The sequence below is a fragment of the Leucopleurus acutus genome (genome assembly GCF_964270905.1).
Source record: "Leucopleurus acutus genome assembly, chromosome: 10".
In the NCBI taxonomy this organism is placed as follows: domain Eukaryota; kingdom Metazoa; phylum Chordata; class Mammalia; order Artiodactyla; family Delphinidae; genus Leucopleurus; species Leucopleurus acutus.
Genome location: NC_139153.1, coordinates 94,973,727 through 95,187,554, shown reverse-complemented (window position 1 = coordinate 95,187,554; position 213,828 = coordinate 94,973,727). Strand labels below are relative to the sequence as shown.

Genomic DNA, 213,828 nt, shown 5'->3' with positions numbered 1-213,828 from the left:
CGTAGTAAGCGCTCAATAAATATTTGCTAAATAAATGAATGAATGTTCACTGAATGCCTGTTTTGCCCCCACTTGGTGGTAGGAGGGGTGACTCACGCTGAAAGACAGGGGACCTGGCCTCTAGTCCAAAGTGTCTGGAGATGTCAGACGTCCTGTCATGAGCATCTCTCGTCTTCAGCACTCAGCTCAATGTGGCACACGTCGGCCTGAACACAAGAGTGAAAAGTGTGATACTTGGAAGCTTTTAAAACAACAAAAGTAAACAAATGGGACCTAATGAAACTTAAAAGCTTTTGCACAGCAAAGGCAACCATAAACAAGACGAAAAGACAATCCTCAGAATGGGAGAAAATATTTGCAATGAAGCAACTGACAAAGGATTAATCTCCAATTACAAGCAGCTCATGCAGCTCCATATCAAAAAATGAACAACCCAATCCAAAAATGGGCAGAAGACCTACATAGACACTTCTCCAAAGAGGACATACAGACTGCCAACAAACACATGAAAGGATGCTCAACATCACTAATCATTAGAGAAATGCAAATCAGAACTACAATGAGGTATCACCTCACACCAGTCAGAATGGCCATCATCAAAAAATCTACAAACAGTAAATGCTGGAGAGGGTGTGGAGAAAAGGGAACCCTCTTGCACTGTTGGTGGGAACGTACATTGATACAGCCACTATGGAGAACAGTATGGAGGTTCCTTAAAAAACTAAAAATAGAACTACCATATGACCCAGCAATCCCACTACTGGGCATATACCCAGAGAAAACCATAATTCAAAACGAGTCATGTACCACAATATTCATTGAAGCACTGTTTACAATAGCCAGGACATGGAAGCAACCTAAGTGTCCACTGACAGATGAATAGATAAAGAAGATGTGGCACATATATACAATGGAATATTAGCCATAAAAAGAAACGAAATTGAGTTATTTGTAGTGAGGTGGATGGACCTAGAGTCTGTCATACAGAGTGAAGTAAATCAGAAAGAGAAAAACAAATACCGTATGCTAACACATATATATGGAATCTAAAAAAACAAAAACAAAAATGGTTCTGAAGAACCTAGGGGCAGGACAGGAATAAAGACGCAGATGTAGAGAATGGACTTGAGGACACGGGGAGGGGAAGGGTAAGCTAGAACGAAGTGAGAGAGTGGCGTGGACATATATACACTACCAGATGTAAAATAGATAGCTAGTGGGAAGCAGCCGCATAGCACAGGGAGATCAGCTCGGTGCTTTGTGACCACCTAGAGGGGTGGCATAGGGAGGGCGGGAGGGAGATTGCAAGGGGGAGGAGATATGGGGATATATGTATACATATAGCTGATTCACGTTGTTACACAGCAGAAACTAACACACCACTGTAAAGCAATTATACTCCAATAAAGATGTTAAAAAAATACAAATACAAATAAATAAAATAAAACAACTTGTAACAGCTGGCAATGAGGTGGGGCGTGTGGAGAGAGCAGGTTACCAAAAAAGCATGTGTATAACAGTACAGGGATGAGGCTGACCTCAGGGCCTTAGAAGAAAGGCACAGAGGACACAGTGCTGGGGTGGCTGAGACAGAAGGGGTGTTGCCATCAATACCGACAGCCTTCTTTAGAGCAGAGGTTTTTGAAGAGCTGAGGCAGGAACGCCCACAGGGGCAGGGGTGCAGGCAATGAAGTTAGACAAGAGGCACCTTCTCAGTACCCAGAGGCCAGGTCACATGTCAATGATGGTACCGCTTACATGGAGCAGAGGATGTAGAATGTGGCATTGGGGCTGGAAGCAGAGCTGGAGCATGTGGGGTTGACTCCTGGCTGTGGTACTTACTAGCTGTAGGCTCTTAAGCAAATTACTTCACCTCTGGGCCAGTTTCATCTGTAAAATTGGAGGAATAGTGGCGTATACCGCCAAGGATTTGGGAGGAGTATATGAGTTAGTTTTATAAAGTCCTTAGTATGGTGTCTGGCACATAGTCAGCTCTACATAAATGTTAAATAATTATGGAAACTGGGTCTGTTACCAACATCATTCCCTGATGGGAGAGACAATTGTACAAGGGCAGCAACATCTAGACACTAAGAGGAAGTTGTTTCTGTTCTTTTAAAGGGAACTCTATCCCTAACTGCAGTGTGAATAAAAATAAACCTTCCATCTACATAATATGAAAAGAAAATGATCACATTTAATTCACATAAGAAATGCATAAAATAAACATGATCCCCATTTCACAGAAGGTAAAACTGAACCCTGGCAGCAACTCAAGCTTACAGGTCTCAAACAGAACGCTTCATTTCCAACCCATCTCCCAAACCATTGCTCCCTCCATTATCCCCATCTCAACAAATGGTACCGCCAACCCAGCAGCTGGCCCAAAACCTTGGAACCATTCAGGACTCCCCTCTCTTATACACCCTACAACCAAGCATCAGCAGGTCCTGTCTGCCCTGCTTTCACAGTACATCCAGAGTTTGACTGCTTCGCTGCCGTGGTGGGGAGCCGGAGTCACCATCATCACTACCTGGACCACAGCATCCATCTTCTCACCGCTCTACCTGCTTCCACTCTTGTTCACCATAGTGTGTATTCTCCACCCACAGCCGGAGTGATCTTTTAAAAGACAAGTCAGATCATGTCCCACCAGGCTTGACACCTACCAGTGAATAAACTCCAAAGGCCTCAGGATGGCCTGAAGAGCTCTACCTGACCTACCCACCCCACCCCTGCCTCGTGTATGTCCTACCACTTTCCTCCCCCCACCCTACCTCCCAGCACACTGGCCTCCTCACGACGCACTATACAGACTGAGCCTGGGCCTTTGAACTCACTGTTTCCTCTGCCCACTCCCACCACCACCCCCTCACGTATCCACGTGGCCCATTCACTTTACTCAGGCCTCTGCTCAGATGTCCCCTCCTCAGGTCTCCTTGCCTGCCCATCCTATCTAAAATGACCTCTGTCACATTTCATCCCTGTGTCTGGCTTTATTTTTCTTTATAGCTCCTCTCACCGCCTCACATTGTATTAGATACCTGTTTATCTGTTTATCATCCATTTGCCTCAATAAACTATAAACTTATTGAGATCAGAAGTTTGTGTGTCTTGTTCATTGCTGAATCCCCAGTGCCTAAAATTGTATCTGGCACCTGCTAGATGATATACATTTGTTGGACAAATGTTTATACATTCTTCTAATAACCATGTACTATTATGAGGATTGTATGAGTTAATATTTATGAACTCCTTAGAACTGTGCCACATGCCACATAACGGTTTAGGCCCTGGAAAAGTAAGGTTGAGGACAGCAGAGCCCTTGCCCCTGGTGGCCTGTTGACTGGGGACATGAATTACGATGGCAATACGGCAACTCAGGCCAAGTAGGGGCCTGCAGGGGATGATCTGGGAGCAGAGAAAGGCTTTGAAATCAGAATGGGAAGCCTTTGAAGGCTTTCAGAGAGAGGAGTGAGCTGGACCCAGGCTTTGAAAGCCTTGCTGGAGTTAGCTAGAAGAAAGAGGGGAGGGAGACTGAAAACAAGCTAACTCAAGGTGGGAGGGTCTGTGTGAAGGAGGCCAGGATGTGATGGGGAATCACTGAGAGACTTAAAGCAGACTGCACTATCAGATTGGCATTTTAGAACCATCGCTCAGGCTCTATTATGGAGGATAGATTGCACCCATCACAGCCACAAGGAGACCACTGCAGTAACCCGAGCGTGAAGGAAGGAGACGGAGCAAAGGCGGCAGGCAGGGGACTGAGGATGTGGGCACAGGTGCCTGTGATAAAACAGGGCACTTTGGGCTTCCCTGGTGGCGCAGTGGTTGAGAGTCCGCCTGCCGATGCAGGGGACACGTGTTTGTGCCCCGGTCCAGGAAGATCCCACATGCCGCGGAGCGGCTGGGCCCGTGAGCCATGGCCGCTGAGCCTGCGTGTCCAGAGCCTGTGCTCCGCAACTGGAGAGACCACAGCAGTGAGAGGCCCGCGTACTGCAAAAAAAAACCACCAAACAAAACAGGGCACTTTGTGCTACAGCAAGAGGATGAAATCTCCGGGGCCTCCGGCCCCGGGAGTTGGGGCAACTTCCCAGCCTGGGGCTAACAGAGAAGCTGGGTGGACATTTGTTTCTCACCAGCTCGGCAGGCCTTGCTTGATCAGCGCTGAGCTGGGGAGGATTACACATCAATTCTGAGCTTCTGATAACACAGACCTCTGAACCATAGCGCTTATACACACGATACCCTCCAACACATCTTACGGTTATTCCTCACGTTCTGCCTGTGAAATCCCTTTAACCTGGATCCTGAATCCCAGTACAACCTGACATTTTGATATTTTCAAACAGTTCTGAAAATAGGCCTAGAAATTTCTTTCCCCTCAATCCATGGATTAGCTGCCAACCTCTACTGTTTGCATTTGGGTGAAGATTTCAGGCCCTATTTTAATTTCAGATAATTGTCATGTGACTCCCCAAAAAACATTGTAAACCTTCTTTTAGAAATGAAAAGAGAAAGGATTTATTTTTTATTCACAGCCCTAGCATGATGATGAAATGGAATTTTTCTCATATTAATTTAGCTTTAATGATAATTTAAAATATTTTTCATTATAAAAGTCACTTATACATATTACAGAAATTTCAGAAAACAAGATGACTCCGACCTTAATCTCTCTATCGTTACACAGCTGCTGTAAATAACTTGGTTTATTTGCTTCCACAATTTTGGAACTATTTTAATGAAAAGGAGAAAGTCTTGCTATTTAGATTTGTTTATTCCTCTGATATAGAGTAGAAACAGGCTTTGGATATTTTTAGGTGAGTGTCCATAAATACCCAATATCCTTATAAATCTTAGCATTTGTGGAATGAAATCCGTTTGCTCATTGTAGAAATAGAGCTTTGCCAAGTTGAAAAACTAGCATAGTTATGACTGCCGAAGATTCTAGAGCAATTCTACTAAACAGTTCTAATATGCATCATGCTGAAATTTATACCCAAATTTGTTTCCATCAGCAGAGTTTTTTTTAAAGTACCTATTTATCATTATACTTTCAGTTCTGGGTTTTTGTTGTTGTTGTTAATAGCTACCATTTACTGGGTGCTGCTATACATGAGGCAGAAGCTAAGCACGTTGTATGCTTCTACTCCTCAGAGCTTTTTCAGGTAAGTACAATTATCCCCATTATTCCAAATAAAGAAACTGCTACGTAAAAAATTTGCAATACCACGGCCCCTATTTTGCCCTGACAGTGGGGCACTTGGCCCTCTAGAGAAGACGGAGACGGACACACACTTGCCTTTCTCTTCTTTGTCCCCTTCCCCTAACAAAGGGCAACTGACCCCCAGAGGAGGGCTTTACTAGAGCTGCCATCCAGGTCAGGAGAGAGGTGCCCCGCTGTGCCGCTGCTCCCGGGGAAGAGGGGCAGGGACAGTACTGCCCACTGTCATCCCCAGGTTGCCCGCAGTAGCCTCCTAACAGCACTGACCCTTACACTCTTGACACCTCTGATCTGTAAGTAATCAGAGAGAACTTTGCAAAGCACGTCACTGACTTGTTTCAAACCCTCTGCTGCTTTTCTCCTGCCCTTGCAGCACAATCTAAACCCCTCTATGTGTCCCGGGAGGCTCTCTGCTCTGTCCCTCCCCTCCGTGTCTGATACCACTCACTCTCCAGCTGAGTGTCAGTCACACTCGCCTCCTCTTGATTCCGCATTCTTGCCTGGTTCTCTCCTGCCTTAAGACCTTTGCACTTTCTGTTCCCTCTGCTGTCAGTGCGGCTCCTTGGCCCTCCATTCACCTGCTGGCTTATTCTCAGCCTTTTGGACTCAACTCACATGTGGCATCCTCCCCACTGCAATGATGGTAGGTTCTTTCCAACCCGCTTTGGGCTGCTTTCCAACACCGCCCTTCTTAATTCCATTCAGCCATGTACACAATCTTCTGGAGTTTGCTTCCTTGACCACTGCCTGTCTCTCCTGGCTGGAATATAAGCTCTTTGCACCCAAAACTCTTGTTGGCCTCATTTATTGCTATATTTCCATGGCCTAAAACAGTACTTGGTACCTTACTGATACATAATAAATCTTTGTTGAATAATTAATCACACAGTAAAATGTTCTAATACCACAAAATGGCATGGAAAAATGATTATAGCATAATGTTATATTTAAAAAGCCAAGAAGACAACACTGCATATATATATTATTGCAACTCTATATTTTAATTGGGGTAAAATATTCATAAAATTTTCCATTTTCATAATCTTACTGTACAGTTCAATGGCATTAAGTCCATTCGCATTGTTGTGCATTCAACTACATATTTTTTCAACATCTTTATTGGAGTATAATTGCTTTACAATGTCGTGTTAGTTTCTGCTGTATAACAAGGTCAATCAGCTATATGCATACATATATCCCCATATCCCCTCCCTCTTGCGTCTCCCTCCCACCCTCCCCATCCCACCCCTCTAGGTGGTCACAAAGCACTGAGCTGATCTCCCTGTGCTATGCAGCTGCTTCCCACTAGCTATCCATTTTATGTTTGGTAGTGTATATATGTCCATGCCACTCTCTCACTTCGTCCCAGCTTACCCTTCCCTCCCCGCCGTGTCCCCCGTGTCTGCGTCTTTATTCCTGTCCCACCCCTAGGTTCATCAGAACCATTTTATTCTTTTGGATTCCATATATATGATCAACTACATATTTTTAAGAAGAAATAACCTACGAAATAAAAACTGCTTCTTTCTACATGACTGTATTTTCCTTTTTTTCTTACATTTAAAATAAAGGGAAAAAAAAACATGTAAAGGTATAAATGAACTAACAGCTCTGGTCCCATGCTCAGAAATTTCTTTCATCTCCAGGTCTCTGAGTAAATGAACTCGTTGAGGCAGGGAGCCTAAATACGTCTAGCTAGTTACCAGTCCTCTGAAATACAAAAAGAATAGTTGACTCAACTAGGTGGTTTAACGACAGATCTCTTATGTGTTGCTCACCAGGCCAAGAGAAACTCAGATGCCCTTTAGCACCACCACCAAACCTGTGGCTCTTGGAGGGTGGAAATGGGTTTAAAGTAAGTACGCAGGTGCTTGGGCATCGCAAGGTTAAGTGGAAAATACAGAACTTTTCTTCTTGATGTGTGAAAATCCTCAGGGCACTTAGCCTCTTCAGGCCCATGATTCTCTGGAATAATGCTTTTCTGTGTAACTTTCGGCTACTTCTGTCAGCATGTGAAGGCATGGGAGCAGACGGTACAATTGCTCCATAAATAAACAAAGTATGTAGGGTGCTTTTATCGGACAGATCAATAAGTACATAGGAAAACTCTTCAGCATCCCAAATCATTAACACACTGCTTACATACACAGACTAGCACACTAGAAAAATAACCCTTGTAACAGTCTGGCAGAAAGTAAATACTACTGGGGAGAGAATGATGTGGCCTTTGCGATTCAGATTTTAGGAACAGTTTCTGGTTTAAAGGGTAAGCACATAAAACAATATATGCTCCATTGTAAAGAAGTCACTATTTACTCACCAAGGCAACATTCAGAACCCAAAAGTCAATCACTTGAGCTATACGTATCGGGGCAGAGATACCATAATGTAGACTGTGGCCCTGTAGTTACGTGGTCCAAAGGGCTGAGAGACACAGGGCTTGTTCTTACACAGAGGGAATCAGGGGCAAATTGTGGCCTGGGACAATAATAGCAGAAAGGACATGGCATGCAACTCAAGCACAACGGGAGTAGAAGGAAACCAAGGCCATTCATTCATTCATTCATTCAGCCAGGGATGATAGTAAAACTATTTAATATCTGGCATATCATGGGCACAAACCAATGCAAATAAATGCCGGTACCCCTGGAGCAGCGTCTCGGAGGCCCCCTGCTAGATCAAACAGCAACCGGTTAGCTGCTGAGTCCTGGTCAGGCCCGGGAGACCTGGTGGAGAGGTCAGGGCTGTGGGGTGACAGCACTCAAAGCTCAGGGCAGCTGCTGACCGTTTCCACGAGCCATACAACCAGGCTGGGTACGTGCGTGCCAGCTGACTAGCGGCCCTACATTCAATGTAGGGTTATTTCCCGCCTGCTCTGTGTGGGTCCCCTAAATGCTCACTGGGAATACAGAGCTGAAAGATGCCATTGTGTCCCTCAGGGAGCTCATGGCCTTGGGCATCAGACAGACAAGCAAACAGGCACTTGCAATGTAGTATGTGGGGAGCATAAAACTACAGTTTGTGACACGCACACAAACCACGGGGGAGGGAGGCAAAGGCAGAGGAGAGGTGGTGGTCAAGTTAGTAGAAAGGAACAGGAAATGCTCCTTGCCTCAATAAAATGAATTTAGACCCTCTCTAGTAAGCAATGGAGGGGCAGTCCACACAGGGGCGGGGTAGCAGCCCTGATTTTTCTGGAATTCTCTTTGCCTTTGAAGTCTCTCACCAGCTACTGCTACCACCACAATAACCCGGCTGTCTTTTCCCACCCCTGGAACCCCAGGCCGCTCGCGCACACCTTTTGTCCTTCCTCTTCACACACAGCGAAGACATGACTACAACTTTTCAACAAAGCTTTGCAGAGGGCTGGGAGCTAAATCATATCAGGTATAACATGAAACTTGAAAATGTGGCTTACAAGTTAAAGCATATTTACCTTCAGCTCACAGAGCTTGCCTACCTCTGCCACTTCATGGTACACAGATCAACGGTGTTTGACGGCACACTGGGGTAAACCAAGGAAGGCCTCATGGGGGTGGGGGTGACCTGCCTGTGGGCCCTCGGGTCCCCTGGGGGAGGAGAGACCATCTCTCAAGCAGAAATTTAACTCACTGGGCCCTCTGCCTGCAGGTTGGGAAGCTTGCTTGTGCCCCAGCTAGAAGAATGCCATCTAGCAGTGGAGTGGCACTCGTGAATGTGCAAGACCACAGTCAGAGAGATGACAGGAAGAGGAAGCAAGGGAACCCCTGGCTGCTGAAGAGCACAGAAAGGAGAAAAGCCTGGCTAAGAGAGTCCAGCTCTAGAAAGTTGGAGAGAAGTCCTGTTCCTGTTGCTGAATTTCTGGTGACAATTCTACCAGCTGAAAGAAAGAACCAGCCCCACAAGCACTCACACGGAGTTAAGGAAGGGCTAGTTATAGGATAGAGACCTTCCCTAGCTAGAACACCAACCCTCAGGCCAAGCTAAATGAATATACAATTCCCCTTAATTTAATTCATGTCAACCCACTCTGATCTAATCAGATCATACGCCAAGTTAAGGAACCCCTATCAGGTATCGGCAAAGGAGAAATAACCGGAAGAGGAAGGGCCCGATTAACCATGGGTCCTTACTGTGCTGTTTGAGCAGAGACCACTTCTGCATCAACCTTTCTGGCTGTTAGGAGCGGGTCACAGCGGCAGTGACACATCTGACATTCACACCATCCTAACGTGCTCTGGCATGTCCAAGGGCAGGAGCGTTACACTAGACCTGGGGTGGAGTGGGGTGCAGCCTGTGGTGGCAGGGCTGGTTTCTCCAGGACTAGGTGATGCCTTTGGTTTCCCAGGCTCTTCCTCAGGTTCTGCTTCTGGAACCCTTCCTCCGTTTCTGATGAGAGGAGGTTCCTGAAAGACCGACTCTTTTTGAATCCTATTTTCCAAACAAAGTATATATTTATTGCGAAAACAATACCTCATATTTAGAAATAATAATAGTTATTTAGAAAGAATTTTCACCCAACAAATAAAGAGTACACATCCTTTGTAAGCCCACCCAGAGCATTTACACAGTTGACTATTGGTTAGGGCACAAAGGAAATGACAACGAATTCCAGAGGAATGATCTCATGCAGGATATGTTCTTTTACCCCAATGCGCTGAAAATAGAAACCAACAGTAGACACGTATTCTCCCATCCCATAAATTTGACAATAAAAAAATACCGTTCTAAATAATCTCTGGATGAAAAAAGAAACCGTAATGAAAATGAAAACTATTTAGAAATAATACACAACGAAAACATGCACATAAAAACATTTGAGATACAGCTAAAATTATACTCAAGGGACAACTGAGAGCTTAAACGTATTTTTTTTTTTTAGAAAACAAGAGAGTTGAAAATTAATGAATAAGCACTCAACTGAATGATTTAGAAAGAGAAAATAATAATCTAGAAAGAAAGAATCGAAGGAAAATTAATGTAAAGCACAAATAATAGAATCTAAAACCAAGAATATAAAAATTATCAATAAAACCAAAAGATCACGAATTAAAATAATAAAATACTCTTCCAGAAAGTGATTAGAAAGAGGAGAACAAACAAAATAAACAATATTAGGACAAAAAAATACTAGAGCAAAATTTTGCCTACAATTTAAAAAACTTTCATGAAATGGTCAACTCTACAAAAAAATATAAATTACAAAAGTGACCCAAGAAGAAACAGAAAGTCTGAATATACCAATAACTATTAAAATAATTGAATGGCTAGTCAAATCTCTCTTCTCAAAAAAGGTAACAGATTCATCAACTTGACAGGCAAATTTAACCAGACCTTTAGGGGACAGATAATTCCTATCGTAGCCAAACAGTTCCAGACAGCAGGAAAAAGGGAAAAGCTACCTAATTCATTTTATGAGGTTAATATATGTAAAAAGAACAGCATTTTTTGAAAAAGAAACAAAAGTATAGGCCAATATCATTTATCAATATAAATGCAAGAATTTTACATAAAAAACTAACAAATCTAATTTATCAGTAATAAAAGTAATCATAACTAAGTAGATTTTATCCTGTAAAAATATATATGACTCAACATTAGAAAATGTACCATATTACTATAAAATATGAAGATATAAAAAGGATAAAAACCATATGATAATCAATAAATACAGAAAAATATATAAAATGTAAGCAATAAAATTCAGTTAAAATTCATTAAAAAAAAAATAAAACTTTTAAAAATCAGTAGGAACTTAACTTGATAAAATATTTCCCCCAAAAAACCCTATAATAATATCATACTAAGTGATGAAAATTTAAACAAAGTCTTTTTAAGTTCAGGTACAAGTCAGGGTGCCCATTTTCACCCTGACTTTGCAACATTGGACAGGAAGTCCTTGCCAATGAAAGGAGACAAGAAAAGAAGAGGCAAAAGAATAAGGGAGAAAGAGATAGAATGCTCATTATTTGCAATTTGTCTTCATTGAAAATCCAAGAGAATTTTCAGACAAACCATAAGAAAAAACAAGAGGTTTTAGCACGATTGCTGCAAACAAGATCAACATAAAAAATTAGCATCCCTTTATACCTTCAATAACCAATTAGAAAAGGTAGTAGAAAAGCTTCTCATTCATGATGGCAATAGAAATGATATTAAATCTAAGAAAAAGTTAAGCAAATGATATTCAGGACTTTATAGGGAAAATATTCAATATAAAAAGTTGTTTAGGGCTTCCCTGGTGGCTCAGTGGTTGGGAATCCAGGTGCCAATGCAGGGTACACGGGTTCGAGGCCTGGTCCGGGAAGATCCCACATGCCGCAGAGCAACTAGGCCCATGTGCCACAACTACTGAGCCTGTGCTCTAGAGCCCGCAAGCCACAACTACTGAGCCCGCGCGCCTAGAGCCCATGCTCTGCAACAAGAGAAGCCCCCACTCGCCACAACTAGAGAAAGCCTGCGCACAGCAACAAAGACCCAACACAGCCAAAAATAATAAATAAAAAAAAGGTTTAAAAAAGAAAAGCTGGGGGCTTCCCTGGTGGCGCAGTGGTTGAGAATCTGCCTGCTAATGCAGGGGACACGGGTTCGAGCCTTGGTCTGGGAGGATCCCACATGCCGCGGAGCAACTAGGCCCGTGAGCCACAACTACTGAGCCTGCGCATCTGGAGCCTGTGCTCCACAACAAGAGAGGCCGCGACAGTGAGAGGCCCGCGCACCGTGATGAAGAGTGGCCCCCGCTTGCCACAACTAGAGAAAGCCCTCGCACAGAAACGAAGACCCAACACAGCAAAAATAAAGTGTAAGGATGGGGAAAGAGCGGTATCAGTAATCTACTGACTTACAACAAACCTCTGCAACACTTAGTGGCTTAGAACAACTACCGTGACTGAAGCCTGGGATGAGCTCAGCTGGGCAGTTCTGCTGCCCTTGCAGGTGGTCACTTAGGTGGCTACGTTCAGCTGGGGGCTCAGCACAGGGCTAGGCCCAGCTGGCTTGCTAAGAGAACTAGCCTTCTCTCTTTCTCTAGGGAGTCTCTGAGTTTCTCCCTCTCTGCATGATATCTCCCTGTGGTGTCTCTCCAGCAAGGTAGCCAGACTACTTACACGGGTAACTAGTCTGGCTCCCGAGAGCACAAGACAAAAGCTTACAGGACTAAGGTTTAGGCCAGGAACTGGCATAGTACTACCTCTATCCCATGCTAAGATAAAAGCAAGTCACAAGGCCAATCTATCAATAGATTTAAGAGTTGGGGACTACACAGGTCTGTATACAGGTAGTGTGGTTCATCGGGTACGTACCACAAATGACCTATCATGCATGGAGATTTGTAAAGTTAAAAAGTGTAGTGTTGGTGTAGGACCAGATAAATAAATCAATGGATTAGAACAGAAGACCCAGAAACAAATGTCTACTTATGTGGAAAACTGATAAATTATAGAAGTGTCATTACAGATTAGAAGGGCTTCTACAAGTTAGTAGAGTTGGGACAAACGACTTTTTACACTTATGGTGGGTTTCAACCGCCACACAATCTCTGATATGCCTCCCTGTAAGATGTGGAGTATAAATTCCCCTCCCACTGAGTGTGGGCTTAACTTAGTGAATAGAAGTGGGCTCACTTCTGACGAACAAAGTAGAAGTGACAATGTGTGGCTTTAGAAATTATGTCATAAAAGGCATTGCAGCTTCCTGCTTACTCACGCTTTCTCTCTCTTTCTCGAATGGATCTTGGGCTCTGGGAGAAGCTAGCTTCCGTGTCATGAGGACTCTCAGGCAGCCTCGAGGAGAGTCTCTATGGGGAGGAACTGAGGCCTCCTGCCAACAGCCATGTGGCTGAGCCATCCTGGAAGCACAGTCTTCAGATGACTGCACCCCACCTGCAACTTCTGAAGAGACCCTGAACAAGAACCACCAGCTAAACTACTCCCAGATTCCTGACCCTCAGAAACTGTGAGGTAATAATTGTTGGTGGTTCTAAGCTGCTAAGTTTTGGAGTAATTGGTGATGTAGCAATAGGTAACTGACAAAATCTCTTACCTGCAAAAAGAAATAAAATTGGATCCCTCCTCACACAAAACTTTAGATTTTTTTAGAAGATAATATGGGACAATATCTATGATTATAGAAAAGATTTCTTAAATCAGGCACAGACATGCAGACACATGCCATAAAGGAAAAAACACCATAACCAAGGTTAAAAGATAAATGACCATCAGGGAGAAGATAGCTGCAACCTCTAGTATCCCGAACAAATAGAGAACCCCATTAAATAAGTAACTAAAAGACAAACAGCCCAATAGAAAAATAGGTAAAAGTAATAAATAGGTAATTCATGGAAGAGGCAACCTAAGTGACCTTTAAACCATCTCACTGGTAACCAGAACAATGCAACTTAAACCAGGATGAGATTCTATTTCTCAACCATCAGACTGACAAAAATGAACAAATCTAAAATTATCAAGGGTTGACCAGGATGTGGGTAAATGGGAATTCTCATACATTGCTGGTGGGATTATAAATTGTTAGAGCCATTGTGGACACAATATGGCAGCCTGTAGTAAAACTAAACATGTACATACACTGTGATCTGACAACCCCACGTATAGCAATTGTAGACCTTCCAGAGAGAATTTCTGGCCCCATTGCACAAGAAGACCCATACAAGGGTAGTTATTACTGAATTGATTATGGTAGAGAAATATTTGAAGCAACCTAAATGTTCATTAATAAAATGAATAAATAAAAGATGGTATATGTAAGCCAAACATTACACTGAACTACAGTTATAGGTATATATTTCAAGAATGGATGGGGCTTCCCTGGTGGCGCAGTGGTTGAGAGTCCGCCTGCCGATGCAGGGGACACGGGTTCGTGCCCCGGTCCGGGAAGATCCCACATGCAGCAGAGCGGCTGGGCCCGTGAGCCATGGCCGATAAGCCTGTGCGTCCGGAGCCTGTGCTCCACAACGGGAGAGGCCCCAACAGTGAGAGGCCCGCGTACAGCAAAAAAAAAAAAAAAAAAAAAAAGAATGGATGAAGATGTATCAAGTTAATACCATCTATATATATTTATATATAAATATTTAGGGTTGCCCTCAGATCCCATTTCCCCTTAGCCTAATGGAATTTCCTCTTGTTTTGGGAGCCACGTATTTTAAATTCAAACATTCTTTGAAGGCACCCAGAATTGCTAACCAAATTCTGGTTCCTTTATGAAATGAGACCTGCATTCATGGAAGTCACAGGATGGACGAGGTACCAAAGGTGGCATCTGTGTAAGTTACCAGGACCTGCTGCTGCTGGGTTCACCAATCAGTGAGCACCTAAACTAAAGGCATGTCCCAGTGGTGGCATTACCAAGTTACTCAAGAGTCTCAGAGGCAGAAGCGCCAGTTTCATTTTAAATTATTTGGCAGTCACCTGCTCAGGATTTCTTCCTTCTATGGCTAACTCTCATTTTCAGTCATTTTCCACTTGCAAAGGACTCTGCTTGGGCTGAGGGCTGAGCAGGTGACCTGCCTCTTTTTGTTTACATAAATGGGGGCATATTTTTGTTTAATGTTGTAAAGAGAATCAGTAGAATAGTTCAGAGTAGCCACTGAAGCATCTTAGGACCCGTCCAACACTGGGGAGAAAACCCTCACTAGAATGGAGACAAGTAAGCAGTCAAATGGAAATCCCAAAGTTTATTTAGAACTCCCAGTAGAGATATGAGTGTGGGCCTTTTATGGCAACATCTGAGAGGGCAACTTGAAAGCCAAGCTTTGGAAATAGAGGTTCAGGTAGAGCCCTTGGGATGGAAGGATGAGGTAACAGGTTTCTAACGCCAGCTATACCATGGACAAGTGGGCAGCGGGGTGACAAGAATTGAGAAACCTGCTGCTACGGCTTCTGATTCTCAGATCAGCTTCCCTACCCAGAGTTCTGCTACATAGAGCCGCAGACAGCAGCCCTATTCTACCAGCCGGAGGGTAAGAGAGAGTAGACAAGACAAAGAAGGACCCACAGCCATTCTCCACCTCAACAGTTGGTCACTGTTGGCTCCGCTGGACTGGAGCCTCCTTCCCTGAAAAGTGAGAGGACTGTGTGAGTAAGTGACCAAGGTCCTACCCAGTTTGCATAAACTAGTGTCCATTGTCTTGTACCCATTCATTCCATGAACCTGTTCATCCCCGTCAGGTACTGCGCTGGACCGTTCTAGAAGTACTTGTGCCATAGGGGAAAAGAGAAGAGAAACCGAAAAATAACTGCTCCAATAGATTTGCTTACAATGTGCACACAAGTAAGTAGACTGTGGTATAACTACAGACCAGTCCCAGTCTGGATGTAGAAGGCAGAACGCTGCCTTTACTTTTCTTCCCTGTGACTCTCATTAACCATAGCATAGTCGGTATAATACATGTGGGTAGGTTTTGTGGTTAAAGTAGAACACTCCTTGAAAACTGGCTCCAAAACTCAGTAACCACATTTTTCTCTGAGAACAATGGAAGTACTTATTACTATATCCATTGCATGAAGATCTAATACCCAAATACGCCATGGTGTATTTGGGTATTAGATGCTATGCCAACCCCATTAACATTCATAAGATGTTAAAGACACAGGGGCTTTGAAAGGAAAAGTTGGGTGGTTCGTTTTAATCCTTCAAGAACTCAAACAAATTAACACCACACTGTAAATCAACCAAACTTTAATAAAATAAAAATTTAAAAAAGAACTCAAGTAGTTACTCTTAGCAGGAGCATGTAGCTCACCAGTAAGCAAAATGAAATACACAGAAAACATTTTTTATCATTTGAACACTTGGAAATTTTCTATTCATATGTTTGAGCTCCAATCCCATGTCAAGATTGTGTCAGGATTCAGAAAGCCATATTGCACTAGAAAAGAGTTGAGCTCTCTAAAGGTGAATTCTTTTTTGTTTTTTTCTTTTTAGCTAATAGAGACATGGATATTTTTAATGAATTATAAGAAAACTGCAGTTTATCTGTAAAGACAGCTATGAGAATCTTTATCTACTCTATAATCAGAAAACCAACTGATTATTTTTCTTCTAACCTAAACTGTTATACTGATGTCCATTCTGGATTTTCCAAATGATTCAGATATACAACTGCGTACTTCATAATGGAGGCTACCTTCTAATTAGGTGAAGCAATGGGAATAAGATTTGGGGAAAAAGAATATATTTTCTCAGATTTAGATTGCTCTCCTAAAATATTAAAATTTATGAGGTTTATAATGCATTTTTTACTTTAAAAAACTCGTTTATTAAAAAGTTCATTCATCAAAAGTGGGTAGTGAATTATCCCAAGGTGCTCACATCTGTGTAACACCTGCCAGGTCAATAAGTAGAACATTACCAGCACCCCAGAAAGGCCCCTCTAACCCCCTCTATTGCTATCCCCTCCCCACTCCCCAAAGTTAACCACTGTTCTCACCTCTGACAACAAAGATTAGTTTTGCTAGTTTTAAAATTTTTACATAAATGGAGTAATATAATATATATATTTTGGTATGACTTCCTTTATTCAACATATTGTTTTGGAGAGTCACCCAGGGTGTTCTGTAAAGCTGTAATCCCTTCATTTGATTGCTATGTAATATTCCATCGTGTGACTATACAACAATTTATTCGCTCTTGCTACTGTTCATGGATATTTGGGTTTGCTTACAATTCGGAGTTGCTAGAAATTGTGCTGGTATGAACAGTCTGGTACGTGTCTTTTAATGCATATCTCTGCAGGGATTTCTGTTAGGTATACACCCAAGAATGAAACTGCCGGGTCATGGGTTATATGAATGTTTGATTTTGAGAAATAATGCCAAACCGTTCTCCAAAGTGGTTGTGAAGTTTCATTTATTCTTGGCAGTCACTCTTTTTCTACTTCTGGCAACAGAAAGTAGAGTGAGAAGGATTTTTAATGTCTTACAGGTTTCTTGGAACAAAGTATCTTTTTATAAACACTATTTGAATGAGTCAAGTTTAAAGTAATTAAGGATTCAGAGATTAAATTTATTTCTACACTACAAATATTTTTTTAAAAAGAAGTGCAGAAGTGCTTGGGGCAAAATACATTCGGGATTTCCTTGTTGTCAAAATATCTGAAAAGTGATTCCAGCTGCCCAGCTCAAATCATCCACAGCTGGGCTGGCCAGTTTCTGACTTGATATTAACCTGGGGTTTTCAATAAAAGAAACAAAACAGAAGCTAGGATCCCCAGTATAAAAGCAATATCACGCCCATGAACTTAAGCAAATAAGCAAACATTTTCAGTATAGCCATAGCTCCACCAAGAAGTGAGGCAGCTTTGAAGATTTTTTTTTTTCAGGTTTCTGAGGTTGGAAATCTCCTTCTCCCTGATATGGAAGACAGGCAGAAACAAACAATTGTAGTTGGAAACAGAAGTTGTTTTTCAAAGGACACTGCAACGCCCATTGGGCTGTCCTCTACCAACTTGATCACTCAGTGTAGAGCTGTCTTTCTTCTGGGTAAGAAGTTTGTATTCTCTCTGGCAGGACTGTGAGAGAAGGGGTTCGCCAGCGCACCCGCTGGGTTCCTTAATCAATTTCTTGCCAAGATCAGCAAGGTCCCAGTGTAACAAATTAACATTTTTGTGTGTACAAGTTCATAAAGGCTAAGTAGCCAGTTAAGAAAATTGTCCAGATATCCTGCACTAAAAATTGTTCAAGAATTTACGATTAAAACAGGTAAGTTGTGAATATTCACACAATGGAATACTATGTAGCGATGAGAATGAAAGGACTACAATTACACAGAACAATACCGGCAAGTCTCACGGACTTCATGTGGAGTGGAAGAAGTCAGACACAAAAGTTCAAAAACGGGCAAAACTAATTTATGGCGACAGAAGGGAGAAAAACGTGACGGTGGTAGCGGCTGGCTGGGAGGAGGACCGAGGCGGGATGCTGGTGGGCTGGTCGCGTTCTATCTCTTGATTGGACTATTGTTTACATGGATGTGTTCATTTCCTAAAAGGTTAACAAGGTGTGTAATTACGATGTGTGCACTTTTTTGTTATGTTTGTGTATTTCAGAATTTTTTTAAAATAAAGTTGAGAGAAAAGGTAGGCTGACCTTAATTGTGATTTTTTTTTTTTAGCAGTCCAGCAGTTTATGGTAATGTTAAATAGCCCACTCCCTGCTCAGGAGCACAAAGCCTTCCTAAATCTTTAGTAGTAATTTTTTAAATTTTTAAATTTTAAATTTTTATTTTTTAATCTTTAATAGAAGTGATTACCAATTTATGGAATAACAGCTACGTATTAAGCTTTGTGTAAGGTCTTGTACATACGTTATTTCCAGGCGTTTAAACAAACATTCAAAACAGGTAACATTGTCCCCAGAGCACAGATAAGAAAACAAAGTTCAGAGACGTTTAACCATTTCCCTAGGTCACGCAGCTAGTCGGTGCCAGGGCCAGATCTGAATGCTACCTTTTTCCTCATCATCCAGCCATTTAGGAAGGCCCCCTGACTCACCGTTGCTGCGGGGCAGAGGGAGTAGGGCCTAGGGCAAAATTAGGGTGCACCGTGCAGTAGATGCTTGCCCACCTGTGAGCTCACGAGGAGCCACATCAGACAGTGTCCAAGACGAGAGGTAAATTCAACTCGGCGTCATTCAGTGATTAAACCCTGATGAACCGCAACCTTCTACCCAGCTGCTATGACCACAGCTTGGAGCATCCACTCCTCTTCAAACCAAGCACACACATCTCCTCCTCCATGAAGCCCTCCCAGATACACGAGGCCACAGGCTCTCACACTTTCATCTTAGGGAATCCCTTCCACACACACCGTTTAATTTCATCATCACAATAAGTTGCCAGTAAGTGCTCTCCCCTTTCCTCAAACGAGGAAACCAAGGTTTAGAGAAGCTAAGTGGTTTTCTCAAGGTCAAAACAGTAGTAAGAGGGCTTCCCTGGTGGCACAGTGGTTGAGAGTCCGCCTGCCGATGCAGGGGATACGGGTTCGTGCCCCAGTCCAGGAGGATCCCACATGCCGCGGAGCGGCTGGGCCCGTGAGCCATGGCTGCTGGGCCTGGGCATCCGGAGCCTGTGCTCCACAACGGGAGAGGCCACAGCAGTGAGAGGCCCTCATACCACAGAAAAAAAAAAAAAAAGAATGTAAAAACCATCCCTGTTTCATAAGGTTTTTCTCTTAGTTCAGGTTACTACGGTATGGACTGAGTAGCTTAAACAAGAAACATTAATTTCTTACTGTTCTGGAGGCTGGAAGTCCCAGATCAAGGTGCCAGCAGATTCAGAACCTGGTGAGGCTTGCAATTGACCAGCCACCTTCTCACTGCCTCCCAACTTGGTGAAGAGAGAGGGAGCGCTGGCGTCTCTTCTTATAAGGGCGGTAATCCCATCATGGCGGCTCTAGCCTCATGACCTCTTCTGAACCTAATTACCTTCCGGTGGTCACATCTGATAACATCACATTGAGCATTAGGGCTTCAACATATGATTTGGGTGGACAGTAATATTCAGCCTATAATGGCTGTTATGAGAATTAAATGAATTGAAATATATTAAGTGCTTAGAGCCATACCTGGTACAGAGTAAAAGCAGACATACCTAGTACAAGGTGAAATTAGCCAGGTTACCTGGGCAGCTTACAAAGAAAACCACTGTGGGAATACAAGGCAGAATTGTCACCTATTCTTGGATGTGCACCAGGTGCCAGGTACTGTGTTCTACATGTCTGTTCACCACCTCGATACTGTGTGGCAGGGATATTATCTCTGTTTTACAGATGAGAAAGCAAAAGCTTAGTGAGGTGAGAACACTCACCCCAAGACACCCAGCCAATCAGCGTGCAGCGGGCTGTGAACTCAGGTGCACCTGCCTTTGCAGTCCGTGATTTAAACGATGGGCTATAGTAAGGCTGGCTCGGGGCACCTGGGGATGGCTTTAAGGGTGAGATACGACGTGAGATGAATCTTGAAAAACAAGTCGGATCTTAAGAAGTGGAAATGTCTGTAGCCCTCATTTGGGCACCTGATGTTCAGCACGGTGTCCTGGATAATGGCTTTGGTGGGGTCAAACCAGAAACTCAGCACTATGAACGTTGGCCGCGGTGGCGGTCCCGTGCAGTGTAGGCTATTTAGCAGCACCCTTGACCTCTACCTACTAGATCCAGTAGCACACCCCTCTCTCCCAGTGATGATAAGCAAAAATGTCTCCAGATTGTTCCCCCTACGGGGACAAAATCTGTAGCTGAGAACCACGGGTCTGTGTGTATATGTGGTGTCGATAACACAGCTGTAAGCAGCATGAAGCCAGCAACATACCATGCCTTTTTGCATTCTCCAAACTAATAACCCAATTCTGGAAACAGAGCAATTGCTCCCCAAAATACTCACTGAAATGAATTCAGTTGTCATTACAGCCACCTTACATCTTTCAGAGTAACTCCCATCTGTCCTTCGGATCTCACCTCAAATGTCTCCTCTTCAGGGATGCTTTCCCCACATCTGGACTTGTTGTCAGGTTCTCTTTTTTGTTTCACCCTCTGTGAGGAGGTATTGTTATCTGTATTCTCTAATTCGTTCCTCCAGCACCCTGGCGTGGGAGTAGCAGACAGGGCTGTCGGCCCAATATTTTCATTAAGGAAACTAAGTTTCAGAAAGCGAATGAGGCATGTTCAAGATCACACAGCCAGTAAACGATAGACTGAAACCTCAGTCACGTGACAGTGGGCTGGTACCCCAGAGGGACAGAACAGTAGGTGCTGAGCAGAGCATCAAGGGGGCTGGCGTTTGAGGCAGAGCACCCATCACAGAAGAAAACTGGAGTTTAAGGAGGGAAGTTGGTCAGAAACCAAGGACCAATACTGTGTGAGTACAAGACTGCGTGGGGATGGGTACCTCCAAAACACACTTGACACCAGCCTACAGCACCTGACTAACCCAGGATGAAGGGTTACGCTCCGTGGTTAAGCCAACCGGTGAATCTGGGGATAAATGTCTGGGCTTGGTTCAGGTTTGAGGGATGCTGAGCTGCAGGTGGAGGAAGGAGGAGTCTGGGTGAGGCAGTTGATCCATCGCATGTGCCCAAATGTGTTGGATTCCTAGTGTGCTAAATTCACTGTCCTCTCCTGGGGAGATGCCAGTCATTCATTCAGTCACTGATGTCAGTAATTGGCACCTACTGTTGTGCTGGGCCTGTGATGGGCACAGAAGATATGAAGGTAAGCACAATACAGGTGGTCCCTATCTCTCAACCTTAATCTAATTATTACACAAATAAATGTTTAATTACAAACTGTGACAGGTCTTAGGAAGGAAAGGCACTGCATGCCATGACAACATGTAACAGAAGGACATCTCACTCAGTCTGAGGGCTGGGGAAGTGTTCCCTGAGAAGGTGATAATTGAGCTGAGATCTAAAAATGAATAGAAGGTAATTATTTTTGTGTATGTTGAGTGGGGAGATGGCTGAAGAAACAGCAGGGCAGTATCTCTGAGGCAGAACCATGGAGGGATGAGGTTGAAGAATGCAAGGTACAGAACATACAGTTGAGCCCAATGGGGGGAAAAAAAAGTTAAAGTGATTAGAATCAAAGAAAATAAGGCTAATGCCCCATTCAATCTTCTTGATGGTGAAAGGTTCCCTTCCCAAGAGGACAAAAAATAAAATAAAATAAAATAAAATGCTACTTCAAAAGGAGAGGTAGCCTGGCTTTGCAGGCAGGGCTTCCCTCAGTGATGGGATTTTGGTGAGGTTGTTAGTCCAGAGTTTGATCTGAGAATGTCCAGCAATTCCGTTTTTTCAGTTTATCCAGTCAATCAGATTCTGGGGATTGACTCACATTGACCAAAGTCATGGAAAACAGATGTGTAAATCAAAATGCCTATATATAATTTTGTCATAAGAAATGCAACTGCCTAGCTAATTGAAATATTCAAGTCTATTGGTCAGTGAACGCTCCCTTCCCTATAAAGTGGTCCACGGAGGAGGGCAAATACCCATCAGGTTAACGGGGGAGAAGGGATTGGAACAAAGCCTCCTGGTCAAATAATGCAGCTGACCATTGGACGCATCATTCTCCACTAGAGATGAGCCCAAATTCAGAATGCAGGGCTTAACAAAGAACTCTAACCTGATTTATGAGTGTCATTCATCTATTTAGCTGTCTCTACTGGACTTTACTAATTAAGTAATGATATTATTAAATAATGATATAATGATATGATTAAATAATTGTATAATGTTATATTATTGTACAGTAATATAATTTTAAAATTATATAATTAATGTTATGTTATTATGTAATTATATAATTAAATAATATTTTTATATTGAATAAGCCACCATTATTAGAAAGAATTAAATAACATGAAAAGAAATACAACCAATATAAATTCAATATTTGTCATCATTTTTATAAAACATTTATCTATCCAAGTTGATAGTTTGATTTTCCACTAACACTTATTTTCTACTAATATTCAGTTTTCTCAATTATTTTTTCTCTTAATTAAAAATAATCTCTGAAAAAGCCTTTGAGTAACTTAATTTAAGAACTGTTTACAGTTTCATTCATTATTGAAGATATTTTCAATATAATATTATTCATCAGAGATGGAAGCAATGACAATTCAGTGACAATGAGCAATTCTAGCACCAGATATGGTTTCTGAAAACCATTTCTCACTAAAAGAAACCAGGGCTCCTTGGAGAAACAACTGATTCAAGATGTGGGGCAGGAATTGTTCAAGATAAGGCTGGAACATGTTGTTATACCTGAGAGCAAAGCCACTATCAAAGACTCCTGGCAAAAGGATATTGAAACTAACTTGAAGGGGCTCTTGCCATCCATTGTTGGGTCAATTTGAACACCAAAGAAGGTAATAATCATAAAAGGTCGAAATACATCAAATATAAAAAAATCCAATAGCTTATACAATGATAATTTAAAAAGAAATTAGTATCTCCTTTGAAGGTTGTCAAGGCACCAACTCCCTGACATGATGTGAAATAAAAGGATCTTATTTTGCCTTTTCTGTATAAATTGTATTTCAGGGTAACCTAGTTGTTGATATGGGAAATTCTTTCTTTATAGCAAGATCCCAGCTAATAAAAGCAAAACAAATGACAGATTTAGAAAATCATCACTTTCAAATACCTATTGAATTAATGGATCTAGGCCATAGACATCAATGGTTGCTAAAACCATTAGGTGAAAGGTCCATAGGGATCTGTATTATGAATAGGTCAGGCTGACAATTTCTAGAACCACCAGTCAACTTAAAATCATGAAAAATGGAAATGCAGGACATCATATTTTTCGTGATATGACGTAATAGGAATACACACTGAACTACCTTTCCTTTAAAGGATTCTAGCCAAATGAAGTTGACTCTAAGACTCTAGGTTTCACTACCTGTTTACAAGAAACACAGGGATAGAGGAACACGTTAAATGACATCAAGAGAAGACAATCAGTGAAATCTGGAATGTGAGAATTACTACGGGACAAATGACTTCGTTTCTTTGACAAGTGAATTGCATAAAAAAGGCTGATAGCAGGGAAGTGTAAGAAACTTTAGAAGTATATTATATGAGTCATCTCAGGCTGCTATAACAAAATACCATAGATTGGGTAGCTTAAATAACAGAAATTTATTTTCTCACAGTTCTGGAGGCTAGAAGTCTGAGATCAGGGTTCTCATGAGAACACTCTTCCTGGTTTGCAGACGGCTGCCCTTTTGCTATGTATTCATATGGCCTTTCCTCACTGTGTGCACATGGAAAGAAAGAGAAATCTCTTTTCCTGTCCTTATAAGGCCACCAATCCTATTGGATTAGGATCCCCACACTTATGACCTCACTTAACCTTAATTACTCCGAGAAGTCTTATTTCCAAATACAGCCACACAGGGTTAGGGCTTCACCATATGAATTTGGAGGGAAGACACATTCAGCCAATAGCACATAAGGTAAGCACAATAGAGGTGGTTCTGGTCTGAATCCTGATTGCAACAACCCTACACCATGTGTGGACCTTGTTTGAATCCTGATTGCAACAAACCAACTATAAAAAGACATTTATGGGACAATCAGGGAAATTTTAACATTACCTATTAGTTACAAGATGATGTTAAGAAATCATTTTTAACTTTTTTAGATGTCATACTTTTTAAAAATATTCCTTATTTCTTGGATATATATACAGAGGTATTTACCTTTGAAATTATATAAAGTCTGAGACTTGTTTTAAAATAATATATAGGGGTGGGATGGAGGTGGGAAGGGGGTATAGATGAAATAAGATCTCCCATATATCAATAACTATTGAGACCGGGGCATGTGCAGTTGGGGCTTTACCACTCTATTCTTTCTACATTTGTGTATGTTTGAAATTTTTCATAATAATCAAAATATTTTTACTGCAAAAGAGAGAGGGAGAGAGACTCAAGAAATCTATCAGCCACATACCATTTGTAGCTCTTGTTAAATCCTGATTCAAATGCACCAAATGATAAGAAGCCGTTCTTGAGACAGCTGAAGCAAATGGATCATGAAATGTGTGATGTATGATATTACAAATTGTTAATTTTGTTCGATGTGATTGAGAGTTTTTTAAATTTTTTGAGGTCCTCCTTGTTAGAGATACATAGGTACACATTGAAGTCTTTACAAGATCTGTCGCCAGGGTTCTCCTGAGAAACAGAGCCAATAGGAGATTAGATATAGATATAGATACAGGAGATATATAGAGATATAGATATGAAAGAGAGAGATTTATTTTAAGATACTGACTCACATGATCTTGGAGGATGTTAAGTTCAAAATCTGCAGAGTTGGATAGTAGAAGAGCTTCAGTTTGAGTACAAAGGCAGTCTGCTAGAATTCCCTCTTGCTTGGTCTTTGTTCTATTAAAGCCTTCAACTAATTGGATGCCGCCCATCCACATTACGAAGGGCAATCTCCTTTACTCTGAGTCCGCAGATTTAAATGTTATTCTCATCTAGGAAAACACCTTCACAGAAACATCCAGAATATTTGACCAAATTGCTGGGCACAGTGGCTGCTATGGACTGAATTGTGTCCCCCCCCCCTCCATCCCCAAATTCATATGTTGAAACTCTAATCCCCAATGCAACTGTATTTGGAGATAGTGCCTATAGGAGGTAATTAAGGTTAAATGAGGTCATAAGCGTGGGGCCCAGATCAGTGGGATAATTGACCTTAGTAAGTGCACACAAAGTAGAGGTCACATGAGCACCCACAAGAGGGTTGCTGCCTACAAGCCAAGAGAAGAGCCCTCAGAATCAAACCCATGTTGCTGGCACCTTGATCTTGGACTTGGCCCCCACAACTGTGAGAAATAAACTTTTGTTGTTTAAGCCACTCTGGTATTTTCTTATGGAAGTGCTAGCAGACTAATACAGTGACCCAGCCAAATGGACACATAAAATTAATCATCCATAAGCACTTGTATTACCTGGAGTTTGCTTTAAAATACTCAGAAACAATTGTTTTTAATTTAAAAACTAATCCAGGGCTTCCCTGGTGGCGCAGTGGTTGAGAGTCCGCCCGCCGATGCAGGGGACACGTGTTCGTGCCCCGGTCCGGGAAGATCCCACATGCCGCGGAGCAGCTGGGCCCGTGAGCCATGGCCGCTGAGCCTGCGCACCCGGAGCCTGTGCTCCGCAACGGGAGAGGCCACAACAGTGAGAGGCCCACGTACCGCAAAAAAAAAAAAAAAAAACTAATCCAGGGAGGGTAGATGAAACATGGTTGGCAAAATGTTGACAGTTGTTAAAACTGGGTGCTGCAGAAGTGGAATTTCATTATATTATTGTCTGAAACTTTCTATCATGAGCCATTTAAAAGAAATATTCATGAGACTACCATGTCCCAACCCAATAATGACAGGAAGAATTCACACACCTTCTTTATCCTTTGGAAGACGAAGGTTTTAATAATGAAATTCTTTAAGTACTTTTGTCCTGCTCTGATCCATAGCTTCCTTTTCTATTCAGCCAGCAAGTTCTTATTAAGATATGACTCAAGGACATGGAGTTCATTAGAATGATCGTCATAGCACATGGTGGGAAGAACACTGTCAAAAAAAATCCCCTGTCTCCACCAGAGCATGTCATTCAGGGTTTCCTGCAATTGAAACCACAGTAGCTGATGAGGGTTTTTGTTTTTTTTTTTAAGTTTTTGGCCACACCCCACGGCATGTGGGATCTTAGTTCTCCGACCAGGGATCAAACCCACACCTCCTGCATTGGAAGGCGGAGTCTTAACCACTGGACCACCGGAGAAGTCCCCTGATGAGGATTTTTGAGATTTGCCTTCCAAAGATCTAGATGATATACCACATTATCATATAAATCCCTGTTGCTAGCTTCAAAATGCATTAATTACCATTGTTATGCTTCTGTAGTTCTCCCACTTTGTCCGGGAAAAGCTTAGAATATTTTCTACTAAAATCATATATAAATGCAAATATTTGCATCCAGCTTCCTCTGACTACATTTCTGTTTAGCTAAGGAATGCTAAGTGGTTTCATCTGTAAAAAAGAAAAATAAAAGAGCCAGAACCAAGGTTGTTACTTAGGATATTTGATTTTTTTTTCTGAAGAATAACAGGAGATTTTTCACCTAATAATAAATGCACTTTTGAAGGTTGAAGCATTTTAATTATTTTAAGAATAGGCATTTTCAGAAAACTCATACTCTGTATTGGAATCTGCAAACAAAAAAAATCATTAAATTTTTTCAGCACCGGCAGAACTGGGTCAGAGAACTTGTTGAAATGGACACAAAGGAAGAAATTCCCATCTGCTCTGTTCCCCAAATAATTCATCAGTGGGGCCCAAGCAGGCGTGAAGGACGGGACTCAGCATAATGGTTTCTAAGTGAAAGTAGAAATCAGGTTTTTAGGGAAGCTGTTTGGTGCGAAATCTTGACCAGTATAATGAGAGCCTTGTCAGCTGGGTGCCCTGATTTGACGTTTCAGTCCAGGATTCCAGACCTCTGACTGTCCTTTTCTGTTCTGAGAGGAGTGAGCTGGACAAGGAGAGAGCCAAGCTTCCCCTGAGATGCCAGGTCCCTTGTCAGTCTGTCCAGGCTGCTGGGAGGGGCCCAGGTGCTCTGGGCCCCCCCAGGCCTGACAGCAGTGAATCCCAAACAGTGTGGACTCACTGGGGCTGAGTGATAGGCGAGGCAGACAGGACACCAGGGCCTGCAAGTGTCTCTGCAAACTGAAGAAAACAAAACCAAACCTTCAGCAAAGGGGGAGTGGGTCAGTCTGTCAGCATCTACAAATACCCAAGCGGGGGCAGAGAAACACCCCATCACCGCAGGGCGACCAAGTCAAAGTCACGGAGGAGTAATTTGCTGGGAAAAGAGGGCAACAGGAGAGGGAAGGAGAGTCTGGAGACAGAGAAACGTGGGTCCCTCAAAGGCTGGCACAGTTGCCCTTGGACACAGATGCTGGGAGGGCCTCAGAAAGAGCCTTTGGGTCACTGCCAGGGGAGCATTTGCATCAGGCCGAGGAGGCTGGCTGGGAACACTGGAGTCTGCTGGGCCTCAGGCCGGGCCACAAGGAGCAGCGAGGTCAGAGGGGAGACACGCGGGCTCTGCCCACGCTGAGCCAACAGGATTTTCCAGAAACCGCCTAGAGCAAGGAGCGCTGGGCATATTACATGGGGATGGTCGGGGTCCAGGTAATCTGAAACAAAGTAACAGCAATCATCATTCTGCACTTTTTAACCAGAAATGCCTAGGGACAAAGAAAGGACCACCCTGGAGAGGAGGGACCATCTACCAGACGGGCAGCGTCCAAAATACTGGCTGGTATAGATGGGCCCAGGTAAGCGGAAACACAAACACAAGTGTCATGTGACAGCCTCAGGCTCCCATAGGCTTTCAGGGCCCACTGGGCTGGGCCCTTTGGTAACCAGCAGTGATCTCTGCAGTCCCCTCCATCCCAGCCAGGCTGTGCCCTCTCTCTCCTCATGGCCAAATATTCCAGGTCTTTTCTGGGCCTTGTCCTTCCTAGTCACCCAGGTTCCCAGGCACACCCTCACCCTTAGCCAAGGAGAGCTGGCCTTGGGCTCCTGCAGAACATGGCTCCTCTGAAAGCTGAACAAGTACCACACACACACACACACGCGCGCGCGTGCATGCGCACACACACGCAACGCACACACACACACACACGCACACCCCACCATACCCCTCACAGATTCCCTCCGTAACCATCACCCTGCCTTTCTCTTCTCTTCCCTGGATAAAAATTCATTCCCCACAGATATCAGATGGGGAACAATGCCATTTCTCTCTTGGGAATCCCTCCTAGCAAGATGGTAACTCATGAACCAGAGCAAAGACCCACATATGACATCAGGGAATCTTCTGCCACCATGTGGTTAGACTACCTCGTATTTGTATAGCGCTTGCAAGTTTACAAAAACCTTTCGCACTGAGTGAGGCAATTATGAATCCCATGCTAGGAACATCGAAACTTTGACTTGAAGAGCTTAAGGGATCATTCCAAAGTCACCCACTTACTCAGTGACAAAACTGGAATCCAAACCTTGCCATTTAATTCCAAGTAAGATCCTTTCTCTAATAAGGTAATAAAAATAGCTCCCATTTACTGAGCACTTACTCTGTGCCATGCCCCATCCTATGTACTTACACACGTAAATTTAGTTAACTCTCATGAAAACCCTGTAAGATAAGATGCTAATATTATTGCCCATTTTAGTAATGACGAAAGCTGAGGCACAAGGAGGTTGTGTCATTGCCCAAGGTCACACACTATACCACACTATCCTATAGCTGCCTACAATTTTCCTATTCCTACTTCCCTACAGATCATGAACTCAGGCTAGGAAGCAAAGTAATAAACGGATAATGGCCCAAATAGAAAGCTTGGGAAAGGCAGAGCCAACACTTAGGACCCTGACGGGGGTGCACAACCAAGAGCTCAGCCCACAAGCAGTCAGCCGCTACAGGTGTTTGCTACTAACTCTGGATAGACAGGCAGCATCAACTTGTTTTAAGCCTAAAGGAAAAGGTTTACTGGCAGTACCAGCCAGGGCCTGGCAGGAAACAGATGGCACAATCCAAAGTGTTTAACTGAAAAGAATTTAATGAAGGGACTGTTTACAGAGGGTAGGCAGGATTAAAGGAAGCAGCAAGGGGGTGGTGAGGCCCTGGAAACAACAAATGCCGGAAGTTGTCACCACCTCTCAGACTGTGGGGTTGATGGAGGGACCGGGTCACCAGAACTCAGGGAGCGCTGGAGCCACCCATGGGACGGCCGCGCCCCTTCCATCTCCTGCAGGTGCCCACCATTAGCAGGAAGCCCCGGGGCCGAGGGACCTTGGTGAAGCTGCCTATAGATGCTATGGACCACAGTCAGGGCGGAGGAGGGCAGAGGATGAAGAGGCAGCGGAAGCAAGGGGGCGCATCAGCCAGTGACCCACCCTTCTCATCCTGACCCCGCCCACTCCCGGACGGTTGGATGCCTCTTGCCTCTCCAACCCAGCTAACGGGGAGTGGCTCGTGCTTCCTCCAGAAACACAACTGTTTTAAGCAGACCCGACATTGAAGGGACCGTCACCAGCTCCTGTGTTTCTTCTTCCAGGGACAGGCCCCGGGGTTCAATCAGCAGAGCCTTCCAGCCTAGCCTCCCCTAACAAAGGAGAGTTCTTTCCCGACTCCCCAGCCTTTATCAAGAACGAGCAGAATCAATACCCAAGGGCTGTTTTTCTTCTCTGAGCCAGTCTTTTAACCCTTGGCACCTCTCTCTCTCTCTTTTTTTTCTTTTTAATTCATTCAGGAGGAAAGCAGCGACAGAGAGCAGATCAGTTGCCAGACGTGGTCCTGGAGCAGACAGCGCCGTAGTTGTCTCTGTGGCAGAGGTGACAGGGGGTGGTGCACGTGTTGGCCAAGGATTTCTGCTGAGGAAGGAGGGGAGGAAGGTGGGTGGCGCCCGGGAGCTCAATCTGTTACCAAGGAAAGAGGAGAGGCAGGACTTTCTCCTGATAACCAGGAAAACACGGAGAGAAGGAGGATGCTTCAAAGCAGAGAGCAACTTCCGAGGCCTGAATACAAAACACCTTCATTAGCGGGACTTCCTGGGGCCAGAGCCCTCCCAGCACTTGGCCGGCTGTTTTCCACTTTTTTTTTTTTTTTGCGGTACGCGGGCCTCTCACTGCTGTGGCCCCTCCCGTCGCGGAGCACAGGCTCCGGACGCGCAGGCCCAGCGGCCATGGCTCACGGGCCCAGCCGCTCCGCGGCACGTGGGATCTTCCCGGACCGGGGCACGAACCCATGTCCCCTGCATCGGCAGGCGGACTCTCAACCACTGCGCCACCAGGGAAGCCCCTGGCCGGCTGTTTTGAAGACCCACAATCGCAAAGCTTGAGTGACAACTGCTTTGAAAACTTTGTGTGGTGATGGGAGTGGGCAGGTTGGAAGGGGAGTTTTTATATTGTATCTTTTTTATTAGCGATGAGATGGATTTTATTTAAATTGTGGGAAGGGGGGGGTTTCTTACCCCTGTTAGACCTGTCACTCAGCTTCGTCTCCCACGGCACCTGGAAGATCAGAATCCTGATGAGTTTTGACAAGAACTTCTCTCAAGTGGAGAATGATTATACAAAACGGCACGTCAGGAGGAGACCCACACTGAAAGATATCCGAGTCCCAAATACGCTGGGGTGTGGGGAAAAGAAGGGCTGAGGAACAGTAAGTGGCCCAACCCATGTTTCTTAATCTTGGTCTTGGGGGTCCCACCCGTTTTCCCTTACTCACTGTTTTCACAAAGGGTCCATGGTAGCAACCAGGGATGTGGTGGAGACAGAGGTCCAAAAAATCACTATAAAAATGCCCAGTGGCGTCATGAGTCTGGGCTGTTCCACTTCCGGTATTGCTCTATTAATGGCAGGCCTGTTAACCTGTCACTTGGGCCCCAAACCAGGAAGTCATCTTGGACTCTTCCCTTTCCCCCAACATCCCATATTCCAACAGTCACCAGGCCCGATTGAAAAGTCAAATAAAACATATTTATCGCACACCTCTGACGTACCAAGCACAATCGAGGTAGCTGGGGGGAGGCAGCTCTACAGGCTTACAGACCTCATCGTCAAGAAACTTACAAGCTTATCAGGTGAGATAGGAATCAACATATAAACAAAGTCATCTCAGATTTGGTGTTAAACTGTTTTTGTCTGTTGGGTATAAGAAACTGGCTTAATTCCCATTCTGGCAAAGACTTCGGAGGTGTATGATCAGGGGTTCAAAAATGTCATCAAGGACCCAGGATTTTTTCTATCTTTCTGCTCCACCATCTTGTTTTGCTTTAGCCTAAAGCCAGAAGCAAGAGGGCTGCAGCAGCAACGGGCATCCCATTCCGATATTACCAAAGCCAGAGGGAGACGAGAGGTCTTCTCCTCCTGTGGCAATCCAAGGAGAGAGGGACCCTTCACTAGAACCCCCCGTAGACTTCCTCTCAAGTCTCATTAGTTATAATTGGGTCACCTGCCTATTCCAGAACCAAGACTGGCAGAGGGAATGGGATTCCCTTTAGATCAAGGAGGACGGAGTCTCTGCCCCAAGGGGCTGTGTGGGAGGGCACTAAGGGACCAACGTTAGGGTTCCTTTTAGGAAGGAAGAAGAGGGGGACACATTCTGGGTTGCAGCCAACAGTGTCGACACAATATTAAAAGGGCATTTCAAAATTAAATGGGGTAACAACAGAGGGGTCAGGAAAGGCGGGCTTAGATCTCACCCCGTTGCCACCGGCTGGGGTTATGGCCATAGCCTCCTAACTGGTCTTCCAGCCACCCGCCTGCTTCACCTCCACCCTCACTCCATGAACCCATTCTTCACGTGGCCCCGTTGGATCTGCCTAAAATGCAAATCCGCTTATGTCATTTTCTTGGTTACAATGCTCCTGTAGCTCCTTATTTCATGGAATAAAAAACCTTTCAGCATGATGAGGTAAGTGAATACTTACCACATACAAGGCAGTGCTCTAAGCACTTTCTATTGTGTTATCTAACTCACCTCTCAGGAAGTGCTTTCATAACCCCATTATGTAAGCGAGGTCATCAGGCACTGGGATGTTAACTGACTAGTCTCTGTGTTAGTTTCCTATTACTGCCGTAAAACGTTACCACAAACCTAGTGGTTTAAAACAACACAAATTCACTACCCTCACTTCTAGAGGACAGACGTGCAGAATCAGTTTCAAAATCAAGATGCCGGCAGTGCTGCGTCTCTTCCCGAGGAGCTGTGTTTTCTTGCCTCTTCCGCCTTTTAGAGACTCTGCCTGTATTCCTTGCCTCGTGGCCACAGCGCTTGACCAGCTTCCATCGTCGCATTGCCTTCTCTCCTTTCTGATTTCCTGCCTCCCCTTAGAAGGACCCTTGTGATGACATGGGGTTCACCCGGATAATGCAGGATCCTCTCCCATCACAAGATCCTGAACTTAATACATCTGCAAAGTCTCTTTGGCCGTGTAAGATGACACAGTCACAGGATACTGATATTAGGACAGGGGTATCTTTAGGGAGCCATTATTCTACCCACCACTCTCAAGGTCCCATGGCAAGGAAGTCGTGGAACCAATGTTTGAACTCAGGCTCCGCTGCCCCGGGAAGAAGCCTTGTCTCCCTCCCAATCTAGCTGTTTTGTGTCTAACCTAGAAGATGTCTTGCATACCCCAGCCTCTCACGTGGCGCACTGTCACTTAACCTTGGGACCCAGCTCACAGGGACCTCTTTTGGAAAGACTCCTTCCCTACCACTCTACCCATGGACCCCTCAGCTGGGCTAGATGTCCCTCTGCTGTGCTCCCACACACCAGAGCTCACTACTAAGGTATCACTTATAACTCTCCAGGGGAACTGGCTTCCACAGAGCGCGTGGAGCTAGGGTAAACTTGTTTATTTGTTGGTTGGTTGGTAGGTTGGTTGAATAAATGAATTGGCTGAGGATAAGACATTTGAAAGGAGAGAAATAATCATAAGAGTTCATAGATATTAGGAAGGGGGCTTTGGGGCAATGGTCTTTTGAAATCTGTTTTGGGGTTGGGGTACGTTTGGGGGTTTGCAATGCCTTATACTTTAAGAACCCAAAGGGGTCCATGTGGGGCTAGAGAAAGAAGCAGGTAAGTGGCCAGCCCAGGCTGATCTAGTTTCCCAGCTCTGTCACCAGGTGGGATAGCGTACCAAGCACAATGGAGGTAGCTGGGGGGAGGCAGCTACCCCCAGGGCTAGCTGGGTTTCAGGGCAGAAGCTGGGTTCCGGAATAAAAGGTGAGCATGTGGTTGTAGCGCATCTTTTGCAGATGGGGTGTGATAGACGGCACAGGAGGAAAGATTTTGGGAACCAGAATGACAAGCCTTTAACCACACCCTGACTTATAAATGTGCAGTTCATTAGCTCTTAGACTTTGAAGCCTACATTACACACACACACACACACACACACACACACACACAGAGGGGCAAAAAGAAATGAAATGTGTAGCTATAGTCACAAACCTAGTAAGTTCTAGAACTAGTAAGGCTTGGAGCCCACATCATCTGGGCTCCGCTGTGCGGGCTCACCCCTGTGCTGTGCTGCCTCTCACACTCCGACTCTGTTCTATTTTTAAAAGCAATATCTGGAGACTTTGGAGCCTGGCCTAGTGAGCAGAGAGGTCACAGATAGAAATAAAGGCTAGGAGAGGAGAGGGAGGAAGAAGGGGTGAGGGCTAACTTCAAAGGACGAGTCTCAAAACCAGAGCCACAGGCGACTCAGCACCTGCGCACACCCCCGTGTCAGTCCTTTGTTTCCTAAGTGACTTTCCTTCTCAGAATCTGCAATGGTCATTTTTTGAATATTAACATTTTTACCAGATAGAAAGGAATCTTAGATGTGCAAGGAGTTTTGTGATATAATTCTAGGTAATTCAGTCCTGTAAACAAGAGGCAGAATGATTTCTCACCCAAAAAGGACATATTTATTTCAACTATGTAATTGACCAATGAGTTAGATCACTCAGAGGTTCCTAAAAGGCTCTGCCTACTATTCTGAGTTATGTTTTTATCAAATAAAATCAGTATAAAACCCTCCTGTGCTAGGAAAGCTAAAATGCCAACACAGGTTTATACAAACCAGGCGTCCCCTAAGCAAACCTGTGTACACTTCTGTTGAATAATAGAGGGACCAGGGCTTTAATTCTTATTTCCCCCAAAGAGGTATCAGTATGTACCAACAGGCATGTGTGAATGCATCGCACGTGTGCATGCACTTCAACCCTGCTTACCCGGCCATAGGCAGGTCTCTAATATAAGCCAAAAAGCTTAGCGTGGCGGAGCTCTGACAATTTTCCAAGGTTAGACTTTTTCTACCTTAGGAAGCTCTGCATCCGTAAGAATCATGCTATGGTTGCCTAAACACAACAGTTAACACCTTAAAACGTTGAGGGTCAGATGTTAGGCATCGTCCAGCCCACCATTTTGCAGATGAGGAAGTCAGGGCAAGGGAGATGCATGACTCACTCAAGGTCCTGGAGAAAGGGGCAGAGACCCAGGCTGGAGGTATGGGTTTGATGGGCTCCAAGAGAACCAAGAGAGGAGGTAACCAGAAATGGCATCACTGAAGGGTGAGCAGAGGAGAAAACAGAAAAGCCACCTGAGAAGGGCTCCTGTAGGTGGAAGGAAAACCAAGAGGGTCCAGGGTCTTGGAAACAAGGGGAAGAAGATACTCAAAGCAACAGTAGTCAGTACTGCCATGCGCTGCAGAGAGGGCAAACAAGAGAAGGGCTGAGAAAATCCCACTGGATGCAGCAACAAGAAGACATTGGTGACCTTGGGCAAAGCTTTCCACTGAGTTATGGGGACAGAATCAGATCTTAAGGGCTCAATGAGTGGGTAGGAGGTGAGTTAGCGGGGGCTTCCTGTCAGAAGTTGGGCTGTAAGAAAAGACGAGAGGTTGTGCCTGGGCTGGAGGGGTCTCAGGGTGGAGAGAGACATGTCTTCATGCTCCTGACCTATGGAGAAAGGCATTAAAGAAGGAAGACTAGGAAGTATGGGAGAGAGGGGGACTCAGCTACAGAGCCACCATGAAGGAGACGGGCAGAGCTTCATCCTCACTGGAAACCCAGCTGGGGCTCGGCAGCCAGGGGAGCCTGGTGAGATGTTCAGCTTCCGATGACGTTAGGAGAATTCACCGAAATCTTGATTAACTGAAGCGCTTTGAGAGGACTGACTCATCGATGGGGAGCCCCCAGCTTGTGATTTGAAAGACTTTGGGATCTGGGCAAGATCTCCCCAGACCACCTTCCTCGGCCGAGGTGCCCTGGAGCTGGCAAGTTTCGTTTCTCTGTGACAGGAAAACACTACAGATACGAAGGGAATTTTTTCTAAACTAAGCCTATCAAAGAGTGCTTTCTGAACCTAACAAATGACTTCAGAGGAGTCCATGATGGTCCTAACTTGGTATTTTGACCCAACCCCTAATCTATCTGGGGGATTCATTTATTCTCTCTAGAAACCGGCTGAAAACATTGACTCAACCGGTTTTCAATGATTGTTATTGTTGTTTTAGATGAAGATAGTTAACAGGCCCTGCCTGTTACCCAAAACCCACGATGCACGACTGTTCTTTATTGGTCCAGAGGGAATAAAATCCAGTGCCTCTGGGGGGAGGTCAGGGGATGCCACAGAATGCAGTAGTGTTTGTCTTCTCAGGAGTAACAGAGGGGGGTCTGGGAGGAAGCCCAGCCCATACTGGAGTGTGCCAGGTGTATAACCAGCGATTGGGCACTTTGTGTCTCAGATCCCGCAACCAGTGATAAAAAATACATACATCAGATGCTTACTACACGCCAGGGGCTTTCCTAAACAGTTTATACGTTTCCTCTTTCCTACAACCTGTGAGCTGGATGTTACGTCTGGATCTGACAAGGAAAACAAGGTTCAAAGAGATAAAGGAACTTATCAAGGGTCACACGCTAGAATGTTCCAGAACCAAGATTATCAACCAGACCTGCCTGACTTGAAATTCCCACACTTAACTACTCCGTGACCTCAACAAGATAGGGATTAAACAAGTCTGGTCTAGCTGATCATTCTGAAGATGAAACAAGATAATGACTAAAACTGCTGTGAAAACTCAGAAGAGGAAGAGACAAGCCTTGTTGTTGGTGTCCTTTGCACACTTACAGCAAGTATAAGTCCACAACTTGGGGAGCGGCATCCATGCGGTCAGGGGATCCTGGGGAGGCGGGTGTTTTCAGGCTATTACCCAAGTGTGGGAAGGTTGAGTGGAGGAAACATCCTGTGGCCTCTCTGGGCTAGCACATCTTCATCTCCTCACCTCAGCTGGGGAAGAGTAATCGCGAGGGTGAAGCCACAGTTAGACAATGGGGACGTCTGTAGACTAGGGCTCCCCCAGCTGTGTGCTCGGGAATTCAGCTGAGGGAGAAGGCACGTGTAGATGTTTTGACCCAGCCCTCTACAAAAGTTCTAGAATCAATCCCAGAGCTTTCTCGCCCCAGATCTTCATTTGCGGACTCCTTCCTCAGGTCTCTCAGCTCAAATGTGTCTCCACGTAGCAGCCCCTGCCATTACTCTGTTTTGTTTTCTTTATCTGTATTCTTAGAAATTATCTTTTAAATTTTTGTTTTGTGCATTATCTATTTCCCACACTCAATCTTCTCAACCCCCAAATGAAAATAGAGGTCTGCTGTATCTCCCACACCTACAATACTATCTTGTATTGAATAGGTCACAGGCACTTAATATGTATTTGCTAAACGGATGGATGAATGAACGCATGAAATTTTAAAATGTTCTCCCTCTATTTGGGCAGCTCCTCTGTCCACAGACCCAGGGAACATTCTCTCTCACTGATGATATGGCTGGTCCCGTAGTTAAGAAGCTAAACTATTCTGAGAGTGAAACTGTGGGTAATAATTAGTCAAATCCATTTCACCTGTCTTCACTCATCAAGATTGTTTTCATTGTTGCTACAAAAGACTTGCATGTCCCCCAGGCAGCACTTAGCAGTAAACAATAAGATGTTTGCCTGAGTTATTCTCCAGGAACTTGGAGTCAGCTGTGTCTAGTTCAAGCTGAACTGGTTAAGAATGGGTAGGGCCAACAACCCTCCAACTGGGTGAGTGTCCTCTTGGTGACCTTTTGACATCGGAGGGCTGAAAACTCCACTCTCAGATCACGCTAAGCACCTCCATTTTTGAACGGGCAGAGGCCGTAGCTTGGTTACACCTGTGCAGAAAGACGACTACCGAAACTTTTTCCAATCACCTTTCCCCATGCTCCCCACGCCTCAGACCACGCTGCTTCTTTATTCTTTATCCCACAAATAACCCAGGCCCTCGCCTGTAGGGAGGTGGACCTGAGACCTGTTCTTCCGGCTCCTCACCTGGCTGCCTTGAGAATAACTCTCTCTGCTGCATCCTCAGCCTGCTGCGCATCAGGCAAAAGGAACCTGACTCAGTAAAAGGAGCATGGTAGGAGAGAGGGGTTCTGCTCCCCAAAGCTTCACAAAGGGGGTGATATTTGATGGTAAAGGTACTTCAGTGTGCCAGGTGGAGAATGGCAAAGGTCGGGGGTCAGGTGACCTGGCGGAATAGTGAGCTGCCCGCTGCAGCCTCCTTGCATGGTAAGGGCTGGGCAGAAGAAGAGGCTGGAAGGGGGTGAGGGTTAGGTGGGGAAAGGCCCTGGATGCCCAGATAAAGCGTTTGGACAGTAGCTCATAGGAAATGGGGAGCCCTTGAAGGTCAGGGCAATGAAAGCACCCTTGGCCCTTCTGGCTACCGACAGTGGGTGTGAAACAAAGTCGAAGAATTATTCAAAGGGCGATGAAGCAGGATCATTAGCCGTGAGTTCAGTCTCCACTGCTCATCTCCGAGAAGCCAGGCTTGTCACCCTCATTCTGGGGTCTCATGTGCTGGGTACAGTGCCATGAAGGCAGCGACGTTGGTAGACTATATGGCTGCTGGTGAAAAACAAAACATTTCTCAATTATCAAACATACAGTAGATTGTGAAAATATATCGTGCTTGTGATATATACCAACTTCATAGATAAAACATTCTAAGTTATTCTCACTGCATGTTCTATATTCCCCAGTTCTTTCCATTCCTTCTCAGTGTCAGCGTATTAATTCATCTGATAACAGTGGTTCTTAGCAACAGGAAATATACCCAGCCAGGTAGTCAATTCAGTTGATTCAATTCAATGGCTGTGAGTTATGCTTTCCATTCTCACTAAAATGTGCCCAACTTATTTTAGGCTCTTCAAAAATGGAATCATCTCCTGAAAATGTGAATTTTCAGTAAAGAGCCAAATAAGCATTTAAATTGTATTATCTGAACATTATTGCTACTATATCTGAAGTTCTTAATAAAAATTCTAGGAAACCTAGTTGAAAGGAGCGAGGAATACTGCACATCTGAAGAACACCTGGGTTACCCAGGCAATGCTTCTCACTATTACAATCAGTTTGTAAGAATCCTGATGCCCCAGCTGCCCCTGATGGGGCAGAGCAATTATATTCCAGGCCAGGTGGATCAGAATCTCTGGGGGCAGAACCTGAGTATCAATATTTTAAAGCTTTCAAGTGTTTCCAACGAATTTCACAAGCCTAAAGCGGGCCTGAATATAGCATCAGTTGGAGAGACTTTTTCAAACACTGACGCCTGGGCCCCCCTCCTCACAGATGCTGCCCCAGCTGATCTGCAGAGGACCTGGGCATTCTTTTAAGGTGCCCAGATGAATCTATTGTGCAGCCAGAATTGAGAATGTCTAGCCTAAAGCTGCTCCCTGAATTAACTCAGTCCAGGCCATGAACCATCCTTGAATCTTGCCTCTCACACGTCCTGCAATTTTCTACTGCTGCTTTCTGCAGCCAACAATGATAGGAGGAGGTGAAACTCCACTTTTCCCCCCTTCTAGTCTATATGTGATTTAAAACCGACGCCACCTTAAGCTGTGAGCCATTTATACCTTTACGCATGTATACACTTCTTTGGGTCAGCAACCCTTTGGGAAGTTAACTCATCCACTGCTAGTGGCAGAAGGTCGGTGAAAGGCAAATAGGAAAACACCCACAAATCAAACCAACCCCTTCATCCGAACCATTCTCTTGATTCTTGAAATTCCACAGATCTTTCTCACTTGGCTCCTATACATCCACCTGTGATTCAGTTGGTGAGGTGCGCAGGGGGAAGGTGGCCTTAAACAGCCCAGGCATGCAACAGTCTCCAAAGATGGGCTGTCACTGAGGATGAATGAAGAGAAAGAGACATTTGGCGGTGGGGCAGTGCGGGAATTCGAGGAGGTTCACATCCTGTGTATTAAAAGGAATTATCCAGACCCACCGCCTAAAGAAAATAAAAACAAAAATAAACAAACGGGACCTAATGAAACTTAAAAGCTTTTGCACAGCAAAGGAAACCATAAACAGGATGAAAAGACAACCCTCAGAATGGGAGACAATATCCGCAAACGAAGCAACGGACAAGGGATTAAATCTCCAAAATATAAAAACAGCTCCTGCAGCTCAATATCAAAAAAACAAACAACCCAATTCAAAAATGGGCAGAAGACCTAAATAGACATTTCTCCAAGGAAGACATACAGATGACCAAAAAAACACATGAAAAGATGCTCAACATCACTAATTATTAGAGAAATGCACATCAAAACTACAATAAGGTATCACCTCACACCAGTCAGAATGGCCATCATCAAAAAATCTACAAATGATAGATGCTGGAGAGGGTGTGGAGAAAAGGGAGCCCTCTTCCTGCACTGTTGGTAGGAATGTAAATTGATACAGCCACTATGGAGAACAGTATGGAGGTTCCTTAAAAAACTAAAAATAGAACTACCATATGACCCAGCAATCCCACTACTGGGCATATACCCAGAGAAAACCATAACTTAAGAAGACACATGCACCCCAATGTTCACTGCAGCACTATTTACCATAGCCAGGACATAGAAGCAAACTAAATGCCCATCAACAGAGGAATGGATAAAGAAGATGTGGTACATATATACAATGGAATATTACTCAGCCATAAAAAGGAATGAAATAATGCCATTTGCAGCAACATGGGTAGACCTAGACATTGTCATACAGAGTGAAGTAAGTCAAAAAGAGAAAGACAAATATATAATATCACTTATATGTGGAATCTAGAAAAATGGTTCAGATGGACTTTTTTGCAAAGCAGAAATAGAGTCACAGATGTAGAAAACAAACTTATGGTTACCAAGGGGAGAAGAGGGGGAAGGGGGTGAATTGGGAGACTGGGATTGACATCTATACATTACTATATATAAAACAGATAACTAATGAGAACCTACTACATAGCACAGGGAACTCTACTCAGTGCTCTGTGGTGACCTAAATGGGAAGTAAATCTAAAAAAGAGTGGATATATGTATATGTAAATATAACTGATTCACTTTGCTGTACAGCAGAAGCTAACACAACATTGTAAAGCAACGAATCCAATAAAAGATAAATAAATATAAATAAAAAGATAAAAGGAATTATCTATCAAACAACCAACCACTTGAGCCTTTAGAGAAGTTAAGTAGCTTTCCCGAGGATGCAGAGTGATGACCAGGCCTGGATTCAAAGCCAGGTGTGTAAATCCGAAGTTAGTTGGATTTTCTATGAGTTGTATTGGCATCGTGTTGAAATAGGCCCATGATCAGTTACTTGAAACGTCTGGGGCCTGAGTGGCTTGGGATTTAGAAATTTTCAGAGTTTAGAAAGGTATAGACATTAATATTTCTGTAGCAAAACATATTAATATTTTCACTAAACGGGTCAACCTTTTACCAATTCAGGTAAGGTTGTACCCCTAAATTTGGAGTTTTCAGAGCTTTGGGGAATTTTAGAGTTGCAGATAAGGGATTGTGGAGCTGAACGTCAAAGGAAATAAATGTACGTACATAGTAACGAACAATTACTGAATAGTGAGCATTTGCCAGACATTCTGCAAAGCTCTGGGCACGCATAACCCTCACAATAACCTCGCAAGATAAGTATTATTACTATTCTCAGGCTCGAAATCAGAGAATAGGCATGGGTGGGCTAAGTAACTTACCTAAAATCACCTAAGTCCATTCATTCATTCAGCCCCTGTTTTAATTAAAACCTTATAGTTAAATTCTTAGAGAATAACCTTTTCTTATTGAATGGTGGAATATTTCCAGAATAACTGGCTGGACACTGGGCTTTGAGCTGAAAGTCCATGGTCTGTAGCTTTAAATTTGCGTCCACTTTGTATTATCCATCTTGCCTTAGCAGCAGCCAATCCACACAAAACGGTAGGTCTTCCCCTTTGAGCACAGCTAGAAGTCTTGGGAAGTTCAAGGGAAAACTTGTGGTTGATTCAATTCATTCACTTGCTGCTTGTTGGACACCCACAAAGTCCTGGCACTTTCCCAGAATTAGATCCACTTCTGATAAAGCAGCAGAGGGTGAACTTCTACTAAAGCAGTATTGTCAAATGAAACTTGGACGACTGAGGAAGGCTTTTCCTTGGTAATGAGACTCCACGTGGAGATGCTGAACTTGGCCATAAACGGTGTGTTCTCCCTTCCACGTAACTCAATTTCCTCTGGAATGATAACCTTTGCCTTTTAAAGTAAGCTAATCAAACTCACAGGAGTGGTTTCCTTCTACTGTGCCTAATATTTTTTAGAATAGGCTTTAAATACTCTCAAGGATTTATCAGAAAAGCATCACTGTTCTAATAATTCTTGAAATAGAAATCCTTGAACTCCACACAACCGTTCAAAATTCTGGAAGAACAATGTGCTTTGTTTAGTTAATCTCTCATTTTTCCCTGTAGAACTTAAAACTATTGTGTAGAACGTAAGTATCCCTGGCTACCATGCATTTGTTTTGTGATTAACTGAATATTATTATTTCAGGAAATTATATAATTGTTTTTCTGTAAATGTGTTTTTTAAAGACTTGTAGCGATCTTAAGTGATTTTATTATGCCTAAGTAATGAAAATATCCAGTTAATGAAGTCTAGTGAGGAAAAAGGGTTTATCTATAAAAAATTCAGTCTATGGGCATCTTTGAACACATTTTTTCTTAAAAATAATAAGCGCCTTATGTTGAGATGGCTTGCCCTACAATATGGTCTGCTACTTACTTCACAAAGCTCCCCCTGGTGTTTAATAAAGTCCAACTTTTCCCCAATTCTTTCTGGACTCTAACTGCTTCTAATTATCTTAAAAAGCTATCCATTGATGCCTCAGAAGTTATTACCAAAGCTGGAATATTTGGACAAATTTTGAAAAATGTTGAGTAGATAGTAATTTCTCAACAGGTGCTGTTGAATGGACTAGGATATTCTTACCAACCTCACACCATAAACCAGGCAACCAGGGCAAAAAGAGGTAACTTACTTCTAAACTTTCACCTCCTGGCTGTGTGACCTTGGGCAAGTCACATCATTTCTTTATTCAACAAACATTCACTGATCGTTCATCCATGCTTGGCACCACTACCCCACCTGTCTTGGTGCTAGGGACACAATAGTGGGGAGACAAGTATGGTTCCTGCCTTCACAGACTTTACTGATACAGAGAGTCTCAACTTGCTGTGCATCCGAATCACCTGGAGGACTTGTTTAAAAAAAGTTGCTGTATCCCCCAGAATTTTGATTCAGTAGGTCCGGGGTTGGGGGGGTTGATAATTTGCATTTCTAACAAGTTCTCAGGTGATGGTGATGCTACTAGCCTGGGACCCTACTTTGAGAACCACTGTTCTAAGATGATTACAGCCACAATAGTATAAGTGCTAGCATAAGCACATATACTATAGAGATAGTTTCTATCTCTATAGTGATAGTTTCCCCAGATGCAGCATATTTAATCAGTTCTAAGACTTTAGTATCTCTGAAATTGGATTACAATAAACACTGACCATTCTTTTTTACATTTTAATAGCTCCAAAATAAAAATTCATTTGATGACATACTGTAACAACACTTGAGCAGAAACAGTAACAAAGACAATGTAGTACTGGCAAAGGATAGACATGTATCTATGTATGGAATAGATACTGAGAGTTAAGAAATAAATCCACACATCTATGGTCAAATGATTTTTGACAAGAGTATGAGAACCATTCAGTGGGAGAAAGAATAGTCTTTTCAACAAAGGGTGCTGGGATAAAATATGGAAAAGATGAAGTTGGATGCCCTGTCTCATACCATATATAAAAAATTAACGCAAACTCGATCAAACATCTAAATGTAAGAGCAAAACCAATAAAACTCTCAGAAGAAAATATAGGGGTAAGTCTTCATGACCTTGGATTTGACAAAGGATTCTTATATTGATATAATACCAAAAGCATGAGCAACAAAAGAAAAAAATAGATTTCACCTGAATTAAAAACTTTTGTACTTTAAAGGACATCATCAGTGAAGTGAAAAGATAACCCACAGGGCTTCCCTGGCGGCGCAGTGGTTGAGAGTCTGCCTGCCGATGCAGGGGACACGGGTTCGTGCCCTGGTCCAGGAAGATCCCACATGCCGCGGAGCGGCTGGGCCCGTGAGCCATGGCCGCTGAGCCTGCACGTCTGGAGCCTGTGCTCCACAACGGGAGAGGCCACAGCAGCGAGAGGCCCGTGTACCACCAAAAAAAAGAAAAACAAAAAACAAAACAAAACAAAAAACAGAACCCACTGCGGGCTCTGCAGAATACGGTGGGTGAGCCCCCGGAGAGGCCTGCACAACTGACAGGCCCTGGAGCTTAGATCTCATTAGCTTCAAGGTCAACCCACCTCTGGGCTTCTGAGCACTTGGGAAGTTTTCTGAGGACAAAATCAATGCTGTTCGCCAACATTGCTCAGAGGAGCTACAGAAGAGTAGGGATTGGTCTTGAAGGAAGGTGGGAGCAGGACTTCCCTGATCAATTTGGTCTTCTCCCCGAAGGGGGCCAAGCCCACTCTTTTTGACCACAGATTTAATGGTTAAGCCCAACCGGTTACAGCAACAAAAAGCTGGGGGAGGGAAGAGAGAACACTCGTTACATCACCGCCATTTTTCTGGTTCTATGAGGAGGGATTTTTCCCTAAACAGTCTTCACCCACCCACCCCTGCATCCTCGGGGAGGAGCAGTCACTCATTAGATTGGTGATTTTGGAAGAAGTCATCCTTTTGCGCCTTTCTCTTTGGGAAGCTGAGTTCTGCAGAAAGCACTCACCTTTTTAGATACGTTTTAAGGTCAAGCTCTACTTCTTCAAGTGAAACTTCACTGCCGAGGAAAAATGTGCAATTGAGGAAAAGTTAATTAACCAGATTATCTTTCTAATCTTTCTACATCAAATGATATTAGAAAGCAGTGTTGTGAAGAGATAACCAAAGAGTAGGCAGAAAAAAAAATGTAGAGGAGGATCAAGCAATTTATTTAAAATAATATTAATGGTACTTTCTAGATTTGTGATATTTGTGGTACCTGTCAGCTTTATAAAATTGTAACTTGTTGTGATTTCTTTTCTCATTCTAAATAGATACTTTCACATATAATTTCACATTCATAATTTTGTTCTTTTTCTTAAAAGGGTCACCGTAGTGTATTAGCATCAGGCCTCGTAAAACCTAAATCCATTCCCTCCTTCCCTTTCCAATTAACTCCAAAGTACTGGAAAGCTAAAAAATCCTCTCCCTAGTCGATTTCCCATCCCAAATCGTCAGTCAGGTTGTTCAGTGTAGTCTATTCTAGAGGTTCTGCCATGAGCTCAAATGGTATCATAATGGTAGTAAAATGCCAACAACACATTCCTCCTATCATGATGTCCACCACGACTTTGAAGTTCAAAGATTAAAATCCCAAAGAAGTTGAAGTCCAGAATTTTTAAGTTCAGTTTCAAAGGAATTAATCAAATATGTTTGCCCTTGTAAGTTAAGTGTGAAGTCCAAATTCCTTGGGTTAATTTTAAAATAAATTACAGTCTTTCCCCAATTTCTTCTACTCAGTTCCAACCAAAGGGAATCTTGGTGCCTTGGGTAGATGGAGAGACTCCATCTAGGAGCGCCGGCCCGGAGTGATTGTGTTCCTTCAGGATATCTGAAACATCACTCATCACAGCACTTTTCAGAGAGTCCAGAGTGTCCACAAGAGGCAAGGCTGTGGGTGGCCCTGGCCCCATACCTACTCGTTGGCAAAACAAAAACAAGCACACACAGAAAACAAGCCAAACTGTGGTCCTTAGGGCAGCCATCCAGGCAAAAATTATGTTTGAGAAACCAATACGTCGATGTTGCCAAAGGGGTTGATAGCTGAGAGTTGAGAGAGGAAAGAGACAGTCTTGATGTCAACCTTGCCAGGGAAAAACCAGTTGATCCCAATTATCTCGAATCTGTGAGTTGTGCACTCGTTTCTCTGAGAGACTCTTTCTACTGAGAAATTAATTTTGCAAGAATGTAGGGATGTCTTTAATGCTACTCCTTGAAAAGAAAGAGTTGGACATACAGTGGAATTCTCCCCTATCTCCTGGCATAGTAAACAGAGCGCCATGGTAATTAATTTCTCTTCCCTTCCCAGGCTCTCAGATTGATTAGGTAATTGATCCCCTGATGACAACCCCAAGCCTCAAGACGATGCCTCCAGTTTCTGGTATCTTCAAGGCAGTGGGTTTCAACTGGGAGTGATTTTGTTTCCCCGGTAGGGTTGCCAGATTTAGCATATAAATACACAGGGTGCCCAGTTAAATGTGAATTTCAAATAAACAACAAATAATTTGTCAGTTTAAGTATGTTCCAAATACTGCATTATTTATCTGAAATTCACATTTGCCTGGGCATCCTATATTTTATCTGGTAACCTGGTGGTACCCAGGGGATAGTGTTGGCAAAGTCTGGAGACATTTTCGGTTGTTACAATTCCAGGGGTGGGTAGAGGCCAGGGATGACGCTTAAACGTCTTGCAATGCCCAGGAATGTCTCCCACCACAAAAAATTATCTGGTCCAAAATGTCAGTGGTGCCAAAGCTTAGAAATCCTGCTTTAAGGCAAAGGTTTTTCTTTTCAGCTTCTCCAGAGAACAAAGCACCAGACTCCTGCCTGACATTTTGTGGCCGGAGTGGGGCACATTCATTTATTTTTAAAATCTCGGCATGACCTATTACCCACGTTCACAGCAAAAACTCAAGGCACTCTTTCCTCTTAGTTTTCTTCTGTAGCTAATAAGGAGACCAAGGAAGAGCTGGCCAAGGTAAGACAGCATTTATGTTAAGTTCAGGGCATGAGGGCCAGCCTCGCAAAGCAGCCCTGAAGAGCTGGGGGTGGGGATGGAGGGGGCCTGGCCCATCTCATTCAGGCGAGACTTCCACCTTCCTGCCTGGGAGGAGAGCGCTGTGAGCTGCACAGCTGCACTTCTCATGAAGAGACGCTTTCTTCGCGGGCCCTGGGGTGGGAGGGGAGCCAGTGGCAAGAAGGTGGGGATGGCGTGACACAGCTGTTAATCAAACGACTTTTAAAAGAACAAGAGAGTAAGGAAGCACAGGGGTAGGGAAGGTTCTGAATGTTTTCTGGTCATGAGACGTGGATAAATTCAAGGGAGGTTATCTGAGGATATTTTCCCCAAGCCCTATTCACAGTTGGCCCTGAAATGAATACCAGAACATTAGAATTCAGGGGTCATCGCTCCTTTCTGCAACATCCGGCCCCCATTTCCTTCCCTCCCAGCAGACCCGTGTGTCACACGTGTCGGTGTATGTGCAAAAGAATGAACGTGCACCCTTAGCCACCCAATTTGCAGAACTTGATGGCCCTAGGACAAAAATTGCTGGTAGGTTTTTTCCTTTATTTGATTAATTTTTTGCATAAGAAGTCTAAAAACTTTATTTTAAGAGCCACTAACTGCTGACTCAAGGAGAGAGACTAGGGTTTTGGAGAATTCAAACATTAAACTCCATTCAGGCATTCATTAAGTCAAGCAAGATGAAGCAGGCTTTTGGTTATATAAAAGCTTGACTCCTTATGGAAAATCTGCCTTTGCAGTTCTCTGCTTGCTGGAGAAAAGAATGCAAGAAGCATAAGAAGAGGGGCCGTGCAGACAGCTTTATAAACAGCGGAAAAGCCCCATTTAGGCTCAGTTGTGGCCTAGCATGGCCTAGACAACAAAATGGTGAGAGTGAGGCGTGAGCGCTGGGAGGAAGGTGACGGCAACCCCTCTGTCCTCGATGACCAGGACATCGTGTTTTGGTCCAGTAAAGTCATTGACTTTACTGGCAAATTTAATGTTTGTAATTTCTGTCTGAACTTTAGTGACTTACTCTATTTCTCTTTGGAAAGTATTCTAAACTAAACTGTTTATTTAATCGAAGTATAGTTGATTTACAATATCGTGTTAGTTTTAGGTGAACAGCAAAGTGATTCAGTTATAAATGTATATATATGTACGTGTATACATATATATTAGATTATTTTCTTTATATGTCATGGCAAGATATTGAATATAGTTCCCTGTGCAACAAGTTCCTTGTTGCTTATCTATTTTCTGTATAGTAGTTTGTATCTGTTAATCCCATACTCCCAATTTATCCCACCCCCTGACCCTTTCCCCTTTGGTAACCAGAAGTTTGTTTTCTATGTCTGTGAGTCTGTTTCTGTTTTGTATATAGATTCATTTGCATTATTTTTTAGATTCCACGTATAAGTGACATTGTATAGTATTTGTCTTTGTCTGACTTACTTCACTTAGTGTAATATTCTCTAGGTCCATCCATGTTGCTGCAAGTGGCAATATTTCATTCTTTTTTATGGTTGAGTAATAAGCATTCCATTAAACTAAATTTTTGTTTTAAAACTTGGTCTTTTCATCCATTATAAAAGTAGTAGAAATAGCCAAGGGAAAAACTCAGAATATACAAAGAAAGGAAAATGTAGAGAAAATAATAATTGAACCATATTTGACCCATAGTTGAATACTCACAGAGACAACCCCTGCCATTGACTATTTCTTTCCAAGGATCACTCTAAGCTTAGTTTTTGGCTTAAAATCTCGTGATGATGACTCTTTAAATACAAGGCTATATCTCATGTTCGAAAAATAGAAACTATCGTTTATTGAGCATTTACTACTTGCTAGACACTCTGCTAAGCACTTTATGTATGTAATTCCAGTTAATGGTCAAAACAACCTGATAAAGAAGATACTGTTGTTACTTCCCCATTTTACAGATGAGAAACTGAGTCTCTTACTAGCCACAGAGTTAGTAAGTAGCAGAACTAGGCATATCCTACTTTTTTCACTTAACGTTGACTGTGACCTTTTCCATGTTATAACTCAACTTTAAAAAATTTTAATTGCTGTCCAGTGTTATGAGTTGTTGCATCATAATTTAGGAAACATTCACCTACCATCGGACATTTGGGTTACGTCCAGTCTCTCGTGGTTGCAGGTGATGTTAAACATTTTTATTCTTGACGCAATGAACATTTTTGAGCAAAGCTATTTTTGGATTTAAATATTTTTAGGGATAGATTTCCAAAAACAAAAATGGAATTACTAAAAATGTTTTTAAAGGAGTTTTATCTATAAAACAGTCACATTGATATCCAGATAGGCTCCTTTTTCAGTGTCTTCATCAGCAACGGAAATTATTATTGAAAAAAAAATTAGGTGATTTTTTTAGAAAAGAATTTAGTACATTGTTTAAATTGAATTTTGCTTTATAAGTAGGTCAAAATTTTGTTTCATTCATTTTTGGCCTAATATAAATTTTTTATGAGTTTTTTTTAATCCAGTTATCTATTGGGATTTTAATGTTTTCTAACCAACTGCAATGAACAGTTAGATAGCAAATATTTTGTCAATGGTCATAGTTTCAGTATTGTCCTCAGGTTGCTATCTTCCTTTAAGGTTTGCGTGCTTTTCTTTACAACATTTGAAAATGTTTATTTAAACCTCTGGGTGTTTTCCATTGTAACGTCCTTCATGTAGAGTTCAGATACTCACTTCTCTTTTCTCCAAATAACCTGTTTTTAACACTTCTGAGAAGTTTCTCGGTAGTATTTATTAAAGTGAGGGTTCAAGATAACACAGAGAAAAACGACATCATCGTATCTCAACCCCAGCCCTATGTGGACAATTGATTGCTGTAAACTACACATCTCAAACCAGCCAGAACTGATTTGTGCAAGCCTGCCCCAGGCACGCTTTGGGCTCGGCATCCGCCTGGCGAGCCAGCCCTGTATTTAAAAGACTCTCATTATGTGATGTGGAAAATTCTCCATTACAGCTACTTTGAAGCTCTTCTTATGCCACACAGATCCATTTCCTTTGTTCCATCCTCAGCAGAGACAGAACAGCGAGGCATTGTTCCCCAGGCGAGTATTCCTCGTGGGTAGTCCTGGCCCAGTGCATGGTGGGCTCAATAAATGTCTTGATTAAAGTTGATATTTAACATCTCTAATCAGAACTATTCTCAGGCTTCCTTTCTCCAAGTTAAATGAGCTAACTACTTTTCTTTTTAACCCCTTGGATCATCTCTATGTGTCTCTCTAACTTACTTCCGGGAGTTCCTGGCCCTCTTGAAGCTTAGTCTCCAAGCTGAGACAGAAAAGTCTGTGTCCTCTGGTCACTCCTGCCCCAGAGCTCTCAAGGGTGTGCTGAGAGCCACTAGCACCCTCACCGGCAGTTTGGCTCACCCGGAGATGTGGTGTAGACGGTCCTTAAGCATCTCTTTCTCCCTGTTATAGATGCAGGCTGAGTCAAAGATGTAAGGCCAGAAGGGACAGGGCTGGCTGGGAACAGAACTGAGTCCTCAGGTCCAGGAATGCTAGGCATAAGCAGTAACTAACTGTGGCTTACAAGCTGACATTGGATTGAATTTTCGCCAGTTTCAACACTAACAGATCGCCATTAGCAGTGAAAATACTTATCATGGATGCAAGATGATAAAGTCAACAGAGTCCTAGTGACTATATGTAACTCTCAAAATGATTAAGATATTTTCTGAGAATGGGATGCATTCCCTATATTTTCCTTAAAATATCCTTAGGAAAAGAAATCAGACTAATAAAAATAATAGTGCCACAAGCCTGGTTGGGCCACTAGCTACATGGCCTCAACTAAGTTTTTAAACATTCCGAGCCTTATTTTCCGCATACATAAGATGGACTTCTGTCGTGCCACCTGTTGCTTTTGCCTGCCCAGCATCTGTTTCTCCTTTGTCTTCTAATAGCATCTTAATTTTCTCTTGGGTGATCATCCTCTTTTTTTTTTTTTTTTTGCAGTACGCAGGCTTTTCACTGCTGCGGCCTCTCCCATCGCGGAGCACAGGCTCCGGACGCGCAGACCCAGCCGCTCCGCGGCATTTCGGGATCCTCCCGGACCGGGGCACGAACCCGTGTCTCCTGCATCGGCAGGCGGACTCTCAACCACTGCGCCACCAGGGAAGCCCCCCTCTTCTGTTCTTATTTAGCACATGTGGCTCAGATGGAGCTGACCCACCTCTCTAGTCCATAGGAGGGCATGTGACCCAAGTCTGGCCAATCACCATCTTCCAGCCTCCTGGCCCCAGTGAGTCACTCCTCAGGCTCCATTTCCACCTGCTCTGGCTCAAATAATCATATGCTTGCCTTCTCTAGAAATACTGCTTCACACTGCCTCACAAATAAACAACTCACCGCGAAGAGCTGAGAAGACGCGTAGGTGCCGAGAAAACAGAATGCAAGAGTGAACAAAGAAGTTGGTTTAGGCAGAAGCTTTTTCTACTGAGACTGAAGAATGAATCCTTCTTCTTAGATTCTTTCATGAAATCACTATTGTTTAATTACAGGGATCTCTGGAAAGCCAAGGAAACTGAGTTTGAATTCCCTTCTAGAGCTTTTCTTCAGCCTCTCTGGGAACGTAAGAAGGGGAATTGGAAGACAGGCAAGCTTCTGATGCTGCAGCCCAGAGGTAGCAGCTATTGATTTTGCATGGCAATGCCCGAGGATTCCTCTTACTGCTTTTAACCTTCCCCTGCTGGAGAGTCCTACAAAAAAGGTATCATATTTTTTGCCAAATATATTTTAACTTGAGCCTACTATTAAGAAAAGAATAATAGAATATTAGCTACTGAGCGTGTTTAAGAAATGACTACTGCATTAAAGCTAAAATTCTTTCTTTTATTATCAATTTTAGTGACTCTGGGTCTAAATCACCTCTTCCATTAATCCCTCAGAAGGTCATTTTTAGAACATGAGTGTGAATATATAAAAACACAGGGAGAGACATCTCAAGGGACAGTTTTAGTTTCGGTGGTCAAGATGCTGAACTGGATTGATTTAGAAGTCCTATCACAGCAAAGTAATTGACCCTTCCTCGGCTGGTACCCCCCTAAGCAAACTTTGAAACACACCAGCTCAGCACTTAATTCATCTTTCCTTTGACTTTTAAAGTGGCCTGGGTCAAGAGTAGCCTCTTCTTCCGATGAATGACATAGTGTTGGATTCTTTCTCTATAAAATCATGCAATCCCAGGTTTGACAGTGCCTCACCCCCTGACCTTGGGCCAGGCACTTAACCTCTACGTCCAGGTGGCTGCACTTCAAACAGAAGATGTTAACATTGACCAGAAGATTCAGGGACAAATAACTTATTAATGATTTGAGAGCACTTAGGACTTATAAAGCACTATAAAAATCCTTCCTGCAATAATATACGGATAGCATAAGTATAGCATGATAGCCAGTTCCAGAGAGGAAATGAACCACTTAGGTGCCATTTTGGTGTTCTGTGAAATTTAAGCAAAGGAGGATAGCCCTCTTCCACCACAGAGGTTTTGCCAAAGGGCAAATACATCAAAGTAAGGGGACGCTTGTAAACTTGACTTCTACTTATGTCCCTGTGGCTGTTCTGTAACGATTTGATGTGACCCAAAGTTGTCTTTATGTGTCAAACAGTCTGGGGTCTCCTCATTGCCTTTGGTTTTTTTGGACCAAGAATGTAGAATACAAAGCTTGTGTTATTAAACATGTTGGAGCAGAAAATGCTAAGAGGTTTGGAGCGTGTAAGGGTCTGTCTAGAAACTGCAGTGGAGCATGTGGAAGGAGAGATGGACAGACAAGTGGATACTTTGTCAACTGTCTTAGTGTTTCGGAAAACGTGTAGTAAATGTTTGTGCAGTAAATTTGGAGAATTTACTGTACTGGAATATGAAGCATTTCTAGACCAAAAGAGGCCAATTTAAGTCAAGACTTGAAAGAGATGGTGCTGACTGTCACGGTGGGCGTGTCCTTCTTTTTGCAAGCTCAGCATCTGTAACCCATTCCCATGGTTGGGGAATCCTCCCACCTTAGGAGTTTTGGTGAGAGGCAGAGTCTGCCTTTCACTCTAGCAGGTGAAAATGCAAGATACTCACTTTCCCAAGGCACAGCCAGAGGACGGAGGCCTGGCAGGCAGAGGTACCTACCCCGGACTCTGAAAACAGAACTAGTGACACAAAGAAAGAATCAGACGTAACTCTGTCTGACATTGGCAAAGGATGCAGAAGCCCATGTTCTTGGGCAGCAGAGAGAGTGGTGCTGTGGCCGCACCCATATCCACGATGACCAGAGTCCATGGTCCAAGTTCAGATGTGGTTCTCGATGGTGGTGGCTGTAGACGTTCTTTCTGCAGCAGATCTGCAGTGGGATTTTGAGTTTTGCTCCTGCCTGGAGGTCCCCGTCCCAGTGATACTCTGAGATACCCAGTGCCCCTTTGTTGTTATTACCTTTTTAATATGAATATTTCCAAACATATACAAATCTTCCATCTGCCCACCGTCTACTCCGCCTGGTATAATTTACTTACTAGAGTATTAGAACATCGTAGTTGAATAACTCAATGTGTGTTAGTAAATGTATAGAGCTATATAATCATCACCCCCATCTCATGACATTTTCGTTTTGTTTTAGTATACAGTTCTAGGAATTCTGACCCATGTATAGATTTGTTCAGCCACAGCCACACTCAGGATACAGAATAGTTTTCATCACCCCAAAGTACTCCCCTCTGCTATCTATGGTCATACCCTCCCTGCTTCCGACACCTGAGACCACTGCTCTGTTCTCCATCTCTACAGTTTTGTCTTTTCTAGAATGTCATATAAATGGAATCATACGATAGATAGTCTTTTATGTCTTTGCACAATGCCTCTGAGAGTCATCCAAGCTGCTGCATGTGCTAATAGTCTACTCCTTTCTATTAAATACTTTGTTGTATGGATATACCACAGCTGGTTTATCCATTCACCTCTTGATGGTCATTTGCATTGTTTCTATTTCCTTTTGTTTTGTTTGTGGGGTATTGGTGTGCGGTGGTGACAATTGTGAATAGAGCTGCTACCCAATATCCTTTTTTTTTTTTTTTTGCAGTACGCGGGGCTCTCACTGTTGTGGCCTCTCCCATTGCGGAGCACAGGCTCCGGACACGCAGGCTCAGCGGCCATGGCTCACGGGCCCAGCCGCTCCACGGCATGTGGGATCTTCCCGGACCGGGGCACGAACCCGTGTCCCCTGCATCGGCAGGCGGACTCTCAACCACTGCGCCACCAGGGAAGCCCCCAATATCCTTTTTATGTTCTAAAAAATATCCCATGATCTCCCAATACTTTGTATTTTCTACAAACGAGAATATTCTACTATATAACCACAGCACAACAATCAAAATCAGAAAATTGGGCTTCCCTGGTGGCGCAGTGGTTGAGAGTCCGCCTGCCGATGCAGGGGACACAGGTTCGTGCCCCGGTCCGGGAGGATCCCACATGCCGCTGAGCGGCTGGGCCCGTGAGCCATGGCCGCTGAGCCTGCGCGTCCGGAGCCTGTGCTCCGCAGTGGGAGAGGCCACAACAGTGAGAGGCCCGCGTACCGCAAAAAAAAAAAAAAAAAAATCAGAAAATTAACCTTAATACAGCACTACCACCTAATCCTCAGACCCATTCAAGTTTATTCAGTTGACACAATAATGAATTTTATAGTGAAAATATCCAGGTCACAATCACGAGGAGCATTTAGCTGTCATGTTTCTTTAGTCCCCTTCTGTGTGGAGCAGTGCCTCGGTCTTTCAGTGGCTTTCATGACCTTGACACTTTAAAAATCAACAGTCCAGTCCTTTTGTAGAATGTCCTTCAGTTGGGTTTGTCTGATGTTTCCTCTTGATTAAATTAAGCTTTATCATTTTTGGAAGTGATTGTATCCTATCATTTTTTCTGTCCCATTACTGGTGACGTTCACTTTGATCCCTTGATTTAGGTGGTATATACCAGGCTTAAAAAGTATTTTGTGGGGTGGTACTTGGAAACTATCTAGATATCCTGTTCTGCATCAAAGTTTAGATCTAGGTCTAGATCTTGATCTAGATGTCCCACAGTATCCGTGGAAGATGGGCTCCAGGACCCCCATGGATACCAAAATCTACAGATGCTCAAGTCCCTTATAGAGAATGGTGTAATATTTGCATATAACCAATATATAACCAATGCACATCTCCCTGTATACTTTAAGTCCCCTTCAGATTACTTTGAATACCGAATACAATGTAAAGGCTATGTAAATAGTTGCCCACGAGTGGCATGAATTTGTTTTGTTTTTTGAAACGTTCTGGAACTTGGGGGGGGCAGGTTTAGAATATTTTCAATCTGCTGTTGGTTGAATCTGAGAATACAGAACCTGTGGATATGGAAAGCCGACTGTTTATCTTTTCAGGTATCTACATTCCTATGGTTTTCTGTTTTACTTAATAGTTTATCATCCTTTATCCTCATTGCATATTTTGATGCTCAAATTGTCCCAGATTTGGCCAGCTGGGAGCCCCTTCACACTGGCTCCTGTGTCCTTTGATGTCCCCATCATTCTTGGAGCACGTTCTTGCTTTCTGGTCCTACAAGATGTTCCAGTATCATCTTGTTCTTTCCTTGTGCCAGGCATGTTAATTGATATCAGGACACTGCCGCTTTCAGTCTCTCAGGGAAAAATATATACGTATATACACATACACATCATTACATCTATCTCTTTTCTTTTCTTCCGTCCTTCCTTCCTTTCTCCCTCTCTCTCTCTGTTCCTTCCTTCCTGTGTCATCTATCATCATCTATCTATCTCTCTAATGAATATTATTAGTTTATACCAATACCTCCAATTCCAAACCAACACTACAGAGTTTATTTTAGTTTTTTCCCCTTTCTTGTGACTCCCTTGCCTGCCAGTGAGAAATATGACTTACATCATTGCTGGATCAATTGCTGGATCATATGTAAGTCTATTTTTAATTTTTTGAGAAACCTCCATACTCTTTTCCACAGTGGCTGCACCAGATTACATTCCTACCAACAGTGCACAAGGGTCTCTTTTTCTCCACACCTGCAACAGCACTTGTTATTCCTTGTGTGCTTTTCTAAAATCATAGCCATTCTAACAGGTGTGAGGTGATATCTCATTGTGGCTTGGCTTTGCATTTCCCTGATGATCAGTGATGTTGAGCACCTTTTCATGTATCAGTTGGACATTTGTGTATCTTCTTTGGAAAAATGTCTATTCAGTTCCTCTGCCCATTTTTTAATCAGATTTTCTTTTGCTAGTGAGTTGTATGAGTTCTTTTTGTATTTTAGATATTAATCCCTTATCACAAATATGATTTATAAATATTTTCTCTCATTCCGTAGATTACATTTTCATTTTGTTAATGGTTTCCTTTGCTGTACAGAAGCTGTTTAGCTCCATTTGTTTATTTTTGTTTTTGTTACCTTTGCTTTAGGTGTAAGCCTCAAAATCATCACCAAGACCTATGTCAAGGAGCTTATCACCTATGTTTTCTTCAAGGAGATTTATGGTTCCAGGTCTTACATTCAAGTCTGTAATCCATTTTGAGTTGATTTTCGTGTACAGTGTAAGATAGGGGTCCAGTTTCATTCTTTTGTATGTGGCTGTCCAGTTTTCCCAGCACCATTTATTGAAGAGATTATCCTTTCCCAACTATATATTCTTGACTCCTTTGTTGTATATAATGGACCACACATGCATGGGTTTATTTCTGGGCTCTTTATTTTGTTCCATTGATGTATGTATCTGTTTTCATGCCAGTACTATAATATTTTGATTACTGTAGCTTTGTAATGTAGTTTTAAATCAGAAAGTGTGATGCCCCTAGCTTTGTTCTTTCTCAAGATTGCTTTAGCTATTCGGGGTCTTTTGTGGTCCATACAAATTTTAGGACTGCTTGTTGTAGTTCTGTGAAAAATGCCATTGGAATTTTGATAGGGATTACACTGTTTCTATAGATTGCTTTGGGTAGTATGGACATTTTAACAATATTCTTGCAGTCCCTGAGCATGGAGTAGCTTTCCATTTATTTGTGCCTTCCTCAATTTCTTTCATCAATGTACAGGTCTTTCACCTCCTTGGTTAAATTTATTCCTACGTATTTTATTCTTTATGATGCTTTTGTGAATGTGATTTTTTAATTTTGTTTTCAGATATTTTGTTTTCAGTGTATGCAGAAGCAACTGATTTCTGTGTGTTGCTATAAGCATAGATACTCCAGCTTTCTTTTGGTTTCCACTTGAATGGAATATCTTTTTCCTTCCCTTCACTTTCAGTTTGTGTGTGTCCTTAAAGCTGAAGCAAGTCACTTATAGACAGCATAGAGTTGGGTTTGTTTTTTTATCCATTCAGCCATTCTATTTTTTTATTGGAGAATTTAGTCTATTTATATTTAAAGTAATTATTGAGAGGTATAGATTTATTACAATTTTGTTAAGGATTTTCTGCCTGTTCTGTAATTCCTTTTTTCCTTTCTTCCTCTCTTGCTCTCTTCCTTTGTGATGACTTTCTGTAGTGGTTTGCTTAGGTTCCTTTCTCTTTATCTTTTATGTATCTACTATAGATTTTTGCTTTGTGGTTACCATGAGGCTTACATAAAACAAATTATATTTATAACAGTCTATTTTAAACTAATAACAACTTGTTCAAATGCATTCTAAAGCTCTACATTTTTATGCTTCCCCACTCCACATTTTATGTTTTCTTATGTTGTTTGTTTCTTTTTCACAGTTGATTTACAATATTATATTAGTTTTGGGTATACAACATAGTGATTCAAATTTTTTATAGATTATACTCCTTTTAAAGTTATTGTAAAATATTGGCTATATTATCTGTGCTGTACAATATATCCTTGTAGAATATTTTATACACAGTAATTTGTACCTCTTACACATTTCATGTTTTTGATGTCACAATTTATATCAAACTATCCATTAACAAATTATTGTAGTAACAGTTATTTATACAATATCTGTTTAATAAGATAAATTTTCTTATTAAACAAGCCAGAATTGGTTTCTGTTGCTTGCAATTAAGAACCAAACTACTATTCTTCTATACCTGGAATGTCCCCAGACCTCACCAGCTGAGGGTACAAAAAAGCTGAGGTCAGTTTACTAGTTACACACTTATTTTGTTAGTCAAACAGCTTGTGTAACTACAGTATCCCAAGGTTGTTGTATCTCAGCCCCAATCCAGCCTTCAGATGACAGCAGTTCAGCTGACATATTAGCTGCAACTTCATGAAAGATCCCGAGCCAGAACTACACAGCTAAGCTGTCCCCAAATTCCTGACCTACAGAAACTGTGAGATAATAAATGTTGTTTAGAGCTGCTAAGTTCTGTCATAATTTGTTACACAGCAATAGATAACTAATATAAAACTGTGTCCTCATTCTTTGCTTATAAAGTACTGAGAGCTCTTATTTTTTAAAGTCAGTTTTATTGAGTTATAATGTATATACACTAAAACTCATCCTTCTTTCATGTACAGTCTTATGAGTTTCAACAAATATATGTAGTCATATAATCCTCACTACAGTGAAGATACAGACTTTCTCTCCCCCAAATTTTCTCATGACCATTTGTAGTCAATCCCTTGCTCCACCCCATCACCTGGCAACTGATCTGATTTTTGTGTCTACAGATTTGCTTTTTCCAGAATGTGATATATATGGAATCATACAGTTTGTTGCCTTTTGAGTCTGGCTGTTTTCGCTTAACATAAGGCTTTTGACATTCATCCATATTGTGGCATATGTTATTCATTTGTCCTTTCTTATTGCTGAGTAGTATCTCATTGTAAGTTTGTGCCACAATATGATTATCCATTCACAGTTGACGGACAGTTGGGTTGTTTCCAGGTTTTGACAATATAGAATACAGCATAATAGGTCCCTCACCCACCCTTGGGTGTATAAAAGGAAAAATATTCTTTGGGTATAGTTGTTAAAATGTAGGTGTCTTTCCTGTACCTTCATGGGGGAGCTTTTGCTCTCACTTCATGCCAAGTGATGAGGGCTTCAGTAAACCCCCCAGAGAGCTTGACCTGTGTCCCCCTGAAGCTGGAGGGACTCAGGGATTGATATCCAGCACATACCTGAAAAAGCCCAAAGGTGGGATGGTGCAGCTAGAAGGACCTAAGGGGCAGAGCAAAGAGAGTTAGGGTTGTGTTGGGAATGGCTTCATTTCCAGAGTTCGGCAGGGAAAGTTTTTCATGCACGTTTTTTGTAAGCTGAATGTGGCCCTGTGGAAGGGGAGTTGGCTGGTAGTTTTCATAGAAATGATGCTGTCCCACAGGCTTTCTGCCAGGGTAGAGATGGCCTCAGCCAGAAAAGGTTCAAACACACCAAGATGCAGAGGCTGAGGAGGCTTGGCCTATGTCAAGGGAACTGTGGATAAACGAACCCTCCCAAACTACAGAGGTTGCCCACAACAGGATGAATCAGGATTTGGAAGCTCCTGGGACTTTGGTCCTTATCTCTGAAGTACCCTGGAGACCAAGTAGCAAGGTGGAGAGGTCTCCGAAGAGAGATGTCCTCAAGCATGGACCTTCCCACTTAGCCCTCTCCTCCCCCTACTCAATACGTGTGAACAGCCTTCCATCTGGTGGCAAACACTCCATTAAGTGTGGAGAACGCAGACATCTCATTGGAGATGGATGGGGGCATGAAAGGAGAGCTGTATCTTCAGATAAAGGTGGAATGGAAGAGACCCAGTGGGGAAATTCTCTTTGGGAGGGGGTGTGGTCATTCTTCCAATATCTTTAAAAAGATAAAGGTATTGCATCCACCAAAAACACCAACAACAAATTGGATGTTTTAAACATGAAAAGAAAGGATAGGGCTCTCAGACATTAAGAATACAGGTATGGGCTCCTCCACAGCTCACCATCCAACCCTGAAAGACTGTTTCCTTCTCATTGCTCCAGACTGTCTGATGTAGCCTTGTCCTCACAACCTTACACTCCTCATTGCAGATCCTGCAAACATCTGCAACCCCATTTCCTGTCCACCACCACTCAGTTCACCTATTCGTGTCAGTGTTACTTCTTCAGCTTGGGCTGTGTGCATGGTTGCTATAATATATGTAGCCATATCCTAGGCACATGCACTGACCAGCTGCAGGGGGTAAGAGCCACAAGCCTTGGGCGCTGTGTATGTGGATCCCTCCTAGGGCAGGGTCACGCTTGGTGTTAGCCACCCCTCAGGACTCACACTGGAGCCTAAAGAACCTGAGGGCCCTTGCGGAGAGGGCCTTGCTCTCTTGCCTTCCTCCATGAAAGACCCAACACACACGGGGGGGCGGGGACTGGCCTCGTGGTGTTGATGTTACATTGGCACGATCTCATGGAAGCAGGTTGGAGCTGGGAAATATAGAATCGAGTGGGGCTGGGATTTTGCACAATCTCTTGCAGTTTTGTGATCTTGATGGTTATTTTCTTGTTGTTCTCCCTTAGAAAGTTTTAGCCTTCTCCTAGTGTGTCAAAATCAATCAATGAAAGACACCAAGCCTAGGGGTTTATGTCCAAGTTTATATTTGTACCAGAGGCTTAAAGAGGACAGTCCACGCCTGAGGGGCAGCATGGTAATCAGCAAAGTGAATGGCCCCAAGAGGACATAAAAGTCAGGGTGGGGGAAGATTGTCTTTCCAGAGATAAAGCTTGGCACGTCTGAATTTCACTAAAAGAAGGAGGCAGAACCAACTCCCAGTATATGTGCTCCTAAACTCTTACATCACCTACCTGGTTATCCCAGAAAAACCTCTGTAGATAGGGTGAGTTATCAATAAACTGTTTTTTGCTTATTTATTTTCTAATTGTTTTGTGCTGCTAGGGACCCACAAGCAACATGAAAGAAAAAGTAATTTGCTTCGTCTTCAATTTAGTAAAGATAGCCAAGCCATTATCCTCTGAGTTCTGGGCTGCTTTTCCTGCAAGGTTGTTCATTCATTCATTTAATACATATTAAATGCATTCATAAATTGAGTATCTCCTATCAGGCACTGTGAGGGACTGGAAATATCACGGTGAGCAAACAGAGACAAAAGGGTCATCTTCAGGGAAACTTACAGCCTGGTGGGGAGAGAAAATTTCATCAAATGAACAGAAATCTATTTGAAGTCTTCATTGGGCTAACTGCTATGGTGCTGTAAGAGCCTGCATCTCACCTAGTAGAGGCAGGGGGAGCTGGGGTCAGAGAAGGCTCCTTGAGGAAGTGACAACTGAGCTAGGCTGGAAGGATGAGAGGAGTTACTATGGAAGGAATGAAAAATGAACATTCCGGGAAGAGGGACCAGCCTTTGTTTTAGAACAAGGCCATCAAGAAATTAAGCTGGAGTTGCTCTAAGGATGGAAAAGATGGTGGTTGATGCTTCAAGAAGAGGAAGTAGCCTGACACTGATGGAAGAGTCAGCTTTTGTAAGCCTGGAAGAAGGGATGTGGTTGAGGGATGTGTGGTGGGTAGCTGTGGGTGGTGACCCCTGGGGCTTGATGGAATGCGATGCCTCAGAGGGGACCTAACCTGTGGGAGGTGGCAGAGGGCTACATATTGGGCCTTTGGACCACGGAAGGTTGCAGTGAGGGGCACTGGGCCTTCCCCACAGCCTGCCTTCCCTCCTCCCCCAATGTCTGAATGAAGGAAAGGATTAACACTTGATGGCTAACATCATAAGCAGGAAAAGCAATGAAACAACAACACTTTAATGAGTAGCAGTATATGTGGTGGCATGGACCCCTGTGTCTGGAGCCAAAGCACTTACAAATCCCAGTTCTACTATTCAACAGTCTTTCCATCTTGGGCAGTTACTTGACCTCCTTGGGTCTCAGTTTCCCCACTGAGGGGAAAGTGGGGATAACCCTATATGTTTTATCGAGTGGTGGGGAAGATTTCAATTGGTTAATACATGTGAAGTTCTTAGAGGTGTCTGGTGCAAAGTGCTATATACATGTTAGGAAAATATAGCAGCCAGAGGTAAGGCCCTTCTCCAATTTTCTTGGACTCCATAGGGCCCTGAAGGCTGGTACAGCTTGCAGGAGCAAGAGAGGCCGCAAAGTGGGCTGAATTTCCAGCCAGACTGAGGGAAGTGGTTGAGGTCTGAGCTGGGAAAACAAATGTTACCATAACATCCTATGCAACCAAGTTCTCAGACCGCTTGCCTTTAGGATTACTGGCGCAGCCAGAAGCAATTCTATTCTGAGAAAATTAGTGCTGGTGGTAACGCTAAATCAAGGACAAAGAAAGATGAGTGATTTTATGGGCAATCAGACACGTGCAGCCACGTGGGTCACAGAGTCCTCGAGGACCTGAAACTGTTCCCTTCAGACAAGGGGTCAGGATCTCAGCACCGGCACTCAGCTTTGGTGGGCTGGCCTGGGAGCCCCGCTGACCATCATTGGAAATAGCGTCTCAGAGGAAGCCCACCTATAATTCCAAGTGCTCTGTCGCAAAGTTATGCGATCAGCTGCAGGCTCAAGGAGGAAAGCAGCTCGTCGTTCACAACACATCTGGGAAGCTCACAAAGACGAAGTAAGATCCTGTCCCCTCCCCCGGGCCGGTCGGCCCCCAAAGAAAGAAATGCAAAAGAACAGTCTTGTTCGACGATGAACAGGCCCAAGGAATGGACCCCCAAGGCTCGGGAACCTGGCCAGGTGTGGGTCTCCGGCAGGGGCCGCGGAAGCCCGGCCACGTGGGTCAAGCCGCCCCGCCCCCGGCCTCGTCGTCCCGCCCCCCGGCCTCGTCGTCCAGTCCCCGCGCCAGAGCCGCCGCCGCTGCCGCCGCCGCTCGGGCCTGCTGCAGGTGCGTCTGCGCTGGGGCCAGGCCGGCATGTGCGCGGCCTTCCTGGGCTCCAGCCTGGGGTCAGGCAGAGCACGCGTTCCCGCGGGGCCGAGCTCAGCGGCTGGGCGTGGACCGGGGTCTCACCGGGCCGGACGCGGAGGCGGGGCCAGCCGGCCAGCGGCGCGCCTGCGCGGCTCGAACGCACCCGCCGATTCCGGGGTCCAAGATGGTGGCAGAGGGGGAGGAGGAGCGCGAGGGGGAGGGGAGTGCGCCCAACTTCTGCGGGTGGACCCGGGAGGCAGCCCCGGCCGCAGCCGCACGTGCGGAGGCCCGAGGCCCTGTGTCTTCCCGGCACAGCGCGGCCGAGAGACGAGGGAGGGGAGGAAACGAGGTCGGAAAGTCATGTGGCCAGGGCAGGTGGGCCTGGTAGGCTGCTGTGAAGGGGGAGACCCCGGGGTCCCCGGGCAGGACGTCCCCTTGGAGTAGAGTCACTCTGGGCATTGCAGCAGCCCGGGTGGCAGATGTGGGGTGGCCTAGGCCGGCTGGTGGGCCTGGGAGGAGCGGCCAGATCCGCACGTAGTGTAAAGCTGCAGCCTTCGGGATTTGCTGAGCTGTGGGGCTGTGGGTGCGAGATGCTGAAGGAAAGGAGAAGTGGGCATCAAGGAGGATGGTGCCCTAAGGCTTTGTAGGAAGAAGTTTTGGGGAAAGTTCCGGAGTTCGGGCTTGGCTGTGTGAGGTGGGAGCGCCATCTTGAAGCCTTGGGAGGTTGGGAGATCCAGCGAGGTAGGAGAAAAACCGGGAGAGGATGGCGCCTGGAAGCCGGGAGGAGGAAGTGGTTTCCGGAGAGGTGGCCAAGTAGGAGCCTTGGGTTTAGCAAGGCTGGTGACCTTGACAAGAGCAGGTGGTAGTAGGGGAGAGGGAGTGAGTCTGCCAGTGTTGATACCTGGGGGCTAGAGCATTGCAGTTATTTAGCTCATAGGTGTTCAAAAAGTATTAGTGAACAACTGTGTAAGTTTTTGCAGTTCCTTTGCAATGTACTTACTGTGTATTTTATTTTTTAATAAATTTATTTATTTTTGGCTGCGACGGGTCTTCATTGCTGCCACGTGGGCTTTCTCTAGTTGCGGTATGCGGACTTCTCACTGCGGTGGCTTCTCCTGTTGCAGAGCTCGGGCTGTAGGCGCACGGGCTTCAGTAGTTGTGTCTCGCGGGCTCTAGAGCACAGGCTCAGTAGTTGTGGCGCACGGGCTCAGTAGTTGTGGCGCACGGGCTCAGTTGCTCCGCGGCATGTGGGAACTTCCCGGACCAGGGCTCAAAGCCGTGTCCCCTGCATTGGCAGGCGGATTCTTATCCACTGCGCCACCAGGGAAGCCCATTATCATGTATTTTAAATTAATGTTCTGTAAATTTTTTTTTCTCGAATTCCTAATATAACCTTACATTTATTGTGTTTTTCAGAATTGGTGGGGTGCCCCCTTTCTCAACAGGGAACCTGAGACATTTTTCTTTTTTTCTAATTGGGTAGGTGAGTTTCCAGTTCCACAAGAAAGCCTGGTTAAGTAGGTACTGCCATTCACCCAGAGTAATATCAGTGTTTGGGCACCTATCCTGCACCCAGAAAGCTCCCAATGACTGTGATGAATGAGTTTTTCTCTCCTGAGGCCTTTCTTCCCACCTGAAGGTAAAGGCAAGGCAGGATAATTGGTGGCTTCACCCAGGGCATTTTTCACCCCTGAGGGCTTTTGGACCAGATAACCTGAGTTCTTCCTCCTCTGACTCAGCACAGTGGGGACCTTCTACCGTACCACCGCACCACCCAGGTATTTGCTTTTGCACTTGAATCGGGATGTGAGCTTGCGGAAGCTAGAACCACTGCCCACCCTGATCCCTCAGAAACGCAGATAAATGTTGGCACAGAGGATGCTTCCGATGAATACTTTGAGGTAGCATCTTGAAAGTAGACTTATGTTCTGAGCATTTACAATCATGGAGATAAACTTCAGGTGCCACTGTTCTAAAACGTGTAAAAGTTTTGTTCTTAATCTCTCCTTTGTTTTCACATTTACCGAGAGACTTGGAGAACATCTTGTAAGTTAATGGAAAATTTAGCAAAACAATTCCTACATTCATTTAAAAAAAAAAATCATGTGATGACTAATAAAACAGGCAGTAGACCTGTTTAGTTTTTGTAACCCACAAGACCAAAATTATCTCACTGATGCATTACTTCAGATAGACATGAAAAACTTAAGACTCCACTAATAAATTAGTATGATAAAAGATTTGAAATAAAAAGAATATACATATTTAAAAGTATTTTAATTGTATACAGTTCATGAGTCTGTTTATATGCATATATATGTTTATATATATATAGGATATATGTGTATGTCAGTAGACATCATAATTCACATAAGATGAGAACTAAAGCTGTCTTCCCCCAAAGTACTTGCTCATTGCATTTCCTAGACAAACAATCTAGATACTAGTGGTTTTTGGAAATATTGAAACATGAGCAAGGAAAACTTTTTTCCATTTTATTATTTTGAGTTCAGTATTATGGTGAAAATAATTATTATTACTCAATAATGAGAACATTTGAATAGAAAAACTTAGACGAAAAATTAATAGATTAATAGATGAATTAATTAATTAGATGAATTAATAGATGAAAAATTAATAACATTTTACCCAGATAATACAAGTCTTAATTTTGTCAATTCTAATTAAAAACTCCTTCTTAATAATCTCAAAATTTTGACAACTCTTTATAATTAGCAACAAATTCAGTACTTAAGTTCAGAGTAGAATGAAGATTTGCCTTCATGTCACAGCTGTCCAGCAGAAGACCCACCATTTAGACGCTCATGCAGAAGAGCTGTACATGTAGCAGTATAGTCAATTGCTTTATGTTGATGCCTTTGTTGATTGGATTTTAAATCCTTAAATCCTTTTAAATGCTTAATGACTTTAAAAATCCTACCTTCATGTCTAAGAAAAAACATGACACTTTACTCAGGAGTTGGTCTAGAATTCTTTGAAAATAAGTGGGAATGTTGTCTAACATTTAAAAACTTAACAGAGGAAGAAAATAATTTTCTGGATCAAACTGATGTCTCCAGATTTAAATATTAGAAAGCAACAGTGCAATCAAACATCTTAGAGAGAAATAACGGAACATATTAAGCACAAAATAGCATAAGTAACTTCATGCAACATAGAAGGAGCTTTTAGTAAAGTGAAGCAGTTTTGGGAACATTAATCTTTACAGTGTTCATCAAGATGGGCAAGTTTAACATTTATCATCTATGACAACATCTTAAAGCCTCAGCTGGATCTGAGAAAAACCCCTTTTCTTGATAATTATTGAAGCTGAGTGATGGGAACACACATACGAGTTAGTAATACTATCCTATTTTTGTATATGTTTAAATTTTTCCGTAGTTAAAAAAATAAAGCATAAACTGTAGATAGTTACACCGTTACTGAGGTGTTCAAGTAGTTAGTTTTTCCAAGTCAACTGAAGTTTGTCGGAAGCTTACGCCCGTGCTGGCGGAAAATCCTGCCAAGTTGTTTTCCTCATGCTTCCTTTAAATAAAGCACTGGGGGGCTTTCCAGGATAGTCGGGCATCCCCATTGTTGCAGGCTGCAGGCTGCCCACCAGAGTGGCCCTCCTTGGCCACTGGGCATCTGAGCCTGCCCTCCTTCTCCCCCTGGCAGCCTGTCAGCCAGGGGCCTTTTTTGGCACTATCTTTGCCTCTGACCTCATGACTGCAGAGGGTCTTGTCCCCTGAGGTGGTTCTGGAAACCAACACTACACTATCTTTCTCTAACCTACTCTCTTTTTCAGAATTCCAAGCTACTTGTCCAGTCTTTTTGATTAAAGCAGAGACAGGTTACAGTGAAAATTTGTTGACATTTTGTTTGCTTCTTGTTGTTTTTAAGTGAGGTTTATTGAAATGCAACTTATATACTGTAAAATTCACCCTTTTGTTACACAGTCTATGAGTTTTGTAAAAACACCACAAAATAAAGACATAGGATTTTCCCTGGTCCTACCTGCCTTCCCCTTCCCTCAGTCCCTGGATACCATAGAGGTGATTTCTGTACCTGTAGTTTTGCCCTTTCAGAATATCATATAAATGGTCTCAAACAGTAGGCAGCCTTTTAGGTCTGGCTTCCTTCACTAAGCATAATGCTTTCCTTTTTTCAAAAGAAAGCACCTTTATTTTTATTTTTATTTTATTTTATTTTTTTGCTGTAGGCAGGCCTCTCACTGTTGTGGCCTCTCCCGTTGCGGAGCACAGGCTCTGGACACACAGGCTCAGCAGCCGTGGCTCACGGGCCCAGCCGCTCTGCGGCATGTGGGATCTTCCGGACCAAGGCACGAACCCGCGTCCCCTGCATCGGCAGGCGGACTCCCAACCACTGCACCACCAGGGAAGCCCAGCAACTTTATTTTTGAAATAATTTTAGGTTAATAGAAATGTTGCAGACATAGTATACAGAGTTCCCATATGCCATTTACCCTGTTTCCCCTAAGGTTAACACCTTACTCAGTTTAGTACAATGATCTAAACTAGGACGTTTACATTGATACAGTACCGTTAACTAATTGGCTCACTTCATATGTTGCCACTAATGTCCCTTTTCATGTCTCGAATCCAGTCCGGGATCCCACAGTGCATTTAGTTGTCATGCCTCCTTAGTCTACAAACTGGGACACGTCCCCAGTCTTTATCCTTCATGACCTTGATGGCTTTGTTGAAGAGTCCTGGCCACTTTTGCCATAGAATCCTTGCTCAGTTGGGGTCTGTCTGATGTTCTCTTACAATTAAATTGAGCTAATGCATTTTGGGGAAAAATACCACCCAAGTGATGTTTTGCTCTTCTCATGGCATCATATGATAGATGAAGATGAAGTAGTATGAGGGAGGTAGATGACGTCGGTATGTCTTAGAACTGGTGATGTTAACTTCGGTTACTTGGTTAAGGTCGTATCTGCCAGGCATCTCCACTGTCGTATTACTATCGTGTAATACTTTGAAAATGCACCCGTGTTGCACGTATTACCAGTGTTTTCTTTTTATTGCTGAATCAGATTTCATTGTATGGATGAATCACAATTTGTTTACCCTTTTAAGAGTTGATAGACATTTGGTTTGCTTCCAGATTTAGACCTGGCACTACCTGCTAGGCCTGTTGAACATCAATAATTTCACAGAACACCAACATCAGGCAAGGCTACCCTGTGACCACGATGAATCCGGACAAAAATAAGACAACTCCATAATTAGGTCTGAACCCAGACATAAATAAGAACTTTGTCTAAACCACTAAAATGGCAAAACACCCTCCTATCCTGGCTAATAGGAGGGCTGCTGCCTCTTGACCAATCCCAGCTCAAGCCTCACTTCACTCCTTCCTCCTAGATCACACTCACTGAATTATCCAATTAAAGTATACTTCTTCCTGACAGCATCCAATCCAGATCAAAGCCTCCTTCCTGACCCTCCCCAGCTTTACCCAACACAAGCCCAAATCCTGTAATAAATCCTTCCCAGCACATCACCGGGACGCCTGCAGTTCCTCACTGTGAGCTGCTCCGTCCCTGCACTTGCTCAGCTGCAGGTGTGTTCTAGACTTCTGCTGGAGAGCGCTGAGACTGGAAACAATATATAAACAGACCGGTTGAAAATCCTCACTTCCACTCTTGTCGCCATACATCCTACTTCTCACCCCAATTCTTGTTACTAATTTCTTGGGAATTCTTCCATTTATTTTTTAAACACAAATGCAAGTAAGTACTATGGTATAACTTGTATCCCCCTTCCTTCCTCTTACAAGGCGCTATTTACCTGACTTTTGTCCCCTATTCTGGAAATCTCTATCAGATTAGAGGGGACAGCTCATTCTGTTTTTTATTTTTAACATGTGAAATCTGAACATTGGAAAGATTTATGGAATGAAATAATCTGATTTGGCACTAACAGAGTTTGGAGGCTCATCTTCCAGACATTTATTTTTAACCTCTCTGAATACCCTCTGCTCTACTGATATCAACACTTACTTCTGAAGCCAACGAGCTGTCTGCTTATAAATACTGAGTCAACCAGCAAATCACATTTAATTAGACTTTGAATTAGACTTTGTTCATTTGGGTCGTTGTTGTTGTTTAATTGTAGTAAAATACATATAATGTAAAATTTACCATCTTAACTGTTACTTGGGGTGCGATTCAGTCGTGTTAAGTACATTCACATTCTTGTGCATCCATTCTCCAGAACTCTTTTTATCTTGCAAAACTGAAACCCATTATTTTTATTTTTAAACCATTTTATAGTTTACACGCAGTAAAATTAACCCTTTTTTAGTGCAGAGTCCTACGGGTTGTGACAACACAATCATGTAACCACCACCACAATCATGATGTAGGACAATTCTGTCACTCCCCCATATCCCCTCGTGCCCTTTTGTGTATTCACTCCTCCCTGGTCTGGCAGCCACTAATATGTTTTCTGTCCCCATAGTTTTATCTAGTCCAGAATATCATATACGTAGAGTCATACGTGCATTCTTTTCTTATAGCGGCCATGTTGCATACTGTGAATGTGTCATTGTTTATTGAACTCATCCCCTGCAGATGGACATGTAGGTTGTTTCTAGTCTCTTGCTGTTAATCACAGTAGTCTAAAGAACAGCCCTGTAGATATGTCATTTTGGATGTGTGCAAGTGTCACTGTTGCAAAACTACCCAGACTTGGGAGTGCTAAGTCAAAGGGAAAATGCATTTGTTTTTGATAGGTTGTCCTCCAAGGGGATTGGAAAGTTTTGGGAAATGTGTTATTTTTCTATTTTTCCTGTATATACAGACCTTTAATCCTGAGTTCTGCCAACAGTGTGATCCACTAGATAGAAGTCAGCTATGTCAGTTACCCTTTTGATGTCATGGATCTGAATATTGCCTTTCTCTGTGTCTGTTTTTCTTTTATATAACTCCTCGGATAGGTAAAAATTTACTAAATGTGCTTGAAGACTCGCAAGTGTCTTTGAGACGATGTCATCTTAACCCTGTTTGTTGTCATAGCACATATCTTCCCTGCCTAGTTCAGTTCTCAGAATTTACATTCTCATAGAAGCTATATTTTGATGCAAAGTTGAGAAGCCAGTGGTATTCATACCTTTTTGAAAGCATCAGAAGCTGTGTTTCAAATGAGTTCTCCCATCTGACCCCTTCCCAAGTCTCTGAGGCTGTGGTTCTCAAACTCGCACACTCATCAGAATCACCCGGAGACAGAGATGGGCCCCACTGCCAGAGTTCCTGATTCAGTGGATCTGGGGTGGAGCCCATGACTTTGCATTTCTAAGAAGATCTCAGGGGATGCTGCTGATGCTGGTCTGGGGACCATACTTTGTAAACCACTATTCTGGGCACCTAGGAGCGCTTGAGAACACCAATGAAAACAGCTGGTTTAGAGGATGAACACCCTGAAAATTGCTACAGAAGATTTCTGTTAAGGGCATTCTTTTGCATATATGTGTATGTGTGTATGTATATATTTGCAGAAATACCAGTATCTTCTGATTGTTTCTCTTTGTTTTGTGATTCTTCTAAAGCCCATCTCAGTAATTAGTGCGACGCAGAGAACCTGATGCCACCTCTCCGGATTGTCCCAAGCCGTTTACTTTCCCAGCTGCATTGTGGATTGAAGCCTCCAGCCTCTGTGCAAACCAAGATTTGCCTAACAATGGCTCGTCCAAGTTCAAGTAGGTCTTCGCAGCCTGCCCTCTCATCTCCAGTGGAATTTGAAATACCTGGAAGTTCCTGCCCTGTGAGGGGGAATGTCAGTATTGAAGTGGGTACGGGCAGGATGGTGGAGAAAGTCGCTCTGTCCTGTTGTCCTTAGGGAAGCCCTTTCTAGGACAGGGTCAGAATTATCTCTCAGTAGCCAAGTTAAGTCCATTTAAGACATTCTGTTGCTTCTTCAGAATGTTTGCATTGAAGCTTTTCACACACGATTTGTATTTTAAACCCCTCACCTCTCGGCAGGGCAGGAAAGCTAGTGATCGTGCTGTGGGTACTATGGGGTTAAATTTTCTACTAGACAGAAATGATTTGTATCTCTACCTGACAAAAACCTGCAAGTCAACTCTGACCTACGCATCTATTCATCAGTAGGATGACAGAGTTTACATTTGAGGTAGAAAAGACCTTTAGGGTAAAGTTCTATGGGTGAACTTTAGGTCCGTAAGGATGTTTGTAGGTTTTGAATCCAGGAGTCACGTAAATAGTTCCTAGAAAAGTACTGATGTATTTTCTTATTAAGCATCTTGTTCTTTCAGGAGATTAGATCAGATTACAACCTCTAACCCACCCAGACTGGGTTTCTTTTTCTGAATTCTTCCTGGTTGGACAGCTTTCGTGGGCCCTGCTTTTCACGCTGGTCTGTCTCTGAAAGGGGTGCGAATTCAGGCAGAGCGCTAGTGCGGTTGGCAGGCCGCCGGGCTGGTTACACGCAGGGGCACCGTGTGCCTAGACCGTCTTCATCCCTTTGAGCTTGTGCTGCTGAAAGCATGGTCCCAGAGCTCCAGGACCGAGCGGGAGAGGGGGCCGGAGCCTCTGCATCTTCTGTTTCTGAGGCTCTGCTTTTATTCTTTGTTTATTCTTGCCAGTCGTCAGGGAGGAAGGGAGGGGGAGGAGAGGTTTGGAGCCCCTTTTGAGATGCTCTGTCCTGGGCTAGCCGTAGAGGCAGCTCTGAGCTTACAAGGGGGAGGAGGTCCCCGCCCTGCCTGGAGGAGCCATCAGGTATGAGAAACTGGTAAGATGCACATCACCAGCCTAGGGTGCGCAATGACGTCGCCTTCCGTTTAACGTTCACTTTGTTGTCTGTGAGCCCCCATCCCACTGTCTTCCTTCCCTTCCTCCTTCGCCTGTTCCACGTCTCGGGGCGCTCGATCAGTCCGAGGGTTGATGAGCCTCGGTTGCCATTCCTCTCGAGGGAGACCAGAGAGCCTGTTCCAGCAGCCAAGCAGCCTGCTTCCACTGCAGGTTGAGCACAGGTTGGCCACTCCTGGAAGATACCTGTGCCCGGCAGACCCTGCCCTGGTGGCCCAGGCCAGCCGCAGGCCGCGCTGGTCCACACTCGCTTCTCCGGGTAGGGGCACTGGAGGAAGTCTCTTCCCCCGCAGCTTATGCTCGGCTCTGCGGCACTGCTTAGGCCTGGCCTGCGGGGCCGTGGCGTTTCCTCATCCCAGGCACGAGGGCCACAGAGCCGCGGCGCCTGGGAGAGAGAGCGTTGCTCTCGGCCTCATCTCTGCCGCCCGGAGAAACGACGGCAGTTCCAAGCCTGGCGATGGATGACATTTCGTTTCAGGACCAAAGTCCACCTTTGGCGGCGATGCTCATCGAGTGCTTGGTGCGGCGCCTGGGCACCGTGAGCCCTCACGGCAGGAGGGCTGCTGCCCCTGTTGGTCTGAGGTCAGGCAGGAGGATGCCTGGAGGTGCAGGGTTAGGCCTTGCATCCTGGAGCGCAAGCCACAGGCTGTGACCACGACTCCCTGCTGTCGTGTTATTCTCTGTGTTCAGTTCCCTTCCGTTACCCCAAGTCTCTGGGGACGTCTTTTTGTAAAGACCAGCTCTGACTCGAGCTGTAAAGGAGAAGGTCATGCGTCCAGATTGGGACAGAGCGTTTATTCACAGAGGAGGGGCCCTCACCTTCACCCCGGTGGTGATGCCGAGCGAAGCTGGGATTAGCAAGATCCTCAAGGGAAGTGAATTTGGAAAGGAAGGGAATGCTTGGGGTCCCGCGGGCCTGAGGTCAGTCCTCACACACACACAAGCTTGTTTTTACTTTTAAGAAGGAAGGTGCATCCCCGTCCATTAGCGTTTTCTTAAATTTTTTAATTAATTAATTAATTTATTTATTTTGCGGTACGCGGGCCTCTCACTGTTGTGGCCTCTCCCGTTGCAGAGCACAGGCTCCGGACGCGCAGGCTCAGCGGCCATGGCTCACGGGCCCAGCCGCTCCGCGGCATGTGGGATCTTCCCGGACCGGGGCACGAACCCGTGTCCCCTGCATCAGCAGGCGGGCTCTCAAACACTGCGCCACCAGGGAAGCCCCCATTAGCGTTTTTTAATCCTCATAGTAGCCACCCTTTACGGAAGGCACTATTGTGCACGTGAAACAGCCAAGGAAACCCAGGATAGCAGAGGGTCAGTCATTCACATAAGATCTCTATTGCGGGAGATGGGGTGGGATGCAGGGCCAGTGCTGTGCGCCCCAAGCCCCTATCTCTTTCTTAAGACGTTGAACACTCACACATCAGGTGCCTGGGGGCGTCTTCATGGTACGAGAATGATTTTCATTTGCTCATCTTAAAGTATAATTTCACGCAAGGTCAAGTTTCAAAATACAGGCAGTTGATTTGGGATGTAAATGTCCAAATGGTGCACTGAATTGACCAAGATTTTATTCCCTCTTTAGGTATGGCTGACTTCCGGAAGTGTTTTGCAAAAGCCAAGCACATAGTCATCATTTCAGGGGCTGGCGTCAGTGCTGAGAGTGGGGTACCAACTTTCAGAGGAGTGGGAGGTTATTGGAGAAGATGGAAAGCTCAGGTTAGTCATGTCTCCACAACAGCGAGAGGCTCTTCTGCATGAAGCCATAATGGTGTTTGACTCGCAACCTATACCTACTCCTGACACCCAGAGAGGAAAGTTTTGAAATTTACCATGACCCTTTTGTCCCATTTGTTTTGGCATCGACACACGGTCCGTGTGATTAAGATCTCACATTTAAGCAAAGCAGCCTCTTTCCTTTCTTTCTAGGCATGCATTGACTGCACTTATTCAGATAACAATTGGGTTTCTTCCAGTAACTAAAGTGGAACCAGAAAACTTTGGTTAGCATAATTCATTACTTTTCTATCGATGTTGAAATTAAGAATTACACATTTTTAAAAAGTTTCTCTGAACTTTTCATGTGAAAAACAGTGTTGAATTGTTAAAGGCTTAGGCCTTGATGCTCAAAACTTTACATGAAGGTCATTAGGATGTAAGTTCTCTGGGGGCATGCAGTTTTTTTAATTCAGTTTTTATTGAGGTATAATATATTGGGAAAAACCCAAACTTTTTGGCCAGCCCCATACATGCAATAAAATTCGCCAATATAAGTGTACAATTCAGTGAGTTTTAATAAATGTATACAGTGGTGCAGCCACCACCAGGATCACGGTGTGGAACATTTCTGTGCCCCAGAATATTCCCTCAAGGCCCCTGTAGGCAGTGTCCTCCCCTCCCCCTGGCCCAGGAAATCCCTAGTTTTGGAGGGCAGGGAAATGTGCCTGTTTTCTTCATCGCTCTATCCCCAGCTCCCAGAACTCTGGCACATGTAGACGCTTAGTAGATTTCTGTTGGTCGAAAGAAGGCAATCATGAGTAATTACTTCAATGCATGACTTCCAAATTTCATAGGTAGTTTCTTACCGAGGGAAGGGTTAATGAATCTGCCCTTCCTTCCCCGATTGAATGTCTCAGGCTGGCACATGTTTAGGATGTCTTGTCACCTCTCTGCTGCCCTCCGGGCGAGTCTGGGGATCATCACCTTAAAGGTGAGGGAGGGGAGAAAGGAGAGCAGAGGGCCGTTAGGGTCCCACAAGAAGGAGCAGCTGCGGAGGGCAGTCCCTGGGTCTGAGAAGCAGGGCGGGGTGGGGGCGGACGGGGGTGCTCAGCGGGCATCAGGAGGGCCTTCCAGAGGGGTGGTCGGTGGTGTCAAAGCAGCTCAGGGTCTGTGGGGACCCAAAGAAGTCAGTCGACGGTTTGAGTCCACCTGTGTTCCAGGGCTGCAGCTTCATGCGCTGCCTGTGGCCGCTTTGGGCCACCGGAGGTCTAAGTGGGGACAGGAAGGAAGGAGGTACAGGGTTGATGTAGGTGATGGTCCACTCCTCTGATGCAGGCTGACTTTACCGCCAGGTCGAAGGGTGACCTTCATAGTAAAATACATAATCCCAACCCCGCCTCAATCCATCTATGGAACATTTCAGTCATTGCCAAGGGTTCCCCTCCCCCGAGCTTCCAGCCCCAGACAGCTGCGGACCACACTGCTCTTCCACCGTCGATGAGACTTGCCTCTCCTAGAAGAGGAATCGCACTTTAAAAATATGTATTTTATATATATCCTGTTACTATAATGTATATACTATTTTTTATATGTGTAGTTGTGTGTGTGTGTGTGTGTGTGTGTGTGTGTGTGTGTGTGTACCTATCATTATAGTTATAAAAACCGAGTTTTTCAGCTATGGCCATTATACCTCAGTTGGGCATTTTGCACTTTACTTTTCTTCCTGGATAAATGAGCTTGGCATCCTGTAATGTGGAGCTCCATGGAAAACTGGATTCCAGACTCAATTACCTTCCCGCCTGTTACTCGACTTGACGTTCGTAACTTACTCGAGTGGAAGATGAGACAGGTTGCAGTCTCCCTGCGTCATCACTGGGGAGGTTGAACCGATTTCTCCAAGGTCCCTCGTGAGCCCCAGGCCCCGCCCTGTGGCTGCCACGCCACATGTACCTACACGGACGTGTCGCTGTGGGCACCTCCCGAAGCTACCACTCCGCTTAGAACAAAGGGGCCCTGGGAGTGTCCCGCCGGCTGCAGCAGCCCTGCCGCCCGGCTTCTGGAGCATCAGAGCTTCTTTCCCTCCCTGACCCCTGCCTCCTTTCTGCCCCCCAGGACCTGGCCACCCCTCAGGCCTTTGCCCGAAACCCATCCCAGGTGTGGGAGTTCTACCACTACCGGCGGGAGGTGGTGCAGAGCAAGGAGCCCAACGCCGCTCATCTGGCCATCGCTGAGTGTGAGGCCCGGCTGGGCAGGCAGGGCCGACGGGTCACGGTCATCACGCAGAACATCGACGAGCTGCACCGCAAGGCTGGCACCAAGAACCTTCTGGAAATCCATGGTGAGGGACCCTCGGTCTTCCGTGGGAGGGGGGAACCAGACCTGAAAACGCATGTGCTGCCATGTCCCAGCTGGGCCCACTGCATCTTAACAAGACCCCAGGTGTCTGGAATGTGGACCACCCTGCCTGGAGAAGCCCCGCCTGCTCTGCTATGTGCTCTCCCCTCCCTGGGTGTCCTGTTGAGGGGCCTTATGTTCCCAGACAGCCCCCCAAGCTGGGCTGAGGGAAGCAGGAGGCTTGGGCCATTGAACCGCTGTGGCTTCAGCAGGATCCAGCTCCGGAAAGGCCTGGCATCCCCGGGGGAACCATTTACTCTCCCTGTGTCCCCGATCGGCAGTGTCCGCCGAGGCTGTGCTTCTGCTCAGCCCTCGAGCCTTTAGGGAGCTTCCAGCTCAGTGACCTTCGCTGCAATGAGCCCAGCAGGTCTCTGACACCGCGGAGCTTGTCTTGGGTCCCTCTGGCTTCCCTTCTCTGCGCTTAATGACACCCTCCTCTTTCCTCTTCTTAATCCTCTCCCCGTTTTGCTCTCACCGAAAATCTAATCAGTTCATTCATACAAGAGCATAAATGGGTATGCAGGAATTTCTTCCCAAGGGCATTCAATAGTCTACAAAAGTTCAATCCCAAGAAACGCATTTCAAATTGTGGAATTTCCAGAAGCAGTGACCCAGTGGGGCTCCAGGCTCCCCCTAGCTTAGCTGTCTCCTCAGAAAATAAGTCTCTGGATGGCCTTGCTTGGATCTCATACCTCCCCTTTGACCAACACTGCTGCTAGAAGGATAGGCTGCTACGATGGGACCAGTCTGGAACTCGTGCCCAAGCTCGTATCTGGGGATGTGACTGACAGCTCCGTCAGCTTGGCCTGGGATAGAGGAGAGGTGGCTCCCCAAAGAAGGAGTCCTGGCCAGAATGGAACAGTGTGTGTCCACCGCAGTGTGACGTGCTCAACACTGGGCGTGGGGTGACTATTTAGTGAATTGAGATCACCTTTTATTGGTTAAGCTCAATAAGTCATTGCTAGTTTTAACAGTTATTTTCTTCGTTTGTTAGTTGATTATTTATTGAGCTGCTTTTGTAGAAAAGATTCAAGCTTTATTAAGTCAAAATTAAGATTCTGTAAAGCACGTCCCAAGCTATTGAGCCTTTATCAGTCATACACTTAGTAAATCCTGCCCTTAGGGTTAGATTGGCTTCTTCTGCCCAACTGACTACTTCAGTTCCACCCGAACATCAGGGCAATCAGAGAGCTCCTTAGTCACGCAGTGAGTTATTTCATCCGCCTCTCTCTCCTACAGGTTATGCAGTCCAGGAGGGCAGCTGTTCTGGCTTCTTCAGTAGTACTGCATGCCTTTATTATGTTCCCCGTGATGCCTGGGGTAGGCCCATTTGTTAAAACGATGTATAAAAACGAAATTATTTCGTACCCTTTTAGACGTGGAGACAATTGCGCCTGATTATACTAAATTCCAGTCTTGTTTAACTTCTGTTTTTCAGGTAGCTTATTTAAAACTCGATGTACCTCTTGTGGAGTTGTGGCTGAGAATTACAAGAGTCCAATTTGTCCAGCTTTATCAGGAAAAGGGTAATTATACTGCACTACAGAATAGACATGTGTCGTTTTGTCTTAAGTTGAATATAAATGCGAAGAAATTGAACATTCATCTAAGATGCCCGTGGATATTTATGCGAAATAAAACTGGGTACAGTACAGCTATATGATAAAAGAAGTATTTTGTTCACAATTTACAATGTTACGTGAAAACGATGGAATCTAACTCTATACAGTACGATCCCAACTTTGTATTTAAACACACACACACACACACACACACACACACACACACACACCATGTTGATGTATCTTTATATAGATAAAAAGTCCAGAAGAAAATACAACAAAATATTAACAGGAGTGGTAAGATTATGGACAATTTTGATTTCTTCTTTATATATATCTTTCTGAATTTTCCAACATTTCTATGATGAACATTTACTATTATTATAATTAGGGCAAAAAATTAAGAGTAGACTCAGAATATTGAGAAAAATTCTACCTGGCAATTTTAAATCAGTATAAATTATCCATGTAACTTATTAACATAATGTCATTGCAGATGATTCCAACTAGGATGACATATACCATGCAAATCATGAAACTCTCCTTAGCACAACAAGTACTCCACCCACTCCCCACATACAAATTCCCTCTCCTGAGGTAGAACCAGTGGTAATCAACTGTTTGGTGTCCATCCTCCTAGTACCCTTCTAAGTCAGTGTGTATTCATTAGGAGTTTTGTACCATATACTGCCAGGCAAAGAGGCAGTCTCATTGGGTTATCTTATTTCATTGTTCTTCGATTACACCAGTGACGTTCTTTCTTTTCTGATACTATTTACTTCAGGGCTCCAGAACCTGAAACTCAAGATGCCAGAATCCCAGTGGAGAAACTTCCCCGGTGGGTAAAAATCTTTGATCTGTATTTGGTGTTCCAGATTGCAAAAAAAAGAAAATTAGGAGTCAAAATCCAAGTTCACTTGGTGAGATGCCTCTTAAATGTGCAAATGCCGAAACCAGCCCTGATCTATGAGGCCAAGGGCGAAAGGACAAAAGGTGAACCAAGCCAGGCTTCAGAGAAGTGCTTCTGTCCCGTCCCTTTCTCCTGTGTGTTATGGCGGGATCATTTCAGGTGTGAAAGTTTCAGCAGCTGTTATATGGTAGACACTTAGCAGGGTATACGAAGCGTAGAGGCTGGCATCCCGGGACTAACTGGTCCATAAGCCTCGGCTGCTACCCTCTCTGTCCTCCTCCTAATCTTCAGAGTTACAATCCAGGGTCACGGAGGCAGGAGGAGGTCTTGCAAAGGTGAAGTTATAGGGCCAAATAGAATTTTTGTAGAGTAACAACAACAAAAAACTTGTGAGTTTTTCAAAACTAGACATTAAAATAGCGCTTCCAAAAGTGTTTCTTAGAGTACTAGATCCATGTGAAGTTATAGGCATTACTTGAAAAAAAAGATGTCGTGTGCTCAAATAAATATGGAAGCGCTAGATTGAACGAAGTTAAAGTATGTTTCCTTTACTGCAGGACTAGTCAGAGCACTGAATATGTGAAAGTACACTGTTACTCTCTAAAAAGCGATTATGTTAGTATTTCCCTGGTTGACTTAACCTTTTTTATTTTTCTTAATGAGGGTTTCCATTACTAAATTCAAAGTTTTGCTCTAAAAGAATGTTTTCATTACTAAATTTTGAAGTTTTGATCTGAAAGTTTTGATCTAAAAGAATCTTGAGTAGGAGATTAATATGCTGAAAATGGTGTTTGGGGGAGATTATTTTAGAAGGTAAATTATAAGATGACCTGGGGTAGTAGCGAGTGAAAGATGAGAGATTTTTAGGAATTGACGCTGGAGAACTTGGCTAGAGACAGGGCAAGAGAGAGGTGAATCTGAGAGAAGAAAGAAGGAGGTCACTGATGAAATTAGCAAGCAGTTGACGTGTTAGAGGCAAACTTCAGCCCAGTACATTCCTCCTGGGCCTGGCTGTCCGTGAGCACGACCGTGCCCATGACCGTGGGGAAGCGGCTGGGGAAGAGACAGCTGTTTAGAAGGAGAAGGGCGAGCCTGGCTGAAACGCCGCCACCAGCACGTCAACCCAGTGCATCCAGACAGAATAGAAACTTCATAAGGGCAGGTAGAACTACACCTTCAGGACAAGCTCATGTGGGCTGGAGGGAAGGGATGGGGGATAGGAAGGCTCAGAGTGACCTACCTGGACAGCCTGGCCCTGGTGTAGCTCCTGGCTGTCCCCGATCCACTTGGGCAGACCTTCCTGAGAGCAGGTCTTGGGGTTGGCTTAAGGATGACACTCTTCCAGGTGTGAAGAGGCAGCATGCGGGGGCCTGCTGCGACCTCACGTGGTGTGGTTTGGAGAAAACCTGGACCCTGCCATCCTGGAGGAGGCTGGCAGGGAGCTGGCCCTCTGTGACTTGTGTCTCGTGGTAGGTCATGCCCGTCCCTGATCCTCGGGATGCTCTGAAACACCAGGCGGGGGGATGGGGTGGGGGTTGCTTCCTCCCTCCCTCCCCCTCTTTTCCTTCCTCCCTCTTCCCCTCCTTCTCCCTCTCTCCCCCTCCGCCCTCCCTTCCTTTTCTTAAGGGTGTGTTGAGAGTGGGGGGGGGGTGCCCTACAGAAAAACTAAGAAACGGTGAATAAGATACGATCTCAAAATATGAAACTAGGGAAGACCATGTCTGGGGCTTCTCAAAGCCTTTCCCCCCAGAAGAGAAATAATGCAAAGAGCATGTTATTGGTTCTGATTTTGAAAGTAACACATGCTCGTTATTAAATTTGAGAAAATACAAAAAAGTATAAAATTATAAAGAAGACATTAGAGATCACCAATAATTCCACAATCCAAAAATAGTCACTGTTAGCATTTTGGTGTGATCTCTTCTAGACCAGAGGGGAGCAAACTATGATGTACATTGTCTTGTGAACAAAGCTGTATTGGAGCATAGCCATACCCTTCCTTCTATGTATTGCCTGTGGCTGCTGTCACACTATAATAGCAGAGTTGAGTCTTTGTGACAGAGACTGCATGGCCTGCAAAGCCTAAAAAATTTACTATCTGGCCCTTTACACAGAGTTGACCCCCCCTGGTCTAGACCTTTGCTTATGCAGATGTAGACATATTCAAATTCAAAAGTGGGTTCATACTGTATGTCCTGCTTGGAAGCTGCTTTATTCACATAGCAGTTCACTTAGCCTATTTCATGTCCGTACGTCCAAATCCACATCATCTTTTAACAGGCTGCGTGGTGGTGTTCCTTTGTATGGATGTAAAAGGACATAGTTAACCAATCCTCCACTGTTGGACACTTAGGCTGTTTCAGATTTTGATATTTTAAAACAATGCTATGATGAATGTCCTTAGATGTAACTCTTAGCAGGCTCTTCAAGTTATTTCCTGAGGGCAGATTTCCTGGAAGTGGAATTAATGGGACAAAGGGCATGCACATTTCACATTCTCCTAAGGCATCTCTAAAAGCAGAAGCGGCCTCAGGGGTGCGTGTTCATTCAGCCGGTGTTTCTTGAGTGCGTCCCACTGTTGAATCTAGTATCAATGTGCTCGATAGACGGTTACGCAAGGAAAGCTGGCTTGTAAAACTTGGTCTGGTCTCCCTGCTCTTGTAAAGAATGTTTATAAATATATATTTGTAGAGAAAAACCTGAAAGAATATACATCAGAATGTGAGCAGTGATAATCTTGGTAGCAGTAGGATTATGAATGACGTGTATGTGTTTTCTCTTTGTATTTTCTAACTTAAAAGGAACCTGGATTATTTGCATCTCTTCAAAGGGCAGAAGCAAAACTAAAACGAACCCCCTTTGGGTGACGATCGAGTCATTTCTTTGCCATTCTCTCCGTGTGTGCAGCTCTCGTCTTCGTATCGCGTGTCCTTCCCAAATTCTAGGGGTCAGCCAGAGGGGCGCCTCCTGCGTCCCTGTTTGTCCCTCAGACGCTCTCCACTTATCCCATCCAGCTTAGCTGTCCTCACACCCGCCACCACAAACTGGCCCAGGTTTCTGGTAGGTTTTCTGAAAAGCTGTTTCCTCTCCACGGTGTGGTCATTTGTCCGTTTCCGTTTGTTTGCTCTGTAGGTGGGAACTTCCTCGGTGGTCTACCCCGCCGCCATGTTTGCCCCCGAGGTGTCTGCCCGGGGGGTACCGGTGGCCGAATTTAACATAGAAGCCACCGTTGCAGCGAACAGATTCAGGTACCGGGATCACCAGGGTGGGAATGCACGCTATTGAGCGGGTTTGGACGTGCTCATCCAAGCAGATTTTACTACTATTCTAATTTAAAAACACGGAGTTTGTGTTTTCTTATTTGGCCTATAGTTGCTTTGATGGAAGAAAACAAAGTATTAAACCTAGATGAAGGTAGCTGTGTCTTTTTACGGGAAGTTTGCCATAGGGCTTTTGGTTTTCACATTTTGAAAGTTCTTCCTTGATTCTTCAGACTTGACTTTTATTTGTATTTTTAAGCTAGATTTAGTAATGGCGTTTAGAGGTAGGTCAGCCGAAGACTCGGCACATCAGCCCAGGAGATACCCATGCGGAACTGCGTCACCCACTCTTCTCACCGTGGGGCTCCCTGGGCAAATTCCCCTTTGGTCTCACTGTCAAGAATATTTGTACTTGTGGCCATATTGTGATACTGATCCTGTTTCCCAAATTTGTGTGCAAAGTGTAGATTATCGCAGTATTCATTTGTCGTCTCATTCTAGGTTCCATTTTATGTCTTCACCTTTGTTTTGCTTTTTTTCACCCCTGCTTTTCTCTCTTCATTTTTAATGTACTTTATATATTCTTGTCAGTCTGTTTAATTCCTTTCCAGAATAAGGTAGACTATAAACTAATAAATAAATATGAATAAATAAAAGAAAACTTCACTGAAGCTTCTTGTCACTACTTTAGTCAGTGGTTTTTACCTCAGGTTTTAAAAATCTGATGACCCAGGAGATTCTGGTGTAATTGGTGTGAGGTGTAGCCTGAGCCCCATGACTTTTATAAGCTTTCTAGGTAATTCTAATGTGCAGCCAGGATGAGAACCAATGCTCTTTTTCATTGGAGTAAAATCGTGTCACAGACAGTGTGGAAACACTCAGATATAATCCTCTTCAGGTGAGTGAGCTGACTTTCTTCCTAGACTTCTCCAGGTCTTTTTAGTCAGCTACAGCCTATGTGCTTAGACCGTAGTTCTTCATTTGTGTATAACAGGTGGGAACTAGGAAGGCGCCTTTTAAGTTTATTTATTTATTTTATTTATTTTTGGCTGTGTTGGGTCTTCGTTGTTGTACGCAGTCTTTCTCTAATTGTGTCGACGGGCTTCTCATTGAGGTGGCCTCTCCCGTTGTGGAGCACAGGCTCCAGGCACACAGGCTTCAGCAGCTGTGGCACGCGGGCTCAGCAGTTGTGGCTCACGGGCTCCAGAGCGCGGGCTCAGCAGCCGTGGCACACGGCCTAGCCACTCCGCGGCATGTGGGATCCTCCCGGACCAGGGCTCGAACCCGTGTCCCCTGCACTGGCAGGTGGACTCCCAACCACTGCGCCACCAGGGAAGCCCCAGGAAGGCACCTTTTAAAACATTGCCTTCTGTGTGAAACTTATACTCTGAAAATGACAGAATGCTGCTGGAAGAAATACAGAAGACCTAAGTATATGGAAGGACAAAGCTGAAAAGAGTCCAGAAAATAAACCTCATGTTTATAGTCAATTGATTTTTGAAAAGGGTATGAAGACAAATCAGAAAGGGAAAGAAGAATCTTTTTAACAAATGGTGCTGGAACAGCTGGATAGCCACCTGCAAAAGAATGAAATTGGACCCCTTAATTACACCATAAACAAAAGTGGATCACAGACCTAAATGTAAGAGCTAAAACTATAAATTTCTTAAAATATAGGAGTAAATCTTTGTGACCTTAAGTTAGTCAAAGCCTCCTTGATATGACATCAAAAGCACAAGTAGCATAAGAAAAATGGATAAATTGAACTTCATCAAAGTTAAAGCTTCTGTGCTTCAATGGACACCACCACTAAAATGAGAAAGACAGTCCACAGAGTGGGAGAAAATATTGGCAAGTCTAATATTTTAAAGGAACTGGTATCCAGAATATATAAAGAACTCTCACAACTCAATAATGAAAAGACGAATAACCCAATTAAAAAGTGGGCCAAAGATTTGAACAGACACTTCTCCAGATATATATATACATGGTCAATAGGCATATTGAAAAGATGCTGAGCACCATTAATCATTAGGGAAATGCAAATTAAAACCACAACCAGATACCACTTAACCACTAGCATGGCTATAATTTAAAGAATGGAGAATCACAAGTGTTGGTGAAGAAACTGGACCCCTCATACATCGCTGGTGGGAATGTAAAATGATTCAGCTGCTTTGGAAAAGAGTATGGTGGTTCCTCAAAAGAGTACATACACAGTTGACATATAACCCAGCATTCTACTCCTAGGTATGTAGTGAAGAGAAATGAAAATATATGTCTACACAAAAATGTGTACATGAATGTTTATAATAGCATGGATCATAATAAAAGATGGAAACAACCCACATGTCCTTTAACTGATGAATGGATAAACAAAACTTGTTATCTATACAGTGGAACGTTATTCAGCCATAAAAAGAATGAGGTACTGATACATGCTACAACATGGATGACGCTTGAAAACATTGTATTTAGTGAAAGAAGCCAGGCACACAAGATCACATATTGTATGATTCTGTTTTGTACGAAATATCCGGAATAGGCAAATCAGCAGAGACGGAAGGTAGATTAGTGGTTGTCTAGGGTTGGGGTAGGGAGGAATGGGGAGTAACTAACTGCTAATGGGTACAGGTTTACTTTGGGATGATGAAAATGTTCTAAAGTTGCTTGTGATGATGGTTGTACAGTTCTGTGAATATACTAAAAAACCTGTTAAATTATACCTTTTAAATGAGTGGATTGTATGTGAATTACATCTCAATAAAGTTGTTCTATTAAAAAAGTTATTGTCTTCTAACCTATCCACTAAAATATTGGTACATTGGCACTTACGTGTAGCACCTGGGCCACTTAGCATCATCAAAAGTAACATCGCAGCCAGGTAACCCAAGCCTCTTGTCTGCTTGGAAGAGCATCAGAACGCTCCCAGGTGGGGACAGGGTAAATTTTCTGAAGCAGGAAGTGTGGTTCATCCCCAAATTCTATTTTTATTCTAATGTGGCTTATTTTCAGTCAGTTGATCTCCAGCTCATCTCTAATAAGTGTACAGAAAAGTACACGTCATTGTAGAAAAGTAAAATGCAGATAGGGAAAAAGAAGAAAATAAAACTCGAGTGTTTCCACAGCCCAAGATAAGAGTTGGCCTCTGCCTTTCACGCTCAGGACTGACCGGCAAGGACTGGGCATCCATTGTGTTGGTCTTCACGTGAAAGGAAATGGAACTTGGTGGTTTTCCATGCAAGTTAAGAGGAGATTCTTGGCACGTACTAATGATATCACTTCATAAGTTGGGCCTCCTCAAGCCGCAGACCTGCTGCAGCTGCTACTCTTCTTCAACCAAAATTCTTCAGCTTCACGTCCTGAAAACCTGCCGTGTCTCTGTTTAGACAAACAGGCTACTTGCTAGTCAGAGACTTGGATCGGATTTGGACAGCACCGACCACAAGAACCACGAGAACAGATGCCCGTGGGCTGCTTTGGGAGCCGAGACCCTCTGCGCCACGGAGTCTGGGAATTTTCCCGGATGAGTATAACTGACCAGTGAAGCCAGCAATGCTTTTGTCTAGGCGTCACCAAAGCTGACATTTAGAAGAGGCCTGGGTGATCATCTTCTCATCCTACTCAGTGTTTCAAATGGGGAACCAAGCCCAGGGTGATTAAGAGGCTTGTTTAAACACGCAGCTCAACAAAAGCAGAAATTTCTCACATCTTATGTGTAACAGATGTTGGCTGAACTTTAGTTAGGTCAAGGGGTGAGCAAACTGCTGCCTGTAGGCCAAATGCACCCACCATGTTTTTTGTAAATAAAGTTTTATTGGAACCTAGCCACCGCCACATGTTCCTGTATTGTCTGTGGCTGCTGTTGAACTTCAACAGCGGAAGTGAGGAGTTGCAGCAGAGACTGTCAGGCCTGCAAAGGTGAAAATATTTACTCTCTGGCTCTTTACAGAAAGCAAATTGCCAACCCCTGCTCTAGGTTAATAAGAAAAATGAAAATTGGAATGGTATCTCCTTTTAACCTGATTTTCTTCGTTATCTAAATAGATAGTGGGAATGCTGCCTCTGTTTTAAACCTGGAGTCACAAGACTCCTTCGACCTTGTACAAGTTGTTTGGATTCTTTGCCCCAATTCTAATTTAGAGACCAAGTCGTGTAGAATTTACCTCCCACTGAAATGTATTAATATTTTCAAGGTGTTAATTTAATTAGTTCCAGTTTTTTTTTTTTGTTTTTTTTCCCTGTCCCAGATGGTTGTCTTAGATGATTTCTGAAAAACCGTTACACTAGGCATTTTCAGATTTAGGCTTCAAGCTGTTACTCATTCCCAGAGGTCCTTGGCAAGTAAGGGTCTGCGTGCATTTGTTGAGGCAGAAGTGGGATTTGTGCTCCCGAGGCACTGGTGTGCAGGGCTCTCCAAGCACCCTGGCCCTCCACGCCCTGCGACCACCTGTTGTTCCTCTTTGCATTTCTCTAAACTTTGGAATTTAGTCAAAGCCCATAATTGTTTATTTAGCACCTACTATGTACTAGGCACTGCTCTGGGTGCTTAGGATAGGATATATTAGTAAACGATACACAAACCCTACCATGTGAAGATGGCATTCTAGCGGTGGAGGCAAACAGTACACAATAGGGATAATAAATGCGCAGATTCTGTGGCCTGTGACAAGTGGGGATTAGGCCGTGGGAAAAGCAAAGGTAGAGCTGGGGGCAGCAGGTGGGTCGCAGGACTCAGTGGGTGGGTGGGGGGAGCCTCACTGAGAAGAGGCCTGAGCAGACTTGGAGGAGGGGAAGGAGTTAGCTAAAGAGGTGTCTGGGCTAAGAGCTTTCCAGATGCCGGGACCAGCTGGAGCAAAGGCCTCAAGGGGAAAGCAAGCCTGGGCGGTTTGAGGGGCAGCAGGGAGGCCAGCATGCTTGGAGAGGAAGGAGCGGGGAGGCGCTCCAGGAGAGGTAGAGGGGTCAGTACGGCGAGGAAGTGACCTGTGTGCTGGGCAAGTGCTCCCAGAAGAAGCTCACTGCAGGTGGAGTTGAGAAGTCTCAGGAATTCTTAGCTAGAAGATGGCTTTATCGCTTGTCTTATTTACGTATTTACTCCTCAAGAGTATAAAGAGGTTAGTTCTTTTAATTTACAGCTGATCACGTTTGATAGGGAAGGCCCGTGCCCTCCCAGGCAAAGGGGCCCTGTGGTCTGTTAACCAAAAAAGTCACTTAAAGCAAGAATATAATAAAAAAGGACACATAAGTATTTCATTTTCATTTAAAGCATAAATGTGCATTCATCTGCCTTTTTTTTTTCTGATAGAGCCAAAGGCCTTTTCGTTAGTGGGAATCTACTGACTGGAGCTCAACTTTCTTGCATAAATCATATTCATAATCCTCCTGGTGTTCCCCAAATTTCCCTGAAGAGAAAAATCACCTGAGCCTTTATTTTATAAAACAAAACAGATAACCAAGAAAATCAGACCCCAAGGCCCCGGTCTGGACTTCCTGAGTCAGAATAGCCAGGGCAAGAGGGCTGTTTATTTGTATATTTAACGAGTGACCTAGGTGATTCTTATCATCAGGAAATCTTGGAAAACACTGGAATACAACTCCTGGTTTAGATATTTTTCTGTTTATTTGTGTTTTTGGGGGGCCACGCTGCGAGGCTTGCAGGAACTTAGTTCCCCCACCAGGGGTTGAACCCACGCCCTCGGCAGTGAAAGCACAGCGTCCTAACCACTGGACCACCAGGGAATTCCCTGTTTTTTCTTTTTTTAAGTGGAGAAAGAGCATACAAAAAAACTTTGAAGCATTTCCCCCTCATCTTGTCCACCTACATCTAATTTGACAGAATTGTTTTTAATAACATGTTATGTCTTTCCAAAGCATTCAGCTAATTTTCCTAGAAATAATCCTCTTTTAATAGCTATATTTTTGCATTAATTAAATTTTTAATTAAATTGGATCATTACATTAACCAATAAAAGTGGCATGAACATATTCTGGGCGAAACACAGTGGTCTTGGTTATCCTACAATGGGAGGGATGAGGGGAGAGGCACCGGGCTGCTAGAACAGGGGTCTTCAAACACCTTTGTTCTTGTACCCCGTTTACACTTTTTGTTTTGTTTTGTTTTTTGCGGCACGTGGGCCTCTCACTGCCGTGGCCTCTCCCGTTGCGGAGCACAGGCTCCGGACGCGCAGGCTCAGTGGCCATGGTTCACGGGCCCAGCCGCTCTGCGGCATGTGGGTTTTTCCCAGACCGGGGCACGAACCCGTGTCCCCTGCATCGGCAGGCGGACTCTCAACCACTGCGCCACCAGGAAGCTCCCCCGTTTACATGTTTAAACTTGACATCTAAAATTTATCAAAATCATTGGAAAAGATGTGATTCCGAATTACTGGAAATAAAATACCGACATTTAAAAATAAAACTGCCATTATCCTAAACTGCCATTTAAATGTATCCAGTCAAATCGAAATGTCACAACTGCTTGATACCCACATCATCCATTTACAGAATAAATATACAAGCCCTTTTTAACAATGAGAACCTTCACATTTTTTCTTTTTCTCTTTGAACTGGTATTCCCTTCCTACTAATACCGTAGAAATTTATATTAATGTATTTTTATGCTTGAAAATCTTTTGTTGACTATCCTATTATATTCTGCTGTAAAATATATGAGTTACTGAACTATTTTCAAGTTCTTTAAAACTTAAAAATTGTTCCATTGAAAAATTCTTGTAGATGGAATTATCACTGCAGTAATTTATAGTACTAAGTTGTTGAAAGCAACAAATGATACATTTTGATTAATAATTCCATAAAAGTAAAACTATGGGAAATGCATCTCTTAATAGATGCATGGGGCATGAGTTTTTTTGAATTAGTTCGGGTATCCATGGCTGAGTATTACGCATTGTTAGAAGGAGACGGAGTTCATGTTGTTGTAGCCCAGTCGGCCTGTGGTCACAGGAAACCTGTATTCTGAGAAGATCAGGTTTCCTGACCCCCTGCAGTGAGCAAGACCCCAGAGGAGCCGCGGGGCATGTCCCCAAACAAAGGAAAAGATGGAGTTGTTATAGGATTTGGAAGGAGGGTTGAGTTCAGGTAAAGTTTAAATGAAGCAGTTTTTGATAGACTCAGCAACTAGCAGGGCTGTGGGTGTGGAGAGGGGTCAGATCTTCTCTGGCTGCAAAGTGGCCGCAAGGTCCTGTTTCCTTGAAGGTAGATATGGAACCCTGGTCCCAGACATCCCTTACCTGGAGCTCTGCACCTGGGTTGGAAGTAAGGCTGCTTCTCGGAGGCTTAGGTCCTCCAGATGCAGGATATTTCATTCTTTACTGCCGTCATACTGGTAGTGTATGATTTTAGAGGACAGAATGCCTACTCAGTGAGTAACAAAGCAGTGGTCGCTCAAAGAAGGGAGTTGTTATGATACTGTGCAGCTTGTCCTGGGGGAAAAAAATTGTGTTTCTTACTAGCTTTGCAGCTGGCTGTATCTGTGTCTCTAATTCCAGTCTGAGGGATGGCAGGGAAGATTTTTACTGGCCGAGCTGAATGTTACCTTTTCAATGTCCAATGTCAATTGTAATTCTTTGTTTTTGCTTTTTTAAAAAAATATTTATTTATTTGGTTGCACCGGGCCTTAGTTGCAGCAGGTGGGCTCCTTAGTTGTGGCACATGGGCTCCTTAGTTGTGGCAGGCGGGCTCCTTAGTTGCAGCTTGTGGGCTCCTTAGTTGCAGCATGCATGTGGGATTTAGTTCCCTGATGAGGGATCGAACCCAGGCCCCATGAATTGGGAGCGCAGGGTCTTATCCACCGTGCCACCAGGGAAGTCCCAGTTTTTGCTTTTTATAGATGAAAGTACTGAGAAACCTGGGCCTCATAAACCCTGGGCGTGAAAGGAATTTCATTATGGCATCGCCACTCAGATTTTGGACCTCCTTCCAAGTTATACGCTGAAATACCCATAGTAATCTTGAATCACGTTTAGTGATCTGTTCATTGACAATTCTATAAGACCCTCTTTCAATTTTACTGAAAGCAAGGATGAAACGGCCCTGCTTGCATGTGTTACCCGGTCTTTAGAAACCGTTTGTTTTCTCAGATCCACACCGATATTTCAGACATCCTTTTCTTTTCACGTTCTGGGATAAGGCGCCATTGTAAGGTTTGGGATGGGTGAGGTGAGCTGCAGCTTGCTTTGGTAAATAGGGAGGAGGGTGAATGTGGAAAGGGGCACAAGGAAGAACATGTGGAAGCTGAGGCTCTCCGTGCCTGGCTGTGCTTCTTGGAAAGTCCTCAAGGGACTGTGCTGGGCGGAGCTTTTTAGTGGCCAGTGTTCCACATGCTGCCAGTGGTAGAAGGATCAGAGAGGCCATTTGGTCGGGGATGTCTGTTCGTGGCACAGAGAACAGAGTATTCAAGGGCTAAGGCATTCAGGATTTGTGTTGTATCAAGAATAAGTAAGATGACCAAATGCTTTTTTCATTTTTAACTGTGCTCAGTTGATTTTCTTACTAGCGATACACTAGAATTAGTTGGGTATTTCCCCCTGTCCTAAGTGTCTTCCCTTGAAGGAAGCAGAAGTCGTTGGTTTTTCTTCTTTTCTCTCCCTCCTCTTTCTTGATCTTTCTCTTTTTCCTACTTTCTGACTGCAAGTCAGGGCTAGTCGCGAGTTCCAGTGGACGGCTGCGGAGGCCTGTGGCCTCAGGTAAAGTCCTTACGGTCCACATGGTGCACGAGGCTCTTTTTTTCTTGTCCTTATTACCTGTCAGTAAGATTTTGTAAAACTTACAATATGTCAGTTATGAGTTTGGCAAAGCAATCACAAAATACAACCATGTCTCCCCTTCTTCCTTAAAAGAAAATCCTTATTTATAGCACCTAAATTCTAAGCAATTGCTTTCCCAAATTCCCTTGGTGACAGGGGCCAACCCATAGTGAAGTGTCTGCATTTGGAGTTTTCAGAAACTAGATGAAAGAACTGGGCACAGAAACGCGTAAGACCGCATTTGAGAGAATGTGAATTTTACTCTGGTTGTAACTAAGAAAGTTGACTTGCTGAAGCAGAATGTTCATCTTGCTCCTAACTCTGCTGTGTTCGTCCTGCTATTTCAGGTTTCATTTCCAGGGGCCATGTGGGACGACGCTTCCTGAAGCCCTTGCGCCTCATGAAACTGAAACTGTTTCTTAATTGCCCTGAGGAAGGAAGAAATCACAGTGCATCTATAAGTACCAGGCCACCAACAGGAGAAACAGTCTTGTGGATGGTGAGCTGAATACTGAAAGGTCTGAATGTATCTTCTGGAATCCAAACTGCTGATAAGTGATGGGACTTAGAGGAAGTAGTAGTAAACGTGTTTAGAAGGAGAAGTCACAGAACTTCTCAAGTCAATTCACGTTATCTGGTTTGAACTAAACATAAGATACCTCTGATGTGTTTGGTTGGTTACCGGGAGGGAAACAACTTTGTAATTAGATTGTCTAAAGAAAGTAATTTTTTTTTTTGCTATTTGGGTAGAGGGTAAAACCCTGGTATTTCTGATTTTTGTGCAAGGTTTGGTGGAAAATAAAATCCCTCTCTACAGCAGGTAATTGACTGTATAAAGGTGTTACCCCAAGAGATATCTTCGTTGGGGACTTTCTCTTGTCAATGTTTATCTTGTTTGGCTGCCTAACCTCAGTTCCAGGGGGATAGCTTTCAACAAGAATTCAGGCAAGGAAGGAAGAGAAATTAGCAGTAAGGTAGAAAATCAGGATGAGAAAAAAGAATAATGCAAATATATGGACTCCAAGGACAAACACAGCTGCCTAAAATTTAGCACTGGGCTTCCGAGCGGACAAGGAGGAAAGGGAGAGGTGATGGTTGGTCGTTCCTCCATATTATAAACACAGAAGGACATTCCTCACTATCATCAACACACGCTTCCCCCGACGCTGAATTTTGAAGGGAGTTTTTCCCGTGGGACTTGAAAGTTTTATGCTCATACTACCTCTGCGTGAAGTAGGAAGAATACAGCCCTCTCCTCAAGTCCCACCATCTAATGCAGCTCCCAGGGATGCCTGCTGCCGGCAAGGCAAGCATCAGAGGCCTGACGGAGGAGCGGCCTTCAGTAAACAGCGCATGAAGGTCGTACATAACTAGCTCCCTTGGATCAGGTGGGCTCCCTGGGTGATTATGCAGCTGGGCCATATCATCCCCACCCACCCCTTACAAAATTGCATTTAATATTACACCCTTGGCGTTTGTAGAAGTAGATGACAAGACGCTGGGACATAAAACTTTGTACTGCATTTGCAAGTCATGCCTTTTAATAAATCCCAAGTATCCTTTGCATGGGCAAGAGGGGTGCCCATAACCCACGGGGAGTCTGAAAGATCAGCCAGGCACCCTGAGGGCTCCCGTCATATGCTTTTACGTGGGTGGGTCAAAGCACGCACGCTGACGGGACTTGTAATACTTATAATGCAGGTTTTGTACATAAAATACCATCATTCACTTCTAGTAGGTTTGTTGCAGGGCTTCTCAAAAGTGTACTGTATACAATTCCCTAGTGTTAGCAGTGATGGAAGTCAGAACACTGTTTCAGGGAGTCGGACTATATTTTTAATTCGTAATTTCTATCTGACCAAGATCCAGATATTTCAGAACTGTTCTTTGCAACTCCCTTCCTACTAGGTTGTTGGTACCAGTAGCTGTTTTTGTTTCTGTTTTGTCAATTTTGTTCATGTTTTGGTCTTGTTTTTTAACTAGGAATTGCTTCCAAATCAGAGCAGAGGAAAAGCGAATTGAAAATACTCCACAATTTATGTGAGGTAGGATTATTCAATTCAATTCAATATTTACTGAACATCTGCCGTATGACAGACATTAGAAGTACAGTGCTTAGAGAGAGATGGACCATCCCTCAAGGAGTCCACAAAGACTTGGGGTGGGACAATTGTCATACGAACTGGTAAACAGCGTGGAAGCTATAGTTACAGAAATTTGTTCAAGATTCAGAGAATGCAATTAGAGATGAGCAGAGTGGGGATGGGGTCGATCTTAAGGTGCTTGGAAGTCTTTAAGAGGAAGTCAGCCTGGGTGGGAGTTTTTGAAGGTATAAATAGGAGTTCCAAGGGCAGAGTGTGTATCACTAGAGCCTGTCCAAATGCAAGGTAAATATGAAATAGCTTGGTTTGTTCAGAGAAAGATGAATCTTTTGCTATCGTATAATGGGTGAGAGAAGATAAACACAAAGGTCATGAAGGGCCACGTGTTCTAGGAAATGAAATAAGTATACTTGGGGCGGGGGCGGGGGCATAAATATACACAGTACGGGGGGTTGCGTCACTAAGTGACGGTAGGATGGGCAGACACCGTGCAAGGTCCTGGGGTTACAGCAGGGAACCGGGGACGGGGGTCCCCGCTCTCAGTGAGCTCCCGTTCTAACGGGAGAGCCAGACAACAAGCTGTTAAGGCGAGGAGTCAGTGATGGACACAGAACAGGCAGTGGCCGAGGGCTGGTGGTCAGGGATGCCCGTGAGAGGGCGGCCGAGGTCGCCACGCCCACGTTTGGTGCTGAGGATCGATTTAAATCCGAGTCTGTCGACCTTGTTTCTCGTCGGCGACAACAGGGCTGAAAGGCACGGGGTCCTGCCGCTATAGCGCACTTCTTCCTTTTGAAACTGCACTTCTGTGGGGAGTGCGGAAAGCCGAATATCGACCAAGCGGATCTCGGAGCTAAAAAAGGCGGCGATAGGGCGACTGGGGCTTGTGGTCACCGGATGGCGGGACCTGCGAGCCCACCTCAAGGAGCGCGAGGACCCAGCCAACCCTGCTCCCGGCATCCCCGCCAAGGAGGCAGCAGGATGTATCTTTGCTGCCTAGAAACCACGGCCACCGGCTCTCGCAGTCGTGAGCGAGGAGGGAGCCGCGAGGGCTCCTGCGCGCAGCCCCGGAGCCGGGCGGAAGGGAAGGGCCCCCAGCTTTCCTCAGGCCACGCCCGTCCCCGCTCTGCGCATGCGCCTCTGCATAGCTCATTGGGGCCTCGGAACCTGCAGAGGGCGACAGAACCGGCGGCGCCTGCCTTTTACGTCACGCTCCGCTTGCGTACTGATTCCGGGTCAGAGGTCGGGCGCAGCTTGGGTCATGGTGCAGCTCAGACCGCGCGCGTCCCGCGCTCCGGTTTCGGCGTCGGCGATGGTGGACGAGGGCCAGCCCGCCTCGGAGGAGGAGGCGGAGCACGGCCTGTTGCTCGGGCAGCCGAGCAGCGGCGCGGCTGCCGAGCCGCTGGAGGAAGACGAGGAAGGAGACGACGAGCTTGACGACGAGGCCCCGGAGGAGCTGACTTTCGCCAGCGCTCAGGCGGAAGCGAAAGAAGAGGAGCGGCGAGTTCGCGAGACCGTGCGCAGGTTCGGAGCCCGCGGCCGGGCGGGGAGAAGCGCCCCTTCCCATCCCGCTCGTCCCTGCCCGCACTGACTTGTCGCCTTTTCTCCCAGGGATAAAACGCTTTTGAAGGAGAAGAGGAAGCGACGCGAGGAGTTGTTCATCGAACAGAAGGTTGGAGGGGAGGGCGGCGTTTCACAACGCGGCTCGGGGTAGAATTCAAAGTTGCTAGGATGTGGGGTAGAGGAAAGTCGCTAATATTTTCTTCTGACTACTGTGGCAAGGTGCTCGTGCTCTTTGCTGTCCACCGATTGAAAAAGGGAGTGGGAAGAAGTGGGAACCTGAAATCGTAGGGTCAGTCCCACCTCTGACGCTCGGCGGAGGTAGTTTATTTGAAACTGGGTCGCCGTGAGAATTAAGTGCTATGGAAAGTAAGGGCCGTTCCAACATGGAGGATGATTGATGTGCTCTCTGCTGTTTAGCAGATTGGCCACAGAACTGATTCCATATGGACGTGATATTAACTGCTTCCAGTGTATGATAGTGACCTGAGGGTTCCAGCCTTCACATCATCCGAAGAATGTGGAATAGTTTCTGAGATGCTTGGTCCCAGTCTTCCCACAGCTTAGAGATAGTGGAGGGCGGTGTTCAGCCCAATTCATTTATTTGCCTAGAGGTAGGGCTGTCCTTAAAATGGTAACTTTTAAAAGCAATCCAGGGCATATTGTCGTGTACCTCACTTTTAATTGATTTTTAAAACGTTTTTAAGAAAAGAAAACTTCTTCCAGATACTATACTAGAGAAGTTAACTACAGCTTCACAAACTAGGTAAGTAATGGATCTCGTTTTATTACTTGCCTACATACAGTCTTTGAATTACATATTGGTACATTTATTTGAACTCAAATAACTGAAGAAATTGTAAAGTCTAAATTAAAAAGCTACACAGTATTTGAATTTGGTGGGACAGGTTGAGGGAAATATTCCACTTCTTTTCAGTCTTCTGGTTTTTATTATGTTTGTTGTTTTCCCCATAGGTAACTAGTTTCTGAGTTGCTGATCCCAGTGTGTTCATTCAATAAGTTGTGGGCCACTGTCATTGTACTAGGGGCAGGATAGATGGTGTGAATAAAACTGTTTTGAAATTTATCCTTTAGTGGAGTAGCAGGCAATTTATCCATAGGCTCCTAAAACTCAAGCTTGTCCCATACTTGCCCTATCTGCCACTAACCTGGCCTCCCTCCTCGTTCCCCATTTCACTTAGCAGCTCTGCCATCCACTGCGCGTTTAAAGCTACTTTTCCTCATCTGTGCCAGGGAATCAATCAAACCATACTTAATTTACATTTCTAAATATTTGCTTTCCCCCCTCCCCATTCCCCCTTACCTCCTCTTACTGCTTTCAGTTTAGAAGTTTAGCCCTGCATCTTTGACTTAGGACAGTGATTCTCAAATTTTCAGTAAAAGAACTTTTTCCAGAGTTACTTGGTTTCTGGATACATCACGGTGACAAAGTCCTTTTCACCTTTCAAAACCAAGTCCAGATGTCACCTGTCTTATCTCACTCCCTCTACCCCATCGCTCGTCCCACCGTCGAGCTTTTCCAGTGTGCACGTGCTTCTGTGTAGATATCTCATTGTATTTTGCCATTTACCTTTCTCTCCATTAGACCGCACTTCTTGAGGCTATAAATTGTCTCTATCCTCGTTTGTGTCTAAATTGTTCAATTAATCCTTCAAGATCTCTCCAAATAAAGTGAAGCAGGCCTACCACCTTTCACTTTGTATTTCAAATACTGTACTATATAATTCTTAAATATTTCACTTTAACTCTGTTAACCACAACAGTCTGCTTCTTTGGAAGCCTGCTAATATATTTTCAGATTTTAAATTCTGAGAAGGTATTCCCAACCTAGTATAGTTTGTTGATTTTGAGTTGTCAGTTCATTGGGGAGAGACTCTTTCTTTCTAAAGATCCTAAGTAAAAACTGAGAATGGTGGTAGTAAAGGGGGGGGAGGGGTATCTTATTTGTAAAACTAGATGAAATTTTGTAACAGGTTGAGTCACCTTTGCTCTCTGCCATCCCAATTAGTGTTCTTCTTGTTCTTCCTTAGTGTGAAGAAATCACCCGCAAAGTTGAAAGAAGGTATGAACTATTCTAATTTAAATAACTTCTCATTAAGTGTCAACTGCATTTGCAGATATTTGCAGTCAAATGTTACTGACCCTTAGAAAGAGCATGGGAACAGGCCTGGCCAGTTGTAGCTTATTTCTTACAAATAAAAACCACACACTGGTGTGTAGTGGGTATTTAAAGTGAACTCCAGTATGTGTTCCTGATTTATTTTTACACCAATGCTAATTAGAAATATAACTCAATGTTTTAGTGAATTTGCAAAAGAAAAATGAAGAATGTGAGAAAGGAAGTGACTCAAAGAAAGCTAAAGAAAAAGTGCAAAAAGTACAGACTGTTGGGTAAGAAGAGTCTTCTTTTTTTGTGTGTAGGATGTAAAGGTGACCTTTGGAGGAGAGTATTGGCTTAATTAGTAGCAGTTTCAGATTGGATCCTCTGTGGAAAGTTTTTGGTATTTATATTTAAAAAAATATTTATTTGCTCTACTAAGATGTAAACATTACTTGTAAAATAGTCCTGTAACTTAGTTTTATCATCTTACCCGTGCATATACAAAATTAGGACTTGGGATGTTGTTTTCCACTATTTGAGTCAACTAACAAAAATACTTTATATTGAAAATAAGCACTGCCTCATTTTGACCTTTTGTATTGATGACCAGCCAGAATAAAAGCTACTTGGCTGTAAGGCTGAAAGACCAAGATTTGAGAGATTCAAGGCAAGAAGCGGCCAAAGCCTTCATACAAAATTGTTTATATGGTCCTGGAACCAACAGAACTACTGGTAATTTCTTTATGGACTATTTTTCTCCCTTTTAACTGCGAGTTAAACAAAGCAATGATAAATAATTCTCTTTCCTAGTAAACAAGTTCCTGTCTCTTGACAACAAGAGGTTACCGGTGAAAAAGGCCGCAGCCCAGTTTTTGAATAATGCTTGGGGTAAGATTCAGCTTTATTCTCTGAATCTGATAGTTTTATATATTGAATAATGTTCTTTAAAAAAAAAAAAATTTTGTTTATTTGGCTGTGCTGGGTCTTAGTTGCGTGCGGCACGTGGGATCTTCACTGCCACGTGTGGGATCTTGAGTTGCGCATGCAGGCTCTAGTTCCCTGACCAGGGATCGATCCCGGGCCCCCTGCATTGGGAGCACAGAGTCTTAACCACTGGACCGCCAGGGAAGTCCCTGAAAGATGGTCTTTTTTGAGGAGATAGTAAATACTCATGCAGTATCGATGTTTTTCTTACAATGGCTTCTATTACTATTTTAAAGTTGCTTCTGAAGAATAGGTCAGTGTAGTATGTATGCACACATACCTAATTTTAATATTTACACTCATGTGTTAACTAGAAAATTTGGAATTGTTTCTTGGGAATTTTATCTCTTTATTATTCTTAACTGCACAAAACCTTCTATTCTAGCATCCCAGAAAAAACAAAATGCCAAGAGGTTTAAAAGACGTTGGATGGTCAGAAAGATGAAAACTTCTAAGAAGTAAATCAAAGCTAAATGAAGAACGAGGACTTTGTATGTATAGAACTTATAAATTTTTAGTTTAGAGCATTTAATTTTTCTGAAAAAATTAATAAAAGACTTACAAATCATTTTAGAGGGTCATTATAAAAACCGTAAGTCTGTTTGGGGTAGTACCCAGTCACATGTCATCCATGGAGTATAATTAATTGTGCCTTATAGTCTTTGAGCATCCTGGAAGAAAAAGCAGTTTAAAAGGACTTGTTTTCCTTTCTTTTTATAATTGTTTACCCATTTTATTGAACACAAGCAGTGCCCACACCAGTAGGGCTCCTCTGCTACCCCTCCCCCCTCCCCTGCAGGGTGTGTGGCAGGAAAAGTCTTCCACTACAGCTCTCAGATGCTTTAGTGTCTTGGATATTTTTGTGCTATTGATGAGAATTTCACAGAATACAAGGAAGAGTGCAGTATGTAAGTGTAGCTAGATAATCTGTTCTTTTTTAAAAGAAGGTTTACCAAACCAAAGGATATGGTTGGTTGTTATCCTGTTGAACAGCTTGTTTTTATGTTTTACTTTTAACCAGTTTGGGAGTTTGCTGTAAAAATGGCAAGTCACATGCCATATTATGATTGTGAAAACAAGAAGATTCATTTCCTGCTTTCTTTCTGTATCACCCGTAGTATCGGGTTTGACCCTAATCCACAGAGGCCAGTAAATTCAAGGCAGTCTGAGGTTGCAGAACTCAGATTTATAGTAGCAACCACTCATTTTAGTTGCTCTAACTTTATATTAATCGTGAGAAGTATGCCAGTACCTAATATAAATTCAATTGACACTCTAGTATCTGTAGAAGTAAATTTTTAATGGCTGGTTAATTATATCACTACATTTTTATTGCAATATAGTACTCATTTAAGCACTTAAAAATGGAAGGTGTACAAAGATTAAATTAAGACACGGTAAATTGACTAAATATTTGGTTTTTATATAAATAAAGGTCATGACCACACTGTTGACATGTAATACTGTTATAATACAACAGTTAAACTTGTGAGTCTACAACAGAAGTCTCTGTAGTTAAACAGGAAACGAAGTTGAAAAAGACCATGTTAAAACAAAACTACTGGGACTTAACAGGTCGGGATTGTAAGTAGCAACAAACATATTCACTCAGCTCCTGAGTATTTCAAGTTTTACAGTACACATTAAAAATGATTTCTTCCATCAACACTATAAATTCAAACTGTCAGATGTTTATGCATTTTGCAAGTTACACTGATTGAATTGCTTACATGGGAGCGGGGGTCAGAACACCTCCCAATTTGAAGTTTACATCACCCACATGCTAACACAAACACAACTTGTTCGTTTCCTTCCCCCCTCTCTCCCCCCAACAAAGAAGGCAGGATTTTTTGGTTTCTTTTAGGTAATTGTTTTAAAGGATTTGTGATGATCAATTTGAACGTCTGAAATTCAGTAATATTTAACTCTTAGACAACTAAGAGGTTAAAGATGGAAAATAATTTCTCCTAACACTAAGTTAGAAAATCATTTGCATCATGCTGTAAACTAGGAAGCAATGTAAAGCAACAAAAACCTGTCCCCAGTACATAATTTAAAAAATCTAAATTTCAAATCAGCAGAACTGGTCTACTTCCATGTTGACTATATGCCACAATATAAGTGTGAGCTCCGTGAATGCATAGCTAATGTAGGTAGTCTTCCACTGTGGCAAAAGCACAGGATCCAATTCCTGATCGAGCCATCAGTCCTAGACACTGTGTGGCCTGTCCCATGGCTAGGGCAAGTGGAGGTTGCTTTGGCAGATTGTGGGTTTCTGAGGAAAAATGATTAAAAATGGAAATAGCAATTAGCAATACATTTCAAACAACGTCTCTCAATCAGGAAAATACAGCATTACTTACAAAATTACCGATGTCTATACTGCTCTTAACTACCTAGCTAGCAAAGGTGGTTTTTAAGCAAACAGCACATGCCTTGGACATCTACTCTGACAAGGTAATATGGTTACTGGGTATTCAAGTAATAAGAAAAAATTCTTGCAGAATTAGACTTTCAAGGTGTTAGACACTCAAAAACTTCCACATTTACTATGATGGAAACGATGTAATTATCTAATGTTTGCAGTGGGGAGTAAGGAATATTTAGTATTTCCCTTCTGTCTTTCCAAGGTCAATTGACATTACCAAAGAAAACGGCACCAGGTTTTCGGTACAAGTTTCACTGATGGATTCTTCCCCTTCTGGGAACAGGACCCAACAGAGGCTGCCGAATCTTTCCATGGCATGTTGGTGAATGTCATTTGGGTTGGCAAGGGAGCAGGTGGTTATGGTGACCACGAGAGACAACTGAGCCAAACGACCCTATAATCTGAGGAGTTAATTTATAATTGATAAGATAAACATCTGTAAAAATCACCATTAAATGGAATTTTCAGGGTCCTACCTACCAGACATTTGTCAGACAGCTGTAGTACAAATGTAACCATCAGCAAAATTCATTCTTTGCCAGAAATGAAAAACTGGACTAATGATAAAAGTGACCAAACCCATAGAAGCTGATAACTTTTCCTTGTGTGCAGGTGTCCAAATTTTAATTTTAGGCAGATTCCCAGTTAGTAAAATTACTAATCAGTCCTTGTAGGCACAGCTGACAGCAGGGCAAGAACAGTGATCCAGGGCTGGTTAAGGCTCCATGTGGTTGGTTCTGAGGCTGCACATAGCGGTGGGAGAAAGAGAAGTTCCGGAAGGGATGAGGCAGAAATAAAGGGAGCAGGTTCCGGACTTAAGGTGTAAGGGGAAGTAACACAGGATGAAGAATATTAGAATACAGATAACGCAAGAAAAGATGCATACGCTGGTGAAAAGTGGTCTGTGGGTTAAGATTATTCACGTACTAGCTCTTCTCTGGCAAGATGCTCTTCAGCTAAATTCTGATGGTGATACATTTTTTGGTCAACTCTAAGCAGGAATGACTTTATAAACTAACTCTGCCTCAGCTAGAATCAGGAACAATTTAATTTTTACACAAAATCAACATAACAATAAACAATGAAAAGGAAACCATCCTTTCAAAAATATCTCCTGAAGGTTCACAGGGAAGTAACCTTGCTCAGAGGTAAGCACATTACAGTTTTATTTTGGCCAAGGGAGGCACATCTGTAAGCATCTTTAAATTTTTTTAGCATATGAAACTCACAGGAATTACAGATCATATAACTTTAAGCACTATTAGAGATGAAGCTATATAATATAGCACAGTGTTTATAAATATGCACACACATCCACAGCAATTTAGGTCTCATTACTTTTGCAAGAATTATATACATTTAATATAAGTTTAAGCACTATTTACAGCTGAACTACACAATACATGGCACAATATGTAAGAATACACATGTCCTGGATAATGGTCCTAAGCTTTTCCCCTGGAGAACCCAAGATTTTTAACTGTCATAAGAAAACTGTTCACTTTTCAAAAATTCTTTCGAAGTCTGAGTGTTTACCTAGATACAAAGCAGTTTAGGGCTTCATGATTACCTATAATGTAGTCATTTCAAAAAGACAATTATAGTAAACCATTATTTGCCCTACGATCCCAGCACTGCTACTAAGTACACTTATTTTTACCAATAAAGCTAAATGAATTTCGTATAACCAAAGAAAATACACATTACCCAAAGAAAATTCACATTGAATTTGTATAAGAAAAGTATAACACAAAAAACACTACTACTATTCCAGAACTTCAGTGTTAGACCATAACACCATGAATTAATAATGAATTTCAGAAGGACAAAGAAGCAGATTAAGGCCCAAACGTGCATACTTTTAAACTGCTTCCTTTACATTCCAGCCACATGAGCCCTGGCCTTCACTCCAAGTCTCTCTGTGTGACACTGATCCTACTAAGATAGTTTCAGACATAAACCTAACAGGGCCAAACAGCACAGAACAGAATTCTAAACTGGTAGTCCCCATTTTTCTTGAGGAATTACATTCTAAAAAGGTGAAAAATCGCTCTCATCTGAACTACCTCTGAGAAAAACTGCCCAGATATGAAAAGTTTTATGTAAACAATCAACCCTATAGATATATAAACGCACAAAATGTGCAGTTACTGAATTCACATAAAAAGTATTTGTTCAGGGGACTCCCTGGTGGCTCAGTGGTTAAGAATCCACCTGCCAATGCAGGGGACACGGGTTCGATCCCTGGTCCGGGAAGATCCCACATGCCGCAGAGCAACTAAGCCCGTGCGCCACAACTACTGAGCCTGTGCTGTAGAGCCCGCAAGCCACAACTACTGAAGCCTGCGCGCCTAGAGCCCATGCTCTGCAACAAGAGAAGCCACTGCAATGAGAAGCCCGCGCACCGCAACGAAGAGTAGCCCCTGCTCGCCGCAACTAGAGAAAGCCCGCATGCAGCAACGAAGACCCAACGCGGCCAAGGATAAATAAAGATTAAAAAAAAAAATTGTCCTCTGTTTAAAAAAAAAAAAGTATTTGTTCAGTACATAAATACCACACTCCTACTTTGCAGTGAGTTGCTCACAGGAATGGCAACCAACCAGGGGACAGCAAATCCCAGTTTCTCACTTCGTGCTCCCCCTGCCTAAGCCTGCTGTTCTCCCCTTCCCTCCCTTTTTCACTTGGTAAGGACATGTAGTTAAATATGCTGAACTTCAATGAGAATGTCACGTGTCTCCAAGGGTTGATGCTGACAGCACTCACTCGAGCCCCGTGGGAGCTGCGACACAGGTGGCTCGGGCCAGATATGCTTATGTACACGTTCACACAAAAACTTCTGTCTTCCAGAATCACAAGATGCACCCCAATATACCTGTTTTTACTCCATTTGAATCTATTTAATCTGGGATTGAGATACCAGAGGAAGTTTTCTATACTTTAAGGTAATTTTAATTTTTTAAATGTAGAAAACATTTCCCTTATGATTTTACCAAAATACAAATGCCAGCACAAATACCATCTCAAATACCCCAGAGACTAGCTGAAGTGCTTTCTGGCTTCACTTACCTAATATTGCACTGTTAAGAGCTGAGCACACAGGTTCTCTCTGAATTGGGTCAAGTTGATTTCCAACTGGGCTGTTCCAAGGATCTGAATAGGCTAGTAAACTGAATGCATCCTGTTGAAAACATAGCAATTTGGTTTTTAATTCAAACAGTTCAGCGACTGTGCTCACCATGATTACACGTTGAGAGAAAAGTAAAAATATGGCTTTAAGGCACTAAACTAACACAAGCCCATTTACCCCTATGACTAGGAGGCTATATATTTTTTAACAATTAGATTATGCAGCAAAGCCTAATTTGTTTTCATTTTTCTTGTAAACAGCCATTTTCATCATCTACCCCTTATCCCTACAACACATGCAGAACAGAATAGAATAAAAATGGAAAAAACTTAATTCCTGTGGAATGGGCTATATTACTGGTTAAAGTAAAGAGAAAGAGAAAACATTTATGACCACTAATATGAATTTGACATTAAAAGGTTAGGACCAGCCCATGTATTTTTTTAAACACATGTGGGAACTGGGCGTATCTCACTGGACGTCATCTTCTCAAACTCAGTAATCAACAAAATTAAACTGGCTCCGCTTCAGGAACATTCAGTAGTTCCAGCCATCCTCAAGCCGCCCCTCCTGAAGTAACTGACACACAGTCTTCTTTTCAGACGACGGCTCTGTCTTCCTGTCATCTTTCTGTGGGAAGCACATAACTACAGTGGTTTCAGACATTGGCTTCAAGTTAAGCTGCATCACCAGAGTAGCCTTTGGCAAGAACAACCTTCCTACGTATCAGTATCATCATTTGTATAATGGGGATTATAAGAGGTCCTATTTCACAGAGTTTATGAGGACTAACTGAGCTAAACAAAATTAGTAATGTCAGCTCACTCTAATCTTTCAGTAAAAGATAAATTATCGTTTTGCCAGAAGCCAATGCCCTAATCCAGAGTAACATTATGATACAGATACAGATACAGATACAGGTAGACACAGCACACCTTCCCAGTTCAGACGGCACGTGGAAAGGCGCTGGGGAAACCAAACCAGTGAATTCAGTAGCGCGACACTCAAACTGCTGCTCGTTCGAACGTGGAAGACAAATTCCTAAAGAATAGCACCTCCCACGTGAAGCTGCTCCGGCACCCCTCTAGCCATCTTATTAGTGGGGGTGAGGCTTCCTGGTCAAGCCTGCTCTTGCCCTTTCTTATCTGAATTGGCCTCTACGTTGTGACGACTGGAGAAGAACTGCCTGTAAAGCAGAGCTGTGCGGCCTGAGGCTACAGACAGGGATACACGGGGCACCTCCACTGTCCTACACTGCTGAGTATCTCATTCACATGAGACTTCTGGCCACAGTTATTAATGAAAGTTCTTTGAAGAACTTATGCAAGTTTGAATCCCCTGCAGCTACTCACAGGTGCTAGTAGATACAAGGAGAAAAAAAAAAAGCTTCATATACCTGCTGATTGCAAGATCTGCTTCTTAACAGTATTTAAGATATTTTACGCATCTCACAAAGCTACTAGATTCTACTTCTGGTTCCCCCCAATCCAAATTTATTGATGGAGAAAGATTAATATCTGATATTCTGTGAAGCTAACTCTAATCACGCTATTTCTAAAGACTGAGCTTTGCTCAAGACTTAATTCACCCCACAACCATCTAATGAGGTACCATCCCTATAGCGCACATAAATTTTAAAAGACAGACTAAAGAATCTGTCCAAGGAATAACCGCTACATCATTATTTTAAGCACAGAACTATCCTCTTGCGTCTACATCCTGACATGCTACCAAAAAGGTGAAATGCTGTAGTCCCAAAAGTCAAATCAAGACCATTCTGTCAAATACACCTTCTAGCATTTAAAACAAAATTCACAGAAAAAGATAATGATGGTAGTAATTTACTGTGCACTAATGTTGTGTGAGGCAATGTTTCAAGCGCTAATGTGTATCATCTCATTTAATCCTCACAATAACCTTAGGAGGTGGTTACTACTATGACCATCTTAGACGCGAACTGAGGCAGTGAGAGATTACCACCACACGGTACTGTACTTCTTTTAGTAGGATACAGTTTCTTTCTTTTAATTACCAATCTAAATATTAAGAGGAAAAAAGTCTAAAATTTTGCCCCCATATTTTCAGTATAGCTGAACAAATATTTATTGGACACAGATGGGGACCACCAGGACCTCATCACTGTTTCGAGGACTCACACGGTCCTATGGGGGAGGCAGACATGTAAATGATGTACCGTGTATTGCTTATTAACAGAGTGTATTGTGTCACAAGCAGCAATCACAGATATAGGCTCAAGCTACATAGAAACTGAGGCCGGAAAGGAGAAAAGGCATGGCTGGAACCATGGGTAAGGGCTTAGATCCTAAAACACCCTAAAAATCACACTAAAAAGCTTCCATTTTTTCCAATAAGGCAACAGAGTTTTACATAACGGAGTGATATGGATTAGACTTGATTTTAGATGGACTACACAACACTATGAAGCACAGCTTGCAAGCAGAGTGAAGCTTTAAGCGAGAAAACTGAAAAAACCCTTAAAAAAAAAACAACCGGTTTATGCCATCAAGTTCCCAGGAGTAAATATCTAGAACTTTATCTTTCTTTACAAGGGGAATGAAATCAGCAAAGCAACCTTAATGTTTTAAATTCTGCTGTAAGACTAACTGGTGAGAGTAACCAAAGAAATGCAAATAAGCAATTTTGAGATACATGTTAAACCCACTAAAGTAGAATTAAGGTATTAGTGCCACCGGCACATCGCTTTATTACTGCTAATAAGTTGGTAGACGTTTCTGGAAAGCAATGCAGCAACACGTAGCAAGAGCCACAATAATTGTATCCTTTGACTCAATAATTCTATTTCTGGGACTTTATTCCAGTGGAATAATTTTAAGGAAGAAACAAAGATACATGTAAAAAGGTGTTCAAAGCATTTTTTAAAAGGCAAATAGAAAATCTAAAAATAGAGCAATGCTTAAATAAACTGATATAGCAACACACTAGAATATCATGTAGCCATTTAAAAATAATTGTCAATAACGCATAGAAATTGGAAATACATTTTTATGATAAGAACAATACAAATAGGATAACTACAATTACCAACCAGATAAAATATATGCCCATGCGATTTAAGGCACAAAACTGAAAATACCTGTTAAATATCATGGTATTATGGGTTACTTTTTATTTTAGAAAAAACATTACCTCAGTGGGAAAATTTCTGACAAAGTGTGACATTTAGGTAGGATTCTCAAACTGTACTTACACTTGGCTTAGACTCTGTAGCAGTTTCTAAACAGGGTGCATCTAAAGTTACTAGATTGAGAGCTACCTGCAGCTGGGGCTGCTCGCTCTACCCTGACTCTCCGGCCCTCCAGCAGGTGCCCTGCTGCTCTGCGCAAGCGCAGTAAACAGCTGCCGAACGATTCAGGCAGGTAAGCAACAAAAACACAAGACGACAGGGAAACAGGAAAGGGAGACAGAGAAAGTCAGAAAAAGGGCAAGAGAACCACGGCTGCAGCAGGCCGCCCAGCCCGTGTTTAGCACAGGTGGGCTACCCCAAGGTCCACGGTGCGCCTGCTACTCCGCGACTGAGGGGAAGCACAACACGCCTGTACCTTACGGCAACTTCGGTAAGCCTCAAGCCGGCCTTAACCAAATCCTGTCTCTCTACACATGTATGCATGCTTCAGAAGTCTGTGCAAATGCAAACAAAACTAAAGATAAAAACACCCATTTCAACCACCCATGACCTGAAGTGAAGAATAAAAGAAAACAGTAATTTCTAAACCTCCTCAAGCAGGGCAAAAAAAAAAAGTTCTCTTTGTGTTACCCTCAAATCCTCCAGCATTGTTCTTTAGGTACTTAGAAGCTGGATCAGCCACCCATCTTATCTCTTACCTGGATCGAGATAAGTTTGGGGAATGGGAGAGAAGCAGCTCAGAATGTTAAGACAATCTCTTGAAGTAGGTGGCATTTGCTTAGAAGTCATAGGTACAAAATCAAAGCCATCCACATTCTTTAGATGATGAATCACATCTTCACTTAATTCAATATATAATCAAGGAGTATCTTTGAGGACAGGCCATGTAATGCCACTTCCTGTGCTTCATGCAAATTAGAATCGAAGAATAAGCAATGGAGTGAAATTTTCAAAGGGACTACATAAAATCATACTCCATCAGCATAAAGTATTAACAAGAAAACAGAGTCAGATGACCCAGTGTAAAAAAGCCTATGATTTCTTTTTTAAAAACATTTCACATCCCCAAGTATCTCCTAAAACATCAGTTCTCAAAGCACGATCCAGGAACAACTGGGTTGAAGACCCTTTCAGGGTCTCTTGTGAGGGCAAAACTATTTTCATAGTAATACTAAGATATTACTTGCTCTTTTCTCACTCTCATTCTTTCAAAACTATACAGTGGGGTTTTCCAGAGGCTACATGTGTGTTATATCACAACAGACTGAATACAGAAGCAGGTATGAGAATCCAGCTTATCATTTACTAAACCTAGCATTAAAGAGATTTACAAAAATGTAAAGCAGGGCCACTCTTCTATTTTTGTTTATTTTAGGAAGATAAAATAACACTTATGAAAAATAACAATGACTTATTATTTTAAAATGAATTAATAATTTTAGTATTAATTTCTAGTAGAGTAAAATCAATAAATATACAAACAAGAGCCCTTTGGGAATCTTTAATATTTTTTAAAGTGTTTAGATACCAAAAAGGTTGAGAACCACTGCCCTAAAACAACCCCAGTACCTAGCAAAGAAGTTTCCCAAATGGATAGCTTTGGATATGTGAAATAATAATAAAGCCTGAGAAGTTTCTTAGCACTGTTGATATCAGAAAAGATTCTCAAAGTTGTATAATGATGAAAATTCCCAGTCTGGAAAAATCAAGTTATGCATGCCTTTTTATCTGGAGGTGTATATACGTGGCTTCTTAACGCATCCTAGACTAGACAGGTGCTCTACTGAGGCTACAGTGCATGTAGCTGGGATGGGATTTTTTGGGGGGGACTGATTTTATGCCATATTTAGCACTACTACGTGTTGCTCGCTGGCCCTCTCCCAGTTTAGGTCAGGAAGGGATGGCAGGAGTCTTGAGTCTCGCCCTCTCCTATACCCAAGCATCAGTGTCAAGGCCACTACGTGCATCTCCCCTTCGTTTTTTGGACTTATTTCAAAACATTCAGGAGAAGATATTTGTAACAAACCAACTTTGAGCCCAACCTCGTGCAGGACAAACAAAAACTACAATGGCTAGGTTCATGTTTCACAGGTGTACAGGGCTGGTGGGACTTCTATGAACATGAAAAAAACCTCATCTCTACCACTAACTGCGATGCTGACTTAAGGTAGGCAAAACTCCATCTTTAACTGCTACACAGAACTGTGGCTAACTTAATGAACTGTTTCCATTTTCTCCATCTCACTATATCCAGCGCAGGCATCAATCCAGAAGAGACTTGAAGACGTGTTTTATCTCTTCTCTGTGAAAGATGACCCAACCCTTCACCAATCTCAAAAGAAAAGCCACACGTTATACATTCAATTTGCTGCAACCCTGAACAATCTCTACTAAAGTAAAAATATCTCAAATTTATAGTTTTATCAGCACACCCACATTTCTCCTAATAACTCTGCCAATTTTATAGCCGAGAAAACTAAGAAAGCAAGTTGACAAGGGGCACACAACACTGGTAAGTGGCAGAACTGAGATTTAATCTGTATGTTGTACAGAAGTCCAGCGCCTGTCCAGTAGAGCCGGGCTGCCGAACCCTGCCGCATGTCCGCACCCTCAGCCGGGCTGGAAGCCAGGGAGGGGCGCGCGTCCAAGTTCCCAACAGGAATTCCAGTGTTGCTCAATGTGTTACAAAACTACATTTTAGTTCCTTTGACACATTTATAAGTTTTCAAGGAAAAACAAACTTACCTTCAACATTTTTTTATTTGCTGTGTTCTTGCCACACTCTCTCCTCAGCTGCTCACTCATCGCTTGTAGCTCTCTTCCGAAGTGAATCATTCTTTCTATGGCGGCTTGACTTCCTCCACACAGCTGGCGTCTTAACTGGCTTGAATCAACTTCTGTAAGCAAAACAAACAGGTATTTTACTACCTTACATCTAGAGTACAATGGAGAAATGAACATAAACTGCTTACAACATTTTGGACGTTTCATTTAGTAATTACTTCCTAATATTTTACCTAAATATGCAGATTTTTAATTTAATGTGGAACTTTGTAGCTAAAAGTTATACTTTATCTAGGCCTCAAGAGTCTAGGATCCAATACCCAGCTTTCAGTTGAAAGTCAGGTGACAAACCTTTCAGTGTTAGCATGTACATATGTCGCAGGGAAAATTTTATGAAAGGTTAATAATAAGCACGATTTTCTAAAACTACAGCAACATGAAAAAAAGAAAGAAAGAAAAAAGTAGTGCTTCTCAGGCTACTTTAACTGACAAAGAACAGAGATAGAAGGTAAGAAAGACTAAATGACTCCAATAAAAACACAGAAGACACCACATACTAATCAAAAGGGTTAATTATACTACTTTTAGAAAAATACTACTTTTAGGAAAAAATTTTACAGTGTATATCTTGACTGACAATAATCACTGATCTATAACAAACAGTATAAGTCACTAATAACAACAACATCATAAATCACTAATGATAATAATAATAGTTACTGTTTACGAAGCACTTACTTTGTGCTATTAGCTTTTTACAGATCAGCTATGAGGCAGTTATTATTATACCCATTTTACAGATGAAGAAACTGAGGCAAAGAGCTCCTAAGTAATTTGTCCAAGGTTACACAGCTAGTAAGTGGCAGTTGCAGAATTCAAATCCAGGTGATCCGGCTCTAGAGCTCCTGCTCTTAATCACTATGCTCAAATTACTCCTGGAATGTTGAGGTTGCTTGCTGATATCTGATAGAGTGAAGCTAGGATGCCTTTTCAATCATACTCCTTGCTTGAAAGAGTGAATTATGCATTGGAACACACAATCCTCAACAACAAGGTGGTTGTGTAATATAAGTTTGCATTTATAAAGTAGTTTCTAACAATCTGAATAAATACCTTTTAATCTCAAAATACTAAGAAATCTAATGTTCTGACAAATAAGAATGTATAAGCTTCAATAATTTTCACTCTCCAATTGATGGGAAAGTTTGCTGATGGTTTAACTTTTCGGTACAATTTACTACACAAGCTGTCAACAAAGTAAACTTATGTGTGCGAACGTATCTATCAGCCACATGTTCTGAGGGGGCAGGAGCCAGGGGGTGTCAAATGCAGGCGCCTACTATCTGCCAGGCGCTGGGCTGTGCAGAGTCACATATATTCACATTGAATGAATTTAAGAAAGTTTGATTAGAACTTATAAAATCATCTCTACCCATTTGGCCTTTATTGGCTATACTGAAATAGGTATAAAAACTTTTCATATCTCCAACCTTAGCTGTCCTAAAGGATATTTAACACTAATAAGTTCGTACTCCTACATTAATGAAAGCACTACAGTTGCGCAGAAACAGTTCAGCAAAGAAGATGCTGAAAAGTTAAACTCTACTCTCTCTGGCAACCCACCCTCACAAGAAATTCTGCGAGAAGTAATGCACATCACTGTAAAATCCAATGGCGCACATCTTAAATTTGACTTGTGCTCATCAGCTGTGAATCAGTACAAGTAAAACATAACCTCGTAGTCATCATTTTTTATTAAAAATGTAAGAAATATCACTGCAGACCCATTTCGGTGTCACAATCTTCCATTTCGTGGTCATGTTTAGAGCTACCATTTAGGAAACCATTGGATGAAGTTTCTCCAACTCCATTGGAGTAGTGATCTGTTTCCATGTCTACATCATTACTGAAAATGAAAAAACAAACCTAATTTTAGAAATAGCATACTTGCAGCTTAGTTTAAAATAAATTACTACTCAACTACAGAGCCTACGTATAAACTGACTTCACAAGGCAACAGCAATCTGGAATAAAGGTGTTTAGTTACATCCTGAATGTATTCAAAGCCCAATCTGTAGCTGACCTTTAACAACTCTGTACTCCTGGAGATAAAGTACGTGGACTAAAATGTAGTGGTTTGATGACTTCCAATCAATATGGAGAAATCATTTTTCAGCACGTATTTCCCACTATTTTGCAAACTCAGATCTGCTCTCCATTCTTTGTTAATCAACTCCTGCCCCAGAATCCCTGGGCCTCACCCCAGCATGCACTTGCGGCATGTAAGGGAAACCCTCCCTCTCAAACTACTCCTGGAACCCACCTCTCTTCACCTCTTTCCCCACCCTCATACTCGACTCGCTTCTAGACTATTTTTTTTCACTAACAGCCTTGATGTTTTGGCATTTGTCCTCACTACTCAAAAATATACTCTTTCTCAATGGCAAGTAATAACCTGCAAAACTACTCAGTCTCATCCCTTCATACCTTCCCAGCGCCCAACACTATTTTTCTCTCACAGGCTTTCTTATTGGTGAAGATTCTCAAGTATTTTTGCTGCATCTTAATTTTTAAAATGCTGCTCTGGAGATACTTAGGGCATTGCCAATTCTCACCTACGTCACGCTGCCTGAACGAATAGCATGTGCCGACAGTTCCATGCTGAGCTCGTCAATATTTGCCCTTCAGATCCTTCCACACCCCAAGCAACAATATCTAACCATCCAAATTTCTCCTATGAAGATCTAGGTTATGATTATACAGCTCAGAAGGAAACGCTTGATGAAAATTTAGAGAATATTTAAATAAAAATGATCTTTTCTCATTAAAAAGGCAATGTTTGTAGGAAAAAAAAACATTGAATGCAGATAAGCAAAAAGCACCTTATGCATAATAATGCCAGCAAAGGTAACCAATGGTTAACAGCTTGGGTGCGTGGGCGCGCGTGGGTGCATACATACTTCTATCCGTAAGACCTATCAGGGTAAAAAGGCCCACAGAGATCTAGGAAGAAGAGGGCAATGGCCCCAGGACATTCCTGTCAGTCAGAAAAGCTTGTTTAGTATCTTGATGAAATTCGAGAATTGATAAGAAAAATCAAACTTTGAAAATGACGTTTAATGTAAGGGAAATCCTTAAGATCGTAGCTTTTAGGGATCTTATTAATATACTGAAGTGCAGTTTTCATAATCCAGTATAATATTTGAGAGGGATACTTTCATTCAACACACATTTAAGAGCCTCTGGGCCATGCTCTGTGTTAGGTGCTAAGGATATAATGAAACAGCCCCTGCCCTCCAGGAGTGAACAGCCTAGAAAAAGCTAATAAAGTTATTATAGTACAGAGACTCAGTTCTGTGATGAAAGCGCCACAAGGAGTGACACAACATTTGGCGGGGAGATAAATCAAGGACAACCTCCTGGAAGAGGTAACATCTGAAGTTGAGTTTTACAGCTTGAACAGAAGTTAGGATGGGGGAGAAGAAGGAGGGCGGGGAGAAGAGCATTTCTGATGGGGGGTAACGGAGAAGGCACAAGTCTAGAAGTCAGACATCCCAGGAAACAGTCACAGCTCTGCAACTTACTAGTTACTAGTTATTGACCTTAAAAAAAAAGTCATTTACTTCTCTGGTACTCAGCTCTACATCTGTAAAATGGTTTTCACAGTTAATACCATCTTTGCCTACTTCACAATACCGTTGGTAAGGAAAGCCATTACCAACTAGAAAGTAACTGTTACTGCTTAACAGTTTAAGACAGTTTAAAAGCTTACTTTCTTCTATACTGCACACAAAAGAGGATGCTGTGTCATCAACCCCTTCCGTTAAGCTTGCTTCCCTCAACTCAGGTAATAATAGGTCTCTTTAGCAACTTCCTGCCATGAGGATAGTATTTAAGAGAAAAACTCATGAAGAAACTGCAATCCTACCCTCAAACTATGGTAGAAGCCTCTAACAATGATAAAGTACTAATATACTATAAAGTACAATGATGTACTAAAGGCTTAGTCTTTTAAATTTCCATACAAAATTTTCACAATATTCTAATCTTATATTTTCTAGTTATGTCATCTCTACTGACTACCCTGACCTCCTCAGGAAGAGAGTCTGTTTTCCTACTGTTCTTCTCATACCATTTTTGTGGACTTCATTATCACCTGTACCACACAATACCATTACTTCAGTACATTTTTGTCATTTGTGACAGATAACCTGGAAATTCTGATTAATCTCCAAATTTGTGAAAACAGATTTTTACACATACTTCTTTCTCCAGAGTCATATTTCCATTAAGAGTCATGGTAAACATTAGGTTCTCTCTCCTTCAATGGGAGAATTTTGCACTGATAAACATTCCCCCAAAACGCAGTGTGACCAATCAATTCACGTTCTAAGACCAAACCAACATCAAATTGATAAAATCCATAAGAACTTGCTGTCACACACTAGCATTCAATTCAAATGAAACCTTCAGGTTTCATGAATAGTAAACCTGAGTATGTCATAGTATGCTGAGAGAGACATCTCTTCTCTCAAAGCTCTTCGAGTGGAGACCATGCCTAGTAGTGTCTGACACCCAACAGGTTCTCAATACTCTCCTCGCACTGTATATTTTTACTAAATGACTTAACCGTCTGTGATACGCAAGCGACTTAAAGATAGGTTCTCATCAACAAATATTTTTTGTAAAGTTAGTTACTTGGAACTCAGGAAACACGTCACACACTTACACCAAAAAACCCACAAAGAAAAAAAATAGTTGTAACTGTATCAAATGTTAACTGCAGAGGTTAAATATACTAATGGAAACATAACAAGTGGCATGTACGTAACCACCTGTACGGGTCTGCGGTGGCAGGAAGATGAAATGCAGAACCATAACAAGTGGCATGTACGTAACCACCTGTATGGGTCTGCGGTGGCAGGAAGATGAAATGCAGAACCATAACAAGTGGCATGTACGTAACCACCTGTACGGGTCTGCGGTGGCAGGAAGATGAAATGCAGAACCCAGGATGTGTCCCTATCACCCCACTAGAGGGAAGAGTGACGTAGAGGAAGGGGAAGGAACAGAAGGGTGAGCCTCCATGAACTCTAGGAGAACAGAAAGCTTTGGAGAACTTACTCCCCACCCCTTTAACCTCTGGGGGCTTGGGAACTCTCAGAGCCCCACTATGGACCATCTAACTCAATTTCTCCAAATTATTAAAAATGATGACATCTATAATTAAGGTTGCTTATAGTAACGCAAAAGCTAGGGATATCGTTACCTGGTGAAGTTGTTAACTTGCTGTGACCTTGACATGTTTATACTGTTCAGTTCTGGTACATTCAAACTGGATGACTGGTGTTTACTATGGCAGTATGACTGATGTGCTTTATTTGATATTACACCATTACTACAACTTTCAAAACCTGGGAAAAAAGAAAGAGAAACTTTATAAAAATAGAAACAAACACATAAGGTTGTAACAGATGTACCATATTCTGATGATGTATTTAAGACTTTTATAATGCAGGAAAGTCAATGGACTACTTAAATAGAAAACAAATGGATAACTTCTTTGAAAGAACATAAGGTTACTTAATTGTGAGCTGTCATCTCCTCCTGTATTTATTGAAGGCTTAATTACAGGTCTCATTTAATCCTCACAACCCGCCAGCCCCTGCCCATGAAGCCCAGTTATCATAACCCCATTTTACATATGAATACACCGAGGCTAAGAATCTGTCCAAGCCTGACGTGACACATGGTGTCAGAGGGGTGGTGACTAAGGACACAAACATGAGAATCACGCACACTGTGCAGGATGGTGATGTAAACAGGCTGAGAGGCAGCAACGTAGAAAGGTATATGCTGAGTGAGAAAAAGCAAAGGTGTTGCTCTACTCTTTGAAAGGACAGGAAACAGTATTTGATTTCTGCTTTAGAACGTTAAATGTACAGAGGAAACATAATACCTTGGGAAAAACAGAATTAAAGAGACAAGCAAAGAAAAAAGACTGAGAAGGATCAGAAATAAACCTGCAGAAGTGATGTCATAAAAGCCAAGAAAGGAGAGAATTTTAATTAAGAGAACACCAAAGGCCTTGGTGAGTCCAGAAAAGGACAGGAGGAAATGAACAGGCAGAGCTGACTCTTGCTGGCAGCTTGGCTGGGAAAGAGTGAGCAAGAGGCAGCCGGGCCAGGTGGCTGGGTACGGTGATCGGTGGCTCCAGACACCACAGCCACGTCACTGCCTTTACAGTTATCCTTTCCTAAAACACACAAGTACCTTCTCATGACCAAATATCTCCGATTTAATTTCTAGAGACAACTTGAATGTTGCCCTTCATTTATGGAGATCTGTTAATAAACTGTTTTTAGAAACAGCTCATCTTTAAGTCACTTCCTGGTACTAAAAACACGTGAATCTGACCCACCCACAATTTTTCCTCCAGAACATCTTGAGATCAAGTATACAAATGTACCAAACGCCTAGCAGAAATGTCTAGATTTTTGAAAAAATTTTATTTTGGTTCAAAACCACGAAGAAGGGTAAAAATTTTAAGATAACGTCGTAAGACTGAACCTCACCAGAAAAATGTGCAGCACTTCCTTTGCCTGATGCTAAACTGTGGACACTCATTCCGTGGCTGGGGCTCATACTTGGACTACTAAAAGGTCGAGGACTCACAGGGTAACTGTCTTGAGATTTTGGACTTCGGCCTCCCAAACATCGTACTTCACTATCTGTACCATTCACCATTTCTATAAACTGACGCACTCTAAAAAGAGAAAAGAAAAATTTACTTACATGATCTTCAAATTACTGTTTGTTTATTTAATAGCAACAGATTTCTGAAAGGAAATATTTTAAGAACTTATATTTTTATCAGTAAATGTGGCCTTTAGATAGTATGCTAAAAACACTAAACATGGTTCCATATACTGTACTGCTTAGAATCAATTTAAAATTTTCCAGAAAAATGAGAGTATAATGCAAAAGACATTCTATCGCCTTTAATCAAGATTTACTAAGAAAATCTATCTGTAGCTATAATAAACAAACCAAAATGGACCTCATTTTTTTTAGCTAAAATAATCAAAATAATATTTGCACTTGGAAGCAAACCAAACAGTACATAAGAACATCATGTACCTTTTTTTTTAACATCTTTATTGGAGTATAATTGCTTTATAAACATGCACTTTTATATACATACCTACCTACATACAAAATAAGAGCCTAAGTCCCCAAGTTTCCTCATCCCTCTTAACCAAAACAGGCCACATTTAAACTTTGATTCTAAAGCAAGACAATTTTGACACTGGGCTTAGAATTTCTGGTGCTTCAAGAGTTTAAATCTTAAACCTAATAACACCTGAATTTTAAAATAACGAAGATTCATACGACCAATTAAAAAATGCCAAGTTAGGGTGGCTATTATTTATGAAAAAAACAAAAACAAAAAAAGAAACAGAAAACAAGTGTTGGTGAGGATGTGGAGAAACTGGAACTCTTGTGCACTGTTGGTGTGAATGTAAAACAGTGCAGGGCTATGGAACTGTGAGGACTAATTTTCAAAAAATTAAACACAAAATTATCATATGGTCAACAATTCCCCTTCTGAGTGTATACACAAAAGAACTGAAAGCAGGGACTCTAACATATATTTGTACACCCGTTATGCTAAGTGAGACAAAGCAGTTACCAAGGACAAATATTTTATGATTCTATTTATATGAGGTACTTAGAGCAGTCAAATTCAAATTTATAGAGACAGAAAGTAGAACGGTGGTTGCCAGGAGCTGGGGGGAGAGAGAGGAATGGGGAGGCAGTGTTTAATGCGTACCAAGTTTCAGTCTCGGATAATGAAAGAAGTTCTAGAAAGGGATGGTTGAAAAACAATGTGAATGTACCAGAAACAATGTAAATACCAGAAAACTGTACATGCAAAAATTGCAAATTTTATGTATATTTTTACCACAGTTTTTAAAAATGCCCTAAACTTACTATAAGGCACTTTACAGGAGGAAAAATAGACATCCATCTTCTAAGTCAGACTTTCACATTCTTAGACACAGGGACAGAATGACAGAGTGCAAACACGAAGCAACAGCTGCCTTCTGCCCACAGTCCTCAACACAGAAGCACATTCTATAACCTGTCACTTAAAGGGGCTACATTACAAAATTATATCCAAATATCTGAAAGTATGAAAATAATTTTGATTATATAATACACACATGTATCATTAATATAACATTTTATTAAACTCACTTTAATGTGAAAAGGAGATTGGGATTTCTTTCAAGTAAACTTGGGTATAACTGTTGTGTTGTTTCAATGGCTTCTCCCATTCTTCCTGCTAACACCAATTTCTGAATTCCTATTTAGAAAAAGAAAGCAAAAGATAATTTTTTTTAAAAAAGAATAGAAACAGAAACTTAGTGGATCCTCAAAAAAAATTTAGTAAAAAATCTTTAAATAAATTATCATGATTACTTTCCACTTCTTTTTCTAACTCAGTTTCTACTTCAATGAAAATTTTCAGACAAATTAAAAAATTAGAAAAACAAGTACTTTATTAAACTACTAAAAAACCCCACAAACTCGCATACAAGTAGCATAGGAAAAATACCTATTGAGCAATACTGATGTACTAAACACTAAAATGAAAAAGATGGGTACGTTATGGCATACACTGTGGTGATGATTTCATGGATATATACTTATCTCCAAACTCAGCCAGGTTGTATATGCTAAGTCTGTACAGTTTTTAACATGTCAACCATACCTCAATAAAAGTGTTTTTTTTAAAAAAAAAGACCATAGGAAACATTAAAGAAATAATATTCCAAGTGTCTTATCAAATACTATAACCTTTTGCACCCAGTACTAAACGAATGCTAGCCTTTGAGTAAGACCTGAATCCAATAGCTACTCAGTGAGCAGTCCCTGTGGGTTAGATGATGGGGATACGAAGAGTAAGCGGTCACCTCCTGCTTGCCAGAGCTTACAACGCCGTGAGAAAGACAGGCAAGCATACGATTAGCTACAACGCAGTGTCATCAGTGCTATCACAGCAGTCTGACCTATAAAAAATTTGTTTTCATCCATCATGATCTTACCCGTAATGTCTTGCTTTTAACCCTATACTTTCATCAAGCCATGCCCTCCCTGATGGCCTAACCGCACCAATCTTTGGATGGCTACTGTGAACCAGCTGTTATGCTGACCTGCCCTGGTCAGAACAGACTCCACAGCTCTGGCCACAAGCACCAGGACCTAAGCCATAAATACTTAAGATCAATACTATCTTAAATTTAGACAGCAATTTAAATGCAAAGATACTTAAATTTATTTTACATGTTATCTCCACTAACATCTAATCGTGGACTACTTTACCAACTTAAAAAAACACTGTTTAGTAAATGTTTACTTCCTGAAAGCTCAAGAAAACATATTTTAAGAAAAAATGGCAAATATTTTTACAAAAATTTCTCCAAAATTGTATCTTTCTACATCTAGAATGCTAATAAATGAATTTTTTAATGTAATCTTCAAAAATGTCAATAAAAATAAATTTCAGAGGCATAATTTCAAGTTAATATATTTGAAAAAATTTTAATTTAAAAAATAAAATTTCTAAAAATCAATGTAACCAAACCTATAATCTGAAAACAAGTGTTAGCCATGCACCACAGGGTCCTTACTTTGTCTATTCTTAATGGAAGCTAATTCTTCTAGAACGGTCTGGTCTGTAGATCTGGCAAAGGCCTCTGCTGTGGCACAGTACCCATGGTGGACTAAATAAGATGAAACCATTCTTAAAATAAAAAGAAGAAACACACATCTTTTAGTCAAGAGAATACATGCTTCATACTACAATTTATATAAACAAGGACTACTCTGATATTACAAGACCAACCTATGCCGTTGGAACAATTAAGGCTTTAAGTACCTCAACTTTAAAATAAGTTAAAAAAGATCATTTTGTCTTATTCATGTAATATTTCCAAAAAGATAACTGCAAATGCTGAGGTGAGACTACTCTCCCTAGAAATAAGTATTACCAGAGAATCAAGGACATTAAATGACTTTGACTCTTGGTACTCCATTATCCCCAGGTCCTTTCCTATTATTTCCCATCCTTATTCAATCATACTAACCATAATTTCTATTTTACCTTTATCATATGAATTATCCTAGCAAAGTGCTGCCATTTTGTAAAATAAAACAATTTTAAAAACAACAGATTAACTCTTTGTGTTCTGTAGTTGAACCATTTTCTTTATCCATCAGTTACATAAGATGGGATCACAAGGTGTGAACACAAAAAATACTAAGGTGAACCCAGAGAGAGAATCTTCCAGAACAAAGTCTATGAGGGTGATAATATTAATCAATAAGGAGTCAGCCTTCTAATCAAAATCAGTTAGTATGGTCGTGCACAGGACATTAATTCCTCAAATATGATTTACATGTAAGTGACACTGCCAAAGAGAAAGTTTCCTTTTTTAAAAAGCTACCAAGTGGTGTTGGCATTTACATCTAACCACAAAACGTTAGAAAAACTGTTGACTACACGATATTAACTCGAATACCCAATATCTCTCTAAACACCCAACTTTTAAACCTGCCTCCATCCAGCACAACTAAGGGGTCCATGAGAAAATGGTGCGAAGCAGTGGTTCAGGAAAAGGGGACTGAGGTGGCAGAGGGGAGGATCTCTAAGAACCAGATTTTTTTCATTTTATTTCATCTAATTATTCAGATTAATTTAAGAGGGTAGGGGAGAACCTCTTAAAATGGACTTCCCAGGAGGTCATGGTGAGTATCAATTTTCTGAAGCATGGGGTAGGGGAGGGTGCCCTCACTGAACCCTGGCTATAGGATTAAGATAAACAATGCTTCCTCTACAACTATCCTGCCATGTTGCTCAGTGGTAACCATTTTCAAAGCATTAAGAGATGTGACCCCCAGAGAGCAGTCTATCCTAGCTCCAACTCTAACTCATGACAACTATGGGATTCTGAGTCAGTTTCACTATTCTTTCAACTGTGCAAGACAAAATACTAGTGTTGAGGCTCTGATAACATCTCTAGGGAAAAAGCTTGTTTTCAGAATCATCATCATGTCCAAAATTATCTCCTCAAAAAAATATGCAAAGTTTTATTAGATTTGTAAATTTAAGACTGTTCAAAGCAATTATAGAGACATTTAAGATGAACTGTGTCAAGCTGATGGTATCTTTAATTTTCTCAGGTTAGATTACAGTAGGGAGAATGACAATTTAAACTTACTGGTATTTATTTTAAAGTCTACACTATTTCAAGTTCTAAGAGCTACTATTCAGTACTACTGACATTCATGTGTCATGGCTAGCCTTTCAAGCAAAGGCACAGTCTAAAAAGTTGACTGTCACAGGAGTTACATTTTCCTGCTGACTTCCATATTGGAATTCTACCTTTTTATAAAACGCTGCCTAAAAAAACAAGTTGAAAATTTTGGGTAAAAAATGAGTTGAGATAAGCAGTACTTTTATTGACACCCACTGTTTGCTCTGCTGCTGCCCATCCTCTACCACTGTTACTACTAACTCCTAAATATTTAACCTGCATTGAGGCATCTTAACTCCATACTCACTGTTCCTTGGTCTTTATTCCCTTTAGCTCCTCTTAAATGTCTAATTACAGAACACACAATAAGTAAATGGAGTTTTAAAAATTCCTTAAGCTGGAGGCTTTTAGTCAGGAAAAAAAAAAAAGGGATCCTAGTAAACAAAAATAGCTGATATTATTCTTACATAGCAACCCATTCACTGGAAAAATTTAGCCAAATCCTGAAACATGAAATGTACACATCAAGTCTGTATTCCAGTATGTAAATTACACCATTATTCTGATGCTTATTCTTACTGAGCAATAATTTATTCTTCATAAATATTTACATTACTGCTGAACAACACAGCCAAGTTCATGTCCAAATACCACAATGCTGAATTATACAATCTAGATTATCTTTCTGAATTTATCTTTTGCATTGGCACTATTAATAGTTGAATCATGTAACCTATGGAAACCGTTAAATCCTGTTACTAAGGATAGCAAATGAATTAACCTAAGAGATCTAGTGTCACTTTATTTCTTCCAGCAAATTAATAAATCAGACTAAAATACAAATATGGTATGTGTGTCACCAAATCAAACATTATTAATACATTAAAATCATTAGGATATATATTAAGAGATTAAAAAGCTTCAATAAATAGTCTTTCCTACCAAAAGGATGAGATATTTTATAAAAAATGTACTTCTGAATATGTCAATACACATTTCTTCACTTACTTTTGTATCATGGTCTGCCACTCTCCTTCTCGATCTCCAACAGGAAACCGGTCTATCTGTGCCTGTATTTTGGTTCTCCACTCTCGCATGTAATCTTCTATATCAAACACGAAAGGATGTTGCCCAAAATTAGCATCGACGACTTCTCCTGGTGTCTGGAGCCCCACAGTAGGATATAAATTGGGCTGTAAGACAAACACATTTTACTAAACATCTATCCCTTTTATGTTAAAAACATATTCTTTCAAATGCTACAGAACTACAAATTTACTTCATGAATATTTTAAAATCTCAATCAAACACTAGTAGAGGAAGACTACAGCAAATCATCTAAAATACATTATATGCTGGATGAAAACTATCACTTCCTGTAATCTAATCATCAAAAAAAATTCGCAGCAACCTAAGCTACTTATTTATTCAGAGACCATGTGGCATTATACTTCTAATAAATGAAGACACCATTCTTGCTCTTAAGAATATGTCATATAATAGCTGTAGAGACTCAAGTATAACGCAGGTTTATCCTTCTATGTATGATATAAGCGATGCATTTCTAGAAACTGCACGTGAAGCTAGTTACTATGAAAGTACATCCTAACTGGGCACGTACTATTCTATAATTTCACTTATCTGTATATCTGGGATGCTTTTATTAAGGGATCGTGATAAGAACTTAATTATAAGCAAAACAGTGCCATTAAGAATAGAGATTCTTTACGTAAAAATAAAACGCGCACATTTCAAGAAAAGGAAAGGATGGACTTAAATATTCAGATTCATGAAGAAATACATTTACTCCAAGATATACTCCAAGATTTCGAGGTAAAACAATCAAGTTTAATAGCTTCAAAAATTTTGTACAAAAATACAGGAGTCCTTCTTTTGGCTCTATCCCTAGTTGTTACATCTAAACGGAGAATAAGTTACTGAATGTCTACTAAACGGTCAGGTTTAATCATAATTATCCTGTTAAATTATTATTATTTGCATTACAAAGATACAGAAACTGAGGATTAGGGGTAAATTAACTTGCTCACAGTTGTTCTACACTATGGCAGAGGTGGGATTAGAACACAGGTTTATTTAACACCAAATCTTAAGTTCAATTTTTCTTTCTGTAACTCCAAATCCTACTTCATCTTCAGTCTCTGTATTTATGCCTTATCTCTTTGCTTTAATGGTTATCACAAGTATTTTCAGTACAAAATTAGGTAAAGATTGAGTATAATTCATGTGTACATATAAGGTGCTTAGATAGATTTCACTGCAAAAAGCTAAGAGGGTGTTTTTAAAATCAGCTGACCAACCAAGCAACCAAAACCAGAAACAGAAGGAGTAGTGTGTCAAAATATTGAGAAATATATTCACACTGGATTAGGGAAATAAATGGTAACACAATGCACACAAAGATACTGAACAAATGTACTGATTCTTAACAATCAACAAAACTTGCAAGTTAATAGAATTTTAAGCCGAAGACAAGTGAGATACTTATTACAACTTCTCATTTCATCAATGAGAAAACTGAGACCTAAAGAGCTTAAGGGGTGTCTCCAAAAGCACACAGCTTGTTAATGACACACATAAAGGAAAAAACTCATGGCTCTCTACTCGTAGCACAGTATTCTTTTCATGAAACCCCATTACAAAATTGTGACATACTTTAAAACAAAAATATATAAAGCCAAAGACTCTTATGTCAAGAAAACTAGACTTTATAGAAAACAATCTGCCACACATATAAGCATCAATGTTCCAAATATTTAAAAAATATTCTCACAATATAGGAAGACAAAGATTACTAGTTCAAAAAAATTTAATTGGCAATAGGCAATTTGAAGAAATATAAGATTATAAAAATATGAAGAGACATAGTGAACTTTTTAAAATGCAAATTAAAACAAACAGATATTTTTGCACAGCAGATTAAGATTTTAAAGACTGAGAATACCCAGTGCTGATGAACGTTGGGAAAATAAGCCCTCTCATCCACTGTACATACCAATGTGAACCCACAGAACCTTTTAAGAAAGAAATTCAGCAAAATCTATTAAAACTGACAAGGCAATTTCACTTGTAAGAAATTAATCCCACAGAAAAACAAACATGTGCAAATATATATGTCTCACAGCATGATTTGTAATAGCACATAAAAAATTAAAAAGAATGTCTATTCACAGGTGGTATTATATACCACAATCACTGAAGCTCAGACCCCACTAACTACAAGATTTACCATTATTTTATGTCTAAGCAAAAACACTGCCCATTAAACTCTGACAGGCCATGGATTCTAAGATGCACCCCATATCATAAATGTTAAAATATGCAAAAATGTACATCTTCAAATTGTGGTAGTACATCATACAGTAAGATATTATAAAAAACAAGCAAAAAGAAGAGTTAAAAATGTGTATACTGACACAGAAAGAGGCCCAAGATACATTACTAAATGAAGAAAGCAAGCTATAGAATAGTGCCTCAACTATGACCCCATCTTCTTCCATCCTACATTTAATTATGGAGATACTGGCTAACGTAAGTTTAAAACAGATCTAGAAGGGTATACACTCAACACAATCATTGTATCTACAGAGTCTGGGATTATAAGGAACTTCTCTGTTATACATTCCTGTATTTATAAATATTTACCATTTGACTAACACTCTATATTACCTTCTGTAATCAGAAAGCGATAAAAAACTAAAAATGACAAAGTCAGTTTAAGCTCAATGAAAAGTAACTAACTGTACCTTTTATTCCACTTACTCAACCTTAAAACTTGAGGGAGAGATTAAGGACACAGCCCTTAACTGACTAAACTACAAATTTTTAAAAATATAATAGACTTCTAAATTGCTAAATTATAGATTTCTAAAAGCACAGTACAACAATGCAATGGGTCTTAGTATAGTCACAGAGCTGTGCAGCCATCACCATCTAATTTTACAACATTTGCATCACTCCGAAAAAACCTCCATACCTATTAGCAGTCCCTCTCTGCAGACCACCAGTTCCTAACCACTGCCAACCACTGATCTACTTTCTGACTCCACAGATCTGCCTATTCTGGATATTTCATATCAATGTAATTATACAATAGGTGGTCTTTTCTGTCCGGCTTCTTTCACTTCGCATAATGTTTTCAAGGTGCATCCACGCTGTAGCATCTATCTAGAGTATGGATATATGTAAAACAATGTTTTCAGGGAAACTGATTTTAAATTAAAAAAAAAAAAAGCACTCCTGTCTATGTAGAATTAGAAGTGAGAATAATTTAAGTCTCTATGAAAAGAACAGAAAAATACATAGGTCTCATTTCTACTAACCCATGAAAGATGAAGACAGCTACTAAAAATGCTATTCAAAAGCTAAGTATACACAATAAAATTATATCCTCAATATCACAGTTTTGTTCTTTTATATATAAAAGATTTTTTTCTAAAGAAAATTGAAGCAAATAATGCTTTCTACAAAAGGTAGATTTCAAATCAGGCCAAGGAACTAGAAAGCAGCATCATGTTAAACGTGAATAGCTTCTATAACAAAAGAATTTATCTAATCCCAACTGAATTAGTCAGCTTATACATGGACATTTCTCAAACTGGTGAGGTGAGCTGGGGAAGAAAGATCATTTTGAAAAACATCTAAGGTTTTCTGAGATGTAAAGCACCCTATGTTCCGTAATAGGTACACTTTTTTTCTGTGAACATACTGTCCACTGGGATTGAATGCTACAACTGGCTAGTGAAGGATCACAGGTACACAACATAGAAACACTTGTTTGGTGCTGCCTTTAAGAGAAAGACTAACTTCTTCTTTCCTTTTTAAGTAGAAGAATGATATGTTACATGTGAAAGTCCCAGATCTCACAGTCATAAAAAAACAAAAGAGCTCTCAGAACCACTGTATCTTAAAAGAAAACTTACAACTACCACCATAACCACCACTTTACCCACTGCTACAGAGCTGAGTAACAACCTTGGTTAATCACAGACAAGGCAAAAAATAGAACTGGCGATTCTAAAGCAGGATAAAAAATAATCAGAAGGCAACACAAAAATAGTCAACATGTCGGGCTTCCCTGGTGGCGGGAACACGTGCAGGGGACACGGGTTCATGCCCCGGTCCGGGAAGATCCCACATGCCGTGGAGAGGCTGGGCCCGTGAGCCATGGCCACTGAGCCTGTGCTCCGCAAGGGGAGAGGCCACAACAGTGAGTGGCCCGCGTACCGCCAAAAAAAGTCAACATGTCTACAACTAGCTAAGCCTTTTTCAAATGACCCCCACTAGCTATCAGTGAGGAACAAAACCTGCTAACTGACAAGTTGGTTTTACTTGCTCAGTGCCACAAAAAGAGGGGGAAGAAAGGAAAAGCAAACCAGCTACGTAGGCCCTTTAACGCAGCGGTGCCCAACCTTTCTGGCACCAGGGACTGGTTTTGTGGAAGACAATTTTTTCACAGACTGGAGGGGGGCGGGGATCAGGCGGTAATGCAAGCGATGGGGAGAGGTGGGGAGCGACATGTGGAAATCCCAGATCTCACAGTCATAAAAAAAAAGGGCAGTGACAGGGAGCAGTGGGGAGTGACAGGGAGAGATGGGGAGTGACGGGGAGTGATGGCAAGTGACGGGGAGTGGTGGGGAGTGATGGGGAGCGGTGGGGAGCAATGGGGAGTGACGGGGAGCGGTGGGGAGTGACGGCGAGCGGTGGGGAGTGACGGGGAGTGATGGCGAGTGACAGGGAGTGGTGGGGAGCGATGGGGAGCGGTGGGGAGCGATGCGGAGTGACGGGGAGCGGTGGGGAGCAGTGGGGAGTGACGGGGAGCGATGGGGAGTGACAGGGAGCGACTGTGAGTGACGGGGAGTGGTGGGGAGCGATGGGGAGTGATGGGGAGCAGTGGGGAGCGATGGGGAGTGACGGGGAGTGGTGGGGAGTGATGGGGAGCAGTGGGGAGTGACGGGGAGCGGTGGGGAGCAGTGGGGAGTGACGGGGAGCAGTGGGGAGCGATGGGGAGTGACGGGGAGCGATGGGGAGAGCTGGGGAGTGAGGGGGAGCGATGGTTAGCGACAGGGAGCGGTGGGGAGGGACGGGGAGCAGTGGGGAGCGATGGGGAGTGACAGGGAGCGGTAGGGAGCAGTGGGGAGTGACGGGGAGCGATGGAGAGTGACGGGGAGCGATGGAGAGTGACGGGGAGTGATGGGGAGCGGTAGGGAGCAATGGGGAGTGACGGGGAGCGATGGAGAGTGACGGGGAGCGACGGGGAGTGATGGGGAGCGGTGTGGAGTGATGGGGAGTGGTGGGGAGCAACGGGGAGCAGTGGGCAACGGCAGATGAAGCTTCACCGATCGCCCGCCGCTCACCTCCTGCTGTGCGGCCTGGTTCCCAACAGGCCATGGCCCGCCACCAGTCCGCAGCCCAGGGTTTGGGGATCCCTGCTTTACCCAACTCCATTCGGAATGGAGCCTTAGCAAAACCCCTGCAACAATACTGAGCCACATGAACCTGCCTACCTGCGCCCACACCTACACCCCGCCCCTCCACCACAGCCGCTCTTCTCTAAAGCCTCCCCTTTCCACTTAACACACTGGATCACTTCCCTTGTCCAGTCGAGGGTACGATCATTGCTACTTTTCCTCTCTGTATACAACATCAACTGTGTTTCTCGCTACTGAATCGTTCTCATCAGCAAACACCCTGCTGAATCTAACAAAAAATCTCCTACTGTTCCCCATTCTACCACCAGCTACCACATCCCACTTCTTTACTCCTCACTGTGGTCAAAATCCTCCAAAGCTGTCCATAATCTATAATAGCTTCTCTCTTCCGATTCTCTCTCAAACCTGTCCCAGTCAGGACTTCTCCGTCACTCTGCTGAAACTCTCTCGACAAGGTCACCAGTGACCTCCACTCTGCTAAACCCACTGATCAACAGCCCTGTCTTACGTGGTATGTTGCAGTGGCATTTGGCACAGTTAATTTCTCCTTCCTTCTGGATATATTTTCTTCAGTTGGCTTCTTGAGGACACCCAGCTCTTAGTCTTCCTCCTACCTCTCTGATCGCTGCTCCTCACTTTCCTGGTGCGGGTTCCTTCTCTTCTCCCCAGTATGGCACGCCCCAGAACTCAGTCCTTGCTCCATTTCTCTACAAGCACATACTCCCTTGTTGACTTCAAACAGTCTCATGACTTTAAATTTAAACACTGAAATGCCAGTGACTCCCAAATTTTCATCTCCAGCCCAGATCACTCTCTTGAATTCCAGGCTTGTATAGCCAACTGCATGCTTGACAAGTCCACTTAACTTATCCAAAATGAACTCCAGATTCCCCCCCTCAAAAAAGTGCTCCAGCTAAAATACAGCCTTCTCCATATCAGTAAGTGGCATCTCCATTCTTTCGACTCTTCAGGCCAAAAATCTTGAAGTCAAATCCTCTTTCTTACATTTTCACATCCAATCCATCAGAAAATTCTCTTGGCTCTCAGATTTCTAAAAAAATCTTATTTATTTATCAATCATTTAACTCTTTAATCCATTTGGAACCTACTGTAGTATACAGACAAAATCCTAACACTATATATTTTTTCAAAAAGATAAACACTTCTTCCATCACTGCTTATCAAATACACCTCTTGATTAGCAATTCTGATCTGTAAGACTCCAAATTTTCCCTTGCTTGTTTTCTATTATAACTTGGATTTCTTCTGGTTTTTCTAGGATTTTTCTTCAGGAAGATTAATAACCTATAGATAGGGTGTCTATTCTCTGCCTTTGAGTCTCCTGTCATCTCTCTCAAAACATTTCTAGAGCTGGAATATATCTTATAATCACTGGCACCTTACGTCTGTTCCGGCAGCTGTCATGAGGCAGCAGTGGTCACCACCTGCATAGATGTGAATTTGCTGAAGGATGAACTCACCAAAAACTCTTGAGTCTTGACTGTTTTTCCTGGTCAAACAGCTGGATAAATGCAATTCCTAAGACATTTTAGTCAACAAGCCACTATGGACCAACTGCGAAAGGAATGTCAGAGTCCTTATTGTGTCAGAAAACCTTTAGTTAATACCTTCTGGTCACATGAAGAAAGTGAGCATATGAAACCCTGTACAATGCGGTCAGGAGCTTGGAAGAAAGTGCCAGAGACATAATGGAGAACTCTTAAGAAATGTTCTTAATGGCAGAGAAGACAATATCATGTAGAAAACCACAGACATTAACTCTGAACAAGTGTTTTAAAAGGTTGGACTCTGAACATGAAGAAGTTTGGGGAAAACTTTAATCAATTTATATCGTTTACTGTAACATTTTTAGGTGTGTAATGTGATACTGATTAAAAAGTTAAATACCTGAAGAGATCATTCAGTGAATATAAAATATAAATTCTAAATGATACGAAAGCACTTTATCATAGTTTATTAGTTTGTTCGTTTCCACCACCACCACCACGCTGCCCTTAGGGTTACGTATGACGCATGTTACACTGATAGAGCCTTAGATTTGGGGCATAAGGTATGTAGAATCAAACTGCTTCTTACATCTCTAGTGATGCTGAGTCAGCATCATCTCCCGCCTGAATTTCTGCAATAGCCCTTCACATGTCGGCTTGCTTCTACCCTTCCTCCCCCTGCAGTCTATTTTTCATCCCAGTATACCATAATAACTAACACTCTGCAGTGTCTTTGTATTTCATTCAGAGTAAATGCCCAAGCTCTTACAATGTCCCTCAAGGTCTAGATGATCTCCTCATCCTCCCTGTCATCATATCTGACTCACCTCCTACTTTCATGTCTCTCTACCTCCCTTCATGTTATTCTTCAAACATGCCAGATGTGCTACTGCCTTAGTACCATTCCCCTAACTATTCCCTCTTCCTGGAACATTCTTGTTCTCTGTATCCGTTTAGTTAACGCCCTCACTTCCTCAAAAGTCTCTGCTCAAGAATTACCTTGAACAAAGGTGAGCAAATTATACCACGTGTGTTCTGTCTTTGGTATTCCCAAGCTCTACTGTTTCTTTTTCTTTAAAAAGTATTTAAATCCTTTAAAAATATTTTTAATGCATTATTTATTCTCTAAGTTGCTCAGCCTGAATACTCCAAGGGGACAGAGCCCTTTATCTGCTTTGTTGAACAGTGTAGCCCAGGCACAGAACCTGCAGCACAGCGGCACTCAACATACACTGAATTAGTGAATGACTAGAAGTGTTGCACAGCCACTTACTAAAAAGTCCAGCAATACCAGAGACATATTTCGAATGAATCCACAGTGACACCAAAAAGTGTATTTTAAATAATCATTTCCCATTGAGTTTTTAGCTACAGCTAAGTTCCCTTGGACAATGGTGTCCAGTGCAATTTGGAGGTTAATTTCTGATGGTCCGTCCAGACCAACGGTAGCTTGAGAAAGGAGCTCTAGCTTATGCATGGCATGGCATATAAACTTAATTGCCAATAAGACTGCATTTTAAACATGATTAGTACTAGTTCTTATATACTTTTAATTAAAAATACAAAACTACTTTTACAAGAAATTATGTCTTACCGGTAAGTCAGTGAAAGCAATACCTAAAAAGAAAAAAAAAAGTGGCATTAGAAGCTGTTTCTTAAAGGCAGAGTATGGCGACAAGCTGAATTTCTAACTAAAAAGAAGGGGGAAAATAGCAAAGGAAGAAAAAACTTAAAAAGCTAAATATAAAATAATAAGACTAATTTTTTTCTCACTAACACCTAAGCTGCTTTATCCAACCTTACTATTTAATCTTCCTTACCTATATTTATCTTTTAAATAACTTTGAGGGGAAAGGAAAGATTTTCTGTTAAAAATGGGGGTGGGGAGTGAATAGAAAATATAGTACTTTTGTTTCCTCTAAAAAAATCTTATAAAAGTACATTCTCAGAGCTCTTACTCCGGACAAAAAATTTTAATTCCTCCTTCAAAGGACAAAGATTTATACAGTTGAGAATTTCTCTTAAATGTCCAGTGACAGTAATTTCAACAGTCATGTACCAAATACACTTGCACAATGGCAATATCACCGGAATACATCTACTGACATCCCAAAGTGATGGTGTAATCTCCCTCCAAATATTCAAATATATTACTTAGCTGAAAATAAGGTAATAAGCAAACCAAATATTTCTGCAGGACCTCATTCATAGGTTTACAAAGACTGAGCTCTAGAAGAATGGGAGGGGCAGTGTTGGTGAGCCAGCTAAGCAAAGCTCTTCCAGTGTAAACACACATTGACACAAAATACAGCCACGCCAGCACCACTGCCTCTGCGGTGCCGATCGCCTTCTAAAAATGGAGGGCCCTCCTGTTATATTATCTTTAAGGTCTCCTCCCACTTGAGAGTCTATGGCTCTGTAATTGTGCTGTATCACCAGAAAACACAACTATCTAACTCTATTTATTAAAGTAATAAAGTTAAAAGGCAAAGTGACTAAATCTCTATTGTATATGTTTTTAAATAAACAGTAAAAACAGTGCTTTGTAATTAAAGTACTGTTTTTATGACTTTTAAAAACTACTGAACTCATGTTAGCTTGTCAAAAGGAAAAGCGAAGCTGGAGATCCCCCCACCCTCCATAAAACATTCGGATTACCTTCAGCTTCATTAGTAAGTAGAAAGCAAACTGACTATGGGCCAAACGAATATGAGAATTTATTCTAAAAATTTCAGAAAACTAAAAAGAACACAGAAAGCAGCAAGAATAAATATGACCATACATATTTCTACCATTTTTCATAAAACAGCAGTCTAATCAATTATTTTCCTCAAAAATGTCTATTGATAAAGATTGTCTAAATTCATATTGTTTTAGCAAAAATTCCCTTCTGTCGGTAATTACTGAAATCCTTACTTACCAAAACCTCTAATGAAAAACCCAACTTAATTCTATAGATGAATACTTTTGAACATTGCCAAATACAGCATCCACAACCTATGCATGTTCAGACCACAAAGACGGCACTTTAACAAGCTGTGTAATTATTTAAATTTTACACAGAAAATAATTTTCCCCTATTTCCTAATCTGATTATCAAGAGGCTTTTTGAAAAGTTATCTTCAATTGATGAATGATAATCAATAAAACAAAATTTTAAAATTTCAAGTAAATTAACTTGCATACTGAAATGTTTCTCCTTTAATTATTTTCTCAAAAACCTTTCCATTTCTCTTTATATGGTAAGTAAATATATATTTTGAAAACCTTCATGAGACAGAAACTAAAGATGTATCAGCCTTGGGGCAGAAATTATCCACTTTGGGAAATACAAGGGAAGCATAACTGAGTAATTTCTTATCTTCTAGATGCTAGAATCTGGATCAGAGATAAGCACACTACTCTATAAAGGGCCAGCAAGTAAATATTTTCTGCTCTCTAGGCCATGTGGTCTCTGTTTCAACTACTCAATTCTGCTACAGTAGCAGGAAAGCAGCCTTATACAGTACATAAATGAATGGGTGTAGCTGTGTTCCAATGAAACTTTACTTAGAAAACAGAGAGGAGACCGATTTGGCCCATGGGCCACCACAGCTTGCTGGCCTCTGTTCCAGTGGAACACTTTCTGCTCACCAATGTTTTACCACTGCACCCCCAGCACCTGGCCAACGATAATAAATAACCTTTAGTGAGTACTCACTATGTGTCGGGCAATCACTTGAGAACTTCACATGCATCACTTTGGCTTGCTCTAACAACTTTAATAAGGTAGGTAATATAGTGATCTGATTTTATGATCTGAGGCACAGAAATGTTAAGTAACTTGCATAAGGTCACACAGCCAAACCAGGAGATAAACTCAGGCAACTAAAGAACCCATACTGACCACTGTTATACTGCCTCTGTATGTGCTTAATAAATATTTACTAAATTTATGAATGAATAATGCCAAATATTTCAAAGTGACTTAATTCTAGAATGTGATCCTATCATTAGGCACCCTTTTCTTAAACAGCATCTCACATTTTAAAAACGGCTTCCTTGCTCAAAAGAAAATTTCAAGGTAAATACTTGTGAAAATCTAACAGGAAAAAAATAATATCACATCACCTATGATCTTCTCATCTCCTAAAATAAAATTTCTTCTCTGAAATAAAGTTTGAAAACTGTAAAAAGATTGATTTTGGTTTTAAAAATGTCACCTTTTGCATTTTTGAAGGTCATACCTAAAAGCAGATTTCTCCTGGTTTACTTTAAGATCGCAAATATCTTAAGCAGCCAAGCCAACGAAGACTATGCCAGTGAACTGCTCTGGTAAGTCAGAGCTGAGCACTAACAACAAATACACTACAATGCCTGTATCCTTCTGGAAACCAGTTTGCCACAGCAATCAAATCACAAATACATATAATCTGCATGGCGACCCTTATCAACATTCTTGCACCAAAAAGAATGTAAGAATCTTTGTGACAGCCTTTAAATTAGATAGCACAGGACTTCAGAATCAATATTAATAATCAGAAGGAAAAGTTTTAAGCTGAATGTAAATATGAAGAAGACAGTAACTTTATATAAGGAGTATGTTGAGACATTAAAAAAAAAAAAAAGACTATTACCAATGTAGCCAAAAATTTAGAATCTTCTACTATGAAATTACAGAATAGTTTTTGTATTATATTCAAGAACATTTACCGTATGTCTAAGCATACTATCTGCAGCTTACTTTTTAAATACTATTAATAAGCAAACTGAATTTTCTGCCTTCTGGAGTTACTTAGTTTTTGCCTTTTTTCACTTTACTTCAACAGAAATAATTTGCCATAAATCAAGGATGTTTCAAACAGTAAAATAATGTGAAACTTTTTTACTTTTAAAGCATCAGTTTTGCTATCCTTTATACTTTCTTTAATACAAAACAAAAACAAGCAACTTCTAAGAAAAGGGAGCATAACAATTATACACAATTTAAAATCTGAAGTATTATGCACATTCAACTAAAACCCCTGATTTCCTATTAGTCTTACAATGGATAGATTTCCTCATGTTTTCATTAATCTACTTATTTGCCACCTGTCTTTTACAAGTTTTGCTGTTATTTGCTCATTTAATTCTGCTCACTTTTGCAGAACTGACTTGTAGTCACCATCCTTTATCAACCTTTGTTAGCAGGCCTGATTTTTCAGTATGTCAACACCCTTCATTTGGTTGGGGGCATCAAGCTTTTTCTCACTTTGTCATTACCCCCGTACTATACTAAAAACTGACAGCTCTTTCTTCTAAGCAACTGTTACCCTAGAGAACTGGATCATACTGGGACAGGCTTTATTCAAAGCAAAGCAGAAAACAATTAGCATTTCTACTACTAGAATAAATATCTGAGTACGAGGTTATTTCTAGTTAGTCCTATATATGTGATACAATGTGGCCTTCATTGTAAAAAATAAGGGTTTTTAGTTGAATATGTGTCCATTATACTTCGGATTTAAATTGTCACCATTTCCTCAGCTTCTACCTAGAAGGAGCAAAGAAATAATTTCCAGAGGCAACTACTCATAAAGGAGAATTACACAAAAATATTACTACCATGATGTAAGTACAATAATCATAACATCTGGTTATTTAACATGCAATTCATTATCTTAGTACCTAAACTATGTCCATTCTTGGTGTAGAAGCAGGTATTGTTGATAAGGTTAACACAACAGCCAATGACATCACCAGTCGTAAAAGTTGGTCCATAAGGTTGTCCCGTTCCAGAAGAACAAAATGAATGTCCATCATCACCATGATAACCATATGAATGTTTATCCCAGCCTAAAGAGAAAGTTCCAGTATATTTACAGTGAAAAGTAAGGTTACTCTATACTAGAGCTATTCACTAAGATTATAACAAGCTAAGCAAGAATAGTACAACAGATAGTACAAAGATAAAATTCCCAAAAGTACATTTAAATTCTCAACAATTACAGTACATAACTTCTATATAAAACACTGCTTACCACATTAAGGAAAATAAATCCACCACACGGAATGCTAAAATATATCTTAAACAGAGAGGACTCCTATCAGAAAACGCAAACAAACATAGCAAGACACATTTTCCATGCATATTTCCTTTGCTAATAGACCAAAGGAATTTTGCTTTGATTTGGTTTAAGCACACACACACACACACTTTAATATAACAAAAGATTTTTCTTTCAATTTTCAAAAAATTTCCTCCAAGGTTAATTTTTAACATTAGTAAATAGAATAACAGAAAATATAATCGAAGAATCACTTCCATATGATTAATGGTTTTAGGAAACAGTTCTACCTCAATTCACACCTTTCTTAGTTTACTTTTAATATCAGCCTACATTCCCAGAATATTAAAACAACTAAAAATGGTTTAAAACCTAGGAATGTGTTGGGTAGGAAACAGAACCAACCACATTAAAACATTTAAAGTAGTTGATATGACTATGTACTGGAAGTTAAAAATACCAACAAACAAAACAAAAACAAGCAAAACAAAACAAAACAAAACAATGCATGGTATACTTGTTATGTTTTGCTAAATAGCATAAAATTTATTAAAACCATTCAGCTTGACTTTGAACTCATAAGTGATTAAAAATATAGAAGATTAATGTACTTAACTATCTCCAAGTTATTACTTGACATTTTTAGCCAGAGTTAGCCATAAGACTGTACTGTAATTCAATTACAAGTGTACCTGGTAGTCTATTCATGTTCACACCTTGAGCAGAAAGACCAATTCCCATGTAACTGTTTAAAAAAAAAAGGAAGGAAGGAAGAAAAGCTGGTTATTATAGTCATATATGTATAAATTACCAAACACTCTCAAACATTATTGAACCAAGCCCAAGATGAAACTCACAGGGTAGCTACAAAAAAGTTACTAGAATTCATGAAATAGCAAAAAGGGCAATATTAAGCAACAATAAAATCCAGATTCACAGCAAATTCCTATAGCAATCATTCATAAATATACCCAAAGTATTATTAATACTTAAATACTCTAAAAACTATAAAAATCTTTCCAACGTATCTACACAAATATTTAGAATTAAGACTTCTAACAAAAAGTATAGAGGGACTTGTGGAAGAAAAACGAAATACTAAATAAGAAACAAATGTGTTTTCAAAAGGATACAGTAAAAATCTAGTTCCACACACATACACACACAAAGACATGGAGACATACTGAAAAGATATCCAATTCATATAAAAACATCTGAAATACTTAACAGAATTATACTAAAAAGTATATGCTATGGGGTATCTATATATTCGTTTTCCAAAAGTATTTTGGCAAATTGATAATATGGACTTAAATATGAGACTCAATTATTAATTTATGAAACACTAGAACAAAATTATCTCCACAAAAGAAATACAAGAGGAAAAGGTAATTATTAGGGTATGCAATTTATTTTAAAAGCTTATAAGATATTAATAAAAACTGATAAAGACAGTTCAAAAGGGGGAAAGCATAAAGAAATATATTTGTAAGTATCGACGCAAAAAAAGAAAAACTAAATAAAAAAGCAAACTGAATCCATTTGTTAGAAGGCTAATTGTCGGTGATTGTATCATGATTTAAAATGGTATCTGACAAATTTCAGCTACCACTCCTAATAAAAACTCAAATAAAAATAAAAGGAAACTACTTAAATATAACACACCTTTTTCCAAATCTAATACAGCAAGCAAGGCATTCAACAGTGAGACACTGAAGTCATTTCCATTAAAATCAGGAACATAGAGATGCCAACAACTGTTAAACATTGTTTTGAAGGTTTTAGTTTAAGAAATAAGAAAATAGGAAGCTTAATAAGAGAACTAAATAACCAGTATAAATATTACAAGACATAAAATTATCTTAATTGTAGTTGCTCTGATTATATACATAGGAAACTATGGAACATACTAAAAGCTTTTAGAATTAACTAGTTATTTTGGAAAAATGACTGAATTTAAGAAAAACATTTTAACTTCTTTTCTAGTAATAACCAGCTAGAGAAAGGAAGTGGAATATATAGACATATCAGTCATAATAACTACAGAAATTATAAAACAAGAGTAAAGAGCTCAAGTAAAGCTCCAGAATGATATCTTAAAAGTGGTAAATAAATGAGTATTTTAGGTATCTGGATAACTTGACAGCATAAAAATAGCAATCTTTCTAAAATGAATATATACATGTAATGAGATTCACGATATACTCCAAATGAATATTTAAAACTAGAGAAAGTGATTTTAAAAGTTCATATGTAAAAACAGAATTTTGATCAAGACAAAATTAAAAAAAAAACTTAGTGTTTGTCCTACTAGATATTAAAACTCAGAAAATGGAATTCACAAGTGCAATATTACTAATAAAAGTAAGAGTCAAGTGACACAAGAATAACAAAACATTAAGAAACAGCATTTTGGATGTCTAGTCAAGACTCATATAAGTTGGTATTTTGACTCAGCCCCTTTGTTCCAAATACAGTATACAATGTAATTACTTATTTTTTTAAAAAGTAGTAAGTCACAAGATAATCTTTGAGAAGAAACACAAAACTGTGCTCTGGCCCTGCAAAGCTCTGCGTCCTTGAGCACCCATTAATGGGTAGGAGTTTCTCCTGAGGAAACAAAGACTAAAAAGGCTCCACAAGGGGATCATTAGCTATGCTCACTGCTTAAAGCCAACAACTGGAATAGGCTTCCCCTCCTGAAGGGGAAGAAAACACTGATACCACCTGCTGCCTTGGTTAAAATTCATTTGACATTGCTGCCTAGTTGAAGGGAAGGGGGAAGGAATAGCCTCTTAAGACCTGAACAAAGTTACTGAATGGATTTGTTATTGAATCTGCAATACTCCCAATACCACTTTGAAGAAAGAACCTGGAAACTCTAATGTAGGCCTGGTTTTAGATTGGGGACCCAGGAGTTAGAAAGCAACTATAAAGTATAATAAAGGGAATAAGTATAGAACTAGATAGATAAACAAAATGGAGAAAAATGTTAAACTTTCTAATTAAAATGAGGCCACAAAAACAAAATTCTAAAATATACCAAATATATATATAAGACCAACAAAATACACAACTGGAACATGAATTCATTCTAGATGACATCAAACAATGGAGAGTATGACAAAAAAGTTTTTTTAATACATTTAGGATTATGTGAAAGAAAAAAAGGAATCACCATCACTAAAATATACAGTGGAGCACCAATATTTACTGAGATAATTTAGCTAGTGATTTTCCACAACTCAACTGAAAAATACGTTGGTAAGTTGAAAGTGCACACCACAAACAGAGAAAGATAAAAACACATCACAGACTATCAATGCAAACAAAATCCTAAAAGCTTCCAAAAAGAAAGGCAGATTACCTCAGAAGGAATGACGATTAAAATGACAGCTGACTTCTCCCCAGCAACAGGTGATGACTGTAAACAATGGCACGAAGTACTGAAAGTAAAGAACTGTCAACCTAGAACTTAATTCCCAGGTAAAGCATCATCCAAGAATGAGGGCAAAATAAGATATTTTATGGCATAAGAAAGCTAACACTTTACTATCCACAAGTGTTCACAAAAGAACTATTTGAGAACAGACTTTAGCAGGAAGACAAGTGAAAACAGAAGGAATGCATGGGACAAAGAAATGACAACTAGAAAAGAAAATGATGAAATGTAATTAAAATTAATTACTGAAAAAAACTCTATCAAGAATTTAAAAAATCTATAATCCAGTTATAATGTGCTAGAATACAATTCAAAATTACTTGACATATAAAGATATAGTAAAACATGACCCATATTCAAGAGAAAAGACAAACAAGACAATGACCGGGAGAGCCTCAAGTCATTGGAATTAAAGCTAAAGTATTTAAGGCAGCTGCTGTTACTATGCTTAGGGATGTAAAGGGAAATATGCTTGTAATGAATGAAATAGGAAATTTCAACAAAGAAAAAGAAACAATAAAAAAATGAAATTCTGGGGCTTCCCTGGTGGCGCAGTGGTTGAAAGTCCGCCTGTCGATGCAGGGGACATGGGTTCGTGCCCCGGTACGGGAAGATCCCGCATGCCGTGGAGCGGCTGGGCCCGTGAGCCATGGCCGCTGAGCCTGCGCGTCGGGAGCCTGTGCTCCGCAACGGGAGAGGCCACAACAGTGAGAGGCCCGCGTATCACACACACACACACACACAAGAGATTCTGGAGCTGAAATATATTTGAAATAAGTATTTACTAATGTACCTAATGGCACACTGGAAATAGCAAAATGAGTAAGTAAACAATGACAGAACTGATCTGAAGAACAGAGAAAAAATACTGATGGAATAAAAAGAGAGTCCCTTGGGCAGTAGCAAAATGTCTAACATAAATGTAACCGAACTCCCACAAGGAGAAAGAGAATGGAACAAAAAAACTGAGAAAAATTCCCCAAATTGGGTAAAAGAAAAAAATTTACACATTTAAAAAGCATAGAAACCTCAGCAGGTTAAGTACAAAGAAAAGCACACATAGGCACAAATCACAGCCAAAGAGCTAAAAACTAAGAATGAAGAGAAAATACTGAAAGCAGCCAGAAAAACATGATGTATTACTTTCAACAGGAGCGCTAAGCTGAATATCTCCTGACTTCTCAGAAGAAAATACGAAGAGGCCAGAAGATGGCTGAACAAAACATTCACAAGAGCAGAAAAGGGGAAGGGGAACCCATGCCAACACAGGGTGTTATATTAAGGAAATATCCTTCAAGAATGAAAGCGAAATAAAAATATTTCTCAGATAAGAGAAAAAGAATGTGTTGCCAGTAGACCTGCACTAAGAAAAATACTAAAGTAAATCTGCCAAACTGAAAGGAATCAGATATATATATATATATATATAAAGGTATACCAGATATAACATATACAGATACATCAGATAGATACCTCGATTTTCAGGAAGGAAAGAAGAGCACTGCAAATGGCACACACATGGGTACATAATAAAAGACTGTTTTCACTCTTGATTTCCTTAAAAACATGTATGACTCCTTAAAGCAAAAATAACATGTATTGCCCAGTTGATAAGATAAGTAGATGTAATACATATGGGTAACTACAGCAAAAAGTACAGGAAGAGGCAGTAAATGGACCTATACGGTTGCAAGTTTCTGTATTTTATGTGAAATAGTAAAACATTAATTCTTAGTAAGTTATGAAAATAGGGATATATACTAAAATCTTTAGAGTAGCCACTAAAAAACTACAGAGATATTAGTTAAAAAGCCAACAGGTAAATTAAGACAGAATTCTAGCAATATATCAAAATGATAATATATCAAGACCAGGTGGTATTAATCCAGGAACACAACACTGGTTTAACATTCAAAACACCAATCAATATATTTTATCAAATTAGGAGAAAACTCTTATGATCATTTAATTAGCTGTAGAAAAACATTTGACAAAATTCAACACCTATTCACAATAAAAACTCTCAGCAAACCAGAAATACGAGGGAACTTCACCAACCTACATTTACAAAAAACCTACAGCTAGCATTCGTAATAGTGAAATATTGAAAGCTATTCCCGTAAGATCAAGAACAAGGTAAGAATGCCAGCTCTCACCATTTCTATTCAACACTGTACTGAAAACCCTAAGCATTTCAATAAGGCAATAAAGAGAAATAAAAGGCATAAATAAAAAAGGAAGAAATAACTTGTCCAATGTCACACAGCTAATAAGTGGCAGAACTTATTGGGCAAGTTACTCATCTGAACAATGTGCTGATAATAACGGAACCTACCTCACTGGCTTGTTGTGCGGGCTAAGTATATTTGCAAATGCAAGGAACTCAGAGATGTGCCAAATTTATAACAAGAACTGTGTTACTGTGACTGTTAGCATTTTATTCTCTGTGCCCAGTGGAGGCCTGGCACATAGAAGGTGCTCAATGCAGAGTTTTGAAGGAATGAATAAATGAATGAATGATTAGTTTGATTTAAAAAAAATCTCACGAAGTAATGGTATGACATATTTTTAGAGTTTAACATAGCTTGCTTATTTATTTATTTATTGGGCTGCGTTGGGTCTTCGTTGCTGTGCACGGGCTTTCTCTAACCATGGCAAGTGGGGGCTACTCTTCCTTGCGGTGCGCGGGCTTCTCATTGCAGTGGCTTCTCTTATTGCGTAGCACGGGCCCTAGAGCACGTGGGTGTCAGTAGTTGCAGTGTGCGGGCTCAGTAGTTGTGGCTCACGAGCTCTAGAGCGCAGGCTCAGTTGTTGTGGCGCATGGGCTTAGTTGCTCCAAGGCATGTGGGATCTTCCTGGGCCAGGGATCGAACCCGTGTCCCCTGAATTGGCAGGCGGATTCTCAACCACCGCGCCACCAGGGAAGTCCCAACACATCTTATTGTTAAAGCTGAATACAGACATATAAATATATTCATCTAATAAAAACATCCTATTTTGGGGAAAAAAAGGATGAAATAAATCTGACTTTACTTGTAGATAACATTAATTTAACAAGAGATAATCTTAAAAAAACATAAAATAATCAGAATAAGTGAATTTAACATGGCTGCAGGATATAAAGTTATTGTATAAAAAAATCTATTGTATTTGTATATACTGGCAGTAAACACTAAGAAGATAAAAGTTAAAAAACAATTATGTCTACAATAGCATTAGAAAGCATAAAACATTTTAAGAACTGAAAAAAAGACATGAAGAATTTCTCTGCTGAAAATTACCAAACACTGACCGGGGGAATTAAAGAAGATGTAAATAAATGGAGAGATATATCACATTTATGGACTAGAAGACTCAATACTATTAAGGCTGCAATTCTCTCCAAACTGATCTCTAGAGTCAATGTAATCCATATTATACTCACGCTAGGAGGTTTTTGTAAAAACTGAAAGGCTGATTCTAACGTTTATACAGAAATAAACAGGATCTAAAATATCCAAAGAAAGTTTGAAAAAGAATACAGATGTAGGACTTACACCATCTGACCTCAAGATTTACCATAAACCTGAGTAAGCAAGACAGTATGGTACCAGAATTAAGGATCAACAAATAAATCAATGGAATGGATTCAAAAAGAGCTCAAAAAGAGATCCACACTTATACAATCATTTAATATTTTACAAGGGTGCCAAAACAATCCAAAAGAGTAAGGAAAGTTTTTCTAACAAACGGTGATAGAACTGATACCCATTTGGAAAAGTAAACATTAATCTCTACCTCACACAATATATAAAACTCAACTGAAGACGGATCATAGTCCTAAACACGAAAGTTAAAACTATAAAGCTTCTAAAAAAAAAAAACACGTAAAAATGTCTTAATGACTTTGGGATAAAGCAAATACCTATCAGGACACAGAAAGCAAGAACCATAAAATAACAAATTCATAAATCAGACATCAGCAAAATTAAAATCTTCTGCTCAAAAGACATAAGACTATCCAATTTTTATAAATGGACAAAAGATCTGAATAGACACTTCACAAAACAATACTGCAAATAACCAAGAAGCACATGAAACTGCTACACAGCATTAGTCAGTCACTAGAGAAACACAAATTAGAACCACACTGAGATACCACCATGCACCCAGCAGAACGGTTAAAATGTAAGACTGGCCACACCAGTACTGCCACAGACTTGGCACAGTGAGAGCTTTCATACACTGTTAGTGGGAATGTAAAACGGGACAACTCCTTTGGAACTATGGCTGGCAGTGTCTCAAAAGACCGAACATGTACTTATCCCAAGACCCAGCAATTCCACTCAAAAGATAAATGAAGGCACTATGTGCACCTAGAGACTTGTACAAATACGTTCATAAGAGCTCTTCACAATGGAGGAAAAACTGAAACAGTCTGGGTATCTATCAACAAATGAACGGATACACAGACTGTGGTATGTTCTACTCAGAAATAAAATGGAAAATGAATTACCGATATACACAACATGGATGATCCAAAAGATGTTACCGTGAATCAAAGAAATCTTACTAAGATTTCTTATATGATTCTCTTTACAGACATACCTCATTTTATTGAGCTTCACAGATGCTGTGTTTGTTTACAAAGTGAAGGTCTGCGGCAGCCCTGCATGCAGCAAGTGTATCAGCACCAATTTTCCAACAGCACTTGCTCACTGCGTGTCTCTGTCACATTTTGGTAATTCTTTATAATATTTCAAACTTTTTCATTATTAGTAGCATTTTTTAGTAGTAAAGTATTTAATGTAAATACTTTTTCTGACATAATGCTATTGCACAATTAACAGACTACAGTATAATGTAAACATAATTTATATGCACTGGGAAACCAAAAAATTCATGTGACTCACTTTCTTGTTGCATTTGATTTATTGTGGCGATCTGAAACTGAACCTGCAATTTCTCTAAGGTATGCCTGTATATGAAGTTCCGAACGGACAAAATGAAAATAACAGTCACCTCTGAGAGGGTGAGGACAGGGCCTAACCGGGAAAGAGTATGAGGGAACACTTCTAAGGATGATGGTCCAGTTCTATGTTTTGATGGGAGCTTGCATTTCACAGGTGTATGCATCTGCAAAACTCATCAAATGGTACACTTCAGACTTCACTGTATGTAACTTTTATGATGATTAAAAAAAGAACAATAAGCAAGTATCAAATTCTACTTAGTGATATGCATGGTGTAGTAATTAGGAGGTAAGTCTACTTATTTTGAAATGCATCAAAAAATAAGATGGATCATTGGGTGGACAAAGTAATGGGCACATATGGGATAGAGCAATTACAGTCAGTTCTACCATAGCATGACATTTGAGTTCCTTAAAATCACTGCACTATACAACATGATGCAATAAAAACCACAGAGTTTATGGGGGAAGTGGGGTTAAGAGCAAAACAGTCATAAACTTCATTAGTAACATATTTTTAAAAATATAAGAATCTAAAAAAAACCACCAAAATTCAATAAAAATGGTTTTACACATGTTGAATTGTCAAGAAATACATAAATACTACAATAAATATAGTACCTTACACTGAAAAAGACCTCAAGTTTACTTGGGGAAGTAGGTGAAGCAGGGCTGCAGCTTGTGAGTTATTGTGAAGTGGTGGAAGGAGTTGACAGGGGAAATATGCAACACCAGATGTGGATGGGTGTGGCTCCCAACGAACAGTGAACCAAGAAAGCTGGTAGATGCTTGAGGTGTTGCATGACATATAAAAACACACTCAAATTCAGTAGCAGTGAGGGAGTGGAAAGAATTGACGGACAAGAAACTTACTGTGGTATTATGTGCAGTAAGTCCCCTACACATGAACCTTCAAGTTGCGAACTTTCAAAGATGCCAACGTGCATTCGCATGTCCAGTCACATAAGTTAGTTCATGTGTCTGGTGTACGTTGTCATGTGAGTGCATCCTCTATGAGTGGTAGTGCTTTTGGTACTTTACTGTACAGTACTGTACAGAGCACAGGACCTTCATTTCAAGCCCAGGATGTCCGCAAGCAAGCGTAAAAGCAGCGGTGACGTAGCTGGTACTGCTAAGAAGTGCCAAGTGAGAACAATGGAAACAAAAGTGAAAACAATTGAGAGAGTGGAAAGAGGCGAAAAGATGGGAGACATCACTCGTTCTTATAACATGAATCGTCCGACCATCAGCACAATTCTGAAGAATAAGGACAAGATCATGGAACATGTGAAGTCTGCTGTGCCGATGGTGTCAACAATAATATTGAAGAAGTGTGGGAAAGTGATGGAGGAGATGGAGAAACTTGTGTGGATGCAGGATCAGCATGTGTCGAGGTGCTCAGCTTAATGCTGATTCAAGAGAAAGCCAGAAGCCTTTATGAAGACTTGAAGAAGAAACACGGCAAAGAATCAGAGGGCACATCTTTTAATGCCAGCCATTGCTGGTTTCACTGGTTCAAGGCTAGAACCAACCTTCGCAATGTAAAAGTAAGTGGTGAGGCAGCAAGGGCAGATACGGTAGCTGCCCAGGAATTTCCTGAAACACTTCAAGAAATTATTGATGAAGGCTCGTATTTACCCGAGCAGGTTTTTAATGTAAATGAGATAGGACTGTACTGGAAGAGGATGCCAGACTGAAGTTACATCAGTAAGGAGGAAGGAAAAGTTGATGCCAGGTTATATATAAAGCAGCAAAGGTTAGGCTAACTCAGCTGTTTGGTGGCAATGCTTCCGGTGATATGAAGCTGAAGCCTCTCTTGGTTTATCATTCAGAGAACCCAAGAGCCCTTAAAAACATAGCCAGGGGCTCTCTCTTCCTGTTGTGTGGAAGAGTAACCCCAAAGCCTGTGTTACAAAGCCATTTTCCAGGACTGGTTTTTCCACCACTTTAGCCCAGAGGTAGAGAAATACTGCTTGAAGAAGGACGTCCCATTAAACATTCTTTTGCTGCTCCACAGTGCTCCGGGCCACTCTCCCATTCATGGGACAACTTTCATCCCAATGTCAAAGTAGTGCATCTGCCACTGAATACTGTGTCCCTCATCCAACCTATGGACCAGGGAGTTATAGCGACTTTCAGGAAATATTATTTACGTCACACTTTTCATCAGACAGTAAAGGCAAGTGACGAATCAGGAACAACCCTGTGACAATTCTGGAAGGACTAGAACATCTACAAGGCCATAAAAACACTGACTTTGCTTGGCGTGAGGTTATGGCCATCACCCTGAACGGGATTTGGAAGAACCTTTGCCAGCAGTGTGTTCACAATTTTCGTGGATTTGAGAAGGTGGATGAGGAGTCCAAAGAGGTCTCCAGCAAGAAGACCAAGTGGCCCTCAGCAAGAAGCTGGAGCTAGATCTGCAAGAGGACGACTTCACTGAACTCCTTGCTGTGCAACACAAGGAGTTGACTAATGAAGACCTGATGGAACTGGAGGCCCAGAGAAAGGACGAAGAGAGACAAGAGGAAGAAAAAGTAACTGAAAAACCGAAGAGATTCACGATGCAGGAAACGGCAAGAGGGTTTTCTTTATTTGAGGAGGCACTGTTAGTTTTTGAGGCACAGGACCCAAACACAGAACAGTACACGAAAGTACTGTTCACGAAGCAGCCGTTCAGAATGTAATCAAGTGCTACTGTGTCATCCATGATGAGAAAAAAAGAGCTACTACCTAGACATCACTGGATCATTTTTCAAAAGGGTAGATAAAATTGAATCCAGCAAGGAACCAGAACCTGTGTCATCGACGTCAGGCATGAGTGAAATGGCAGCTTGCCCTCCGCCTCCTACTGCTGACGATCCTTCAGCTCTACCGTCTCCCACCTCCTCTCCCTCCTCCAGTCAGTAACTCTTCTTGCCTGTTCACTCGATGACAGCCCCTGTGTGCCAGCTGTTGTACTGTACTACTGTACTTTTCAAGGTACTGTACTGTAGGATTAAAAACGTTTTATTTTTTGTTTTTTATGTATTATTTGTGTGAAAAGTACTATAAACCTATTACAGTATGCTACTATATAGCCGACTGTGCTAGTTGGGTACCTAGGCTAACTTTGTTGGACTTATGAACAAACTGGACTTACAAATGCACTCTCGGAATGGAACTCATTCATATGTAGAGGACTTCTTGTGTTTAAAAAGGGAAATGGACATGAAGTTTTTTTAGATCAATATATCAATACAAATAATTTCAAATTATACATTATTAGCATTGTTAATAATAGTGTGCCAAATATCAAAGAACAGATACTAAGAGGACTAGTTTAGCTTAATTCCTTATTATAGATAGATTAAAGTTTACTAACTTATTATTCGTCCTACCTGTTCTCTCGCTTTGTCCTTTTCTGTGCTCTTTGTATTTTATGACCTTTGTTAGCTTTTTGCTATATATTTTGGCATTGCATTAATGAGTACCACATAAGTTTAAAAAACTGCACCTTTAATATGTCATATTCTTGATTGAATTAGTATATTTATCAAATGCTGGCAATGCAACACACAACTTTTAAAAACCTTTTTACCTCTTCCCACATGTTCTGATACTGTGGTCATGTTTTGCTTCATTATATGTCACAAACTCCACAAAAGCAAGTTACTATTATTGCTTTATATAACTATGTAACCCAGATAGGTCAACAACAGACTTCTCATGAGAAACCATGGAAGCCTGAACGCAGTGGGATAGTATACTGCAACTGCTGAAAGAAAAAAAAACTATAAACCAAGAATTCTATATCCACTAAAACTATATTTCAAAAGAGAAATTAAGACGCTCCTAAATAACAAAAACAGAGAATCTGTCACTAGCAGACCTGTGCTATAAGAAATAAGGTGGGAAAAAAAAGAAATAAGGTGGAAAAGAAACTAGTCAGTTACTCAAATGTATACAAAGAAATAAAGAACATCAGTAAAGATAACTGCATAGGTAAGCATAAAAGGCAGTGTAAGTGTATTTTTCTTTGTAACTCTTTTCTTCTCCTATCTAACTTAAAAGACATAAAGCAATAATTATAACTCTCTCGGCCTAAACTGTATAAAGGTATAATTTATGACAATAATAGCAAAAAGAAGAGGGGAGACAATGAAAATATTATGAAGCTAGGTTTAACACACTGTTGGAATTAAGTTGATATTAATCCAATTTATATTGTTTTGAGTTAGGATATTATATGAGTAATCCTCCAGAGCAACCATTAAAAAAATAACTCAAAAACTACAGAAAAGAAACCACAATAAAATTATTAAAAGGTACACTAAAAAGTCTACTTCAAACAAAAGAAAGCAACAGAAGAACAGGAAAACAAAAAGACATGAGACCAAAATAGCAGACATAAGTCCTCCCTTATCAGTAATTGCAATAACTGCAAATGGATAAAATCATTCAAAGGCAGAGACTCACAGAACACATTTTCTTTTTTTAAAGATCCAAAGAGATGTTGTCTACAGAGACATTTCAGATTTGAACACACAAATAGGTTGAAATTAAAAGGAAGGAAAAAGAAATACTATGCAAACAGTAATCAAATGAGAGCTGAAATAGTTATACTTGCATCAGACAAAATAGACTTTAAGACAAAATTTGTTACTAGAAACAAAACAATATATTTATTATGATAAAAAGGGTCAATACATCAAGAAGACATAAAAATTATATACAAATATGAACCTAACAACAGAGCCCTAAAATATTTAAAGCAAAAACCCACAGAATTAGGGAGAAATACACAATTCATGATAATGGTTGGAGACTTCAATAACCTACTTTCAATAATGGATGCAACAACTGATAGAAAATGAATAAGAAATGTAAAACTTGAACATAACTATAAATCAACCAGAACCAACAGTCGTTTACACAACACTCCACCAACCATCGTAGAATACACATGCTCCTCAAGTGCACACAGATTTTCCAAGACATATTAGGCCATAAAACAAGCCTCAATAAATTAAAAAAAAATTGAAACCATACATGGTATACTCTCCAACTACAAGAAAATCAAGTTAGAAATCACAAACAGAAGGAAATTTGGAATGTACACAAATATATGGATACTAAACATGCTCCTAAAAAACCAATACAAAAAAAGAAATAATAGGGGAAATTTTTAAACACTTAGAAATGAATGAGAATGAAAACACAATACACCAAAACTTATAAGATGCAGCTAAAGTAGTTCTTAGAGGGAAGTTTATAGCTGCAATTGCCTAAAATAAAAAAGAAAGATCTCTAATGAATAATCCAACTCTCAACCTCAAGAAACTAGAAAAAGAACAACAAACTATTAAACCCAAAGCAAGCAACAGGAAGGAAATAATAAAGATTAGAGCAGAAATAAAAGAGACCAGAAAAACAACAGAATCAATCAGCCAAAAAATTGGTTCCACTAAGCAAGAAAAAAAGACTCCAATTATCAGAAATCAGAAATGAAAGAAAAAATATTAATACCAAACTAAAAAGGATTAAAAAATTAAAAGGATTATAAGAAAATACTATGAACTATATAGCAACAAATTAAATAACCTACTTAAAAATGAACAAATTCCTAGAAAGTCATAAACTACCAAAACTGATAAGCAATCTTACAACTTCCCGCAAGGAAAAGCCCATGCTCAGATGGCTTCCCTGATGAATTCTGCGAAACATATAGAGAACAATGACCACCAATCCTTCTCAGACTCTTCTTCCCCCCGAAGTTAGAAACACTTTCTAACTAATACTACAAGGCCAGTGTTACCCTGCTGCCAAAATCAGATAAAGATATCACAAGAAAACAACAGAAAAATATCCTTTATGGACACGGACACACAAATCCTCAACAAATTACTAGTAAATGAAGCCCAGTAACACACAAAAAGGATTATACATCATGACCACGGGGGACTTATGCCAGGAATAAAGGCTGGTTTAGAAACAAAATCAATGTAATATTAATATAATTAATATAATATTAATATAATAAAGGATAAAAGCCACAAGATCATCTCAACAGACACAGAAAAAGAATTAGGCAAAATTCATCACCTTTCTTGATAAAGACACTCAACTAATTAGAAATAAAAGGGAAACTCCCAACCTGATAAAGGGCACCTATGAAAAAAAATCTGTAGCTAACATCAGACTTAATGGTAAGAGACTGCTTTTCCCTTAAAATCATGAACAAGAAAAAGATACCCTCTTTTACCACTTCTATTCAACATGGTACTGGAGGTTCCAGCTTGGGCAGTAAGGCATGAAAAATAAAAGACACCAGCTTGTTAAGGAAGGAGTAAACATCCTCTATTCACATACAACATAAATTTGTACATAAAAAAATCCAAAAGAATCCTTGCCAAAATACTATTAAAAATTAATAAACAAAATCAGCATGACTGCAGGATACAAGTTCAATATGAAAATCCAATTTTATTTGTACACACGAGCAATGAACAATTTAAAAATAAATTTAAGAAAACAATTCCATTTACAACAGAATCAAAAAGAATAAAATATCTACAAATAAACTTAACAGGACAGTACAAGACTTGAACATGAAAAAACTACAAAACACTGTTGAAAGAAATTAAAGAACACCTAAGTAAGTGGAAAGGCTACCACGTTTATGGATTGGAAGAATTAATACTGTTAAGAGAGCAATATATAAAAATAAAAAAAAAGATAGCAATATTCCCCTAACTAATCTAGAGATTCAAGGCAATCTCTATCAAAAGTCGAACGTGCTTTTCTGCAGGAAGTGACAAACTGATCCTGAAACTCGTATGGAAATGTAATAGGGCCCAGGAGAGCCAAAGCAATCTTGAAAAAGAACAAAATTGGAGGACTCACAGTTCCCAATTTTAAAACTCCCTGTAAAGTTACAGTAATCAAGAGAGTACATTGCTGGCTTAAGAATAGACATACATATTAATGCAATAAAATTTAGAATCTAGAAATTAACCCTTACATTTATGATCAGTTGATTTTGACAAGCTGGACAAGACAATTCAAAGGAGGAGAAAATAGTTTTTACAACAAACTGTGCTGGGACAACTGGATATATCTATGCAAACCAAGGAAAGTGAATCAATACCTCACATCATATACAAAAATTAATTTAAAAATGGAATCAAAAACTAAGAGGGAGTGCTAAAACCACATACTCTTAGACAAAAACACTGGAGTAAATCTTCATGACCCTGAATCAGGCAATGGTTTCTTAGATATGACAGCAAAAGCACAAGCAATGAAAGAAAAATAAACTAGACTTCATAAAAATTTAAAACTTTTGTGCTTCAAAGGACACTGTCAAGGAAATTAAAAGACAAACCACAGAATAGGAGAAAATATATACAAATCTACATAGGTGATATGTGATTTCTATCCGGAACATATATACAATTCTTAGAACTCAACAATAAAAAGAAAACCCAACTAAAAAAATGGGCAAAGGATCTGAATAGACATTTCTCCAAAAAAGATATACAAATGACCAATAAGCACATGAAAAGATGCTCAATATCATTAGTCATTAGAAAATGCAAATCAAAACCACTATCACTTCACACACATTAGGATGGCTAAAATCAAGAAGACATGTTGGCAAGGATGTGGAGAACTTAGAACTTTCATAGTTGGTGGCAATGTAAAATAGTGCACTCATTTTGGAAAACAGTTTAGCAGTTCCTTGAAATGGTAATCACAGTTTCCTTATGAACCATTAATTCAACTCCTAGGTATCTATTCAGGAGAAATGAAAACATATCCACTCATAAAAATGTTACACAAATGTTCCTAACAGCATTCTTCCTAATAGCCAAAAAAGTGTTTCTACCTACTAATGAATGGATAAACAAATGTAATATCTTTACAATGGAATATTATTTGACCTCAAAAAGAAATGTGAGTACTGATAAATGCTACAGCATGAGGAACCTTGAAAACACTACACTAAGACAAACCAGAAACAAAAGATCACACATTATATGATTCCATTTACATAAAATGTGCAGTATAGGCAAATCCAAAAAAACAAAATAGTTAAGTGGTTGCCTAGGACTGGGAAGAGTGGCTGCTAATAGATATAATAGGATTTCTTTTTCAGGTGATACAAATGTTCTTAAGTTAGACAGTGGTAAGGGTTGCACAATTCTGTAAATATACTAGAAACTACCAAACCATGCTTTTAAGGGTAAATTTTGATGGGTATATGAATTATGTCTCCATAAAACTCTCATTAAAACATAAACAAGAGGACTTCTGGCTTCAGCTCTGATATGTAAAGAGACTGAAATTTATCACTCCCTCACAACCGGAAAAAAAAGGTGATCAAATTGAAAAGCAACCACTCCTCTTAGATTCGTCAGAAAACTGAGTTCACAGGGCAAAGTGCCTCCAGGAAAATTGAAGAGACAAGTGAACACAGAGAATGAGAGCTTACCAGGAGTAGGAGTCTCTGGAGACTTTAACTGGTAGAAATACTTTAAAGGTGAATGAATTGCTGGAGGCTGAGTGTGAACTAGCTTGAGCTTTAAACCTCTTAGGGTCCCGCTCTTAGAGAACCTTCCATATGCTCATGAGTTTTACCTTCAGGAGCTCCACCATGTTATCATTAAACAAACAAAGAAAACCCTTCCAGTTTTGTGCTGGGGAGAGGAAAAGTAACCATTCTGAGATATGCCCAGAGCAATCTGGTCTCTTTAACAAAGACCTGCCTTCAAGGGTAACTACTTTCCAGAGCCTTTTTGACCTAAAGGGAGGGTAATTAGACAACTCCAGTACCAGCTAGCCTTCCCAATTGAAGTAAGGGGAGAAGGAAAAAAGGGTAAAACTCTTCCAAAGATCACAGCCCAGGAACTCTGGTCAACTACAACTGGTTTTTTGTTTGTTTGTTCGTTTTTTTGGCGGTACGCGGGCCTCTCACCATTGTGGCCTCTCCCGTTTACGAGCACAGGCTCCAGACGCGCAGGCTCAGCGGCCATGACTCACGGGCCCAGCCGCTCCACGGCATGTGGGATCCTCCCGGACCGGGGCACGAACCCGTGTCCCCTGCATCGGCAGGCGGACTCTCAACCACTGCGCCACCAGGGAAGGCCACAACTGGTATTTAATCATAAGTTACAGAACACTTCCCTTTCCACTACCTAGCACCACATCAACAAGGCTCCAGTATAAAAACAAATTACAAGTGAGACAGCTGAAAGACAGACTCTATTTAAGGAGTTTCTAGGGAAACCCAAAACAGCAGGGAAAACAAAAGCAAGGAAACTAGAGGTAAATTAAGCTTCTGACACCTACAAATAATACAAACAAATTGGCAAACGTTAAACACAGCCTAACTCTTAGCCAGATAATTATAAAACCTCACACTAAAGACCTATTTACCTGAGTTCCTGCTATCCAATAAATCATGTAGTTTTCAACAACAAAAAAATTCACTACATGCTAAAAAGAAAAACTACATTCTGAAGAGACAGAGCAAGCATCACAACTAAACCAGATATGGCAGAATTTTGGAGTTATCAAACTAAAAATTTAAGATAACTGTGATTAACCTGCTATGGACTACAAAAAAGAATCAAAACAAATGCTAGAAATCAAAAACACTAACACAAATGAAGAATGCTTTCAACAGGCTCATCATTAGACTAAACACAACCGAGGAAACAATCTGTGAGCTTGAAGGTATGTCAATAGACACTTCCCAAACTTACATGGCAAGAGAAAAAGGAATGAAAAAACCAGAAAAGAATATACAAGAACTGAGGGACAACAATAAAAGGTGCAACACGTAATGAGGATACGGCAAGGAGAAGTGAGAAACTTAAGTATTTTAAGTAATACTGGCCGAGAATTTTTTCCAACCCAAAATTCCAGAAAGCTCAGAGAACACCAACAGGACAAATACCCAACATCAATACCTAATTTATCATATTCAAATTGCAGAAAGTCAAAAAGAAAATATTAAAATAAGCTAAAGAACCAAAAAAAAAACAAAAACAGAAAACCAAAACTCAAACCAAACACCTTACCTATACGAAAGAAAAATACGAATTATATCAGACTTCAGAAACCATACAAGCAAGAAGAGACTGGAGTGAAATATTTGAGTGTGAAAGAAAAAAAATCTACCAACCAGAATTTGATATCCAGTGAAATTTATCCTTCAAAAAAGGACAGACTTCATCAGACAAAAACTGAGACTATTTATTGCCACAGACCTGTCTTGCAAGAAGTTCTTCAGAAAGAAGGAAAAATAGGTAAGAAACTCAGATTTACATAAAGAAAGAGTCAGAATAAATGAAGATAAAATATTTTATTTTTCTGATTTTGAATTGATCTTGGATAACTGTTCAAAATAATAACAGCAACAATGAATTATGTAACTACACTTTATAGATAAGTGAAAGGAGTGACAGCAATATTATAAGGGACAGGAGGGAGGAATTGGTTATAATCTGTTACAAAGCACCTGCATTACCTGTAAAGTGGTAAAGTGTTACTTGAAAATGGACTTTTATTAGCTGAAAATGTCTACTGCAAACTCTACCAATAAAATTTTTAAAAGAAGTGTAATTGATATCTTAAGATACAAGAGAAAATGCAATCATAAAAAAATGCTCAATTAAAACCAAATGGGCGGCTTCCCTGGTGGCGCAGTGGTTGAGAGTCCGCCTGCCGATGCAGGGGACACGGGTTCGTGCTCCGGCCCGGGAAGATCCCACATGCTGCGGAGTGGCTGGGCCCGTGAGCCATGGCCGCTGAGCCTGCGCGTCTGGAACCTGTGCTCCACAACGGGAGAGGCCGCAGCAGTGAGAGGCCCGCGTACCGCAAACAAAACAAAACAAAAAACAAATGGGGGAGAGATTTTTAAGAAAGCAACAAGGAACAAATGCAATGAATAGAAAAGTTATAATCAAGGTTGATATCACCCCAACTATAACAATACTCACTTTCAATGTGAAAGGTCTAAATACACCAATTAAAAGAAACTGACAGACTGAATAAGAAAACAAGGCCCATGTATCTGCTGTCTACAAGAAACCCACTTTAAATATAAAGACACAGGTAGATTAAAAGGAAAGGATGGAGAAAGGTATACCATGCTAATGCTAATCAAAAGAAAGCTGGACTAGCTATATTAGTTCCAAACAAAGCAAATTTCAGAACAAGGAAAATTATCAGAGGTAAAGAGGAGCACTATGTAAAGTGTCAACTCTTGAAGAAGGCATAACAATTCTTAATGTTTATGCACCTAATAACAAAGTATCAAAAGATATGAGGCAAAAACTGACAGAACTGCAAAGAAAAACAGTTAAATCCACTCGTATAACTGAAGACATCTACAAACCTGCATCAGTAACTGACAGACACAGCAGGTAGAAAACCAGTAAGGATACAGTCAAAGTCAACAGCATCATCAATCAACTGGATTTCACCGACATTTACATCCAATAACATAAGAATACACGTTCTTCTCAAGTTCACAGAAACATTCACCAAGAAAGGCCAGATTCTGTGTTAAGACATACCTTAACACATTTTAAAAACTGAAATAATACAAAGTACACTCTCAGATCACAATAAAATTAAACTAGAAACCAATAAAAGTTGAAAAATCTCAAATATTTAGAGATTAAGCATTACACTTCTAAATAACAAATGGGTCACAGAAGAAGATTCTCAGGAGAAATTTTAAAATTATTTTGGATTAAATAAAAATGAAAACATAACTTATCAAAATTTGTGGGATGCAGCTTTAAAAAAAGGTACTTAGAGGAAAATTTATAGCACTGATTATAATAATCAAAAATCTTTAAGCTTCTACCTTAGGAAACCAGTAATTAAGAAAAATATTAATTTTTCTTAATATTTTAGATTTTAGGAAGAAAAGAAATAATAAAAATCAGAGCAGAAATCAATGAAATTGAAAATAGGAAAACCGAGAAAATCAACAAAACTAAAAGCTTGTTCTTTATATATTGCTAGTCATCAGGGAAATGCAAATCAAAACCACAATGAGATATCACCTCACACCTGTCAGAATGGCTATCATAAAAAAGACCACAAATAACAAATGCTGGCAAAGATGTGGGCAAAAGGGAACCTTTATACACTGTTCATGGGAATGTAATTTGGGGTAGCCAATTAAAAAACAGTTCTAAAAATAGAACTACCATATGATCCAGCAATTCCACTCCTAAAGAAAATGAAAACACTAATTTGAAAAGATACATGCACCCCAATGTTCATAGTCACATTATTTCCAATAGTCAACATATGGAAGCAACTTAAGTGTCCATCAACAGATAAATGGATAAAGAAGATGTGATACACACACACACACACACACACACTCTCTCTCTCTCTCTCTCTCTCTCTCTCACACACACACACACACACACACACACACACACACACACACACACACACACACACTGGAGTGCTATGCAGCCATAAAAAAGAATTCTGCCATTTGCAACAACATGGATGGACCTGAAGAGTATTAAGCTTAGTGAAATAAGTCAGACAGAGAAAGACAAATACTGTATGTTACCACTTATATGAGGAATCTAAAAAATAAAACGAATGAATATAACAGAACAGAAACAGACTCACAGATACAGAGAACAAACTAGTGTTTACCAGTGGAGAGAGAGATGGGAGAGTGGCAAGGTAGGGGTAGGGGATTAAGAGGTATAACCTACTATGTATAAAATACGTATTTTATACATATACTATGGATAAAATAAATAAGCTATGTGGATATATTGTATGGCACAGGAAATATAGCCAGTATTTTATAATAACTTTAAATGGGGTATAATCCATAAAAATATTCAATCACTATGTTGTACACCTGAAACTAACATAATATTGTGAAGCAACTATACTTCAATCAACCAATAAAAGGAGGACAGAATGATTCTTCCCACCAAAAGAAACCTAAAAGCTGGTTCTCTGAAAAGCTCAATAAAATTAATAAACCTCTAGCCAAACTAACAAATTATTAATATCAGAACTGAAAGAAATCAGCAATTACTGTTGTCAGTAATAATATCACTAGTAATCTCATGGACATTAAAAGGAAAAAAATTTAATAATAACTTAATAATATAGATAAAATGGACCAATTCATAATAATTTAGATAATAATTTAATAATTTTGATTAAATGGACCAATTCCTTAAAAGACATAATCTACCAAGACTAACAACAGAAGAAACAGATAATCTGAATATGCTTCTATATTAAAGAAACGATTAAAGAAATTCAATCAATAATTAACAACCTTCCAAAAAGGAAAACACTACACTCAAGTAGTTTAATTGTTGAATCCTACAAAACATTTAAGGAAGAAATGATACAACTGTCTACAAATCCCTTCCAGAAAATACAAGCAGAGGGAAGACTTCCTAAGTCATTTTTTGAGGCCAGCATTACCTTAATATGAAAACCAGATAAAGAGATTACAAGAAAGGAAAAGCACAGACCTATTTCTCAGGAACACAGATGTAAAAAATCCACAACAAACTATCAGCATATGAATCCAACAATGTATACAAAAGAATTAAACACTACAACCAAGTGCAGTTTATTCCAGGTATGCAAAGCTGGTTCAGTCTTTGAAAATTAATATAATCTTTCATCAATAATTTAGAAGAAAAATCATATGATCATAATAGAAAAGCACTTGACAAAATGTAACACACTCATTCATGATTAAAACTCTCAGTAAAACAAGAATATAGGTAAACTACACAAAAACCTGTTTGCAAATACTTACTACACCTATACTCATAACTGACATAACCTGGAAACAACCCAAAGTCCTTCAACTGGTAAAGGGATGATGAAACGTGGTACCTCTTGACAATGGACGACTACCCAGCAATTAAAAGCACTGAACTATTGGTTCAAGCACCAGCATGGTTTTAATCTTGAATGTGCTATGTGGTCACTATAAATGCTGTTATAAAAATAGTATTAAATAAAATGTAAAGACATTAAACAATAATGGGGGAAGTATGTTATAAACAGCTTGTACTGTGTGCAAAGAAACAATGCTTTCCAAAAGGGTAAATATGGGGTAGATATGGCCCTTTCGAGTGAAGTAATTCAATGTCAAAAAGACTGGTGAAAAGACATTTCTGTCCTATAGGATTGGAATTAGATTTTAATTTACAAAGTAATTTATTGAATCAGTGTGTTATTTGAAACTCAAAAGCAATTTTACAAACATAATTTCTTAACACAAGTGTTTAGGAATTTCAGAAATAAAGAAAATTTCAAATTATATGAATCTGAATAACTTAGCTGCTCAGTAAGCATTCCTCTAATGGGCCTAACGGTCATCTATCAAATTTCTTGCTTGATGTTTAATTTTTAAATTTCAAATTCTGAATAGTATTTTCACGTTACTCAAGGTACAAGAGGGATCTTTTTGTCTTGCAGGATTTTAAAATTACTTAATACCTTTTGAAATAAAATATTTTATTTCTGTCAAATGGCATCATAAATATAATGAAATAAGACTCCAAATAAGAGCACCAAAAGATAAGTATTGCTGCAAGATTCACTGCTGTATGTATATCTAGGTAATATTTCTACATAGAAACTCAGGGACACTTATCTGCAACTCACAAGCTATCAATCTTAAACATTTCAAAAAGATATGAACATACATCTATCTCTTCTTTATGAAGAAAAAGAAGAAACGTATGTCTACTCTCAACCATTAAAAGTGAACTGCTGACATATATCCAACTGGTGATTCATACAGTAGTGCTATAAAATTAAATCAAAATCATTTCATCAAAAGTTGCAGATAGGGCTTCCCTGGTGGCGCAGTGGTTGAGAGTCCGCCTGCCGATGCGGGGGACACAGGTTCGTGCCCAGGTCCGGGAGGATCCCACATGCTGCAGAGTGGCTGGGCCCGTGAGCCATGGCCGCTGAGCCTGCGCGTCTGGAGCCTGTGCTCCACAACGGGAGAGGCCACAGCAGTGAGAGCCCCGCGTACCGCAAAAAAAGAAAAAAAAAAGTTGCAGATGCTCCTGTGAAAATACATTAATCAAGTTTTTAAAAGATGCATATTTCAGGGGTAAAAGAAAAAAAAGCAATCACGAACCAAAAGGTTTAAAAAGTATGAAAAAGCAAACAAAAAGAAAGCAATTGTCTAGAAAGCTAAGATTATGAATATATCAGATATTGTATGACAGAGTAAACAGGTAAACTTCACTGGGCGGCTGCACTAGTCATGTTTCTTATCTCCCGTAACTTATGTGAAGTTTTGACATCTTAAAGAGCTTGCTGGTCAGAGACTGCTCCTTCCCCATCTCTGACCAGCCCCTTCCAAGGCAAGCCTTTTCTTAAGAGATAACCAAGGGCCTGGCCAGGAATATGCCTCTCATATACAAACCAACTGATTCTGAGTCTATAGCCCCCATCATCTCCTTATTTTACTCTCACATGCAAGCCAATTTTTCCTGCCCTAAATCATCTCAGGTCAAGTCCCAAACAACTAGAGATCAGCCCTATAGCGCAAGGCCTGCCAATATTATTCAAACCAGCCAATCCTAAACTGTTTACCCTGGCTCGGCCTTGCCTTCCCCCACTATCTTCTGCCACCTGACTGAAACCTGGTGCTTCTCCTGTGACCCTGCATGGCATGCGTAACTCCCCTCTGGGTCCTGTGAGTATAATAAACTTCCTGCCAAGCCTCTGCTGTCCCAACAACTTTACCATACCATATCCAACATGCACATTCTTAGATATGCACTATTAATATACAAAAAAAATTCAAGAATATGCATATCTAAAATACTACAAATTAAGTAGTAATCTCTAAATGATATCTGAGCCAACAGAATTGAGGTAAAAATTTTACAACTGAAATTAGAGAAAACAGAAATTCTTTTTCTCAGTATTACTATTCAAACCTAGAGCATTTGTCTGTGGTAAAAAAATTTTTATTCTAATTCTACACGGACAGTAAAGCAGCCACTTCTTTCTATATATACCATACTAACCCCTCCCCCATTTCTCCCAAAGCAAAAGGATCACAGAAAACAAAAATTAACAGGCTCTACTTCTTGCCTTTGGAAAAGTCCACAATAATATACATCAACCCCTGAGTTGCATATTTCTTCCACTACCTCTCAAATAGCTATATAAATACAAAATACCTTAAATTAAGGCCTGGCTATGTTTCCTAAGATGGACTTCAAGTACCTTTTCATTTATCCGGCCTTTTAAATAATAATTAAGATAATAAACTCTAGGATCAACAAAAGCAGAACACTATTTTGAGAGTTTCTCTAATAACTATCAAAGAATCTGATCTGTAGTTAATTACAAGAGCAACAAATCAATTTTTTAAATATTTTAATATTTATTTTAAAAAAATAGTGTTAAATGTAGGGTAATGAAAATAATTGATCACATAATAGGTATAAAACACATCCTACTTTCACCTCATAGGCACTAAATTATTTACAACTCCAATAAAGTGAAGTTTTTGGTTAATAAAATTAATTCTTTATATTATAACCCATATTTGAAATCTTCTTACTTCTCATCATCTCCCTAAAAAATTGATGAAGAATGAAGAGCAATAATTCCAAATCATGCAAAGAAGTTAGTAAGAAACTGCCTCACTTCAATTTTATAAACTTTACAGATACTATCCATAATACCAAGTGAGGTGTACCTATAACTCTGGAGATTGGGGTGTACTTTTGTTTTTCAGCAATAGCGTTTCTCTCCACCAGTGTTCTAACTTAACTTTTTCATAGGAAGTCTCCATTTTTTCATATAAATAAGTAGGAAAATGGTGTTTTTATTAGCATTATATGAGAATTAGGAAAAAAATTAAATCAGAAATGAAGAAAAACTAAATGGAACACAAAAGTGAATAGACACCAGAAGAAAAGATGAAACAGAATGCAGGAAATTTTTAAAATAACAAAGAAGGAAAGAAAAAAATTTTGTGAGTAAATGATACAGAAGTTAGGCAAAGAAGATCCAACATACTCAAAATTGGAGTCCCCAAAAATGAAACCTGTGTAATTGAAAAGAGCAAATATTGAAAATTATCACAGAAGAAAACATTTCTGAAATAAAAGAAGACTTGAATCTTTTAAGGTCATACATGAAGGTTAACACCAAGACATATTCAATACTGGTTCCTTAAAGAAAAATCTTTTGGGCATCCAAGCAAAAGACCAAATCTCTTGCAAGGAAAAAAAATGGCATAAGACTTTGACAGTGATACTTCATATCCAAGTCCACAAAGCTCAAGAAAATGTAAACCAGGGATTTTATATCCAACCAAACCTTCAAATATAATGGGTGTAATGGTCACAAACAAGTTATGAACCAGAAAGGACTTAAATAATATTGTTCCCATGAGCTCTCCCTGAGCTCTCTAGTAAAGAATGAGCTTCAGACAACCAAAAAACCCTAAGAGAAGCTTTGAAATAAGATCTGGTGGTAAGTATTAAATATACTGAATTTAGAACTAACACTAATGATGAGGCAACAGAGTTGTGTATGCAAATGTTATGTACTTTTAATGTATGTGTGTGTGTGTGTGTGTGTGTGTGTGTGTGTGTGTGTGTGTGTGTGTGTATATATATATATAGCAATTAATTAACAAAATGGAGAAGGGGAGAGTTTACCAAAAAGGGAATGTTCTACGGATACACTAGACTACCTAGATGAATCTCAAATGCATCATGCTAAGTGGGAAAAAAGCCATATTCTAAAGGTTACATTTATATGACATTTCCATTTATATGACAAAATACACTCTGGTTTCAAAAGGAAAAACTATAGGAATAGAAAACAGATCAGCAGTTGCCAAGAGTTAGGGTATGGGGGAGGATTTGATTACAAAGAGATATCAAGAGGGAATTTTGGGAGGTGAATTGTTCTAGATCTTATTATGGTGGTTGTTACATGATTCTATGCATTTGTCAAAACTCACAGACCTACATCATCACCCTCAAAAAAGTGAGTTTTACTGCATGTGAATCAGTAACAATTTTTTAAATACCAAAAAAAAAAAACAAAAAAAAGATTCTAGGGAAGAGGGAAGGGAAGGTCAAGAAGAGATTAGTAGCTAATTCCATCACTGCTCACAACAGAGGATATCTTTAAAAGAGGAGACTACAGGTATTAGTATAATTTTCTAAATGTAAAAATATACTAACCCCCCCCCAAAAAGCAAACAGACCACATCATTAAAAAAAGAAATTCAAAAGTGACAAAAATGTTTAAAGTTTCCTTTCACTCCTATCTCCAGCTAACCACTTCCCCTGTCTAGAAGCAACTAATGTCTGTCACCAGTTACTTGTGAGATCTGTTCACACTTTTCTATGGCATATTTGTTTATATTTTCAAAAGGAAATAATACAAAGAAAATACAAGAACTAGTAAAAATGGTTACCTATGGGAGGAAGACCAGGATGAAGTGAGCCTTCTGTGAAGTGACTTCTTGCACAGTTTTAATTGGGGAACAATGTAAATGTTCAAATGTTTTATTTAATTAAAACAAAAATCAAAAAGAAAAAAGCAATCCCTATAAACGGAAGATAAACTTAAATATGTGAAATAATATGTCAAGTTGGTGTAAAACTGTATAAAAAAAGGGCTTCCCTGGTGGCACAGTGGTTGAGAGTCCGCCTGCCAACACAGGGGACACAGGTTCGTACGCCAGTCTGGGAAGATCCCACATGTCGCGGAGCGGCTGGGCCCGTGAGCCATGGCTGCTGAGCCTGCGCGTCCGGAGCCTGTGCTCCACAACGGGAGAGGTCACAACAGTGAGAGGTCCGCGTACCGCAAAAAAAAAAAGTATTAAAAAAAAATACGGTATTCAATATTCTTTTAGTAATAATATTGGTATGCTAATTTAGAAATGTATAGTTATGTTCTAGGACAAAGCAAATAAAAAATTATGTCAAAAGCATTAGAAACAAAGATTTTCAGAGTAAGAAAAAAGAGGTACAAGTGTAAAATTAGAGAATTTAAATAAAACTAATTTGGAAACTCTGACTTTGAAATGTATTAAAAAATAAGATGTGTTCATGGATGGACAGATCTGTGATAAAGCAAACAGAGCAAAATCCTAACTCTAAAATCAAGGTGGTATATGGCTGTTCACTGTATTAACTCTTCTTTATGCTTGAAAATGTTGGGGAGGAAAACTGCTGAGATTCCACACCATCTAAATCACAGAGAAAGCAGCACTGGGATGAAGCACAACTCCTCACCAGCCTGTGTTTCTGTTCCAAAACAGTTACTACTCTGTAATCATTTTAAACATCTCAGCCACTCCTCCTGAAAAACCTACCCAACTGCCAAATCATCCACAGAAAATCAAAAGGTCCAGGACTAACAGACCATGTCTCCTTATTTTGGAACATTTACTTTCATATAAGTGATTCCAGAAGAAGGCAAACAGCAAGCACTCAATGTATCTGAGATAAAAATAAATAGATTGGTTACAAACTTTTTCTGGTTCTGCAAAACTGAAATACGATTTCAAGTAATATATTCATTATGACAAAGCTATACAACCTCAACAACATATTGAAAGATTATGGGTATCTTCAAGACATCATTAAAATGGGATTTTTCTCTCTGAATTTTTAATTAAACTCATATTAAGTATAGGTAGTGGTACACATGAGCATAATATATTTTTTAAATCTCTTTTACGTGATTCACATACATCTTAAACCAATTTTTCTTTCTCGGACTAATGTTAAAATTTGTTTGAATAGAGGGAAAAAAAAGGCAGGGAGAATATACCCCAAAATGTCAACTGTACCTTAGTATGGGTGGTAGGACTGCACATGCTTTTAAAAATAGTTATGCTTTTCTTCTATTTCACAGGATCTGTTTGATTTTCCCTTTTGCATTAAGAATACATTACCTTACAGCTGGAGAAAAGGTTCTTAAAAAAATTCCACATGCATTTACTGGGTATAAAATAAGTGATGGAGTAAGGGGTAAAGGTGATTTCGGATTTCCGCTACAATGAAGATGGATAACCAACTCGAGAATAATTTAAGAAACGTGATGGTTATATATCTCTAGGGCACTTTTCCCACATTCACTGGGCACTTTGTTAAACATTTTCCTCACCAACAGAAATGCAGCTCCCAATCATCTTTGCTGGTTTCAAAATGTCAGTAAAGAAGTGTCCAAAATCCAAGGCTCACTTTGTTCACTCCATAAACACCAATACCTATACTCTGTACAAGGCACAGAGCTGGGGGTACGCAGAGGCAAAGCTGTTACCCCACCGCCTCCACTCAGGCACCTGTTTTGTGCCTGGCATTGTTCTATGCACTGAGGAGACAGTAGCGAAGAAAATACACCAAAAATCCCTCCTGCTTCTCTTCACATAAGCTGTCTTTCATCGGTACATCCTACCTGGCAGCTCCAGAAACCCCACCTCAGAAATCCCACCACACCTCTTCTTAAACCTCACTAGAAACAGCAACATACAAATTTCTCCATTTTGTCTGCTTTACCCACTCTTTACTGATTTCATTTCCTCCTTATCCAGCCTGAACTAAAAAACTGTCCATTTAAACATTCCCTCACCAGTAACCTCAACTACTACAACTGTCCTTCTAACTTACCTAAACTATGATTTCCCATCCTGCATCAATCATACAATTCAACTTTCCTCCCCAACCAGCTGAGTACATACAGAAAAATGATTTTACATATGTAAACTGCTGTCACTACATGATTTTAAATTCATGGTTTAAAATCTCACAGTTCCTCAATACTTTTACTTCTCTGATCAATAAATATTTACTAAGTAGCTATGTGTGGGCCAACACAGACTAAACTGTGAAAAAGACAGAAGTCTGTGCTCCCGTGGAGCTGACACTCTAACAAGGAAGACAGATCTTACATAAATAATTATGAATATGACGAAATCCTATAAAGGGGGAGTAAAAGTGCTATGAAAGCACATAACAGAGGAGTCTAACCCAGTTTGGAGGTGGAAAGGTTGTCAAGACAGGCTTCCCAAAGTAGAGATGTTTCTGTTCTAATCAATTCCATATTCCAGCCCACATTCCAAACTTATATTTAACCCCTCAACCCCACTCCCTCAGCAAAGAAACTAGCCTCCTCAACTTCCCTTGGATTCCCTAGTGATTTCCTCTCCTCAATTTACACATATGACCAAGTTTCTCCCGCCCACACGGAAATTGGACTCATCTTTCTAGAGAGTAATTTGGCCAGTGCCTCATGCACCTTAAAAGTGTACATACTTTCTCTTTTGATCCAATAATTCTACTTCAAGAAATCTTTCCTAAAGAAATACAGATACCATGCATAAAAATTATTTATAATAGTGAAAAGAGTTAGAAACAACTTAAATAACAATAGGAGAATAGCTATGGATGTGCCTTAATACACCTGCAACAGACTATGTTGCAGCAAAAAAAAATAAAACAAAAAGAAAAAAGATGGTCAGAGCTTTTAATCTCATAGTAAAGTACTTATACCTGTAACTAGGTTAAAAAATATATAGTAATAAATATGTCTTGGCAAATCAATAATAAAAACAGGATGTAAAAATGTGTAAGAAGGGCTTCCCTGGTGGTGCAGTGGTTGAGAATCTGCCTGCCAATGCAGGGGACACGGGTTGGAGCCCTGGTCTGGGAAGATCCCACATGCCGCGGAGCAACTAGGCCCGTGAGCCACAACTACTGAGCCTGCGCGTCTGGAGCCTGTGCTCTGCAATAAGAGAGGCCACGATAGTGAGAGGCCTGCGCACCACGATGAAGAGGGGCCCCTGCTCGCCGCAACTAGAGAAAGCCCTCTCACAGAAACAAAGACCGAACACAGCCAAAAATAAATAAATAAATACATTTTAAAAAAATGTGTAAGAAGAGTACAGCTGTGTAAAAAAGGTGTATATACAAAAACTGGAAGAAAACAAGTTGAATTATTAATAGAATTTATACAACATATAATTTTCTTAGGCCGATTTCTCTGAATGGATGGAGAAAGACTGTTTCCCACAAGTGCTGCACAGCTAGGCAGTCCTCCAGCTCCACCAACTCCATCCCTTACCTCTAACTCTCTGATGCACTGCACTCACTCCCACCCCAACTTTAAGGAAACTGCCAGAATAAGGATTAACAACCTCCTAAGTGACAAACCAGCGGACACTTCAGTTCTCCTTTTAATTGACTTCCTTGGCTTCTAACACACAGTACTCTCTAGAATCTTCCTTCTAACTCGGACCATTCCTTCTCAGAATCCTTAGCTAGATTCTTCCCTCCTACATTTCTAGTAAATATGGTGTTTCAGATGTCCATTCTCAGACCTCTTCTTTTTTTACACCACATACTTGGGTGATCATATCAATCCTCATGGCTTCAACCAGTTACTTTCTGATGACTCCAAAATCCACCGACAACTTTTCTCTCTCCTAAATCCCATTTATTTTCAGTCAAAGCCCCTACTATTAATTCATCATCTGGATGTCTCACAGCAGTTCAAACAATGTCCCCATCATCTGCAATTTCAAAGTTCTACTTCTCTCCAGTATTTTTTATTATGTTCAGTCACAGCACCATCTATCTAATCGACTGTCCCAGCCAGAACAGTGGAAGTCACCCTTCATTCTTTCCCTTTCAACAGCTACCCTTACCATTCCCACCTCCTAATCAAGTTTTTTCTTTTTCTTTAAAGTCCTAAATAGCTAATAAATCTATCTACTTTCCTCACTAACTCCACTACACAGATTAAGCCAATGCAAAATCATAATGGCCCAACTGGACCTCCTGCGTCTCTCAGACCTCTCTTTTCTGTATCAGCGTAACCTCCGCAAAATGCAAATCCAATCGTTATCATTCCTTTTAAAGCTAGCACCTAGAAGATAAAGATTATCCATTAGAAGTCCCTTCATGATCACCTCCAGACACATTCATGCCACAAACCTTTGTGTTGCTCCTTCTCCATCAGCAACAGAAGCATCAAGGCTGTGCACCAGGCAGGCACTCTAATGGGTACTTTAAGTGAACTATTTAATCTCATCCTATGAGGCTGGCACTACTGTTTCCATTTTACAGAAAAGGAAACAAAGAGTTTGTCGAAAAGTACAAGGCCACAGAACTAGTAAGTGGCAAAGCCAATATTCAAATCTCCATCTTTCTTGTCCCAAAGTATTTCACTGTATTTCTTAGCAAAAGTAACTAAATCAGCTTCTAAAACAACTATTCATCTTTGAAAACTCTGCTCATAGAGTATCTCTGGAGTAATTCCTAGGAAATCAGTCTAAGGAGGGTAAATAGGTAGCTGAAGGACAGGGAAGTGAGAGAGACTTATGTTTAACTTTCTTCCTCTTCCATAACTCTTTGCAAGCTTTCTAGAGGCTTCCTTGATTGCCACCCCATCTTCCAACAGAGTTGGTCACTTCCTCCACCATACTGCTTCTCTACTTTGTTCATATAGCTATTACTATACATTTTTTATGCTATATTTAATTATTTATTGACATGTTCATTTCTATTCTTACCTACAAACTTCTGGAGGGCAGAGACCCTGTCCTGGCCAATCCCTCCTTGTAAACCCTAGGTTCCTAGCACAGTATCTGGTACATAATAGGTACCACCCAACAAGTTAAACTACCTCCTCCTCCTCTATTTTTTTAACCTCTATCACAATTCATCCCTAGGCAATAGCCTCGTAGCCTAACTCCTATCTCTAGCCATCTTTCACACTGCCATCACACACTGCATCCCCTCCCCACCCAGTACTGTTTTCCTAAAACAGATACCCTATCACTGCCCTACTCAAAAAGACTGAAGGCTCCCTACTACCTATAGAGCATTTGCCCTTAGAACTATCATCAAGGCTCTCTAATATGATTCCAATTCCACTTACTTCTGTAAACTCTTCACTATAAGCCCTCAAGTCTCCAGCAATATTGAGTCATCTACCTCAGCCAAAGACACCATACAGTTCCATTCCTCCCATGAGACAAGTCCAGCCATTTGTCACAGTCTGGAATATTTTTCCCCAACGAAGTGTCTCAAATTTTTACTCATTTTCTAAGGCCTATCAAACACTACTTCCTTTATAAATCTATTTCCTTGAGCTAGAATTAATCATCATCTCCTCAGTTCTCCCATATACTCTCTCATTCTAAGTACTTAGGATATTATGTCTTAATCTAGAGTTATTTGCGTATGTCTGCTCCCTGCTCTGCCCCACCGTACCCTCCAAATACTGAATTCAATATTCCCTGAGAACAAGAACGCACATTCAGTTCACTCAATGCATTTATTGAGTTTCTGCTAAGTGTCAGGTCCTCTACTAGAAACTATGGATAAGACAGAGATAAATAAAATAATTTCTTATACTCGCTCAGCTGCTGCCAATGCCAGATACACCATATCCGTTCAATATATATTCATTAAGTTAATAAATATATAGTTTATTTGATATCTTTGTTCACATTTTCCATCTGTGTTTCCACTTACTGCTTACCAATAGAAACTAGAAGGAAAGACCTTTTAAAGCCTTTTAAACCTAGATGGAAAGAAAGGCCTTTATTTCTCTTCCACTCCCCCAAGAAATAATCCAGAAAGTCAGGAAGCATAGAAGGAATGCTTTTATTATCTATGCTTTTATTATCAGCAGAATTTAGGAACAGAACAGAGACTGGATTACTTGCTGATTTCTCCTGAATCACACTGGCAGAATGGCATCAATATTTTGTTTGAAGAGTTAAAAATATCACACTCATAATAAATTATAATTCTAAAAATTTCCAAATAAAAATTTTATTATCTCTCACATTTATAGTTAACTGTATCTCCATTGCCTCTATCAGTATACATAATTTAAAACCTGAATAAAATTCCTGAACTGAAAGTACGTTCAAAAGACACTTTTAGAGACTACTTTTAGAAATTCATCTTGACAGTCAACAAGAATTAACAAGAACATAAAGTAAATATATACCCTTTAAATATGTCTCCTAAAGAAAATGATTTCATGCAGATAAGGTGATTTAATTTTTGGGGTGCAAAATGTGTTAGGAATTCATTTTCAAATTAATCAAAAAATTGAGACAGGCTATTTTGTCCTAATAAAGTAAGCTTATTTTGCTGAACATACACAAAAATTATGTTTAGTTTAAATGAAAATCCAAGGCAGAAAACAGAACATATTATTTGTTTCATTCAATAAAAGGAACTTCCTTCAAGCCTCACTTCTTAGGCAATGAAGAAAACAAGTACCAATCATCACAGTCATATTCCTACTTTTCCAAGGCAGACCTAGAAATCATGCATTTTACAAAAAAACTGAGAAGCAATTCATACCCAACTCTTGCCATTTCATGAGAAAACTTGCTACAATGACAATTTCTCGTAATAAAACTGACATCTTGGATCCAAATATTTATTTACCTGTCCTAATCTTGGATAAACACACTGTTTAAAAGAAAATTCAATTTTAAATTAAGTATAATAAACTCTCAGATGAGCATGTATCACTGCAAATGAAAGGTACCTAACAGCTGCTCTTTCTGGTCAAGTCTTTACAATGACATTAGGATTTTAGGAAGGAATTTTTATATCTCTTGATACAGTTCAATATATCTCCAGAAAGACAATACTTGGCCAAAATAAGCTACATGACTTGCTTTTCTTCCATAAATGAACTGTTTGCTCTTTCCTTCCAAAAGCATTGGGTTGGACCTAAAACTGTGTTCAAAAAGATTACCAGAAAAAAAAAAAAAAAAAGATTACCAGAAATAAACAAAATCAGACCAAAAAAACACAACAGTTTTCTCCAAGAATATACAGGAGGTGGGTACTGTTTCTCATCCATCCATTTGTTCATTCATATGAGTGCTAGCTAAAAAGTAAGTACTGGAATTACAGAAATATAAAATAGTCCCTCACCCTTGAATCTGTACCGTTTTACGTCACCAATAAGCAGACAGTTAGCTGTATAAATATTATAATTACAGTCTGCCCAAAAAGCAAAGGAAGCATAATAAAGGCACAATCTTATTTTGGGGAGGAGAAAGTGCCACCAAAAAAAGGTAACTGTAAACTACGACTCGAAGAGCAACTAGTTATGCTTGGCAAATGGGGAAAGAGACAAGAGAAGGTGAATATAAGGAGGAAGGAAAGAACCTGCACACTAGAAACACGAGCCAGCAAGTACCATCAGAGAACTACAGAGAGTATCTTACGGCACTACATACCTGCCATCTACTTTCCACAGATGCCAACTCTGATTAGAAAAAGGTCTTTGGGGGTATTTTTGAAACCAAGTCCCCCTGCCAGGTTTACGGTTAACCTCTCTATCCAAAACTTTATTCCCTTTCTTGTCGCACCCTTGTTCCCCTCAGGATTGAGAAGTATCAAAGAAAAAGGGAGACTGAAACCCAGCAGGCCCCTGCGAAACCTTCCCGGGTACAAAAGCCCCTCCGTGCTTCTTGTTTGTAGGAAAAAGGCTTTAGTCCCTAGGCCTTTCCTGACTTCCAAAGAGCAGACTCAAGCAGTTACTAATTGGGGAAGCGAGGGAATGCAGAAACCAAGGAAAAGCAGTCAAGCAAGAGAAGTGATGACAGCTTTAAACGACAGCAGCCACAGAACACGGTCCTACTTCCTCCTCAAGGCGTATACTTAACAATCGGACAAATATCTTAGAGTAGTTCTGCAGAAACTAAGTCTCCCTCCCAAGAGGCGGATGGTGACTTCGTGCTGATCACAAGCATGTACACCCTGGACAGGATGGAACCAGGAGGCTGATGATTAAGATTCCCAAAACAACACCCTGTTACCTCACCACCAACCAATCAGAAGAAAGTCCACAAGCTGATCACACACCCTACAACCCTCACCCCTAATGCTGCCTTTAAAAACCCTTCCCAGAAAGCCACTGGGGAGTTTGGGTCTTTTTAGCATGGGCTGCCCATCCTCCTTGCTTGGTTCCTGCAATAAACACTGTACTTTACCACAACCCAGTGTCAGTAGACTGGCTTTGCTGGGTGCCGGGCAAGTGGACCCCAGTTTCGTTAGGTAGTATTTTCTAACCTATCCCTCTCCTTTGGGGTTCCATCCCTCTCCTTTGGGGTCACTTTATGTTGATTCAACTCTGTTTAACATCCTACTTTCTATCTTCTGGGGCTTATTTCTCCAAGCCTAAGCTGGCAGAAAAATGGAAATGGAGATTAACTGGATGTCCCAGTTAGAGCTCCCATAGCTCAGAAAAGAGATGAGGAATAAGGACCTTAAATTTAATCAGGGTGAATGCCAAAATGAGAACTGCCCTAAGAAGCATTCCGTTCAATTGAGCTGTCAATTCAGTATCTTTAAGTATATCTCTGTTAAGTCATTTCTTAACCATGTCCACAGTGGTTGACAAGTAATTAATTTAAAATCAAAATAGGGGACTTCCCTGACAGTCCAGTGGTTAAAGACTTCACCTTCCAATGCAGGAGTCTGATCCCTGGTTGGGGAGCTAAGATCCCACATGCCTCGTGGCAAAAAACCAAAACATAAAACAGAAGCAATACTGTAACAAATTCAATAAAGACTTTAAAAATGGTCCATATTTAAAAAAAAAATCTTAAAAATAAAATAAAATAAAATCGAAATAAAGGAACTATTGAGTTTGTTTAAAAAAAACAGGACAGGGCTTCCCTGGTGGCACAGTGGTTGAGAGTCCGCCTGCCAATGCAGGGGACGTGGGTTCGTGCCCCAGTCCGGGAAGATCCCACATGCCGTGGAGCGGCTGGGCCCGTGAGCCATGGCCGCTGAGCCTGCGTGTATGGAGCCTGTGCTTCGCAACGGGAGAGGCCAAAACAGTGAGAGGCCCTCTTACCGCAAAAAAAAAAAAAAAACAGGACAGATAAGAATTAATGAAGACATTAATGATGTCTTCAACATCATTAGTCATTAGGGAAAAGTAAATTAAAGCCACAACAAGAAAACCACTAGATACCTATTAGAATGGCTACAAATTTAAAACAAAGCAAAACAAAACCCCTGACAACAGCAAGTGCTACTGAGGAGGCAGAGCCACAGGAAGTCTCACACGCTGCTCGTGGGATCGTAACTAGTACAGCCATGCTGCAAAGCGATTTGGCAGTTTCCTATAAAGTTAAAAATACATTTAACAAAGGACCCAGCAATCGCACTCCTTTGTATTTACACGAGTTAAATGAAAACTCATGTTTACGAAAAAACCTATACATAAATGTTTAGAGTGGTATATTCCTAATTGCCAAAAACTGGAAATAATCTGATGTCCTTCAACTGAAGAGTGAGTAAGCAAACTGTGGTTGGTTCATCCACATAATCAGCAATAACAAGGAATGAACTACCAATACATACAAAAATAGAGATGAACCTCAAATGCATTACACTCAGTGAAAGATGCCAGACTTAAAAGGCTACTCTACTCAACATACTCTATGATTCCATTTATACACCATCCTAGAAACAGCAAAACTATAAAGGAAGAAAACCAATCAGTGGTTACCAGGGGCTGGAGATGGGGAAAGGTTGCCTAAAAAGGGGTATGGAGGAATTCTGCAGGGTGATGGAACTGTTCTATATATTGATTGTGGTGATGGTTACAAGACTGTACACATCTGTCAAAACTCACAGGCCTGCACACTAAAAACGGTAAGTTTTACTACATGTAAAATATACCTAATTTAAAAAAAAATAATGAGGGATTCTGGCAACAAAAAGATGAGACTGAAAAATTACAAAGGTCACATCATGAAGGACCCTAAGAAGCTTTAGATTTTAATCTCAAAACAATAGGTGTACCAAATAATCTCAAGAAAGGACAGACACAATTGAGTTCTGTATTAGAAAGAAGATGAGCAATAGTTATATTGCTCTCTCACTGGAGTGAGAGCAAAATAGGGAGCAACTGGGAGACCTCAGTAATTTAGGGGACAAATTACCAAGACCTGACTCAGGCAGAAACTGTAGAAATGGACAGAGAAAGTTTAAGGCAAGAAATTCTCAAGTTTCTAGCAATAGTGTAACCATTAACCAAGCTAGGGCTGAGAAAAAGATTTTAAACAAGCTAAATTTAAATGCCTGTGGGACATTCAAATACAAACATCTGGGCAGATATATTGGTCTAGAGCTCAAGGGAATGACCTGAGATGTAGCTTTAGATTTGAGACTCGTCAGGGAATGTGCAGTCATGAAAATATAAGGTCAAGCTCATGCAAAGATACAATATGTAGAGTGAAAGGTAAAGAGAATCCTGGGAATTATCCTGAGTAACACCAGCATTATGGAGTTGGTGATATAACTTGAAGTATAAAAGAACTGGCTTACTGAGTATACAGCAGTAGAGTTAGAAATGGTTACAATCATGTGCCTATTTCAATTTGGGGTCTCTCAACCACTTTATCGTTGGCTTCTCTGATTTTACCTTTGGCTTGATCACCCTGGGAAAACTAAGGTAGTTAAAAAGTTATCGTTGAAACCAAGGTTTCACTTTGTACTTTCCGTATTGTTGACATTGAGAATATTCAGCAAATAAAGAGGAATGATCTACTGAACATACTTATTTTGTCAATTAAACACAGAAGCAGCACCAAGAGGGGTTAAATGACTCACTTCAAGTACAGGTAAACTTACACAGCCCCATAAATTTACCTTGGTAGCTGCACAAATGACTCTATAGATGCTTTAAAGGATCTCTGATACCACAATGAAGTTATCAGGAAATACCACAGGATAGATCCAATGATTCTACGTAATTAGCTCTCAATCAGAGGGATGCACCGAAATTCCCTGTGGAGCTTTCTCAAAATGCCTATCTTCCAAACTCCACATCTTAAAATACTGATTAAGGAACTTTTGGGGTAAGACCCAAACTACTATATTTTTAATAGTCCCCTAAGTGACTCTGATGTGTACACACACACATACACACACACACACACACACACACACACACAGAGTGATCTCAAGTTGAAAAGCAATGATATAAAAGTTGGTTCTAGCATCTACATGAAGTTCTCATTTGGAAGCTTCTAAACTACATCCTAATACTTGGGAATGGCCTCCAACTGAGAGCACACAAACATACAATTCCCTGATCTAAACCTAAAATTCTGAGGCCCCATCCCTGTAAAATATCTATGAATCACCTTTTGGTTTTGGTTAACTACCTTTGAGAAGATTTAATTTCTCAGCAGAATTCAGAAAATGGCAGTGTAAGAAAGGCATGGAAAATGAGTCATTATCTCTCTACTGTTTTATTCCAATTCTCCACTTTAACAACAAACCTACCAGAAAAACCTGGTAATTTCACCAACTCAAGTGTTAACTTCAACTAGTATTTAAGCAGAGCCAGGTACAACATGCTATACTAGAATATTCATATTCCACTTTTCCAATTACCAAAATTTCCAAAAAATTCCAATTTTCCAAATACATCATAAACGGTTATGAATCAAAGCAAAAATAATTACCCGTAAGCAAACGATTTTCCCATCAAAATGTACACTTACCCATCTCTTCCCTTACTGACGATTTTTACTTCAAAATAATAAATCCCACAGGCTGCTGGTATTGGATGCGTGGCACGAACTGAAGCTGCATCTTTTGGGGTTTTGCCATGACCTGCATAAGGAACAGGAAGGAAAAAAAAAATCCAGAGAGATAATCAAATGAAAATCTTAACAAATAATTCAGGAACCAATATGGTTTTTGAATGAGATATACATTTCTGCTTTCATCAGTACAAATAATCAAAGACTTAATAACACATTTATCATCACAATTAATCCAATATGCAAAACAGCCCAAGTTAAACATGGAACTCTTCACACTATTACTAGTTTTGATAAAATTTCAGAATCTAAGCACACTGAACCTAGCAGTCCTTTATGCAAATTAAATAAAGTATTTTAAGGTAGCCAGTATTTTTAAGAGACAAAAGGATACACCTGAAGAACAAGATGAGAATATGATTAATTTTATTAGATCTAAATTTGCATATAATCTATCAAATTCCTAAACAACACTTTTTTGCCAAATGGCCTAACTTTTTAAACCAGAAGCATCTGTATCATACACTATTTAAAATTTATTTATTTTGTTTTTGGCTGCGTTGGGTCTTCATTGCTGTGCACAGGCTTTCCCTAGTTGCAGTGAGCAGGGCTTCAATAGTTGTGGCACGCAGGCTCAGTAGTTGTGGCACACGGGCTTAGCTGCTCCGCGGCATGTGGGATCTTCCCAGACCAGGGCTTGAACGCGTGTCCACTGCATTGGCAGATGGATTCTTTACCACCCCACCACCAGGGAAGCCCTCATATACTATTTTTTTAAGTGAAATTTTTATAATTAGATTGAATTGGCAAAACAGCTTTCTTACTTTAAGAATTTACAATTTTGTTGGTTAGATCCAAACTTTGGATAGATTTTGATGGTTTCACTCATTTCATCATCCACATTTCAACTACCTGAACTTAACAGATGGGGAACAACGTAAAAGGAAAGCATTTGGTAATATTTATTGTAATATAATTCGACATAAAAATATTTAAGGGCTTCCCTGGTGGCGCAGTGGTTGAGAGTCTGCCTGCCAATGCAGGGGACACAGGTTCGAGCCCTGGTCTGGGAAGATCCCACATGCCGCAGAGCACTAGGCCCGTGAGCCATAACTACTGAGCCTGCGCTCTGCAACAAGAGAAGCCGCGATAATGAGAGGCCCGCGCACCCCGATGAAGAGCGGCCCCTGCTTGCCGCAACTGGAGAAAGCCCTCGCACAGAAACAAAGATCCAACACAGCAATCAATCAATCAATAAATAGTTTTAAAAAATATTTAATTTCCTCTGGAAAATCAAACCTCCCAGATACCAAACCTGAGGAAGGCAAAAGAGAGCTTGGGAGACAAGGGCAGAGAGAGGTTACTATACACAGCATTCAAGGAGCCCAGGGCCTCACTTAGGACTCTCCTGGGCTCTATACTCCAGGAGACCTTTAGAAAATCTTCTCTACCCACCTTTACTCCACCCCAAGTCCTGGGAGAAATGCACACAGCCCTGAGATGGTAGAGACCAGATACACAGACAGATACACTTGACAGAAAGCCTGGGAGTGGTCTTGAGGCCAGTCAATTTTCCAAAATTGTAACTTTAGCAAAATTGCATTGTTGGTGTTTAGAAAAATTAAAAATTTTAATTTGTAAAAAAAAAAATCATTAATCTTTGATCATTAATTCTATCCAAAGGCTGATCCATAAAATTTCTTTGGTCAATTACAGCCTTCTGAGAAACATATCTAACCTCTCGTTGTCTTTTCTTTCTTTTTTAAGAAAGCAATATAATAACCATACTAATGCTGACATCTTTAGGGAATCTGTTAGATAAAGGCTTTTAAACTTTTTAAATTAGCTATTCCTCAATCTAACCCAGAGTTTTATTCACTAAGATCACCTCCCCTGTCCATCACCCAAGACACAAATTACGCTGAAAGCTAGCATGTGAACAAAACCACGTGAGCAAGAGAAAATATGCCCATAAAACCACCAGAATAAAGCTGAAGTAGCATGTCAGAAAGTATTCAGAGAGAGTGAGTGAGACAGACTCCACAATCCCGAAAAGGGCCGTATGAGCAACAATGCTCCAAATCATTACTCAGGTGTTCTAGTTAGATATGCTTCACCCAATACAAACTTATGTCATTAATCTTTCAGTCAGACTATATATACCATTACCTTCATGGGTAGCAGAACTCCCCTTCTCAAATTTACCATGACTGTTTTAAAACTAAACACCTCTTATCAGTCAAAAATTATATCCTGTTTATACAAGAACCATCAAACACCAATGAGATCACATCTTCCCTTACCATACACTCTGTCAAATTATCAATGCGTATCCTACCATTAAACAGTTAAGTTTACACTTGCAATGCAAATTAGCACATGTTCACATGGCCTAAAAGGAACTAAATGAACTCAGCCACTCTATTACCATTCATAGATGTCTTAAGTATATGTCTTATAGGCAGAAGTTCTCAGCAGGATGAACACTGAGGGGTGATAAACTTGGCTAGAAAGATAAAAATGGAAGCAGCAATGTACAGATGCTGATAAAACTGCTTTAATATATGTAGGTAGTATTTACATGGAGCTAAGCAGAAGAAAGTAACGGCATAAATCTGCAGAATGATACACTAATCACTTTTTAAAAACAGACATTTAATAAATTATGGTTTCAGCAAAATATATTTTTCGGTAACATTATGTTCAAATAATTGGCTGCCTGGGAAAAGGTCATGTAAACTAAAAGCATTTTTAAAATTTAGACAGTTAAAAATAAATCTAACGAAAACCCCAATTAACCCAGGAATCCTAAATCAACTAGCCCTTATTTTTGGTTTTGGTTTTTCTGAAGAGAAGTGACCAAAACTTTTAGGGATAAGGGAATCTCAAAGTATACTTAATAATAGTAAGTGATAACAGTTGACATACATTTAATACTATGTGAAAGGCACCATTCTAAAAGCACTGTACTGACAGAGAAAACAAACTTATGGTTACCAAAGGGTGATGGGGGGGGTGGGCAGGGTGGACAAATTAGGAGTTTGGGATTAACATATACACACCACTATACAAAAAACAGATAAATAACAAGGACCTACTATATAGCACAGGAAACTATATTCAATATCTTGTAATAACCTACAATGGAAAAGAATCTGAAAAAAATGTATATGTATGTATGTATAACTGAATCACTATGCTGTACATCTGACACTAACACAACATTGTAAATTAACTGTACTTCAATTTTTAAAATGATAAATAAAAGCACTGTATTTATTAACTCATTTCACATTCAAAACAACTTATGAAGTAGGTACTATTTATTATCATTTCATAGTTGAGGAAGCCAAGGGCAGATAAAGAAACTCAGGTCGTACTGCTGGGTGAGAATCCCAAACCAGGATTTGTGCTGGGATTTAAATTCAAGAAGCCTGATCCAGTGCGAGCTCTGAACCCACAGGAAAGATTTAGTTACAGTGAACGTTCTGGGATCACTTCACATGTATTCCCACCTCCTATTCTAGCTACTTTTGTGGGAAAAGAGAAAGAAAACTAATATTTGAGAGTAAACAATCTCTCAAAGTACTAGGTGCTTCTGTATAGATTTTTCTCATTCGACATCTGTGAAATAGGTATAATTTAACCTCATTTCTAAAAATGGAGAAATTCTTACAGAGATTATATAACTTGCCCAAAATTGGTAGAATCGTGCATTAAATCTATGTCTGATTTAAAATCCCCTACATCTTACCATTATGCAAAAATAACTGTAAAGAACTACAGAGTCATAAATCTTCAAGGTTTTAGTATATTCATTATGCTCTACCAAGACACTATAGAAAAATTCTGTAAATGTTAAAAGGATTTGTTCCATTTTAAAATTAACCTTAAGATGTAAAGACTCAAGAAAAAGTTGAGATATAAGATATTAATATCAGAGTGAAGAGCCTATTTCTAATAATGTTCATCAGCAGGAAGTTTATTACCTTCAATTCTGTGGTGACCAAAGTACAACCCTCACACTACCAAAGTGTACATTTTTAAAACCACAGTCTTCAATGTTAAGTGTTTTCTAGATGGTTCAAGAAGAAAATACATGTACTGCTTCAGGACTCTAAGACTAGCAAGGTCACCTCCTCCTATTCAGTCTGTTGACTGCATTTAACTGAAACAGAAAGGGTTTGAATAAAGCCTTCCCCCAGACCCCTCCACTCTCCAACCTGCAGCCAAGTGCCTTTCTGAAAATATAAATCAGCCTTCCTTGTACTACTAGCCCTCAAGACAACTAACACTCCTTCCCATTCAGCCTAGAAAAAGATAAACTTCCAGAAAACCTTGTTTGATCTTGCCCTCCCTCTGCATTTTCCACCTCCTCCTTTCTGCTCCAGCCACAATGGCCAGGCCAGGCCGTGCCCAAGCTACTCCCTCTAACTGGAAAGCTGTGTACCCTTCCTTCTCAGACTGGCCAGGTCCTCCTCAGCCCTTCTATCTTAGTTCAAGTTTTACTTCCTCAATTATTCTTTCTATAGTCTCTCTGACTCGGTCTAACCTTTTTTATATGCCCGCCACACAACATTAACACATGTTAACACTTAATTTTGATTATTTTATTGTTTCTGCATTTTAATTCCCAGACCTCTTTATTCCCACTGACTTCCATTCTAATTTCAATCATTCTTCCTGGAGCCACACTCTGGATGCTGACATCACCTGAAACTACTCCACCTCAGAAATATTAAATTGCAGTAAAGTCTGTTTTGCTACAAAGCACATTTCTTGAATACAAATTAGCCCACATGCACTTGATAAACATGGCAATGATATCAGCATAATAAAGAAGTCACTCAGCTCATAACATAGCTTTTCCCAGTACATTAATGAATTAAGGAGAAAATTTTAGCAATAAACAGAGGCCCTAAGTCAAAAAAGCTGGGATTCCTCCAGAAGTGCATTCCTATTGTGCCCAGTGTTTGGTGGCTTCAGGAACTGCTATACCTGCCACTGTATTAACCCATCTGGGGAAAATTCAAGTGCAGTACAGATCAAAAAAAGCTAAGATACTTCCTCTTTGTTTATATCAGTATGGACTCATGCATCTCATGCATATTTATTTTATACTTTGGGTTATAATTCAAGACTAGTTCATTTCTTTTGTTGCTCAAACTGTTCCCCGTTTAGCCACTGGGAGCTTTTTCAGTTGGCTGCTCTGGCGCTCTGACATACCTCTATTATGTGTTTTTTGTTTTTTGTTACTTTCTGGCACTACAAGATGCTGGAAGCTCATCTTGTGCATTTCCTGCCCTAGTCCTAGAATCAGCCATTTCTCCAAGGGGCCCTGGCTCCTTTTATGGGCAAATGGCATTAGAATCCAAGATCTAGGTACTAGGTATGCTCACAGTTACTGGGGTGTCATTGCTTTTAGGCCCTCTCATTGACAAGAGCGAATAAATATATGTGTGTACACTAAACCCCTGTATATACACACATCTGTGCTTTTTATTTAATCATCTGTGTACATATTAAACTGAACATGAGTTCATACTACTGTCTCCAACTCTAATCCATTACCATGTGGATCATTCTAACCACTCCAGTGGTGAGAAACCCAGCTCCCACTGTGCACCATCCACTGATTTAACTGTTAAGTTCTAGTATACATGGACAGCAGTATCAGAATTGTTAACTCATATCCCCCTGGGATGCAACTTATCAACAAGAATTCAGTGCTTATATAGTTTCTTTTACCTTTAGTTTTACAGACTCCACTGATTTCCAGTTACTTATTTAGGTCAGTGCCTTTTCCCTCCTCTTCTGAGATTGCTTCATATATTTGTAATATAGTTACACTGTTTTGTCACATTCTACATTCTACACTGGGATTCCCCCCCACCAAGTGACTTTCTAAAAAATATGTACCTATTAAGGTTCACTCTTTATGTCCTAAAATTCTGAGGGTTTGATGAGCACACAGTGTCATGCAGCCACAATTACAGCATCATACAGAATACTTTCATTGACCTAAAACATCCCGTTCTTTGCCTCACTCGCCCTCTCTCCATCCCCTCAAGCCCCTGACAACCACTCATCTTTTTCCTAGCTCTATAGTTTTGCTTTTCCAGAATGTCATATCACTGAGATCATACAGTATGTTATCTTTTCAGACTGGAGTCTTTCACTCAGCAATATGCATTTAAGATCCGTATGTGTCTCTGTGTGGATAGATAGCTCATTTCTTTTTTATCACTGAATAATATTCTATTGTATGGATGTACTGCAGTTTATCCATTCACCTACTGAGAGACATCTTGGTTGTTTCCTGGTTTTGGTGATTATGAGAAAAGCCGTTATGAACATTTACATGCAGGTTTTTGTATGGGCGTAAGTTTTCAAACCAGTTGGGTAAACACCTAGGAACTCAACTGCTGGATCATATGGTAAACTATGTTTAGCTTTGGTAGAGACTGCCAAACCATCTTCCAAAGTGGCTGTATCATTTTGCACCCCCACCAGCAGAGTATGAGAGTTCCTGTTGCTCTCTGCACCCTCACCAGCAGTTGTCGTGGCCAGGTTTTCTTTGGATTTTAGCCATTCTAATAGCTAAAGCTAAGCATTTCCAATTGCTTTAAAAAAAAAAAAAAGGTGAAAAGAGCTAAACCCTGAATCAGATTTTTATTTTTGATTAAACAGCTGTCAAGAACTTACATCTCTAACAAGGAAGACCAAACCCCAGGGTTGAAGGCTGTGAAGGATCAGCAGCCTGTGATGCTGGGCACACATGGGAGTGGAAATTTAACTGGGCTTGTATTTTATTAGGACTGTTATTTCTGTAGTGCTCTGGTTACAAAGTTCCATAGGTTTTAAGTGGTCTGCCCCAGCCCTATTTTTCCCATAAGCCCTGTTACTTTTAGTGCGCAATTCTGTGAAAAACATTAAGTTTTTCCAGCAACACAATTTTGGCATTACAGTGGAAATACCGACATCTTCCCCTAGGACACACCCCCCTATCCTCTCCCCTGTCAAAAGAATTCACTCTGCACTTCAAAATTCAAGGAACTCCAGGGCTTCCCTGGTGGTGCAGTGGTTGAGGGTCCACCTGGTGATGCAGGAAACGCAGGTTCATGCCCCGGTCCGGGAAGATCCCACATGCCGCAGAGTGGCTGGGCCCGTGAGCCATGGCCGCTGGGCCTGCGCATCCGGGGCCTGTGCTCCGCGGCGGGAGAGGCCACAACGGTGAGAGGCCCGAGTACCGCAAAAAAAATAATAAGTCAAGGAACTCCAGTGCACTGAACCCTTTCTTGTTTGTTTGTTCTTCTCTTTCCTCTTCCAGGATGGTATACATGGTAATTATTTAAAAGCTCCCAAATATCTTGATTTCCCTCATATGCCTATCCTTCCATCAAACCCAGCCAGCAAAACCACAGCCTTAAATCAACATTATAATCCACCATCCCTATTCCTGCACTGCGCAGCTGGCCTTTGCGGAATAAAGTCCAACCGTCCTGCAAACAGTCACCACTGTGAACTAATGATGTCAGCTGGCATCGTACACTGTTAGCAATACCACACAGCAATCTTTAGAAAGATGAAGATGGTCCACATCTCCATCATTCACTTTAGGCTTTAAGTCCTCTACCTGAATTCAGTGAGCAAACTACCTCACCTCCTTTATCACAAAACGGGACTGAAATGGGACTCCACCATTATACCATATACCAACCATATATATATGGTTATGTTCTACTCTCCTCTCGCGCATTACTAACTCGTCTGTCTACACCAGTCCACCTCTTCCACTGTTATCGAAGGAACAGTACGTACTCCTCTCCTCTTCAAGGGCAACATCTTAAGCTTCTGAACCACCTTCCTCCCTCCAAGTCCTTACTCTGTCAGCCTCCCAAGCTTGTATTTTCATCCTTTCCCTCTTTACTCTCCTTCCCTTCGATCTATAAGGGCACAGTGTCCCAAAAATGTATATCCTTCTCATAAAATTATATGTCTCTGTGTTATAAATCATTGTAAATAATGCACTGGGGTTGGTGGTTAGTATAATGAACTTTTTTTTAACTTTAAGGTAATAAAACCAAGTATTGGTACTATGTATCTTATTTGTTAAAACACGTTAAATTCTGTAGACATTTATTGAGACTCCATACCTTGCACTAACATCATACTGTCATCTAACTTACGTCACTTCAGTTTTACCCACGCAGCCAAACTAAAACTAGGCCTACTTAGAAATGATACAATAGTTTCTAACACAGTACCTTCCAAAGGGTTTTCTAGGGATAATTTTAAGTATGTGGATTTTCATCTTACATGCTGATGTTATAAGCTAATCTCCAGATACAACATAACTCCAATATCAACCATTAAAAAAAAAACAAAAAACAAAAACCCACAGCTGCCCCAACCTCCATTCTCCTCCAGGTATTGACTAATCTCTTTCCTCATCTATATTTCTCAAGAATAACCTATATTCACTATACTTTCTGCCTGGTCCCTTCTACTGACCCTGATTTCTGCCCCCATCACTCAATTCACACTGCTCTACCTAAGGTCACAACAAACTACTTTCCAAATCCAGTGGAAATTTTTCTGTGCCTAAGTCACTAAACCTATATGTTGCATTTGACACTAAAGTTCACTTCCTCATTTCTGACACTCCTCTGCTCAGCTTCTGTGACACCACCCTCCCCGCTGTCCAGGTGCCTCTTAACTACTCCTTCTTGGGCTCCCTGCAGTCTTTTAATGTTGGTCTTGCTCAAGATTCCATCTTTGGCCCACTGCTCTTCTCACTTTACTCACTCTCTCTCACACTCTGAGTTTCAACTACCAGCTACAGGCGACTCCCAGGTCAGTCATGACCTCAGCCTCTCCTCCAGGTTCAGGTCAATGATGGTACGTGCCAGCCCCTCCTAGGAGAAACTGACCCCCACACTGTCCCTACTGAGAGGAGTGGGGCCCACACTATCCTTCCACCAGGAGGACATTTTGTATTTCATAACAACCCTCACACCCCTACAGCTGATTCAACACAGGTCAGCATCTATGGGAAGGCCACCAATTCACTCCACAGCACAGAATGAAAAGCTCTGCCCAACTAAGAAAGACGGCAACTAGCTAGGCCAATCTGCTGAGTCTCTTGGGAGTTTAAAATAGGAAAAAGGATAAACCAGTTAGTAGGGAAAAGAACAGAAAACCACCAGAAACTAGCACTGTAGCTGAATCATCTGAACATTAGAATAAAGTGACAAATCAGGAACTCCAGCTGTGGGGATGACACAGAGCCACCCTAACTCCAGAAGACCTCTTTCTGTTCTTTCTCCAACGCTATTTCTTTGGCTTCTTCTGGTTTACATGGTCAGATCACATGGCTAAGATTCCCATTTTCACTTACCTCTAAGTGTACTCTAATACTTCCTTGCGATAATTATTTGCTTCACGGTTCACTGCAAAAACCTAACAGGGCTGGAAACCCAGCATCAGCCTTGATTTCTCCATCATTCCATCATATCCAGTCAGATTTACTTCAGCACACATCACAGATATGTCTGCTCTTCTCTGCCCCCACCACTGACCAGTTCAGGTCCTTATTTCTTATGTGGTTTGCAACAGCCTTCTAAATGAGTCTGCTATTTCCAGGCTTGTGTCCTTGAGTCCACCTCCCAATTAGTTGTATAATCCGACAAAGATGAAAATGAGCCAGTCACTTCCTACTTAAAATCCTTAGATGATTCTTTGTCTCCTACAGAATAAGATCCAAGCTCGATAAAATATTCTATAAGGCCTCGCATGATCTTTTCCCAGCTGTACCTTGTCACACACTTAAATTCCAACAACCCCATATTGCTGGTAGATCCAAACATATAGAATAATTCTCTCCTCTATGCTTTTGTTTATGCTTTTTCCCTTGTAATTCCCTTGTAATGCCCCCTATATCATACTCATCTTTCAAGACTGACCGCTGGCCTCATCCCCTTCAAGAAGCTTTCCCTGACCCACCAACTTCACCCCTGACAAGGGCAGCCTGCAGCAGATGCTCCCCCATCTTCCACAGTACTCTATGACACTTCCCTACTACACACACTGCTTGATGTCCTTTGAGCTCTTCGAATTCAAAGACAGTGTCTTATTCACCTTTGAGTATCCAGAACCTGGCACAAAGTAAACACTCACTAAAAGCTTGCTGAATAAACAAAATGAATAAATAGAGAGTAAGGTATATATACAAATTGTCTAGAAGAATATCTGCCCTACAGCAATTGCTCAATAAATCATTACCAAAAAAAAATCATTACTATTGTCTACTTCTGTTAAATATGATTATTAGAATCACTTAATCCTTGCAGTTATAACTAGCATTCTTAAAGCTCAATTTTGGCAAAGGGATCCCTGGGAAAGCTTGGTTTATAAATTCCTTGATTTTGAAGCACATTTTTGTATCACCTCCCATAAATCTCTAAAGACATTTGTATTGGTAAGCAAGCAAATATGTGTTGAGATACTTATTCTACGTAAAGAAGTGCAAGAAATTAGATAAGCAGTTAAACTGAGGACACGTTAAAGGCCTACTGACTGGTGATACGGAGGGGGAGGGGAGCTGGGCATACCAAAAGTTCAACCGATTTGGTCACTGTTAATAATACTTCAGTTAGAAGGTGCAGTTCACTATTCATTTCTTCCTATCATTCCCAACTTTCACTTATCTTACATTTCTTCTAAGCTGCCCTAAATCAGTATAATCAAAGCGTCTGGACTTTTCCATGGCATTAGTGTGCTCCAGGTAGCACTTTCCCCAGAGGAAGTACTTTCAACATCAACTATTCTTCAAAGTCAACTATTCTTCAAAAAGTTATAAATGTGATCACTGGATTTTAACTACTTGAGATAATTAAGTCTCATACAAATTGAAATAGGCAATACAGTGTGGTGGAAAGAACACTAAATCTAAAATCAATGAAAATTAGTTTCCAATCCTGGCTTACTTGTGACTGGGAAGCTCTAACTTCCAGGTGCTCCCACTTTTTCTCGTCTTAAATGAGAATTCCACCATCTTATGCAAATTCATTAACATGCTCCTGAGTGTATGTATCAAAACGCTTGGCAAAGTAAACAAATCGTGGTAACTTCACAAATATAAAAATGCAACCTGTAACTGAACCATTTAGACTAATCAAACCCATTGTCACATTCATTAAAATGCTTTAAATTGGAATAAAGTGATCATTATAACTAGGTCTAAACTTGTCACATTTATACTTATTCAAAGCTGACAAGAATTTCAAAAACAAAAGGGGCCATGCTTGAGGATTTCAACAGTTGGTGTGTGACTGCTAAGCAAAAAGTCTTCTAAAAATTTTTAACAGGTAGTAAACACACCCAATTCCTCTGCAATCCAATCAACTTGGTCTGTATGGCTGACACTGTTTAACATTAATCCCTTCAAATCATTTAAGGAACCCCACTGTTTCCAAAAGAGTAACTCCAATTTAGAAGAATAACATCTTCAAAACAGAATACGTTCAGACCAAAAGAAATTTATATTTCAAAGGTAAGAAAAATCCTCATCATATGGAAAATAATTATCATCAATCTTTTGAAATTCTGTAATATGCAAAAATACTTTTAGAACAATAGTTTTTAATGTTATTTTGTGACTTCAAATTTGCCTACCACTACCTAAGACACTTCCCCCTTGCTTAGATGCCCAGTAACTTCTGGTGTGGTCCACTCTGAAGGCACACAGAAAAACAACAGGAAAAACACACAGGCACATATTAAAATAACAAGACGAGGAAAAGGCAGTAGAAGGGGAAAAAGGGCTCGTGTTTGTGACAAGGGGGAAGGGAGAGACAAAGGGGAGATAGAAAAAAGCGAGAGGAAAGAAAAAGAATGACAAACAGCAAAATCTGTTCTTCCAGAAATAATGGTTTATGTTTACAAAAGAGTGAAATTTCCAGAAAGTGAATCTTAGTATTACACAACAGAAAGTAATAAAGAGGCCAAGAGGAAAAATAACTGAGACAGCAGTGTCATAAATATTCCAAACTCCAACCAATTTCACATAAGCTGCACTTTTGCGTGACCCAAAACATCAATTTTATGTAAAAGTAGTTAGTAAAACTAGTCAAGGCATGTTACAGTGCTAAATAGACTATAATCACAGATCTCAGATATGGAAATTCAGAGCTGGAAATCTCCTTACCAACACCCAGCTCAACTCCCTCATCACTCAGAGGAAGAAACTGAGACCCTGTCTGGTAACATGCCTAAAATCACAAATGATGGCAGGACTCGGAAAGCTAGAATTCTTTGTTCAATAATCTCTTATATCTACTCCCTCTGGTTTTATAAGCCAACTATCAACCATCAACCATAAAATTTAAAGTAAAGTTTTGTGGAGTCTGACAAAAAGCATTCTGGTAGCCAGATCAGAAGTAAACACTTCATACATAGCACTGTTCACACAAATTAAAACACAAAATTAAACAACAGCCTTCACAGGATATTAACAAAATGTCCTAACTTAAGAAAAACCAAAGGTCCAATATTTTGAAAATTTCAGCCACTTAGATTAAGAAGCATAACATTTAAAATTGAAAGTACTTCTCTGGATCTATGGATAAAAGGAAGGAATATTCAACAAGGCCTATTTTTGTGCGTTATTCTTTGCAGCCAAATCATTTGGAAGACTTCGTGGCCATTCTCCTTCCTGATTAAATAGTAACTTATTTATCAAGGTTCTTCTCAAATTTCAGTCCAGTAAACTTTAAGAATTTCACCACAATGGTTGTTTATACCCCTATATCCATGTCACTAGGATCTGATAAAGACCCTCCCTTTGAAGCCAATCAAAATGAGGCTGCTCTGACTGTAAAAGCAGCAGGTTTGGGGCCTAAAACACTGGATTTGCTTCCAGATAGACTGGCACATTGGATTGATTTTCTTCCCCCCGATAAGTAAATTTGATGCGTGTTATTAATGTGGGCTACATTTCAAAAACTCCCAGAGCAATTTATAATTTTATATACAACTGATCTGCTTAAAGCTTTGTTTTAACATAGGAGAGGTAGGTGAGGGAGGAGGGGGAGAGCGCTAGCCTAAGGCCTTTTTTTAACTGCAGGTGGAAAATAGGAGCCAATTTTCTTTAAAATGCTAAATAACGTTTTTAACAAATCCCTGTTTTCAACGAGGCTTTCATAATGCCAACATATAAATATAGGGCATATCCAATCAGTCGTGGTAGGTTACTGCTTCCCTAAGAAAACACGTACTCCTGAGGTTTCACCTCTCGCACCCTCCAGTTGCTTTTAGCAAGATACACTGACGGCAAACTTGGGGCTCCGGCCCGTGTGTTCCCCTAGACAATCTCTAGCTTAATTTGGGGCAAAATCCTCCACTGATTACTCCTCCCCCTATACATCCCTGCTCTCCCTTAATTAGAAATTATCCCTCAGAATCGTGCCTCTCTTCCCCCCACGTAAGAGGAGAGCGCCTGACCCAACACCACCTGGAGAACAATGTAACCCAACTCCGAGCCCATAGATTCCTCCATCCCAGCCCTACGATTTATCTCAAAGGGAAATCAGAAAGCGAGTTATGTCCTGTCATCCTGGATTCCCCCGAGGTGTCCTGCTCCTGGCCTGGGATTACCAGCTCCATTCTACCCAGGACCATTATACTCACCTTCCCCTTCCCAGAATCGCCTGCTTTCCCTCGCACCTCTCCCCGCGACCCCAATCCCACCCTGGGAGCAGCAGAGCCGGCGGCGGGTCCCCTCCGAGGACACCCGGCCCCGGGAGGGCGGGGGCGGCCCGAGGGTCTGCGGCCCCACTCCCACCGCAGGACACACGCCCAGTACCTTTGTAGTGCACCCGCAGGTTATTCTGAGACAGGCCGATGTAGCTGAACTTGTCCTTCGGGCTCCAGGACCGAGGCAGCGGCGTCTCCTGCTCGTCCACGGCCGGGTAGAGGCGCTTCAGCCGCCGCTGCAGCTCCTTCTCCTGCTCGTTCAGGGCCGAGTCCCCGTGCGGGAAGGGGGCCGCAGCACTGCTGCCCGCCGCCACGGCCGGGGCCGGGCCGCCTCCGGCCGGGCCGGGGCCCGCGGCAAGACCCGGGGGCGCAGGGGGCGCGCTGGCGGGGGCGGCCGCCGAGGCGGGCTGCGGGGGCGGGGGCGGGGGCGGCGGCGGCGGCGGCGGCGGGGCCGCGGTGGCCGGGGGCGGCGGCGGCGGCGGCGGCGGCGGCGGGTGGAGGAGCAGGGCGGCCGCCGCGGCCCCTAAGCCGCCACCGCCGCCCGCGCCGCCGGGCGAGCCGGCCGGAGAGGAGCCAGCGCTGACGGCCGGGGGCGCCGGCAGGACAACTCCGGACACCGGGGCCACGGCCGCCGGCGGTGGCGCCGGCAGCTGCTGCTGCTGTTGTTGCTGCTGCGGCGGCGGCTGCCCGGACATCCCGGCCGCGACTCAGCCTGCGGCCACCTCCACCTCTTCTCTCCTTCCTCCTCCGCTTCCCGGGGGCGCTGTCGCTGCGGCCGCCGGCACCAGGCGCCCAGTCCGCCCGCCCCGGAAGCAGGCGGCGGGCCGCGCGCCGAGAGGGAGAAAGCACGACGGTTGGGGGGCTCGGAGCCGGGGGAGTGGGCGCCAGGCCCGGGGAGGTCCCGAGAGAACGCTGGCCGGAGCGCGGGCGCTGGCCCGGGACGAGGCGCTGAGGGCGGGGGCGAGGCGGGGGCGCGGGAGGAGAAGGCGCGGTGGCAGCAGCCGCGGCCGCTACTCTCGCGGCTGTTTCCCGGCGGGCGGGCCGGGCCGGCGCGAGACGCTGCGCGCGGGCGGTGCTGGGCGAAGGGGCGGGGCCGGAGGGGCGAGCTCGGCGCGAGGGGCGGGGCCGAGCGGGGGCGGGGCCGTGCGGGCGGCGGAGGGCGGGCCCGCGGGGGTCCCGGCGCCGGGAGACCGCACTAGGGAGGCGGGTGGCCCCGCGCGGACTCCGCCTTTGCCCGGGTCCGCCAGCCGTTCGCGGACCGGATGCTGGGGTCCCCGCCTCTGCCGGGAGCCCGCCGCCTCGCCCCGCTCGCCCGGGCCCTCCCCGGGAGAATCTCCTCCTACTTTACTTCTTTTTGTTGTCGTCGCCCCACCTCCCCAACCGTAGGGTTCCCGCTGGCGCGGCGGGGCCCGCTTCTCGCCCAGGCGAAAGTAATCGAGCCCCGCTGGGGCCGCCGCGAGTCTTGTCTGCGGGCCCCAGGGACGAGCGGGGCGGCTCCGGCTCCCAAATCGGGTCCCCGGGGCGAGCCGTCCGGGCGGCGCCCACGGGCTGCTCGGGCTCCAGCTCCTGCACCAGTACAGGTCCCTGTTTGCCGCCTCCCTCTTAAGGAACCAACTGCTCTGCATACTTCATAACCATTTCTGAAGGGAAAGTCTCCCACTTAAAACAGGGAGCATTTTGTTAAGTAATTTTATGAGGACTTAAAGTGAACCCAGGGTGGCAGAAGGTGTCACTAATTTATTAGGAATGCTAATAAAGACTGGCATCTCATCAAAGAGCAGGAACACGAACCGTACGAATACAAGGTGTATTTACGCAGGGCTTCTGGAGGCGTCAAAACATTTTAGAGACTCCTTAGTTTTCGTAACAGGCCTCTTTGTTACGTAGCAAAGAATTATGACCATTTTGAAAACAAGGAAATATTCACTGAGGTCAGCAGAGTCAAAAATAGGACTTCCTACTTTGCAATTCCCAACAGTGCTTTGCTTGGTCGACTAATTGGGCACAACTCGCCAAGTGTTGCTCTCTGACCCGTCCTAACATTACTATTTTGTTTTCATCACATCTCTTTGTTTAGGTTATCGTTTCCTTAGCTGGCAAAATCGAGCTTTACACGTGTAATCTACACCATACAAATTCTGGTATTTTGTTTGCTTCCAAAGATATTATGGTGCTAATTGTTTGGCCAAATAAGCAAGGAGTGTTCTTTGCTGAATAGAGAATTATTTTGTCTTGAAGAGGGTAGGTAAATGGTGATTTAATTGAAGGCCCTCAACGGCTGGCCAGAACTAATAGTCATTTAGTCTAATTTCTCCCTCAATTACCCAGCAACTAGATGCCCTGTTGTTCTTTAATAAAAATATCCGATAATTCTAACCTGCTGTTTGATGACTTTTTTCAAGCCACTGCACTTTAAATTACATGATGTCATTGTATGTAAATTGTTCTAAGCCTGTCATTTATATTACAGTAACGAGTTAAATGTAAACCAAGCTCTATTTAAATGTTGGCTAGCCAAGGTAGAATATATGGGCTCCAAGTCTCATCAAACTTTCTTGAAATAGTCACCAAGGTTTTATTTATGACGGTGTACTTTCTTCTGTCAGCACACTGAAAAACCATTTAGAACTTTACATATCCTAGGAAAGGCAGAGAGAATAAAAGTATCTTGACATTGGGCTTCCCTGGTGGCGCAGTGGTTTAGAATCCACCTGCCAATGCAGGGGACATGGGTTTGAGCCCTGATCCGGGAAGATTCCACATGCTGTGGAGCAACTAAGCCGTCCGTATGCCACAACTACTGAGCCTGTGGTCTAGAGCCCGTGAGCCACAACTACTGAGCCCACGAGCCACAACTACAAATCTGAAGTGTCGAAGAAATTTAGGCCTAAAAAGCTTCAACAGATAGTACTGATAGATGAAATATGGAAGCAAACTAAGTGCCCAGCATGAAGGGACTAGTTGACGAAATTCCACTCAATGGAATCAGGAGCACATAGAGGAAATTTGTTTGAATTTTTTTTAAATGCATCCCCTCTGGGCAGTGGAATCCCCAAAAGACACGGCCAACTAATTAGAGAAAAGGCACTCCTTTCTCTTGACTTAGTGGATATTGGGCCCAGTTTCTTACCCACTCCTTCCAGGCCTCCTGCACAAGCACAGCCTGAAATAAATATTATATACCCTCTTGAAAATGAAGACATGGAAAAATGATTCTGATGTTCTAACTGGAAAAAGGCTATACAATAATTTACACTGCCAAAGCTGTTAGCAAAAGGCATGAAGGAAAATCACAAAATGTTTCTATAATGGGCAATTATAATACATAATTAAAATTTTATTACCAATATATTAGACTTTTACATGGAGATGTAAATGATAAAAATCCACCAGCCTTGAACTTGTCCACAACATTTTTGCACCTATATTTTCAGTCCTTCCCATGTATTGCTGTAATATTGATACACACATATCTGCTGAGGTTCTCAGTAGTGAACAGTTAGGAGCCAATTCTGGCTCTCTTAAGCCGAAGCAACTTATTGGAATGATATTTGGTGGGTCTCAGAATTGACCAGAAGGCTAGACAACCAGGCCTAAAACAAAGACCAAAAGGGTTCAGGCAGCACAAATAGACTGGCCCCACCACTGGTCACATCAGCCACCATCAGATGCCACCTCCACCACCTAGACTGTCACCTTTCCGACCCCCAGTCTTTTTACTACTCACTCATGTTTCAAAGTTGGCCAAGCCTAGGTTGCATGTTCATGCCAGGGGCCACCAGTGAGCAGATATCCCCAGCTTATAGAGGTACTGAGTTATTGAGACCTTCAGCTCAGGGTGGGCCTGGAGTGGCTAGAGCCTGTGGTCCCTTCTGGCAGTGAGCAGCCCCGTGTGTTCATAGAGCGCTTTACACGTCTCATTCATTTTCTATGCTTGGCGTGACATGAAGAAGTTAGAACACACTGCCCTAATGGGACAGTGGCCACTGATGCTCTCAGTCGAGGATTTTCCAGTACTAGGAAAGAGGTGCAGACACTGGCCAGCCAGTTTCAGTAAGTGTCCATGAGAGTATCCTCCTAGGTACTGGAAAATGGGATGGCAGAGTGTGCCGTCTGTAGTACTGCTTTAGGGTCTATATTAGTTATCCATTGCTGCTGAACAAATTACCCCCAAACTAAGTGGTTTAAAATAACAACATTTATTATCATACAGTTTCTGTGACTCAGAAACCTCATGGGCATTCAAGGTGTCAGCTGGGGCTAAAGTTATCTCCAGACTTGACTCAGGAAGGATCCACTTCTAAGCTCACTTACGTGGTTGTTTCTGGAGGATTGGATTCTGTTTCTGGAGACCATTGGTCTAAGGGCCTCGGTTCCTTGCTGGCTATTGGCCGGAAGTGGCCCTCAGTTCTTTGCCACATAGGCCTCTCCAACATGGCAGCTTGCTTCGTCAAAATGTGCAGGCCAAGAAAGCACTAGCAGCGGAACAGAGGTCCCAGTCTTTTGTAACCGCATCACAGAAGTGACGTCCCATCACTTTTGCCATAATCTGTTTGTTCAGAGTAAGTCACTAGGTCCAGCCCACATTCAAGGGGAGGGGATGACACAAGGGCATGAATACCAGAAGGCAGGGATCTTGCAGGCCACCTTTGAAAAGTGCCTATCACAGGGTTGTTGCAACTTCCGGTGATCCAGGGGGACTGCACTTGCCACACACACACATCAAATATAGCTTCTAGACCAGGAATTGGCCAACTTTTTCTGTAACGGGTCAGATAGTAAATATTTTAGGCTCTGTGTGCCTGTTGAAACTATTCAACTTTGCCTTCGTGGATGAAAAGGAGCCATAAACAATACATAAAGCAGTGGGCATGGCTGCATTCCAACAAAACTTCATTTACAAGAAAAGAGGCAGCAGGCTGTACTTGGTCTACAGGCTGTACTGGCTGATCCCAGTTCTAGACCCTTCTATTGACATCTCTTATAAAACATTCTCAACACTAAATGGCAAGACCAAGTCATTAGCAATGAAATCCCAGAAGATAACAAGTTCACTCTGTGACCAATAAAGTATGATTTACCCTAGGGTCCTGGACAGGCTGTATACCATACGTGAACAGAGTCAGGATATTTCTGCCCCTAACGTGTGGCAAATTGAACTGGATGGCAAATGGCTGAACAATGCTAGGAAACTGCAACAGGAAGAGGTCCAAATTGGGAGTAATGCTCAGTGAGCATTTATGAAGCACCTATTGTGTATGGAACCCCGTGTTAGGTTCTGGGCACAGAGTAAGGAAAAGAATGAAGGATTACAAAGATGAGAAAGGCAGTATGGAAACTATTCCTTCAGTGAATAGAATCTAGTTGGAGAGGCAAGATTAGTACACATGAATGACAACAGGGCTTCTCAAACCTGGATGTGGGCATTTGCTGAACAGGACCTGAGATTCTGCATTTCTAGCAGGCTTCCAGGGGATGCCACTGCTGCTGGTCCACAGGCCATCCTTTGAATAACAAGGACTTAGAGAAATAGCTGATGCGCTTTAGAAACAAAAGCTGTAACTTGCCTACCCTCTGTGAGTTGGCCACCTATTTTCCTGAGATGTGGGCTGCCTTTCAGTCATAATTTATTGAATGCCTATTATATGCAATACACAGTGCCAGGCAGCACGTGGAAATTTTTAAAAAAACAGAGAGAGAAAGAGAAAGGGAGAGAACTTAAGGTCCTTAAGTTTTGTGAGAGAGAACATTACTTATATAACCAATTTTTCAGGGTAGAGTATGAAAAGTGCTACAGTATTGACAAAGAGCACCAGGGCTATTTTTCCAATATCCCAGAAAAAGTAATTCTGCAGACTAACCCATTGTTGTCACCAAAATGAATTTTTTCAATGTAAGTTTCTTTGTACCTAGGTTACAGCGTGGAGGTAACTAACATGTATACATGACGATCATCAATGAAGGTACAAGGCCTAATTTGTTATCTAAGTAAATATAAGAAGAAAGCAATTTAGTGAAGTGATTTATTTCACAATTCACTATTTCTTTCATCATGGCGCTATATAATTTTATGCTTGGTAATTAATTTTTTAAGCATCTTTGCTTGTTTTCCTTAAGTGCCTTTAAAGATATGCAAAAAATATGCCCGGCAATATGGGAGGCTTTTAAAAATTTTAATATTTCAAAGCTGTCAGAACATCTGTATCTTAAAAACTGTTTCAGAGACTTCTTTAGTATTTTTCTGTTTCAGCTGCAATTGTCCGAAGAATATTTAACTTAGAAATAGATGTCAGTCATTCAAAGAGGAGTGGCATTTGCTGTGGAATTACAGGTCTGTCTCCTAATGTCACCAACAGTCTCAGTCCTTCATATGTGCCTTATGCCACTGTCCATCTGAAAATTGCACATAGGTAATTTAGCTTTGGCATTCCTTTTTTTGGCTGCATGCCTTTGGGGACCTTAGTTCTCCGACCAGGGATGAACTTGCTTCTTTGACAGTGAAAGCGCAAAGTCCTAACCACTGGACTGCCAGGGAATTCCCAATCTTTGGCGTTTTTAAGAGGCCCAAGAGCTTTCGAAATCCTTAAACTCCAAATTCTACTATAGCATGTTATGCCACTCCATAAATTCAATAAGTATAATGAGAATAATCTACATGATTAGAGAACATCAAAGTCACACTGACATGTGGGTGTTGGGTAGTTGGTTAGGCCACTCAGTGATCAAGTGCATATTTTCATGTCGTGCAATAACCTCATCACACATGCGATACAGTTTGTGCTTAGCAGAATTATGAACCAGAACTATGTCAAGAACTTTCTGGACTGCTTCTAAAGACTGGGTGTTCAATATGAGTATAAGTGTGCAAGCAGTGCCCTGATCAGATTCTTCCCATGTGCATGTCTCTCTTTATCTTGCTGTGGTTGTGTCTGTACACACATGTACATACTGTGGTAGACCCGAAAATGGCCCCCCAAAAGATATCCACCTATGAACCTGTGCATGTGACCTTATTGGGAAAGAGAGTCTTTGCAAATGTGATTAAGGATCTTGAAACAAGATGATCCTGGGTTATCCCATTGTGCCCTGAATCCGATGGCAAATATCCTTATGAAGAGAAGCATAGGGAGATTTGAGACAGACAGATGAGGAGACACGTACAGAGGAAAAGGCCACGTAAAGATGGAGCAGAGAGATGCTGCGCAAGCCAAGGAATACCAACAGCCACCAGAAGCTGGAAGAGGTAAAGAACGGATCTGCCCCTACAGAAGTGGGGGGCGTGCAGCCCTGTCAACACCTGGAACTTGGACTTCTGGCCTCTAGAACTGTGAGAGAATAAGCTTCTGCTGGTTTACGCCACCAAGTTTGCGGTCATTTGTTACAGAGGCCACACATGCAGCTCAAACATTTTAGGTCCTGGGTAAAAAAGTTGTACAAAGTCGTCGAAAAGATTAAGTATACTGTGGATGGTGGAAGCTAGAGTGATACGGTAACACATCTCTCCCTCATCAAAACTGCAGTGCTTTTTATTTGAATGTACTTTTCCATAAGATGCAGAACTCACGTGTTATGTAAATTTTATACATCGATAAAGCAAGTCTAGATTCATGACTTGTCTTCATAATTTTATAGCTTACTCTCTCTCTCCCTCTGGGTTCCAACCACACTTCAGTAAAAAAAGAAGGGGGGGGCTATAAGCACTCTGGTTTGATGGAAAAGTAATTTTATAATTAGGGTATGAATTGAAATCGCTCTTCCACTGAGCAGAAGCATAAATGCCATAAAGCTGCCTTAAGGACACTATTAGAGGGTCACCTTGGCTGCCACAGTTCAGGGCTGTTACTTTTTAACCATTACATGCCTAATGTCACGTGTATTATACTTTAACAACCATTTAAAAATCTGACTCCATGAGGATAATTTTGTGGGATAGGTCAGGGGTCTTATATCAGGTTTCCTAGAAGCAGACCCTGAGATGGGGTTTCTGATGCAGGTGACTTTTGGGGGGAGAGTGCTCTCAAGTGAAATCTGTTAGGGAATAAGGGAAGCAGGACAGTGCAGGGGAAGAAGCCAGGAAAAAATGAAGGTTCCATGAAGTCTGGCTTCAGCTTGGGGAGCTGGAGAGTATGTAGCACGACAGAATTGCCCTCTCCTTAGGCAAGAGTCCAGGACTTTTAGAACCTGTATTAATCACTCATTAGCCGCAGACCACCTTCCTCGCTGGGGGAGCATAACATCCTGGGCATCTCTGGGCAAGGAGGCTCCCTTCAGGCGAGGGTAGTTCTCTGGAGAAGGGTGTGGAGTGAGCCCTTGGTAACCAACGCTCATGGCAGCCTGAGATGGGCACACCGGCAGGTAAGGAGAACTGGTCAGGGCACCAGTAGCATCTAAGGATGCATGGACTTTGCTTCAAATTACATTTCTAATCACACAGCTGATCATTTTAGTGGCTACACCTGCCATTAGAGAACTCTGAAAGAAAAAAACATGCTTGCATTACTGAAGAGTGTTGGAATTTCACAAGTCTTGCAAATCATATTATGGAGTTATAACCAGCAAATACTTTCAAATCTTGATAGGAATAATCTGGGAAGAGTATCTTTTGTAAAGAAATCCGTTTTTAGAATGCACATGTAAGCAGGAGCCCTGTCACAGGTCTGGCTGTGCTGTCGGGCCCAGGGCTGACCTCCATCATGTCTATTTTCATGGTCTGTATGTATTTTTCCATTCTCTGTCGGCCACATGAATGTCTGTCTGTGTCAATGTGGTTTATTTTAGTCTCTAAGGTCCAAGTAGGTACAGGTCCCATCTACGTATTGTTCTCTACGTAATATGTTGCACAATTATCTGCTTAGTTACTGCTTCTTGTTGATGGTGAAGTGTAGATATGTGACTATTTGCTTTGGAGTGATGGCAATGATGTTCTACTTAATAATTGCCCAGGCATTAACCATCTGACTAAGACATCATCCGAAGCAGGATGTGCACATTCAAATATTCCCAGGAGACAGATGATAATGTAAAACAGTGAAGACAATGCGGTATAAAACAATAGAGATCAGCGGGAGTTGTAACAGACTAGAGACTGTAGAGGAATTCAAATCAGAATGCTTGAAACACGACACGGGCCGAACAAAACACTTCTGTGGGTCAGATCCGGCTAATGAGTGACCATTTGGTGGCCCAAAGGCTGATCTGAACTCAGAGCTGAAAATTCAGGCCAATTACAGATGTCCTGGATGGGCCTTGCTGTCTTACTTCTGTCTGGCTCCCTGAGAAGCGGAAAACTGTTATTATTTCAGAACCACAATGTGAGGATGTGGAGAAAAGGGAACCCCCAGGCACTGTTGCTGGGTGCAGATTGGTGCAGCCACTGTGGAACACAGTATGGAGGTTTCTTAAAAAACTAAAAATAGAACTACCATATGACCTAGCAATTCTACTCCTATGTATATATCTGGAAAAAACGAAAACATTAGTTCAAAAAGATACATGCACCCCAATGTTCATAGCAGCATTATTTACGATTGCCAAGACTTGAAAACAACCTAAGTGTCCATCAATAGATGAATGGATAAAGATGTGGTACATATATACAATGGAATACTACTCAGCCACAAAAAAGAACAAAATTTTGCCATTTGCAGCAACAAGGATGGACCTGGAGGGTATTATGCTAAGTGAAATAAGTCAGACAGAGAAAGACAAATACTGTATCATATCACTTATATGTGGAATCTAAAAAATACAACAAACTAGTGAATATAACATAAAAGAAGCAGGCTCACAGATATGGAGAACAAACTAGTGGTTACCAGTGGGAGGGGGGAATAAAGGGAGGGAAGAGGGAGGTACAAACTATTGGGTATAAAATAGGCTCAAGGATGTATTGTACAACACAGGAACATAGCCAATATTTTGTAATAACTGTAAATGGAAAGTAACCTTTAAAAATTGTATAAAAATTTAAAAAATTTAAAAACTGTTACATTTGCCTCTGCCCACTGCCCACAGTGGGTGATTGGAAGCACCAGTTTTTTCAGTCACGCTGCTCTGCCTGTAGAACCAGATGTAGAGATCTTGAGATACTTCCTGACTTGCCAGGGAAATCTGAGTCATAGGTGTCCCATTTGCTTAACAAGCCAAGAGAAACACCTCCAAAGAGCCCACTTCCTATTACAATACCCTACACCTAGTAGGCACTCCTTTGAACCTTCCTGATGCTATGAACAAGCTAGTTTCATAATACTTGATTCCAGGTCTTTCTAACCCACCCCATGGCTTTTATCTTAAGAAAGAATTTTTTCAGTTTGATTATGATGCAAAGACTACATGTACGGGTAGTGTGTTGCTGAGGATGTGGAAAGATTGAAACCCTCATACACTGCTGGTGGGAATGCAAAATGGGGCAGACACTGTGAAAAAGAGTATGGTGGGTTCTCAAGTTAAACATAAACACTGTAAATCAACTATACTCCAATAAAAAAAATTAATTATAAATAAATAAATGAAGCCAGTTATACAGCAAAAAAAAAAGTTAAACATGGAGTTATCATATGACCCAGCAATTCTACTCCTAGGTATATTACCAAAATGAATGAATGAAAACATATGTTCACATAAAAACTTGTTCACAAATGTCATAGCAGCATTATTCATAACAGTCGAAAGTTGGAAACCATCCAAATGTCCACCAGTGGTTGAGTGGATAAAGGTAGTATAGCCATACGATGGAATGGCATTCAGCAATAAAAGGGAGTGAAATTCTGACACATGCCACACCATGTATGAACCTTGAAAACATTATGCTAAGGGAAGGAAGCCAGTCACAAAAGACCACATATTTTATGATTCTATTTATATGAAACGTCCAAAGTAGGGCAATCCACAGAGACAGAAAGTAGATTAGTGGTTGCCAGGGGCTGGGAGGAGGGAATGGGGAGTGGCTACTAATAGTATAGGGTTTCTTTCTGAGGTGATGAAGATGTTCTAAAATTGATTGTGGTGATGGTTGTACAACTTTTGAATATACTAAAAACAATTGAGTTGTACACTTTGAATAGGTGAATTATGTGGTGTGTGAAATATAGCTCAGTAAAGCTGTGATTTAAAAGAAGATTATATGTACTGTGAAGGTTTGGGTCCTAGACACCAAATACTGTGGGTATGAATCTACTGCAGTATAACTTCCAGTGCTTTCCTCACTGTATGGTATATGGTAGGTGATCAATAGATGTTTATTGAATGAATGTGGAATAGATTTCTAAAAACCTAGAATATTCGTTGAATTGGGATGGGGAATTCTGGTCAATTTAATTTTCTAAATTTCTGGAGGCTATCCTGAAAATCTATGGATTTTCTTTCCTATGGGAAAGAACCTAGCATGAAACCCGGCATAGGACATACTCTCGATAAATAGTAGTTCCTTTCTTCTTTTTCCAAAACAGCTTTAAAATCTATTATTCCACTTTCTTTACTTAGTATCAAGTTTGTCACCTTTATAATGGATCATCAACAGAAAGAGAGGTAGGAATTCAAAAAGACCAATCTTACTTGCATTCAGTAGTTCAAGTTACACTCAGCTAAAAAACAACGGCTTTTTGAATGATATTTTGAATAAATGGACTAGTACAGTTGTTCTCAAACTTTAAGAGTGCTTCAGAATCACCTAAAGGATGGAGTCAGGGTGGGGCCCAAGAATTTTGCATTTCCAACAAGTTCCCAAGTAGTGATGCTGCTTCTATTTGGGGGACCACACTCTGAGATCAATCACTGGACTGGAATTTCTTCTTCATTTAATGTATTTTTTAAAATTTTGAAACAATCACAAAGTTTCAAAGAAGTTGGAAATACAGTACAAAAACCTTTTTTTTTTATTGAGCTATTTGAAAATAAGTTGCCGACATCATAGCCCATCACCTTCTAATACTTTAGTGTGGAATTCCTACAAACAAAGATATTCTGCTACATCACCAAAGTATGACCATTGGAACGCCAATACATTGCTACCATCTAATCCTCACATGCTCTTCAAAATTTGCATACTGCCCCATAACATTGTTTACAGCCAAAGGATCCAGTTCAAAATCATGCATTGCATTGACTTGTCACGTACCCATAGCCAGTTCCTAGTATATCCTCGACTTTCATGACACTGACACTTTTGAAGTTCACAGTCAAGTTATTTTTAGAGCGTCCCCCAATTTGGATTTGTCTGATATTTCCTCATGAGTAGGCTCAAGTTATGCGTCTTGGGCAGGAATCTCATATAAATATCTCTGTGTTCCTCTCAGTGCATACCATCAGGCTACATGATTTCAATCTTTCCCATTAATGATGAGGTGAACTTCAATCATTTAATAAAGGTCGTATCTGTCAGGCTTCTCTGATATAAAGTCACTCTTTTCCTCTTTATAATTAGTAACTGTTATGTGACGAAGTATTTTGAAATGATCTAAATATCTCACTTATCAAACTTTCAATTTATTCATGAGCTTATTTACTGATAACTCTATGGACTCATGGCTTCTTATTTTATTCAATAGGCTCATAATCTGCTACTACGATCATTCATCCTGCTGCTCAAATTATCCCTGATTTCGTTCGTGGGAGCTCTTTCAAGCTGGCTTCTATATCCTTTTGACATGTCCCCATCATTCTTTGAGCACTTTCTTACTTTCTGGCACAAGAAAATGTTCCAGATTCATTTTGTACCTTCTCTGCTGCAGTCCTGGAATCAGCCATTTCTCTAAAGAGCCGTGGTTCCTTTTAGTTGAAAATGGCCTTGAAGCCCAAATGTGGGCATGAGGTGTGATCACTTCTGCTGGAGTGCTGCTGCCTTAGGCGTCCTCAGGGAGAGCTAAGGTACATATACTACTAGTACTAGTATATGTACTAGCTCTCTATAGCTGCATAACAAATGACCGCAAATTTAGCAGCGTATGACAACACACAGTTATTACCTTATGGTTTCTGAGGTCAGGAGCCCTGCCAGGCTTAGCTGCTCCTCTGCATCACAGACCCCCAAACTGTCACCTGGGGCTGTGCTTTTGTCTCCAGGCTCAACTGGGGAAGGACCCACTTCCAAGCCCTTGTGAAGACTGAATTCAGCTCTCTGTGGGTTTGTGGGACAGAGAGCCTCAGTTTCTTGGTGGCTGCTGGCTAGAGGTTGCACCCACTTTTTTTTTTTTTTTGCCATGTGGGCCTCTCCACAGGGCAAGTCACTAAACACAGCAGCTTCCTTCATCAAAGCCAGCAAGGGAGAGAGTCTCCAAGCAAGATAGACATAATCTTATAGAGCATAATTGTATAAATGATATCTTATTAGTTTTGTATTCTACTGGTTGAAGGCAAGTCATAGGTCATGTCACACACAAGGGGAGGGAATTACACAAGGGCATGAGTAGTACCAGGAGTTGTGGACCATTGGGGACCATCTTAGGATCTTTTACTGTAATCACCTGACTAAGAGGCAAAGGCAAGGGGAGACCCAGGCCTCCCAAAGTGAAGAACTGGGGAGTCTGTACGCTGCAGTACATATGTGCACATGCACATTATGCCTATATTTCTATCTATCATCTATCTAGTCTCTCTATCTCTCTATGATTTATCCTTCCATCTTGAAAATCGTGCTAATACATCCAATTCCAACCCAACATCACCGTGTTCATTCTTGTTTTCTCCCTTTCCATATTTGTAATTCCTTTCTCTGAGAGTGAGAAACCTTCATCTATTTATTTATCTGATCAATTCCCTATGCTTACCTCCACCCCTCCCCTCTTATGAATGCTTTCCTCTCTGTTCAGGCTCTGATACCGTCACACAAGGATGCCTTGGTCATCGTGCTCAGACTCTGACACACACACGGAGCCACCCCATATGTGGACGCTCCCACCCTCATGGGCTCTGACCCCCACGGCAGGCTTCCCTCTTGCAATGGAGACCTTCTTTACCTTGCTTGGGTGCCGACACACCACACCTAACCCTCTCTCCCACACCATGGATGTCCACTTTGCTCTGCCCCATCTAATACTTTAGGATGACTGGATCATTTGGGAAGAAAGGGAAGGGCCAGGCAGGAAAAGAGCCACTTCTCTTTAATGATTCCATCTTTTCCTCATTGAATATGATGCACCTCCCCTGACCCCAAAGATGGGAGAGTATGTACAAAATATTCCCTGAACAGATGGTGTAAAATACAGGTGGCTATTCTATAAAATTGCAGCCTATTAGCTGCAGTTGGAGGAACTCTAATGTGTGAAGCAGCAGAAAAAAATATGAAGGAAGGGCAAAGGGAAACAAGGATGCACAGTCCTTTCACTCTAGCTCTATGCTTTGCTTGAGCTCATCTGTTTTCCAGTCAGAAAAGCCCACTTTGCTGTCCTTTACATTAGTTCAATTCCTCACTTCATTCAAGGGCCAGTTCGCAAGGCTCCATCTTCCACAGAAGACCCTCACTAACCCGAGATCAGACATTTTATCCCCTTTTAAAATTCCAGTCCATGCTCCATCTTTGTCACGACATTCTAGCGCTTAATTCTATATGACCTTGCATTGATCTCTAGCTCTTTTATGTATACACATCTTTTCTCCTGAACTAGATAGTAAGTTCCTTAAAGATATACCTCATTGTGTCTTTCACATGTTTGTTGAGCCACCCTGGGTAGGCACACGTTATTGGGGTGAAGAGAGAAAGGTGAGAATATTTTCAGAAGGGTGGGCCACTAGCTATTTCATCTCGTGCCCTTGTTTAGTCCTGTCTCTTGGCTGAAGGCAAGCACAGCCTCAAAAAAGTTCAGTAAATATGTACTGAGTTAGAATTCAGCACATACAGTAACAGTCTCTGCAGAATATGTGGACCTCAGAAGCCACGTACATCCTATTTCACCTACCCCAGTGGTTGGTAGGCGATGGTCAGTGACACGCATATAAAACTGGAGGGATGGCTCTATTTATATCCCTGGTTTTCTGGACCCTGCATATAACATGAATGCCATCATTTAAAGAGTCTCACTGAACATGGATGCACGATTATATTTACAAACCATTGAAAGAGAGGGATCGAACATTCAGATCCTCTTCTTACGCGAAGTCTGAGTTAAGAAAGGCAGCAGCTTTGATTGCAATAAAAAAAAAAAAAAAGAACAACTTCCTAGCGTGACACGTACCCTCAGTCTTTGATTGTGTCACAGCCATGGTGTTTAAGGCACTTGCTTCTTGTGGATCCTTCAAAGCTATTCAGTAGATGGAGCTGCATGTGATTTGAATTTCAGACTTATTTATAATAACAAACCAGAAGTTTCTCTTATAATAAAATCTGTAGTAACTGTGTAGGGGGGTGGATATTAGTCATCACCACAGAAATGTTAACTAGCTTGACCCAAGTCACCAGAAAGCATCAGACCTGGAAAATCTTGACCTTCTGACCAGCACACCTTCCAAGAGGCCTTGTGGATATTATTTTTCTTTCTTAGTGGTGTTCATCATGAATAAGATAGTGGCTTTGGGTAGTACTTCATATTCAAGCGATATTATCAAGCCTTCCCTAATCACCCTGGTTTAACACCCAGCTAGTCAAAACAGACCCAAAGCATAGCATCCCGCAATCACAACATGCAGTACACCCTTCCTACCGCTGCCGCTGCCGGGGGACAGCCCTGGCTCCACACATATGCACAAGGTTCCTTTAAGGGGTCGGAGCAGCAGAGAAGGCCTGCGGCTGCCAAAACCCATGAGCCTGGGGAAGAGGATCCCGAACTCGTGAAGAGGGTTTTGCAAAATGTAAACAGAGCTCTTCTTGGCAAAAACAAGACACAAAAGACATCTCTGAGGAGAAAGAAACAGAATTTTTAGATGTGATAGTTATGGCCATTTTTAGAGGATTTTTCCAGCAAATTCAAAAGTAGGTTTTTAAAAAACTAGAACATTTGATTCTAGTTCTGTAAAGTAATTGAATACACACACACACACCCCATTTGCCCATTTAGCTGGGCGGGAAATATCTGAAGAAATGAAACCAGCACTTTGATTCTGTTCTGTATTCCAGAGATCACAGTGGTTGCCTTTGTGTTCTCGTTCCTTCAGAAGCACGAAGGGAAAGGCTGCAGTGTTTTAGGAGAGGGTTAGCTCTACAGGGAACTGTTTGTTGAGGTTCTCTGAGTCCTTTGTTTGCTTAACTACCATTTTATTTATTTATTAACATCTTTATTGGGGTATAATTGCTTTACAATGATGTGTTAGTTTCTGCTTTATAACAAAGTGAATCAGTTACACATATACATATGTTCCCATATCTCTTCCTGCTTGTGTCTCCCTCCCTCCCACCCTCCCTATCCCACCCCTCCAGGCGGTCACAAAGCACTGAGCTGATCTCCCTGTGCTATGCTCTCCCTGTGCTATGCGGCTGCTTCCCACTAGCTATCTACCTTACGTTTGGTAGTGTATATATGTCCATGCCTCTCTCTCGCTTTGTCACAGCTCACCCTTCCCCCTCCCCATATCCTCAAGTCCGTTCTCTAGTAGGTCTGTGGCTTCATTCCTGTCTTACCCCTAGGTTCTTCATGACATTTTTTTTTCTTAAATTCCATATATATGTGTTAGCATACGGTATTTGTCTCTCTCTTTCTGACTTACTTCACTCTGTATGACAGACTCTAGGTCTATCCACCTCATTACAAATAGCTCAATTTCGTTTCTTTTTATGGCTGAGTAATAGTCCATTGTATATATGTGCCACATCTTCTTTATCCATTCATCCGAAGATGGGCACTTAGGTTGTTTCCATCTCCGGGCTATTGTAAATAGAGCTGCAATGAACATTGTGGTACATGACTCTTTTTGAATTACGGTTTTCTCAGGGTATATGCCCAGTAGTGGGATTGCTGGGTCATATGGTAGCTCTATTTGTAGTTTTTTAAGGAACCTCCATACTGTTCTCCATAGTGGCTGTACCAATTCACATTCCCACAAGCAGTGCAAGAGTGTTCCCTTTTGTCCACACCCTCTCCAGCATTTACTATTTCTAGATTTTTTGATGATGGCCATTCTGACTGGTGTGAGATGATATCTCATTGTAGTTTTGATTTGCATTTCTCTAATGATTAATGATGTTAAGCATTCTTTCATGTGTTTGTTGGCAGTCTGTATATCTTCTTTGGAGAAATGTCTATTTAGGTCTTCTGCCCATTTTTGGATTGGGTTGTTTGTTTTTTTTGTTATTGAGCTGCTTGTAAATTTTGGAAATTAATCCTTTGTCAGTTGCTTCATTTGCAAATATTTTCTCCCATTCTGAGGGTTGTCTTTTGTTCTTGTTTATGGTTTCCTTTGCAGTTCAAAAGCTTTGAAGTTTCATTAGGTCCCATTTGTTTATTTTTGTTTTTATTGCCATTTCTCTAGGAGGTGGGTCAAAAAGGATCTTGCTGTGATTTATGTCATAGAGTGTTCTGTCTATGTTTTCCTCTAAGAGTTTGATAGTTTCTGGCCTTACATTTAGCTCTTTAATCCATTTTGAGTTTATTTTTGTGTATGGTGTTAGGGAGTGATCTAATCTCATACTTTTACATGTACCTGTCCAGTCTTCCCAGCACCACTTATTGAAGAGGCTGTCCTTTCTCCACTGTACATTCCTGCCTCCTTTATCAAAGATAAGGTGACCATATGTGCGTGGGTTTATCTCTGGGCTTTCTATCCTGTTCCATTGATCTATGTTTCTGTTTTTGTGCCAGTACCATACTGTCTTGATTACTGTAGCTTTGTAGTATAGTCTGAAGTCAGGGAGCCTGATTCCTCCAGATCCATTTTTCGTTCTCAAGATTGCTTTGGCTATTCGGGGTCTTTTGTGTTTCCATACAAATTGTGAAATTTTTTGTTCTAGTTCTGTGAAAAATGCCAGTGGTAGTTTGATAGGGATTGCATTGAATCTGTAGATTGCTTTGGGTAGTAGAGTCATTTTCACAATGTTGATTCTTCCAATCCAAGAACATGATATATCTCTCCATCTATTTGTATCTTTAATTTCTTTCATCAGTGTCTTATACTTTTCTGCATACAGGTCTTTTGTCTCCTTAGGTAGGTTTATTCCTAGATATTTTATTCTTTTTGTTGCAATGGTAAATGGGAGTGTTTTCTTGATTTCACTTTCAGATTTTTCATCATTAGTGTATAGGAATGCCAGAGATTTCTGTACATTAATTTTGTATACTGCCACTTTACCAAATTCATTGATTAGCTCTAGTAGTTTTCTGGTAGCATCTTTAGGATTCTCTATGTATAGTATCATGTCATCTGCAAACAGTGACAGCTTTACTTCTTTTCCGATTTGGATTCCTTTTATTTCCTTTTCTTCTCTGATTTCTGTGGCTAAAACTTCCAACTACGTCGAATAAGAGCGGTGAGAGTGGTCAACCTTGTCTTGTTCCTGATCTTAGTGGAAATACTTTCATTAACTACCATTTTAAATTAACATACTCTCATGATGAGAATGAGACCCCTTGAAAAAGGAGGCTGCACAGCAGCAGGCAGCATAAACCTACTCAGACACACGTGCAGTTGAAATGTTCTCTATCTGGGAAGCTGAGGAAGAAATGAGAAGCTTTTGCTCAAGAGAGCTTCTGTGATGAGTTCTTTTGCTTAGCCAGTACCCCAGGTATTTTGGCTATATATCAGAGTCTCCAGTTATGAGGCTTATTTAAGTTCTATCTATATTAATCAGAATATTGTTGAAAAACACGGGAAATGCTTGCTTTTTCATTTGCCAGACTAGTAGGTGGTAGAAAGGGCATGAGCTTTGGAGCCAGCCCTGACTATAACCGACATCTGTCCCTAACTAATGGCGGGCAGGTCATTTAGCCTCTCTGATCCTCAACGTCTGCAGCTGTAAAATGAGGTTGCATTTCCCAACCTCAGAGAACACCCTGCAAAACCAGGTACGGCGCTGTCCCAGGGTAGCTGCTCAGGGAATGAAAGCAATGATGGGTTTTGTTAATTACAGAGTGAGAAGCCTGCAGAGGTTGCCTGTCATAAAAGGTCAGCAGTTGGACCTACGTCTTGCCTAGGCCACGAAGAGGGGCAACTACCATCTCCTCAGAGGTTTCAAAATTGAGAGTGTGGATTCTGCAGGAAGGGCCATTGAGAAAACATGTCCTTCAAAATCCACTGGAGACACGAAAGGATAAACATTGGATGATTCCACTTATTCGAGGGACCTAGAATAGGCAAATTCATAGAGACAGAAAGTATATAAGAATAGAGGTTACCAGGGGCTGGGGGATATTGGGGAGTTATTGTTTAATGGGTATAGGGCTTCAGTTTGGGATGATGAAGAAAATTCTTGAGATGGATAATGGTAATGGTTACATAACAGTGTGAATGTACTTAATACCACTGAAATATACATTTAAAATGGTCCAAATGGTCAGTTTTATGTTATGTATATTCTGCCACAGTTTAAAAAAATAGAAAAAAAAATCTACTGGAATGAAGCAGATCAACATATATCCAACCGTGGAAGCTGTTAGAAAGAATGAGGTAGATTTTATTCTACTGACATAGAAAGATGCCCAGGATATATTGCTAGATGACAAAGGCAAATTACAACTGTATGTGTAGTATAATGCCAGTTTTTTTCTGCTTGAATTGCTTTACATTTATTAACTAATCTTACCTTGCAACACCCCTATGATGTATAGAATATTATAATTACCCCCATTTTGCAGATGAGGAAACTAAGGCACAGAGAGGTTAAATTCCTTGCCCAAGGACACAGGTCTGATAAGTGTTAGAGCGAGAATTCTGATCTAGCTCCAACTATCTGGCTTCCGAAGACTGAGTTCTACTAAACTCTTCAGCATCGGCTTCACCTGGGAGCATTTTAGAAATTCAGATTCTCAGGCCCCACCCCAGACCTACTGGATCAGCATCTGCACAGTAACAAGATCCTCAGGTGGTTCTGTGTATACCGGAGGCTGGGAAGACTGAAGCCCAAACTGCTATGCAACACTTAATGCCACTTTTGTAAGAATAATAATAAATACAGTTGACCCATGATCGACATGGGGGTAAAGGCACCCACCTTCCTCACAGTGGAAAGTCCACATAGAGCTTAGAGTTGGCCCTCCGCCTTGCCTACCTGGTTCGACATCCAGGCATTCAATCAACCACAGATCATGCAATACTGTAGCATTTCCTATTGAAAAAATCTGCATATAAGTGGATCTGCGCAGTTCAAAACTGTGTTGTTCAAGGGTCAACTCATTAATGTGTGCATTAAAAAAACTTTATTTGGAATTCTGTAGACTTTTTTTTTTTTTAACTGAGCAGTTTATTTTAGAAAGTAGACCAAAAAAAAAAAAAACTTTTAGGTTTAAGATAGGCTCAAGGATGTCTTGTATAACACGGGGAATAGAGCCAATATTTTGCAATAACTGTAAATGGAGAGTAACCTTTAAAAATTGTATAAAAAATTAAAAATCAAAATAAAAAAGAATTGCTATTAAAAAATGTTATTCTGTCAAAAGTTTAGAAATGCTTTTCTCTGGAACTCCTGCCTAGGGCCTTCCAAACTCAATCTTTAACAATATAATAAAACTTTATTGGACTTCCCTGGTGGCACAGTGGTTAAGAATCTGCCTGCCAATGTAGGGGACACGGGTTCAAGCCCTGGTCCGGGAAGATCGCACATGCCGCGGAGCAGTGAAGCCCATGCGCCACAACTACTGAGCCTGCGCTCTAGAGCCCGCGAGCCACAACTACTGAAGCCTGCAAGCCACAACTACTGAAGCCCGCGTGCCTAGAGCCCGTGCTCCGCAACAAGAGAAGCCACCGCAACGAGAAGCCCGTGCACCACAACGAAGAGTAGCCCGTGCTCATTGCAACTAGAGAAAGCCTGCGTGCAGCAACGAAGACCCAACACAGCAAAAAATAAATAAAATAAAATACATACATTTTAAAAATATATAAATAAATAAATAAATTTAAGGAAAGAATGCTTAATCCTATAAAAAAACCTTATTAACTTGCACTCAGTTCTGAATTGTAATGCCTTTATTTGGAATATGGTGAAGTCTTTGAGTAATTTAAGTAGAAATTGTTTAGTAAATAAATTGTCAAGCTAGCCAACTGACTTGCAAGGGGGCATATTTAACTGACTAAATAAAGCTAGCTCCTTTTTTAATTTTAAGATTAGTTTATTAATTGTTCCTGACTGTAAATGAGATATCAGCTTTCATTAAAGGAACATGACTGTAATTTTCGACAGACATTCTGATAGTATTTAACAAACTGGTTAAATGTAGTTTAATGTACTAGAACTAAATTCTTAGAAATGAGTCTACTATTTATACACTTTTCAAGTAAATGCTACCAGTTTTCCCACTCACCTTCACAACTGGGCTGAATTAATGTGGTTTTATCTTACCAAGTTTTAAATAGTTTTAGGTAGTTAGCATGAGTTTCATTAAAACTTGAACTAAGAAAGTTTCACTGGACATCTCTATGCCTCAGTTTCTCCATCTGTAAAATGGGTATATTGAGCGTTGCAGGCAGGGTACCACATGAACTTGTGCAGGCTGAAAACTGCACAGTTTTAGGGGGCACCGGTCACAACCTGCATGGCTGTAGGCTGCTGCTCTGCTTAGGGGGCTCCTGGGAGGATCATGTGAGTTAATATACAGAGATCAAGTGAAATTGTGCCTGGCACAGAATAAATGCTAAGTGTTTGATAATTCTAACTGAATAGGTCTTGATTCAATGAGTTATCACCCTCAAGTAAATATTATGCTGAATCACAAGAAAAATGAATTGGGGAGTATGATGCGCTTTCCTGAATCAAAATCAACTGATTTGGCAAGCCATTGTTATATTCTCCCATTAAAAAAAAAAAATTAGAAAACCTACCTGCAGGATGCACATAAAATGTCTGCCTTCAAGGGGCCTGTAGCGCAGTGACAGACATACCGGTACAACTTGCTGAGAGGAGGTGGTAGTTAAGAGTGTGGGCCCTGGGGCCACACGAACTCCAAATCCCAGCTGTGCCATCACCAGCTGTAAGACCTTCACCTTCACCTCAGCTTAACCTCTTTAAACCCAAGTTTCTGTATCAGTAGAGTCGGGAGAATGATAAGTACATCACAGAGCTGTTGCAGGAGTGAAAGGAGACAAGGCACTTACCGCTGCGTTAGGCGCTTGGTGGCTGGCCTGCTCTGATCTCATCAGGAGCAGCATTGCAGAGGCAGCGACCTGCTTCTCTTCCACTTTGCCTCCTGCTTCCCGACATGCCCACTTCTTTCCAGAGGCCACTCGCTTCCATCACTATGATCTCGATGTTTTTTTCCTCCACAGACTTTTTTTTCTCTAGCATTTATTCTTTTTTTTGGCTACCCTGAGTGGCTTGTGGGATCTTAGTTCCCCGACCAGGGATTGAATCCGTGCCCCCCTTATTATAAGCACCAAGTCCTAACCACTGGATAGCCAGGGAATTCCCTCAAACATTTATTTTAAACTCTTAAATTGAACCCAGTGCAAGACTCACCTCCTTGAACCAAGGCCAAGAGGAAAGGTCAAGAGATAGGGAAGTTCAGTGAGATTCCTTACCAGCAATTAGCATCTACTGCTCAGGGTTAGCCAAGTGACAATGATTTTGTCTTCATAATATACGTGTCCTCAAATGTAAAAAATGTGTCCTGGCTTTTTCTTTGTTTCGAGCTTAGCAATTCCTTGCATCCAAGTTTTAGAGTAGAAATATTAATTGTTGCCACGCTTAGTAATTTTTAAAAGTGGAATTTGTAAAAACAAAAATTGTTCATTTGTTCATTAACACCATTGCATGTTAGACATTGTGCTGGGTGGGATACAAAGAGAAGTTAAAGGTAGAATTCTGGAATAGTAAATGAAGTAAGCTAGTCAACCTCAGTATCTATACTTCAATGTTTTGTGAAGGTAGATGGTTAATCAGGCATTAGGAAAAAAACTGAAAGGATTTTTCTGTGTCTGTTTCCTTCATTACCCTCCAGGTACCTTTGGGGCAGGAACACTATTGTTTCTATATCCTGTATCATACCTGTAGCCCACAGCTAAATACCATGCTCAGTAGTTCAGTAAATACTAAACTAACTGAAGGCCAGAGACATAACCCTCCCTGCCCCGGGCCTGTTCTAGGGTGGGTGTCCTGTGGTGCCCAGGAGGGGGCACTGTGGACACAGTTTCAAGCCCCCAGGGCTCGGCATTATAAGCCTTTCTCCCACCAAGGAGTTAATAGCCTATAATAATGCCCAGGAGGCCCAGATCATTCCAGAAAAAAAGCCCATGATATGCCGCAAACCCAGAAGCAACCCTGCTCTAAATAGAAAAGCCAAATGTGTATCAGAAATCCTGAACAAAAACTATCCTAAAAAGACACAATCCAGAAGCCACAAGAAAAAAAAAAAAAAGAACAAGATTTGACTACATTAAACAAACAAAAAAAGAGACATTTAAAAAGTTTAAAAAAATGGGACTCCCTGGTGGCACAGTGGTTAAGAATCCACCTGCCAATACAGGCGACACGGGTTTGAACCCTGGTCGGGGAAGATCCCACATGCCGTGGAGCAACTAAGCCTGTGCTCCATAACTACTGAGCCTGCGCTCTAGAGCCCACGCGCCACAACTACTGAGCCCGCGCGCCACAGCCACTGAAGCCCACGCACCTACAGCCCGAGCTCCGCAATAAGAGAAGCCACCGCAATGAGAAGCCCGCACACCGCTAATAAAGAGTAGCCCCTGCTCGCTGTAACTAGAGAAAACCCACGCACAGCAACGAAGACCCAACACAGTCAAAAATTAAAATTAAAAAAAAAAGTTAAAAGACATATGACAGGCTACAATAAAATATTTACATTACAAATATTAGACTAAGGTTTAGTATCCTCAGTGCACACAAAGAGCTAGAAAGAAAAATACAAATTCAAGGAACAGGAGGCAATGGAGATGAACAAGCGATTTGCGTATTAGCAAAACAAGTGGCTGATAAACAATCAGAGGGCTTACCTGTGATCTAAGAAATGCAAATTAAAATAGCAATGAGTGACTTTTTTTTGCCTCCTGGATTAGCAAAAATGAAAAGATCTAGCGTTGGTAATGGTGGAGGTTAAAGGGCGCTCTGAGGGAAAGTGTAACTTGGTTTATTTCTGGAGGGCAATTGGCAGCTTCTATCAAAATTTCAAAGGTAAACATGTTTGTGTCCAGAGAGTCCAATTTTAGGAACTGATTCCCGGGAAAGTAACAGCCGCTTACCTTAACTGAATGCAGTGAGCTAGATCCCACGCCAGGTACGTTACGTGGACCTCCTCGCTTTCTGCACAAGACGACCTGCTGAGCGTAGGTCTATAATTACCTTCATTTTCCAGAAGAAGGAACTGAGGCTTAGGGTAGTTAAGTTTTCACAGCAAATAATTAGTGAAGCCAGGATATAAGTCTGATTCCAGAGCCCCCAGGTATAATCGCTCCCTGTCTCACAGCATTATTATAATATAGAGATTAAATCTAAATTGGAAGGATAGTTTGATAAATGTTACAGCCACACCCTGGGATACTATGCAGCAAGTAGGTTGTTTTGTTTGTATCGACTGGGAACCTACCCATGTCACATTATTGAGTAGGTAAAACACAGGTTGTAAAAGAATGTGAGTAGTATAACTGATGCTTAAAAAAGTTATACCTAGGTGTATGTAAAAAAGGACACACACCAAATCATTTATAGGAGTTATTCTTTAGACATGGTGGAAGTGGGAGGACTTGCACTTCTTTACTTTAAATATGTATCATTTAGGTCTCTTCATGGAGAAGTAACAAAACCTCACTCAAATTAGCTCTAATACAAATGGGGGACTTTTGCTCATGTAATTGGAAGGTTCAGAGGTCTGGTGTGATTTGGCAGTTTAATAATGTCTTCAAGGAGTTGGTTTCTTTCTACCTCTCTACTCTGCCTTCTGGCGTGTCAGCTGAATTCTTAGACACGTTTCCTTCGTGGTAGCAAAAACGCTGCAGCAGTTCCAAGCTTCTCATATGTACCCCATGGAATCCAGAGGCAGAATGTGTTTGTGTCCCATAATTCTCAGCAAAAGTTTTCAGGTTTGACACTGATTGGATCCATCCCGAATGAACCTCTGTGGCCAGGGGAATGGCAAATGCTGATTGGCTAAGGCCTATATACTCTAAATAAATGACTATAGCAAGGAGGCCTGCTTGGATCAATCAGGGTGTCCCCTGGAATTGGGAGTGGGATCTGTCCCATGCAAATCACTCATGGCTGCCACATGATGGAGAGGGGTGGAATGTTTGTTGAGGAAACAACACTACAATACACTTCTGCATTATTTAAATTTTCTACCAGTTCTCTAGATACCAAATCATCTAATACAGCCATAACTCGGTGATATGACATGTTCATTTCCAGACCACCGCAGTAAAGCAAATATCACAATAAAGCGAGTCACATGGACTTTTGGTTTCCCAGTGCATATAAAAGTTATGTTTACACTACAGTGTAGTCTATTAAGTGTGCAGTAGCATTATGTCTTAAAAAATGTACATACCTTAATTTAAAAATACCTTATTGCTGGGCTTCCCTGGTGGCTCAGTGGTTGAGAGTCCGCCTGCCGATGCAGGGGACACAGGTTCGTGCCCCGGTCTGGGAAGATCCCACATGCCGCAGAGCGGCTGGGCCCATGAGCCATGGCCACTGAGCCTGCGTGTCCGGAGCCTGTGCTCTGCCACGGGAGAGGCCACAACAGTGAGAGGCCCGCATACCGCAAAAAAATCCAAAAAAACAAACAAACAAAAAAATACCTTATTGCTAAATAATGCTATCCACCACCTGAGCCTTCAGCAAGTCATAATTTTTTCACAAGAGTACAAGATTACTGATCACAGATCACCAACACAAATATAACAGTAAAATAGTTTGAAATATTGTGAAAATTACTAAAATGTGACACAGAGCCATGAAGCGAGCAAATGCTGTTGGAAAAACGGCACCAATAGGTTTGCTCGATGCAGGGTTTCCACAAACCTTCAATTTGCTAGAAAAAAAAAAAAAGCACAGTATCTGTGAAGCACAAGAAAGAAAAGCGCAATAAAATGAGGTATGCCTGTACTTTGGTAATTTTAAAAATACAAGAAAGGACTTTTTTTTTTAAAGAAAATACATTGCAAATGTTCAATTTTATAAATGCCTTATTTCTTCCTCAAGTTCAAATTATGTAGATGAACTTCCTGAATCAAGGGGGTCAGCTTAGAGGTGTGATATAGTATGTATACAGGGACCAGTGCTGGATTGGAATTTGGAGGCCTGGACTCAAGTAACAGTAACAGTAAGATCTTAGAAAAGTCAGAACTGCTCTGGGCTCGGTTTCCTCATCTGCAAAAGGTGGTGTTGGGTAAGATGGCCCTTATGGACCCTTCTACCTCAACTATTTCTCTCTTTTTGTTTATAAGATTCTTCTATCTATCTATCTATCTATCCACTCATTTACTTATGTTAATTTTTTGGTAAAAATACTATATGCATAAGACAAAAATATTCTAACAATACAAAAAGTTACACAGTGAAAAAAGTCAGTTTCTCCCCCACCCTTGACTCCTACCACTCCAGTTTCTGCCCCGCCCTAACCACCTGTAACGAGCTGTTGTTTATGCATATATTCTCCCCGTACCTTCTGTATACAAGTAGTAACATGCCACACATGTATTCTCCATTCTGCCTTTCTCATATAACTACTTAAAAATGGACCTCCCGGGTCAGAAGATATGTGCATTTTATATTTTGATAGATAATGCTAAATCACCCACCAAAAAGGACGATGCTTGTTTCTCCAATACCCCATCAACACTTTTGGTTATCACTCTTTCATTTTTGTTAGCCTGCAAGATTGAAAAACAACATCTCATTGTGGTTCAACTTTGCCTTTCTTCTATCGTGTAGGTTGAGAATCTTCATATGCGTTAAAGCCGTTGACATTTATTATTTTGTAAATCGTCTGTTCGTGTACTTTGCCCTTTTCTCTTTTGCACAGCTATAATTTTTCTTGGAATGCAGAAAATGGGGCATCCTTACACCCCTCGATGGGAAGATGGAACTTAAAGGGCATCACTATTGAGGCCGTTGGGTTACAGATGGGCGTTGGAGCAATGGCAGTGGGTGGAGTGGCCCAGGAAGAACCCCCAGAGTGAGTGGGGGACCCTGTGGCCCATGAAGCCTAAAATATTAACCATCTGGCCTTTTACAGAAAACATCTGTCAAACCCTGGAATCTGGGATGAAGAGAATAAGAGGAGGCTGAGACGGAGCCGTCTAGGACACAGGAGGAGATTCAGACAGACTGGCAGCTCAGAAGACAAGAGTCGAAAATTTTAGTAGATTGGAGGAGTTATCAGCATTTGGCCAAGAATTCAGGTAAGATGAAGATTTAAGAGTGCTTTGGAACTGGCAATGAGGAAGCAGGTCACTGTGACCTTTGGTAGAACAGGTTTGGGGGAGGGTTGATACACAGGCTTTTGAGTCACAAGAAAGAAAAAAACAGAGAGGGAGGGAGGGCAGGAGAGAGAGAGACAAACAGACAGACAAAGAGAGAAAGAGAGAGATAAGCCTGGGTGCAAACCAT

At 41.2% G+C, this 213,828-nt stretch overlaps 3 protein-coding genes across 4 annotated transcripts; 2 read left to right on the top strand and 1 right to left on the bottom strand.

Moving 5' to 3' along the window:
* The first annotated feature begins 62,320 nt into the window (after window positions 1-62,320).
* SIRT5 (sirtuin 5) lies at window positions 62,321-90,712 on the top strand. 2 transcript variants are annotated; one of them, XM_082847185.1, is made up of 10 exons: window positions 62,321-62,356; window positions 69,953-70,102; window positions 72,820-72,953; window positions 75,066-75,291; window positions 76,587-76,667; window positions 76,786-76,873; window positions 77,694-77,747; window positions 79,165-79,288; window positions 80,952-81,067; window positions 90,192-90,712. In XM_082847185.1, the coding sequence occupies exons 2-10, from the start codon at window positions 69,988-69,990 to the stop codon at window positions 90,265-90,267; spliced, it is 1,014 nt and encodes a 337-aa protein (XP_082703311.1). In that variant the 5' UTR covers window positions 62,321-62,356; window positions 69,953-69,987; the 3' UTR covers window positions 90,268-90,712. The 2 variants fall into 2 exon arrangements, with proteins under 2 accessions (XP_082703311.1, XP_082703312.1); XM_082847186.1 differs by lacking the exons at window positions 62,321-62,356; window positions 76,587-76,667 and having other exon boundaries at window positions 68,827-70,102.
* Window positions 90,713-93,171: 2,459 nt separating this feature from the next.
* Window positions 93,172-97,177, top strand: NOL7 (nucleolar protein 7). Its single transcript, XM_082847360.1, has 8 exons — window positions 93,172-93,467; window positions 93,555-93,615; window positions 94,211-94,269; window positions 95,555-95,586; window positions 95,828-95,915; window positions 96,236-96,357; window positions 96,436-96,513; window positions 96,995-97,177. The coding sequence occupies exons 1-8, from the start codon at window positions 93,205-93,207 to the stop codon at window positions 97,069-97,071; spliced, it is 780 nt and encodes a 259-aa protein (XP_082703486.1). The 5' UTR covers window positions 93,172-93,204; the 3' UTR covers window positions 97,072-97,177.
* Window positions 97,178-97,519: 342 nt separating this feature from the next.
* Window positions 97,520-187,162, bottom strand: RANBP9 (RAN binding protein 9). Its single transcript, XM_082847753.1, has 14 exons — window positions 186,307-187,162; window positions 172,401-172,512; window positions 134,114-134,166; window positions 133,042-133,209; window positions 128,990-129,012; window positions 120,447-120,631; window positions 117,813-117,925; window positions 116,377-116,485; window positions 114,690-114,880; window positions 113,384-113,528; window positions 109,899-110,020; window positions 108,076-108,227; window positions 102,104-102,215; window positions 97,520-98,884 (listed from the first exon to the last, which is right to left on the bottom strand). The coding sequence occupies exons 1-14, from the start codon at window positions 186,890-186,892 to the stop codon at window positions 98,754-98,756; spliced, it is 2,202 nt and encodes a 733-aa protein (XP_082703879.1). The 5' UTR covers window positions 186,893-187,162; the 3' UTR covers window positions 97,520-98,753.
* Window positions 187,163-213,828: the final 26,666 nt, after the last annotated feature.

What these genes read in the sequence shown, in the direction of transcription:
- SIRT5 (XM_082847185.1), top strand. Translation starts at nt 69,988, where the DNA reads ATGCCACCTCTCCGGATTGTCCCAAGCCGTTTACTTTCCCAGCTGCAT. An exon ending in CCAGTGGAGAAACTTCCCCG is followed by an intron (nt 77,748 to 79,164) that starts GTGGGTAAAAAT and finishes ACACTCTTCCAG; the next exon opens with GTGTGAAGAGGCAGCATGCG. An exon ending in GTTGCAGCGAACAGATTCAG is followed by an intron (nt 81,068 to 90,191) that starts GTACCGGGATCA and finishes CTGCTATTTCAG; the next exon opens with GTTTCATTTCCAGGGGCCAT.
- NOL7 (XM_082847360.1), top strand. Translation starts at nt 93,205, where the DNA reads ATGGTGCAGCTCAGACCGCGCGCGTCCCGCGCTCCGGTTTCGGCGTCG. An exon ending in AGTTGTTCATCGAACAGAAG is followed by an intron (nt 93,616 to 94,210) that starts GTTGGAGGGGAG and finishes AACGTTTTTAAG; the next exon opens with AAAAGAAAACTTCTTCCAGA. An exon ending in ACCCGCAAAGTTGAAAGAAG is followed by an intron (nt 95,587 to 95,827) that starts GTATGAACTATT and finishes TCAATGTTTTAG; the next exon opens with TGAATTTGCAAAAGAAAAAT.
- RANBP9 (XM_082847753.1), bottom strand. Translation starts at nt 186,892, where the DNA reads ATGTCCGGGCAGCCGCCGCCGCAGCAGCAACAACAGCAGCAGCAGCTG. An exon ending in AGATTGTGACACCGAAATGG is followed by an intron (nt 108,228 to 109,898) that starts GTCTGCAGTGAT and finishes TTTTGCTTACAG; the next exon opens with AAGTTGATTCAAGCCAGTTA. An exon ending in CAAATAAAAAAATGTTGAAG is followed by an intron (nt 102,216 to 108,075) that starts GTAAGTTTGTTT and finishes TGTTTTCAACAG; the next exon opens with GATGCATTCAGTTTACTAGC.